The following is a 214,818-nucleotide window of genomic DNA, read 5'->3' as shown; positions in this document are numbered from 1 at the left end:
GCTATAATGATATATGAAAACGAGCATGCAGCAGAAGCCCTCAAGTCCCTGCCTGTCTCCATCTATTCTGGGGATGGATGGAGAACAGCCATCACCATTCACTCTTCCGTTGCCGTGATAAAACATCATGTATAGAAGCATGTCACTGTGGAGAAGGGGGGAGCTTTGAGGCTTTATAGTCTCACTACTTCCTGATCTCTCTGTTTCCTGTGTGTGATGAAAACGTGGTTAGCCAGTGTCTTTGTTACTTTCCTACTTCTGTGACAAATCACTGTGACCAAGGAAACTTATAAAAGAAAGCAACTTACTGATCTTACCGTTTCAGAGGGTGAGAGTCCACGATGGCCGAGCAAAGGCATGAGGACAGAAAAGCTAAGAGCTCGTATTCACAAGCAGGAGGCAGAGAGAGTTAACTGGGAGTGGCATGAGTCTCGAAGTCTCAAAGTCCACCCCCAACAAGGACACACCACCTCATCCTTCCCAAACAGTTCCACCAACTAGGGGCCAAGCCTTCAAACATGTGTGCTTACAGGGACCACCTCAGCCAGCCTTCTGCTCTTTGCACCCTGTCTAGACTTGATTGCATGTTGCCATGCCTTCCTGCTATTGTGGACTCTCACTCTCAAGTTGTTAGTTAAAACAAACCTTCTCGCCGGGCGGTGGTGGCGCACGCCTGTAATCCCAGCACTCGGGAGGCAGAGGCAGGTGGATCTCTGTGAGTTCAAGGCCAGCTTGGTCTACAGAGCTAGTCCAAGACAGGGTCCAGAGCTACAGAGAAACCCTATTTCAGAAAAACAAAAAACAAAAACAAAAAACAAAAAACAAAACAAAACCACCCCCCACCACCCCCACCCCCACCCCCGCTAAGGTGCTTTTTGTCATTGTAGTGGTCTGAATGAGAAATGTCTCCCACAGGCTCAGACATTTGAACACTTGGTCCCTGGTTGGTGATACTGTTGGGGGAGGTCTAGGTGATGTGGCCTTGCTGAAAAAACGTCTGTCACTAGGAGCTGTATTTCAGAGCTAAAGTCCTCCTATCACTTCCAGTTTGCTCCCCCTGCTTGGTTGTTTACAGTACAAGATGTGAACGCTCAGCTTTTTATTCCTACTGTCATGCTTACTGTTTGTTGTCATAGCTCTGGACACAGTGGCCCCTTATCCTCTGGAACTGTAAGCCAAGATGAACCCTTTCTTCTAAAAGATTTTTTTTGGTCATGGTGCTTTATCACATCAAAGCAACAGAAAAAAAAAAAACCTAATAGAGATGCCCACAGTGCATTGCACATAGACATCCATGAGAATTAAATAAGCCATCGCAAAGCTTGCTGCACTCAGTGCAGAGTCTGATACATAGCACATGATCAGTGTATATTACTGCCATGTAATAAGTGACACGTAATCTTAAAAGGCTATACCCATGATAGTTATCAATGTACTGCCCCCCCCATTTCCATAATCACCCATCTTTGCCTGCTCTGTAGAAGTGGATGTGGACTCTTTAGGGTTTTCCTTTGCTCAACTGGCAGTAACCTTTGTCAACAGAGGGAAGTGGGGGGACGTTACGAGAGAAGCTTTCCCCTCCTGGCTCTGACATGCCCTCTTCTGTGCTCTGGATCGCATATGTGGCTTCTGCAGAGCTCAGCTCCTACCACAGCACCCAGTAGACAATAGCTGTTCCCTACACTTGCCCGCATGAGGTTTTATAACCACGTGCCTCCACTTTTTCCAGCACCTGAAAAAGAATTTCCTAATGGGTTTCAGAGAGCAGGTTTCTAGAAAGTTCCATTCATTGCTATGCTACTATGCTGACTCTTCTGCCATTCTACAAGCCAGAGTTATACCTTCACTACGAACTCTGAGCACCGAGGTGTGGGAGCCCCTTCTGGTGCATTCTGTCAGCCTGGACAGCTAGGGACTAATGTACATGTCTGCTGTCCTTACATTCTTCAGTGGTCCTTCATTCCTTTGACCTCATGCTATAGTCATGATTTTTCATATTAAACATCACTCTAGAGACAGCAAGGTGGGTAAGCACTTGTTACCAAGCCTGACAACCTGAATTCCATCTCCGGAACCCATACAGTGGGACGAGAGGATCAACTCCTGTAAGTTGTCCTCTGACCTCTGTTTGCATCACAACACACACACACACACACACACACACACACACACACACACACACATGCGTGCGCGCTAAATATAAACATTCCCTATTTAAATTACCATTTTGTCTCTTTTCTTTAATTGGGTACAGACTGATACAGGTGTCTTGAGACCAAAGCATCTGAGAAGCATGGCATTAGAACACTAGTTCCATATAACAGCGGTTATCTGTGACAAGAAAGTTTAGGGTACTTTGAGTTTTAATGAAATAGGATTCTGTAGCACAGGCATATAAGATAAAAAGATGCTAGAACTGTTCAAGAGAGGACTGTTATATATAGTATTTCCCAGTCTTATGTGGCTGTGGTGTGGTAGTGGTGTGTGTGTGTGTGGACATGTGCTTGGACATGCAGGTGTATTTTAGTGAAACACTTCCTGGTACTGGTATTCCTAAAGCTCACACTGTAAATAGTGCTGAGTTAGTAGTTGGATCCATTAATTTTGGATACATTTGTTCCTTTGTTTTCTAAAAGTAGCCAATCTTCCTTCAAATCCATTTCTTTTTGGTTTTTTGTTTTGTTTTGTTTTTTTGAGACAGGGTCTATAGCTTTGGAGTCTGTCCTAGACTAGCTCCGTAGACCAGGCTGGCCTCGAACTCACAGATATCCACCTGCCTCTGCCAATCTTCCTTCAAATCCATTTCTTTGTCTCTTCATATGGTACCTTATATCCACTCTGACTGGCCCACCAACCAAGTTCTCCATCCTTGCTTCTGTTATAAGCCATGAACAGTTACTCTTTTTCCTCTTTCCTCTTCTTTCTTCCCTAGCCCTGTGCTCGCATTTCCAGATGCTCAGCACAAGCAATTAGTCTTCAGCTACTTGCAGTGAAGTGGGTCTAACATTTTTGCAGGTTGAGTCCTAGGCAAAGGCAATCATTGTAGCCAGTGTTTTGATATACTGGAGAGAATAATGATGTAATCATGGGAAACAGCTTGTGCCATTAGGCTTCATATGCAGATTGATGTTTCTGCCCGGCCCCAGCCCCATCCCAGCCCCGACCCCTGCCTTGGAGTAATATACTCTTATAAGTTAGTCTTTGCAGAATACCAACTCAGAATAAGACATTTTTTCAAGTGTTAGATAGTAAATCTAGGAGGGAAAGAGCTGCCAATTCCCACAGTAAGATCACCTTACCAAATGCCACCACTTCCAAGTGGTTACATCTTCAAAATTATAGGGGGGCAGGGAGTTGCTGATGTTGAAAATTTGATTTACAGGCCATTCAAGAGCAAGGAAAACTGTCTAAAGTTCTGCTCTTTAGGTGAGGTAGAAAATAAGCCTTATTCACTTTTCTCCTCCAACACCAACCTTATACTTCCTTTTTAATTCAATTTATTTGTGGGCCTGCTGTATGCATAGTGCTTGCAGTAGATGCCATGGCTGTGACAGATGTGAACTGGTTGGAATGACCTCCCAGAGACCGGGGTGGAAGGCAGGGGGTAGAAATGAGATATCGACATTGACATAATGCCATTCTGTTCGTATTTTAAGGTGATGGAAGAGAGGGAGAGAGAGCCGAGAAGAGGGCACAGGAGAGAGGAAATGGAAGATATGACGAGGGAATTGAGTGAGTGAGAAACTTATTTTCCCCAGGAGTCAGGCTAGCCACCCATCAGCATTGCTTTTCCCAGGTAGTTACAGATCCTGAATCTGAACACTGTTGTGCTCAATCTCCTGGGACATGCCCAACTTAGATGATGCTACAACAGGAAGAGGTTGTCATGCCTTCACCCCCATTAACCTGCCAGCCATTCTCCATGCCATGAGTTGGTAACTGCCATTCAAGGACCAGACTGCCAGCCACACCAAAGGATGCTGAAGAAAATTGTTGTGATGGATGCTCTTTCTGTTGGACCCATTTGCTGGGCAGAGAATTCCATTTCCTTGTGGCGGGAATGTATAGCAGAGGCTCATGTAAGATGTACCTGGGGAGATTCCTTTAGGCACTGACATCAAGACTCCCTCTCTTCATGTGTCCATAACATGTGGATTTTCAAAAACTAATAAGGGGGTCTATCTCTGCTCCTATAACTAGGAATCATTGTCTTACAGGATCCCAGGTGGTGGATATTATCTTATAACCTCAGATAAATGCACCATTCCCAGAAAGAGCAGTAAGCAGGTGCTACACCCGGTAATTTAGAGACATCAAGTTGCTTTCCCATGCCTAAATTTTATTCAGCAATACCACCAAGATGAAAGAGCATTTCAGGGAATACCCTTATGCCCCCCAGCAGTATCATCATTAATAATTTACTGTGCTGCTACATCATATCCTTAGCCATCTGCTCCATCTATCAATCATAATGTTTTATACATTTAAAATAAATTCCAGACATCACTGTATTTCCCCTTAAGTATTTCAATGTATGGGTCATTAATTAAGGCTCAATATATCATTTTTATTCTAATTGCAGTCAACTTTGTATTTAAAAAATTCACAATTTATATGTTTATTGTATGTGTGTGTTCATGGTACGTGTGGAGGTCAGAGGACAGACTTGGATGTCATTCCTCTGGTGCCATCCACTTGTTTTTTGCCTTTGAGACAGGGTCTCTCACTGGGACATAGAATTCACATATGTCTGTCTTTGCCTCCCCAGAGCACACCACAATTCCTAGCTTTTTTCTTTTTAAAAGCGCTTCTGAGGATGTGACTCTCATATCTTTGTAATTGTAAGGCAAGTGCTTTACAGGCTGTGCTCTCTCTGGCCCCAAAGACACACACACTTTAATTGTGCACTGTGTAATTCAATACATAAAACCATGTGATCCAAACTGTTATCGAGATATAAAACATTGCCACAACCCTGGAAGTTCCCTTGCGCCCTGTCCCAATCAATCCCTTCTCCTACTGTCCCAGTCTCCTACTTCCCAGGGCCAAGCACTGATTTCCCCAACATGGCATGTGGGCTGTTTCAGAGCAGCATGTTAATAGAATCCCATAGTGAAGGATAGCATGCTATCTTTTATTTAAAGCTTCTTTCACTCAGCAGAATGTGGGGTTTATGCTTCTTCTTGCATGTAGTTGGGTTGGGGGGTTGTTTTATCATTAGCTTATATTCCGTTGTGCAGATAGATACAAGAGCTTGTTTTCCCATTTCTCTATTGCAACACTTGTATTTTTGAACCAATTATTGGTATCAGACTGTATTCATGAAAGGTATTTCTACATTCTGCTGAGATGTATCTTCTACAAAGCAAACACCACACACACACACACACACACACACACACACACACACACACACTCACAAGTTATCTTCCTTTTGGACTTAGAGTGTTACAATACTAATGGAGAATGCTGTATGGAACATAAACTCCAGAGACAGTTGAAAGAGTGGTGGAGCCAGAACACTTTGAGTTCAAAATGTGTGTTTATAATTGTTAGTGTGTGTGCATGTGCACTCATGCTTGCCACAGTGTACTTGTGGAGAGGAGAGGACAACTCACATGGGCTGTTTCTTTCCTTCCACTATGTGGGTTCAGGGAATTTACCTCAGGTTGTCAGTGTTGGCAGCAAGTGTGTTTACCTACTGAGCCATCTCACCAACCCCAGAATACTTTCAATACTTAAAATTTCAGTTAGCTTTTTTTTCCTGAGACAGGGTTTCTCTGTGTAGCTTTGGAGCCTGTTCTGGAACTTTCTCCATAGACCAGGCTGGCCTGGAACTCACAGAGATCCGCCTGCTTCTGCCTCCCAAGTACTGGGATTAAAGGCGTGCACCACCACTGCCTGGTTGAGTTTGCTTGCTTTTAAAGGATACTTACTTAAGTTGCATATCCTATTTCAATGATTCCATCATTGGTCTAGCTGCATTTTATTACAGTTGGTTTTTAAAATTATTTCTTCTCCAATTAACTGGAAGCTCCTTCATAGCAGACTCTCTCTTGCTGGTACCCTCTGCATAGAACCTGGCACAAGGTAAGTATTTGTAAATATTTCAAGAATGAACAAATGGGGCTGGCAAAAATGGTTCAGCAAGTAACGGTGCTTGCCACCAAGTCTGAGGACTCATAACTGGGACCCACATAGTGGAAGAATACTGACTCTTACAAACTGTCTTATGCCCTCCACATAAGCACCACAGTAAGTGTCCCTCCCTCAATAAAATAAATATAAGTTTTTAAGAGTGAACAAATACATTAAAAACCTACATGAATGATTTCCTTATTCACGCTCCAGTCTCTGTTCTCTGCATGATTTGGGCAGCATTCTGTGCCTGTGGAATAGTTCCAAATCTTTTCTTGATTGTATGTCCTTTGATTTCTAGTCACACTCTCAGAACTGCTGCCTGGGGTAGGAGTGTGGATTTGATTCCTTCCATAGAGAGAGGTAGGGCTGAGGACTGAAAAGCAGAGTTGATAGCACATTAATTAAAGTTTACACTTGGAATGCCCGAATGCCCGAATCCCAGAAGGTACCGAGATCTTGGAGTCCCACCTCCTGATTCTTCAAAAAGACCAAAGGATGGAGAATGCCTCTGGACCCTCCGGGGTTCCAGGAACCAGTTTGTCACCTGACAGTAGGTGGCTCTCCACAAGAGCAAGCAGAAGGAAATACGATGGAGGGAAGCAAGGAAGCGTAGCTTCAAGCAGCAAAATGGTTTCGCTAAAACTGACATCAGAACCCAGTCCTCTTCCCCAGTCCAGCTCTGGTGCCAGCAGCTTTTTTGCATTTTTAGCATCGCTGATGATATAAAGAATAGCATCTATTTCCCTCTTCCTGACGGCAACTTAATTATGGAAGCAGGCTCGTCTCGCCCCGCTGCAGCTGTTGCTTCCAGGTACCTGAAACGCTGGTGCCCCAGCTGCCTTGATTGAGAGGCCCAGTTTGCAAGAAAACAAGACAAAATACTTTGCTTCCTTGATTCTAGTGGGAATTTAATTTAATTAGCATCTGATTTACACAATGCACTTCTGACAGCTGTGTTTGTAGAGTCTCCGTGGAAGCGAGAAATTACCATCCATTGAAATCATCATCTAGGCTTATTTATCATCCTGCTGCATCTTCCCAGCCTTGAGCGCTGGGGACTTCTGTGTATTTCTGGCACGCTGCATAAAGGTTACGGTTAAATAATACTCAAGTGAGTGCACTGGGCTTTGTGTTTAGTGCAGGCTTGTTCCGCAGCCTTAATAGGTTGGGGCTGGAAGCAAGGCTTTGGAGGCTTGATCAAAGGACAGGTGCCTTTTAATGTCGGGTTTTAAGGAAGATGAAAGATCTCAAACGAAAAATGCTTAACACCTGGGCCGGAGTAGCGGGCCACTCTGAGGAGGGTGGCTCAGAATGGATGTGGGAGACTGAGGGTGTGGGACCTCTTCGGGACCTGGAGCTTGACTGAGGCAACTAAGAGATTGAAGGGAGTTGGGTGTCTGCCATGTTTAAGTTAGTTACTGCCTGGCACATAAAAAAATACTTGTTGAATAAATAAATGAATGAATGAATGAATGAGGTCCTGAAACTGAGCCCTTGCTTCATAGGTCTTTTGCTAAAAGGCTTTACAAGTGTTACTAGGGATCTTGTAGGTCAGAATCCTCTGTCAGGCGCTGAGAGACATTCTAGAGAATATAATCATCCCTAGAGTACGATGGCCAGCTCCCGGACTCCGTGGGAAGGCAGGATCCGAGCTGCGCTGGTCCTTGGCTGGCACACACCGATGACGCAAGTTCCTGCCCAGCCGTCGGCTGTGTGTATGTTCGCTTCTCAGACCCTGTTCAGTCCTCTCCTTTCTGCTCCCTGTAAGGTACCTCAATCAGAACGGAGCTAAGTTCCTTCTCCTTCCTCCATACGTTTTAAAGCATAAGTGTCTCCTTTCTGGCGTGTTTTACACGGCATGTCCTAGGAGGCATCTCCAAGCTTGATCTTAGGATGACCCTGAGTGGGAGAGAATTAAAGTGTCACAACAATGGAGCCCTGGGTTCCGAACTTGGAGCTACTAGAAAAGTGTGATGCTACAGCGTAGGATTAGAACAGCAAACACCTTAAAAGATACAGTCCGGGCCCAGCGTATTGTTGGACTCATCGACTCTCAAAAGCCCTTGAACCCCTTTCCTAGCCAGTCTCGTAGGCAGATTGACCCTGCCTCCCATCTCCTGGGCAGCTAATTTTCAATCAAGCTCTTTCTTTTGTCTCAGCATTGGCTTCTTCGCACATCAGTGTATTCATATCATTGCTCTGGGGTAAACTGAGGGACTGGAGGGCTTCAGAATGGTTCAGTCCAGTCTGGCCATTCACTGTCCTCTGTATTGAGCAAACCCATCATCTAAAGAATGATTACCGTGGCTTCGTAAGTCATTACCACACCAGGAAGAGCATGTGAGATAAGAGATGTACAAGGGAAGGCCAGAGAACGGAGGACATGCGTCTACACTAGGGACAAGGGAAGGCTTCAAAGACGTGACATGAGAGTAGAGTCTAGAATGATAACAATGATAAAAATGTTGCCGATGAGTGCCTCAATGGGGAGAGATAATAGGTGGAAATCCCAAGGGGAAAAAGTATGCAGAGATGGAAAGTCATGATATAATACCATTTCCACAGAGCAAGAAACCTGGCTCATTGAGATAGGAGAGAGAGATAAGTTAGGCATTATCCAGAAATGAGCGTGAAGAACTTATATGCTGTCATCATGTGGGATCCTTGAAGGTGATGGGGAAGGGACGTGAGCTGATTAGATTTATGGCTGAGAAGGAGAGCCTTGCACAGTACAAGTAAAAGCAGCGATCAAAAATAGGTTCAGGGACTGCGGGAGGGCTCAGGGCTAAAGCACTGGCTGTGAGGATCTGAGTTTGGATCTCCAGAACCCGTGGAAACCCAGGCACAGAACTGTGCGTGTGGAACTCCAGTGTTCCTACAGAGAGAAGGGTGGTAGAGACGGGAAGATCCAGTGTGCTCAGGGCTAGCGAGCCTGGTGGGTGGGGCAGGAAACAAGAGCCCTGTTTCAATGAAGTGGGAGATGAGGACCAGTATCCAAAGATGTCCTCTGATGTCCCTATGCGGTGGGACGTGAGTATGTCACCCACATACACACACACAAAGATGTGTGTGTGTGTGTGTGTGTCCATCAAAACGAGATTTTAGCTATTAAAAAGGATAAATCGTCATGATTTTGCAATGGATAGATTGACAGCTGAGAGTCAAGATTGCCCCAAGTGTCCTGAAGTTTTCAGCTTGCATGGCAGAATGATGATCCCATTAGTAAGAGAGAAACATCCACCAGAGAAGCTGGTAAAAACAAAAACAAAAACAAAAACAAAATGTTCCCCAGTTCAGTGTGTCACTTGTATACCTGGAAAATGCCCATTTCCCGGCAATCCTCCAGTTTCATACAATGGGAATATTAAAATTAAAAGGTGGTTTATAAAGTATGTCTTAGGGCTTCTCGAAGCAGACTCCTTAGGTTGCTACTTCTCGGCATATTCCATGCACGGCTCATCTCATCATAGATCCTTCTGGAAAGAATTATATAGTTTATCTGCATCTTGCAGCTTGCCAGTACACATTAATGTGTTAAGGATAAGAATTTTTCATTCTGTTTAGTCAAACTCCTCCAAAAGATTAAGTTTTGAAGATTCTCTTTCTAAATAAAATGTATTAATACCCAGAAGACACAGAATGTAAAATAATGAACACTAGATAAAATAACTAATAAAAGAGGAATTAAATGACTTTTCCAAAATCATACGCATTCTTAGTGGCAGAGTGAGGACTAGACTGAACATTAGTGACTCCTTAGCCAGTGCCTGTCTATCTCTTGGTTTCTGGTGTCCACAGAGGTGGCCTATGGGTCTTCAGCCAGAGAGCTGACTCCATTTGTTCTGGCTTTCCCTGTTTCTGCTCTTCCATAGTACACAAGAAATTCCTTCAAAAGCCGGGTGGTAGAGGCACACGCCTTAAATCCCAGCACTCAGAAGGCAGAGGGGGTGGATCTCTATAAGTCTGAGGTCAGCCTGGTCTACAAAGTGAGTTCCAGGACAGCCAGGGCTGTTACACAGAGAAACTCTGTCTCAAAAAACAAACAAACAAAATGTTCCTTCAGGTCGCCATATTTGGTGAAGAACTTAATCTCTCCTTCTCCCAGCCCTTCCTACCTGTCTACCAAAAGGTCAAAACTAGTTTAGTTCGCTAACAATATGGGGACAAATTGGCAGAAAACCTTTCCTTCTCACCCTGACCTAGGCTCCTAAATCCACCCACTTTGTGAACAGAGCTCCCTTCCTTTCAAAGTCTATCGGTAGATAGCTCTCTGTAAAAATTCTGACTCTGTACTGCCTTCCTTCTTCTTGTTGAATCTGGTCCCAGCAGTCAACGACTCACCTTGATGGGTTTCTCTGACCCCAGGTTTTAAGATCATATCCTTAGCCTAGAGGAAGTGGCTCTCCACAGACTCCACTTTCCTCCATCACCTATCCTGTCTAAGAACCATATATAATTGTGAATAAACATGGAAAGCTGTTCTGTCTGGTTTTATTGTTTTGTTTTTTCTGTTACTGTGATAGAATATCCTGACAAAAAGCAGCATAGGGAATAATGGGGCTTATTTCAGTGTGTAAGGTTGGATTACAATCTATCATTGTAGGGAAGTCAAGGCAGGAACCTCAAATAACTAGGCCCATCACAGCCACAGTCAAAAAGTCAAGAACAGAAAGAAATGAACACACACACAAACACACACACACACACACACACACACACACACACACACACACACACACACACGGACACATCGGGGGGGGGGGACACCTTCCTGGCTTTGTTTGATTTCTTCATTGTTACAGTTCAGGACCTCCTGCCTAAGGAGTGATACCACTGACAAAGAGCTGGGGCTTCCCATATTGATTCACTTAGTTAAAACAATCTCCTGCAGGCCAACCTGAGAAGGCCATCTCTCACTAAAACTCTTTTTTTTTTCTGGTGATTCCAGGTTGTGTCAGTTTGAAAATTATAGTTAGTATCATAAGAGATATTGATTTGAACATATTCTGCTTCTCATAAAAGTCAAATTGTGGCTGGAAAGTAGAGATGTGGAAAGAGGCATCAAGATGGACACATGAAAGAGACAAGTTGACAAAAGACTAGAGCCTGGTCTGCACCAGGGCTGCATGGAACAAACAGGAAGAGCCCACAGCATACAGATTCAAAAGGACGCAGGGGCTGTGGAAAGACTGAAAGCATCATGAGGTTGTTGATTCAGGACTTTCGAACATCTGTCTTTTCCGAGTATCATCAGCCTACTCTCATTCTTCGGGTATCCTTCCCTTTCTATTACCAACCACATGTCCCTGGTGCAGTTCTTGCCCTGAGGTCGCAAGAACCTGGAGATTTCAGCCTGTGCCCCCTGGAGTCTGACATATTCAATAACCCCTAAAAGAATTGACACAGAAAAGCACATAAGAAAAAATTTTAACAGACATTCTTGCTGGGCAGTGTTCGGCTTTATGTATTGTCATGGAGACCACCAGGGACAAGGTAATACTCACAATCACTGATGTTGCCCTTGGGAGCCATCTTGCTTTGTCCCCCCAAGATAACCTAAGGCCATCATATTTACCTTAAGGTACATTTTCTGCCCCCAATCCACTCAGTTCTAAACAGAATTTTGTCTGTGCCGCTTTGCCCTGACTTACATAGCTGGTCAGCCTGAGGGCCACCATGAAGAAAATACAAAATGAATGTCCCAGAGAAACAAGCCCACTTCTGTCGAAGTCTTTCATGGGGAACACTTAATATTTCTCTTCCCAGAAAAAAAAAAATATATTGCCTACCCAAAGTAAATGAGATCATTAGAACCAGGCCATTCCCTTAGAATAGTGCATCTACACAGCGTTGCAGCTAACATCACTATGCTCCAGGAGGCCTGTTCTTATTAGACCTTTTCAGGACAAGCCATATGAGCTAAGAAACTGGAATTAAGATCTAAGTCTCTTAAATATTCACCAGGCATTTCCTTTATGCTCCAAAACATGCTGCCTCCCACATTCCAAGCATTACTTGTAGTCTGTGGTGAGGACCCCTGGGCCATCTTTTTATCTACTCATTGTCCTGATTGGACAGGGAATATGAAATTTTTACTGAGTACTACACACTTTCAGTTGACCTGTGAGTAGAGTGAACACAGAACTAGGTGTTTCTTAATAAATTATTAGTCTCTGACATTATTTGGTGAACCTGGGGGAGGCAAGATAAAGGGTTCTGTGTAATATTGGAAGAGTGTGAGCATGTTTAAATCTAAGTTGTATGAAACAAAGCACAGAGCTGTTCTGCATATTGCATCATGGGAGTATGGGCCAGCTGGCTGGTGTAGTAGCTCACTAAATATGGTAGAGGAAACTTCCTAATGCCTGCCAAATGCCAGCTATATCCATCAGAGTTCTCCAGGGAAATAGACTCAAAGGGATTTATGTGGAGGTACTGACTCATGTACTCATGGGCCTGGCAAGTCCAAAGTCTAGACAGCATGTTAGTGGGCTGGAAATGCAGGTAAAGTTTCATCCTATAGTTTTGTTTGGTTTTTTACAGATGTACATAATGTATTTTGATCATCCTCCATCCCAGTACCCTTTCTTATCCCTCTCCTATACCTCCCTCTGCGCCCCTTCTTCCAACAAATCCCCCTCCTATGACCCACTGAGTTTAATTAGGGTCCACTACTGAAGAAAAGCAGCTCCCCCTCACCGTAACAGCCATTAGTTTCTAAAAGCTCTTTGGAAAGAGGTAGACTCTCATCTGTCCCTCCCCCATCCATGCTGGAATGTTAACAGGCTCAGTCTTGTGCAGATCTTGTGCTAGTAACCAGAGTTCCTGTTCACTTGTGAGTGGAACACCCATGTCCTGTCTTCATAGTACTCCTCCTCATTCTCCAGCTTTACCTTCTTCTACCCCATCTTCCATGATGTTCTCTGAGTCTCAAAAAATAGGGGATGCTGTGGATGGCTGTCCTATTTAGGGCTGAGCACTCAACAGTAACTTATTCTCAGCACTTTGACTAGTTATCAGTCTCTTCATTAACTGATGCCCACTGCAAAATGAAGCTCTTCTGACCAAAGCTGAGGCTAGTATTCATCTATAAATATAAATATTTAGAGGACAGTTTGACAACATGTCCATTTATATGCTATAGTTTTGAGAGAGACCTTTTCCCTTCCCAGAAACCTTAGTTTCGATCCTCAAAGGCCTCCAATGACTGGCTGAAGTCCACCCAGATTGTTGAACATAACTGCTTTTACTTAGAGCCAACTGAGTGTAGATATTAACCATTATCTATAGGATATCTCTACACCATAGATCAGTACCCCAAAGATCTGGATCCTGGAGCTTTGTCAAGATGATACATGGAACTAGGGCATAGTGGCACAGCACTTGGGAAGCAGAGGCAGGAAGATCTTGAGTTGAAGGCCAGCCTAGACTACATAGTGTGGTCAATGTCTCATGAACCAACCATCATAGCAGTCAATGAGAAAAGTAGATATTTTAGTCAGTTGCCCCAAATTTGCATTGGTAGCTCCATGTAAAATTTCAGGAAACAATTTGCTTACAATTTGAAGATGAAAGTTTAACCAATATTGATATATTCTTAGGAGCCATCTTGTCTGTGGGAAGATGCCATCTTACCCAGACAGTAAAACAAAGTTTCCCTCACTATAACCAAAGACTATCATGAATATTTAATATGAAGACATATTTTCTACAGAAATTCGCCCAATTCTGAATAAAATTTTGTCTGTTGTATACTGTGTTTGCTAGCGCATGACAAAGTTCTATAAGGTAGTTGGGGATAAAAAATGGTTAAAAGTTTGCCAGACTTTACTCTGCTGCTAGTATAAGAAGTAATTATATCTTACAGTTGGAAGTGGCGCAATTTGGCAGGGGATAGGAAATTTTATGGGGATAATTGAAGGACATTGTCACCAAGCAGCCTGAAAAGATGAAAAGGCTTGTCTTGTCTTGGAGGGATTGCTTATTCAGGGAAAGGCACTTGAATGATTTATGTTGGTGATAAAGGATGGATGCCTGTGTCTGTTACTCTGAAGGTTAAGGTTTGGAGGGCTCAATCATTAGCAAATTAACCTTGATTTGCCCATGTTACACACAATAGAATATGTTGATAAATAATCTAAAATGACAACAATCAGAAAGTCATTTAAATTTAGATTAATTCAGAAGATTTCTTGACATGATTTGCTTGGCTGAGGATCTGTTTGGATTGACAAGAATTTGGGGTTGGACCAGCCTGAGGCACAGAAATCCTATCTCATCTCAACACACACACACACACACACACACACACACACACACACACACACACACACATACACACACACACACACACACCATTCAATGATGTAAACAAGACAGGATAGACTGAGGTAGTGTGATAAACACTCAAGAGGTAACCAAGTATAAATAGGGGGAGGGGCCCGTGAGACGGCTCAGGAGGTAAGAATGCTTACTGTACAAGCCTGGTGACCTGAGTTCAATCCCCTGAACCCTTGTAAAGGTAGAAAGAAAGAACCAACACCCCAAAGTTGTCCTTTGACCTCCACATGTGCACCAAGAAAATCACATCTGTGAACATGCCCTACCACCAACAATAATAAAATGTTGGAATTTACAAAAGAGTGGGCTAGACTGGAGACAAGTGTGTTGTGTCTTGGTTGTTGGTGAGAAGTACTGGTTCTGGTTAGAGAGTATGGTAACAACGGAACCACCTCCTACTTTGCCATCTTGGCGATATGATTGCATTTCGGGGAAATGGTTGCAAATGTCTAAGAGTTTTACCACTTTGGAGGTGTACTTGCCAGGAGACTAAACCCTCTGAGATGATCATGACTAGTCCTACAGAGAGCTGGTTTTCTGTTTGCTTGTTTGTTTTGGTTTGGTTTGGTTTGGTTTTGGTACACTGAAGACAGCTCTAGGCAAATGGCAGGTGGCAAAGGAAACAGGAGACTTTATTTGCAGGAGGCAGAGGAGACGGTTATGTTGCTAGGCCCCCCATCTCTCAGTAAGGTAGGCGGCATATCTGATACAGCTCAGTGAGCTCAGTCTGGTCTTGAGGTAGTTGAGATGAAATACCTGCCTTCTAGGAACTAGGTTCTTAGTTAAGCTTAAGTATCCTTAGGAGTCCCTAGGACTGTGTAGGAATACAACACTATATTGAAACTATTGCTGTGTGAGGGCAAAATTTATGATAAAATGTAGCGGCTTAAAACAACAAATATTTCTAATCTCATGTTCTGTAAGTCAGGAATTCAGGAAAGGTTTGAGGTCTTGGCTTAGGAGTTCCCATGATGCTGCTGGCTGGATCGACAGTCATCTGTAGGCTAGGAGGCTATCTTCCAAATATAGTCATGTGATTGGGAGCAGCCTTAGTTCCCACTGGATGTTTACTTCAAACTTTTGTTCCATACCACATGGATGTCTTCATAGCCTTGTTCCATTCAGGCTGCTACACAAATGCCATAAGCCGGGTGGTTTATAAAGACCAGAAATTCACTTCTCACAGTCTGGGAGCCAGAAATCTCTAAGTGTCAGCATGGTCAGAGTTTGGAACAACCGTCTTCAGAGTTGTAAAAGCTGTCTTCTCACATGGTAGACATATGACTGGATCCCCCTGGCCTCCTACACAGGCATAAACATATCCTTCAAGAGGGATCTGATGTGATAACCTAACACCTCCCAGGGCCCCACCTCTAACACGGTCACATTGAGATTGAGATTTTGACATATGAATTTGGGAGTCTGGGGAGAATCCACTGCAATGCCTGAGTCTCCTCACAACATGGCAACTGGATTTGGGGTGGGGTGGGGAGGAAGAGGGAGAGAGAGAGTACATGCACTGGGAATGGAGTAGGCATTTTATTTTATTTTATTTTATTTTTATTATTATGTGTTTTAATTCTATACATCAGCCATGGGTTCCCCTTGTCCTCCCCCCTCCTGCCCCTACCCCCCACCTTCCTCCCAGCCCCTCCCCTCCGTTCCCATGTCCTCCAGGACCAAGACACCCCTGGGGACCCATCTAAACCTGGTGGATTCAGTACAGGCAGGTCCCGTCCCCTCCCTTCAGGCCGAGCATGCGTCCCTGTGTAAGCCCAAGGTTCCAAACAGCCAGCTCATGCACCAAGGACAGGTCCTGGTTCCACAGCCTGGATGCCTCCCAAACAGATCAAGCTATTCAATTGTCTCACTTATCCAGAGGGCCCGATCCAGCTGGGGGCTCCACAGCCGTTGGCTCACAATTCATGTGCTTCCATTCGATTGGCTATTTGTCCCTGTGCTTTTTGCAATCTTGGATTCAACAATTCACACTCTTGTAATCCCTGCTCTTTCTCGACAGTTGGATACCTGAAGCTCCACCTGGGGCCTGGCCGAGGATCTCTGCATCCACTTCCATCAGTTATTGGATGAGAGTTCCAAGACGACTGCTAGGGAGTTTAGTCATCTGATCATCAGACTAGGTCAGGTCAGGCCCTTCCTCGACCATTGCCAGCAGACTACAGAGGATGTATCATTGTGGATTTCTGGGGACCTCTTGAGCACTCTGCCTATTCCTGTTCTCATGTGGTCTTCATTTATCATGGTCTATTATTCCTCGTTCTCCCTTTCCGTTCTTGATCTAGCTGGGCTCTCCTGCTCCCCTAAGCTTTCTTTCCCTCAAATCTTGCCCTTCATTGGAGTAGGCATTTTAAACCTCAAAACTTGCCCCCATTGACACACCTCCTCCAATAAGGCCACACCTCCTCATCCTTCCCTAACAGTTCCACCAGTGAGGACCAAGCATTCAAACATATGACCCTATAGGGGCTTTTCTCATTCAAACCACCACAGCCTAGTTCCCTAGAATCATTGACAAGTATTTATTTGGTAAGTGGGTAGTTTTATTAGAAAGGTTTAAAGAAAATCACTAGAGCTTATTCTGAAAGAAAAGAGCAAGTAAATCAAGTATAGATTTTTGCTTTGATCTGACACCTGAGTCTTTTGTAGTTGATGCTTAGCTGTGAGATGTGGGCCCTTCTGCTGTGTCATAGAACCCTCGGATTTGCTTTACCTTGAAAATGAGGTAACAGAGCATGTCAGATAAAGAATTAAGACAAACCATGCAGACCCATGAAATGAGGCTTCTCATTTGATGTCTTTTAATTAGTTTCTCCAGTGAAGTGGAACCAATAGGATGGATGGATGAGAGGTAGGTAAACATTATGGGGATGAGAGGTAGGTAGACATTGTGGGGATGAGAGGTAGGTAGACATTATGGGGATGAGAGGTAGGTAGACATTATGGGGATGAGAGGTAGGTAGACATTATGGGGATGAGAGGTAGGTAGACATTATGGAGATGAGAGGTAGGTAGACATTATGGGGATGAGAGGTAGGTAGACATTATGGGGAATTAGGTTGCTATTATTAGAAAAGGCTCCCTGGATCGCAAAAGCCAAGAAACCCCCCCCCCAGAGAATTCAGGAAAGTTGGTGGTAGAACAGTCCATTGGAATTCAAAAGCCTGAGAATGGGGTAGGGAGGGGCAAGCCATCCCCTACATCCTGGTCCAAGGGCTGAGAATGGGGTAGGATGATGTAAGCAGTGACCTAAGCCCAGGCCAAGAGCACAAGGAGAGAAGAAGAAACACGGGGTTTAACTTGCACAGGACAACAGCAGAAAGGAGAAAATCCTCCGTCCTGGACTTTCTATTCCATTCAGGCCTTGGATGGAATTATGTGATGCCCTGGACCCCACACTGTATTCGAGTGTTAGTCTCACTGAAACAGCCTCACAGACACTCTTTAATCTGGGCCCAGTCAACTTGGCACATCACAAATGTTTAAAAGTATAATTGACACACAGTGACTTTAGTGCCTAATTATGGCTAAGTGGTTTTCCTCGATTTTCACATAAAACATCCACAGTGTTACCTGCTGAGATCATTTTTAGTCCCCTTTTCCTGAGAATCACCTTCATCGAGAAAAAGGCCCTACGACCATGTTACTACACTTGTGTCTCTACCGGTGGGCCACAGGCACTGAATTAGGGATTGACATAGGACAAAGGCAGACTACTCAGAGCCTGTTTCCTGTCTGTCTGGAGTTGTGATTGAGGTCCAGAACACCAGTCACTGAGTAGAGGAGTTAGGAATGTTATTGAATGTTCTGCCTGCAGTGCAGATGAGAAAGGGAAGCCACAGATTTTGGTAGTTTCTTATCAGATTGTTCTAGACACTGTTGAGATTTATCTGACCTTGGAGTCTGTGAGGTACCTTATTACCCTTCCAAAAATAACCCTATTTTGTTATATATAAGCTAGTTAAAATTGAATTTGCTTCCCACAGCAAATCCGTTTGAGACACAAGAACGTTGAAGTGAAGTGACTTTCACGGGGGTGATGGGTCATAGAGTCAGCAAAGCTGAAATAAACCAGGATCGTGTTAACTCATTGACCTTTCACCCATCTTCTGTGCCACCAAAAAGAGAGTGCTTCCCTTTGGAGTCTCTTCAGGGTCACACCCCATATCCAGGGAATTATATCCCTGTGATGATGTACTGTAGTAGAAGCATAAGCAAAGGAGACAGAATTCCTTCTCTGTGGAGTCATCCATTGCCAGGGCTTAATCCTCCAGCATGCTTCTGTTTCACCAGCCCTGAAAGCATCACAGCACGGAGGAATCCAAAGATCAGGGAAGCACCAGGACAGCACGTGGAGACCAACTCTCTGGGTAAGTACCCACACTGATAATGGAGTCCCCAGGAAAAGGAAGTAAATGCTCGCTTCAGTCACTAAGACTTTGGACTGGTCTGTTTGTGAGTTATCTTACCCTGGTATATTCAACCAACTAGACAGTCCACTCCCACCCTGCCCTTGATTTCATATCAATTCAACTCAACTCCCCACTTCTCTAAGAGCTCTTACTTTAATCACATCATGTCTGTGTGTCTCATGATTCTGTGGGTGACCCACATCCTGTTGTGTGGTTCGTTTATGCCATTTAAGAGCTGAAAGTCATTTTATGTGGCTACATCTGGCTGGGAGCTTGGTTGGAATGAGGATCAGCAAAATGGTCGATGTTTCATTTTATTCCTACATATTCTTGGAGACCTCTTTTCACATGGCTTCTCATGACTCCTAAGTCTAGCCCAAGCTTCTTAACAACACGGAGCTTTCCATGAGGACAGCCCTAATGTACAACTGCTTTGTGAGCTTCTGCTTACATCACATTTGCTACTATCTCATTGGCCAAAGCCAGTCACAAGGTTAAATGTAGAATATCTAAGGGCATGAGTCCCAGAAGACATAGATGTTGGGGTGGCTATGAACAATGTGACTAGCCATAGTAGCTATTAATTGTGAACAACACATATTTATAGTTTCAAAGTGTTTTCACATGTATTATCTCATTATGCTTAACAATAACCCATAAGGACATAAATGCCATGGGTATTTTTCAAAGAAGGAGACTGTAGATCATACATCTAGACAACTAAAATCACATAGCTAGCTAATTGAAGAAGTAAAATTAAACTCAGGACCACCGGAATTTCCATGTTTGTTTGTTTTAAGATTATTTTTTTTATTTATTTATCTATCTATTTATTTATTTATTTAGAGGCAGGGCTTCTCTGTATAGCCTTGGCTGTCCTAGAACTCACCATGTAGACCAGGCTGGCCTTAACTCACAGAGATCCTCCTGCCTCTGCCTCCTGAGTGCTGGGACTAAAGGCATGCACCACCACCACTTGACCCATGTTTGATCTTTTAGGATTTGAGGTTTAGTTTCTTGTTCTGCTAAGAACTGAACTCAAGGCCTGTTCTAGGCAAGTCTCTACTGCTTAACATTCCCTCTCTTTCCAACCTTTAAGAATTAATTGATGACAATGTTTTTTAATCTGTTTAAAATATTGTGGCTAGTTTTAATTGTTGGCTTGGTACAATCTAGAGACACCTGGGAAGGGAGTCTCTATGAGGAATTCTAGATTAGGTTGTCATTAGACAGTGGGCATGTCTGTGAAAGATGGTCTTAACTGACCTAATTAAGGTGGGGAGACCCACCCTCAAGGTGGGTGCCGTCATTTCCAAGGGCTGGTTCCTGGACTGATGGAAAGGAGACAGCTAACTGAGCATTGGCATGCGTGCATCCATTGCCCTCGTCCCACTGTGGACTTCACAAGACCAGTTCTCTCAAGTACCTGCTGCTGTGACCTGTAACCTCATGGACTGTAACCTGGAACTGTGAGTTAAAATAAACACTGTCACCCCTAAGCTGCTTTTGTCGAAGGACTTTGTCACAGCAACACGGAGGAAGCTAGGACACATACTATTTCTAGCACTTAATTATTGATTTTCTAATGGAACTCTCAAAGATATTGATAAAGATCTTTTAAAAGGTCTTCTAATGATGAAGCTGCCAGTTGTAAAATAAGCCCCAGCTAATTCAGATGGCTGTGTGGAAGGAAATACGTATGTGAGAAGGGGAATTTATAGGTTAAATTTAAATTTCTGTTTTGTTTTGTTTTACTGGACCCTAGCACCATCATAAAAAACTGTCAGCCCATACCTCCAGGCCCAAAGTTCTATAAAAGCCTTAATGTTGTGCAAAGTCAGTGCTGAAAGAACTTGTATTACTGGGATGATGTCAAGGTAGGTGTTTCTAATTAAAAAATCATATTGTGAAAATGTCTAAAATTGCTTTCCTTGTTACATGTAACTCTTGAATTCCTGAGAATGCATTCATGAGCTTAGAACCAGATCAAGCTCAGAAGTACTTCCTATTGTGCGGCTACCAGGGTAACCAACAGCCAAGGCATAGGAATGCAGGGGTAGCTTCTGTTGTCCATCATGAGCTGGTATCTGCCTCCAGCCCTTCTCTGGAAGCGATGGCCCCATACTCTTGGCCACCAGCTCCCAGGTGACACTTTTCATCAGGAACCTCAACGTCCTGGGCCTTTGATGCCTTCCCATCACTTTCCTTATCACCTGCCTGGTTGGAGAGAAAGAAGGAAAAGTTTCAGGGACAGCCATGCATCTCTGAACTCCCTCTAGCAGAGACTCCCATGTAAGAAGTTTTGCCTTTTAGGCAATATCAAGCTTCATGCCCAAATTTTTTAGTCTTCAACCTCTGAAATCCTGATTTCATGGGACTGAGGCGAATACTGAGGAGTGTTGTGTGGCAAGAGGCATCGGAAATGTGAGCCAGTCCGGCCATGGGAGCTCAGTGCAATTGCACGGCTTGATTACCAGGTAGGAAAACATTCTTCCATACTCTCGCCATTTGGATATTCCCTCTTGGCCCACATATTTGAACACTGGGTCTGCAGCTGGTAATGCTGTTTCCGGAGATTGTGGACATTTTGGGATGAAAGGGCTAGCTAGAGGAAGCTGGTTGCTGGAGGATCAGCCAGCTTCCTGTTCCTTCTCTATTTCCTGATCCACCTAAATGTAAAGAAACAGCCTCATACTGCCACTGCTAAGGAGCCACTGGCCACCAAGCCCTCCCCGCTACTGTGAGTCTGTCAACCTGTGAATTAACCTTCTTTAAGTTGTTTCTGCTAGTGTTCAATCAGAGCAAGCAGAAATCTAACTAGTAAAATACCCCTCCCATCTCAGAGCCCCTGGTGCCCCCAGCAGGACTTTACCTACCTTATTTTGTGTTCTGTGATACTCATTTAGCACATACTGGTATTTGGGTTCAGTGAGACCAAAGAAGACAGCAAATCTTTCACCAAGAAGTTCACAAACTGGAAGAAAGAACAAGTACTTGGAAAAACTGAGCCCATGACTGAAGCTTAGGGTCAGCCAAGTTGCAAAGAGCTTAAATTTGTTTGCAAATGGCCTGCCATACGACACTGGGCCTCTGGAATAGCCAGGACCACAGGCATGGACCGCTGTGCTCAGGAAATTTGTATCATCTTAAACCAAAGCCCCATAAGAAAACCACTATAGACTTTTCCACCATGCTCTTATCTGTAGACTTTTGTATCTTTTACCAGACCAAGGGCTACGACAGGAAACCTAAAGCCAGGGCCATTCCTTCCTTCCGAATCATATGACCTTTCTAATGGGGACCATAACAATGGCCCCCAAACTTGCCTCAGCTAATCAGACTTTCGCGACTCTCTTGGGGTATTTTCTTCGTTAGTTTTCCTGAGTCTCCCTGTCCCTAGAACTTATTCCTATCCTGACAACTGTGAGCACAAATTACAATTCTGGGCACATTTACTAGTCTATATTATTCATTGAAAATCGAATCCTATGAAAACATCATCATTTGTCTTTGTGTCTCAGAGTCCAGCTAGGTGCAGGGCATGCAGTAGGCAATCAGTAATGCTTTTTTAATGGATGAGTAAAGATGAGTTTGCAAGAGCCACATTTTATATTTTCTCAGAATTCTAAAGTAAGAAGTAATTTTTCTTGCTATCACATTCACAAGCAGGCGCATTAGAAGGAAATGAGTCATTATACATTTGCCAATTGTGTTCTAACGAAAATAAATAAAAATAAAACAAAGTAAGATTCTATGTGCTATAATAAGCATATAGAACATTCCCTATGTCCCCAGGAGGGGCCAGCAAAGCTCATGTCCATATTAGAGTAACTGATGGGGGAGCTTAGAACTGTGCATTCTATATTCTTAACAAAACCTGGAAGTTAGTCCCGATGCAGAATAAACTCAGGAAGGATTGACTATGGGCTTCAGTTGTCTGCATCTTTGACCTATGGAAGCACGTGGTGGGCTGGTTTGGCACAGCTCGGGAAGTGAGAACTAGACTGATGGCAGGGACCTTTAAAGAAGAAAATTTGGGTCAAGGTAAGAAAAAGACGTGGTAGCAATCTCTGTTCTCATGTGGTTCAGTGTGTGACACAGATCAGTAAACAGGCCTAGAACTGTTATTTATGTCCACAGTTGCCAGGATAGGAACAGCTCAGGGACTGAGGACAGGGTGACTCAGGAAACTCACACACAGGGCAGACCCGAAGAGAGTGTGAAGTCTGATTGGCTTGAGTGCCATGGCAACAAGCAGTTAAGTCGGTCTTCAAGTTACTCATGATAATGGAGTGAAATGGTCAGAGGGGGTGGCCCTTCAAAGGATGCATGTTGTCCACCATGGTGGAGGGCAGTGATGCTGGAGTGGGCGAGCCAATCCCATCCTAATCACAGTCCACTGGTAGGAAGAAAAGCGGAAAGCAGATAGAAGGATCTCCAGGTCTTTGGGATAGTTAACACGTGGACTTAGAAGTGAACAAATTATCATTTCTGAATCCTGGGGAGTGGATGGAACAGTGGGAAGTCTCATGTGTCTTGGAGAATCAATTAATACATAGTTAGGACAGACAGACAGACAGACAGACAGACAGACAAGAAGGAAGGAAGGAGGGGAGGAAGGAAGACCCAAACCAAGCCTTAGCAGTACTTACTAGAAATTGAATTGCTTGCGACTTGACCTGCCCAAAACCAGATGTATGATCCCCATGAAGGCTTAGACTGAAAAGTAGAGAGAAATCAATTTAGGATAATTAATAGCAAGTGGGCAAAGGCATCTGCTGCCAAGCCTGCTAGCCTGAGTTCAGCCCCCAGGCCCCACGTCATGGAACAACTGACCTCTACACATGTTGTCTATTGGCCTCCACATGCATACCATAACGTGCATGCTCTCAACCCCAACAAAGAAATAACTGATGAGAAATTTTAAAAACAATTGACATCAGGGGTAGTGATTGGTGATTCTTATGTAGGTTTCAAAAATGTATTATAAATGTTTAATTTTCTCTCTTATCAATGAGAAAACTAACTAACTAATGGCTGTCTATTGCTCATATGTGATGTAGAAAGCAACCAAGGAGCTCAATGTAAAGCCATATTTTCTATATCATTTCTCTGGATCAATCTCTCATTTATTCCCCTCCTCCCACTGATACTACTATGGTGAGCTTACAGAGTCACATGCTGAGTTCTGTTCCTCTTTTTCTTCATCTTCCTCTGTGCTGTATTCCTCCATGATGTCTCCATCAGCAAAGTGGATAATCCTTTTGGGAGAACTTCTTTTACAAGATCCACTCATTTTGACGCTAACTTCAGGAGATGGTCTTCCTCCACAAGGGATTCCCCCGGTTTCATGAACACAGAAATGCCCCAGGACAAGTTGCCCAGGACAGTGTTTATATAGAACTGGGAAGCTTCTAGTTGTTTTCAGTCAAGGTAAAGACAGAGTTCAGAGGTAATCATATCAGCAATCTTGATTCTTCACATCTGAGAGGACTATGCAGTCTGAATCAGAATTAAAGAGATTCATTTAGTAAAAATGTGGTTATTGGATGTTTGGACAAAAAGTTTCAGCAGGGTTGCCTGATCTTTTCATCACTGTAAACCCCATAACTGCTGGTAGGAGTGAACCACTGACCATCCAAGTTTCTCAATCATTCCAGTTTGCATTGAGAGGTGATACAGGGAACGTTTACAAGCACAGACTCTGTGCAGACAGGAGAAAATATTTGCAAAGCCTGTTTCAGCAAAGAAGCATGTTCAGAATATGTAAAGAATTACTTTAATTCAATAGGTCAGAGATAATTCTCACATGACCAAAAGCTTTTAGCAGACTAGCTTTTAGCAAATAAATACACGAAAAGACGGTTGGGCCATTAATCATTAGAGACCTGCCTATGGAAGCCTAATAAGAAGTCAAAATATGCCCACTAAGTGACTAAGATTTAATGTGACTAACAATACAAGGAACACTCATATTGCTAGTGAGAAATTGCTATTGTTTAGATCTGGAATATTCCCCCCAAAGCCCAGGTGTTTGAGGTGTGGTCCTCAGCCTGTGATGCTACTAAAAAATGGTAGGACATTTAGGAGGTAGGGTCTGATGGAAGTAACTGGGGTCATGATGGAAAATAATCCAAGATTGGATTGTGCAAACATAATTCTGAGTACTTGTGAAAAAACTCCAAGAAAACAAGACAAAAGACTTGTGATCTCCAGTTTCTTTAAAACACAGAATTAGGGCTGGAAAGATGGCTCAGAGGTTAAGAGCACTGACTGTTCTTCCAAAGGTCCTGAGTTCAATTCCCAGCAACCACATGTGTAGCACGAATCTTAACAGGTCTTATTAATAAAATCAAACCTGAGGCCAGTTATTGGGGTGAATGCTGGAAGATCAGAGAGACAGAACAAGCCACAGCTTCCTTGCCTCGCCAGTTCCTCAGCTGATCCTGTTTCCTCAGACTGGATGCCTCTCAGCGGAACTGCTGCTCAAAAGCCATACTGTCTTCTCTCACTTAACATAATGCTCTTAAGAGGCATTCACTGTGTTACAAGTGTTAGTGGTCTGTCACTTTGAATTGTTGAGTAGCATCTCATCTACTAGATAAACCACCTTGTGCTTTGTTCATCTCACTAGATGATGTTTTTGTGTCTATGATGCACTATGACAAAGTCAAGGAATGGAAAACCAGTGTAACCCTCAGAACTCTGCCGAATACAAAGACAAACTGACCTCGGAATTATACTTCAACCAAACAGAGCTGTAGATGTAACATTTCAGTACAAATAAAATATCACCATACAGGGCATCCTGAGTCATTGCTCAAATCAACCTCTGATGAGGATGTACTTGCAGAAACTTAGAAACCACGTGAAGAAACAAACCGTCATGAGGAAAGTACAGCAGATGGGAAAGCACTGGAGTCTGTGTGAGTCAGTGTTCTGTGGCTGCAGCAAACTATTGGGGATAATTGACTTAAAAAGAGAGAAGGTTAAGTTTGATTCAGCGTTGCAAACCAAGAAGCTGCTTGCTTTGTGGTGTTCAGGAAGCAGAAAGAGAGGGAGTGTGAAAGGTCAGTGCATGCCCCCAGTGGCCTAGCTTCCTCCCATTGGGCCCCACTTCTTAAAGGCTCTACCACCGACCTCTCAATTGCACCCTGGGCTGGGCACAGCATTCTCAGCAAATGGGTTTTGGGGTGGCATTCAAGATCTGTAACAGACCTGATCTAAGAATTAAGAATAATAAAAATAAGTGGTGTAATGGATATTCTTGGCTGTCAACTTGACTACATCTGGAACTAAAACTCCAAAACAGAGAGCACACCTGTGAGGGTTTTTTGCTTAATTTGAAGTACAAAGATCCACTTCTAGTCTGGATCTCTGAGGTAGGAAGACACACCTTTAATCCCGATCTAATCCGGACCACCTCTTCTTCTGGAAGCTTATATAAGGACAAGGGGAAAGGGAAGCTCTTGCTCTTGGCCTGCTTGCCCTTGCCTTGATAGCAAGTCCATTCCTTCACTGGTGTTCGAGCCTGCTTCTCTGGGATTCCAGCATATATAGAAGACCAGCTGAGACACCCAACCTCAAGGAGTGAACAACTACTGGGTTCTCAGACCTTCCATTCACAGCCAGCCATGTTGAATTAGCTAGACCACAACCTGCAAATCATTCTAAAACAAAAACAAACAAACAACAAAAACCTTCTTCCTCTCCACACATTGACATTCATTCTCTACGTTCTGTTACTCTAGAGAACCCTGACTGATACAGGTGGAAACTGAGTCTGTGTCTGCTGTGTTCAGAAAGACAGAAAATATAATATCACCCACAGAACAGGTCAACTTGAAAAGGGACCAGATGGAAATTCTAGAAATGAAGTATACAATCAACACAGGAAAGCTTGGTTATAAATTTAAAGTAGTGAGGAAAACCAAGGGCGTTCTCACAGTATGAAATAAATATATAGATATTTAACACAAAACTGAAGTTGTGAGACACCAAACATAGGTCAGAACAAGGGTCTAATGAGATTTTGGGAGCACTGAGTAAGAAGAGCAGGGAGCGGGAGGTAATGGCTTTTCTTTCTTTCCTTTTAAAGATTTATTTATTTATCATGTATACAGTGTTCTGCCTGCATGGATGCCTGCATACCAGCAGAGGGCACCAGATCTCATTACAGATGGTTGTGAGCCACCATGTGGGTGCCGGGAATTGAACTCAGAACCTCTGGAAGAACAGACAGTGCTCTTAACCTCTGAGCCATCTCTCCCACCCAATAATGGCTTACCAATTGTCCAGGATGGAAGAAAGACATAGGCCTTCAAATCTGAAAGCAGAGAATACTGAGGGGGACAAATAGGCATGAAATCAAATATAGATAATGAAAATTACAGAAAAATATTTACTTATTAGCAGTCCTGGGAAAGAACCTCACATATACTACCTAAGTACTAAGTGCTGAAATATATCTACAACCCAACAGAAAATAACTAATTTGACAATGAAAAAGAGATGATTATTCTCATGTGAGCAATTTAAAGAAAACTAGAAAAAAAGGAATTAGAGTGCATAATTTTATAACTAACAGAAGGAAAGGAAACAATCACCCTACGAGAAGGTAAGAAGACCAAACATGGCAATTCATGCCTTTAATCCCCGCACTCGGGAGGCAGAGGCAGGTTATCTCTGTGAGTTCGAGGCCAGCCTGATCTACAAAACAAAACAAATGAAGACAAGGAAGAGGAGAGCAAATGGGAAGCTGGTGAACAAAAATATGAAGGAAAGTATTAGGGATACATCAGTGGTAGCAATAAATGTCAATCGTTGTTAGCATCCTTTTTAAAAGGCCGAAAACTCAAATTTCAAAAATATTTCATGAGCAGCACAATGTGATTGGACACATGTGTGCAAACATATGCACTCAGGTATGAAGCTACCTGCTATTTGATTATTTTTGGTGACACAAGTAACCAAGTCTTATTGGTGCAATGCTTGGTTTATGGCAATGGTAATAACAGAGTGCTAGAAGGCCTGGGAGACAGATGGGTTAAACTCATCTTCTGAGGCACAGTGACAGGCACCTTTGGAGATCACTGAGGAGACCTGAAGGGCCCACCTGTTGTCCCTGACTTAGTGCCAGTGTATTCCACAAGAGCCTCGGGTAAGTGACAGGAAGTAAAGGTACCATTTGGTACCAGTGAAAACTAAATAAATAAGTCACCATGTAAATTTGTTAAGACCAATAATATATGAAGCACAATAGGTTTGAACAAGCAAATATACATGCCATGAGAAACAAAATACATTCTATGACAATCCAAGGAAAAAAAAATTTCAGAACCAACTTACATGATCTGTTTTTCCTTCCTTGCTGAAATTAGTTACCTTTGGTGTTCTCAGCATCACAACATCTGGTGGTAGAAGCTGTCCCACAGACGGCAACTAATCACACCCAACTGAGGCCAAGCAGAGTCCCTGTGTGTGCTGACGTGGAAATGTTCTTGTGTTTGTCTTACAAGGAGGGACATGTTTGAGTTGTGGGAAGGTTTGCTATATTTACACAGTCAGCATTGACCAAACCTGGTGCTCCCAAACTTGACTTTACATTATAATCACCTGGGTCTTGATAAAAGTTCCAAAGAAATGCCCTGCAGACCACTTAAATCACAGTCCCTGGGGCACAGAGGCACCTGAATTCTGTGGAGCTGCCCAGGTGATCCAACTTGAAATCAAATTTGAAGATCAGCATGTCATACACAGAAGCAGGAAAAGAAATAACTTACAAATTCACATATGTGTGGAAACCAGTGAGGTGGTGACCTACAGAAAGCTTAAAACTTTGGTCCAGTTCTAGAATGTTCTGTGCATTCTTTTCTAGGAAGGTTCCTTTCCATTTACTTCTGAGCCTTGCCCACTTCAGACTCATTGAAAACTAAAAAGCTTGAATATGAAAGATTTAAATAAGGCTTAACAGTCTGGTTGTGGTCAACTCACTCTACTTAAGACCACCCAAATACACCTCTTTCCAAACAAAGCGAACCACACATACATACACTCTGCTCTGTATAGACTGTTCTCCTCTGCATATTCCAGGCTGATGATAGCTGTGGACTCTGAAGAAAATACTGTTTCTGTTGTGTGTAACAACAGTGCTCTGCATTCACTAGACAGGCGCATCTTTAACTCAGAGGACTCCCAGCCAGACAGTGGGCAGAGGGAAACTGAACTCGCAGCTGGTTTAGAGTAGGTTTTTCTGCCACCTAGTGGACATTTGAAAACACGCCGCACAGATTTCATCTTGTTAATCACAGTGCCTGTCATAGAGCTCAATACTGAGCAATTTGGAATGTTTGGTTTTATTTTTGAACATCTTGGTAGCATTTCTCTCTTAACACCAATTCCTAGGTCAAAAGCTCCATGTATCAAGCTTTTTAACCTGTTCAATTCTTCAGAAAACCTTTACTTATCTCTTAAAAATCTGACTCTAAAAGGGCTGGAGTAATGGCTCGGCGGTCAAGAATACTGACTGCTCTTTCAGAGGACCTGGGTTCAATTCCTAACACCCATGTGGCAGCTCACAACTATGTGTGACTCCAGTTCCAGGGGGCCTGAGACCTTCATGCAGATATACCAAAAAAACCAAACCAAAACAAAACAAAAAACCTGACTAGGTGATCAAGGAAGTTCCCAGGTACACACTGTGATCAGCAGACCGAGTCCTGTGTGCAGTCTTTCAGTATTAGACTGCCTCTTTGGGGTTGGGGATTTAGCTCAGTGGTAGAGCGCTTGCCTAACAAGTGCAAGGCCCTGGGTTCGGTCCTCAGCTCTGAGAAAAAGACTGCCTCTTGATGATCTGCTTTGACTCCATGGCTTACATATTGTCTACACACAGATGACTGTGGAGTTTATATGTTCTGCATCAGACTTTTGCTCTGGATATATCTCACAGATCTACTGCCTTCCACCTTTTCTTGGATGTCTAACAGACTTCTCAATCCTGATTAGACTGAATCACTAAATGCACACACCCTGTCTGTCTGTCTGTCTCTCTCTCTCTCTCTCTCTCTCTCTCTCTCTCTCTCTCTCACACACACACACACACACACACAACCAGTCTCTGTCTCTGTCTCTCTTTTTCTCTCTCTCACACACACACACACACACACACACACACACACACACACACACACACACATCTATCTTGGTAGTCTTGCTATCTCAATGTATGGCAATTCTATCCTTCTAGTTTCTCAGGCTAAAAGCATTAGCCATTCTTGATTCTTCTTCAATCAAATCTCATATTAAATATATCAAGAAATTATCTTGTGTATTTCCAAAACCTTAAGACTTTCTGCTATCAAGCATCCTACCCTGGTCTAAGCCTGTAGTATTGTAAAGGTCTCTTTAGGTTCCCTATACAGTCTAGACTTTAAAAAAAATCAGCCAAAATTACTCAACAGCTGGATCCTGTCCCTCCTGTTCAAACCTCTCCAGTGGGTCACCCAAGGCCCAGTGGCTTCTGAGGTTGTGGTCTGACCTCTTGTGCTATTGTGGAACTTTTTTGGGGGGGGGTGACCAGGGTGTTGCTGTCTTGAAACCACACCAGTTGTGATCACCTGCATGTGACTCTCACGTGGTGTATTGAAGACCTCTTACAGAAGGGGGTGAAGAAGGTCATCAGGCCTCACACCTGAGACTCCATCTCGCACCCCTGAACTCCCTGCCCCCAGCTGCATGTAACCCTGGCACGGCTTGGACATCCTGGGAGGGGCTGGGCTACAGAGGCGGTGAAGGGTTGACCGATAGGAGGCCTCTAGCGATGCAGCAGCCCCCTTGAGGTGTCACTCACGCTAAGCTGAGGCTTTCCAGTGACGTCACCTCCACTCCTGTAAGCAGCATCAGTGCTGACTGGGTCACAGGCTGGACCTGGATGAAACTGTCTTTGGGCCTACCTTTACCTCCTCTATCTATGATGATAGACATGGAATTCTTAGGAAGTCCCACAAGGACCAGTCTCCCTCAGAACCTGACCCTGGCCTTGATAAGATACTCTTCCTACAGCCACCGTCTGCTGGTTGTTCTAACTCATTTCTTTTGGACTTTCTACCTTTTTGCTTCAGGTCTTTAACTCAAAACACCTTCTCCAAGGTTCCTGCCCCTATCCTTCAAGGCAACTTTCCATTCTCTTCATCCAACCTCTCATGCAACATGTTACTTTGTTTATTTTCTTACCAACATCATGCTCATTTTGCTCACACACTTTATCCTCAACAGAACAAGTGTATCGGTTACTTTGCTATTGTGATCAAATACCACAACCAAGGTAACTGAGAGTTAATTGGGCTTACGGTTCAGGGGCTGGAGTCTTTGATGGTGGAGCACAGGCATGGTAGATGACGAGAGCAGCAGCCGAGAGCTCACCTCTTTATCCACAATCAAGAGGCAGAGAGTACTGGGATAGCAGGACTCCCCCACAACCTCAAAGCTGACCCAATGACACACCTCCCCAACAAGGCCACGCCTCCTAACCCTTCCCAAACAGTTCCACCAACGGGGGCCAGGTGTTCAAACATTCCCATTCAGACCACCACATTCCACTCCCTAGACCCCATGGGCGTGTGGCCATACCATAATGCAAATGCATTTAGCTCAACTTCAAAAATCCCTATCGTCTTTCAGTTTCAACACCGTTTAAAAAGTTCAAAATCTCTTCTGAGACTCAAGTCTCTTAAGTGTAACCCCCTATAAGATCTTATAACAAATTACATATTCCCAACATATAATGGTACAGACTATACATTACCACTCCAAAAGGGAGGACACACTGAACCAAAGCAAGACCAAAACCCAGCAGGGCAAACTCCAAATCTCAGAGCTTATGTGGTGTGACATCACAGGGCTTAGATGGCCCCGCCTCTCCAGCTTCATAGCCTAACATCCTTCTTTCCTTGGGCTTGTTTGCCTCATTGGCAGCTCTCCCTTGTAGATATCCCATCGCTCTGGCACCTCTAACACCTTAGGGTCTTCAGTGAGATCCAGACTTCACTTTCACAGTGTCACATAAGTCACATAATGGCCTCTCACCCTCTTAGGGCTATCATGCTGCGACTGCCCACCCACATACTGTCTGGCTTTGTCAGCTCTCCTTAACCCTGGAGGAAGGTCTACAAACCTTACTCATAAATCCTCCATGACTCTACAGCCAGAACCACATTGCACAATAGTGTCCAGTTCAGCAGCCCACTTGGGAGGGTGCCTGCCACCTTCAATCACAGTTTCGTTTGTTGCTTTTTAGGAGAAAATTCCTTAGGCCTTTTCCCTTCACAAGTTGGAGACTTAGCTGGCTAGGGTCTTGCTCTTCCCTTTATTTCACTGCAGGTCAGCCCCCACCCCTAAATCGCTTTCTCTTTCTAAACAAACCTTGGCTGTGGTGCTTTTTCTCTTCAAACTGTACACTCTATTTCTTTCTGCTCCCTTGTTCTTTTCCACTGTAAATCTGCATTAAGAGTAAATTCTAGAAACCATGCAACAGTCAGTATTAGGCTATCTTGAAGAATCTCCCCCCCCCCCCCGCAAAAGTCTGTAACTTTTCAATTTGTTCTTAGGCAAGTTCTTAGGACAAGGGCAGAAAGCAGCCACATGTGCTGCCAAACCATCACAAATGGTGTCTAGCCCAACGGCTACTACTCTTCTCCTCTGAAACCTCTAGACCTCTGCAGTCCAACTGCCCTCAGCACTGCTGTCTTCCAAGTCCCTACTAGGATGGTTCTAGTTCAAGTACCAAAGTCTGCCACATTCTTCTGAAACAATCACATGGCCAGGCCTGTCAGCAATAGCCCACTCCTGGTACCAACTTCTGTCTTAGTTATTTTTCTATTGCTGTGACAAAACACCACAGCCAAGGCAACTTACAGAAAACACATTAGTTACGCTTATAGTCCCAGAGGGTTAGCATCTAGGATGGCTTAGAAGACATGGTAGCAGAAGGCTGGGGAAGCAGCTGAGTGCTCACATCTTGATCCAGTTTGAAACCTCAAACTTGCATCCAATGACAACCCCTAACTCTCCCCCCACCACAAGATTACACCTTCTAATCTTCCCCCACGTATACCAACTGGGGACCAAGTATTAGATGAACCTATGGGGGCCATTTCCACTCAAACTACATCGGGCAATGTTTTTCCCAGTTTGTTTGCTTTCATTGTCTGCTCTGTGATGTCCCTGTCCTGACCGACGGCTGGAACTCAGCATCCACTCTGTAAATGAATCATGCAATTAGTTAAATTTAATGAGTACAGGAAGGACTATGTGACACTGCAAAATACTAACTTCCAATGGTCTTTTCTACTTTTAAATATTTTATAGTATTTTAATATGTCACCATCTATAATCATTTCAATTGATTTCTGTACCCAGAAAACACATGCTTGCTTTCAACTTGAAAAAGGAAAGTACTTTACCTAAAATTTGTTACTATTTTGTTTTCACTTATCATGAAGTTCACAGATAGATTGGGCTACAACAGAGCAAAGAACCAGTTTTGGGATAATAGTTTTTGGTAATTTACACAGGAACTAAACAGCCCTCCTCTAGACTCCACTCTTCCCTCTCCACGATGCTGTCTAGCAGTCTAACCTATGGCAAGAGCAGGACTTACCCAAGCAGCCTCATTCCTGCTGAACACAGGACACGGTGCTGAGTGTGCACAGCAGCCGTCAGTAAGAATGTGCAACAGCAGCAGACCCAGTGTGAGCCGGCTATAGCCACTTCTTGGTAATCCCAGTCACCTTTATCCTCAGTGTTAACTGAGCGCCTGTGAACAGCTCCATGCCTGTCTCTGGGGCATTTCCCAATGTTTTCTCCATCATGACAGATGGTGAATTAAGTACTGTTTGAAATTCTGGAAGTGAGTAGCCTGGAAGCTCCTTAGGAAGTGCTCATGACCAGCTAGCCACAACACAGAAAATATTATTCTGTACTTATAATATGAGCTAGATGAGCCAATTAAAACTGTACTTTTCACATTAAGAGGTGGTTAAGTACCAATACAACCACAAACATAAACTAAATATGTCAAGGGAATTAACTCAGCAAGCACAGAACTGACACAAATGTCATTTAAGATTACTACTGTAAGAAAGAATTTGTACTATACTAAGTATGCTACTAGCTAGGTATACAAAACACACACACCCACAAAACAATCCAGTGAAAATGTAAGTAAAATTGCTTTTATTTTTATAAATAAAAAGAGAAATCATTATATAAACACTGAGCAGAAGTAGCATGTGAGCTGTCCTCGCCTGCTATGAAATACATGCAACACTAATGTTCGGTCCACCCCCTACAGCCTTCATGCCGAGCTTCATATTTGGTATCTCCTCAAATTCCCAATACCATTTAGGATCTTATATAATGGGGCATGTTAAGCAGCGGGTGGTACCTCTTCAGTCAACAGAAGACTTCTCATCTGACCATGTGAACACCATCAATTAAGGATTTCAAGACCTGTACCTACTGCACTTTATAGACGCACTGGACACATTATGTGCTTCCATTTCATTAATGGCAGTTTAGCCCGTCCACAAAAATCTCACTCCCTAGGTTAATGAGTACTAGTACTTAAAGTAAGTCCCACAGGCAGAGGGTAAGCAGGCCGCAGCCAGGAGTACTCAGAGCTCTGTCAGTAACTGGCATTTGGACAAGCGACTCTGTAGGAAGGTGAGACTTGGTAGTTTTTTCTACAGGCAGCGAAATAAAACTTAATGCCCATTCAGTAGTTTCTCCAAGTGTTCTGAAAGCTGCAGCTTCAAATATTAAACAGACATTGTAAGCTGTAACTAGCATTGCTATATATAAAAAAAGCTCATTGATTCTATGTAGCTTTTCAAAGGAGTGTAACTATGATATATGATTTATCGAATACAATCTTGATTGAAGGTATAATCTGTTCATTCTTCATCATGAGATGTATATTCCTTTCAACACTTTCTGTAGATTGATGTGTTTCTCACAGGGTTGCTATGTGGATGCAGTGGTTTGTCTACATGCCTGCACACTGGCTGGCACACAGAAAGCTCTCGAGTACACTGTTGTTCCTATCAAGTGAGCCAACCTGCCACCTATGAAAGGAGTTAACACCACAGGACAGTAACCAAGAAGGACACACTCGAGATAATGTGACCTGTTCAAGTCACCCTCTAGTTCCCAGTCTGTGGATATAACCAAACTGTTTAAGTAGTACAACCCACTTGGAAGATCATACTTTATGTCTATATTCTAACTTTAGCTGCTATGGCCTCTGGCCTACACCCAAACAATTCTGATAGGCCATAGACTGAAGAAAACCATGGTAAAAACACAATGGACACCAAAATCAGGTAACAAAGGGCATTTTCTTAAATGCTTTCAACAAAGGAGTCATCAGTGTGATCCAGGACAATCTATCTCGATTAGTTTACGAAGGCGCTCTCTACAGCATGCAATCTTTTACTTCTTTAAAACCCTTTGTCCACTCTTTTCATCTCTCTACAAAGAAACGCCAAATGCTAGTACAAAGCTTTGTCCCTTAAGTAAAAAAAAAATCACTAGAAAAGGTACTTGTAAAAAATCCACCGTCTGGACTCTGAGGGGGACTCTGGGAGCGTGGGACTATGCAGGGGAGGGAAGCGTATGCCAGGCAGCAGCCCCGTCACCGCTGATTTTCAAGTAAGTTCCACATTCTAAACACTGATTTTCCAGTAAATTATTGACTGGTAAGTGTAAGGAAAGAGTTTGGTCTAAAGGTTTCTGATTTTTAACTGCGATTTTCTTTTCCCACCAGAAAACTGTGTTAGACTCAGTGATAAGAGATGAACCCATTTCTTTTAGGAAAACAAACATTTTTTTGTGAAGGTAGAAAAACATTAACATGAAACTTACTATCTAGAGTTCAGACAAAGTCCAACCCCCACATATGCTCATTAAAGACATAAAAAACAACCCTTCCAAATGCTGTCCTGATTAAAAAAGCAGAGCCCAGAAACAAAAGCATGAAACACCTCTATGTTAAAAATCAAGAATAAATAAACAAAAGGCCAAGTCCCTCTGAGGTTAATAATTACCCTATGGGCTTCAGAGAAATCAGAAAATGTCCCCTATGAACTGGCAGCAAGATTTCTAAGCAAGTGTTACATTCTTAAGAGACAGAACACCCAGTGTCCTTTTGAGGTTTGATATCTGGTTCTTTTACAGGTTTCACTTCTTCTTCCGGTTTGGGTTTGACCTAGGGAGAAAGAAACAAAGTAAATATTCAAATGGCGATTGAGAAAACCCACAGATTTCCTCCACTTCAGACCTTCAAAGATGCTGTATTTTAAAAGACAGCACTGAGGCTACCCTCGCTATTCCAGAAGCTGCATTTTCAAATGCTGCCCCTGGGCAACAGCCCAGGGGATGCAAACCCAGACTGCTGGCCCCAAGTCCAGCAGGTTCTCCTCCTCCACAATTCCGAGGAAGGAAAAACTTGGCAAGGGAACCATAGTGTTGAGATCATTTATGACAATATAAGCTATCTGTGAGGTGCTGTCTTAGAGGCTCAATGGGAAGAAAAGGGTTGTTTTGAGGAGTACTTGTATGGGGAGGGAACTATAAAAAGATGCAACTTCAAGGGGGGTTCTGGTTTTAAAACAATCCCCACTACTTCGGTCACAGATCCCTAGTCTTTTGGTAATTAAACATAAAACTTTCCATGTGAGCTACCATTTGATTTAGAGCACCAAGGGGTGCTTAGGCATAAATGAATGCAAAAGCATGCTATTGCACTCCTGGATGACTAATGGAATGCTGAAGTTAAATTGAATCTTCAAGTACCCAGTGTCAGAAGGGGGCATTACTATAGCAACATCAACACGGATGGCCTTTCCCCCTGACAAGTTGTGAAAATGAGATAATGTGCTGAAAACAATGTCAGTAGATTACACAGGAATCTAGAAGTCACTGAAGGTGTAGGGCTACTTCTGAGGGCAATCTACAACCGAGTGGAAGAAGCACCTCAGTCAGTAAGCTAACTGAGCATTTAGACAAATACACAGACCTGCTGGAGTAGACAGACACCGCAAAACTAGCTCTACACTCTTAAACGTCTGTGACTAGAAGGAAAAGCCCGTTCTCATACACTGTCATCCTTGGGTCTCTTGGTGAGATCAAATGCAGCCAACGCTTCCGGCGTCCAGTGAGCACTCATAGCAGGAAATTCAAAAGGCACGGGCTCCACCAGCCCATAGTTTGCTTTGAGCTCCAGTTGTGGGGCTTCTGTTGGGATTTTTTGAAAGTAACTGTAAAAAGCAATTTAAATAGTGGTTTATTCATTTATTCAGCAACTACTTGAGTAACTACAATGGGTTTGACAGTTCTCTGCCCTGGGGGCACAGTCCAGAGGACCAGATGAGAAAGTCAGCAAGCCCCGTCAGTTACAGAACAGAGCAACAGAAGCTTTGAAGGCCAGAAAGAATGCAAAGTAGGGCAGTGGCCGGGATTTGGGGGCTCAGTCCATTTGCAAGGGAAGGGATAAAAACAGATGAGTGAAAAGCTCAGTGAGCAAATGCAGAGTATCACAGGAAGTACATAAAAAGGTAGGCGGGGCAAGAGTGATTCGCCCAGCTTACCAAGGCACCGAACTACAGTTTGTACACTAAGTTACTAACAGTCTTGGTCTTACTGCCCAAAGGGAGCAGAAAGAACTATGAGAAAATTAAAATTTCTTACTTTATAGTTAGCTCAAACCAGAGTGAGACAAATATGCAAAGAAGCTAAGCTGATCTCTCTCTCTCTCTCTCTCTCTCTCTCTCTCTCTCTCTCTCTCTCACACACACACACACACACACACACACACACACACACACACCCAGACCCCACATTGAAGTAGCATATGGAAACTAAGTTAAGAGAAAATGAAGTCTCTACAGGAGTATCCTAATGAAATACTTAAGTTAACAATTCACATTTAGATTTTAAGCCTGTTTTTTATGACATCACCATATATAGACTAAAAAGCCTTACAAACAACTTTATCACCAATTTAAAAAGAAAATACTAAATTTAAATGCAATTTAAGACAGCTCCTTTGAGACTGGAGATAAAGCCGTTACGAAAATGGCACTATTTTAACACTACAATCCCTGTGGTATTAGTATCAAGGAGTGAGTGACTCACATAAACCCATTTTCTCGCTGACATTTGTCCAGGGTGTTCTTCACAAGGCTTCCAAGCTTCCGAAAGAACAGGTGCCCTGAGGGCTTGGCTGTGGGTCCTGGTCCCTTGGTTTCCCCGTACTCTTTGCACAGGGCTTCAGCCTCCGCGTACACTGCAGAAAGGACAACGGTCTCAGAACATCTGTGCCCTGCTTGTGCGTGCTCAAAGGCTTTAAGTCAGAGACAGCCACCTCCGCTCTGTCACCTGCCACATACGCAGCACAGGGACAGTGCTGGCAGGCGGCAGCATCTTCTACAAGTTTGAGGAGAAGAATTTTTTTTCCCTGTTCTCCAACCATCTTGCCTATTTCCTTTTATGAACTCAGCCAGAATCTACTCATTCCCTTTAGGATGAAAGGGTTTTTTGTTTTGTTTTGTTTTGTTTTGTTTTGTTTTGTTTTGTTTTTTCCCCAAAGGGAGTTAAAATCCTGAAAGCAAAACTTACATTTTTCTGCTTCTTGGAGAGCCCTGATTGCTTCTCCACATTTATCACTAGCCAACAGAGTCTGGCCATGGTAACAATATGCCTGGTAAAAGAAACACACTTTCATATATTCTGTCCTCGAAGTTACATGTCAGATAAACACTGTCAGTCACTGTTTGGACTATAGTGCAATCCTTTACTTGAGGTGGCTTCCCTCCATCTCGCCTAAATAAAAGGTACAATTAGATCCAGCCCTGAGGCAAAGTGGACTAGTCACTATGTTCCAAGAGCAAAACCTGCTGGCTGAGAATTGTTTTAAAATGAGGACAGAGGTAAATAAAGGAGTCAGTTCTTTGTTATGCATAAGGGAGAGGCTAGCGTCTTGAGATGAAAGAGTAGAGAGTCTGCTGCTTGTCCCATTCCATGTGTCCCCTTCCCTATCCATGTCCCCTCCTCCTGCCAACCAAGGTCTTCTTAAGTTCAGGCTGGGTTCGGGATCCTCCAGCCTCAGCTTCAAACGCTAGGCTTACAGGTATGTTTCACCACACCCAGGAAGGACCACAGGTTTTAAGAAAAATGCATCAGCCTGAAAGTCTGCTCATTAAAATCTGTTGAAACAGACACTTGGTGCTGAGCAGCAGTATGTTGGAAAACATTATGGCATGTAAGGGATAGACAATTACTTAACTCTGAAAAAGGTTTTGACTGCCTCTCACATGATAACAATCTTAAGTTTGGTGGTTTAACCAACTGGTAAAGAACTTCTAAAATGATGCACACTGGTGGTTTTTCACCTAGGTCATATACACTGTGTGGTATGCCTTAATATTAAAATAAAACAACAAATCACTGTGTGTATAGAGATGTGAGTGAGGCAGGTGGTCAGAGGCCAGCCTTAGGTTTCAGTCCCGGCCTTCCGCTCTGAGGCAGGGTGTCCTGTTATTTAATGTGAGGCATGCAAGGCTAGCTGCTGGTATTTCTTTCTATCTCACTGTAGGGGTGGTGGCATTACAGATGTGCACTACTGCATCCAGCTTAACATGGCTTCTTGGGATCTGAACTTAGTTCTTTACACTTGCTCACAACCTACATCTTCCCAAGCCACTAAGATTAGAATATGAGGATAGCCTTCTCAATGGACAGGATAAAACAACTGAGAGAATTCTCATTATGTGTCCAGCCTGAAAATATGATTTGGGACCATGCAGCAACTCTAGTCTCCGATTCTCTACCATCTCCTTCCACTTCCACTGCCAGTGAACACTTCCCGAGAGCTGCCTGTCCCTGGCTGGCTGCTAATGACTAGTGGTGAGATGAGAGACCTGGTAATCAAGGGGCCGAGATGACTTCACCGTCTGTAGGGCTACTGGTACTCACGTAGGCCGTGTAGAAGCACATCTTCAAGTGCAGGTACTTCCTCCATTTAGCAGAGTATGCAGGCTCCAAACTGGATAAAGTATGATCTAAAGTTACATTTTAAAAAGCAAAATATCATTTCACCCACTTTCACTGGAACATTTCTTAGTTCCTGTGTTCTGGTGCTAAAAACATAATGCCATCCAGTCTAACCTCTAGCTTTCATACATTAAGAAAAAAAACCCTAAATACTTAACATGGTTTATTTCCTCATAATTACATATTTGAACAACATAATAAGTACCTCTTCAATTTGATGGTTAATGTGGCTTTAAGTTAATGACAAAAAAAAAGATAGAACTAAGGATTTCGAAGCAAGTATTTCTATCATGGCTTCAAAACTTTGTGTAATATAGCCATGCAGACAGTACTCTATTGCCTGCCACAAACAACTCATATTATCCATTTAGTTGAACCGTGCATTAAAAATACACATGCACCCAGCACTCGGGAGGCAGAGCCAGGCGGATCTTTGTGAGTTCAAGGCCAGCATGGTCTACAGAGCGAGATCCAGGAAAGGCGCAAAGTGACACAGAGAAACCCTGTCTTGAAAAAACTGAAAAAAAAGAAAAAATACACATTCACTCACTCACATATCCACACATCCTCACATAATCCAAACACTTCTTAAATCGACTTTTGTTTTATTTTCAACCTTATTATCACTGTCAACCCTTTCTTCATTTCCTCCAAAGCCTGTAACAATTTCTTCTTAACCACTGAGCCTGCCTATCCCTTCACATAGTAAGCCCATGTATGAGGTAGGAATTTTCTTTCAAAATTATAATCCAGTCAAATTCACTTTGTTTGTTGTTGTTGTTTTTTTGTTTTTTTTTTAAAGTGGTGTTTTGGTTTTTTTTTAGGTTTAACTGCTTTTTTAAAAATATATTTTATTTATGTATTATGTATACAGAAGAGGGCACCAGATCTCATTACAGATGGTTGTGAGCCACCATGTGGGTGCTGGGAATTGAACTCAGGACCTCTGGAAGAGCAGTCGGTGTTCTTAACCGCTGAGCCATCTCTCCAGCCCATCACTTTGTTTTGAAATGAGACTGAAAAGCCACTTTCCTCTCGCAAGCGTGCTCTAGCACGCCCACACTGTTCAGTTTCTTACATCACTGATGTATCTTCCATCACGATCTGACTCCAAGTTCATCTCCTTCCCTAGACTATGAGTTTACTCTTATCTACTCAGCAACTGAAATAATAGAATCCTCCAAACAGAAAACTAAAGCATGTTTCCTAGGTCACAGGCACCAAGTTGTGGGTCCCACTTTCCACATGCTAGCAGTCAAGTTATTGGCGGCCATGTAACATTTTCCTGTCAGTTTCTTAGCTAAATAAGGATAGCAATTATAAAATGGTTATAAAGATCTGGGCATTGCCGGGCAGTGGTGGTGGTGCATGCCTTTAATCCCAGCACTCGGGAGGCAGAGGCAGGTGGATCTCTGTGAGTTCGAGGCCAGTCTGGACTACCAAGTGAGTTCCAGGAAAGGCGCAAAGCTACACAGAGAAACCCTGTCTCAAAAAACCAAAAAAAAAAAAAAAAAAATCTGGGCATGACTTTAGTCTCAGCACTTGGAAGGCAGAGGCAAGTGGATCTCTTGAGTTTGTGGCCAGTGTGGTCTACATAGTGAGTTCTAGGACAGCTAGGGCTACACAGAAGGACTCAGTGTTGAAAACAAACTAACTAACTGAATACATAAATAAGATTGTTATAATGACTAGAAAGAGCAAAGGCTGCATATAACCGGATACAAGGGGTGGGAAGCACAACACTATCTTTCCCATTAGAAGCTGTGCAATACATTAGCTGTGAGACACTGGGGCTGACTCCAGTGCTCTGCTACTAGCCATATCCCCAGCTTCTCATACATTAATTTATAACATATTAACATGTATATATGCATATCTGTGTCTGAGAGGAGCATGTACATGTGTGTGCACGTGCATGCATGTGCATGTATGTGTGGAGGGGTGGCTGTGTGTGTGTGGAGGCTATTCACCCTATCTGTTGAGACACGGTCACTTCACACTTCACTTTTACCTGGAACTTACTGATTGAGCAAGGCTGGCTGGTTAGCAAGCCACAGGGACCCCCTCAACTCCTACTCCTTGGCTCTAAGATCCCAAGCACATGTCATCACGCTTGGATTTTTTACATCCTATGGATCAAACTTTAGGTCCTAATGCTCGTATGGCACACTTTACCCACAGAGCTGTCTCCCTGCATTTGAGACAAATTGCCCAGACGACAGGCCTTGAGCCTCTGGAGCACCTGTGTGACCATGCCTGGCCTCTCATTTTAAACAAGGCCAAAAACCCAAAGATTTTATTCTGGTACTGCAATGGAAACTGTGAGAATCTTGCTTTCTTCCCTTTTCAATCAAATGAACACAAAACACTAAGGACGGAGGTAACACACCAGTGAGCCTACCTGCCCTCTGGTAGAAGCTGGCCGTTTCATAGGCAAGTGCAGCGATCAGTCCCGGAGCATGCTTCAGTTCAATTGCTCGGGCAATAGTTACTGCAACCGGAACACAGTAAACACAATCTCTAAGTTCACATCCGTTTTATGGGAAGTTCAGTCGTAACAGCAAAAGATAGCCTGATGGTCTTCTTTCAAATTTTCAGGGGGGTTTTTTAGTGTAAAAATTTATAGAAAATATAAACACAAAAAGAAAACACTGATTTTGTGTTTCTGATCCAGTAACTTTAAATCGCTATTAGTCAATCACAGAGAATTACTATAAAATAGCAATAACATAAAGAAGAAAAAGACTTTGAAAGCACTCAATTTTGAAATATAGATAAAAAGCTTATAGGAGTTACTTTACTATTTTCTGCAACTGACAGATGAAGGCTTCAAGGTAAGTTAATGAGCACAAGAAGAAAAATGATAAGCACACCACAGGAGGAAGATCAGTAAAGAGTTCATGTTTGCGGCAGGAGCGATAGCTCAGAGTTAAGGGAGCATAGTGCATTTTCAGAAGAACCAAGTTCAGTTCCCAACATGCATTTTGGGAGGGGCATAACCACCTATAACTCCAGCTTCAGGGGATTTGGCACCCTCTTCTGACCTCCAAGGACACCCGCACACATAATCCTACCAAATACACTCACACACACACACACCCCTAAAAATTAATCTTGAAAAGAAAACCCAAAGATTAACATTAATGCTGTCAAAAGGCATGAAATCAAAATCCTCTTTAAAGGAACATTAGCTGGAAGGAGCTCTCTGGACAGCAAAGGAAATGTGAAAGGTAAAATGACCCTCATAATCAATTCTTAAAACCTGAAACTTAATACAGCTAATTTTGGTATTTTCTATAAGAATCAAAAGCCAGCATGAACATTCTTAAAAACAAAGCACCTTTGAGCATTTAGCTACCTTCTTGAGCCTCAGCCTGGCACTGGATGACGTAGGCATCTATGAGCCGAGCCTCTAAGTCCTGTCCCTTTTCTGCTTGGGTAAGCAGTTTGGGTGTATGACTTTCCTACAAAGAACAGAAAACAAACATGTCAAATCTCATGTTAACACTACTGTCAGAGCTGAAGACATGACTTATGGGACATTCAACTTAGAGACTCACTGGGAACCTAAGGGAACAGACCAAGCAGTGGCTATAAGCTCACAGGTGAGGTGAGGTATAATGGGTAGCTGTTCCCGCTATGACCTGGAAGAACTACCCCCATTGAGGCTTCTGGTAACCGTCATGCCTCCCTATGGCCTGCCCCTGAGGCAGGGCCAAGACAGGATCCCTTAAGACCCAAGATCCAGATGTGCGGGCTCTCTTGGTTCCTGGTGATCCTGGATGCTGGATGGTAGACCGAGCAGAGCTCTCCAGAGAACACCACTGGACTGCACTTCACCTCTCCTGGACCCTGTAACCTATCTCTTTACTTGTTGTAAGTAAAACCCCCAAATAAACCTCCCTTTTAGCTATGTGGAGTTGCCTTAATATTTCCACCAATAGTGAGGTCTTATGTATTCAAGGTGAACTTTTATAAAAAATCCAACAGCAAAATTTAGTTTATGGGTAGATTTGCCAATGCAATATAGTGCAAAGCACACTTTCACCTTAGAAAGTACTCACTGCAATATTAACCAAAGTTCTCTTTTGTGCTGTGATTGCTCATTCACAGTAAGAACTAACGGTGAAAAGAAGAACTACAAATCCTGCATCTAATTCAGGACGCACAACACCTTAAGCTGCTCCGAGAGGCCTTAGTGAGCGGCGGTTCCAGTCAGAAGGGAGCAGAGGGACAGTCTCAGAGGAAGACACGATGTTTCCTCAGAGTTCCCATCCTATCTTCAGGCTATCTGACATTATTAGACTGCAGTGATTGGCTGGCCAGCAAGACCCAGAAGGCAGCCTCAAAGTCAGTGCTGAGGAACTGGGACTGCTCCTGGCCACAGTGAGAGCAATGTACAACAGCACAGACATGAATTTACCTGTTTTGTTTTCACTCAGGGTAAGAGACAGAAAAGCAAACAGAATATTATAACTTAAAATTTCTAGTTATGACTCACCAACTTTAAGGTAAAAATGGAGCTATTAACATAGCAGCTGGCTGTAGCTCACCAATAAGGTGGTTAATGTACAACATGCAGTTAGCTTGGACCTGAGCACTCCTCCTGGGCGCTCAGCCACCGAGGCTGCATCTCTGCCGAGTCTGTACAGTTTCCTTGTCAACCATTACCTAGACTATACGGTAGGATGAGCACTCACAGCCAACTACACAGTGCTGCTAGACAAGAGATGATTGACAGAGCACAGGAATGTGGAGCCCACATCACTTGGGAATCTAGACTCTGGTATGGAGATGTGGAAGGGCAGGAGGGACTATACTACCTCTTTGACACATGGAGTTACTAATCCCACCATACAGTCCAAGAATTAATGTGCCACCCCAGACCCACCTACCCCACCCTGACCCACTCCCCCATTATACCTTTAAATGTTTAAAAATTCCAGCTGCAATTTTCAGGCTTCGATGGACGTCTTTTGCTTCATCTTCTGTTATGCTTTAAGACAGTGGTTATGTTAGTTAGAGGCTGAGTCTTATTTCTGGTACTAATAGCTAATGCAGAACACCAAGGCTGGGGAAGTGGCTTAGTCAGTGGCTAAGAGCACCTGCTGCTCTTGCCGAAGACTCAGTTCAGCTCGCAGCACCCGTGTCAGGCGGCTCACAACTGCCTGTGACTCCAGCTCCGGGGTGACAATGCCTCCGGCCTCCAAGTACATGTGCACACCCCCACACACACTTTAAAAACATCAGAGACTAAATTAGCTACTGTGTCGCTTATTATTAGTTGTCTTCCTTAAAAAGAAAACAATCTAATTTGACACCAAAAACAATTAAAAATGCACATGAAATACATTTCAAGACTCCGCAGGCAAAGAGACCTTGCCTAGAAATAAATAAATGCTAAACAGTCTTATTTCTTTCCGGACTGTTCTGCCATAAACAAATACAAAATATTATGAACTTAACACACACTACTCTATTCATCTGAATCAGTTTTCATCAGCAAACATGACTCATGTTTAAATGGCTGCATGTTATTATGTATGGATGAATCCTAAGTGATGTGCCACTTTCCTAATGCTGTATCCATGTTAGTCACTACAAAAGTTGTCTCATTTAATTTCACAATTCTTAAAAAATGTTATTTTCTCTGTGTGCATAGGCGCATAAATGGAGGTCACAGGACAAGTCTGTGGGTTCGGTTCTCTCCTTCCATCGTTTCATGGGTTCTAGGGTCCAACTCAGGCTTACGTCATTGGGTGGCAAGCACCTTTACCCACTGAGCTACCTTACTGGCTTCATGCAATTCTGCAGTCTTCTAAACATCTTTTTATATGCTTTCAAGTTTTTTGTACCTCTTTTCTATGAAGTGCCTATTCATATCCTTTATTTTCAACTATCTTGATGGCATTTGTTGATTTTTAGATTATACATTAAAAAATGGACAACTTATAATGAGTTGCAGTTTTGTCGACCAATTCTGTCACTGTTTTGAATCTTTGTTTACAGTACTTCAAAGGTAGTCAAATTGGCACATTTTTAATGACTTCTTAGTTTGGGGCCTCACTTAAATCCAGCATTGTACAAGATTATGAAAACCTTCTCCTTTCAGAACTGGAGTACAGAGGTGGTGAGATGGCTTGATGCACAAGCTGGCAACCTGGAATCAGTCTCTGGAAGGTTTAATCAGCCATTAAAGGTGGAAGGAAAGAACCTGTTCCACAAAGCTGACCTCTGACCTCCTCATGCACCCTGGCCTGTGTGCCCCTCCCAACCCAAGAGCAACAATAAACATTTACAAAACAAAGAGTAAGCTGCACAACTGCAGAACGTAAGTATGAACAATGACTCTTATACTTACTTCAAGTGGAACATTTTAGAAATAGCCTAGACTTAAATTCAATGTTTAAAAAAGAACACACACACACACACACACACACACACACACACACACAAAACAACAACAAAAAACCCTCTGCTTTCTAACTTACTTTTCTTTTCCAGCCAATCTTGAAGCATATTTGGTATACCACAATGCTACGTTAAATCCCATGGAAATCAATTCAAAAACAGCATCCTGCTGGGCACTGGAATTAAAAATTAAGTCATTAAGTTCTGTAAGTTATGAAGACATTGCTGTACAAAGCTTGCTTGGCTTAGCAGGTAGCGCCTCCTGGGACCCACATGGTTGAAGAGCACTGGCTCCTGCATGTTGTTCTCTAATCTGCACACATGCAGCACACACACGTACACATGACCACACACTTAAATAATAAATACATAAATGCAGTCATTTTAAAAAATTATGAAGATACAGCTGGGCCTTTAGTCCCAGCACTTGGGAGGCAGAGGCAGGTAGACCACTGTGAGTTTGAGGCCAGCCTGGTCTACAGAGCGAGTTCCAGGACAGCCAGGGCTACACAGTGACAGCCTGTCTCGAACAACAAAACAAACAAACAAAAATATAGAACTAACACACATAGATACAGGTAATTAACAATCTAAATACAGTGATCCAGAATTCTTAGTTTGCTTTCTATTTGCTGAGACAGAAATCACACACATACACGCACGCACGCACAAATGCATACACACACACACATAACTTGGGGAAAGAAAGGGTTTAGTTTAGCTTTCAGCTTACAGTCCAACATGACATCAGAACAGACACTCAGGGCAGGAACCTGGAGGCAGAAATGAAGCAGAGGCCATAATGGAACACAGCTTACTGGTTTGTCCCCCAGAGCTTTCTCAGTTTCTTTTTTATACAATCCAAGATGACCTGCCCAGGGGTGGCAATGCCCAGAGTGGGCTGGCCCCTCCTCACCTGAATCATTCATCAAGAAAATACCTCACAGGCCTGTCTGACATACTTTCAGCTGAGTTCCCCCTTCCCAGATGGCCTTAGTTTACATTAAGTTGACAAAAATAAATAAATAAATAAATAAATAAATAAATAAATAAATAAATAAATAACCAGCACAAGTATGAACTATGTATTCCACAATAATCATGAAAAACTAGTACCCAAAGCTACATGGAATAATTTTAAAACTATATATTTCTGAGACTCCTCCTTAGAAAGTCAAAAAGCTTAGGATGGAACCCAAAAATGTGTATTTAAAACACAAACAAAAACTTCAAATATACTCTATTTAGTGTGTGTGTCTCCATGCCATGGAGCATGTGTGGACATCAGAGAACAATTTGCAGGAACTGGTTCTTTCCTACCATGTGGGTCTTGGGAAACAAACCCAGGTCAGCAGGCTTGCAGTCAAGCACCTTACTCAATATACCAGCTCGCCAGCCCCAGTTCGGCTAATTCATATGATGTCATATAAATAACTATCTTTCCTGCGTGTGTGGGTTTGTGTGTGTGTGTGTGTGTGTGTTTCAGAGGATCAAATCCAAGGCCTTACACATGCTAGACAAGTTTTCTACTGCCAAGCTACAATCTTATTTTAGAACACTCTATTTCAACAGCACAGTCTAAATAGTAATATGACCATGTACTATTAAAAATTTATTTGAGGGGGCTACAGAGATGGCTCAGCAGTTAGGAGTACTGGCTGCTCTTCCAGGGGTCCTCAGTTCAATTCCTAGCAACCATATGGTGGCTCAGAACCATCTATAGTGGGATTTTATGCCCTCTTCTGGCATAAAGTTATACATTCAGATAGAGCACTGATATACATAAAGTAAATAAATAAATCATAAAAAAAAGGAACACGAGGTAAACAAAGTCATAGTCATTAGTTACTCAAAAGTAACTGCCCACACTCCAAGAGTACTACTGCCCACACTCCAAGAGTACTACTGCCCACACTCCAAGAGTATTACTGCCCACACTCCAAGAGTACTACTGCCCACACTCCAAGAGTACTACTGCCCACACTCCAAGAGTACTTCCTGAACAAATGGAAAACCAGAGAACTACCACTGCAGTAAGAGGGAACAGACCAATGCCTTCCAGAAACAGGAGATAGCTGGGCAGTGGTGGCACACGCCTTTAATCCCAGCACTCGGGAGATAGAGGCAGGCAGATCTCTGTGAGTTCGAGGCCAGCCTAGCCTACAGAGTGAGTTCTAGGAGAGGCTGGCTCTAAAGCTACAAAGAGAAACCCTGTCTCAAAACAAAAGCAAAAACAAAAACAAAAAACCTTATTTTTCACTTGGATGTGGTTGCTCACCCCTGTAAGCCAGCACTCCAGGGCCTATGACAGGAGGGAGGACTGCCATGAGCCAGCCTGAGCTTCATGATAAATCTGAGGGCAGCCTGAACTGCAGTGAGAATGTCTTGGCACAAATACACATGAAGCAATCAAACACAGTTTCACAGGTACGGAATACTGGGTAGTGCTTAAGGTTATATCACTTTTTTTTTTTTTTTTTTTTTTTTTTGTATTTTGTTTCTTTTTTGAGACAAGGCCTTATTCTATCGCCCAGGTTGGTTTCAAGATCATGATCCTCCTGCCTCAGCTTCCTTCATGCTTGGTTTATCAGCATGTGCCACCATGCTTAGCTTAATCATATAATTCCTCACTATTTATCTCATGAAATGCTGAAAAAACAAAACAAACAAACAAAAAAACAAAAAAACCCAACCAACCAATAACAACCACCCCCCAGGAACATGGAACCAATATTGGGAATGATATGGGGAAAGTGCTGAATTTATGTAATTCAAGCTGTTTTATGGCCTGTCAAACTTTCCATTATAATAATGATAAAGGTTTGATCCTTAAAAAACAGACTTCATGGGACTGGAGAGACAGCTCAGTGGTTAAGAGCACTGGCTGCTCTTTCAGAGGACTCTGGTTCAATTCCCAGCACCCACATGGCAGCTCACAATGTCTGTAACTCCTGTTCCAGGGAATCTGACACCCTTACACAGACATAAATGCAGGCAAAACACTAACATACATAAACTAGAAATAAATAAATTAAAAAATAGTCTTAACAACAAATCCCTAATTCTGGATGAAAAATAGTGATTACACAAAGAAAAACAGAAAAAGTCTTGGAAAACTTTGGTAGTTAAGACTACTAAAATCCACATAACATGTCCAAGGAAGGAAGGAAGGAACATACAGTGAATGTCTTAATTCTATAGAGGCCTGGCATTACGTCATTCATCACGCCTACATTTTCTTGTTTTGTTCTTCACAATACCCTATATCATTACATCAAAATCTAGATAAAGCAGATGTTCACTTCATAGAAAACCTGTATTGTGTTTCAGCATGTATGAACCCAACATCCATTCTTTCTATTTTAACACCACTCTGGGACTTTTAACATCCCTTCTGCTGTGGATGATCTTTCTGTATGCAGTGAATATGTTGCTATCATTTCTATTAATCTGGGTTAATTTAAAAGTAAGAGCTGGTCAGTAATAAGCCTGAGCCTTTTATAATTAATATAAGCCTCTGAGTGGTTATTTTATAAGCTGCTGCGGGACTGAGAGGATGCAGAAAAGTACCCGCCAAAGCCTTCATATTTTTACTTTTTAGTTATTTATCTATTTACTTATTTGTGTTTGTGGATACACATGTATTGCAAGGCACATGTGGTAGTCAAAACGCAAATTATGGGAGTTGGCTCTCTCCTTTTACTTTATATAGGTTCTGGGAATTGAACTCAGATTGTCAGGCTTGGCAGCAAGCACTGTTATACAATGAGCCATTTTGCTGGCTCCCTTTGTATTTTTTATTAAATGAAGCTCTATGGCCATTTTAACAATCCGGTTAAGAGCACCATGAACTATCACTAGTAGCTGAGTAGTGAGAAAGGTGTACAGGGACACTGCAAGAGCAGAAACAACTAGGAAGGAGGAGAGAGGAATACAGCCCACTCTGAACTGTAAGCTGGGCATTATTAAACAGTCCAGGTTAATATTTATGTTTTCACAAAAACAGACTTTGTCTGGTAGAAGCACATTATTTTAAACTTAATAGCATACACTTTAGTTGAAGTCAATGTTTTAATTAATTTCCTAACAAATGAAATTGCTTATCTGTTTTTCTTCTTCAAATACACTGGCCAGTTAAAAGCAGACTTGGACTTATTTAGGGCCTCGTTAGCACCACTCACCTTGGAACATGTCCTTGCAATGTATCAGTCCACTTGAAACTCTGAACGTATCGTAATTTGCTTTCTTGGGTAGAGTCACCTGGTGAATTTATGAAACCTATAAAAAGATGCAACATATTTTAATTTTAGAACAAATATTATTTGTTCTAGTTAAGCATGGTGGCACACGCCTTTAACCCCAGCACGGGGGAACACAGGCAGGTAGATCGTTGTGAGTTCAAGGCCAGCCTGGTCTACAAAGCTAGTTCCAAGACAGCCTGGGCTATACAGAGAAATGCTGTCTCAAACCCCCCTCCCCCACCAAAAAGGTTTGTTTTTTGTTTTTTTTTTATTCATACAATTACTTTTTCAGGTGTCTGAATGAAACTTCTGATATTTTTCTCCTTTCCACATTATACACAGTCTCCTAATATTAGAATATGTAAAATATATATATATATATATATATATATATATATATATATATGTCTCCAAATTTTAGACTATTAGAAAGACTATGTACCACCATTTACAAGATCACATTTTGAAACCCAATCATTCCAAATATAGCTTGGAAGATAAAACTATCTGTATCTGAGAAGTTCAATGTACACTACTACATAGCTGGTTTTTAAAAACACTTACCTTTACAAAAGTAACTAACCTTGTAAAAGTGAGAAATATAAGTCTGCTGCATTCTTCATCATTTCCGGATTACAGCTCAAATCAGTGAACAATTCAAGGAGCCGAGTCCTGGATGATCTCAAATCACTTGCATCAACAGACAGTAAAGCTAAGTAAGTTGTGTGTCAAAGACTATGTAAAAACAGCTCAGAGGCAACAACGTAAAAGCTTTAAAAGAACACACAGACCCCCTGCTGGCTTCTTTACCATGTACCAATTTCAAAGAATAAATTTAATTAGGGCCAATGTTAGAAATAAATGGAGTTTCTAGTAACAATCACTTCAAAAGTTATACAAAAATAAACTCAGTCTAATTAAAGGGGCAATGCATGTGCCCAATTGTTGTTAAAATCTTTCATAGTCTTTTAATAAAAAACCCAGAGCCAGATATCAGGGTAAAAGCTGAAAGATCGGAGAAGCAGAACAGTCTGCCACTAGTTCTTACCTCTACAAAATCCTCAGGCTCAAGAGAGTGATTTCCTGTTTCCTCACACCTTATATACCTTTCTCTGCCCGGCCATATCACTTCCTGGGATTAAAGGTGTGTGATTTCCCAAGCAAAGGCCTGAGATCTCAAGTGCTGGGATTAAAGGCATGTGCCACCACTGCCTGATCTCCATCTATAATCTAGTAGCTGGCTCTGTCCTCTGATCCTCAGGTAAGTTTTTTAGGGTATACAATATAGCAGCACATCCAATCATACAATAAAAATATATAGCAAGTTTTAAAAACAAGACTATCAACCAGGCATGGCAACACAAAGCTGTAAGTGCAGTGCTCAGGAGGTGGAAGAGGGATCCTTAGCTACAGAGCCAAGGCTACCTGAGAGCCTGTCTCCAGTAACACAAACAGCAACTGAGTGTATTTAAAATTCATTCTTCGCCGGCCGGTGGTGAAGCACGCCTGTAATCCCAGCACTCGGAGGCAGAGGCAGGTGGATCTCTGTGAGTTCGAGGCCAGCCTGGGCTACAGAGCTAGTCCAGGACAGGCTCCAAAGCTACAGAGAGACCCTGTCTTGAAAAACCAAAATAAATAAATAAATAAATAAATAATTTATTCTTCATTCCTTTTTTTGTAATTTGTTTTTTTGTTTTGTTTTGTTTTGGTTTGCTTTGTTTTTTTTGTGTGTAACTTTGGCTATCCTGGAACTAGCTGTGTGGACCAGCTACCATTGTATTCAAAGAGATCTGCCTGCCTGCATCCCGAATGCCGGGATTAAAGGCGTGAGCTACCACCCAGCTCATTCTTCATTCTTTAGCCAATAGTTTTGGGAAAAACAGCAATTTAGTGTACTTGGATATGATTTTAATAACCTTTGAATTTCTAAATTTGGCACTACACACAAAGCATCTAACATTGTGTGTGTGTGTGTGTGTGTGTGTGTGTGTGTATCTCCAGAAAAATCTAAAATTGCATGACCATTTGGTTAAAATACCTGAGCTGTCCCCTACATGCCATTCTTCTTTGTAACACAGTGTCTTACACCCACCTCTCCTTCTTGCAACACCACGGTCTCAGTGAGCACTACAGTTTTGAGATGTTCCTCCCCATTCAACATTTCTTCTCTATGTTCCTAGTTTTCTCTGACATATAAAAATGCCAATCTTGGCCTTTTGGTTTTCTTTTGAGACCTCTTCAGTGACTTCCTCTCCTAGATCTATAGCATCTCTAATCTGCATCCACATCTAATCCAGGAGGCTGTGAGAGTTCCAGAAATCACATTCAATGGACATTAACTTAAGACATTTAAAATAGGTTTAAATTGCTGAAGACTAAATTTAAATTGTAAACACACAGAATGCATAGTATAAAATATATTCTCTGAATGTTTTCAAAATTGTAAATGTCTTCTCATTCTAAGTACATGTTAGTGTGTATATGTTTATAGATGTGCAAATATCCATACCTGGGCATGTATGGAAGCCAGAGGTTGGCTATCTGTGTCTCTCACTGAACCCAGAATTTTCTATTTTGGCTGAACTTGCTGGCCAGAGAGCTCTAGGATCTGCCTGTCCCCACAAACATCTTGTGCCCCAGGGTTAGGGTTCAGAGGTGTGCTATCTTGTCCATCTGAATTCAGGTCTCATGCCTGTGCCTAAATTACATATTTCTAAGGCATGCTTTTCTCAATTTGTATAATTTTAAGATGAATTTAACTTTGGGCATGTTGAGCTTGGGGTGATTGCGCATGCCCACACACACACTGGAAACAAAAAAAGCAGGGGGGTCTAACATAGTGGGCAGAGTTTGTCAACTCCTGATGTCAGTTAAACAATTTATGTGAACCTCAGCTCAAGTCCTTTCTCCTTTATCACTACTTTGAAGGCATTTAAATCAGAGCAAACTCTCTCTGTTTGGAACAAATAATTTTCTGTTTGGCTCATTAACAATACTCACATCCTACCTTATGGCTCTGTTGAAATATATTGTTTAACTGTTACTGATTTAGCCCTTCTGGGACTCATTTACCGATCTAAAATTAAGGATGTAGCCTTGATGACTACCAAAGCTTAAATATCCCATGATTTAATCTTCATCTGTTAATGATAAAACAGAAATTTATCATGAGTTTAATGTTAGGAATGTGTCACACATTTCTGTATTGACCACGGAGCTTATAAAGCATCTTGAATCACTGCCTAACCAACACTGCTTAAGTTGCACTAACACTTACTTGCAAATCTTTGAGGCAAGGGGACCAGTGATCATGCCATAGTAGTTAAAAGACACAGGAGCTGTGGCTTTTAATGGATTCCTATGAAACCAATGGGTCATTTTTTCGAGATGTGCTCTACAGGCAGAAGAGGCATAGAAATTAGAAAATTAAGTATGAAAAAAACATGTAAAAACTGGCTATTTTTACAAGATATATACACTTATGCATAAGCTATTATACACAAAACATATATATAAATATAATACACCACAAATGAATTTTATCTTAAATTGATACTTCAATTATGCCTACATAAGAAAATTGAGAATTTTGTTCATAATAATTTCAGTGATAAGATACAGAAGAGCAGTGTTTACTTTAAAATGCACTAAACAAAAATCCCCTGGAGATAAGTGATCTTGCTACAATGTGTTCTCACCTAGGGGTCTGGGGGAGAACCTGAGAAGCTGGCTGTGCAGGGCTCCAGACTACACTTCTGAGAAACAAAGCTGAGACTTTGGTTGGATAGCTGCAAACGAGAAGGTACAGGACCAGATGAGTCTCATTTCCTTAACACAGTCAAATGAATCCACTCCACACCTTAACACTAAGTCTATTTGAAATAAATAAGTAGTTTCATATTCATTTTATTTTCCACATATTGCTGGCACTGAAGGACCTTGGATACCTTGTGTCCTGTAATAAATTGGGTATAAAACTACTAAGAACATTTTTATATAAAATATAAGCTGTGAATACAAAAACATTTGAAAAGCTACCTCAATGAAATGTCAACTTTAAAAAATTGTAGCAAAAAGGAAAAAGGCAACACTGTATTGTTTTTGGGTGTTTTTGTTTGTTTGTTTGTTTGTTTTGCCTGAAAGTTTCAGGGTAGATAATGCATTTAGTAACACAAGAAGGCTCCAAGGCAGAGTCTCAAACATCTCATTAGATTCCAGAAGTAATACAGAAGCAATTCTGATAAGGCATTGCACAGGTTTTCAATCAACCTTTATTAGGGGGAAAAGTGTGTGGAGGGGTACAGTGTTCTGAAATATCAACATTATGCACCACTCAGGTTAGACTTACTCATGGCCAAACCGTTTTGGGGAAGCACCAGATATTTAACGAACAGAAAATGCATCATATACTCAGTGAAAGCCTGGGCAGATCCACTTATGACTCAAAACATTTAACAAGCCCTTTCGGAACATATCACCAAAACAGCGTCTATACAAATCATCTTCAACACCTGAGCAAACGCAGCAGTAGATGAGCCTACCCTACTCTAGATAAATTTGTGAAAATAAAATTTCCGCGACTGTTTCTTTTATTGACTGTACTCTCCTCCATCCTTCGGGTCCACACTCTTCCGGTCTCAAGAACTCGGAGGGTGGGGTCGAAGGACGACACACCCATCCTCAGGAGCACACACAGCTAAAAGTACAACCCCAAATATATACAGAACATCACCTGCCAGACCTCCATGAACGAGCTCGCTGACACACCCCCTCCCAACTCGGGGGCTCCCCGGAGCCCACCTGCCCTGCGCCCACTTCCTGTTTACCGCCCGGCCTCTTCCTCCGGGTGTTCTACAGTCAGCCGGCCGCGACCCCACACAACCTTCTCCGGGATTACGATCATGCCTTAGGGTAGCACACCGATCCTGTCAACCTCGGAAGGCCAAGCAGATGACTGCCAAGCCACCGTTCCGGGTCTAGCCAGCTCTCTAACAGCCAAAGGAGATGCCGGGCGAGGGCCGAACCAGCAGTTAATGCCATCGATTCTTCCACTGACTACCCTCCAAGGGTCAGTGGAGCTCCTGGAAGGGGGTGACTCTCCTACCGGAGTGCAAGGACTCGGGGGGAGGGAGATCACGGGCTCACACACCTCTTGACATGCTTACCGGGGACTTCAGAGTCCGTACGCCACTCTTCCTGCAGGAAGAAAGGGAAGGCGGGACGGAGTCCGCCAGCGAGACAAGGAAGGCGCCGGTGGCACCGAGACAACTGGGCTAGAGCGGCCGGAAGCGGGGCCAGCCGCTAGCGGACGTCACGTGACTGGAGACCATGACAGCGGCAGAGGCTGCCGTGCGTGTCTCAGAGGGGCGGGTTCCGCCGCGCTGTGGCAGCCCCTCGGCTCGCTCCGTCTGCCTACCCTTTCTAAACTTCGTTTGCTCTTACCTCTCCAGATCCTGTCTGGGTCCTAGAGAGGAAGGGATGTGTCGCGGGGAGTCAGGGCCGGATGCCGCCGTAGCGGTGGCCCGGGCGGATTGGGGCGGCCTCAACCTAACAGGGGCGTGGCTTAGGGGGCGTGGCCTCGGCGGGGCGGCCGCCTTTGGAGCTGCAAAGTTTGGCTGTGGCGGCAAATGGGTTTGGGCGGCTCCTCGGCGGGTGGCGGTGGTGGCCTTAGCGGTTCCTCCTGGCCCTGTTAATGTCAGGGCCAAGCCCGGGGAGGATGGCGCCCTAGAGCCCGGCCTTGCTGGGGTAGGGGCGGGAGGGGGCCGGGGCGGGGACCGGCCATGTCGGAGGTGACCCGGAGTCTGCTGCAGCGCTGGGGCGCCAGTCTTAGGAGAGGCGCCGACTTCGACTCTTGGGGCCAGCTGGTGGAGGCGATAGACGAGTATCAGATGTGAGTGACTAACCGCGGGAGCGGGCCAGGCAGGTCTCCATCCCTTGTTTCTGCCCGGGTCTCGCATCACTGTGTCCCGCAGCGCAGGCTTCTTGGGGTGGGGCCCCCGCAGACACCAGGGCTGAGATCCCATGGGCCCTGATCAGGCTGCTTGGGGACCACCCGTCCGCCCTCCGGGCAAGCTCTCGCACCTCCCCTCTTCTGCACAGGGCCGGGTCCATTCAACAGGTAGCCGGGGCCCTAACTGGCTCTCTCCTTAGTTCGCCTTCAAGCTTCTCCCTGGGCCTTGGGCTCTGCAGGCAGTCTCCTTTCCTTCCCGCCGCCTCTCCCAGGTTGCCACCCCTCCAGGGGAAAAAAAAAAAAATCTTGTCTTTGAAAATCCCCAGGGAATACTTGTGTGCTCTCCGCCCACGTTCCGGGGATGAGTGGCCTTGTTCTGCGTGTGTGTGTCTTCCACTCTCCACGTGTAGGAGAGGAGGGATGTGCTAGCGCGGGAGTGGAGGTTGCCCCGGGGATGATAAGGGAATGGCTCTCCTGCCAAGAGAAGAGTCCCTACTCGCTACCCGCGCTCCTTCTCCACCCCTCTGTCTGGTGAGCAGTGTTTTCACAATTCCAACTCGATTTCGTTTTCGATTTCTGGGACTGTTATTTGCTAGGCTGTGAGTCCCACCCACACCCTCTCGCTTGGCTGCTTTGGGTGGAGTCCGCGCAGGATGTGAATAGAAGGAGCAAAATGTGAATTAATAGACCAGGCGCAGGAGCCGCCACTCCCTCCTTGGACCCCTCCCCCTTTTCCTGTGTACAATGTATGGCCTCGGGGTACAAGTGAGGACTGGTTTCCTTCATCCACCCAAGTCTCATTATCTCTTTCTGGTGCCTCCCACTTAAGCTTTAAATACGTAAAAACAAAAAAACTGTATAAACATCTTGCTTAGTTTCTTGGACTTACTACTAAAAGAAACTGCCCATTAAATGCTATTGTTTGCAAACAGTTACCATTAAGTCTTGGTTTTAAAATTATTTGCGGTTTCTCGAATGGTGAAACCACCCCCATCTCTCTTTCTGGAAAGAATACAGGAGTGGTACTTGGAAAATCGAAACTTGTATCTTCTCCCTACAGTAGCTACTTGTTTTTGGCTAGTCCATGAGATAATTTGGATATATAGGGGTTCTCTGCCCATCTTAATGGACAGAATGGTCTATAGATTAAAAAACCCAGTGCTCTGGGTATTTTGCTAGATTGGACAACTACTAACATGTATTTTGGACTCCCATGTGATTTCATTTGTTTTTGTAATTGCCCACTAGGGATAGAATCCTTTTTCTTTTTACGAAATTAGAAAACTGGAGTCACAACACGATACCTTTGAAATCTGGAATTTTTTTCTAACTTCAATCCCTTTCTGCTGATATTTGAATTAATAATAAAGTGCTTTGTTTGATAAAACACAAGTAGAATAATTCTATAAATAAACTGGACAAATTTCAAGATTCCTTGCACTGTTGCAGAATGTGTTCTTCTCTACCTTGATGAAGTAGCCAGTGAGGGTCTGTGTATATCACACCCTCTAGTAATGAAAGTGGCACACCCTGAAACGCCTAGCTGCTTCTCTCTTGTGATGCAGTAGACCTAGCAGCTGTTGGTACTGGGCAGGAACCCTCCCAATGGAAAGTGAAGACTACCATGTCTAATCGAAATTACAAAGGAAACTTGAAAATGCAGGCTGCTGGGTGGCAATGAGAGTAACAGGCACATGCAGATCCTTTGTTGAGTCTCCACACTGACCACTGTACTGGAGAGCTGCAGAGTACTCCTCCAGTTATTATAAAACTGCACTGTCAGATGTCAGTAGAAATGTAGTGATTGGGCTAAACTTTGTAACGTTCAGGCTACACATAAATGAGGCCAATAATTTACATCTTTCTAATCTACCAGCAATAGATACAAGTTGCCTTTTCTCATTTTTTTTGGAACATATTCTTGGGGAGGAAAGACTGAAGCCAAGGAGGCCAGTTGGGGACCGTGATAATGATGTGAACAATTACTTAGTCACTGGCCGGATATCAAGAATGAAGGGAGAGGTCTAAGATAATTGGGCTTTTTAATTGGGCAGCCATACTGTCTTCATAGCCATACACTATTATGGAGGCCAGTTTATGGGGGAAATGTGGGTGGCATAGTATATGTATGTGTACTTTCCCTTTAAGAATACTGTATTTTTACGCTTATGTGTATGAGTGTTTTACCTGATGTATTTTTGCACACCACATGTGTGCCTAGTGCCTATATGTGGAAGACAAAGAAAACTAGCAGGATTCAGTTCTCACCTGCCGTCTACCATGTCCCAGGGTCTGACTGAGATCTTCAGACTCAGCAGCTTCACCTACTAAGCCAGCTCAGCTGCCTGTTCACAGTATTTTTTTCTTATATCTGTAGAGTATCAGCCAGGAACTGGTGGAGAGAAAACCTGGTTCTTTGCTACAGGCGGTTGAGATGCACTAATTTCTGTCTACAGCGATAAGGTTCCTGTTAGTCGCTTATGTGCTTAGAGTATGTAAGACACTTCCTGAGAGCAGTCCTGTCTTACTTGTGGGCACCTTGTAGGATAAGATGGGTCTCTAGAGAACTTGGGAAGATTTATTTGCCTTTCTGTGAGTTATGTGCACTTGTGTACAGTGGACATTCTCTATCACTCCACTTTCCTTCTGAGGTCTCCCCTGAATATTCTCTGCCAGGCTGGAAACTATCCAGCCCCAGTGATCCCCTGTCTCTGCTTCCTTGGTGCTGGGTTTACAAGTGTGCTAGGGATGCTGGTCATGTGAGTTGTCAGGATTGTGCAGCAAGTGCTCTTGACTGTGGAACCATCTCTCCAGCCCCTAGAGAAGAGTGTTGGACTATTTTCTCACCATTACTCGTCACCAGCTCTTTCAGTTGTCCATCTGATTATCCAGAGCATGTAGCTTTTTTAGTGTGCAGAATCAGGCCTCACCTTTAGGAGTCTATTCACATGAAATTTGGGATTATATATTTAAAAGATTAAAGTGTTTTGCTTAGACTTTTAAAACATATTTTTAAAAAAGAGTTTTTGTTGTTTGTGTGTTTTAAATCCCAGCACTTGGGAGACAGAGGCAGGCAAGTTAGAGATTAGCATTTTCTACACAGCCAGTCCAGGCCAGCCAGGGAAGGCTACATAATGAGACCCAACTCAAAACACAACAACAACAACAGCTATTGAGATATACCGTATACACCATAAAACTGACATGCTTTACATGTACCAGCTTCTGCAACTCTCACCACACTGAATTTAGGACATCTCATCCCCCAAAGGTCCTGTGTGCTCATTTGCATTCCCACCATATTCTTGACCCCTGACAACTACTTATCTATGTTTTGTCTTCATAATGTTGTCTTTTGTGGACATTTCATGTAATAATCACCTACTCCAGTTTTGCGACAGCTTATTTTGCATAATCTTTAAGATTCATTTATCACATAACATTTTTTAGTGAACAAAAATGTTATGCTGTTTAGGTGTACCACATTTTGTGTGCCCACTCAACTACTTAGTGGACATTCAAGTTTTAATTATTATCAGCAATGCTGCCCTAAACATTTGCATTCAATTCTTTTTCAAGAATTAAATTTTATTTTTAATTGGGGGGGGTGGAGTTGTGTACACACATGTGTGCAGGTGTCTAAAGTTGGGAGATCAGAAGTTTGGGTCTCTTGGAGTTAGAGTTAAAGACAGTTGTGAGATGCCTGACGTGGGTGTTGGAAACTGAGCTCAGATCCTCTGCAAGAGCAGTGTACACTCTGGACCACTGAGGCATGTCTCCAGCCCAGGTAATTGCTTCTGTGAACATGCATTTTCATTCCTTTCCAGTAAATCAATACCAATAAGAGGACTTGCTGGATCTTACGTTACATGTGTGACTTTTAAAGGAGATCTGTGGAGTGACTGTCCAGAATAGGGATATTATTTCATATTTCTGCTAGCAATGGGAAGGGTTTGTACCCATGTAGCTAGCAGTTGTTACTGTCTGTCTAATTACATTCCTTCTAGAGGGGCGTGTATCATACCTCACTGTGGTTTTAATTTACATTTCACTAATGACTAATTGTGTTGAGTGTCTTTTCATGTTTATTTTCCCCCTATAAGTCTTTGCGTATCTTCCAAATCTTTTGCCTCTTTTTAAAAATTGAATTATCTTGCATGTATAAAGTTGTGAGTTGCTATGTCTTGGGAATTGAACCTGGCTCCTCTGTAAGAACAACATGTGTTCTTAACTGCCAAGCTGTTTTTTCAGCCCCAGTGAAAAATATGTCATTGAATGGGCATACCACATTTTCTTTATTCACTCATTAGTCAATGAACATTTTAGTTGTTCCCACTTTTCAGTTGTTATGAATAATGCATGTATTTGTATAAATATTTCATACAAACTTATTTTGAGGTGGTTTTTTTTTTTTTGATGTATACCTAGTATAAAATTGCTGGGTCTTATAGTAAGTCTGTAGTTAAGTACTTGACAAACTACCTAACTTTTTCATATGATTGGTACCATTTTCTATTTTTTTTTTATCAGATGTATGATGGTCCTGCTCTTTGTTCGTCATCTTCAACACCTGTTATTTTCTCCCTTGTTTTATTTTTTAAATCATAGCCATCTCTGGCTGTGAAGGAGTAGCTTGTCATTGGTATGCCTGTTCTTATGACTAATGATACAGATCTTTCTGTGTTCTTACTGGCCACTTTTACATCTCTCAAGAATCCCCCTCCCCTTCCCCCACTGAGTGTGTGTGTGTGTGTGTGTGTGTGTGTGTGTGTGTGTGTCTGTCTGTCTGTCTGTGTTTTAAGTGTTGGCCCTTTTTGTTTTGCTCTTTGACACATAGATTTGATCCTTACTGTTGAGCTTGGGGTAGAAACTCTCAGACGGCCTGCTATTTGCATGTACGTATATACCTTGTGTGCGGACGTCAGAGGACAACTTGGGGAAGTTGATTTTCTCTTTCTACCATGTGGGCCCTGGGATCAAATTTGTGGTCATCAGGCTTGGAGGCAGACAATGAGTCTTCTCACCAGCCCATAGCTGCCATTTTTAAAATATGGTAATTGGGTAATCATTGATTTCTGTTTATGAGTGGTGGGATTTTTTTCCCCAAAAACAAGTACCTTCAAACGCAGATTTTGATAAGAGTATTTGCACTTTGTCATGGATTTACTTATGATTTGGACTAATCAGCAAATTAATAGTAGATTGATAAAGCATCTCTAGGCAGTACAGGTGTTGGAGCTAAGTTGAATCTGGATAACTGCCTTCTGGCTAGTTACAGAAGAGTCCGTTCATGCCAACAAGGGCTGGTTTCGACACCCTTGGAGACCCTCCCCAGCCCTGGCATTCTGCTTTTGCTGTCGTCTTAGGTCAGATTCTGTTCAGTGAAATGATGTGAAAAGTATTGTAGCATATTTAGAGTTTGCTTCTAAGTGTGAGGGAGACTGACATTACAACTAAGCAGTGTGCTTCGCTGTTTTTAAAAGATGGACCTGTGTCATCTTGCTGCTGTTGGGATAGCTCACTCACTTTCAGTTCTAAACAATGTTTTCTTCTTACAGATTAGCAAGACACCTACAGAAGGAGGCCCAAGCTCAGCACAACAATTCTGAGTTCACAGAAGAGCAGAAGGTACCGTAAACAATCTCTGGTGCAGCCGATTCCATATGACAAAGAAAGGGTTCTGTCTTTTTGGTCCATTAAGCAAAATACACACACACACACACACACACACACACACACTCACTCACTCACTCACTCACTCACGTGCGCACTTATAAACACATTACCCCCTCTCTCTGTTATGCTTAAATTTGAAAAAAAAAAAAGTAAGGATGTTTTGCCTGACAATAAGTGGTCGTTTGGAGGTGACCTGCCATGTATTTACTCAGCCATTCTCTCTTTGAGTAAGGTGGAGAAACTCAAACTGTACTACAGTCACCTGGGGAAACAAGGCTGGGTGATCACATCCCACCTCACACTTAATGCTTTCTCTCAAACTAAGCCAGGAAGTACCTCAAAACCCCAAAAATAACTAAAACCAAGGAACAACAAAAAGTGTAAGACCGAAAGAAAATAGTGCAAATTAAGAACCTGGCCTGTTGGCCAGGCAGTGATGGTGTGCATCATAAATCCCAGCACCCGGGAGGCAGAGGCAGGCGGAGCTCTGAGTTGGAGGCCAGCCTGATCTACAGAGAGAGATCCAGGGCAACACAGAGAAGCCCTGTCCCATGTGGGGGGAGGGTGGGGCTGGTCTGCAAATCTATCAGACAATGTTGGAAAAAGTTTCCATGGTGTTCCTTCTCCTTGAATTAGATTGTGTGTGTGTGTGTGTGTGTGTGTGTGTGTGTGTGTGTGAGAGAGAGAGAGAGGGGTGGGGGTGGGGAGAGATTGATTGATTGATTCCCCATTAGAGATATTTGGGGCACGCGGGGGGGGGGGGAACACTCATTCCTAAAGGTGGGGAAAAGGGAGAAAATAAGTCCTAGATTTTCCTGACTCAGGTAGCTATAGTACTAAGTTAATTTTTAATCTTGTGACTAGTAAAGAAAAGGTTAGTGCCTACCCCACCCCAAATCTCTTAAGGCAGGGCTGTATAGAAACTCTGGTGACTTCACTCATTCATACTCATTTTTTGCACAAGGGGAGTAAGTGATTTGGGGGGAATAATTTGTTAAGCCTAAGCAAATTTACTTTAGTCCATGGGCTTCCATTTATTAACTCTTAGTTATAGGTGTTTGGGTCAGAAAACACCACCACGATTAGCAGCATTCTTGCCCAAGTTAGTATATGCACATCTAAACATATTTAAGAATCACTTTAGCTGATTTGTTGTTTTGTTTTGTTTGTATTTTACAATTTCATGCTGCTACAACTTTAAAGATTATTTTTCTTTTCTTCCTTAATAATTGCTAATATCCACAGAAGACTAGATTTTAGCCCTGGAAAATTCCACTGAGGAGACGAGTGGCCTGCTTGAGGAAGAGGACAGAAGCTGTATTCTCCCTTTTCTCTAGGATTTGAGAAGTCTGCCTTGAGTAACCAGTTGGCATTCCAGGATTTGAAACAGCTTAGGATGTCTAAATTCTGATCAACAAAATTTTAGTATCTAGGTGCATGAACTAATAGTTAATAAAATTAAAATCATGAAAGAAAAATGAAAACCTAGGGCATTAAAATATCTCAGTGACCTCATATTTTGCTCAATGATTTCTTAATTTTTGAGTTACTTAATTTTTGTCTCTCAACATCTGTTGCTAAAGAAGAGGTCCTGTGACCTCAAATATAAAGTGATTTGATTTGCTGAAAATGTTCTAAGATCATAAAGAAGAAAATAATAAATGGGCCTCTCATGATTGTGTTAAAGGAAAGCAGTTGTAACTTTTTTGCAGTTTTCTTTAACCTGAGGTTTTTCTCAAACCCTCTGAATATTTGATAATGCTTCTCATCATTTAGTTTGTAGCTCTTCCTGCAGCCAGGCACCAGCCTCCTCCTTTCCTACGGAGCTGTTTACAGACACCCCATATCTTGTGCTCTGAAAGACCAGGAGGTAGATTGCCATGGAGTAGCCACAGAGCTCAGCTCTTGTTCCAGGCCCAGATGTCCTTATAAGATGAGGGATTAGAGTCCTCCAAGACCCTAAAAGATACCCTTTCCCCAAATCTCTTATTACCTAGGAGGTCTCACTTTGTTTCCTGGCCACTGGATTCCTGAGACAATTGTTACTTAGAATACTTGCCACCGAGCCAAGCAGAACTTGGACCTTGCCTGTGTCTTGCCCCATATTTTCATGTGCTACATTATAAATGTAAGCCAAGCTGTACATTTCTAGACGTTTAATTTTCTTTAAAGATTCAGGTGAAAAACATACAGTTGTTCATAACAGACTTTATTGAATTGTAACCTAGGGAAGTAGTTATCAGAGGCTTTGAGTTATTCATAATAATGATCTTCCACATGTGCCCTGTGGAGCATTGGTTCTGAAAAATTAATAAATATTTTGAACAGAAATTGTGTAACTTCTCAAGGCTTCAGCGTGCTTGTGTAATGTTGAATATTTTAAAGAGGTTGAGTGTATAGCCTTTAAAATTTTCTTGGGTTTGGAAATCTCCTGTCGGTCTTGTGTTCATAAGAACATACTGTGAGGAATTACTGTTGGATCTGCAGAGTCAATTAAATGCTGTGCATGGACTATAAGCCACAGGAAAACACTCAATTGTATTTTCTTCAAGAAAAATGGTGGATTTTTACCTTATTCAGGGCAAAATTAATTTGTTTTCTATTTTAGATTCCTCTGGCCACTTTGCCATGTCTGCTGCTGCTGCTGTTGTCTTTGCTCAGCTCATGTATGTTTGGGGTTTTTGAGACAAGGTCTCACTATGTAGCCCTGGCTATCTTGGAACTTACTATGGAGACTAGGATGGCCTTGAACTCACAGAATTCCTCCTGCCTCTGCCTGCTGAGTGCTGGAAATAAATGTGTATGCCACCATTCCTGGAAAGCTTATTCTTATTTCATAGTTGTTTTTTTTGTTGTTGTTGTTTGTTTTTTGTTTTTTGTTTTCCCCTAGCTTTCATTTAGGTTCTCAGTAATTTTGTTACTATGATGACTGAGTCTAATAGCCAATGGAAAGCTGTCAAATGCTTCATTCCATTGAATTCCCTATTGGTGCAGTAGGTTTTCTCATGTAAGGTTCTACATAGAATAGAAATCCTGTCTCATGATGCTTAGAAAGCTTTTCCCTGATTTGAGTCAAATTTAGCGGTAAAGAGAATTAATTTAGTACTATATGCATGTATATATTTTTAGGGTCCCCTTTCTATCTCTGCCCTTCTTGCTACCCCTGTCTCTTTTCTCTCTCTCTCTCTCTCTCTCTCTCTCTCTCTCTCTCTCTCTCTCTAGCTAGACAGAAGATGGCTAATTATTTAAATATTAAAAAATTAAGTCTGGATTAGGTGAGACTATATTCTTTATATTTTTACTGACTTTCCTTGTATAAATTGAATACATTATAGCACAATTAATTTATTTCTTTAACTTTTTTATCTTTTCCCCTAATTGATCCTTTGAGCTATCAATTTCCTGAGACAATGACAAAGTAAAATAGCATTTACCTGGATTTTCTATACTGTATTAAGTCTGCGTGAGTATTAATAGTTTAAATCTACAATTAGATTTAGCTTACCTTCAGTGCTTAGTCTTTTGGGGGGATGGAGATGGGAGGGGGAGTTGAGACAGGGTCTCTCTGTGGAGTAGCTCTGGCTGTCCTAGACCAGGCTGGCCTCGAACTAAGAGATCTGCCTGCCTCTGCCTCCTGAGTGCTGGAATTAAAGGTGTTCAGGAGCTGGTTCTCTCCACCCTCACCTCTCAGGTGGCAAGCTTGCATAGCAAACACACAGTTACCTCTGTTGTTCCCGGAGCCATCTGGCTCCCCGGTCCTTGGTCTTAGTGTACTTGGACTGGCATGTCCAGACTTGACTTCCTTAACCATTTTTCTGCAATATTTCAGTAGCAGCACATCTTTGTGACATCAAGGGCATCTACATATTTTTAAATTATTGCCACAGCTAAAATGATAGTGTCCCACTTTTTTTAATACTGAGGTTAGATGTCATTCCCTAAAGTAGTTATAAATAATGCCTATTGATATTTTGCTATATTGCAGTGTATTTCTGTATAAAAGGCTCTTGGTTCTATAAGAAGAAAAGTTTCTATTTAAGAGTTTATTAGTGAACTCCTTGTTGCTAAACTACATTTTAATCTTAGGTGTTAAGTGTATGAAATTAAATAGATTTTGTAATAAAGAAGAAAAAGTAGACGCTGTCATTTTAAATATTTAGTATATTGCTGTATCTCAGTGTGAATAGAATTATTTTTAAAAATTTAGAAGATATTTTATTTTGTGTTTGGGTGTTTTGTCTGTGTGTATGTCTATGCACCACTTGCATGTGTGGTGCCCACAGAAGCCAGAAGAGGGTGTTGGATCTCTGCAATTGGAATTCCCGATGGTTATGAGCTGCCAGGTCATTGATGTGCCTTGAGTCTTGGTCCTCTACAAGAGCAGCCAGTACTATTTAACTGCTCAGCCATCTCTCCAGCCCTTAGAATTAAATATATATATATATATATATATATATATATATATATTTAAGCAGCTGTATCTCAATATAGAAGTTTATTTTTTCAAACCCTTCACTTTGCTCTCGGGTGGCAGGTGAACGGTGTGTCACCCTCCTAAACTCTTTAGTTTTAGAAATCCTCCTTGGGTTTGGTTCCTTAGCATGTCTCACTGTTTTTTGGTAAGGTTTGTATAGCACCCTCTGCTGGAGTTTGTAGACTCTTATGCCCATGCTTTATACTCTGTGATTCTGTGTCTTACATCACATAGAACATAATCTTAGTGAAAGCAGGAACTATGCCTAGTCATTATTGGCCATTGTATTTCTTTTTATATAAAACATAGCTGACGATAAAACTCCCCACTATTTGTTTTAGATACTGATTTTGTTTAGTATTACATATGTATTTCAATAAGTTGGGTTTGCTTCAGTCAGAATTTGATTATGATAGTGTTCTAATAAGTTGAGAAATTTTGAATCTTTTGTAAAGAAATAAGAAAGCTTAGAAGGAACTGTGGCATGGAGCATTTTTCATTGGCACCTTTTTTTAGGAATACTTGAGTTTATTCTTATTTAATTAATTTATATATTTATTTTTGTGACAGGTCTCTCTATGTAGCCCTGTCTGTCCTGGAACTCTATGGAGACCAGGCTGGCCTTGAACTCACAGAGATCCACCTACCTCTGATTACCTGAGTGCTGGGATTAAAGACATGTGCAGCTATGCCCAGCTATTTAAATTTAACTGACACACACAAAAGGAAATTAAAATTGTACATATTAATGGGCAATGCTATTCATTATTTATTTATTTATGGTTGAGACAGGTTCTCACTATGTAGCCCTGGCTGCCCTGAAACTTGGTGTGTACACCAGGCTGATCATGAACTCACAGAGATCACCTCTGCCTCTGCCTCCCAAGTGCTGGGATTAAAAGAGGTCATGGATGGGCCAGCATGCCCTGTAATAAGATTATTTTTTGATACATGTATCTATCGTGTGACATTTAAATCAAATAACTTTCATGCTCAAACATTTATTATCTGTGTAGTGAAAACATTCAAATTCCTTTTTTTTTAAAGTCAGGAGCTTGTGTAGCCTAGAATAGCTTAGAATTTGCTGAGTAGCTAAGGAGGACCTTGAATTTTTGATCATGCCACCACCTGAGTGTGGGATCATGTCCCTGTGCCTGGTTTTAGCCCGTCATGCTTTAGATTGAGCCCAAGACTTTGTGCATGTCAGACCAGCACTCTACCAACCAAACCATATCCCCAGCCTTTGGAGTTCTATCTTTGGAGTGTTTAAGTTTCCTCTACAGCGTTGTCATACATTGTCCCCCACTGTGTGACAGAAAGCGAACCTCTTGCTCCTGTCTTACTGTGACTTAGCTCTCCTCGGTCAGCTTCTCCCTGTCCTCCCTTCCCTCTGGCTCTTCCCAGCCTCTAGTTGCCAGGCTTTTCTCCGCTCAGAAAACTCAGCTTGTTAATGCTCCAGAAGAACGAGTGTGTGATCCCTGCCTTTCTCTTCCTGACTTTAACTTTGCTTAGCTTGATCCCTGGTTCCAGTGATGGCATTGCTTGTCCCACTGTGTGGACGAGCACATTTTCTTCATGTGTCAGTCAGTGGGGACTTGTCTTTCTGATTTGTGGCAACCGAATAGGACTGCAGAAAGCAGGAGAGTGTGAATAGCTCTTGAACATCCTGACTTCATGTCCTTTGGCTGTCTACCAAGCAGCGGGACTGCTTGGCTATATGGTAGTTCTACTTTTAAGTTTTTAAATGATTTTTTGTATTTTATTTGTATGTGTATGGGTGTATATGTATGTATGTGCATGTGTGTGGATATATGAGCATATATCAGATGACAACTGTGGGTTCAGGGGATTGAACTCAGGTCATCAGGCTTGGTAACAAGCACTTGCTGAGCCCTCTTGCCAGCCCTGTTTTTAATTTTTTGGGAAATTCCATATTGGTTTCCATTATTCACTTACTAATTACCCTTTAAGTCACGTTAAAACTGTCACCAAAGAGACCTTGCTTTATTTAGAATTGGTTGTGGGGTGTTAGTGTAAGAGAGTACACACTCACTTCTCATCTCAGGCCTTTGCATCCTGCTTTTTTTTCTCTTGAGTCTGCCAGATGCTACAGGGAAATAAGATTTAACTTGTTTTTAAAAATTAGAAACTTCTTATTGATAAAAATTTACCTGATTTTGTTTTTTTTATCTCTCTGCAGAAAACCATAGGCAAAATCGCCACATGTTTAGAATTGCGAAGCGCAGCATTGCAGGTAAGTAGAGGTGTTCTTCACTTTCTAACATGATTGTTCTGCTGAAATAGTGGACAGGCGTGCCTAAGGCTGTATCCTCACAGGAGAGTTTTACAGCTAGGAGGATTCATCAGTAACATGCATACTTATGTGATTTAGTTTCCGTTTTTAAACTATAGAAATCAAAGCCATAACTTTATTTATTTAATTTTTTTTTTTTTTTGTATTACATTTAGCCTAAATGTTCCGGGAATGCAAAACAAACAAAACCCAGTTTGGAACTTTTCATTTTCTACCGTGAAGGCAAGAAATAGATTTTGAATCATTTTGAATGTTTAGTTTTTTACCACTTAAGAGATGTAGGGTACGGTGAAATCTTTGTAGTAAAAAGATGTAATGTGCATATTTTAAATTTAGTCCACACAGTCCCAAGAGGAATTTAAACTGGAAGACCTGAAGAAGCTAGAACCAAGTAAGTTTTACCTTCTGGTGTTCTTGGGCTCTCTTTTAGGGAGATAATTCATGGTAGCTGTTAATGCTATTTAGCATAGATGGTGGTTTTCTCCTACTATCTAATTATGTAGCATCTTTAGTCCTTCTTAAATCCCTGCAATATTTGAAGTAATTATAATTTGATGTAAATATCTATTAGCCTTTGTTTTGGTGACTTTAATGAGACTAGTTCTTCAACAAACATTTACAGCAGAGGCTAAGGAAGATAGAAATTATAGTCAGTGGTGTCATTCAGTTTATATAGCATGAAAACTGTAGCCCCCTGTGAGCCATGCTATGAAATACTTCCTTGTTGTGTCTATTTTTTTCTCTTCCTCTAAAAGTTTTTGAAGTAAATAATTTCTTCAAACATTTGGTGACTAAGATGCTTTCTTTCCGTTTTGCTGGTTCAGATGAATGTTCTCTTTCTTGAAATGTCTGTAGTATGGGCAGAGGTGAATATGACTAAGTAAACCTTAGCCAATACCAGCAAGGCAGGATTGCATGGCTTAACATGCTTTTGTAAACAGGGAAGAATAGCTTTCAGATCCATCTGTTAAGGCAAATTCTCAGTCTGGAATCATAAAATCATGGCATTGTAGAATAGAAGGAATCATGGCTGTGTGGTCACATTCTCTCACTTTGTAGTAGAAGAAGGAGATGAAGTGCTCAGCCCTGTTTCACTGCAGCCCTTAGTAGCTGGCAGGGCTTGAATCAGGTGAGCAGAGTTCATGTTAGTGTAATACTTTGGGTGTCTCCACACCTTGGGTGAAAGGTGAAAGAAAGAACTGAAGAGATTGCCCGTGTCAGCTTCACACACTGCTAATTCCCAGCAAGTCTGAGAGAAGCAGATATAAGTGATCAAGGAAGTGGAAATGTCTCGTAATGGAAGGACCAGGGTAAAAAGAGGTTTGCAGGGTCTATGCTAAACAGGATCAGGTTTCTTTTGTTTAGTTTGGGTTGGTAGAGAGAAGCAACAAGACCCAGGAACACAGATCTGCTGCGATTCTGGTGGCTTTTCCACAACTGTTAGATGGCCATATTTCATCTCTTCAGAGCAAGGTCTTTCTCATATGGCAAGAATTATAATAAACTGCCATTTTAATAGTTTTGGCACTTTATGTGATGCAGACTACGAGAACTATAATTTTGTATTTATAAGTAGTTCTTACCTGTTCTCAGTGAATATAGGAATGTCGATCAAATAATGTAAACATTTTTAATTTTTTCTGACCACATTTTCTAATTCATAGAACTTTTACGGTTTCTTTAAAAAGCATTAACAAATACTTTATGTAAGTTTTATTGGTAGCTTCATTTAATGTTATTTAGATTCCATAAAATTCACTAATTTAAAATGTATAATTATTACTTTTTATTGCCTTGACAGTGCACCATTGACACAGTCAATTTTAGGATATTTTCATCACCCTAAAAAGACACCCTGTGTCCACTAGTATCCCTCACTTTCCCCCATCCAGTTCTGACCCTCTCCAATGACCAGCTCTAGGCAACCACTAATCTAATTTGTCTATAAATTTGTCTAGTCTGAACATTTTACACAAATGGAACCATATATAGTCTTCCATGACTGGCTATCTATAAGGTATTTTGTAGAAAAGCACATTGATGACTTTAATGAAAAGATTCTGACACTGAGGCTGGTGTGCTCAGTGGTGGAGCACATACCCAGAATATGTGAGGCATCCCCAGAACCACAGGAAACAAACAAAGGAATGCAGCCAGCAAGGTCCTAGCTGTAGTCACGATGCCTGGTGGTGTCTGGGGCTAAGAAAAATCCTTAGTTCCTTTCTTTCTTTTCTTTTCTTTTTTTTTTTAATGATAAAAGAAGAAGTAGGATTTTGGCTTCTTACAATTACCATTTTCAGTTAGGATTTTTGGTTTTTGTTTGCTTCAAACAGAATTGAAGAATCCTACAGAAGGCTGGGGCTGGGCCTTACAGGAACAGGCCCTGGTTTAGTTCTCCAGCGCTGCAGGAGGGGCAAAGGGAAGAAGGGGCAGAGTAGGAAAGGAGTCTTATGCTAGGTGGATAGCCATGAAGATTGTGAACTGGTTACCAGTAGGCATTTATTATCTCTCTCTAATAGCCTCTGTAATTCCTCCCAGTGCCTCAAAGAGACTTTATTGGTTGCCTTTTTTTTTTTTTGAGTATCAGCTATATGCCTTGGCATTCAGAGATTTTCTCAACTGTCTTTTGCTAATGATGACTCTCCCACTTGTCTATGACCTTATGTTTGCAAATACCAGGAATGGGTTTGGGATATATCACTCCTAAATGTCGTAGTTTTCTAGTTCAAACTTGTGAGAAACTATTGACTCATGCCTTAGTGGGATACTACACTAAGATCTTTAGTGGTTGTCTGTTCCACTTGCTTGCTTTTTTTTTTTTTTAAGGCTTTTGTTTGTATTCTAAAGATTTAGAGTGGGAATAGAAATATAGTAATTTTAGATTTATTTTATTTTGCTTCATTTTTGTAAGAAGACCAGGCCTTGCTGTGTAGCCCAGGCTTGTCTGAAACTCAGTTCTCCTGAAGCAGCCTCCTAAGTACAGGAATTACAGTAACTTCACCTTCATTTTATTATATTTTGAATTTAGATAATTCTTTTCATTTGAACTTTTTCTTCTTAAAGTTGTTTACTTCTCTGTCTATATCTATCATCTATCTGTCATCCATTCATCCATCCATCCATCCACCCATCCACCCACCCATCCACCCATCCATCCATCCACCCATCCACCCACCCACCCACCCACCCATCCACCCATCCACCCACCCACCCATCCATCCATCCATCCATCCATCCATCCATCCATCCATCCATCCACCCACCCACCCACCCAACCACCCACCCAACCACCCAACCACCCACCCACCCAACCATCCATCCATCCATCCAGCCAGCCAGCCATCCACCCAACCATCCATCCATCCATCCATCCATCCATCCATCCATCCACCCATCCATCCACCCATCCATCCATCCACCCACCCACCCATCCATCCATCCATCCATCCATCCATCCACCCACCCACCCAACCACCCAACCACCCACCCACCCAACCACCCACCCATCCATCCATCCATCCATCCATCCATCCATCCACCCACCCACCCACCCACCCACCCATCCATCCATCCATCCATCCATCCATCCATCCATCCATCTATCTATCTGAGTACTCCGCACCTGGGTAGACATCAGAGGATAACCTGCAGGACAGCTTGTAGGAATTGGTTCTTACAGGTCCCAGGGATTGAACTTGGGACTTCCGGCCTAGCAGCAAGCACCTTTACCCATTGAGCTATCTGCTGGCCTCTTCTCAATCCTTTTACGTGATTTTAACTTTCTATTGCTTTTGGGAGGCGCATAGCTATGTATACTGTATCTCGGTAGGACATACTCTGTAATTTTTTTAGTTTATAAAAGTTGGACAATTAGGAATTATTTCTATCAGAAATACTTTCTGCAATTTAGTGTTTAAGTACATCTTAGATGAAATAGTCTTAGTCAAGCTCACCCTTGATGATGCCTCTTCTGTGGAAAGTGAATGGCGTAGCTTTCAGTATGCTGGACTCAGGTGATTCACTTTGCTAATGTATTCCTCCTTCAAAGTTTGTAAATCTCTTGAAAGTCCTGTATGAAGTTCATGTTAAACTTGTGATTTTAGTAATTCTAGTAATTTTTATGTTACTTCTCAGAACATACTGCTTACTCCAACCTATCTCCCCTCACCATCAATAAAGTTCCTTTCCGTTAATCCATCCTTTGGAACACCACAGAAACCCACCTTTCCTGACAGCTTCCTGTGCTCTCCTTTGGACCCACTACCTCCTCTCCATTTCACGGTGTTTTTATAGCCTGTCAGAATCTGCCCTGTATTAGTCTCATTTCTGTTTATTCTGTTCTTCAGAGCAGTTATAAGCAACCTTTGACTTTCCTGTGCATAGTCTATACAATGCTTTGCTTATAGTATAAACTCAGCAAATTGTGCTGTATTCAATAGATTTAAATGTCTTGAGAGGAAGCCTTCTTCCATAGTTTAAAAAATAACCTTCAGAATGAAAGTTGTTTTTTTTTCCATTTTTGCCTACCATGAAAGTGGTATGTTGCTACAAGAACACATGTTGATATTTCCATTTGTGTCATTTTTTTAGAGCATGAACTGCAAGGAGATGGAAGATCCATTCTCTATGAGTAAGAGAGGTGGACTGATTCTCAGTAGGAGAGGACAATGAGGGAGTCAGGGTGGTATAAGTACATCAAACTGAATGGTCCTCAGCTGCTGGAGTGAGATTGTGAAACAGTTTTTAAAAAGTGAGGCCCAGAAATAACAAGTAAAGACACTTGCCACCAAGCCTGACTACCTGAGTTCAATCCCACATGGTGGAAGGAAAGAGCCTACTCCCAAAAGCTGTCCATTGACCTCCACATTGCATGCACACAAAATACATAAAATGTAACAAGAGAAAAAAAACAGTAAGGCCTGGCTGATGAAAGCAGGCCAGTGGAGGCATTCCTGGGGTTGATGTGTACATAGGAGTGCATGTGCCTTCAGAAGTCACAACAGGGCCTCATCCCCTGGAACTGAAGTTAGAGATGGTTGTGAGCCACCCTCAGTGGGTGCTTGGAACTGAACTGTGGTTCTCTCAAAGAATAATGCATGCTCTAAACACTGAGGCATCTCTCTCCACTCTCAAGGATTTCCTTTTGAAAGCACTGATACCTGAAAAAGAAGTTTACAAGAAGCAAAATATTTGCAGCTGTGGTGTCTTAGTTTTTATTGCTGTGAAGAGACACCATGAACACAGCAACTCTTAGAAATGAAAACATTTAATTGTGGTGGCTTGCTTACAGCTTCAGAGGTTCAGCCCTTTATCATCATGGCAGGGAGCATGGTGGCATGCAGGCAGACATGGTGCTGGAGGAACAGCTGAGAGTCCTACATCTTGTAGGCAACAGGAAGTCCACTGAGACATTGGTATCCTGAGCATAGGAAATCTCAAAGCCCGTCCCCACTCCAAGAAAGCCATACTTCCTAATAATGCCACTGTGTAGGAGATTATGGGGACTGATTACATACAAACTACCACATTCCACTCCGTGGCCCCCATCAGCTTGTAACAATATCATAATGCAAAATACATTTAGTCCAACTTCACACATTCCCATACTCTATCACAGTTGACAATGTTTTAAAGTCCAAAGTCTCTTCTGAGATTTATGCAGTCTTGTAACTGTAATCCCCTGTAAAGTCAAAATCAAAAAACAGATCACATACTTCCAACAAATAATGGCGCAGGATAATGTTACCATTCCAAAATGTAGGGAAAGGAGCATAGTAAAGAAACACTGGACCAAAGCAAGACCAAAAACCAGCTGGGAAAACTACAAACTCTGCATCTCCATGTCTGATGTCGAAAAACTCTTCAGATCTCCCAGTCCTTTCAGATTTGTTGGCTGCAACTCACTTCTTTCTGTTGGGCTGGTTCCATCCCTGTTAGCGGCTCTCCTCAGCAGGTATTTCAGAACTGGCATCTCTAACATCTTGAGGTCTCCAAGGCAATCCAGGTTTCTCCTTCACAGCTTCACTCAATGGCCTCTAACTAAGTTGGAAACTTAGCTGGGTAAGACCTTGCCCTGAGGTCACCACTTCCTCTCTTCCATTTCTTAATCTATTTATCTCCTTGAACACAACACTTCATTCCTTTTCTCCTCAAATTTTACATTTTCTTGATCCTTTTCATTATAAATCTTCATTATAGTTACTACCAATAACCACATAACAGAATCTACATTAGGCTGTTTTGAGATTCCCGCTACCAAGGAAATTAATGCAAAACTCTTCACTTTAGCCTCAGACAGACTCTTCTGACAAAGCCAAATGGCAGCCACTTTCTTCACCAAATATCACAAGAATGATGTCTAGGCAACATACTAAAATTCTTCTCTGAAACCTCTTGACTGAACCCCCAACATTTCAAATAACTCTTAGCACCTCAGTCTTCCATGGGCCATTAAGCAGTGCTTAAAGCATTCTACTGCTTTCCTAACCCAAAGTATCAAAGTCTAAATTCCTCCAAACAAAATCATGGTCAGTCCTATCACAGCAATACCTCAGTCCCTTGTAGTGCCTGTGCTACTACCCATTCACCATGTCCCAGCGAGGGGCTGAGGATTAAAACAGACAAGACAGCAAGACAGCGGGTCATTCTTCTCAGTAGGATGCTGTTTATTGAAGGAGGAAAGAGGCCTTAAATACAGGCTTACAGAACAGTGGGAGAACCCTGGAGGGCAGAAGGTCCCTGCAGATGTTTTACATTCTTGCATCCTAGCTGTTTACACCAATATGCAGTATACACAAACAAGGAACTTCTGGTAAGCTGTTTAGGAGGGAGGAAACTGGCAGGGAATCAGCATAGGGAGGACATCTGATCAAGGTCAGTAAGCAAGGCAACAGCTACCCAAGGAATGGGGGTCCGGGCCCAACAGTCCCTGGTACCAACTTCTGTCTTAGGTTTTTTTATTGCTATAAAGTGTCACTGTGACCACAGCAACTCTTAAATGAAGACATTTAATTGGGGTGGCTTGCTTATAATTCAGAGTACAATACTTTGGTCTTGCTTTTCAACTTTCTATCATCTGAAGAAGTCAAACCCAAACTGGATGTGGTGGGACATTCCTGTTCAAGAGGCTGAGGTGGGAAGATTGCCATCAGTTACATAGTGAATTCTAGGCCAGGTTGGGATATAGAGTGAAACTCTGTCTCAAAAAAAGGCAAGCCCTCACAAAAGCTCCACTTCCTTCTCTGAGCCTTTCTTGCTCCTGCTTCTTCAATACTGAAAAGTTCCAACTCTGGAGTGACTGTCGGTGATGCCTCTATCCTGAGTCACAGCTCCCGTGTCTTCTGACAACTTCGTTTTGAACACTGACCCTGTGGACTCCAGCTTCTCCACTGTCTCTCTGTCCATTTACACAGCTTTCTGGGTGTCCGTCCTAACAGTAGCCGCCACATTTGCACATTAGCTTGTCCACTTGTTGGCATCCGTGATCTGCTTTTCTTGCGTCTGGTCCACAGTCCCAGTGGGAGTTTTGGATAAGTGTACACCTCAAACCTCCCACAGCCAGTACAGGTGTTTGAAGACTTCCCTTGAGAATAAGCTCTACTATGTGTAGATCTGCAGAATGTTAATATATGTAATAGGATTTTATCAGAAGAGGGGCATCAGATGCTTTCAGCTGCAAACCCTTCCAGTTGGATGCTGTTGAGGGACATCTTCTCAAAAGACAGTAAAGTAGGATGTGTTGCTCTTTTACTTCCTCTGTGATGCCATTGTTTAGCTTCTCACATTTGTGTATTATCTGGTCTATTGGTTGACATGTTTGGTGTCTGTTTTTCTTGAGTTTGGTTGAAGAACCATTTAGTTCTTGATCATGATAGTATATCCTAAGAGTCTAAACCATTGTGGTCACTAAGTACACAGTTACTGAGAAAAAGGAAGATGGTGGCAGGATGAAGGTAAGAGCTAAAGAGAGAGAGTACAAACCAAAGAGAACTGTGGCTGGTACACATGTAAGAATTGGATATAAAATTGACAGTCGTTGAAACATGACATGCAATTGCAACCTGTGCCCTCTGGATACCCTCTTTGGAGGCTATTTGCTATGTACCAATATAACTTACGGGACTTCGAAGTCAAAGGCTGAGTGTATTGAGCACTAAGTTACAGGAGCCTTTTGTGTTGTCCATTTCATGCCGTGGATTCACTTTCGTGTAATTTGCAGCTTGTTACCAGGACCCATAAGGCTGGAAGTGAAACACTAAATTACATACTTAGAGTATTCCGGCAGACACAGCAGCATTACAGAGTATCTCTCTCTAAGCTTACATGCCCAAAGGGAGCTGTGGGGGTAACTACAGCCAGGACACAGGTACCATGTTGTCTGGAGACTTCTCTTGAGGATGCACTGTACTGTGTCCAGATCTAGTAGTATAGAGACATAAGCAGTACATTTCATCATAAAAGGAGTATGATATGTGTAACTGCTAACACAAAGCATGTCAGGAGGAAACTCAAGACAGAATAAGATATGCTCCTGGATCTCTCTAATTGTCACCTTTAATGTCAGCCCTTCAGTACAGGGAGGACCCTGTGTCTTACCCAGGACCTTGTACACAGTAGGAAAAGTTTTGGGGGCCTAATTTTCTCAGACCTTCTACAAGCAAGTACAGTGGCTCTGGAATGATAATCTGGAAATTTAAAAATATATGTAAATGTACATGGTAAAATTTACTAAAAATTAGCTCTTTGAGCTATAATTTAGTTTTTATAGAATAATTCATGTTTCTTTGTCTTTTATTGCAGTCCTGAAGAATATTCTTACATACAATAAAGAATTCCCATTTGATGTTCAGCCTATCCCATTAAGGTAATAAGTATTCATATTCATCTTCTCTTACTGTCTTCTTTATATTGTTTTACAGATACATCTGTTGTCTGTTGTTTTATCCACTTTGGTATCTTTGATATGGGTGATATCAACATTGATAACAATATTTCAACCTCTTATAATATTCAGCATCCTGTAGAACAGCTGTGAGGCTTTGTTGGTGTATTAAACATTCTAGCTCATTGTTTAGTTTTCTCTCTCTCTCTCTCTCTCTCTCTTACATGTAGACGGATTTTAGCACCTGGTGAAGAAGAGAATTTGGAATTTGAAGAAGATGAAGAAGGTGGTGCTGGGGCAGGACCTCCTGATTCTTTCTCTGCTAGAGTTCCTGGTGGGCATCCTTACATAGCACATGCACTGCTTTGTCCAGCAGGACCTTTGGAACTTATGTTGGTGTTTGCTAGTGGAGAGGAAAACCTCTCCCGAGCCCTTGCCAGCTGTAAGCAAGTTCCATGGCTGGGCCACTGTCAGTGGCTATCTAAACACAGTGTGAAAGGATCCTCTGTGTTAGTGGTCCTCAGAACACATGCTCAGTGATTCACTGAGACTCACAACTATAAAGTACTGCAAGAGAACACAGGAGCAAAATTAGCCAAAGGAAGAGGCATATGGACCAAATCAGAGGACAGTGGGTGCAGATTCCAAAGCCCTTTCCGCGTGCTTCCAGCCACATGGGCAGTATTTAATTCCTGCTGTAACAAACTGTGGCAGCATGGTGAAAGGTGAAATGTCTACTTAGAGATTCATTGGTAACTGATCACAGAGTCATTTTCTACCTACTATAAACCAAAATTATAGGTTTCAGAAGGAAAGAGTATTCAGCACAAGCCATACTGTTCACACAAACAGTTCAGATGTTGTAAGATGAACAGAGCAGATGGAAATCTTCATCAGATCCAAGATCCCAAATGCCAACCACAGGCCAAGCTCTGTCCTGGGCCTGTAGTATCAGCCTGTCTCTGTGTTACATAATCAGACTTTAACCAAATTGTGGTTGGGAGAAGTAGGCCCAGGTGGGCAGACACCTTACCATTACCATCATCTAAGTGGAATGAAGGGTATAGAGTGAGCCTTTTCTATTTGTGGAAGAGCTTGGATAAGGCTCTTCCCTCCCTGTAAATGTAAATAACTTTAGGGAAATTATACATAGTAGCCGTTACTGCTGACAGCCCTTCTTGGGCACAAGACATCATTTCTGATCTGTTTTGCTTCTGAAAGCACATGCTTATTTTTATTTCTATTTTTCTTAATTTTATTAGATTTATTCATTTTTCAAAATTTCATGTGTGAGTCTTTTGCCTACATGTATGTATGTGTTCTACATGCATACTACCACTGTTAAGTATAATTTTCTTTTCTTTTGGTTTTTCTAGACAGGGTTTCTCTGTGTAGCTTTGGAGGCTGTCCTAGATCTTGTTCTGTAGACCAGGATGGCCTTGAACTCACAGAGATCCGCCTAGCTCTGCCTCCCGAGTGCTGGGATTAAAGGCGTGTGCCACCACTGCCCGGCAGGTACAGTTTTCTATAGGCTTTTTTCAAAGCACAGACTGAAGAAAGGCATTAAGAAATTTAACTATGTTAGCATGAAGTTTCTCCTAGAAGACCCCATTACAGAGCAGAGTCATCTGAACAGCCTGAGCTGTGGTCTGTGTGTTAGACGGCAGCAGTGCCGGCTGTCTCTGGGAGAACAATTAGAGGTGTGTGGAAGCATCAGATCAGCTGTCCATGAACAGAAGATAGTGCACTAATTTCATTATTTATCTAATAAATTTTATATAATTGCATGAGCCTTTTTGCAGAAGAACACAACTAAATGAAGTACTCCCATTTCTTTCCTAAGATTTCTAAGGTGTTTCTTACCTTTCTGAAGTCTGTCTGAGGCCAGTGAGATGTACTCATTCCATAGGTGTTGCCTGTGTCTAACCAGTCCACGACCATGCAGGCAGGCTTAGGGATTTTTGTGTATGCTCAGAATTACTCCTATCCCATTAAGTTTTGTCAATGAAACACTGCAGTGAAGGCCATCTCCCACTCTTCATTTTCTGTGTTGTCTTCATATTTAAACTAGGGAGTAAGGATAGGAGCCGGGTGTGGTGTTTTGTGCCTATCATCTAGCACATGGGGACTGAACTTGGAGGGTTGCCTTGAGTGTGAGGTCAGCCTGGGCTATACGATGAGACCCTGTCCCCCCAAATAAACACCAAACCCACAAAAAAAGTTAACACATTTTAAAACTATTTTTTTGTAATAGCATTATTATAATATTCAGATAAAATTTACCTACTATTTGGTGATTCTTGATTTATAGAGACTCTATCTAGGATTTATAAGTTTTTGATTTATAAAGTGGTGGCATTTTTGTGACCACATTCCAGTTTACAACATTTTCATTGCCTTCTACCCCCAGTTTCCTCAACACCTGTTCACTGTCAATCAGATGCTCATTTTGGAAGGTGCTGAATCCTGTTCTCCATATTCTTCATTGTTGAAAGTAGGATAGTACATTGCTGAATGGAAAGGAAAGATACCAGCTGAAAAACCCTACATAAGTGTTGTGTTCTGTGTGTGGCTTAACTTACTGCACACACTGGATTAAGACTGACCATTGAGGGTTGGGATGCTGCTCTCTTTTGGGTGGGCTTTTAGTTTTGTGTTATTTTGGTTTTTTTGGAGGGGGCGGTCTGTGTGTAGTATATGTGTGCCTGTTGCATGCACCTAGGTTTTGGGTGCATGTGTCCATGCACACAGATTTGGAGGCCAGGCAGACTGTGGAGTGTGTCCAGTTGCAGCAGCCTCTACTTTATGACTGGAGACAGGCTCTGAACCGGAACCTCAGCATCTGGGATTGGGCCTCCTCTGCCCTTCTCCCCCTGTGCAGTCATGCACAGCTGTTTACACGGGTGCTGGGTGTTCAAATTCAGCTTGCAGAGAAAGCACGCTTACCCACTGAGCCAGGTGTCCAGCCTGGCCTTTAGTTTTAAAAATTTAATTGGTGAATGGAAATGTTTCAAACACTCAAATCGCTCTTAGAGTTTGATGTTGCCATTCCCTCTAGTACTGACTTCTAAGAATACATCATGCAAACTAGGATGAGGAATAGAGTAGGAAATTAGGCTTTAATAATCTAATAATTGAATCTATGAATACTAAGCTATAAATTAGTAGTAACTGAAGGATTTTCTGGTCTACTCTCAAACTTCTTAAGCTTCAGAATAACAAAATACTTAAAAATTTTTCAGTCCTTTTCTACAAGTTCATATTGAGATATAAGGTATATACATATAAAGTGTGGACATGCTGTAGTACTGATTTCATGGTAGCTTAGAATTGGGCTTCCTTGAGTAACATGAATTTTTAACATTCTTGCCTTAATCTGCTTTTATGGTGTCTGGGGAGTATGGGGTGCAGATTTATCTTGGATATAATTAAATATATAGTCACAGAGAATAACACCAAGCTAGGTGTGGTGACACTTGCCTATAATCTCCATACTCAGGAACCTAAGGACATCCTAAAAAACCAAAAAAGGAATACCACAGTGTTTGAGAGTGCTAGAAAGCACAATGTGCACTGCCTGCCTGCTTGCTAAGTTTCAGGAAGCCTGAGTTTCTTCACGCTGGAACTGTTGCTGGCCTGAGTTTTCTTGTGGATTCTCTGTTCCAGGCACTTTATTGCCCCGGTTGCCGTCCGAACCAGGGATGACGTTACTCACTATCAGAATTGAGAGAATCGGACTGAAAGATGCAGGGCAGTGCATCGATCCCTACATTACAGTCAGCGTGAAGGGTGAGGAGCTCTGGGGTGGTCTCTCTTCTGCAGATGTCATACTGCTTTCCACTTGGAGCAGTTGTTCTTAGAGCGGTGGCTCCCATGTCTGTAGCAGCTCATTGTAATTCCTTCTGTAATGATAGGAAGTCCCTGGAATTGGTCTTTACTCCTTCAGAGAACGCTTCTGATATATTTAATAAACATTTTTAATGTATAGCTTAGACTCACTTTTGCTTTTGAGCTTGTCTTTGTTTCTTTTTAAATTTCATACTCCAGACCCATCTAGGGAGCTGTCTAGTCATGCACAGTCCCCTTAGCAGCAGAGACAGTGTCCAGGATACAGAATTATCCTCCTCTTCCACAGGGATGTAGTTTGAATAGCCCTCTGATTCCTACAGCAGGTTTCTATAAGGTGGGTGCTGCAGTGGAGGATGGAAGTAAAGACCAGGAAGAGGTCTGTCCATATATCCAGACTCTGAGAGCCATTGCAGGACAGGAAAGAAAGTTGTCAGAGTTAGAAAGTGTAATCATTCCTGTCCCCCCCCCAACAGAGTGTCCACATGGTTGAATTATTTTGTTTTTGCTGAACCTAGTATACAGGACTTTCTTTTCAAAGCACTTAGTCTTTAAAAGTAATTTTAGGTGTCAGGCATGACGAAGCATGCCTGTGATCCTCAGTTTCTAGGCAGCTGAGGCAAGAGAATCACTTGAGCCCAACTTTGGGGAATACACAAGACACTGTTTAAAAGAAATTAATAAGAACATTTATTATTGAATCAGTAAGGATAAAGTCATTATTATCTAGAAACAACTCCAGTTAGTACAATTAACATTGAGCTGCAGTGTGAAGCTAACCAAAGAGCCAGATGTGGGCTGAAAGAAAGTGGGGGCAGCTTGCATCATTTGTGGAAACAAACTCACACCCATAGGTTCCTTAGTGACAATTAACCTAACAAGGAGTTTAGCCACAGAGAATGGCAGCACTAGGGAGGATGATACTTTAAAGCAGTGATTCTCAGCCTTCATAACGCTGCCACCCTGTAATACAGCTCCTCATGGTGTGCTGACCCCAGCCATAGCATTATTTCACTGCTACTTCCTAACTGTAATCGTGCTATCATTATGAATCATAATGTAAATATCTGATAGGCAGGATATCTGATATGTGACCCCTTATTTGTTAAATAAGCCTAGTGAAGAATTTGATTAAGTGGGGTTCCTGGATCCAGGAAATTAATGCATGCCATCTGGTTGTGGTAAATCAGTTATGTCTTAGGAAACAGAACCAAAACGTAGGTTCTACTTAGAGACTTAACTGATGAAAGGGATTTCTTTGGCAGCTCCCATGCCCATCTGACTTGAGTACAGAAGAGGAGTTCTGACTGAATTCTAGATTTAAAGTTTTTTCATCCATCCCCTTGATCAATGTTGCAAAATAGGGGCTGAGGGTCCCATTGTAGCAAGCTATACTCAGTCCAGATTCTCTCTACACATAATAGAGAGGCCTGTGTTCTCAGGAAACAGGAAGTTCTTTCCCCTCTTAAAGATCAAATTTGACCTCTTGCAAACTTACTTTTCTCCCTCTCTGTGGTCTCCCACCTCTCACTTCAACTGCCTCCACACACCCATGGACAGCAGCAGTTCCAAAGGCCCTGTTCACACAGGGAGGCATCCCTGTGAATCCTGAAACCCCTCCCCCATCCCACTTCTGCAGGAAATGTGGCCTTGGTAGTCTTAAATGTGATTGCCTCTAAGTGGAAACTTGTTTCTCTCTAGATTTGAATGGCATAGATTTAACTCCTGTACAAGATACTCCTGTGGCTTCAAGGAAAGAAGATACATATGTTCATTTTAATGTGGACATTGAGCTCCAGAAACATGTTGAAAAATTAACCAAAGGTTTGTGACCATAATCTTTGTTTTCCTATGGACAGCACTCACTTGGGAGGGTGTGCACAGTGGTCCCACCGTAGTTGACATCTGGCAGAAGTCAGTGTCACCTGGTTAGTTGATTTGAAGAAATCCAAATAGTAATGTTTTTTACATGTTAAAATTAGGTGGTGTGTTATTTGGTTGTATAATGACACCAGAATATAATGTTCTTTAATAGTAAAATTTTAGGCCTGGGAGATGGCTCAGTGGGAGGACCTGAGTGAGCTAGGCTCACTGCACCATGTAAACGCCAGGCATAGCAGCTTGCCAGGGCTGGGAGCTAAAGACAGATGAGGTTTGCTACTCAGCCAGACTAGCTCCAGGTTCAGTTAAAAAAAAAAAACCCTATCTCAAAAAGTGATGTGGGAAACGGATTAAGGAAGATACTGACATTAACCTCTTGCTTGCTGCATGCACACACGCACACACACGCACGCGCGCACAGCAGCTTTTCTCTTTTTGGTGAGTGGGGAAGCTGGAACTCCGGTGCTCTAATCCCTTCCTTCCACTTGGATCCACTGAGTTGAAAAGTACCAGAATTTGCAGTTTGTAGGAGGGAAGGTAGGAAGAGAGAGAGCCGCCTTAAATTTAGCACAGTGCTGTTGCAGTGCCAGCCTAGCCCAGGTCTTCGCAGTAATTCTTGCAGTTGCCATTTGCCCACCTCTGTTGGTGTTCTCTACAGAGAAGCCCTCAGAGTCCCTTCTCTCTCGTGAGGCCCAGCTGCAGTTTGAGATGCCAAGCTTTGTAGGAAGTGCGTGTGGAGTGAGTGCCTTTAGAAATAGTCCTGCAGCCTCTAGTGTTGCTGCCGTTCTTCTCAAATCCGGGATTGTGGCAGAGGCAGCCCCAGAACCCTGACAGATGAGCCATGGTGTGGCCTCAGCAGTGTGTTTCTTCAAGTCCTCCAGGTAATTCTGGTAGACTCCAGAACTTGAAACTCCCTGGGTTAGAAGTGTTTGTATCAGAAGGTGCTGGGTACGTAAGGAGGAGATTGCAACACCAGGCGTGCCTTCTCCCCATTGCCTTGCGGCCTGTTTGTGAGGTGAAGGAAGACAGTGGTGGTCCTTGGGCTAACAACCTTCCTTACTGTGCTTTGCTCTTTCCTGATGGCTGATGAGTTGTTGAACTATTCAGGACTCCACTGTTCCTTTTCTCCACTTTTGAACTTAATACTCGTCACGGTAGTTCTAAGTGATGCTAATGCTAATGCACTTTCACCTTCATAAGCTTTCAGTTAGTCATCTTAGGCTATCCTTATTTTACATTTGTAACAAATGTGTGGAGGACAGAACTCCTCATACCAACACTGCGGTAAACATCGTTTTCTGATAATGCAGATAAGTAAGAAAGAACAGTGGTGATGTTTGGACTTAGGTTTCCAAGCATAGTTTGTTAATGTTTCTGGCCTCAAGAGAGTCATGATGAGATAGTGAGACTGAGAAATGGGATCTGATATTAGATGTAGGAGTGAAGAGACACGACACCTGGTGAATCTGGTAGGGTCCTATGCCCAGGAAAATTGGTCTCCAGTAGCCTACGTTTTGGGATGCTTTTATGTGAGAAAGTAAAGGCTAAGTGTGCCTCTTCCTTTCTTCCTTCCTTCCTTCCTCCCTTTCTTTCTTTCTTTTTCTTTCTTCTCTCTTTCTCTCTCTCTCTCTCTCTCTCTCTCTCTCTCTCTCTCTCTCTCTCTCATATGCTTGATTTGTGAGATGCTCTGTTTGTACCCAAGTGCCAGGGCTGTTCATGTATTTCAGAACATTGTTAAACTCCATCTTTTCACTAAAGTAGACGTCTGTTATAGTCTTGACAGGATCCAGTACCACCCCGGTTAAAGCAGAATTAAGTAGCAGCTGATTGAGTGAGGCATCAACTTCCATTGGTTTCCACGCCTTTTTAGAAATCAGTTTTGGGCTATACTGGTACCTAATCTTGTTTTTCCCTTCAGGATACAGAGCTTATCCGTCTGTCTTTGGAGATTTATAACTATGTAACTTCCTCATAAATGATTATCGTTGCCTTTATACCCATTCTTCCATAGCACATGTTGATGTAGATGTCAGCAGTGACAGGGGTAAAGTACATAGCTTTGGACTCTAAAGCAGATATTAGGTGACATGTAATAGCATGTGGCTTGTGTTGTGTAGATTTGGGGGTTTGTACGTGACTTGTATTGTGTGGATTTGGGGGTATGTTCCAGGAGGAAGCAAAGCTGGTCCAGCTTGAATATTTTAAAAAGGAACCTTCACTGCCAGTCTGCCTAGTACATGTGACTTATCTCTGTGGACTGTGTTCCTCTTCTGAAATTTTCCCAGTGTGTGGTTGTGTTAGTCAGGGTTTCTATTGCTGGGATGAAACACCATGACCAAAAAGCAAGTTGGGGAGGAAAGGGTTTATTTGGCTTACACTTCCACATCACTGTTCATAATCAAAAAAAGACAAGGCAGCAACCTGGAGGCAAGAGCTGATGCAGAGGCCATGGAAGGGTGTTGTTTACTGGCTCACTCACCATGGATGGCTTGCTCAGTCTGCTTTCTTATAAGAACCCAGGACCACCAGCCCAGAGATGATACCAACTACAGTGGGCTGAGCCCTCCCCATCAATCACTAATTAAGAAAATGCCTTAAAAAAAAAAAAGAAATGCCTTACAGTCCTGCCTACAACCCAATCTTTTGGAGGCATATTCTCCAGATAAGACGAGATCGAGCGTGTTCAGGGTGGTATGGCTGTAGACTGGAGGCATATTCTTAATTGAGATTCTCTCCTCTCAGATGACTTTAGCATATGTCAAGTTGACATAAAACTATCCAGCACAATGGTGTATATGACTTTGTGTGTGTGGGTTCACATGTGTGCAAGTGCACCAACATGTATGTACACATGTATGTTGAGGCCCAAGGCTGACAATAGGAGTATTCTTCAATTACTCTTTCTTACTCATTGAGACATCTTTCTCAGTTGAACTCAGAGCTCACTGATAAAGCTAGTCTAGCTAACCAACTTGCTTCAGGAATTTTGGCTCCTCCCTCCAAGCTCTGGAATTGCAGGCAGGCCACCACAGCACAGTCATTTACATGGGTTCTGGGGAATCTGGATTCCAGTCCTCACACTTGCCTAACAAGTGCTTTACCCACTGAGCCATCTTGGCCCTATTCCATGCTCTTAGTGATGGATACTCTTGAGCCAGTCTTGCTCAGGACATTGTAGGATTAGCTGAAGAGAGAAATGGTAGACTTTGGAGTTGGTACTCAAGCAACCAGCAGTCATACCTCATCAGACTGTCAGGCTGCTTTGTGGATTATGCAAACCATTGCTTGTTCCTGTGCTTCTGGTGAGTCAAGAAAGCTCATTAGCATAGAAGCTGCTGCCTGTGGTTCATGTGTCTTTCAATTTCCTAGGTGCGGCCATCTTCTTTGAATTCAAACATTATAAGCCTAAAAAGAGGTTTACCAGCACCAAGTGTTTTGCCTTCATGGAGATGGATGAAATTAAACCTGGGCCAATTGTAATAGAATTGTAAGTTTGGGGCATGGCAAATGGAACGAGGGGGTCAATCAGAGTATTTTAAACAATAATCTTTCTGTTGTGGTTCCAGATACAAGAAACCCACTGACTTTAAAAGAAAAAAATTACAATTATTGACCAAGAAACCACTTTATCTTCATCTACATCAGACTTTGCACAAGGAATGAATGATCCTGATACAAATAACCGGAACTTGTGTGAATTTTACCACTCAGAAACTGTCACAGCTCTGTGTAGCATATCACTCTTCAACAGGCAGGAAATGAGCCCTACCCATGCCATTTGGCCAGCAAGTCCATTACAGAGCCGGACCCCAGAACTCAAGCGCTCAGCACATCACTGACCTATCATCACTCCTTTGGGTACAGGTTTAGTGTAGATCTTGGAACATTTTTACTTTTATTCATTGTGCAATTAATTGTCTATTTCTCATTGCCACTGCTCCTGCCCTGCTTCCCGGACAGCACTGTTGTGGTAGGTGTGCTGAATTTCAGACAGTGCAGCAATAAGAATGTGCTAGAGTTTCCATTTCTGCTCACTTTGCTCCAATGTGCTCTTCTGGCTGGAATGTCACTCTCTGGGTTGAGGCGGGCAGAATCGCTCTGTGAGGGACTGGACTCGTTACAGTGCCTAGGAAAGTATCCGGGAGCGTATAGGTACTCATTAGACGTGGCCTAGCTGATGCCATAGATCTCCTGCATGGAAAGTGTGCCCTGACCAGATGAGAAACCCACATGGAATGTTCCTCGGATGACCAGATTGTTTCCCTGAAGTGAGCACGTAGTCAGGTGGATTATCTGCTCTTCTCTGTCATATTCTTCCTGGTAGAGTCTAGGGTTAACGTTGGAACCGTCTCGGAATAACTCCAGGTTTTTAAATGTGTTTACAATATCCCTGAAATGACATCATTAAGAAGAGTTGAGTCAGATGTTAAGATACTGCAGATAACTGCTGCTTTCCTGACAACCATTGTGAGACCTTAAGACCGCATACCTCTCCTTAGTATGCAAAATCTGGAAAGATAGTTTATTGTTTTTAATATAGGTAGATAGAATCGCCATTTATTTCCTATTTAGATATACAGTCCTTCATTCCTTTTGAAAATATGCAGGTCATTAGTTTATTTTAAATTGACTACTTACTTTTGATGTAACGAGGCATAAATAAGACTTTCATAGCACATGATGAATAGTTGTTACACAGAACATTAAGATTTGTGAGGGGCTTTCTGTGGGTTGCACATAGAACCCACATATTTTAATATTCACTTTTTAATGAACAGTGCATGAGGGACTGCACTGTCAGTCCTGGGCCTGTTTTTAAACAGTATAACCTCATCACACCATTCAATGTATTTGCTCTTTCAAGTAATCTCAATGAAGATGTTTTAAGCTTCCCCTTCAAGAGATCTAGTCTTGACTTTCAGCACCCACTAGGTCACTGTTTACTAGATGGATGTTAATAAAAAATGGTATTCAGCCTAAAAAATCCGCAACCAAATTAATCTTGATTGGATTAATTCCAAATGCTGAAATAATTCCATCTACAGTAGCTCTAGGAGATGAAGAATATGCCTTAAATTAACTCATTGTCTGACTCTTAAGCTTTGGGTTGTGGATCCCAAGACTGTAAGCTCCTCAAGGAGCAAGAGCCACATCTCTGGTTCATGTAAAGGTTCTAAGGTGCTTAGCAGTACTCTGAACCTGGGGAGTACTCAGTACCCTGGGCAGTACTCTGGACCTGGGGGGTATTCAGTACCTGGGGAGTACTCTGTACCCTGGGCAGTGCTCTGTACCCAGTGGGTACCCAGTACTTGGGGAATACTCAGTACCCTGGGGAGTACCCAATACCTTCTGTCTGATGTTGCTGACTAGGCCTAAAAAATAATCCCTTAAAACCTACCATTATTAAAATGTAGCAAAGACTATACATTGTCCTTTCTCATTTCTCACAGACCATAAAGTGGCAGTTTTCTGTGCTGCAGCACCAATCCTTCACAAAGTGTGCTTATGTGAACTACAGATGCCTGCCATCAGTGTCCAAGAGCTTTAGTGGACCATCATGTGATAAGCTGAGCTTTAATTCAGATCTGAATGACAAGACTGTCGTAAAGCAGTTAACAGAGAGCATCCCACATTTCACAAGTGAAGTTTCTGTTGCAGTTGCTGAATAATAAATAGCCTTTGCTCTGGCAGAAATGCTTTCAGGCTAAGGTACTGCTCCTAGTGTGAGTTTTGGCTGCTCAGTCCAGAAACAGTTAGTTGGCTAGAGGCAACTTCAGAAACAGGAACTTCTAAAATGTCTAGGTGGTTCAACTGAGGTGTGTGGTCCTCTGCCATCTGTAGACTGACAGCTTGTTATGGGCTTTTGGAGCACAGGATGTTGAGTAGGACTGGGCTGAGGAAACAGTGGTAGACCAGCTCAGAACTGTCCAGCTATGCAGTTTCTCTGTCTTCCTCATGATTTTTATGTTATACAGCAGGATAACCAAAGGGCTTTAGAGGGGGAACACTCTAGTTTTAAGTTTAAAAAAAAAAAAAAAAAAAAAAAACGGTGGGGGTTACTTAGCTTTACTATCTGTCTTCTTAGCTGGTATAATCTTTATGTGCATCTTATCTTAGGTAGCTGAGATAGTGGAGGCAGGAGGATATCAAGTTTGAGAAAGCCTGAACTACATAGGTGAGTCCCTATCTTTAAAAAAATATTAGAAATTATATTAACTTCACTATTTTGTGTCTTGAGGAAGTTGACAGATAAATTCAAGAAGTTGTGTTTGCAATTCAGTCTTATTTTTATATGGTTAAAAAAAAATGACATAGGCTAGGGACTTAAGAGATGGTTCAGGGGTTAAGAGCACTGGCTGTTTTTGCAGAGAACCAAGGTTCAGTCCCAGCACCCACATGGTGGCTCACAATTGCCTGCAACTTCGGTTATAGGGGATCTGGTACCCTCTTCTGGACCCATGAACACCAGACATACATGTGGTACACATACATACATGCAGGTAGAACACATGCATAGAATAAAAATTAATTTTTTAATGATATCCATTTTCCTGTGGCTTTTTCTTACAATATAAAATCTTCTGTAATCCCAGATTGGGGCCAGGCATATTGAACTCTTCCTGGAGGCCTTCCAGCCTCCCTTGGAACGTCCTGCATTCAGAGAGCCTGTCTTTGTATAGTATGTCTTCAACTGTTGATGATTTTATTTCACATTGAAGCTTTTGCTCATTTTTCAGAATCCCCATGGATTTAACATTCCAACAATGACATGATATGTCCTAGGTGTCAATATCATGACTTTAGTATCACAGTAAGCAGTTGTCACCTTTTATAACTTTACATATTCTGGCTGTTACAGAATGTGCTGCTAAGGTTACTACTGTAAACAGTCTAAACCCGTTGTTTTAAAGGCAGTGTAAAATGGGTGCAAGACTGCATACAATGCAATACAGATTTCTAGACTTAACCTGATTTATAAATAAAAGCACCAATATTTGGTTAATTTCTGAATAGTATGTTAAAGAATTGAACTGGGCAAGGTAACTCAAGCCTGAAATTCCAGCCTCTCAGGGGCTGTGACAGGAGGATCACTGAGCGTCTGAGGCCAGGCTGGGCTACAAAATGAGACCCTGTCTCAAAACCACCATATAATCGAGTTCAGCCCATAGGTAAGTCCTAGTTTGCATCATCCTTCCTTATGGCACCTTCCTGATTCTTTCTTGTCATATTCCTTGAAAATCAGCTGCAAGGTAGTATGAGATATAATAGGATGAATATACATTTTTAAAAAGAAATGACCTTACAGTCCGGCACATGGTTTTTATCTTGTTATCTACCCTTAGTGCAAGAATGGTTTTAAAAGCAACAAATTATCAGATCAAATAATTTTATATATACATTTTCCCCATGTTTCAAAGGGTGTGTGTGTGTGTGTAGGTCAGAGGCCAGCTTGTGGGATTTGGTTTTCTTTGCTGTGTGGATAAAGGGAGCTGTCAGGTTTGACATTCTTTTTCCCCCCTCAGTTTTTGAGACAGGCTCTTTGTAACCCTGGCTGTCCTGTAACTCAGAGATCCACCTGCCTCTGCCTCCCAGATGCTGGGATTAAAGGTGTGTGCCATCACATCCAGCCCCAGGTAATTCTTGTTACTAATGCAAACTTATACTCAGAAGACCGTTCCCAAACAGGCAGTGAGCATCAAGGAGGTGCAGAGGCTAGGATGGGTGGGGCTGCTGACTTATTTGAGTAAGAGGAAGAATCCCCTAGTGCCCACTGGTGACTTCAGAGGGAGCCCTCGGCAGCGCCACGTAGAGTGTGCACACTCACCACTGCAGTCCCAGAAGCCCAGCTGTCAGGTTTCCCAAGTGATACACATGTCAGAACAACCCAAAGAATCAGCAGACACTTGGAAAATATTAATAAACAAAGTTTATGAACTATTACTACAAAGAACTTTAGCAACAGGAGATTTTATGATCCTTGAGTAAATGTTTTTTAGCGTAACAGTCTTTGAGAGACAGAGGGGGAGCTGTAAACACCTTGCTCTGTATCAGCTGGCACACACTAAACCAAGGCCATGGAAATACGTGTTCTTAAAGCATTTCCACAGGAAATGTTCATATGTTATGATATTCTAAATCATTTAGCAATTACATATGCTACATGAACTAAACACAGGTATTCTTTATTGCACATTTCAAAGTTGGAAGGACACTCTAGCTTAAGAGGTGATGTTTACCTAGAAGGGAAAATAGTATTTTTTGTTTGGCTCAAAAATGCACACTGCCAAGGCAGCTTAGTACTAAAAACAAACTTTGTAAAACAAACTTTCAGGTTTTGAAGCCAATGAAATCCTTTGCTGTAATGAATAATGCATTGTCCGCTTTCTCTCTGACTCATGACAGAGGTCAAAGTTAGGGGCTGGGTTTTGAAGCCTGTGAATGGTCCTGGACACTGCTTGGAGAGGCAGGTGGGGCTTCCTCTCTTGGGCCGGAAGGCAGTGAGTCTCTTGCAGCAGGTGGTGGCAGCGGGTAGTCCTGAGGACCATGAATTGGAGGTGGTAATCTGGTACCAGGAATAAAGTACTCTCTTGGACCAAGTGAACCTGGAGGTCTAAATGGTATGTGTCCTGGTAAAAATTCCCGAGGGTCAACAGGCAGGTCCCGTTTTCCAGGCAGAACACCTGGTGCATATTCTCTTATGCCTAATGGTGGATGCATGCCTGGAACTAGAAAACACGAGTCATGTAAATACAAAGCAACATATTTAAATGAGCAATCATTCCAAGCATAGTAACATATTTATTAATTTCTCGGCCCTAGAAAGTCAAGTATGGCACCATTACTTTAAAATAAGGCAAATGAGAATTAGCAAATTTAAATTAGTCTGTGGCCACTAAGCAAAGGACAGGTTTCAACACGGCTCTGCTTAATTTCAAGTTTTCTTTTCACTCTACGATTCTGCATTTCAGAATAGCGCTGTTCAGAATAACAGCCATGCCAAGAGGATAATGAAAATCACAGATCCCACTGCAACAAAGTTGGTAAAGGAAATGTTACTGCCTACCACTGTGTCAACCAAAGATCCATGCAGCCAAAATACATTAAGGAGCTGGACTCAAATTGACCTACATTGACTAGGTTGCTATTGTGTTCTCTGTAACACCTATCATCTCTCTAGTCCCAGTGAGAAGGGACTGTTTAGCTTTCCTGTCTCTATTCTGTGACCAGTACTTATGCTTCTGTTTGTATCTGTGACCTATAGGGTGTTACGGCATGTGTCACCCATCTTTTCCATGCATAATGTGTAGCGACTGGTGTTCAAATGCACCTGCAGAGGGAACTTTACTAGTTTTCCTAAATGACCCCTTCCCTTGTCTAGCCATGTCCAACTCAGTTTAGGGAGATTAAATAATACCTATATGTGCTCAGAAGCTTGAGGATAGTTTACAATGTACTTTCAGCGTTATCATCAACTGGAAAGCTCTATGGTAGTAACTACGTTAGCAAAGAACAAGGAAGATGAATGTGTTTTACAAGTCAGTACTGTTCAGATCATCATACCAAACGGTGGAGGAGGAGGAAGTGGCCGAGGCCCAAAAGGCCCACATAGCTGAGGAGGTGGTCCATATCGAATGGGTGGTGGCATGGGGCCTCCCAAAGGGGCACCCAAGAGAGGCACCCCTGGAAATGGAGGGGGCCCTTTGGGAGCCGTGTTAACCTGTAGAAAAGAAGCAGTTAGAGTTTGGAAACGCGTCCACATGATAAAGTGCTGAGGCTAGTAAGCTGGGACCTGTCCAAAGAACCGCCAGCTTACCACCACCTCACCAAGGCACATTGCCAGAGACAACTCAGGTCCGAAGGATGCCACGAGCATTAGAAGAAGTGGTTGTGACATAGGTCATGCCATACATACTGCAATCTGTATCAAAAGAAGTACTCTGTATCTCTCATCACTGTGATTCCACGTGTGTGGTGATATATTGTGTACCCTAATTAAGCTTGCCTGAAGATCAGAGAAGCAGAGTAAGCCACAGCCAACCTCACCTCACCAACTCCTCAGCTGATCCTGTTTCCATGAATCTTCAGACTGAAGCCTCTGAGTCCTCACTCAAAAGACCTCAGCCAATGAGAGCCTTTAGTTCCTGTCTCCTCACACCTTACATACCTTTCTCCTCCCTGCCATATCACTTCCTGGGATTAAAGGCATGTGTGCCTCCCAAGCAAAGGCATGGGATCTCAAGTGCTGGGATTAAAGGTGTGTGCCACCACTGCCTGGCTGTTTCTCTCTTAAGACTGAGTCAATCTCATGTAGTCCAGGGTGGCTTTGAACTCACAGAGATCCAGGGGGATCTCTGCCTCCTGAGTGCTAAGATTAAAGGTGTGTGCCACCACTGCCTGGCCTCTGTTTAATCTAGTGGCGTATTCTGTCCTCTGATCCTAAAGAACTAAAGGCTGTTTTTGGCTGAGGCCTTTTGGGTGAGGACTCAGAGGCTTCAGTCTGAGGATTTGTAGAAACAGGATCAGCTAAGGAGTTGGAGAGGTGAGGTTGACTGTGGCTTGCTCTGCTTCTCTGACCCTCAGGCAAGCTTTATTAGGGTACACAATATATCACCACACACATGTATATATTAAGAATACAGAGATTTAAAAAGGCGGGGGCTGGAGAGATGGCTCAGAGGTTAAGAGCACTGACTGCTCTTCCAGAGGTCCTGAGTTCAATTCCCAGCACCCACATGGTGGCTCACAACCATCTGTAATGAGATCTGGCACCCTCCTCTGTGTACATAATAAATCTTTAATTAAAAAAAAAAAAATACAGAGAACAAATGCAAATACGTTTTCTACACAAGCAGTAATAGCAACCATATAGGGAAGCATCAGTAGGTAGGCCTTTGCCATATTATCCAAATTCTTAAATCATTCAGTCTATAAGTGACTATCCTGCTTTAAACATGAACAAGCAGAGGCAAGAGGAGTTGAGCTGATTTGCTGGAGGTCATACTGCATGTAAAAGGGCAAGATGGAACTCAAATACCAGACTCCACTCCAAGGCTGTGCCCCTCCTAACCCTCCAGAATTTAAGTCTCTGAAGTCTGGAAAGGCCTCTAAGTCTCCCCCAGACCTGCTTGGATAAAGACTTCTCAAGACATGCACATCCCTAGAACAATGCACTTCACAGTATTTCCCAGCAGTTTTATTTCATGGTTAGGAAGATGGCACTCTAGTAGTGATCTTCCCTGGCTGGTAACACTACACACTACAGGACAGGGGTTTCCATGTTGTGTTAATGTAGAGCAGAAGGCTGAGCAACTGCAATAGCCATACATGTCACAAGAGTACACACTTCTGTGAACACTGAACAAGTCCAGCCACTACTCAGCACCAGATCAACAGATGTTAACACACGTTTCTGTTTGTAAGCAGTCTGATTTCATATCATTCAAAACAGTCTGCCAGGTACACAGGTGCAGGGGTTTTTCAATAGCACAGTTCCAAGTAGATAATGACAACGAATAATGTGATTTATAGTGAGTTTATTTCACTCAGAGTTTTCAGCACAAAGCACACAACGTAAGTTGTACTGATGATTTTTCACTGTGTAGTAATAGTTATAGCAAATGCTCTAAACTAGTTAGTAATTTAACGCAAATAGGACAAATGACAACAACCAACCACTCTGGCTCAGTGACACTCCAAGGTCAAGGAGAGTATCATGCTTTCATAAACTTTCTGAGGACAAACCAAGCAAAACTAAAGCCTACTCCAGCGCTCAGTCTCTAAATACTTACTGCTACTGGATGCTCAGCTAAAGGGGCCATGCTGGAACCTAAGGGGTCGTCAGGCTCTTGGGGAACAGTTGGCTTTTAAAGAAACAAATAGACATATAAACAAAAGAAGAGGTGGAGACCAGTAGGAAATACTCATCTGCCTGCAGAGCGTACCTTGCCCTCATCTGTGGCCTTCGCTGGAGAGGAGCTCCTGGAGCTGCTGTTCACCACAGGAGCTGGACCTGGGTCTGCAAGAGGCCAGAGAACAACTCAGACTCATCTGCCATATGTTCTGAGGAGAATCAAAGTCCCATGTGCATGAGGCTTAGAAAGTACTTAGGCCCCTTACCAGAAGCAGTGTGTTTCCCAGAAGCCTCTGATGACCATCGAGGGCTAGGTAAATGCCTGTCCAATGACCCTTGAGAAAGAAACAACAGAGCCCTTGACGTGTAGTTTTCAGGGGGAATAAACTTATTGTGGATAGGGCTCAACTCTTAACTAGAAAGCAGCATCACAAATAGATCTGCTAGGTGAGGTAACATATGCCTGCAAGCCCAAAGAGAGATCTCAATATATGAGTCACAATTTATGCAGAGACTTCAAATATTAAAACAAGAACTGCCTCAGTTTTTGTAAATATTTTAAAATTATTTTTCTTTTTATTTTATGTGTATGAGTATTTGGCCTGCATGTATGTGTCTGCACTACATGTGTGTAGTACCCCTGGAGGCCAGGAGAGGGTGTCATCCCCTGGGACTGGAGTTAAAGGTAGTTGAGAGCTGCCATGTTGGTGCTATGAAGTGAACTTGGGTCTGCTAACCACTGAGCCACTGATCCAGCCCCAGGAATTGCCTTAATTTTAAAGACAACCAGCAGACTTTCTAGTAAGAATATTGGTCTAGTGCTTCAAGATAGAGATGTATTAGCCTTGTATTGGTGGCATTTTTCCACTCTTGACTTCCAATCTTCATAAGCGTCACAGACAGAATTGGAGTAAGGTGGCATTTCATAGTCACAGTGAAATGTTCAAGTATATAGTATTCTTAAAAAGCAATGCAGGGGCCTCTAGGAGAATATAAATCTTTCTATCCTATGGCAGAGCTTATAGTGACCCACTTTTCTATGAAGACAGATGTGAATTGTAACATAGGAAGAACCCACTTCATGTACTGCAGTGCAGAGTACACCAGTGCTCACCACATTCACTTCTAGGCATGTCTCTTCGACTGAGTGTGGCGGAAAGAGGTCTCCCAGGTGGCTCTGCTGGTAGGGGAGGGGAGCATTCTCCACCACTCACAGGGGATGGGCCAAAAGAACCATTCTGGCTCAGTAGACCTGAAGACAGCAATGCCTTGTTACCACTCTATGACAGCCCTGCTCCCTCCAGTAAGCTTGGAGTCTTTCTAGGACATCACAGCTATTACAGCAGTAAAATGTAATTTACACACATTCCACACCAAAATCCTGCTGCCTTGTACAAAGCACTTCCTACCTCTCCGGGGAGGGTTTTGTGTATTCGGTCTTCCTGGTATTGGTTTTACGATCACAGGTTCATCTTGCCTCATTGCCATCTTTTGGGTTATTTCCAGTAATCTTGAATATTGAAAAAGAATGAAATGGACTTAAAATGAAATAGCAGTCTATGGTGATATTGTGTTCCCCAAAATATTGTGGACCCTAATAAATTTATCTGGGGTCAGAGAATGGAACAGCCACTAGACAGACATAGAGGCCAGAAAATGGTGGCACTCACACCTTTAATGCTAGCATTCCAGAGACAGAAATCCCTCTGGATCTCTGAGTTCAAAGCCACATTAGGAACAGCCAGGCTTGGTGACACACGCCTTTAATCCCAGGGAGTGATGGCAGAAAGCAGAAAGATATATAAGGCGTGAAGATCAGAAACTAGCAGCATTTGGCTGGTTAAGCTTTTAGGCTTTGGAGCAGCAGTTCAGCTGAGAGCCATTGGGATGAGGACCCAGAGGCTTCCAGCCTGAGGAAACAGGATCAGCTGAGGAACTGGCAAGGTGAGATAGCTGTGGCTTGTTCTGCCTCTCTGATCTTCCAGCAATCACCCCAATACCTGGCCCAGGTTTGTTTTTATGAATAAGAACTGTTAAGATTCATGCTACAGCAGTCAATTCCTTATTAGGTACCACCTAACGTTAAAACACTGAAAAACCAGCTATCAAAACCCCATACTTGTGCCTTAAGTTAGCAGCTTCTCTCTTCTCCTCTTCCATGGCTCTTTCTGCAGCACGGGCTTTGAGCTGATGGAGAAGAAAGGCATTGTGATTCAGATGTGGTAGGCCATACACAAAAATAAAAAAGGAAAAACCCTTACCCAGTTTTCATGAGCTTTCTTCTCGTGCGCAGCGATCTGAAAAGACAACAAACACATCAACTACATGTTGTTCAGGCTCTTTTTAATACCCATTTTAACATATTCGCTTTCAAAAACAATCTGCAACCAATATAGTTTTTACCTGGCTTTTAAATGACTGTTCTGTTTTCTGTAACTCTTCTTCCATTTCCTCAATTCTCCGCCTAAGAATTACAGTTGGCATTATCAGTGAAAACACAACTAGATAAAACTGGAACAATCCCTGACTCTGAGAGCTACAGCTGTAAAGATTTTACCAGACATACAAAAACATGTTTTATGTAAATTTACTCAAAGTACAGTATACTCAAAACAAACACATTAATTTTGCTGTCATTTCATGGCTAGTGATTCCTTAATGGTTTTCAATATAGTCTCAAGAAAATCCTGCTATGAATATCTGCTTCTATACAATTACACTTTTTTTTTCCTTCTATCAAAAACAAACAAACAAACAAACAAAAAACACCAGGCTAATGACCACTGATTTATCAAAGGGTATAATCACTGCAGTGATTTTTGAAGTCACATAGCAAACTGCATTCTTTAAATGACTCTCAAACAGCAGTTCTCAATCTGTGGGTTGAGACCCCTTTGATAAACCTCTATCTTCAAAACCACATTACAATTATGAAGTAGCAAGGGAATAATGTTATGGTTGGGGGGTTACAACATGAAGAGTTGCATTAAAGGGTCACAGCATTAGGAAGGTTGGGAATCACTGGTCTAATATATAAAACTTCTCCCCACGCTACTGCCCACAGCCATCTGCAGGAAACAAGGGCCTTTACAGTCCTCAGTGTGCAAGCTAAGTAAATTTACGTTAGCCTTTTTCATTTCTTAACTTTCCCCTGTGTGAATGAATGGTCTTATAGCCCCTCCCCACTTAGTTTCTGTGCTGTTTTCTGCTACGTAACAGTTGTAGAAAGAAAGCACAGCCCCTGTGAGGCCCCAGCCCCTGTGCAGAGCCTGAACTTACTTGTAAGTTTTGACTTCCTCAGCAGCCAACACCACGTTTCCATCTGCAGCTGAGAGACGCTGCTCTCTGTCTTGCCGCTCATACTCTTCTTGACTCAGTTTCCTGGAAAAACCACTGCTAAGTGAACATCTTTCCTGACAGCAGTCAGCTCTCTATTCCACTGTCATTTCCTATCCTCTGCATTTGTTTGTTTGTTTGTTTGAGACAGGGTTTCTCTGTGTAGCCCTGGCTGTCCTGAACTCACTCTGTAGAACAGGCTGGCCCTGAACCCAGAGATCCACCTGCCTCTGCCTCTCTGGGATTAAATGTGTGTGCAGTTTCCTATTCTTCTCTTAATGCCCCAACACATGAAGACATGCAAAGAAATTAGAAGCTTCCCTGACGTCCAGGAAACCAAACTGTGGCCTCTTGGCAAGCCAGGTGCAGTGTTCTAAGTGCGCTCCGTGATTTCCCATGAGGAGTCAATATAATAGCTGTGAAAGACTGTGCTCAGTGGGTAATCTGCAGCACTGCGGGTTGAAAGTGCCTTCCTGTCTATGAAAAACAGCAGTCCAGCTCAACTAAAGAAGGGCCAGATACTTCTTTCTGCTTTGGGTAGGGTACTAATCTCTTTCTTATGTTGTCCTACAACTGCTGTATGAAAAGCCAGGTGTGGAGGTGCACACCTGTAACCCCAGCAGGGCGAGGCAGAGGCAGGCAGATCCCTGAAGCTCACTGGCCAGCCAGCCTAGTAGAATAGATGCTCTTCTGGTCAATAAGAAATATGTCTCAAAAGTAAAGGTAGGCATGGAAGGAGGAAAAGACAGGCAACTATGACCTCTGACCTCCACACCCTGCTGTGGACACATGTGCATACCCAAATCAAGTATAGTATACACATACCCCAAGCCAACACCTAGACACACACACACACACACACACACACACACACACGCACGCACGCACGCACGCACACACACACACATGCACACGCTAGTAGACAGTGGCCCTACTTCTGCAGAGCCATCTCCTTCTGCTGGTAGAGCTCGTTCAGGATCTCCACTTTGTGCTTCAGAGTTCTGCACTCATCTTGCAGCCCGGCTTTAGCAGTCTGCAGAGAGCTGCAGTCATCTTCCAGTTTCTTGATTTGGCCTGTAGGGGAAACACAGGACTTCTCTGTATGTGTGCAGAGGCTTGAGAGACAGGGCTGAGGGGGCAGGGCTGAGAAGTGACAAGCATGAACACTGCAACCTATTTTTCTTTCAAATCAAATTTTAAATTGTTCCAATATATAGCAATTTTTGTCTCCAGCAGAACCTACCTTCCAGGTTACATTTAGTGGACATCGATGTTCTCAGCTTAAGTTGTAAAAGTTTTAGATCCTCTTCAACTATTGAGACTGCAGTTTGTGTCTAAAAATTACAGAAGAAAAATCTAGTCTTAAAAGTAAGCTATAGGAAGGACTCCCAGATGCTTCTGGAACTACAAACAGGACGATACCCGAGAGATGTCCATCATCTGCTCAACTCTATTTTTCATTTTCTCACTTCGGTCACCTACAAGAGAAAAGACTTCAGTTGCTTTGTCTTCCTTGCTTTTTAAAGACATTCCCATGACTTCCCTCAAACAATGATCATTTTCAAACAGTGGAGTAAAAACAAAAAACAACCAAGAAAACTGATTAACTGATTTAGAACTGAAATTCAGATGCACAAAGTTAATTACCAGTCTGTGCAATAAAAAATGTCATCCTTGCTCCAAGACAGAGTGCTTTCTTCTCTCAGCTCACCTCCACTGAATAAAAGTCTACTTAAAGACATCCAGACCAGGTGTGACTTAAAGCCCCCGCAGTGGTAAGGAGCAGTTAATATTCAACTTGGGAGACACGGGAGACGGTTCTTCATCAGTTAACATGCTGCCCTCTAGCATCCTACCATGCAACTCTAGCTTCTTACCTGGCAGCTTAAGCTGTGATTCCAACCACCTCAGGCCTCTGAAAACAAACTGCAGGTCTTCTTAAGACCAGAGCTACAGAGACCATACTCCTCATATAAGGATGAGGCAGGATTTTTTGTTGGGTTTTGGTTTTTTGTTTGTTTGTTTGTTAGTTTTTCAAGACAGAGTTTCTCTGTGTAGTTTTGGTGCCTGTCCTGGATCTCTCTTTGTAGACCAGGCTGGACTTGAACTCTCAGAGATCCGCCTGGCTCTGCCTCCCGAGTGCTGGGATTAAAGGTGTCGTGGCTTTGTTGTTGTTGTTGTTTGGCAGTTTTTTAATACTTAGAGGCAGGAAATGACTGAAGCAGCCCTACTGTATGTGCCAGTGTCCTTTGCATGCCTACACTACACTACACCCGAGTAAGCCAGTTGGCCCAACACAGACACACACATCTACAAGTCCAGCAGGGCAGCCCACAGCCACAAAGCTTACCCTGAAAAGCAGCCTGGGTGAACAGAAACTGAAGTGGAGAAGGCAGAGTAGGCCCAGCCTCCCAGACAGATCTTACCTCCCACTTCTCCATTGGCCAGCTCATCTGACTCATTTCCTCTTGTATTCTGATCCTCAGATTCAAGTTCACACTCTACCCGATTCAACTGTGTGATGCAATTGGTCAAAGCCTAGAAAAGAAGCAAATGGTGTAAAAGCCTCTTGATTTTAAATCAGAAGAATTCACGGGATTAAGTGTGTACTCATGAGGATAAACTTACATCAATATTGTCATCTTTGTGAGTCAGAGCTACTTCTAAGTCTTTGTGGGACCTCTCAAATGACTTGATTTGTTCAGTAAGCTCAGCATGTGATTTACTCCACTCCTCAATCTGCTGCTGCAACTGAAACATCAAAACGTATAAATTCCTATGGTGCAGGGCTGTGTATAGGAGACATCTAATCTATGGGGGAGAAGGGGTGGGAAGCCACACCTCTCCTTGGCATGTCACTAGGAGCTAAAATATCAGTAAAGAAAAGGGGTGAACAGCTCCAGTCCTCAGAGCTGCAGGGAGAACATCAGTCTGATCAAGGAGAGTGACCTGATTATTTCTGCCTTCAGAGCACTATTGCTAATTCAACTTAATTTACTTCCAGGATGAATGGGTGGGCACATCTCAGACTCCTAAATCCAGACTCTGATCATATAACCGCCTCTCGGTCATAAAGAAATAACTATTCAAAGAATGGTTATGAAATACTTATGTGATATAAAAATCCTAACTATTTTTGAGGCTATTCAAGTCAACAACTGACTGGCATTTGACAAAATAAAGAATAAACGCCCTGAATGCTGCAATAAGTGGTACAGAAAACTCCTGACACAAAGACATTAGCTCAGTCGGGACACCCGGCTCCTACATGCCAGCACCCAGCCTGAGGACTTCCTTTCCTTCAAAGAGCTCTGAGAAAAGCTACTGAGAGGACACGCCATCACCTACCTACCAGCTGGACTTGCCTACCTGCTCCTTCTTCTTCTTAAGCCTGGCATTTTCTTCTTGAACCCGATGACATTCAGATTTTACATTCTCTTCACTAAGCTTGGCTTCATTCAGGGCAATCTGAACCTAATGTACAACACTCCTAGTTAGTAAATAAATTCCAAAGGAAAAGTTATAGTTTCTCAACCAAGTACCTTGCAAGTTCCACCTTTTACATGTTTTAGGACACATCAAACTTGCTCGATCACACTAAGACAACGCTACTATTCTGGGTATACATACAGGGTATACAGACAGTCTCACCTCTGAAAGTTCTGATGCATTCATCGAAATGACATCCTTCAACTTCTCGATAGACTTCTTGTTTTCCAGTATCTGACCCATGAAAGCAGAACACAGTCTCAGGTCTCGGCAGTCTCTAGTGTACACACTGCTGCTGTGATTAACTGTGACCAAAAGCTACTGGGGAGGAGAGGGTTTGTTTTTGCTTACAGCTCATAGTCCATCATCTAAGGAAGTCAGGGCAGGAGCCTGGAGGCAGGAACTGATGCAGAGGCCACAGAAGAACACTGCCTACTGGTCAGCTTTGCATGGCTTACTCAGCCCATTTTCTTATAGTTCCTAAGACCACCAGCCCAGAGGCAGCACTGCCCACAGGGAGCTGGGCCCTTCCACGTCAATCATCAATTAATGAAATGCACTACAGGGTTTCCCACAGGTTAATCTGATGAGGGCATTTCCTTAACTGAACTTCTCTCTGTATTAACTTGACATAAAACTAGCTAACACACACACTAAAGAAGAAACACTAATAACCATATCCTACGACAGCCTATGTTTTTCGTAAAGTAAGAGATCCAATTTTGGCCTAAGTGGGGCTCGGAAATCAATGTAATAATAATCCAACCTTCTTAGTTATGAGATAATGCAGCAGATGACCACATAAAAAGATGAAAGAAAATAAAAAAAACTCTTTCAAATTAATGTTATTGTTGTCTTCCATCTCAAGCTCCTCCTATTGGTAGAGAAAAACTAAAATTAAAAAAAAAAAAAAAATTCTCTGCCTAACCAAGCCTGCTAATGTACACTAATTTAGGAGACTGAGGCTAAAGGATCATGAGCTCAAGACCTGTCTTGGTTACAGATGGAGTTCAAGGCCAGCATGGTCAACTTAGTGGAGATGGTCTCAAAGTTAAAAATAAAAAATGGATAGTGCTATAGCTCAATGTTAGAATACCCACTTACCCTGTGTGAGACACTAGGGTCAGAATCCTGGGGGGGGGGGGGTTGTCCGCTGTAGGGGGAATAACCTATACTGAAAACAGTAGGATTTGGAGGAAAATAGATAAATCTCATACAGAAGAATTCCAAATATTTCTTATGAAGACACCAGCTCCTCAAGGGGGCGGAATATGTAATTCTTCCCTCTAACTGTGAGCCCTGCATAATGATTTCCAAAAAATACAGTAACCAAAGAGCTGAAAAGAATAATTTAACATCAAAGAAATATGGCTATTACTTCCTTAGCTGGGTGATTAGCTCAGCTGGGGTAGGATATAATGGGAACTATTTTCTCTGCAACTGTTATATAAAACCAAAATACGTTTATTAAAATGAGAATTTTTAAAAAACAAAACAAGATCTAAGAACCAGTCAATAAGGCTAGAATTCTTAGGTGGTTTATCTGTTCTGGAGGACAGAGCTAAACTATCTGGCAATTATCCAATGCTGAGAACACAAATACTCTTCCTATGCCCATAAGAATAAGTCATTGGGTTACAAATTAAAATTCTCCAAGGTAAGTCACAATTGGTTCAACTTCCCTGAATCCTATTTTCAATTTAGTTAACAGCATGAGGAGAGCTGCCCTCACCACAGAACCATTCAAAAGCCCAATTACATCACCAGTTAGCAGCTAAACTTACCAAGCCCTGATTCTTGACGTTCTGTTCTCTTTCAGATTCTAACATAAGATGAAGACTTTTGGCTTTGTCACCCAGAATTTCATTGGTTTCTTCAAGTGCCCTGATTTTATCCTTAACAAATAAAGATGCTAATGTTAGTAAGAATGACTCATTCCACTTATTTTCACTTTTAGAATGCAATTCTCCCCCAAAGAGGTCTTTACCTTGTATTTAATAGCGTCATCAGAGAGAATCACATTTTGTTTCTTGGTTTCTTGAACATATTTCTTTGATTCCTTGATCTATGTAAAACAAAGCATTTAAGGTTAGTAGTTACAATTTAGGATTAACTACAAATTATAATGCTACCAAAGTCATGTCCAAGCGCACAACCTCCTACAGACAGCAGCTGCTTATGTCTTGGATGGCTCATAGGAAATGATAAAGTAAAATATAAATCTTAAAAAAATCATAAATGGAATGTTAAGACAAATATTCAAGCTGGAACAAGAGAAGGAAGTTAAAAGAATAATTATACCTTTTGTTCATAATTGGACAGTTTTTGCATAAGTTCTGCATTTTCTTTCTTGATAGTCTCCAATTTTTCAGAAATTTGCTTCTCAGTAACTAAAAAGAAGGGAAATATGTAAGTTTGTGAGCCCAAGATGAAGCTGGAATCTCCAGTGCATTAGCAGCAAAGGCATGCTATCAGCCATTAAAAGAAAAACATGCTCTGCATGACTATTCTGTCCTTAAAGGCGCTGTTAGTGACTGGAATAAGGGTGTAAGAATATTAAAGTTTTAAAAAATACAGTATGAAGACGTTAAATTTATTTTAGAGAGATAGAATTTAAAGAAATGCTATAACTTGATCCCATCTCAGAAAATAGAATTGCTTCAAATGTCATTTGCAAAGAGAAACTGAGAAATACAATATCAGTTCATCTACCATCCTGCATGTCATCTACCCAATCATGATTTAGAGTGTTCACATGTAACAACAAATCTGCATGGCACCCACCAGCATTCAAAGATGACCTGCCGTGTTAACTGACCCTGTCCTCCCCACTCCCTCAGGCTGCTGCTCTCTCTTGCCTGTCTCAGTTGGCATCGTAACAGTTCTATCGGCCAAGCTGGTGGCCTAGAAACAGTAAACTTCCAGGAGTTAATACAGCAATCAGACATGAGAAGTCATGGCATCTCTGTCTAGCGTACAGAAAATCCACATCAAACACCAATGCAAAGGGTTGATATAATGGAAAATGAACCTAAAGATTTACCTTGATATACTCTACTCTTTACCTAGAAGAAAAGAAACAAAATTAAATTTGTTGTCAAAACCTAATTAGCATATTGTTCCTAATATAGCCATAAACAAATGAGAATTTAGTAACAACTTGGATCAGAAAATAAATCCACAGTATTAAAAATAAGGAAAAGCTGGGCTGGCTCAATGGCTCAGCAGGCAAAGGTGCTTGTCACCAACCCTGACATTCTAAGTTCCATCCCAGGACCCACATGGTGCAAAGAGAGAACCTGAAAGTTGTGCTCTGATCTGCATACATGCACCATAGCTCAAATGCATACAAATGGATACATAAATGTAATCTTAAGAAATGTTAAAAAGACAAAGCAAAAAGACATTTCAAATGAAATTGGTACTAATACTTCATAAATAGCCTCAATAAATAAAAACGCTAAGATGTGTATTTGGTTTTGCAGCTAAAAGTATGTTTGTGCATCTATTAAAAGAGCACCAGGGATTGGGGATTTAGCTCAGTGGTAGAGCACTTGCCTAGCAAGCACAAGGCCCTGGGGTTGGTCCTCAGCTCCGGCAAAAAAAAAAAAAAAAAAGCACCAATCTTAAGATATGAGCACTGATGCTTAATAACACATGTGGCTACTAGCTCAGCAATAAACATATCAATCATTTATTTACTTGATAATATCTGACAACTCGCAATAGCTAGAGTAAACTCTAGAAATGAGTATTCAAAAAGACAAAGAAACAAAATTAAAGAGAAACTCTTTGTCTTTAGATATGTACTCACCAGAAAACCTCCTAGCAATCCTATTCAATGATGTCTGCCTGCTGAATTATGAAATAATCTGATAGGATTGGGGCAGTGGATAAAGCACTCGCCATGCAAGTATGAGGACCCCAGTTCAGATCCCCAGAGCCTGTGGTAATGGTAGTGCATATCTGTAACCCCTGTGCTCCTACAGTGAGATGGGAAGCAGAAGGAGGAGTCTCCCAGAATCCTGCAAGGCAGCAACTCGCCAGATGTGGTGCTGAACTATTAAAAAAGAAATACGGTCTCAAAAAAAAGGAAGAAGGTTAGGACTATACCAGGGGTTGGCCTTTGAGCTCTGCAAATGCACACTCACACACAAACACATGAACACAAACATCATGGACACACACAAAAATTTAAAACAAACTAGCGATCTGATAGAGTACCATATGACTTCCAAGACTACTAACAAAGAAAGGTACACTGGTACTAGGCCTAGAAAGGATGTATTTCCAGAGGAAATGTACGAGAGAGCTGACAGCTAAAACCATCTAGAGCAATAAAGCCGAGGCAGTAGCCAGTGCAGAAAGATTTACTATGTCTATTTTTTCCTTTTGAGATATGGTCTCACTCTGTAGCCCTGGCTCGTCTGGAACTCGCTATGTAGACCTGGAACCATGTGCTCACCCGGCTCTTCCTCCTGAGTACTGGGGTTATAGTTAGAGGTGTATGCCAGAACTCCTGGCCCAAGTTTCTTTTTTTTTTTTAAATTATATTTATCTGTGTGTTTACGTATGGGTGTTCACATGCCAGGGCATACATATGTACACATGGAGGTCAGAGGTCAACTTGTGGGAGAAGGTTCTTTCCTTCAACCATGTTGGGTCCTGGTTTAAAATTCAGGTTGTTATTCTTGGCTGCAGGCACCTTTATCCACTGAGCTACCATGATGGCCCACTAAATTTCTTTGTGACTCAAAATCTATTTCTCCTTTCCAATGATACTATTAAAATTCTTATATTTATTTATTTTATATGTATGAGTGCTTTGCTTGCATAGATGTATGTGTACCCCGTGCATGCCTAGTGGCTGTGGAAGCCAGAAGTGGGCATTGGATCCCCTGGGACGGGAGTTAAAGATGATTATGAGCCACCATATGAGTGCTGGGAATCAAGCTTGGGTCCTCTGCAAGAGCAGCAAGTATTAAATCATTGAGCCGTCATGTCCCCAGCCCTGCAAATGCTACTATTTTTAAAATGGTGATGAGATACTCAGACCCTTCCACAAATCAACCATGAAATTTCAATCTTATCCATATAAAAAAAATGCATAAATATCTTATTATAAGAAAATGCATTTGGAGACTGAAGAGATGGTTCAGAACAGTAGCTGCTCTTCCAGAGGACCTGGGTTCAATTCCCAGCACCAACATGGCAGATCAAAACAGTAACTCCAGTTCTAGGAGTTAAAAGAAAACAAAACAAACGAAAAACTTCCAACACAGGAAAATTAATAACCATCTCTCTAATGTTATAGCCTTGTCAATCAAAGAATAAGCTTCACTTATCCCATTTCACCCAAACAAGAGCAGGTATGTAGGAAGAAAGCAAAACCCAGGAATCTCAGGGAAAGCCTGGAATTGAGATACAATTCCAAAGGTGAATTGTAATCTGAAACACAAAATCTGCTTAAGGAAAAAAAAAAAAAAAAAAAAAAAGTAATGAAAATGTAATAATGTGTCTCTGGACACCTATAATCTGTAATTCCAAATAAAAAGGATATTTTTGGAGCACCACAGCATGTGATCAAACCAGAAACTTGGGAAATATATATAAAGAAAAAGACTAAGGCTTGAAAGATGGCTCCAGGATTAAGAGCACCGGCTTCTCTTACAGAGGACAGGAGTTTGGCTGCCAGTGCTAATGATGGGTGGCCACAACCACCTAGAACTCCAGCTCCAGTGGATTTGACAGGCTCTTCTGGACTCCTCAGTCATCCACATTCCCATGCATACATGCATACACATACAACACACAATGAAAACAGACTGAAATGACCTCATCTGCTGGCCATGTGTCACTGTGCTATACTACATTATACTATGCTACTTGCAGTGTGTATGCATGTATTATATGTGCAGTTTAACTTCACTTTCAAGTCAGTCTGTGCTTCGTTCTACTTCCCACTAGATCATGAGCATTTGCTACATCTCACTATCTTTGTAATCATCAAATATTCCATTATATGAATATGTATTAGGTTGCTGCAAGTTCCTACTCTAATAAATACTCTTCCAGGGCTGACAAGATAGCTTAGCAGGTAGAGGTGCCTGATGACGTAAGTCTGATGATGAGGTCAATCCCTGGAATCTAGGTAAAGGGAGAAGATGAGAACCAGCTTATGTCATGTGTACATGCACATGCAGAACACGCGCACACACGCGCACACACACACACACACACACACACACCTAATAACTAATAAAAAATAGACTGTCTCATTGAACATTCTTATATAAGATCTTTAATGTATGAATAGTTCTTTATTTCAGATAGATTACTACACAAGATATCATACTATTTAAGAGCATAGTTTATATCCATCCAACTTCATTTTTTAATCTTCTGATACATATTATGAAATATATTATTTTTAAATATATTTTTAAGGATGGCTTTAAGAATTCCAAGTTCCACTTATAGTGTACATTTATCTACCTAATGGTATAGGAGTTTTTTAAATCAAAATAGTTTTCCCATCAAGTTTATAAATATGTTATCTTGTTGTCTTAAGCCTTTATCAATATAAAGATTACACTAAATTACTTGACAAGTTTATACAAAATACCCCATGTTTTGTTGGGTTTTTTGTTTTTTGAGACAGGGTTCTTTGTGTTGTTTTGATGCCTGTTCTGGATCTCGTTCTGTAGACCAGGCTGGCCTCGAACTTACAGAGATCTGTCTGGCTCTGCCTCCCAAGTGCTGGGATTAAAGGCGTGTCACCACTGCCCAGCCCCCATGTACTTTTGAGTCATGTGATAAGATAATTTAATTTACTTACAACAAGCATAGTTCTCCAGGAGAAAATTGCAAATGAAACAATTCCCAATACTGCAGTAGCAATCACGGGCTGCCATGGTAGTCCATAAAAGTCAGGGCCAGGCTGAACATTATCAGGCAACGTGGCAATTAACTGAAACAAACACATTAGAAATAATGGAAAACCTTGAAAAAGTTTTACAATAAAACATTCAAAAAGAATCTTCCTAGAAATTCTAACCAGTTTCCATCAGATAAGTACTCCCGACCATGTTCAACACCTCCCACTTTGAGAATACAGGATAGATATTGTCAGACTCACATTTGTTTGACTTGTAGTGTTTCCAAGCAGAGTGTCTAAATACCTTTAAGTAGGGCATATATTTTCAGTTTCTAATAGTCTCTGCCATATTGTGCTGTCCATATATAGTTAGAAATTCCCTGGACCATTCTTTTAAATAAGTTGTTTTATTACTTTGAAAAGTACACAACAGGAAAGCTTTAAATATAATTAATCAATTTTTGTGGGTGCAAATAAACCCAGTGTGATAATATAATGTTATTCCCCTAATATTTTAAGTATTGGCTCTATTTTTACATAAACAAAGACAAGTGTTGAGTAAGTTCAGACAGCTCTTGATAACCGGTTTGGGGATCATGCTCTCAAACATCGTCTGCACGACTCAGTGCCTTAGTTCTAGATGTTTCCTTAAAGGTAGTATTATTACACACCTGCCCACTCACTCCACACTTTCACTGCTTGCTAATTATAATACTGGCCCCACCCCCGACAGTGCCGCAAGGAAAGGACTCCACCACATAACAGTGCCTGTCACCTCAACAGTGTTCGGTGAAAACCCAGCAAGTGACCCAAGCGTCCCACACCGCAGCCCCGCTTGCCGCAGCCCCGCTCGCCTCTCCGGGGCTGTCGCTCTGGGCACCCAGTCTGCCCAGCACTGGTCCACCCGCCTGCCACAGCCGCGGCCCCTCCCTGGGGACTGTCACCTCCAGTAGCTTGGCTATGAGGGCAGCGTAGAGCACCGACAGGGGGCCCAGCAGCTCGGGGTCCCCCGGGGTGGCGGTGACAGCAGGCACAGTGGCAGGCACTGAGTCCATCGCGTAGGGGCAGCTGCGAGGAGGCGACGCTTCCTGCGGACTGCACCGAGCCGGCTTTCACCGCTTCCGCCTCGGGAAGGACCCGCTCAGGGGGGGCGGACACTGGGAATGAACTTCGCCTTCCCGGATCGCGGCCCCTTCCGCACTAGGCCTCCAGTAAACACGTCATCAAACGCTGCCCAGGAGCCCACGTCAACGCACCCCGGAAGCCTGCAGGCGGGGGCGGGGCTAGCGCGGTACAAACCAACCACCGAGCACGGCTGGGGGAGAGGACGCGCTGAACGGAAGGGGACGGGGAAAGATGAACGTAAAGGTTAGCAGAACCGTCAGTGAGGGAGAAGAGAGCAAAGACTGGGCGGGAGAGTCCAAGTGAGTGAGGCTGGGGGTGGGGGAGAACAGAGACACAGCGCAGGAGAACCGAGAAGTAGGGGAGGGGAGAAGAGTCCATTGAGGGAGGAGGGGTACGAGAGCGCAAAGTGAGCAGAGATCCAGTGAAGGAGAATCCAGATGAAGAAAACTCAACCTGCCACAGGGGACGGTCACCAGGGCCAAGGAGCTATCAAGATGGGGTTATAGGTGGAGTCTAGGAAAAGAGAAAGCCAGGATTCTCAGGCCCTGACAGAACTGGACCAGTCATGAAGTGCTAAGAAACCAAAGGGACTGGTTCTGGAAGCCCAAGACAAGCAAAATCAAGCATCTCGGGATCCCTTCTGAAGGGTCATGGGTCAGACTGACTTCTGGGTAAGGCCTTCCTTCCTGCCCATTCCAGTCAGTCGTCCTCTTAGGGTTCCCCTCCCGACTCCCACTTGCCTACCAACAGCCTTATGGAATCCCGTCACTACCAATTCTGCATCAATATCCCCATTTAGAGGTCTCTTCTATTAAGGTTATGCACTTTGTGGAAATGGGCAAGGGTAATAAATAGCTCAGAAATCATGTTCTTAAAGTTGAAGGCAATGGGGATATTTAATTGGGGGAGGGGTTGTACAATCCTAAATGTGAGCTTCTGAGTTGCAGAAGAACCAAAAACAGAAAAGACCTTGAAAGAATAACAGTAAAAACCTATAGTGAGAGGAGGCAGCTCCGTTCTAGCCCAGGAATACAGACCATAGGACAGAAAATAAAATCCAGAAATCTCCCCACACACGAGGTTGAAGGCAGGAAGATGGCTCTGGGTTTGAGACCAGGGTGGGCTACATAATAGGTTTACCTGGTTACAAAGTTAAGACCCTAAAAATAAGGAGCTGGAAGGATGTGTCAACTGCTAAGAACTTGAACTGCATTTGCAGAGGACTGGGGTTAGGTTTCCAGCACACAGGTGGGCACCTCACAGCTGTCTGTAACTCTAGCTCCAGGAGATCCAACTCCCTCTTCTGGCCTCCACACGCAACGGCAATGATATACACATTGTTCCACACAAACACAGGTGCGAACACATAAAAATGGGAGCTGCGGAGATGGCATGGTGGCTGCCCTTCCAGAGGACCTGGAATCCAATCCCCAGACTCCAGATGGTAGTTCACAACTGTCTGTAACTTCAGTCCCTGGGGATCTGATGCCCTTTTCTGGTCTCCATGGACACCAGACCTGCACACAATGCATAGGCATGCATGTGATGCACAAACATACATGCAGAAAAAAAATGCCTATATACATAAAATAAAAAGTAAGGGGGCTGGAGGGATGGCTCAGAGGTTAAGAGTACTGACTGCTCTTCCAGAGGTCCCGAGTTCAATTCCCAGTGGCCACATGGTAGCTCACAAGTGCCTGTAACTCCAAGATCTGATACCTTCACACAGATAGACATGCAGGCAGAGCATCAATGCACATAAAGTAGAAATAATTAAAGTGAAATAAAAAGATAGGAGTGGTGGCTCACACTAGCAGCTCTCGCACTTGGGAGGCCAAGGCAGGGAAATAGCTAGAGCTTCAAGGGTAGCCTGGCCTACAGAAGTCACTTCCAGGGCAGTTCAGACCACAAAGACCCTGTCTCAAAATACCAACAGCAATAGTAATTGTATATGGTGCTAGGATATGGTTTCCAAATACATTAAATAACATGGGAAAATAAGAATACTGACCACTGGGGAAAAGATTAGGAATTAACCATGTTTAAGGCTCTGACATCATAACTCTTAGAGGGGGAAACAAAGTCTACAAAGTAACTTGTCTGAGACATGTGCTTTCTCAGAAAGAGTCGAAAAGACTGGACGGCTGGATCTCGAGCAGTTTTTATTTCTACATGGCAGAACCCTATAGATCTCCTTGCAAATTTGAAAATGCTACAGTGTTGCCATCTAATGCTGATCACCTAGGTAGTCTCTCTGCTTCTGTTTGAAATTTTCTTGACAAAATATTAAAAGGCTAGACATGGCAGCTCCCACCTTTAATTCTAGCACTGTAGAGGCAAAGACAGGCAGATCTCTGTGAGTTTGAGGCCAGCCTGGTCCAAATACTGAATTCTAGGACAGCCAGAGCTGTATAGAGGGACCCTGCCTCAAACAAAACAACCCTAACAATTTAAAACATGATACAGCTTCACATAGTCAAAGGATTGCTGTGTGGAAAAGGAATTGCATCTTACATCTATATTTCAGAGAAGGAAATTTTGAGTCAGTATAAAAAATGATTGGCCACAGAAGAATGTGTGGCCCTGAAAGGCGGTAGCTCACACTTAGAATCACTGATGATGCAGGAAAGTAGATCCAACTAGAGATATACTAAGTGAACTAAGCCAGTCTCAGAAGATAGATGTGCTTCCTATCATTGACAGTCCCTAGATGTTAACGAGATACATAAAAGCATGCATGCATATATGACATGTAAATAGAAGTGAGACTGTCCAGGAGAATAAAGGGGACTAAGCAGAGGGATGGGAAAGGGTGAGCAGAGGGGTCATGGAGAGATGTTGAGCACACAATATATATCTGAATTAAACTTCAAAAATAAACAATTGCTAACCTACAGGCCTCATAATGACCTGTCAGGAAATTACTGTAATTAGTGAGACACTGGGGCAGTCATCTTCCAAAGTCCCCTGTAGGATTCCAAGTGTCAGCCAACAACTAACCCATGAAGCTGACCTGTGGTGCTGCATTTCCCCTAAGCAAAGCAGAACTCATCACCTTCCAGGTAACTGTGCTCCATGTTGGAAACTTCAGGCCTCATTCATAGGTTCTCAGTTTTCACATATCCTACCCCCACAAGCTTTTCAAAAATCAGGACTGTGCTTGGCCCAAAGTAGAATCCCTTTTATTACATTTGTTTATTTGTGGGTAGGTATGCATGTGCATGCGCATGTCACAGCACATGTGGAGGCTGGAGGACCATTCACAGGCACTGGTTCTCTCCTTCCACAACATGGGATGTGGGATTGAACTCGGGACATCAGACTTGGCAGCAGGTGCCTTTACCTGCTGAGCTGTCTTGCTAACCCCCCTAATAGAACCTTTGGTTTCTAGCAAATGCCTTGTGCATATTGAGCCATTAAAACACTTTGTGGAGCACGCCTGCTGAGCCAGCATCTTGTAACACCGCGTCCCTTCTTGCCTTTTAAGACTGTCTTCCTCAGTCACCCTACAAGTGGAGGCCATATCCTGTACCATATCTGTGTCTCTAACTCAGACAAAGAAGAGAGTCCTGTATATGCCTAGAAGTATGAGAAAGACAGACTTCCTCCAACATCCAACTACTGACTCCTTGTGCTGCTCCAAGGCTACTCCTGAGCCTGGGTCAGTCACCAGAAGCATCCTAACTGTAACAGTTCAGAGCCATTACACCTTTGCCAGGCAGCATAGAGAAAACTGAAGATGGATTTGCTCTGCTCCTTCTTTCTCATCCAGGCAGCCTCTCCCCTGGGTTTGCTTGGTAGACGACATGTTTACACTGCCCTCTGACTATAAAAAAGAACCAGGACTAGGAAGGAAATCCCACAAAATGCCAGACACCTCCCCAGGCACTTCACACTGGCACCTCCCCAGGCACTTCACACTGACACCTCCCCAGGCACTTCACACTGGCACCTCCCCAGGCACTTCACACTGGCACCTCCCCAGGCACTTCACACTGGCACATCACTTGGTCATTGCAGCAGGAGCAGTTGTTTTTTTTGTTTTTTGTTTTTGTTTTTTTGAGCTGAGGATCGAACCCAGGGCCTTGCACTTGCTAGGCAAGTGCTCTACCACTGAGCTAAATCCCCAACCTGATGGAGCAGTTTTTATTTGCACCTTTCAGATAAGGAAGCTGAGGTTCCAAGTTTAGCCATTTGCTATTCGCCATCTTAGAGAAAAACGGAGTGGAGGAACAGTGGTTGGTAGAGATGGAGGGGAGGCAGGAGGACAGGAAGGAATTCAATGAGGAGCAGAAGAGCACAGCGGAGCTAGCTCTGAGTTCTCTCTCTCTCTCTCTCTCTCTCTCTCTCTCTCTCTCTCTCTCTCTCTCTCTCTTTTAGCTAAATCCCCAACCTGCTCTGAGTTTTCTGTATCAAAGTTTATGAGTTTTTTCAAATGATTAAGAGTGGACTGGAGAGATGGCTCAGCAGGCGAAGATGCTGGCTGCCAACTCCATTGCCCTGGATTTGGTTCCCAGAACCCACAAGGTAGAAGGAGGGAGCTGACTCCTGCAAATTGTCCTCTGACGGCCTCACACATAGGTATGCACAAAATTAAATATACACATACATAAATGTAAAAACACTTTTAAAAAAAAACCACAAGAACACATGAAATGATCATTGTCCTGAATATAACCCTGATTTGATCATTACCAGAACCCACACCATAAAGATGTACAGTTCTTATGCTTCAGTTAAACTAGGTTTAGTAATTTGCACAAACTTTTAAATTGGGATTTGAAATCAGACATCCCTGACTCAGAACCTGTTTACAGAAAACATCAACAGCAAAACACTATTACACAGCCTCAAAATTACAGGCCCTACAGGAGACCACTGTGACCAAGGTGACACTGTGCAGTCCTGGCATCAATCACTTTCGCCTCCAGCCTCATCCAATTTACTTAGAAAAATGTCCAATATCCATACACACCGCAAGGGGGAGCTACATCCCCCACGCTTGGCTAAGCTAATAGAGATGGCTAAATGTCTTTCTTGGAGCTCAGTTCTCTTCAGAAAGATTACCCTGAATAAACATTTTACCACCATAGCTCTTTCTAGGAAACAGATCTGACCAACTACGTCCCTGTTTCAGACCTTCAAAGGGAACCAACACTGACAGCTTGACAGAACTCAGGGCACACAGACTGCCTTTCGTGATGTGGCCTCGTCTCCCTCCACAGACCCACAACTTCCCTAGTTTCCCAACATCCCCTCTTCATGCTTCCCTCTCTCTGAACATGTCTGCTCTGTCCCTGTTGCTCCTATCACCCTTTCCATCCATTCTATTCAGTAGCAAATTATACTTCGTATTCCCTTGATTCTGCCTAAAACATCTCGGCTAACTCCTAACCCTTCTTTCTTCTCAACCAACCCTGACAAAAACCATGTCTTCTGTGTCAAGTGAACATCTCCAGTTCCCTGGGGTACTGAAAGGTCCCCAGGAGGCGAACCACGCTTTCTAGGTGTATACCTGCCCAGCCTTGCCAGGCAGTAAACTCTCCTGTGCTAAACTAAGAGCCCCTAATTAAAGCCATCCACCTGTGGCTCTTGGAAGTCACTTTCAGAGGTTCAGGGGCAGAGTTAATAAAGACATTTGCAATTCTTCACTCAAGTGAAGTCAGATTCAACTTAAAACCTGCTATAAATCAAGCCAAGCTGGTGGGCCATGTCTATAACATCAACACTTTGGCAGTGTTAGCTGGAGGATCAGGAGTTCAAGGTCAGCCTTGGCTGCATAGTGTGTTTGAGGCCAGTCTGGCCAACATAAGACCTGGTGTCTGTCCTCACTCATACCTCCTCCTGCCTGTAATACATCCCTAATTAATCATCGTTCTAGATGAGGAGACTGTATCAGACTTACCATCTTACTTAAATAAAGAATGAAGGAATACAGGGAACCAAGTGGGTTTTCCAGAGGTGAGATACTGGCTGGCTCCTCCGCCCTTGTCTCCAGGTGCTTTTCTGCATCACCAGCCCCAGCAGGAGAGACTTTGGTTACAAGGAAATCTAAAAGGAGGCAAAAGATACTATATTTCATACTTTAGAACAAGAATTGTTTCTCCGTATTTAAATGTTCGCTTAGTATCCTCTAAATATTATTATAGTCATTAAGCATAGAATATTTGAGTCTCCTAAGGAAAATTACACAGAGAGAAGCAAAAGACTCCAGGACCTTAATCAGATCCATCAGACCCTTTGTTTATAAAAATAAAATCAGGGGTGGAGAGATGGCTCAGAGGTTAAGAGCACCGACTGCTCTTCCAGAGGTCCTGAATTCAATTCCCAGCACCCACATGGTGGCTCACAACCATCTGTAATGAGATCTGGCGCCCTCTTCTGTATACATAATAAATAAATAAATCTTTAATAAAAATAAAAATAAAATCATTGCTACTGTTCAGGGTACCCCATCATGTCTCCTGTCCATTCAGGGGAATTGAAAACCAACAAACCCCCAAATGTATGGTTTCTCCATATAGACAGAATTGCCAGGCAGGGTGGTGCATGTTTTTAATCCCACACTCAGGAAGCAGAGGCAGGAGGATCTCTATGAGTTCAAGGCCAGCCTGGTCTAAAGAGTGAGACCTTGTCTCAAAACAAACAAACAAACAAACAAACAAAAAATCCCCACAAAACCAAACCAACTAACCAACCAACAAAACCCAAAACAAACCAAAAAGACCAGCACCATCAAACAAAACCATACAGACACAAATCACATTCAGCCAGTCCTAATAACCCGAGTTTGATCCCTACAAGCACATGGCAGAAGGAGAGATCTGACTCCTGAAAGTTGTCTTCTCCATGTGTGCCCCATGGCACACCCACATACTAAATTAAAACATTAGGAAAAGGAAAAAGGCTTGCAGATAGAATACACTAAGGCTTAGCATAGCTGGCATGTCTTGGGTACTTAATATTTAGTTTATGGACAGGGACAACCCAGTGAATACGGCAGATGCCGGGGATGATGCCGAAGAACCCCCTGCAGAGTAGGAGCTGGCATCTGTAGAAGCTTTGTGAAAGAAGGAGAGCCCAGTTACACCCGAGAGGATCCCACACAGGAGGGGACGGGAGGTATTTCGACTTGAGTTACATGAGCCTGGCATGGCTTGTCAACAGCAGTTAGGGAAAGGCTGGACTGGACCCTCTAGGGGGTCTCTCCCAACCATAAAACTCAGTTCAGTATTGAGCTAGCGCTGACAATGGGTGACATTTCCCCAGCTGGGTGAGCATCCTAGCCCCTGAGGCGCATGCTGTGGCACTGGGAGGTACTGGGGAGGTAGCTGGCACTCTATGGGAGGAGCTACAACAAAGATTCTGTTCTGCAAGCACTTCTCCCACTCCTGAAGGCTTCGAGCAAAAGTCCGGTGAATCTCAGTGGTGCGACTCACTTTCAGTCAACAGGACCTTTCAGAATTAAAAAGAACTTGGAAAATTACACATGCCCATGACGTCCTCTGGAACATGGGAGTCCCTGACACATCTAGGCTTCTCCACTACGATGTTCCTACTTTTTGTGTATTAGCTGGAGAGCAGGGCTGCTACTCTAGTGACACCAGACCCTTCTCACTTCTACAGACTAATGCCACAGCTGCGCTTCACACTCAGAACACACAGAATACTGCTGGAGCTGGCAGCCAGTGGCAACACACTAGCCTAACAAGCAGGAGGCCCTGAGTATGATCCCTGGGTCTGTGAAAAACAAGCCCTCCCCCACAGAAAAGAAACCCAGGAATGACATGCCCATAGCACCATGTTGGATGGCAGAGTAACACAATGGGAGCTTCAGGTGAAATGACAGTGAGCTGTACAACTACTAGAACGCCACGGAAACCCTTACTGAGGATGTTAGAAAACAATCCAGCTTTTCTCTCCCACCAATATTTGCTGTGTGCTGTAAATCAAGTATTTACAATTACTGACGTCTGGTCTGGACTATAATTCCCGAATTGTTTCCTAAAAGCACACTATCAAAAGACATCTGGGATCCCTCGCAGCATCTTTAAATAGCTGCGTTTGCTCTATCGAGACAACAAATCAAAAAAGCAACTGAATTATTACTGTAGCCGTTCGGAGGAGTAGGGTGAAGAGGGAGAACCAGGACCCGGTTCAGACTCTTAGCAGGTGCCCGGCAGCCTTTCCTGGGGGCCTATTTCACACAGACTGCCGTCCCTGGGCCAGCACGCTCTGCTTTAACAGCATGTGGCTTTGAAGAGCTCAGGGTCACGCAGAGATGATTTATAGCCAAACACAGGTTTGCAAGTTAGTGACAGCCCCTGGCTGCTTTCCTGTTTCCAACCTCCACGCACCTGAATTCTTTTCAGTTACTTGTAGGAGATTTTCAAATCTTATACACATGAACTCTTTTCTGTTACTTGTGGGAGGTTTTTAAATCTTATACACACCTGGATTGTTCCATCTTTCCTGCCTTTGAGAATAAATAGTCTTAGCAGGCTTCTTTACAATACATGTCTACTCTGTAGAGAAAAAATTATGAACTTTACCTGGATCTATGTCTTTCTCAGTATTTGACTTCACCTCTGAGGCACTCATGTGCCCAGTCACAGGTTGATCCAAGAGACCAGGCTCCTCTGGAAGCTGCACACCGGTCACAGGTTGATCCAAGAGTCCAGGCTCCTCCAGAAGGTGCACATTAAGATCTCCTGTGTTTTCTTGTGGTAAGTTGTCCTGCTGGAGTGGCCACACCTCTGGAGAAGAACACATGGAGAGAGCTTGATCACAGATCCATTTTGTTTCGTCCAGCTGACCAGCACTCCCTCATCCCACAGCCCAGCGTCCTGGATCGTGTGTGCGCGCAAGTGAAGAAGGGAGAAGCACGAGTTTTACACTCTTCCTGTAGATCAACAAAGACTGAAGTGTGAAGTACACTGAAGTACAGGTGTGCAAAGAAGCCTTCATTCCACAGCGTTTCATAAACACATTCATGGAAAAGATTCCAATGAGCCGGGCGGTGTGGCGCACGCCTTTAATCCCAGCACTCAGGAGGCAGAGGCAGGAGGATCTCTGTGAGTTCAAGGCCAGCCTGGTCTACAAAACAAGTTCCAGGACAGCCAGGACTCTGTTACACAGAGAAACCCTGTCTCGGAAAACAAAAGACTCCAATGACTTACCATGGCAAGGCAGCATGTGCCCACACAGACATGCAGAAGAGAATTCCAGTCCAGCACAGAACCCAGGAGCCACATACAGAACATAACCTCCTTCATACACAGGCAGCTGGGCTCACAGAGCTCATATAGAGAAGGGCATTCTGCACATGGGCAGCTTGCCAAAGTGTCTTTCAAATACTATCAAACAACTGCCAAGCAACAGGGAATGAGCCCATTGCCTTCCCTATGAGCCTGATGCATCTTTGCAGCCTCATATTTTACACCAAAAACTTAATTTGAGTTTTTCATTGTGTGTGTGTGTGTGTGTGTGTGTGTGTGTGTGTGTGTGTGTGTGTGTGTATTTTATTTTTTTTAGAAAAAGATTTACTTTACGTGCATGGGTATTTTGTCTGCATGTACGTGCACTGTCCACAGAGGCCAGAAGAGGGCATCAGATCCCCTGGAACTGGAAGTATAATGGTTATGAGCTGCCATGTGGGTGCTGAAAATGGAACTCAGATCCTCTGCCACAGAAACCAATTCTCTTAACTGCTGAGCCATCTCTCCAACCTGAATTTTCCGTTCTTAACCAAAAGATTTGACTTAAAAAAAATGCTCACTTCTCCCAGTTCTCAGGAAAATTAGTACCTCTAGGAAGACAGCTATTCCTGTGACTCTGTGTCCATCACCATTCACTTGCAGTACAGCTACTTCTATTTGCAAAGCATGGATACAAAGAATATAATGTGTAACTAGGAATCAGGAGCTTATGACAGGTATCCTGGGGTCAGTTCAACAGATGCGTACTTCCATTTCTCCAGTACTGTTAGAAAGCTCCTTGTCCTGGTTCCGGCCTTGATTAACCTAAGAACGCCAGGGCCCAGTGAAGCACAACTGGAGTAAACCACTGTCCCTAAGAAGCAGGAAACAGCAGGACCCACACACACAAAAAAAAGATGAAAATTAGGAGGAGTGAAAGGTTTCACATACAGCATCTATTTAATGAGCTGTTTTGGCCAATCCTTGTACAAAAAGCAGTTATTGTTAGGTAACTATCCAAGATACATGCATAGCGAGGTCTCTCTGGAAAGGATTCCAGTCACTCGGGAAATAAGGCCAGCAAGTGGCAAATGGGATTTCATCAAATTAAAAGGTGTCTGCTCAGCAAAGGAAGTGATCAAAGTAAAGAAGTACGACAGAACGGGAAGAAACTTTTGTTCCCTACAATTCAACCTAGAATATACAAAGAACTCAGAAGACTAGATAATAACCAGATGTTCAGCCACACTAGCCACCAAAGAAATGAACATTGAAACTATTGAGATTCTACATCACCCCGGCCAGAACAGTGGTCAGTAAGAAGCAAATGCTGGTGAGAATATGATAAACATGAACCTTTATTTATTGCTGGCAGGTATGAAAACTACTCCAGCTACTATGGAAATCAAAAGACTAATAAGTCTACCATATGCACCAGCTCCACCACTCCTGAGTATTTGCCCAATGGACTCCAAGACAACATAACTTGGAGATATATTGCACATCAATGTTTACTGTAACCTTAGTCGCAACTACTGTGTTATGGAGACAACCTAGGTGTCCAACAGTAGAGGGACAGATGAAGAAAATGTGGGGCATATTCACGGTAGGATCTTTTCTGCCATAAAGAAGAATGAGTTTATATCATTTTCAGGAAAATGGATGCAAGAAGAAATCATCATATTAAGTGAATTAAGTCTGTCTCCAAAGGATAGACATCACATTTCCTCTCATTTCTGGATCTCAGAATTTATATAGGTACATAAAATCATATATATATTTATACATATGAGACATGAAAATTGAAACTTATCTGTCTAGAGGAACAAAGAAGGCTAATTGGATAGGGAGGGGTGAAAAAGGGAGGGTAACATGGTGTAGAGAAGGGACATGCTTGAAGTTCTTTGCATATTTGGTTTTTTGTTTTGTTTTGTTTTTTTGTTTTGTTTTTTTTGAGCTGAGGATCGAACCCAGGGCCTTGTGCTTGCTACGCAAGTACTCTACCACTGAGCTAAATCCCCAGCCATATTTGGAATGTTATGAAAGCAGTACAATGCTGAATATCTGTGAGTATAAATAAATAACTATATGAAGAAATTATGTTCAATAAAGCCTCTTTTATAACCTTATATGAAAGCTGTACTTTGTTAAGAGTTTTACCTTGTGAATTATTTTCTTGGTTACATATTTCTCTTAACATTTTGTATAAAGTTTCCTTTTGAAATGAAAACCAATTTCAGCTGTGCTATGGAAGGAAAGAGAAAATGGTATTGGGGGTAGAGTGCAGTCTGCCTTCATGTGCAGCCTGAAAGGAAGCTGGAAGGGAGGCCCTGTAGGTGTAGACCCTCTCCTTTAGACACATGGGAAGGGAGTGTGACTAGAATTTTACAAACAGCAAATGAAACACTTGAGTATACCCCACCCAACACATACATCCCCTCCCCACCACCCTGCTCCTGCTTCCCCAGCCTAACTCCACAAGGTAATAAGCAGGTACTTTACCTTCTATTGGCCGGGCCTCGTCTTTCTCCTGAGGTGGAGGTGTGGCCAGTGGGGCAGTCTCCACTCCAGAGTATTGGTACCTGACAAAATAGATCAGGTCTTGTACATCATCCAACACCGCAGCTTCTAACAAGCTGTTCTCTTGTGTCCCGAGATCTCTATTTTTGGTCACTCCAGTATCAAGCATATTCTGTGCCACACTTAGAATTCGTGACTCAGAGGCACGGAAGACTTTATCCAGGACTTTTTCTACGTTGTAGGGCAGGCTGTCCCGATGTGCTGACTTCAGCCTTATTGACATATCTTGCAGCATGCCCTCCAGCTCGTGGACATCAAAGTACTTCAGGAAGCGATACAGGGACTTCTGGTCCTTGAAGAAACTGTTTATGATGGGCAAGTCTTCCCTCACGCTCTTAAGCACTATGTCGGGAATTTCGGGGATAGCTTGTTGGGATGAGCCATCTCCAAGGTCTTCAGCATCAGGCACCTGGCTTTCTGAGCCTCCAAACTCCTCAGGATCCTCAGGATCCCCTTCTGACAACTCTTCTCCCCTGGGAATCTCCACAGGTCCCAAGGTGTTAACTAGTTCCTCGGGGTTGTCTTTTTGTAGGGTATCAGGATCTTTACTCTGAATGGCATCCCCGAAGCCTGCAGTGTGAGCTGCCATCTTCTCATGAAGGCCATCGACTTCAGATGGCCCCTGAGCTCTCACATCTGCCAGATGGCTGTTTTCTTTGTCCACCCCCACAGTGCCTGACTCCTTGTCGGTGCCATCTGCCTCTTCTGATGTAGTTTTACTCTTTTTTCCAGTCTCCAAAATCATATTAGTTGCTTGTTTGTTTTCTTCAGTGTCAAGATTAAGGGTCCCCAAAATTACTTTTTCAAAAACCCGAGAATTCATAGCTGACCTCCTGTCCTGAACCCCGGGGTGGTTCCCTGTAGACTGCCGTGCGCTCACAGCATTTTCATCCTCCAGTAGCTCCTCAGGGGGATAATCTCCCTCCTCTGCTTCTGGCCCTTGGATTTGGACACTGGGTACTTTGAGGCTATCAGCCTCCTGTGTCCCTTGTGTGGCCTGGGGGTGGGGTGGTTCCACATCTGCAGGGTCTTCCCTGCCCTCTACAACAGCTACATCTCCCTCTTGCTGCTGCCAAGAAAGATTTCTTCCCAGAGTAGGAACTTTCTCCCTCAGTTCTCTTGAAAGAGCAGTTTCTTCTGAAGAGGAGAATCTAGGTTGGTTCTGAAATCCCTCCTGTTGGTCCACTTTTGGCCCACTGACAGAAGCACCTGTGACTTCCGTACTGTCCTGGGATGCATCAGGCTGATGATCTCCCAAGAGTGGTGTGGCACCCAAGGATTCATGTTTGCTGCTATTTTCTGTCCCTGGACTCACCACAGCTCTAGGTGCCGATTCACTCTCTAAGCCCTCTCTGGTCTTCTCTTCATGGGGTGTTTCCTTTGAGATATGGATAACTGGTTCTTTTAGGCCATTTTCTTTTTTTTCAAAGACTGCTTTTAATGTCAATTCTTTGCCCTTTTCAGCAGCTGGTAGAGGGTTAAGCTTGCTACTCTGAGGATGATAAGCACTCACTGTTTCTGACTCTACAACCTCTGATTTGGACTCATGGTGTGCTAGGCCTCTCCTGGAGTCCTGTATTGGCTTTTCTTCTCCCATAATAACAAGATCTTGGTCTGTTTCAGAGTCCTTTTCACCATCGGTTTTGGAGTCTTCTACAAAAAGATCATCTTCTTCATCCTCAGGATCCACATAGCCAGCTGTTGACTGTGGTTTCCTCTGATGGCTAGCTGAAACCAGCACATCCTCCTTCTTGTCTTCCTCTGGGTTAGAACTCTCTAAATCTACCTCGCCTGTTTTTCCTTCACCTCCTGTGACAATAGAGAACAAAGTGTCCCCCCAAGTTGTCAATAAATCTTTATTGTCACTTTGGATGCCAGGAGGCAGAGTGGGCTCAACTTTATCCTCTTCACTCAAGTTCGGATCCTTATCTGTTGAATATTTCTCCATCCCAAGTTTCCCTGGGGCTTTTTCATCTTCTTCCTCTGTAAAGGATGGTAACAGCAGCTCATCAAAGTTGTCCACATTCTCCTTTTTTTCATTCTCCATTGGGTAATACTCAGCATCCAGTTCTTCATCGAAATCATCTTCTAATGAAGTGACCATCCTGGTTGCCTCATCGTCAGACACCAGTGCATCGGCAGTGGAGCCAAACTTGGTTTTCAAGTCCAGAGTCATCTCTGTTCTCAGGACTTTGTAAGCATCTACCTTCTCCTGCTCCACTGAGATGGGAGAACCATTGCTGGTTCTGTTCTCACTTCCTGGCACCTTCAGTTTATCGTGCAGCATTTCTTCAAAATTGTCCAGTGAAGACTGCACTCCCTGAGCACTGTCTGCTGCACCATTGGCCTGAGGGTGGCTCTCTGGAGCTGAGGACTGTTCCTGCAGTTCCTCAGTGCTCTCTGAGAACGTACCTTCTCGTTCCCCCAAGTCAGCTCTGACTGACTCGGGCTCAGGTATAGGGTCAAGTTCAGTCTCCTGAGCTCCTTCAAGAAATTTCACTCCCTGCTGAGAAACTTCTTTAGCTTTCTCAGACTCATCAGATGCAGAGTCATACAGTTCCAAAGACCCTAAAAGTTCTTCTACATTATAACTATCAAAAGCATCTCTTCCTCCTTCAACACAGACAAAATCTGTCTCCTGTATGGAAAAAACAAAAACATTAGTGTCTCAACAGTCAAGAGTCCAAGAGTACTCTCTTATGCTAGTGACAGAGATAAGTTTGCCTAGTTCTAGGATGGCTTTGAACCAGTGATGGTCAGTACAGGGATATCAGATTGGAAACCACTTTCAACCTCTGTTCCTCGGAAAAGAATGACTCGTGGCTGCTGAGTTTGCTTGGCCCCATTCCTGGTTTCTGTTTGGAAAATAATCTGTTCTCTCAGGCTGTCAGTTTTATGGGGACAGTTGGAGGCTCCCCGTTGGCCAGCTCTGGTTGGGTAAATCTGTCTTATTCTACATTATAATTATTTCTGCATTTTTCAAAAACTGTGTCATATTCTCTAAAAAGCTTAGTGAGTAAACAAATGGAGACATGTTATTCTCCCTCTGTGTGACTTCTGCATTTCTCTGTTTGTTCTGAACACTTGGTGATGAGTTATATTGTCAGCTTGACAGCATTTATAGTTGCCAGGAGACAAGCCTCTGGGCATGGCTGCTAGGGTTTCTAGACCAGGTTAGCTGTCAAAGGAAAGCCCACCTTACATATGGGCAGCACCATTTCCTGGGCTGAGGTCCTGGATGATAAAAGGAGAAAGCAACCTTAACATCAGGATTCATCTCTCCTAGCTTCTGAACCATAGCTACAGTATGAGCTGCTGCCTCCTGCTCCTGCAGACAAGACTCCCCTGCTGTCATGAACTCTACCCTCAAACTGTGAGCCATAAGTGCTTCTTTCTTTAAGTTGGATTTGCTAAGTATTTCCCCACAATGAGAAAAGTAACTACTATAACAACAGAGGGAGAAATTGGGGAGTCCTGTATTGAGTCTCTATTTCTAATATCTCTGCCTGATGACCTGAACGCTCAACTCATAACCATCTGTCTAGGGAGCTACAGGACCATGCAGCTTCTCTACCCCAGGTCCTCTATGCTATACGTCTTTGCTCATCCAGCTAGAAACAGGCAGAATTACCTGGATGTTATGTTCTAAGTCTACATGGATTTTTGGAACGTATTTTCCTTGGACTTAGAAATACTTATCAACTTAAAAAGTATCTTACTGACAGGTGCATAGAGAATGAATTTAAAGCAGCCCTTCTTAACTTGTGGGTCATGACCCATTTGGGGGGTCAAAGGACTCTCTCACAAGGGTCACCCTAAGACCACCAGAAACATTTATATTATGATTCATAACAGTAAAAAAATTACAGTTATGAAGTAGCAATGAAAATAATTTTATGGTTGAGGGCCACAACATGAGGAACTGTATTAAAGGGTCAAGGGTCATAGTGTTCGGAAGGTTGAGAACCACTACCTTAAAGGGATGGAGAACAGTGCCAGAGGGGATCTCCACTTTCATTATTCCTGGAACAACAACTTGAAGCCAGGTTCAGTGCAGATACCTTTCTGTAAGTTAGGGTTCTCGGCAGTGATTAATATCTGCTTTTAAGACTATTTAAAAATCTGCATTCTTCCTTTTTCCCACAAGAAAGCAATTTGGTGCCAAAGAGTCACACACTGAGTAGGAAGTGAACCAAACCAAACTTTCCCAATATTCTGGAGAGACTGTCCAGTACAGAAGGGGTTAATGACTTACTTTTCTCATCACCTGAGCCATTTTCTTTTTTTTAATTTTTATTATTAAGAAATATTCCATTGACTTTACATACCAACCACAGATGCCCCTCTCCTCCCTCCTCCCAGCCCCCACCCCCGAGCCATTTTCTGAATGTCAAGAGAAGGGTGTCATGGGAAGTATAGTGAGAAGACAGACTCCAAACCAGGTGAGTCTTAGGGCTGACATCCTGCAGAGCCTTTGTCGCCAGAGAAGCCCAGCAGGGTGCGATCCCTGAGTGTCGAGGGCTGTACAGAGCAGTGGAAGCTCTGCAACTCTCCCCACTTCCTCACCCATCCATGAACTCCCCCAGGTCAGCAGCTCTGTGCCAGAGATGTCCAGAGTGCCTCAATGACAGTGTGTGGCACCTAGGTTCCAAAGCCTCAGAAGTGGGAATGATGGAGAGTGAGTGGGAGTGAGTGGGAATGAGGATTCTAGAAGACAAAATCATCTTAGCCACAAGCCCACTGTAAGTCTGTACCGTGAATGAATGCTCTGTAGAGGGAGGGTAGAACCTCACAGACTTGAGACTGGACCTCACATAAAGCCCCAAGCACAGCTTTTCCAAACCTGGGACGTAAGGACTAAGTCACCAGAGTCGGGAAAAGCCTTTGTGTGAATAGGCCTGCACACAATTTGGAGTTTGATTAATTGAACCTGCTTTCTATATATTTAAAATGTTTAGTACCCAATGAGTAATTTTCAAATTGGGACACCTCTTTTTGCTTGTAAAATAAAATAATTTACCTCTGATAACTAAGTAAAAAGATTTTTTTTCTTCTTTTTTGATTTTTGGAGACAAGACCTTGGAAACTGATCCTGCTGGCCTTGAACTCCTGATCCTGCTGTCTCCATCTCCCAAATACTAGGATTATAAGTGAGTATCATCACACTTGGCTAATGTATTAAAATCTTAACTTCCACTTGAAAAAAAAAAAAGCAGAGAAAAGTCCTGTAGAGCAGTCTATACAACCTCCTATAAGAACATCAACTTTAATATATTAAACAGTTATCAGAGTACATAATCTCCTGCAAATGCTTTTCAAATGTTCTTATTCAGTTAGTCTGATTCCAAATTAAAATCTGATACACAAATGTTGGGTTGTTTTTCTGCTGTCCAAAACATTCACTGACTTTCAAATGAGTTAATTACACTGTGTAAGAGCTGTAAGGGAAAGCAATGTCTTGCCTAACACCATCTTACACTAGCACCACCAACACCACCAAAAGTTGTGATTACAACTGAACTTATAAGCCAGTTTGTAGCCGAGAACAACTTACAGCTGCTGGAACTTGTAGCTCTTCTTCTGTATATTTTTGAAGGACCTTGATCAAATCTTTTGGAAAATATCCAAAGACTTGTCCAACCTATGTGAAAAAATGGACAAATACCCATCAAGTTCTGTATCAGAAATCAAAGGAGAGTTTTAGCAGTGACAAAAAAATACATAGACAATATAGAGCAAGAAAAATAGATGTTTGCTGCTAATAATTACACTGTCATGATTGTGCCAATGAAGATTAATATATTAAACCAACAGTTCTCCAAGCCACAGACATGTTCTTTTATATATCAGCACATAGTGTTACAGTTAGAAGTAATTAGAGATCTGTATAAGAGAAGCTTCCTGAAAACGGTATGGCTAAGACTTGGCAAACCAAAGCTGACTGGAAACACAGTTCCAAGTGATCTCTGGCAAGAATTTACATGAGTACTTGATAGCATTGTTCATGAACCACTTCTTACAAGTCTCCTTTAAATCAGTTCACAGCAGCCATGAAAATCAGCAGAAGCAAACAAGGCTTCTGAAATGTACGCTGCTACAATGAACAATATCTGTTGATACCATATGTTCTGATAGCGTTTTCCAAAAACAGTACTTAGAAGTATTTGGGGGGATTAAATAAAATTATGATGTATTGCATACTTACCTACCTCTCAGGCTCCAGTTCCATGTAAAATAAATCTACAGAAAATAACCGGTCTTTCCCAGTGTGCATAATTAAGAATATAAAGTAAGCAGACAGTGTATAAAAGCTCCATTTGAGAAACTGTCCCTCACTAGCCACAGTCTGAAAGGAGGCAAGGCCCTGTTCCCAAACAATAAAGTAGACTGATAGACGGACTGATAGGTGGGTCAGGGACACAAGAAGAAAGGCCACCTTATCACTAATTCTAAAATATCCCCAGTCACCAGTGTTCTTGGTTTATCTGGAAACCATCTGGAGGCCGTGTTGGTAATAAAATAAAGCCTGAAGATTAGATAAGACCTGGGGCATTAATGCTACAAGACTGGCAGATAAACCCTGAAGCTATGAAACCAAAAAGACAGTAGGGTGAGAACTGAGATATTCCAACAAGTCATTCTGAAAACTAGGGAGACTTGTTAATTCCACAAATGATGAGGTTCATGAAATGAGAGACGATGCAGATACATGTTGCTGTTCTCCGGGACAAAGCTGTGGAGGTTGGGATAGAAAAGTGACGGAATCCAGAGCTAGGTGGAAAAGGAAGGAGGAGTTCCTCCTTGATCTGTCACCTGAGACCACAGCTTACATAAAGCTCCGCCATCAGGAGCCGTCCTGTCTTTCCTCTGGTCTCACGGAATCACTGGCCCTCACAGAAGCCATTCTCACGTCTAATTTTGCTTCTGTGTATCCTCCCTGCCAAAGCACTGCTGATTTGAGTTGGGGGTGGGGAGGACCGAGTACGCCTCAAGAGGGCCAATTCTGCCTAAGCTACTACGAGAGCAAATGTAATTAAGTGCTGTAGCGCCCTGTAAGGCCATCCTCCAAAAGAAGGCAGATGAGACATGTGGCTTTGGACTTGAGAGGGAGCTGAGACACCAGCTGGCTGACAGGCAAAGCAGTCAAGTGGCTGCTGTCACAGGAGCAGAGCAAACAGAGCCCCACCCAAACACACTCCAGCCAGCCAGGATCACTTCAGGCCAGGTGCTAAAGCAGGGTCCCTGAAGGAGGCAAGGTGAACGCTGGGCTGTGGAATGCTTACCTCTCATGAAGCAAGTTTTGGTTTAATCTGAAACACTGCACAAATGGGGCATCAGTAATCCCAGAACCGGGGAGGTAGAGGCCGGAGGGTCAGAAGCTTAAGGCTAGTCTGGATACATGAGACCTTGCCATTAAGAAAATAAAAAAGCAGAGGAAGAGCTGTGACTCAGAAAGAACAAAACCTCAAGAGGTGAAAAAGCTAATGGGTGAAGGAAAACATAAAGCCAGCTTATTCCTCCAAAAGCCCAAAGGTGGGAAGGTAGAAGGATTGTAACTAGTGTATGAACAGATGGAGCACAGGTACGTGGGGGCAGCTCCAGAGACACGGAAAACAGAACAGACTCTTCCTCATATCCGTGATGCCGCTGGAATGCTTAAAAAAAATTCCCCAGAGGAAGCTGAAATTTTTTTTTCTCCCAGGGGATTACTAGAACCTTACTCTGTGTTGGTTATTTGGTGTTTTATCGAGTGAACACTTCGTATGGTTGGGAGTGGGAATGTTTCTAAGGTGGAACAATCCCACAAGTCATCACAGACCCTTTAGTCAACAAAGCCCTCTTCAAAAGGAAAGGACCACACTCATGCTTCTCAGCCAGGCCACTGCTGGAGAGTCTCCTGCTTAACCTACACCAGAGCATGATGGATACAGTCATTGTCTGCCATGTCTGATACCAAGAGGCCCAAAGAGTACCGGGAACAGAATCCCAGGGGAAACTTCCAGGCACAAAGAACAGCAAGAAAAAGATACCTCAGAAGTTAAAAACCAAACAAACAAGGATGCACATAGTGAGCACAATATTTCCCCTTTTGTGTGTGCCTGCCTACATGTATCTATGTGTATATTCATGTATGTGCAGGCCTGTATGTGTACTGTGGGTGGGGGTGCAGTTGAGTGTATATGTGTATGTGTGTGAAGGCCAGAGGACAACCTCTCTGTCATTTCTCAAATGCTGTCTACCTTGTGGATTTTTTGTTTGTTTGGTTTTAGTTTTGGTTTTGGTTTGTGTTTTGAGATAGGGTTTCACTATGTAGACCAGGCTGGCCTTCAAATCACAGAGGTCTGCCTGCCTCTACCTCACTCACACCTCACCTTGTGTTTCTGTCTCTCCCAGTAGGTGCGGTGGTTGGTCTATGTGTCTTAGTGATCTGCCCACCCAGCACCTCCTGGACTGTGCATTACAAGCACACCCACAAAGCCTGGCTTTTTAAAGTAGGTTCTGGGGATCAAACTAGGGTCCTGGCTGAGCTAGCTCCCTAGCCCTGTGTCAGCTTTTTGACAGATTTTTTTACAGAGAAAAGTCACACAAACGTTAACCCTGCACACCTTAAGTGCTATCCATAAGATTAAGTCTAATGACCACAAATACTTCTTATATTTTGAGACAATGAACTTTTAAGATTTTCAGGTCTTTACCATTTTGACTTGAATTATACATGCAGCTTCCTGTATAGCTGTGGGGCAATAGCCAGAACCAATTCAGTTCTGTTTCAGGGACCTTTGTCTCTCTCACCCCTACTGTGTGCCAGGTCTGAGGCCTGCTAGGACCACAGGGCTGCCTTCTGTTTATAGTCCAGGAAAGACACTATCCATAGCATTTAATCTACAGTGCTACAAAATTCAACAAAAACAAGGAAATACAGTTTCTCATGGTTTTACTTACACTTCCAGCCCAAACTTCAGGGGAGCCCCCTGCAAGTTTGTAGTAGACATACACCTGGTCACCTTTTTTAAAATTCACAAAACGACAATCAGGGCCTGTGAAGTCTGCAACAGCTGCACCACGGTACATTAGCACTGTATTCAGAAACAGAAAAGAACGAGACAATATTAGGTTTTTGGTTTTGGGGTTTTTTGTTTGGTTTGGTTTGGTTTTTCGATACAGGGTTTCTCTGTGTAGCTTTGCACCTTTCCTGGAACTCACTTGGTAGTCCAGGCTGGCCTTGAACTCACAGAGATCCGCCTGGCTCTGCCTCCCCGAGTGCTGGGATTAAAGGCATCCGCCACCACTGCCCGGCCTGGTTTTTGGTTTTTTTTAAGACAGGGTTGCATGTATTCCAAGCCGGCATTAAACTTTTTTGGTAGCCAAGGATAGCCCGGAACTCCTCATCCTCCTGCCTTTACCTCTCAGGTGCTGGGATTGTAGGCATATGCAGGAGCTCAGAGCTAGGGTTTTTGTATGTGTGAGGCAAGCATTACCAGCTCTTAGAGATTTGGGGAGAAATATAAGAATCCCATCACAAACAATAATCAAGCTTCCCTGTACTCTTCTGGAATTGGCTTCAATCCACATGCTCCAAGTGTCAAAAATCCCTAGAGCCTCATTGCTGTAAGTCACATCACCCCTATAATCAGATGAGGGCAAGTTTTTACTTCTCTTTGTAGCTGTCTGAGAAACCAAAACCAACATGTCGGCCACCACAGATGGCTGCTCTCCAGTCAACTCTTTGTTTCCCTCTCTAATCTTCTAGCACCCCCCCACACCCGACCCCTTTGCTGTGCCATAATCATAGAAGACTTCATTTTGTGGGTGTGTAAATGCAGGTGCAGGTGCTGACTGGTTTAAACATAGCTACCTGTAGGGATAACAGGGAGCCAGAAAGCACTCCTAGGAACCCCCAAGGGGTCAATTAACTTGAACCAACCACTAACAGGCACGACCTGTAAAGGCACAACTGCTCCTGGGCAGTGGTAAACACTGCCAATTTCATTATGGCTAAGTTGTCTCTGCACAGTATCTGGATGAATTAACAGGAAGGCATATTAGCACACACTATTAGGAATCCAATCAATCACAAGGCAATGTTTTCTAAGGAAATAATATTGATGTGTCAGCATTAAGAAAGTTTCTAGCCAGGTCTAGACCTATAATTCCAGTAATCAGGGGCTGAGGTAAAACGATCATAAGCTCAAGGCTTGACTGGAGTAGAGAGGGAGTTCAATGCCAAGCCTGGGTAACCTAGCATAAAGAGTACTGGATGTAGCTCAATAGTAGAATACTTATATGGTATAGACAGGGCCCTGGGTTCAGTCCCCCAGTATTACACGTGCACACACACACACACACACACACACACACACACACACACACTTAGCAAACCTAAAAAAGCTTTCAAAACATTTTTTTTTAAGAAATAAAATCCAAGATGGATACCTCATTTGTCAGGGTCCAAACAAAACTATGAGACTAGGTCAGAAGTTACTTTCTCACTTAAAATACAGAACTATGGCCTGGCGGTGGTGGCGCACGCCTGTAATCCCAGCACTCGGGAGGCAGAGGCAGGAGGATCTCTGTGAGTTTGAGGCCAGCCTGATCTACAGAGCTAGTCCAGGACAGGCTCCAAAGCTACAGAGAAACCCTGTCTCGAAAAACCAAAACCAAAAACAAAACAAAAACAAAAACAAAAAAACAGAACTATGGCGAGACATGGTAGTAGATGCCTTTAATCCCAGCACTGGAGAGGAAGAGGCAGGCAAGATCTCTATGAATTCCAGACCAACCAGGGATACATAGTGAGACCCTGCCTGTCTCCAATGAATGAATGAATGAATGAATGAATGAAAATACAGAACTTCAAACTGGTAGAAGCAGTATTTTACCAAATGAAATTAGCTGTGCATTAAAGGGCAGAGACATGGGAGTGATGGAAATTGCACTTTGTCTAAAAGCCAGTTAGCAATCATACACAAACACATTTTAAAACACATATCCTGCTGGGCGTTGGTGGCGCACACCTATAATCCCAGCACTTGGGAGGCAGAGGCAGGTAGATCTCTGTGAGTTCAAGGCCAGCCTGGGATACAGAGCTAGTCCAGGACAGGCTCCAAAGCTACAGAGAAACCCTGTCTCGAAGAAAAAAAAAACAAAAAACAAAAAAACAAACAAATACACACACACACACATATCCAAGGGGCAAGCATACGGATTTGGAGGGTGTCACTTGGCTTTTAGAGCTAAAACAGGATTATTTTCAGATATGTCAGCATCATAATGCAGATGGGACTAACACGAGAGGCCAGACTAACGGAAATTGAGGCTAGGAATTCTACTCAGATTGGAAACGGCACTGTTTGGTTCCCTCCTTAGACTCTTGGGGATGTATAGTAATATATCAAAAACAGCTTATACCTTTATGTATTGCTTATTATTTATGAATGATATGCACATTGTGTGGCACCTTTCAGAGCACCCTCCACCACTAAGCACTCCCTACCAGGCAACACAGACCTGGGCTCTGCTTCTATCATTGCCTATTGCGATTGATTACATTTGTTTGGACACTGGCCAATTCTCAAGTTATATTACAGCCCAAAACTCTTCCAAGCAGGGGTCTCAGTTCTGAAGCAGCCCCAGGGATACCGTCCTCTCGAGTTTTGAGGAACTTGGGTGAGATTGTGTTTGAAAGCGAAGAACAGAAAACACTGAGTAATATTCAAAATCGCAATAGCTGGTTTGTTAATAGAAAATTCACAGTGGTGGCTCCACCTTTATTTTATTTATGACGTTTATTTACATTGGCCCTGGGTTATCTCTAGGACCTAGAATCTAGGTGAAAAAAATTACAGGTACCCTTTTCTTTCTCTTTAATGGTATTGGTGCAAACCATTCAAATTATGGGATTTTTTTCACAAAACCAGTTGAATATAAATGGGTAACATGTAGTCTTCTTAGTCTTCTAGGAGGAATAATTTTCTATATGGACTGCTTGTGATTTATGAAGGACATCAACAATAAGGCACAGTTGTTGGAGACCAACCTGGAAGCCTTGTGAATTATTCTGGGCAGCAATGGGTCCCAGCAACATAGGGGACTAAGGAAAAGAAAAGCTGGACCTTTGGAGTATTTATTATCACCATTACAGCAATAGCCATCTTCTAATCCTAACCTTCTCCATGGCACCTCCAACCTAGGACCAGAGCGTGACTGCGCGCAGAGGAGAAGGCTGCGGCTCTCAGGTGGTGGTGACAGGTGCAGCTCCTCGGCCTCCTTAAGAGCAAAAGATTTTGACCTTCCTGCAGCCCTACTTGGCAGCTGGCAAGAAGCTTCTATGCAAAAGAGAGACAGAACTGAGGCAGAGAACCCGAGAGACCTCGGAATATACTGCGTTCCTGGCCTCGGGCTCATCCCAAACCTAAACTCCGGTTCCAAAGGTGATGCGAGCTGGTCCCAATGCAGCCGAGAGGTCGAAGGGGCAGCACCGGGGTGCCTTCTGAAGGAACCCCACCGTCAATCAGCCACTGAGATTGCGCCCCAGATCCCTAAGCGCGTGGGTCTCGGGCTAGCGCGGACCCAGTTCCCCACGGCCGGCGTTAGGGACGCTCTTGGCTGCAGCACCGGGTGCCCAGGATGCGGGGGCGGGCCACCCCATCACTCCGGGAGCCCAGGCGGAGATCCCCGACCAGGAAACAGGGAGTTGACCCCAGGAAACCGGGCTGGGTCTGCTGCGCCCCCCAGCCAGGTCAGAGCAGCCGAGAGCAAACCCCGGCAACAAGTGGCAGGCGCGGCCCCCACGGCGGGACCACCAGGGGGATCGCCGAGCAGAGCGTACCGGCGTGGGCTCCGCGGGCCTGAGACACCCCCCCCCAACCCCCGAGGCCAGGCGCGAACCGTGGGACTCCGACCTGCGCGGCCATCGCCTCCCCCCGGGAACCCGCCTCCCGCCCCGCCACCCCACACTCACTGCTGCACTCTTTGTCCCCGCACACTTTGAAGTCCGAGAAGCGCCGGCCGAGGCTCGGGTCCGGCTGGCCCGGGACCCACCAGAGCGGCCCGAGCAGGAGCAGCCAGAGCAGCAGCCCCGGCGCCGCAGCCATGTTGTGGCCACCGCGAGCGCGGGTGACGCGGAGGCCGCCGGCGGGCGGTGCCGGGGGCGGGGCGGGAGCAGGCGGTGCCGGGGGAGGCGCCCGGGCGGCGGGCCGCTGCGAGCGACACGTCAGCAGGGGCTCGGCGCGGGATGCGAAGTGACTCGGAGGAGGCCATGGCGTCCCTCCCGAACTGCTGCCTTGACAACCGCCGCTGGCACCTTCCCCTCACCCAATCGCCGGCTTCGGTTCCGGCGCCTTCACAAACGACCCTCCTTGTCACGCGGTTCGTCACTCCGCATCCTCCCTCCGCCGGCTTCGGATTTCTGGTCCACGCTGATCAGCCATCCCTCTCCATCACTTCCTCCAACCACGGTTCTTAGTTCTGAACGGCCGAGGCCCACGCAGGACTGGCCACAGTGAGCAACTAATCCAGGCACCACCCCCACCCCGTGCACACTTCAGACCCCACGGGATTGTTTGGGGCCCCCATCACACGGCTCTCTTCTATTGTAATGGAATAGTGGGTGAGATGGTGAATTAGAAAGCCGCATCCTCTAAGGAGAGGGTTAGTGGACAGTGATCTTCTGCCCAAGACCTTGAGATCCCCGTCTCTGTCCATAAAGGAAGAAGTCCTTTAGTCTAACACGTGTTCTACTTCCATTTCTCACCATCCGCTTTGCCAACACGGTAGGCCAGACCAACTTCACGGCTCACCTGAATGCCCTCGTGTTACCAATAGCTACTGTCCAGACAGTAGCGAGAGTAACGACTGTGAGGATAAAGTCGGGGGTGTCTCTCCCCTCCTCGAACCTTCCCACAATTCCGTATTTCCAAGTAACATACAATGGCTTCACCAGATGACGCGGCCTCTCTTGTCCTTTGGATGGCATCCTTCCCTACCTGTTAGGTCCACGCAAACACAGCAAGCCCACTGCTTCCTTGGTGCGTTCATGCTTGCAGTTTCCCCCTACCTGCGATAATTCCTCACATAGTCCCCCGGGGTAAGTTCCCCTTACTCCATCCTGCCTCTGTAACAGCAGCACAGCATACACGGGCCTTCCCCACACACACACACCCTTCCCCCCCCCCCCCCCCCACCCCTAGAGAAACCTTCCCAGGATGGTTAAGCACATCACCCTGCTTTATTTTCTTTAGTGCGTTTACCACTCACCTTATGTTTATTTCTCTATTTGACCATCCCCCACCCAACCTCAAAGAGCTCCACAAGAGCAAAGTGAACTTACGTGGTGCTGGAGATTGGGCATGCTCAGCATGAGCTACCAGTGAGCTGCATCCAAGTCCTAATTTGTTTTGTTCACTCCTATTAGGTGCCTAGGGAAACATCTGTGTATGATGTGCTGAACAATGAAGTACTGGATGAACCACAGCTCCCCTTGTATGGTGCTATTGAGTTAAACCAAGTCCCATATACAGGGTACTTAGTGTCCCCCCCCCCCCCCAAGCAGCATCCTCAACACCAGGAACAGGTCCGCAGATATGTTTATTGTTGTATGGGGACATGTCTGTCAAAGTGACTGACTGCACACTCACTGCACTTTTTCCCTGTTGTTCTGTGTGCTAACAGGGTATGGAGATGGATCAGAGTTATTTAAAGTCGTCTTATTTTCACAGAAGAAAATTAAATCACATTTCGTTGGTAGGAAAAGAGTAACAAAACAATGTGACATTTTGATTTAAATATGCTTTTACAGGCCACACAGTGGTGGCACACACGTTCAATCCCAGCACTCGGGAGGCAGAGCCAGGCAGACCTCTGTGAGTTCAGGGCCAGCCTGGTCTACAGCGTGAGCTCCAGGACAGGCAACAAAACTACACAGAGAAACCCTGTCTTGAAAAGCATATATATGCTTTCACAATTCTCCTATTACTGAAGAATAGGCCATTTGGCTTGTGAAGGCTTTCATTTTTTAAATTAATTTATCTTTTGGGGGATGCATTGTAGCGGTCAGAAGACAACGATAAGACATAGTTCTTTCTGTCCTAGCCTTGTACCAGAGGGCCCCAGGAATCAAACTAACATCTTCTGGCTTGGCAGCATGTGCCTGTATTCATTGGCTCACGGGGTTCTGAAGGTTTAACTTACTTGCATTCCTTTAAAAATGTATATATTTCTCTAAAGAGACATTAGCCAGTCTAGTGGGTGAAGAGAAGAAACCTCTCAGGCGACAACCAGGGTGGTAGTGATAGTTCGCCCACTAGTGGATGTGTAATTAGTGGGTGAGTGAGCACCACTGTTGCTCACGGCATTTGATTGTGTGGCTCTGATGGCTGACGTAAACTCTAACCTAGTGTATCATTGTTAACCCCGCAGAGGGGATTTTCACGGTGTAACAGTTAAAGTGCACGTGTGTTGTTTGTGGTGGAAGGGACATGGACATATAAGATATAGAGGGCTCTTGAGCTTGGGGACTCTGGTGTGTGAAAGAGAAGGCAAGACAACCAGGTCTGAGATAAGCAGAAGACAGCATATTACTACACATCGTTGCCAACTCGCCTTGCCGCCCATCTAGAAGCATCCAGGAAGCCTACGGCTGAAATTGCCAGGGGGAGTTGTCTTTTATGGACAATGAAACTACTCGATATAGTGATATTTTATTTGTATTGAAATGTGATTTTATTTGTATGTTAATAAAGTTGCCTTGGGGTCAGAGCAAGCAATAGCAGAAGCTGGGTGGTAGTGGTGCACGCCTTTAATTCCAACTCTTGGGAGGCAGAGCTAGGCAGATCTCTGTGTGTTCAAGGATACAGCCAGCATGGCAACACACGCCTTTAATCTCAATACCAACCATAGAAGACCTGGAGGTCTGTGCAGACAGGCAATGATGAGGAGGTCATGTGGCTGGGTTTACAACCAATGAGAAAGCAGAACAGAAAGTCTATAAAAAGAAAACACACACAGAAGTAGGTCTCTTGTGGAGAGGAAAGACAGCAGAAGCAGTGAAGGGTAAGGTTTTCAGCTATTGCTCTGACCTCGTGGTTTTTAACTCTGCAATTGGCTGTGTTTCTTATTCAACAAGACGGTTACATCTACAACTCACTGAGGACTACAGCTTCTATCCAAAGAAAACTTGTTTAAAGACAATGGCTGGGATGAATTATACTGAATGGGATCAACAGTGGACTAGACATCATAGAATAACATCCTAGTGAACTCTCCACTACAAAACAGAAAAGACTGGAAGAAATGAACCACCAGCACCCACAACTTGGCTGGTCCAGTGTACATATAATTAAGGTTCCTAAAATAATGAGAAGTCAGGAAGCATGTGTGAGGGAATCACAAGGGAAATGATCCAAACCCGATGATCACTTACAGACTCAGGAAGCTCAATACACCCAGGCTCATGAATAATGAGAAAACAATTACTGTAGAGCAAAATGCTTGAAACCAGTGACAAGAGAGAAAACGGCAAGGTACTTAGAGCAGCCACCGTGTGGACAGAGGAGTGAGGATAAAATGGCAGAACTGGGGGGTAGTGGCACATGCCTTCAGTCCCAGCACTTGAGGGGAGGGCAGAGGTGGGCAGAGCTCTGAGTCCCGGGACAGCCAGGATACACAAAGAAACCCTGTCTCCGGGCAGTGGTGGCGCACGCCTTTAATCCCAGCACTCAGGAGGCAGAGGCAAGTGGATCTCTGTGAGTTCAAGGCCAGCCTGGTCTACAGAGTGAGTTCCAGGACATGCTCCAAAGCTGTACAGAGAAACCCTGTCTCAAAAAACCAAAAAAAAAAAAAACCTGTCTCAAAAAACCAATTATAATAACAATAATAATAAAATAAAAATAAATATAAAATGACAGAGCTGGGTGTGATGAGTTAACAGGAAGGCATATTATCACACCCTACTAGAAATCCACTCAATCACAAGGCAGTGTTTTCTAAAGCAAATAACGTTGATGTGTCAGCATTAAGAGGTTTCTAGCCAGGCCTGGTGGTGTAGACCTGCAATTCCAGTATTCAGGAGGCTGAGGCAGGATGATTATGAGTTCAAGGCCAGTCTGGGCTGCACAGTGAGACTCTGACTTGTAAGATAAAAACAAATCTGAGGGCTACAGATGTTGCTCAGTGGTAGAGCACTTGTCTTGAATATACAGGCCCTGGGTTTGTTCCATAGTACCACAAGCCAAATACAACAACAATAAACAAAAAATAAAATAATCATAAAATGATCATTATCATTATTAGTAGTAATATAATAAGAGACAGAAGACTTACTACAGGGTAGCAGAGCAATGTAGACACCAAAAGAAAACAAAGTGGCTCCTTAGAATTGTCTTTCAGATATGAGGTGAAATCTTTTAATTCATAAGAATTGAAAAGAAGTTCCACAATTAGCTACAAGTCGTGCACAGACCCTAAAGGATAATGAAAGAAGGTGTAGGGCAATTCTTACATCAGACATGGCTTACTAGATATGGCACTGGACCACAAGCAGCCAAAGACAACTGTGTTACTGTCGCTAAGGTGCCTCCTCTCCAGCTGGAAAAAGCCTGTTTCAAAGGATACCATAAACGGAAGTGAAAAGACATCCAGAGGACGGGAAATAGCAGCCATGCTGGCCATTGCCTTTAATCCTAGCACTCAGGCAGGGTAGGCAAGAACATGAGTTTAAAGGCCAGCCTTGGCTGCGTATAAAGTTCAAAGCCGGCCTAGGCTACATGAGAACTTTGACTTTTTTTCAGATGAAAATAAGTGCAAATCATGCAGTTGGTAAGGGGCTCATATCTAGAATACATAAGCAATTCTTACAGTTCAATATAAAAGACAACTTAGAGTGTGTGAAGGCCGCTGAACAGATGAAAGGATTCTCTGTATCATGAACATTTAGAAAATGTGAAACAGGAGCCAATGGGTCCCTGCTTCGAGCTTACTAGGGTGGCTATAACAAAAAAGACATTAACAATTGTTAGTAAGGCTGTGGGACAATGGGACCCCACACAGTAACAGAGACAGGCCACAGACCTGAATGTAGGAATAAATCAATAAAACTCCTGGAAGATGGCATAGGACAAAATGTGCTGCCAAGAGAACCAACTCTCGGCAGGTCAGAGAAACTGGAGAGAAGGTATGGCATTGGCAGAACTGCAGACACACGCAGGAGACTCTTCTGAGGGCCAAAGCTTAGTTCTTCCTTTATTTTCCGTTCTGATATTTGTTCTGTTCTTTCTCTGTTCTGTTCTTTTAGCCTATTGTTTTCCTCCTCCTCTTCCTCTTTCTCTTCAACCTCCTCTCTCTCCTCCTCCCCATCCTCCTCTTCCTTCTTCCCAGTTATTCTCCGGCTACATATTTCCTGGTGTTTCCCTTCTATTATATCTCTTATCCCTTTAACACCCCCTAAGACAAAAATTTCTAAGCAAGGAAAGATTACCTCACAACCACAAGTCACAGATTTTTCCAAAAACAAATGAAAATCTTTACCCAGGAAGAAATCCCACTATGATCACAAGTTACATGTTTTCTTTAGAAGCACACAAGTAGTTAAACAGTCTCTTGTATTTATTTTCCCACCATAACATCATCACCCCAAAGCAATGATTCTTTTAAAATTGATTAACAGAGTTTTAAGCAAGCTGAGTGTGTTTCAGCCGGTTCCTTTGGTACTGGCAGACAGCTGTTGAGTGTAATAGATGCCTATCCTGTTTCTGCTAGAGAGAAACTTTAAACAAGTGGTCAGCTAACTATCTATTTTTCTTTACACACAATAGGATAATTTAATTTCTTTTCACAGCTTTGTTTGTTCAAGGTGCATACAGGGGCCTGTGATTAATTCTGTAAGTTACATGGCCAAGGAACACAGACCTAACCTTGGGGCATAATGGCTCTCTGATCATCAGCCTGTTTTCCCACAGGCAGAATGCATGGGTCTATAATACGTGAAACTTCCTGTTCTTATTTTTCATCTTCTGAAATCTCACATATAACAAAGAGGAAGGTGACGTCTAGCCTGTTTTAGCTGTTTTTTTTTTTTCCTTTCTTCTTTTATTGGAGCAATTGGCAGAATAACCTAAACCATTTCCCTAATCATCTTACTAACTCTCTTAACTCAGAAAGTCCAATTAGGCAGCGGTGGCACATGTCTTTAATTTCAACACTCTGGAGGCAGAGCCAGGTGGATCTCTGTGAGTTTGAGGCCAGCCTGGGCTACAGCGTGAGTTCCAGGAAGGACTTCAAAGCTACCCAGAGAAACCCTGTCTCAGAAAAAAAAAAAAAAAAAAAAAAAATCCAATTAAATCACATTGCTCTTATAAAAATCATCTTCACTGTAATTTGCAAGTAAATTGCCCAGTGAGGAGTGGGATTGTCTCAGGAAACAATCACACTATACTAGATACAGTGGGACCCTTTCCTATATATAGTAATCGCACCATACCAAATACAGCAGGGACACAGCAGCAGCAAGCAGGAGGAAGCACAGCAGAAGCAAAGGGCATTCTGGAAACAATCCTGCTGGGTCTGGGCCTCTCCAGGAAGCACCCAGTATAGCTTTGCTATCCACGATCTTGTATTTAATCAAAATGGAAACTTACTCTGACTTGTATATTCAGTAGATGAAAACGCAGAGGGCAAATCAAACAGGATAAAGTGTTTGTAAAACACGTCTATGGGGGAATTAGATCTAAAACAGATGAATCCTCTCACAACTGATTAACAACAAACCAACCCAGCTTGAGAGAGTGAGCAAAACTGACACATGGGCAGCACGGAAAACACTCAGCATTGTAAATGACTGGCGAGACACAATTCACACCATTGCACGTACACTGGCACGTCCAGGGAAAAGGTCCGATGGTGACGTGTTGACAAAGATGGGGGCTGCTGGAAGTCTCAGCACGGCTGGCTGGTTGTGGATGGTGTGGGCAACAGTAGGAGCTGCTGGAAAACAGCCTGGCGATTTCCTGAGTACAAAACACATCTGTCTTACACACCCAATCTTTCTTTACCCCAGAGAAAGGAAAACAAAAGGCTTGCAAACAGTCGTGGTGGCGTTGTTTGAGACAGTAAAAACAAGCAAAACAAAAACACAAGCAAACATATGTCCATCACTAAACAAATCGATGATACATTTTGGAAAGTGACTGAGAAAAGTGATGGGCTACTAAGACTAGCAGCAGAGGAAATGTGGAGTGTAACAAGCTAGACAAAAACACCTACTGTGAAATTCTACTTACGTAAAGTGCTACACGTTTCAGCCCAGCTGAATAGTTGCCTAGTGGCACAGCGGGAAGGAGACAAATCCCCCACAGGCTCGTGTATTTGAACACTTGGTCACCAGCTGTGGCGCTGTTTCAGGAGGTCCTGGAACCTTTAGGTGGTGCAGCCTGCCTGGTGGAAGCATGTCAGTGGGGGTGGGGGTTGAAAGGTCATAGCCTCCCCACCACTACTAGCTTGCTACCTGTGTCCTGGGAGTCATTGTGATGTGACCAGCCAGCTTCCTGCTCCAGTTACTTTGCCTTTCTCCTACTATAGACTTGTTCTCTGGAACTGTAAGCTAAGGTAAACTCATTCTTGAATAAATTGCTTTTTGTCATGGTGTGTTTTATCACTACCACAAAAAAAGTAACTAATAAACTAGATAAGGAAGGGCTGGGCACTATGAGCTGGGGAGTGAACAGGTATGTCTGCCCCTTTCCTTCACTGTGTGCTGATTTCATCTGTGTCTGTGTCTAAACATATATAAGTAGACAATTTAAATGCTTAAATACAATTGATTCCTAAATAATGTTGGAAAATATTTATATAGGAGAAATGTATAATATTAAATAGAAATTATCAGATCCATTTTTTATTTCTGTAACTTGGACCAACTCTATGGAAATCTGTTACAAAGACACAATTCAAATAAAAACTAGTTAGTCTAGGGTGGTGTCTCATAACCATGATTCCCACATTCTGGAGTCAGAGGCAGAAGGATTGCTGTGAGTTTGAGGCCAGCCTGGTCTACATATCAAACTCCTGGCCAGCCAGGGTTGCATAGCAAAACCTTGTCATAAAACAAAACAAAACAAAACAAAAGCTACCATATTTAGAAGTCGTAGTTATATTCTACTGAAAAAAATACAAACTACAATGTAAAAATGCAGTTGAAAAGGAAAGTGTCTCCTCACTGAGTCTTACAAATACTAAGCATTTCAAACTAAGCAGTTTGGACTTGGAGGAAACCTACACTCCTAATGTGGAAAATGTCCACACTGGGGTCCTTCTGCCCCTGCATTCACCAACTAGTGAGAATAAACTACTTTGTTGCCCAGTGAAAAAGATTCACACTTCTTCCTAGCAGGAGAATATATACTCATTACTGTGTCAGAGAGAACAGCCTCTTTTATACCCACTCTCTCTGGATGCCTCTCTGGACTCACCATCAAGGTCTTCAGTTAGTACAATTTGGGGAGGCAGAGCAAGGAGGCTGTGGTGTGAGAACTGACTGAAACAGACATTTCCTGAAGGGGACTTTGGGTTGTTTTTGTTAGGCATTCTCCCATCCTTCTCTGCCTGGTGCCATTTGAGACTGGAAAGAACCCATCTGCTGGTTTAAAGGCACCATCCTGACCAGACAAGGCTTTGACTTCTGTATCTTTATTTTCATTCCTTTCCTACCCACAGTGTCCTCCTCCACCCCTTAGGGAGCAGAGGTTCTTTGTATTTCAAATCCTTGGCTTTTTGTTTAGTTTTTTTTCTTTTGTTTTGTTTTTAAACTTTCAGTAAAGCACTCACATCTTTTGATAATTTACACACACACACACACACACACACACACACACACAGGCCACTTCTGACTTTCTGTTGTTTGTATTCTCTTTACATTTCTTTTGAGATTTGTTTACTTTTATTCTATGCCTAGGGCTATCTTGCCAGCAATATGTCTGTGCCCCACATGTGTGTGGTGTCCACAGAAGCCGGAAGAGGGAGTCGGATCCCTAGAACTGCAGTTACATAGGGTTGTGAGGGCATGTGGGTGCTGGGAATTGAACCCTGTGTCCTCTGGAAGAGCAGTCAGTGCTCTTAATCACTGAGCCATTTCTCCAGCTCCCTTTTCTTTTCTTCCTTCCTTCTGTTCTTCCTTCCTTCTGTCCTTCCTTCCTTCCTTCCTTCCTTCCTTCCTTCCTTCCTTCCTCTTTTTCTTGTTTTGAAACAGGGTTTTGTATGCCCCAGGCTGGCCTTGAGCTGGCCATTAAACTGAGGTAGAAAACAATTCTAGTTTTAAGCACTTATTCTTAATCTGCAGCAAAGAAACACAGCACAGTGAACAAAACTCCATTAAACAAACTATCTCTCGAAAATTAAAAAAAAAAAAAGTCATTCCAGGCGCCATGAGGCTGAAGAACTTCCTGAGGCTAAAGCCACAGTCCAACGACACAGTAGAGCCAACAGGGTGCAGGCTGAGAGAGGGCCGGCAGTGGAGAAATGAAGGATGTGGGGACCAGGTTTGAGACGACTGTCTGCTGGACTGTGGTGCTGAGGGAGCAGCCTGTGGAAACACGCATGAGGCCCGTGTGTGGTGAGACCCCCACCAGTACACATCTCAGGCCTCTTGCACATTCGATTTGTTGAAAAACATTATCTGAGGTCTGATGAATACACCTCCTGACATGGAAGCCCTTTCACAGTTACCTTAGGAATATCCAAAGGCAGAATCTTGCAGAATTTATTTTAGTCTATCTGAATGCCTTTCTGTTAACAGATCAGAAATTATTTTCTTAGACGATAGGACTGCCCTATATACTATTGACTAATCTAACAGCCAAAAGTATCACACAGGGATGGGGAAATAGCTTAGCATTTAAGAGCACACGTTGAGTGACTCACAACTGCCTGAACTTTAGCTGCAGGGTATCCAACATTCTCTTTTGACCTCCACAGGCACCTGCACACATGTGCACAAGCCCACACAGACATGCAAGCAGATACATAAAATTATTTTCTAAAAAGTCAAAAGTACCACACTTTTGTTGTTGTTGTTGTTGTTTATCAAGACAGGGTTTCTCTCTGTAGCTTTGGAGCCTGTCTTGGAACTCACTATGTAGTCCAGGCTGGCCTAGAACTCACAGAGATCCGCCTGCCTCTGCCTCCCAAGCGCTGGGATTAAAGGCAGAAAGCAGTGTGTTTAAAGGAGAGTAAGGCGATGTCATCTGATTGCAGCGAAGGTGTGCATACGGTGACAGAAATCAAACTTGGTGGTGAGGAGGGGACAGATGATGAATGATGTTGAATGCCTTTGAAAACCAATGCAAGAATTTAGACTTAGCAGAAACAGAGACATCTATGGGTCCCTTTAAATGAAGGGACTCAATGACAGTAGTGAATATAAGAGATCTTCCTGCTCTGAGGAACACAGGGATTGGGGGTTTGTGTTGGGCATGGCCAATTGGGCTAACTCCCTCTGCTCAGCTAAGAAAGACTTGTCACCATGGGCTTCCTACTGGGATGAGTCAAATTCAAGGCCACATTTCCTGCCAGCATGTACTGTTTGCTCTGCCCTGACAAATATTATACTACTTTCTACCATACAAAGAAAGAAGCTCAAACATCTGCCACTGCCACTAATACACGGTGTATATGTGGGTTCCTGTGTCCGGTTGGGCTGAATTTACCTTGGCACCACTTTCCTCGAAGTCAAATATTTGGTGTTTTGCAACAAACGAAGAACAGATTTCAGGGTGTGGCCTGTGCAGCTCAGTCTCCACAGAGCAGACTTCCTGGCTTTGTCCACTTCATTTTCAGAAGCGAACTGCTTCCCTGGCAGAGTAACGAACAGCAGCAGAGGCAGGGAATGTCGCCAGTCGAAGGCCTGGACTAGGAGTCAGTTAATCGTGACAAGCGATTACGTTTTCTGTCTCAGATTCTTTACAAAATTGGGGCCAACGTTAAAAGCTTACAGTGATTTTTAAGAAGCAAATAAAAGGACTACCTATTTGTGTTGATTCAATAACTCGTCGGTGAAATCCCGGACAACTACAGGCGGCAGAGTTGATGGATGCTGCAGCAAGTCTTGGCAAACAGCGGCTTTATGAAGGTAACATGTTTGGACAGTGCTACCCTGGGAAATGTTCTCATCCAGAGACTGCAAGACCAGGAATGTCCTCCCAAGCCTGCTGGGAACAAAGCAAATCTCTGGAGGCGTTGGCATTTCAACTGGTGCATGCACACAGAATTATAAAGAGGACATAAATACCCTTATATGAAGACTGAACCGTAAGCAACTGTACAAGGCAAGAGAAAGCACTCTCGTGAGGAGCGTGAAAGCCCATTTCTATCTAAACCCCTGTGGAGTGTGAACGGTACAGAACACACCAAGGGACAATGAAAAACAGCAAGAGAGACTCTGTATGTGAACAGCTACTTCCCTTGTTTCCGATTCCCCAGAAGAGAATGCCCAATAAACGTACAATGCCCAATTACAAATAGAACTTCAAATTTTAGAGCTCATATACAACGAAGTTAAAAAGTTAACTTAAGTTTTTCCCACAAAACTTCATTTTTAGCTCAGTAATTAGATGTGCTTAGTGTCTATATAAAAACTGATTTGCCATTTTATTTCCATCATGATTTTTAACTACAATCCAAGATTAAAAAGTAGAATATTTATTTTTCTATTTTCACAAACTCTGAACTACAGAAGAGCCCATTCCTGTAACTAAACTTATTGATTAAAAGAAGGTGTAACCAATACAGGAAAATATGGCAATTTCTTAAAGAAAGATAAAAGTAAAATGTATGTTTACATTGTTTTCTAGAGATTTCAGCTTTGGTCAATGGAAGATGTCCCTAGTGTACCAGACACCACTGGATCACCTCACATGGTCCACATAGGTTTCACGTTTTATGTCTTTTAAAAAAATGACTTCATTATTGTTGTATGTACACATACACATGTGCATATGTACACACACACACACACACACACACACACACACACACATATATATGCATATATGCAAAGGTCAGAGGCGACTTTTGGGAGTTGGTTCTCTCCTTCCACTGTGGGTTCCAGGGATCAAACTCAGTTTATTAGGTTTTTGTGGTGTGTGTTTTTACCTGCTGAGCTATCTCATGGGTCTTCATTTTCATGAGGAACAGATACTGTAGAATTTGGTAAATCATTTAATGAGATTTCCGTCCTATCATGAAGAAATTTCTTCCTTCCTTCCTTTCCCATCCTTTTTTTTTTTTTTTTTTGCTATAAGACCAGCTTGCTCATCTTAACCTTGAAGCAATCTTCTGTCCCTTGCTGGCTTGGTTCTAGCACTACAGACTTAGGAAGTCCTTTATAAAGGCCATGTGCATTGGTCTTGGGGGTACACACTTGCAATCCCAGCACTTAGGAGATCAAGGGAGAGGCCAGCTTGGTCTACAGAGCAAGATTCCTGTCTTGAAAACAAAAACCAGCCAGGTGGTGGTGGCACACGCCTTTAATCCTAGCACTCAGGAGGCAGAGGCAGGTGGATCTTTGTGAGTTCGAGGCCAGCCTGGTCTACCAAGTGAGCTCCAGGAAAGGCACAAAGCTACTCAGAGAAACCCTGTCTCGAAAAACAAACAAAACAAAACAAAACAAAACAAAAAAACAAAAAACAAACAAACAAAACACAAAGTGAGCTTGAAGAACATCTCACTCAGTAGTGCATTGTGTCTGCCTTGCAACAGCGTCCAGGTTTGAGATTCCCCTGAATCCAACTTCCAAGGTAATATTGCTTGAATAAGCATAGAGGTTTTTGTTTCTTTTCTCAAATTCCTCAGAATGTGGTGTGGCTTAATTTTTTTTTCTGCCTAAATGAACTGACAGGTCAGGGAGCAGGTCAGGTCCAGAGCTAGGAAAACCAGAATGAGGTCCAGACACGACATCCTGGACTCAGGAAAATAATCCAATAAGCATAGCATAAGGAGAGGTACTGTGTACCTGCTGTGTGAGACTTTCCCTGGGGATCCACGACACAGATGTTTACCTCAGACAAAGACACAACCTCAGGTAGGAACCCAATGACAGACTGCTATGGGACAGTCTTTCTGTATGCTATGAATTTATGTTGCTGCCATTGGTTAATAAATAAAGCTGCTTTGGCCTATGGTAAGGAAGGAAAAGAGCTAGGTGGGAAATTCAAGCAGAGAGACGGGAAGAAGATGGGCAGAGTCAGGACAGATGCTATCCAGCCGCCCAAGGAACAAGATGCCAGCAGACCAGTAATGCCACAGCAACATGGCAAAATAGATAATAGAAATTGGTTAATTCAAGATGTAATAGCTAGCTAGCCTTAGTCATAAACCAAACCGTTTGTAATTAATATTAAGCCTCTGAGTGTTTATTTGGGACCGAGCTACTGTGGGACACAGGAAAGATTTTGGCTACAACAGACAAAAGCAACAATCATACCAAAGTCCATCTTGGTGAACCGATGGGTCTACTGGAGTTGTTTACAGAAGCATGGTGATTGACAGGCAGATATGCCACTGAAAAGTCCTCCCCAACATGGGTGAGCTCATGAAGCTGCAGCCCTGGAGCTCTCTATACACCTTGCAGGCATCTCACTAGGTTGGAAAGTCTCCTCTGGGCCTCTTCATCCTCCTTTATTATTTTCTGGGTCTCTAAAGCCTCCCTCAAGGAAGAAATGTTTCACCCTGGAGGGAGTCTCCTGACAGAAGTGACCAGCATATCGGCAGGGCAGGGCAGGGCATTAAGGGTCCTTCTTTTCTAGGAGACAGGTTGTCCCCTCCATTCATGATTGTGCCATGATGATACTGGATGGAAATGAGCCTGGGTATGGTGGCACACACTTGTAATCTCAGCAATGAGGCAGAGGCAGAGGCAGAGGCAGGCAGATCTCTGTGAATTCCATGCTAGCAGTTGTAGGCCAGCTAAGGCTACATAGTGAGATCCTATCTTTAAAAAAAATGAAGTAAATATGGACTATCTTTTCAAAGATTATGCACTGTGAACCACCAATAGGTTAGTGTGGTTTTTCTACAACTTGTCTTCCCGTCGGTCAGGGTATAAGAACAAAGTACATCTTACCAGGAGGTGGTGGCACATGCCTTATAGCCCAGCACTTGGGAGGCAGAGACAATCAGATCTCTGTGAATTCAAGGCCTGCTTGGTCTACAGAGTGGGTTCCAGGACAGCCAGAGCTCTGTTACACAGAGAAACCATCTTGAAAAAACAAAAACCAAAACCAGATTAGCCATATTTAAATATGGCTATAGCACTAGAATATGATTAAAAATTAATCCTAGGGACTGAAGAGATGGCTCAAAGTACATAGTGCTCTTGCAGAGGACCCAGATGTGGTTTCTAGCACCCATGTCAGGTAGCCTACAACCACCAATGACTTCAAGGGATATGACAACCTCTTCTGGCCTCTTTGGGAACTTCATTCATGTGTACATACCCACACACAGACACACATAATTATTTAAAAAAAAATCTTTTTAAAAAAATTAACACTAGCACCATTGTAGAGACCCACCGAGGTTTCCTAGCGAGAACTTGCTCAGGGTCAGAGAATCTGAGCTTGCTTTACCCAGCAGGGCTGCATAAGGGGATGATTTGACTGTGGGCATGGTAACCAGGTGTTTGGAAGGGTCTGCACTTGGCTGTGCGGTGTCCTTTGATCTAGAAAAGGGGGAGGCCTTTTGCCCCACCCCTTCACATTGTTATAAAAAGTCCTTTTGAAGAGGCAGAAGGAACCATTGGGTTTTGATCCAGGTCCTTCTGAAGCTACCCTGTGTTTCTATCTTTCTCCTCTTCACTATCTTTTTATCTAATATTTTCTGATTCCTCTCTCCTCCTCACAGGAACCCTGGAAAAGGTGGGGGCTGGCCTCCCACAGATGGGGCCAGAGCTAGGGACTTGGGTGCAGAGGAAGAAAGGGAGGGAGGGAGCACCGTGGAAGCAGTTGGGCATGTCCAGTTATGAATTATGAAAAGGTTAGGCAGTGGTATTTTATTCTTTGGGAGCAAAAACTGTATATAGATAAAGCAGAGAGGCTAAAAGTTAAGCTGAAGCAAGTAATAAAAGTTGGGCTGCAGCAAGTATCTTTCTCTGTGTAGGTTTTTCTCTTTTCTCTTTCTCAATTTCTATTAAAATTAGGCAAAAATATAGGGTTAGGTGTATAGATATTGCGTAGACTCAATAGGAAGGAATTTAGGGTAAGAGTAGAAATTCCTTAGTGCCAGACCTGGGGCACAGAAAACACTGTCCAGAAGCTGGGTGGTGGTGGTGCATGCCTTTAATCCCAGAACTCAGGAAGCCCCAACAAAGTAGATCTTTGGAGTAATTTTGCAGTCTGTTTCTAAGCAAATAAATATATTCAGGACCTCTATAGAGCAACACCAGGTAGTGCTGGATTAGATCTCAATTCGTCCATCTTATTGTTTTGACCCCTGAAATGGGGACACAGGCCTTCCCTACTGGTGTTTATGGCCCTTTGCCAGAAGACATTGTAGGGTTATTGTTGGAAAGAAGTAGTACTACCATGCAGGGGATCTTTGTTGCTCCCAGAGTAATTGATGCTGATTACCTTGGAGAAATTAAGGTGATGACTCACTCACCTAAGGGAATTTCTGTAATAAAGACAGGCCAGAGACTTGCACAGTTAATTTTACTTCCTCAGATGCAAACAAGAAATCCAGTTAAAAGGGATAAGAGAGAAGAAGCTGGATTTGGTTTGTCAGATGCCTATTGGCTATGAGCCATAGGTCCACAGCATTGAGAACTCACTTTGATTATAAACAGAAAAAGTTTCTCAGGTTTTCTAGATACTGGTGTGAATCTGTCAGTTATTACTGCCAGTCAATGGCTTTCCATGTGGCCAAAGATGGAAACTATCACACAGCTGCAAGGGATTGATCAAACTCAGTTTCCTGAGCAGAGTAGCAGTGAACTCTCCTGGAAAGATGTAGAAGATCATGAAGGAACTTTTCAGCTATACATTGTCCCTCACTTGCCTGTAAATTTGTGGGGTTGAGTTGTTATGGGTCGAATGGGAGTTTATTTATATAACCCCAATACAGTTGTCACCTAAACAGGTTCCTGAGCAGGAGTTAGTAAAAAATAGTGAGGGTCAAATGTCATCTTTGTTCCCTAAAGAAAGGGCTAATAGGGATGGATTGGAGTATTTTTAGGAAGGGTCATTGAGCAGCCTGTACTCCAGGCAGATCTTATAACTTGGAAATCTGACCATCCTGTGTAAATAGACCAATAGCCCCTAACAGAAGAAAAAAATACAAGCTGTCCAGCAGTTAGTACAAGAACAGTTAGATGGCAGCCATATCAAACCCTCTAATCCTCCCTGGAATTCTTCTATTTTCCAGATTTAAAAAAAAAAAAAAAACAGTCAGGGAAAGGGAGATTATTGCAGGATTTAAGGGAAATAATGAGACCATACAGCCAATGGAAACTTTGCAGCCTGGATTGCCGACCCCTACAGCCATACCAAAAGACACTTATAAAATTATTTTGGATTTAAAGAATCGTTTTATACCATCCCTTTGGCTCCCCATGATTATCAAAGATTTGCATTTTGCATTCCATCAGTTAATTTTAAAGAGCCCATGAAAAGATTTCATTGGAAGGTTTTGCCCCAGGGAAGGTTCAATAGCCAAACATTGTGTCAGAAATTTGTGTCTCAAGCTATCCAAAACGTTAGAGATAAATTTCAGCAAGTTTATATTTTTCATTATGTGGATAGCTTGACAACTTTGGACAGCTTCAGCACTATCTTACCCATGCAGGGTTAATTATTGCTCCAGAGAAAGTGCAAAGACAGCTGCCACCTTTTCAATATATGGGATATATATTATACCCTAAGGAATTAAAGCCTCAAAAATTGGAAATAAGAAAGGATGGGTTAAAAACTTTGAATGAGCCAGGGGGTGGTGGTGCAAGCCTTTAATCCCAGCACTTGGGAGGCAGAGCCAGGCAAATCTCTGTGAGTTCAAGGATAGCCTGGTCTACAGAGTGAGATCCAGGACAGGCACCAAAACCACACAGAGAAACCCTGTCTCAAAAACAAAAACAAAAACAAAAACAAAATAAAAACAAAAAATCTTTGAATGATTTTCAAAAATTATTAGGGGGTATTCAATGGTTGCGACCTTATGTAAAATTATCTACTGGTGATTTGGAATCTTTAAGTGATCTTTTAAATGGAGATAGTGATCCTAATTCACCCAGACAGTTAACTGAAAAAGGTAGGCAGGTTCGTTTGAAGTTGAAAATGCTATTCAATATCAGCAAGTACGTTATATTAATTATGATCTACCTTGGCACACATATATCTTGCCCACTAGACATATTCCTACAGCAGTATTATGGAAAAATTTTTATGGTTATATCTTCCTGTTTCACCAGCTAAGACATTAAATCCATATGAAGCTGTAGCTTGTTTCGTGCAGAAAAGCAGGATTGAATCTAGACATTATTTTGGTAAAGAACTAAGTGTCATCAATGTTGCTTTTATGAAACTGGAAATATATTGGCTTTTTCAAAATAATGATTCTTGGGCACTTGCCTTTTCTCAGTTTTTAGGTCAAATTGATAATCAGTTTCCAACTGATCAATTGTTACACAGCACTCAAATGCATTCGTTTATACTTTCTAAGATTGTGAAGATCCTGTAAGAGATGCTAAGATAGTTTTTACTGATGGATCTTCCAGTGGAAGGGCTGCTTATGTTATCAATGGAAAAAGCTATGTGGTACAAACAATCCCAGCTTCAATACAGGTAGTGGAATTACAGGCAGCAAACATGGTTTTTCAGTTTCTTGTAGATAGTTCACTTAATTTATATACAAATAGTCGATATTTATAGAGCTCTTTGAGTTATAGAAACTGTTCCATGCATTGGGACTAGTAATAGTCAAGTCAGAATGCTGTTTCAACAAATTTAAGATGCTATTCACCAAAGAAAGCTACCATGCTTTGTGGGTCCCATTAGAGCTCATTCTAATCTTCCTGGTCCTTTAGCTGATGGTAATGCAACAGCTGACAAATTAATATGGATGATAGCCCTATCCCAAGTAGAATTAGTCCAACAGTCACAAGTTTTTCATCATTACAATAGGAAAAGTCTAAGAAAGCAATTCAATCTTACCAGGGAAGTTGCTCGACAGTTAAATAATGTGGGTTGTGTCCTAAATATTTTCCTGTTCCTCACTTGGGAGTAAACCCTTGAGGTCTTCTTCCTAATCATTTATGGCAAGTGAATGTCACTAAAATTGTGAAATTTGGCAAATTAAAATACGTACATGTAACTATCAACACTTATTTAGGATTTTTTTTTCTTTTTCTTTTTCAAAACAGGGTTTCTCTGTGTTGTTTAGGTGCCTGTCCTGGATCTTGCTCTGTAGACTAGGCTGGCCTTGACCTCACAGAGATCCACCTGGCTCTGCCTCCCAAGTACTGAGATTAAAGGTGTGCACCACCACTTCCCAGCTTATTTAGGATTTTTAATGATTAGTGCACAATCTGGAGAAGCTACAAAGCATCTAATTATTGCTCATTGCCTGAAATGTTTCTCCTATATGGGGATACCAAAAATAATTAAAACTGATATTGGTTCTGGATATAGTAGTAAAGTATTTCTGCAATTTTGTTCCCAATGGCAAATTGAATATAAAACAGGTATTCTTTATAATCCTCAAGGAGAAGGCAGAGTGGAGAAAGCCCATGGCAGTCTCAAGATGCAGCTTCAAAAAGTTAAGAGGGGGGAATTGTACCCTCAGTCACCACATAATGCACGGAATAATGCTATTTTCATTCTGAATTTTTTGAATGTGGATGTGGTGAACAATCTGCTGCAGATAGATTTTGGTATGATGGCACCCAAGTGACTTTTGCTCAGATGAAATGGAAAGATCCTTGCTCCAGATTATGAAAGGTTCCCAACTCTTTTTTAATATGGGGTCGAGGACATGTTTGTGTTTTTTCACAAGATGAAAATGAAGCTCAATGGCTGCCTGAGCACTTGGTGCAGTGTGTGGAACAGAGGAATGTCAGCCTGGATGACACTGTAGCTGCTGATGCTTCCCTAGAGAAGTTGGAGTGAGAGCAGCTGAACCAGTGTTCCTGACACTGATGTTCCATCCTGAAGTCTGGGGAAAGGAGGAGACTAAAGGAGCCCCCAGACTGCTGAGAAGGAGTTTGGGACAAAGGTTTTGTCACTATTTGTCATTCAAGGACTGAGATTGTAAAAACTATAATAAAGTGGAGCCTGGAACCACACCCCTTCTGGTTGCTAGAGGCAAACCAATGCATGACTCCTTTAAGAGAGGGTTCCTGATTCCTACTAGCTGAGCAGAAAGCTTTTCTAAGAGTTACAGTAATTCCGCCTACTAGTAATTAACCCTAGGGCACCTCTCCTAGGGAAAGCTAACTGAAAGTGCCTCTGTTGCTGAGAGTGAAGCTTCAGAGACACTTATTTGAACTAAATTGAGTTGTTGCATTCAGGGGAGCTGCAGCAAATTTGGGATTCCTCATCTTTGGAACTGTTTGCCTAAATGTCTTTAGGACTTGGACTGCTAAAAGGGACTTCAGGACAGCTGATGAATCAGGACCTGATCTTGGGCTGTCAGTGAAACTTTAAGACTGTTATTAGAACTGACTTTTTTGAGCTTTTGCAAACCTTAGAAATGAAACGGTTTTGAATTCACCTACAATTTCTTTGCTAATGTTTGTAAAGTATAAGTAGTCCTACAGAGTGTTTGCTTTTGTATGTAAGTTTGTAAGAATTGTAAATATGTATAGTAATATTCATGCTAAAATTGTGTTAAGATATTGATGAACCATGGTTAGGTGAAGTTAAAAGAGTCTTTAAGTTTGATGCAGTTGCATCAGGGGTTTATTGATTTTAAAAAAGGGGGTTGGTGCAGCTGTTATAGACATCTTAGACCCATTCAAAAAGGACATTCCATCTTGGTCATTCTCTACTTATTTACTTCGGGGTGTGGCAGCCACAGGTATTACTGTGGTTGTTCTAGCTGTTTGCAAGCTCTTAGTAGGGACCTGAGTCAGAGTTGAGTTAAGCTATGTACTTCACCCTGCCAGAGGCTGGTAGTCAGAAATGGGTAAATCCTTCTTGTTAGCTACCACCCTAAGTAGGCTTGATGAAAAATGTATCTTCATGATGGGTAAGACTAATTAGTGAAGAAAACTAAGGCAGGCACAGTCTTTCTGAGGGCCCCTTTAATATATTAGAAAGGGGGAACTGTAGAGACCCATAGAGGTTTCCTAGTGAGAACTTACTCAGGGTCCAAGAATCTGAGCTTGCTTTACCCAGCAGGGCTACACAAAAGGATCATTTGACTATGGACTTGATTACCAGGTGTTTGGAAGGGTCTACACTTGGCTGTGCAGTGAGCTTTGATCTAGCATGGGGGAGGTCTTTTGCCCTGTCCCTTGGCATTGTTATAAAAAGCTCTTTTGAAGAAGCAGAAGGAACTGTTGGGTTTTGATCCAGGTCCTCCTGAAGCCATCCTGTGTTTCTGTTTTTCTTCTCTTTGAGCCTCAGCTTGGCCTTTGGAAGGCCTTTGGTTTTTTCCCAGATATTAGTTTGTCATAATCAGCTGAAATCCTAATTTATATATTTTTTTCGGGCTTGCAGCAGTTGAGAGCCTTGATGATTAACTCTCTCTGGAAACTCTGTCTGGGCATTTTAGTGCAGTCAGATTGAGAAATTATAACCTCCCTCTAATCTATAAAAGTTCACAATAGACTTAAACCTTATCAGATTGCAAAGAATTAGAAAAATGGAATTTTAAAAGAAAAAACCCACGAATAATAAGCCATCTCTGTCATGAACCACATACTAGAATTGGATGAAATAAGATTTAAATTATTCCATAAAATGGATGTAGTGGCACATACCCTTAATTCCAGCACTTGGAAGGCAGATCTATCTTAGTTTGAGGCCAGCCTGGTTTGCATGGTGAGTTATAGGACAGCCAGAGCTGAGACTTTGTCTCAAAAAAATTACTCCAAAGACTTAGTGGAAAGCATAGTGATAATGAACAAATAGGGCATATCAACATATAAGTGAAAACATTCTTTTGAAAAAAAAAAGAAATTCAAATAATAAGAAACAGTATTTTAAGTGAAAAAATAATGAAACAGGCTTATCAGAAGGCTTTACATTGCCAAAAAAAAAAAAAAGGTCAATTTGAAGATAGATCAATAGGAATTATCAGGTCTAATGATTAGAAAAAAAACTGAGCAGAAATCCTATTCTCATCTCTTAATACTAAATAGTATTATTATTAATATACTTAGAAGTTCTCCAATTGTTTGAAAGCAAGGACATCATTGAACAGAAATTTATTTGAGGCAAATAATTCCAAATTAACAAAGAAGAAACTGATGGGTCTAGAAGACTCAGTGTATACATAAATCTAATGAAAAAAATTCACACAGAGCTCTGTAGTTAGAGTTTTCCAGAATGTTGGGTCTGGAGCCATGTGTACCATCAACTATCAGAAGCAGTTCTATCAAAGCAGCGCATAGCCCAGAAACCTTTTTTTTTTTTTTTTTTTTTTTTTTTTTTTTAAACTAGCAAAGGCTAAATCCACCATGCAGCAGAGTAAAGTGCAGTTTGTAGATTCCTCATTCCTGACACACTGCAGGTCAGACGCACACGCCAGGAATCCGCCATAGTAGCTCAAACCGGCAGGCTGCAGCTAACTTGAGAAAGACAATTAGGAAGCTGTTTTTAGCTCCGTTTTAGAATCTTTTTTTTTTTTTTGATTCAGGTTTTAGGTGGAAACTCTTGCCTACACGTTGGGCACCATTTGTAGTTAGAGTTTGCCTGCCTGGTCCACAGTCAGGACAAATCTCTCTTACCCGCCAGTCCCATGGTCGCTCAGACCCAACCAAGTAAGCACAAAGAGACTTATATTACTTAGAAACTGTATGGCGGTGGCAGGCTGCTTGTTATCTACTTCTTCTCTCTTAAATTAACCCATTTCTGTTAGTCTATACTTTGCCACATGGCTTGTGGCTTACCAGTGTCTTTACCTGTTGCTTTTCATGGCGGCGGCTGGCGGTGTCTCTCTCCAGCCTTCCACTTCCCAGAATTCTCTTCTCTCTTGTCCCGCCTATACTTCCTGCCTGGCCACTGGCCAATCAGAACTTTATTTACACAGAGTGATATCCACAGCAGAACTCAGTATACTGCTATCTATAAATAATCAAATGGGGAGAAAATTGAAAGCAACCAGAGACAAATGACACATCACTGATCAGTAAAAATGGTTGAAGCTTAATCTAATCAGAAAAGAGACTAAAAGTCAACAGGAAGGTTTAGAGAGCTTAAAGAAAAAAAATCTGCCAGTCCAGTATAAATAGTCTCCAAAACTAAAATAAAAATGAAAACAATAACAGCAAGACTTCTCTACCAGCAATGCTAAAGGGAACTCTAGAATTAAAGTTGACTCACCACATGGAAACAGATCAACACTTATTCTGCCCTTTGTAAAAAATGGTCTTCTATTCTATGAGTTACTGGCTGGGGTCACTCACACGGCTTTTTTCAGGCGTGAGTTGGGTTAAAATGGCTTCATTCCATCGTCTGGTAGTTGTGCGGTGGTGGCTAAACTGATTGGAATAGACCTGTATTTCATTCAAATTATCCAGTCATGTATCTTAGACTTGTTGACTGGAATCCTCTTTCACGAGAAGTGAGAAGTGTAAGGCATCTTAAAGCCCCGGGCTAGAATTGACATAGTACCACTTTCCTCATATCTCTTTAGCCCAAACCACCAAAAGTTGGTGCCTGAAGATAACCACCATTTTATTGTTCATTTTGAACTGGGAGTTTGTGTAGGGTTTAGCTTGATTCTGCTACACCTGCTGTTGAACTGGAACCACTCATGTGATTGCTTTCAGCCAATAACTGCCCTAAAATCTGAGATGACCACCTTTTTTTTTTTTTTTTTAATCTTCTTCATGTGTCTAGAACCAAGGCACTGAATGATGGTTGTGCTTTCTTTATGATGCTACTATGCTAGCTCTTTACGCATCCAACATCTCTCTCCAGAAGACTAGCCTGGGCTTCTTTCTTTCCATGGTGGCTCAGGGTACCAAACAAGGAGGGAAAAATTGAAGTTGTGCCTCTTAAGAGTAGTCTTTTCCCAAGTCTCAGCTTACTGTAGGATCCATGTATTTCAGGAAAGCTATAATTGGGTAAAACTTTTCTCTACACTACCATGCAAGCAAGATTTGTCTTTATGCTTTTATTTTTGCCACATTCTCTTTTAACCAACACTATTATTATGTAGTCTAGTTTACTGCTAATGATGTTTTTCAATTGTTTTTGATTATGTGAAGATTGTTTTTACATAGAAAATGTTCATGGGAATAATATTTTCCAAGACACCTCCAAGGCTTTTAGAAAACATAGCTCATCACCATTATTAAGTTGTTCTCTTGGTAAAAAGCAACTGTGAGAATATTTTCCTCTGCCTTGTAACATACATTCTACGTTGCAGTCTAGAAAGCTTTTGTGCATGCTCCTTCCCAACACATTTTCATCCAGAATTGTGCTGTGGGAAAGGAAAGTGGTATGTAAGAAATATAAAGATAATGGATTTTCTCACCTTTATCTCCTAATATCAAGGATGTTTGAAAACTTTGAGATCAGAACCATCCCCCGCCCCACCCCAAATTGGTTTGTTTGATTTTTGAGACAGTGTTTCTCTGTGTAGCTCTGGATATCCTGGAACTCACTCTGCAGACCAGATCGGCCTTTCATTCAGAGATCCACCTGCCTCTGCCTTCTGAGTGCAGGGATTAAAGGCATGCCTGACCACTGCCCAACATTTCCTCCTATTTTTATGAACAGGAACAAACAAACAAACAAACATCAGTTCATTTTGATGAACTAAGCTTCTAGATGACAAGCTAATCACTGTCTTAGTGTGTGTGACCACCCCTCCTTGGCCACATCATCATTTAGTTTAGCTTTGCCTGTAGTTATAAAGTACAGTTTTAATGGCCAGGCATCGTGGTACACACCTTTAATCCCAGCACTTGGGAGACAGAGGCAGGCAGAACTCTATGAATTCTATTGGATCTCTATGAGTTCTAGGTCAACCTTATCTACATAGTGATTTCCAGAACAGCTAGGGCTTTGTAGAAACTCAGTTTTAGGCCAGGCGGTGATGGTGCACACCTTTAATCCCAGTACTCAGGAGGCAGAGCCAGGCGGATCTCTGTGAGTTAGAGGCCAGCCTGGGCTACCAAGTGAGTCCCAGGAAAGGCGCAAAGCTACACAGAGAAACCCTGTCTCGAAAAACCAAAAAAAAAAAAAAAAAAAAAACTCGGTCTTAGAAAAACCCAAAATAAAGCAAAACAAAACAGCAACAACGAAAAGAACAAGCTTAAGGGCAAAGACTAATGATATAAAAACAGTATAAAGAAACTTTCTACAGTGCTTATGGCTACTGCTTATTGGTTATGAAGAAAACATAGAATAAAATATCTGTAGCATTAAAAAAAACCCTATGTACAAATTCTTAATTTCCATGATACAGATTCTATTCTCAAGCAGTCAATTCAGAATTTTGGAGCAGTCCATGCTTTCATTTATGCAGCCTTAACTATTAACTATAAAGTCATTTCTTCCAATGACTTTAAGGCTGCCTCCCTTTAGCTTTTACTCATTAAGGCTTGTTCACAATCCGTGATAATCTGCCCATTAACACATCAGTCCTTCAGGCCCAGCGGTGGTGGCACACCGAGCCAGGCAGATCTCTGTTAGTTCGAGGCCAGCCTGGTCGACAGAGCGAGATCTAAGACAGGCATCAAAACTACACAGAGAAACCCTGTCTCAAACCAACCAACCAACCAACCCAAAACCGATCAGATCAGTCCTTCAAGTAGTATTTTTCCTTACATCTCTGGCCATTCTTTAGGGTCCTCTTCCCTAACTCCTCCCCACTTTTCACACGGTTTAACAATTTCACTATCCACCTCCATAATTAATATATAGCTGTCAATGTCCCTCTTGAAAGTGAACTCCAGGCCGATCCCTAGAACAATCCATGTTGATAAGGAAAAAAGGATTCTTGCTCAAACTGTGAAGGCAGCAAGTCACTTAAATTGGATGCTAAAAATTGTAATAAAACTAATTTCCAAGGCAGCAATCAGAGTCGGCTATGTTACACCCCCAACTCCACACTTGACTTTGCGATGGAAACCTTCCACTTTCCGGCAGGCACAGACCAAGATGTAAATTTGGGCCAAAGCAATGGGAAAGCGGAAGCTGACATCCACTTCCGGGTTACGTTCCGAAGCCTCCACGCAGCTGGAGAGGCTCTGCAGCTTTCCCATAGGCAACGCACGAGGTAGGGGCGGGGCTCCTCATGCACGCTCCCGGAATGCCTGCCGGGCTGGTTCTGCGCAAGCTCACAGGAAGCGCTGGCTCACTCGCGCTTCCGGAGAGGGTTTTCTCTAGCTGTCCGCGGCGTGGAGACCCGCCTACTGTGCTACCCGGCTATAGACACCCGCGGGGTCGGTTCGCCCTTCGCTCCCAGTGCAGTTGGAAGAGGTATATGAGCATCCTGCTTCTTCCTTCTGCTATTTCTCTTGACTTTCTGTGATCTTGGGTTCTGGGAACGTGAGTTACGGGCACTGTGAAGTTTTGGTTACCGTGGCAACCGCCACCACGCGGGTCTGAGTCCTTGAGAACTGGAGAAGGGTTTGCGTTAGGTCTCCTTACCGTCCGTGGTGGGTCGATTCCACAAATCAGGCGTTATTTCAAGCTTTTGCGCCGAACGGTTGAGTTTGATTTTTAAAAGGCTTAATTTGGATTGAAGGCGGAGGAGCAAAATGTGAGGCAGCTCTTGGGAGGTGGCCCAGCAGGTGATAGCGATTACCGGCAAGCCAGGAGAGTTACATCCTTGGTGGAAGGGCCGCTGTAAGTTGTCCGCTGACCTCCACACGGGCGCGGTGGCTCACCCCGCACAATAAACAAAATGTAGTATTAAGAAAAGAAATCGTTTGTCAGCAGGCACAAAGCCCCAGGTTCCGTCTTCAGCACCGCAGAAAACAAACAAATAAAAACAACTCCAGTGCATTAATCCTGGACAAGTCTGAAGGTGTCCAGAACTAGGGTGGCGCTGTAGGATTACAGAAAGGTGGGAAGTTTGGTGGAATTCTAAATCATAGTACTGAAAGCTTCAGTACTCGGTAGATAACACAGAACAGGGGTCTTGAGCATTTTAACAGGTAAATGCAAGCTCAGTGGCATATGGCTGCTTTGGTTGAGTCATTTATTTGCCACGGTCCCCTGCCCAACCTCCTAGCCATTTTTATCATACCAGCTAGTCTGTGTGATTTGTATTTCCTAGACTCCCATCTTCGCTTCTTTTGGTCACGTTGCATACTTGGTCTGAGTCCTACAGATTTCATTCCTAATGTGGAAGAAAATAAGGTTGCTGCTGTGATTAAATTAGCTAATTTATAGGCTAAGTATGTAGTTAAGTCCTGGTAAATACTAGCTACTGCTATTATTGTACTTGTTATATTGTGTTGGCATGTATTATTCAATTTGTTTCCGTAGCTTTAGGTTTTTATTTTGTATTCAGGACGTCTCATTTATGTATGTACTTGATACATAGCTTTACAGTAGTCTTTATTTTTTATGGATTTTAAAAACAATTTTTATTTTACATGTATGACTGCTTGCTTGCTTGTATGTGCACTATACATATTCCTGTTGAGAAAGTCATTGGATGCCCTGGAGCTAGGGTTCCAGAAGATCATGAACTGATTTTTTTTATACACAGGTCCTCTAGAAAAGCAGCAAGTGCTCTGCTGAGGCATCTCTGTAGTCCCCAGTCATCGTCGTCGTCATCTTTATTTTATTTATTTATTTATTTATTTATTTATTTATTTACTTACTTACTTACTTACTTACTTATTAAGTGGAACTTTAGTTTGGGCTGTTGAGGACTTGAACAGGTTCAACTGTTACTTTAAAAGAACTATCAGATACAGTGGGTTCTGCTGCTCAGGTGATATTCATTAGAACAAAAGATGGCTACCTTTCTGTTCACTTCAGTTGCCTGTGGATTATCATGTACTAAGGCTGACCGATACTCTCAGTTTTGACTAGATATGAGCCATTTCGGGGAAGACTTGATGAAGCTTGCTGTGGCAGAGGATGGCAAGAGAGAAACTTCTGTGTTCTCTAGTCCAGGAATGCACTTCCCGTGGCTTCAAGATCGTGTCGAAACTGTAGGTAAGTGGACAGCGTTGAAGCCTTTCACTGTAGTGCTGGGAAGGGTCAAGACTGAACACAGGTACGGAATGAATAACCAAGCTAGTTAGTTCTCCCCCCACATCCCCCAATTTATTTAGTTCTTGTTGTTGGGCCAGGGTCGTGCTGTTTACCCCTGGCTGACCCAGAACTCACTGTAGCTCAGGCTGGTTTTGAACACATCATTGTTCCTTTGCCTCGGCCTCCAAGTGCTGGGATTACAGGTGTGAACCATGGTGTCTGATTGTCTTGTTAAGATTAGATGGGATGCTTCTCCTCCTTTCTTACAGCTGTAGACAAAAAGGAGGTTATAACAAATCAGTTCTTTTTTTTTCTTTTAGGTTTTTTTTTTGCATTTAAACTAATAGTCTATATTATGATAGATATAGATTTATTTTTAAATTTTTGGTCCTCTTTACTGAGCACTTGTATCTTTGGCACTGGCAAAATATTAAGGACTTACAGATGAAGAAAATGTGGTCTCTCATTGAGGAGCACATACATAGGAAATGTTAAGGAAATTTCTGTTGAATTTAATGGAAATAATGCCTTATAGAATTGATGTAATAGGTTTAAAAAGCATTTTACTTCATTTGTAATCTAATGTAGATGCAGACAAGGTTTTTAATGGGTTAACCTCTATAAAACTATAGAAGGAAGCAGCACTCCGTATGCTGCCATGTGTCAGACTTTAATACACTTACACCAGCACTTTTCTTACTGCTCTTGATTTTTTTTTTTTTGGCTGCTGGATTTAGTGCCATTTAAAAAGAAAAATTCATTTGATCTTATGTTTCCCCTAAGTTAGTCCTCAGTAAATGTGTGCACTGGCATTTTTCATGTGAGGGCACTGAATTGCAAAGAAATTAAACTCTTAAGTAATGATATAAGGAAGCAAATCAGGTCTGTCTGGTCTCAAATAGTATACTTTTAACCATAAAGAGGTAGGCAGAGATTGGCCTGAGAGCAGTCTCCCATCAGGTGAATTATTTGCACAGATTATTTGGCAGTTTTGTGGGCTGGTTGCCTGGAGTTGTTGGGTTATAAGCAGCTTGTGTAGTTCTTTCTAAGTACAGGGCCTGCTTCAGAGGCCCGGCTGAGGCATAGCAGTCTCCATTTCTTCCTTTTCTTCCTGTGGTCTCCCTTTCTAATCAGCTTTCAGATAATTCCAGTACTGCTAGTTTCAGGCCCACGTGAGTGTCCAGGCTGAGGGTCCTGGGTGTTTGGGTGTGCATTAAATGTCTGCGAAGAACCTGGTCTATGCTGTAGTCTTCTTCCCCCTCCGGCCTTCCTCAAGACAGTCTTGCTGATAGCCTTGGCTAGCCTGGACCTTGCTGCACAGACCAGGTTGGCCTCAAACTCGCAGCAATCCTCCTGCCTTTGTCTTCTGATGTGCATCACCGTGCCCGCTGAGGGTTGTAGTCTTTATCATGTTTTTAACTTACATGACCCTATGACTATGTTCTGTGTGCTGCCTTGCAGTACTTAACTGTCTTGACAGTTTTAAGGTGTCATATAAATTGTTTTGTAAGTTTAATAGTTGCAAGTGAAAAACTTTCACCCTGTGATAGATTTTTTAAATGGAATTATTTTACTTTTAAAACTTACAGAAATTTTTAAATGGTAACAGATAGTAAAAAAGCAGTGGTAGCGCATGTCTTTAATCCCAGCACTGGGGAGGCAGAGCCAAGTGGATCTCTGTGAGTTCGAGGCCAGCCTGGGCTACAGAGTGAATGAGTTCCAGGAAAGGTGCAAAGCTACACAGACAGATCCTGTCTCTAAAAAAAAAAAAAAAAAAAAAAGCTTTTAATAGATGGGTTTTAGAATACTGCTTTTTGGAGACAGTATATATCACTACATAAATATGTATATACTCTTAATGTCGCATATATTGTAAGTATTAGGAGTCTTATTTTTGCATTGAGACATTGTAACTATTGGTTGTATACAGTTGATCAAAATAACATAAAAGCTTTGTTGAGAGATTGTTGGGACCTAACTGTTAGAGTAAATTTTAATTTGTATTTTATCTCAACAAAATAGACAAGGGTATCACTTTTTCCTCAATTGCATTATAAATCCATGGGTAATTGTTCTGTATTTATCCCCTGGCGTGATCACTTGAGCTTTGAGGCAGAGTCTTGCTGTATGTAGCCCAGGCAAACTCCAGACTCAGTTTTCTAGGCACAGTGGAATTACAGGTGTGCACCACAGTTTGACTGTTCTCTATTTTTTTTCCCTATGGAAGAAAGATTTAACATCAATTCTATTGTTTGTTTCAGTTTCTGTAAGTTTGGAGGTCAGTGAGTCACATTAGGAAGTGAATGGTGGTGTGAGTTTAAGCAGTTTATCTGTAGTTACATGATGAGTTCTTAAATTTACGTGTCAAAGCAGGGTATGGTGGCACAGGCCTTTAATCCTACCTTTGGCAGGATGTTTGTCCGCACTGTGAACAGAGACTGGAAAAATCTGTTTCTAGTTGTCGTGTGGCTCAGCCCTAGCACACACCTTTAATCCAAGAGCTTTCTGCTTGAATATTGTAAACAGGATTATATATAAAGTTAACCAGAGGTCAAGAGGCGGAGCAAGCAACCAGTTGACAGGAAGTAAACACAGAATTATTAAAAAACAAAAACATAGAGAGTAAGGGAGAGTCAGGAGGACGGAGAGATGCAGGAGGTAGAAGGGAGGGACATTGAGTTTGAGACAGTGTAGGGAAAACGGGGTTCTGGAACATCAGCGGAGAAGGAAGGGCAGCTGGGTGATTTCTCTGCCTCTCTGAGCTAGCAGGCTTTCACCTCAGCATCTGGCTCCCGAGTCTTTATTGGTAAAATTGAACAATTAAGATTTTGTTAAAACAACACCTCCTTTTTGGGAGGCAGAGGCTATCAGATCTCCAAGTTCCAGGAAAAAAAAGTTAGCAGTATCTCTGTGGTTTTGACAAGACAGATTTTGGAAATCTTCTGACTTGCAAGGGGCAGTGTTAAGAGCCATTTACTTGTAAGCCTTATCTTTTGCCTGCAAGTATTCTGTACATTTTGACTGTAGGCCTTTTGAACACGGGCATAGTTCTCTAGAATATCAGTTTTAGGAAGTCATGTATGGCGACACAGGCGACATTGATCTTGTGCTCTTTCTCATTATTTGGGACATGCTGGGGATTCCATCCAGAGCCTTGCATGTGGCTTCTAGTGCCACTGAGCTGAAGCTTCTGTCTTGGCTGTTTACATTTAAAAATTTTTTACTGTGTTAAATTTATTTTGGTTTTTATGTATACGAGTGTGTGTGTGTGTGTGTGTGTGTGTGTGTGTGTGTGTACTATGTATGTGGTACCCACAGAGGCCAAAAGAGAGTGTTGGATTCCCTGGAGTTACTGACATATATGTGTGTTGCCATGTGGCTGTGGGAACCAAACCTGGCCCTCTGCAAGACCAGCAAGTGCTGTCTTTGCCATTGAGCCCTCGCTCCATCCCTAAGATCTTACTTCTTAGTATGTGTCTATGTATGCGTCTTCCGGTGTGTGCCTGTGAGTGCAGTGCCCATGGAGGCCAGAAGAGGGTGTCAGATTCCCTGACCTGAGTACTAGGAACTGAATTCTCAGGGCCTCTTTAAGAGCAGCACATGATCTTAACTTCTGAGCTCTCTCTCCAGGACCTGCCCAGATTGTTTGAGAAGTATCTTCTCATGGTTCCTGCGGGTCTCTGCACTTGCTTAAGTAAGGGAGTCTGGCTGGAAGACTAGGGCCCAAAACCAGGGATGGTTGTGCACACCTGTAACTCCAGTGTTTGTGAGACCAGGCACAAAGAGTCCCAGGTTGTACTGGCTACAAAGTGAGCTTGAGGTCAGCCATGTGAGTCCCGGGAAGCCAGGAACAAAATAGAAACAAAACAAAAAACCCCCCAAAATACAAAAAGAAAAGAAAAGAAAAAGACTGCTGGCCAAACAGGATCGGTTAAAAGGGAGCTATAATCTAACTTGTCTCTTCTATAATATAATAGTGTAACTAAGCCTATGGACTGTTACCATGGAGATTGTCAGTACTTCATAGACCTAGCTGATGCTAATGTTTACAACTGTGTGGATCTTGATTCATTTACTATTACTGAATTACTAGAAACTTGATCCTTAAACAAAAAAGGTTCACTTGGAGTTTTCTGAACGTTAGTGGGTAATAAAGACCATATTTCCCTAGGATAGCATTGGTGACTTTTACCCATTTTAAATACTAGGGCCTGTTCCTTTGGATGATTCTATCCAAGTTATTTAGTAAAGGTACAATCAGTTTTAAAGATATAGGGAGTCTGGTAGGACAAGGATATCTACTATTTAAGATTAGCATTGATTGATTGATTGATTGAGGCAGAATTTCCTTATATAGTACAGTCTTTGGACTCAGAGTCCTGCCTCAGGCTCTTTAGTGCTCAGATTACAGTACCCTTGTGTTCAGCTTGGTTTTCTGATTCTCCTTTGAGTTCCTATGTAAGCTAATTTCAAGAGTATGAAAAGACCAAAACACAGTGGCTCCTTGCATAAGATCCACCCAGGATTACTTGTCAACATTCCATCATGGGTCGGGGGACCACTAAAACTAATATTATATAGCAGAGTTTAAGTTAGTGGGCTTGATACTGGGGTAGGCTGGCTCATAGCACTTGCTGCCCTTGTTAAACTTGAGTTTATTGAGGTTTCTGAGGAGCTGACTTGGAGTCAGTGGAGTAATCGTCTTCACTCCACTGTTGCAGTGACTGGAGGGAAGAGGAAGAGGGATTTCACTCAGACGACAAGCGCGTGTTTACGCCTTATCCACGAAGCCCTGCTGAAGCACCAGTGGCAGCAAGCCGCGGAGTATATGCACAGTTACTTACAGACCCTGGAGGATTCCGACCCGTACAAGAGACAGGCTGCCCCTGAGGTAGACACCGGGAGTCTGCTGGACGCAGCTGGTTGCTGGGAGTTTTGCTTTTAGCTCTGCCCACAGTGGCCTTTTGTTTCCCCTGCCTCTGCTTCCTGAGTCCTCGGGATGGGCGTGCCACCATCATGCCTGGTTTACTCCTTCCTTTCATTGTCAGGGTTCTGTTGTATGGAATACCATTTTATACATCCATTCATCGGTGGATTCTCGCAACGTTTCATGTATATGTTTTTGCATGGTGCTTGCTTTAATTTCTCTTTGGTATATACTGAGGAGTAGAATTATAGGTTATATGATAACACTACCTTTTTTTTTTTTTAAAGATTTATTTATTTATTATGTATACAGAAGAGGGCACCAGATCTTATTACATGTGGTTGCTGGGAATTGAACTCAGGACCTCTGGAAGAGCAGTCAGTGCTCTTAACCTCTGAGTCATCTCTCAAGCTCAATAACACTACCTTTAATCTAAGGTTTTATTAAACTTCTTACCAAAGTGGCTTTCCCACTTTATATTTCTACCTGCAATATTTAATGTTCTAATTTTTCCACATGCTCATTGTCAGTTTTATCTATCTGTCTGTCTGTCTGTCTAGCAGTCTTGATCTGGATACCGTGCTGGCCTCAGACTCAGGTTTCCAGCAGGCCTCTGTCTGAACCTCCTGAGGCTGCGAGCATGAGCAACCATGCCTGTCTTTTTCTGAAACTCGGAGTTGTGAAGCAGAATTTGTTGTGTTAAGATACGCAGTTCCCTATTGACGAATGACGCAGACGGGGCTTCTCAGAACTGTGGTTGATTATGAGGACACTAATGGCTTTCCACTTCCCTGGAGCACCAGCCACCGTCCTCTGATTCCTGTGGACGTCCTCAGGATGTGCTCACCCTCTTCCTGGTCTGCTTGTCTGACCCCATTTCTGTACCTTGGGTTTTCTCTAGCCTCACTGCTCTTGCTTTCATGGAGCAGGTCAGGCGAACTCTTCCCTTTCATTTCCTTTTCTTGGAAGGGTCTTTTTTCAGCCATTGCCACCCCCCTGAAGGCCTCTTTTGGTGACTCCACTCTCATACCATCCCTGCCCTTTGCCCAGCACTCCTGATGTCCTGTTGTATAAAGAGCCAGGTGTGGAGGTGCAGGCCTGATCGCCCAGCAGGGGAGGCAGAGGCAGAGACAACTTTTTAAAAGACTCCTAATTTTATTAATCTACTTTAGGTTGAAAGAAAAATAGGCATTTGCTCCCTGAGAAAAGCAGAGCTCAAGTTTTGTCACCAAAATGTGGCCTCAGAGCATATATTTCATTAACATTTGTCTCTTCTGATAAATACTCTTGGATTGACAGCCTAAGTCATAGCACATACACTCGGTGTGGATGAAAGTTCAGGGAGTGTGGACATGTCTGCTGCCTGCGCTTGGAGGGTTGAAAATGAGATTTCGGGGAGCCTGGACATGTCTGCTGTCTGCGCTTGGAGGGTTGAAAATGAGTTAGCCCTGTAGGAACCTGTTTTCTGATTTACCATTTCATACTGATTTTTAAGTTTATACTTAATATGCATCTTAATGGTGCCTTCTAAAGAGCACTGATTTAATAATGGCACTATCCTACTTAGGGTAGTAGTTTGAATGAGAATACCTCCGTAGGCTCTGGTTCCACTGCTGGCACTGTTTGGGGCATTAGGAGATGCAGCCTTGCTGGAAGAAGTCTGTCACTGGAGGTGGGCTTTCAGAGAGTAGCGATCACACTACTTCCTTCATGCTTGCCCTTCAAGATGGGAGCTTGCTGCCACCATGCCTTTGTGTTCCATGGCAGACCAACCCTCTGGAACTGTGAGCCTAGACACACTCTTCTTCTAAGTGCTGTGGTCATGGTGTTTTTGTCATAGCAACAGAAACATCACCACCACACAAGAAGTTTGAGATGTAATGATTATCACCTACTTAAGAATGCAGGTTTGCTAGGGAAGTGTAGTAAAGTCTGGCAGTGGTGGTCTCCATGGAGAGGAAGTATAAGTTGCTTTTAAATGTTATAATCAGGAAAAAAACAAGCACAATTTTGTTGGAAGAAACTGGATATGGTAAGAATTTATTGTTTGATACTAATTTCTGCTTTGATAGATCATTTGGAAGCTTGGAAGTGAAATTCTATTTTATCACCCCAGAAGTAATGTGGAGACTTTTAATAGCTTTGCTGACCGGATGAAAAATATTGGTGTCTTGAATTATTTAAAGGTGAGAATGTAGATTTTATATTTTTAATGTGTGTTTATTTTAATTGCCTGTGTCAATGCTGAGATAGAAAATCATGGAAAATAGTTAAGTCCCGTGGGTAAAGGCAATGGGAGAACACTATTGTGCACACTGCTCGTTTCTGGCTTCCAGCCACCTTCCGTGTGATCTGATTGGAACCCTGTTGGTCTGTCTCTGGCTGTCAATCCCAGGCCTTCAGAGATTAGGCTGGTCCTCACTGTGGACACAGCCAATCCTCACATGGTTGCTGAACGTACTTGGACCAAGCTGGCATTTTTGGAAAAAAACAAACTGTGAAACAGAGTAGGAACTTGAACTTATTCAAATGCTGTAACGTTCCTGCTGCTTAGAACCTTCTCTCCCAATTCCTATCTTTTAATAATAGTTTCTTTTTTTTTTCCAAAAGGGACCGAGGCCGTCCCACAGTATTGCAGCCTCTTCTCTATTATCTACTCCTAACTAAAGGAGCACCATTCTTTAGTCATTTTATAAATAATTTGTTGTTAATTTTTTTTTTCAAGACTATAAAGTTGTGTAAGAACTTGGCTACAAGCTGCGTAAATATGTGAGAAACCATACAGCATGCATAGCATAAAATGTGCATTTCTGGCTCTTGGTTTTATTTTTACTTGTTCAATTTTCTAAGAGTGTGTGTGTGTGTGTGTGTGTAAGTCTAAGTCTGGAGGTCTGATGTTGACACTGGGATTCTTTCTTGATCATCCTCCACCTTACCTATTGAGGTTGGGTTTCTTGCTGACCCAGAGCTAACAGGTTCTGGCTGGCTAATCTGGCTAACCAGTTTGCTCTGGGATCCTGTATCCATCTCTTGTGCACTGGGGTGATAGGCAGGCCCCTGTGGGTTCTGGGGATCCAAACTCTGGTCCTCATGCCTTCTCCGCATAGCTTATCCACTGAATCATCTTCTAGTGCTCTTCTCCCCACTGGGATTCCAGCTGAGGCCACCATGCCCAGCTCTATGGCCGTTTTTGCCTTTGTTTCAGGGATCCTCTTTCCCTTTAAACTAAATCCATTCTGCAGCACTCCTTGGCGGGATGTTTTCTCTGAGCATATTTGACGTGTGTGAAGTTGTTAGTTAGGCTGTTGGCCACCGCAGGTCAAGCAGGTAAGGTTATGTCATTGATGTTGAGCAGCCTCTTCTGAAGGGCCATTGACAGCAGGTGAAGTAAGGAGTAAGCAACTAGTTCAGGCTACAATGTGGCTTCTATGCCCAGTTCTCTCTCCGTGTTACACTGTACTCTGTTACTCTCAATTACATAGTGTTAGTTGTTTCACACTGTCTTTCTTTGCTTGATTAAAAAAAGTAAATGACACAGTATAGACTACACCACTGTCTGAGCTTTCACCTCTCTCTCTCTCTCTCTCTTTCTTTCTTTCTTCGAGACAGGGTGTCTCTGTGTAGCCCTGGCTGTCCTGGAACTCACAGAGATCCACCTGCCTCTGGCTCCCAAGTGCTGGGACTAAAGGCGTGCGCCACCATGCCCTGTGAGCTTTCACTTTTATTGAAGGTTCTCTTGCATAGTTTTCAGGACTAGGCCAGCATATGTTATACCTTTCCTGGGTTTTCTGACTAATAGTTCTGACTTCAGCAACAGTGGGTTCTTCTTTTTGGTGCAGATCTCCTTACAGCATGCACTGTATCTTTTCCATCACGGAATGCTTGAGGATGCAAACAGAAATCTGAGCGATGCAGAGACATGGAGATACGGGGAAAAGTCGTCCTCTCAGCAAGTGTTGATCCACCTTGTTCAGGCCTACAAAGGGCTTCTACAGTACCACACTTGGTCCAGAAAGAAGGCGGAGCTGGCGGAGCTTGGTGAGTGGCCATAGTCAGCTTTCTTTTGGTGAAGGGACAGCAGGGCAGCATGGCCCACACAGACCACTGAGCTCATCCAGATGGGATGGAAGACACATTGCTCTTGGGAGGTTTGAGTTTGAGGTTAGGGTGGGTTATATTACATGATCCTGTCTCAAAAGTTCAAGCAAGCACTGGGCTTGTGTGGGCAGAAATGCTGTGGGGTGTTTGTTGACACTTCAGGTTAAAGGTCTTCTGCAAGCGCCTCTCATTGCTCTCCCCAGTCTGCAGAATAATCCCTCAACTGCATGCAAAGACAGTACAGTGTTACCTATCCGAAGGAGTGGTAAATGCCCGTCCAAACAGTCATGGAATGACTTGCTCATTTTAGTACCACGTGTAAGAAGAAAAGTAACAACAACTTTAAACCAGTAAATGGTTTGCATTTGTTTGTTTCAATTTTTTTTTTTTTTTTTTTTTTTAACTGAGACAGGGTTTCTCTGTGTAGTTTTGGTGCCTGTCCTGGATCTCACTCTGTAGACCAGGCTGGCCTTGAACTCACAGAGATCCTCCTGGCTCTGCCTCCCGAGTGCTGGGATTAAAGGCATGTGCCACCACCGCCTGGCTTTGGTCTCATTTCTAAGCACAGACCGAAACTAACTCCACCTGGCTACTGGGAAAAGAATCAGTGTGCCTTTTTACTTTGAAGTATCATTTTGTGCTTCTGTTAGCTGTTATTTTTGAAAGACTAACTCTGCTTCAAACCTTTTATGAAATTCAACATATACCGTATAGAATGAACACATGTACAATTCCCACCCTGTAACCACCACACAAATTAGGGAACTGGTCATTGCTCTCACCTTAACCTGGTAGTTGTGCCCATGTGTCTTCTTTTTTTTGAGCTGAGGATCGAACCCAGGGCCTTGTGCTTGCTAGGCAAGCGCTCTACCACTGAGCTGAATCCCCAACCCCCATGTGTCTTCTTAGGTTCCTCTGTGCCTAACTAATAATCACTTCTGAGCTGGCTAGTTTATGTCAACTTGACACAAGATAGTCACTAGAGAGAAGGGAGCTTCAAGTGGAAAAAATACCACCTCTATAAGGTTGGGCTGAGGGCAAGCATGTAGGGCATTTCCTTAATTAGTGATTGATGGGGGAGGGCCTAGCCCATTGTTGTGGGGCCACCTCGGGGCAGATGGTACTGGGTTCTATAAGAAGGCCGACTGAGCAAGTCAAAGTCATGTAGAGCAGGCCAGAAGGCAGGACTCCTCTCCTCCAAGGCCTCTGCATGGCTGAAATGGGTACAAGTAATTAGTCATCGCCTTTGATACCAACACATCCTAGCAAGAAAGGCACACCAGCCAGCAGTAGCCAGGCTGCCATTGCTTTTGTTCATGACTTCAATGCATCCTTCACTCAACTATGTCTTTCTAAACTTTCAGTTGTTCCCCAAGATTTTCTACCTCAAAGTTATTAACAAAAACATCTTAATGTAACCTTACTAACACTTCTTCATGTCTAAATTCTTTCTAAGGGTGGGGGTTGAGTCATTAATCTGCTTCAGCAGCAGTGCTTGGAAAAAGTCAATCACTGTTATTGTAAGTACCAGTACCACTACCCAGTGAGGGGCTAAAGACCCCCTGAGAGTTTTCATGCAACTCATAGGTTAGGAGGTATTTGGGACCATGAGGTGGTGTGACCAAAGGTCAATAAGCAGAGCTGTGCTCGATAACAGCATGAGGTCAGTCAACTATTTTTCTTTTAGACTTCTCACAGATCAGGGGCTTCCAGCCATAACTGTTCACATAGACAGTAGTTTTTGTAATTGCCAGAAAAACAGGTTACTAGTTACTTTTCGTATTTTAGAGTTGTGTTCAATTATCTTAATTAATCACCCAATTCTTTGTTTTTTAGTTACATGAAGTCATTATTTAAAGCTTTATTAAAGCTATGATGTACATTGAAACCATGAACACATTTCCCAACATAAAGATTAAAAGAGCTTTGGCTAGCCTAACACCTGGGATTAGATCATTTTCCTTAATCTTTAACCTAAACCACAGTCTAGTTCTCAAGGAAAACTCCTAAGTCCTAGCTGCGTGACACTAACTTGTTTCTGTTTTCTATCTTCTGCAGCCCCTGCTTTTCAGGGACGGGGGCGACACTATATCTTACCTTTACCTATATTAACTTTCCCACTAACCTAACCTCTATCATAATCTCTTACTATATATGTTAGAAATCCTTAATCATCAAAATTCTATTTAAACTAACACTATTATTGTATAAAATCATTACTTCAATTAAACAGTTAAGCTTAAAAGGAAATTACCTTCATAATAATCCACAGGTGAAAATGCCCAGTAGAATGGGATATTTCCATGAGATAATCACACTACATTAGAGGCAGTGGGGATCTCCCCACATGCATTCACATCATACCAGATACCAGAGAACATTTAAACAAACATTTAAAAGGCATCACAGTAGCAAGAGACATTCTGTAACTGAAGCCCTGGGGGCTTGCCTATCTGGGATTCACCCATTAGTGCCTTGCATTCTGGTGAACCAAACTCCTGAAGCTCAATTGCCACATGCTGCTCCTCTGACATGGGCACCGCAGAATTGGTTGTAGACTTCAGATCTACAAGGATGTCTACTATAAGAGTCTATTTCTGTTTTAGTCCTTATATTTAGATATTTAATCCATTTTGAGTTACTTTTTTGTACATAAGATGGGTAACAATTTACCTTGTTGTTTTGCATGTGGTTGTCCAGTTGTTTGATTGTACTTTTTGAAAACTCTTCCTTCAGTCAGGAGATGATGATGGTGCACACCTTTAATCTCAGGACATGGGAGGCAGAGGCAGGAGGGTCTCTGAGTTCGAGGCCAGCATGGTCTACAGAGCGAGTTCCAGGATAGCCAGAACTGTTTCGCAGAGAAACCCTGTCTTGTGGGGTGGGGGCGTAGAGGGGAGTGTTCCTTTTTTAAATTTGTCTTGCGAGCTGTATTGAAAATCAGTTGCTCATAATCATGGTTTATTTGGGGCCCTGAGTTCTCTGGTGAGTGGTCTATGTATTAATCCTTATGTCTGTAGCATACAGTTTTGATTACTATACATTGTAATCAGTTTGAAAATGATAGTATGTGTCTTCCAACCTTGCTCTTTTTAAAGATTGTTTAGACTTTGTTCAGCCCCTTGTATTGTCATGAACTGTGAAATCATTCATATCAGCTTGTCAGCTTATGCAGGGATTATAGGATTTTGGATGAACCTTAGTAGTTTTCTACTTTGTAAACATGAGGTGACTTTACATTCAAATTTATTAAACAATACTACTTTTCAGAGTATAATTTTTCATATCTTTATAAATTTATTCCTAAGTATTACCTTTGTTGAGTGTATATGTGTGCATATAAGTGTGTACTTGTGTTCAGGTGTGCATGAACATTGGGAATATGGGAATGTGGAGACCAGAGATCAGTCAACCTTGATTGTCATCCTCAGGAGCTGCTGTCCACTATGTTTTTTGAGACAGGGTCTATGTAGCCCTGACTCTCTGGAACTCACCATGTGGACCAGGCTGGTTTTGGAACTCAGAGAGACCCTCCTGCCTCTGCCTCCCAGGTGCTGGGATTTAAGGTGTACACCACTGTGCGCCATCATGTAATCTATTTGTGTGTATTAGTTTTATACCCTGTGATCTTAATGAATTGTTAATGCTTATAAAGTTTTTAAAAATTAAAGTCTATGTGTATTGTCTGCATGTATGTCTGCACCCATACATTCCTGGTGCTAGCAGAGGCCAGAGGAGAGCATCAGATCCCCTGGGCCTAGGTTTATAGATGGTTGTGAGCAACATGTGGGTGCTAGGAATCAAACCCTGGTCCTGAAAGAGCAATTAATGTGTGTAACCACCGAGCTGTCTCCACCCACCAGCTCTTACGAGTTTTTAATGGTTTAAGGCTTTCTGTGTGCCAGGACCGTGCCGTCTGAGTAGAGGTGACTTTTCTTCCTTTCGGTCTGGAGTCATTGTGTTTCCTCGATTCGTTGTCCTGAGTCATGACAGAGCATGCCTGTCTTCTTCTCAGATTTCATTGAGCTTGTTAGCTATTTTTTAATTAAATAAATAAAAATCAGATGGAGTGAGTCCTTCTACTCCTAGACTGGTGCCTATTTTGTTTTTGTTTTTGTTTTTTAAATAACATAAAGCGATATTGAGCTTTGCCGCATCTTTGCTGTCTCTGTTGATGACGGTGCCTTGGATTGGTTTCCAGGGGGATCTTCTCGCTTACATTAGTTGATAGTCAGCTGCTTAGCTAACCTTGGGTGTGGTGTACAATTGCTTTTTCAAGGTGGCTAGACTCAGGGTTGCCAATACCCTGTTGGGGAGTTGGGCATTCCGTAAGAGGTCCTACTTAGTTCTCTTTACACTTGTTAGAGTTTTCCAGTGTCTGTCCACCTGGCCTTGAGCTTTGCTTATGGCTTCTCTAAACGAATGCATGACTCTCTTATGTTTGAGCAGATGAGGATGATTATGCTTATACCACAAAAACCCAAAACATGCTCAGCCAGAGCTGCAAGACGTCTGCAAATATTGGTGCACTGCTTAAAACTCCTGGGGTTTGGGATCCTTTTGTGAAGAGTTATGTGGAGGTAAGTCACTTTTCAGAGGCCAGGGTAGCGATGCGTTTGTGGTCCCAGCACTGAGAAGGCTGAGACAGGATTGCCGCAAGCTTGAGCCCTAGGCTAGCCTGGGCTACCTTTGTAGTAGAACTCTCTCAGGAACAAAAGTACAAGGTTGTGTTAGATTTTTGTCATATGATCAGAAGGAAGCTAACAGAGGAAATGCTTAAAGTTTTCCCTTTTTTGGTCTAAATAATTTCTGCTTACTAATATGCTATGTAAGTTAGTGAACAATTGTTTGTTTTACCCATGGCTAACTTTTTAATGGTTTGAATGTGAAATGTCCTATAAAGACTAATAATGCTTCAATGCTGGTGGTCACTAACTTTGTGAGATTGTGGAACCTTTATGTGGTAGGGCCTGGCTGGAGGAAGTGGGACTCACCGAGGGGCCTGCTTCCATCCTCTCCTGGTCAGTATCGTGTCATGAGTAGTTGCCACATGCTTTCACAGACTAAGCCTTCACCATGTCTTCTCTTTCTTGATGGATTCTGACCCTCTGAACTAACCCAACAGTTTCTCTGTATGGCCCTGGCTGTCTAGAACTCACTCTGTAGACCAGGCTGACGTCAAACTCAGAGATCTGCCCTCCTTTGAGTGCTGGGATTAAAGGCATGTGCCACCACCACCTGGCTCAATCCTTCCTTCTTTTAGTAGTTTCTGTGAAGTTTTGGTGGCATTGATGAGAAAAATAAATATACCTGTCATGGCCATGTGCATAGTGACATATTTGTGACTGGCAAGTCTGCGTTTTTATTGTTGAATATAATGTAAAATCAGGATCATTGCTAAAGATTTGGTGTCATGTTGAAGGGAAGTGGGAAAAATCTGAACCAAATCACAGCATAAGGGGTGAGGAAAACAATGGCTTTTAGAAAGTTTATAAAGCTACCCCAGTATCTCAGAGTCTTTGCAGAAGAACTGAGAGCTTGGGCGCTGCTTGGTGAAAAATTGAGTGTTAAAGTGACCATTGCACTATCAGAAGATAATCTAGTTCATTTGTGAATTGCTTCAAAAGTAGGAGATGTAATTATCGTGTACTCCTCAGTGCTGAAGTATGAGGGCACTGAGGTAGTTGAGTCACACTCTTGGTCATTAGTATTTTCTACTTTGGGGACTTGGATATCTTGTTCTTACATTGGGGGGGGTCTACATTTTCCAGTAACAAATTCAAAGAAAAAATGAGACCACATGTAGACCTTTGATCCTGTTCTGTAGAAGGTGTAGGAACGTTAGAAAAGCAGAATTAGTGTTGCTGTTGTCTGCTCTACAGTATTGTCACTTTTGCTGTTCTTAGCAGTAAGCTTGCAGCTTCTTTTTGTGGAGTTCTTTTACAGAATTAACCTAAGACATGCTTTGTTTCATGCAGATGCTAGAATTCTATGGTGATCAAGATGGAGCCCGAGAGATACTCACCAATTATGCGTATGATGAAAAGTTCCCCTCAAATCCCAATGCCCACATCTACTTATATGAATTTCTCAAGAGAGAGAAGGCACCAAGAGCAAAACTGATCAGTGTTCTTAAGGTATAGAAACTTCCCCAGTGTTTGAGTAGAAAGGCATTCCTTATATCATGGCACCTATAGAAGATGGCATCAGGCTGGGGATGGGGCTCAGGGTGGAGCATTGAATATGATGTGCAAGGCCCTGGGTTTGATGCCCTTATATCATGGCACCTATAGAAGATGGCATCAGGCTGGGGATGTGGCTCAGGGTGGAGCATTGAATATGGTGTGCAAGGCCCTGGGTTTGATGCCCTTATATCATGGCACCTATAGAAGATGGCATCAGGCTGGGGATGTGGCTCAGGGTGGAGCGTTGAATATGGTGTGCAAGGCCCTGGGTTTGATGCCCTTATATCATGGCACCTATAGAAGATGGCATCAGGCTGGGGATGTGGCTCAGGGTGGAGCGTTGAATATGGTGTGCAAGGCCCTGGGTTTGATGCCCGCACCTTAAGGCAACAACTAGTAAACAGCAGTGTACGAGTGGTGCACTGTGGTCAGCAGAGAACGCTGCTCCCTCTGTGGGCTTTGGGAGGGAATTCCAGCTCCAGCTCCTGAGGAGAAAGTCTCTCACTCTGCTTGGAAAACGCTACAGTGATATTTTTGAAAAATCAACTGTACTGAGATTTAGTTGACACACTTTACAGGCGATCGCTTTCATACTTGGTTGCACTTTAATGAGTATATGCATCCACAGAACCGCCATGATAACAAAGCCCAAGAGTACTTCTGCAGGACGCAGGAGTCCTCATCTAACCCCCTAAATAACCAGCCCACCCACCTGCCCCTGTGCCAGGCAGCCATTGGTCGATTTATTTTAAACCTCTTTGGAAATTTTTTATAAGTGCCACCTTGTAGTTTTTGCTTTTTTTTTTTTTTTTTTTTGGTCTGGCTTCTCTTGCCTAGCTTATTTTTAGTTTCTCCATGCTGTGGTGTGACTAATGTGTGCATGTGTACATATGTGTGCATGTGTGTAGAGGTCAGAGCTGGTGGTGTGTCCTGTTGCTCTTCACTTTTTTTTTCACAATTGATGTTAACCAACAGGCATAGAAACAAGCCCCCTTTGAGCAGGTCCTCACAGAACCCAGCACTCCTCATTGGCTGAACTGGTTGGTCAGTGAGCTCCAGGGAGCCGCCCTTTGCTAAGTTTATAGGCATGCACTGCCTTGACACGTGAGTTCTAGGGATCTGAACTCAGAGCCTTATGATTGCAGATTAGGTACTTTATTGAGGAAGGGCTTTAGTCATGACTCAAATTTCTTGATGGACGAGGAGACATATGCATGCATGCACACATGTGGCTCGCACACACGCTTGGTGGTGCTGGGGAGTGAACTCAGGGTTCTCTTTCCCTGAGCTACAGTACCAGGCCTTATTTTCATTCACTGTTAAGAATCATGCTGCTGAGATACATGTAAGTCGTTGTTCATTTTCTTGGGTAGCTAGCCACCTAAAAATGGGATCACTAAGTAAGGAGAGTCTGTACTTACCATCTAAGAGACTATGCTATTGACACTACTACTGTCTGTGGACAAAAGTTCAGTCTCTGTAGCTCCCCTGCCTCTGTCCTGAAGACTGGATCATGGCCACTGTAGTGCTGTATTGGGGTCTCATGTGACTTTGATTCGCTGTTCCCTGACTGATGCTGAGCATCTTTTGGGAACTGCTGACTATTTCCTTGTATTTATTTGTCAACAGTTTGTTTAGCTATTTTGTGTGTTTCTTGGGGGTGTTTTTATTACCAACTGGGGAGATTTTATGTAATTTAGATATAATTCCTTTGTTAGATATGGATTTGTTAGATGTGTAGGCCTTTTTTGTCTGTGGCTCTTTGCTTGCCTGTGGTTTTTTTTTTTTTTTTTTTAAGACTTCTTGGTGCTGGGGATTGAACTGAGTTCCTTCAGTATTCTAAGCATCCACTGTACCACTGTGAGTGTGGTATGTCTTAGTTTGGGATACTATCACCACGGCAACTCTTATAAAGAAAACATCTAATTGGGGTGGCTTGCATACCATTTCAGAGGTTCAGTCCCTTATCATCATGATGGGGAGCATGGCGGCATGCAGGCAGATGTGGTGCTGGGGTAACAGCTGAGAGTCCTACATCTTGAAGGCAATAGGAAGTCAACTGAAAGTCACACTGAGGGAAGCTTGAGGAAAAGAGACCCCAAATCCCGCCCCCACAGTGACACACATCCTCCATCAAGGCCACGCCTTCTAATAGTGCCACTCCCTTTGGGGCCATTTCCTTTCAAATCACCACAGTATGTTTCTCTCCATGCCTCTCTGTATTATATATGCACAATACTATATGTTCTGTTTCTTAGCAGTGCCTTTCAAAGAGCAGAAATCTCAGTGATGCCCAAATTTCAGTTTCCTTTTATGGCTTAGTGCCTTTTATCTGAGAAATTTTTGGCCTTCCAAACTAATGATTCACTTTTATGTTTCATTTTTCTAGATATTCTAGCTGAATGGTTTTATGCTAAAGGTCTGTGATGGGTTATTTTTGTGTACTGTGAGGTGTGAGATTCAGGGTTAGTTTTTCTCTACTTGGCTGGCCTAGCACTACTGTTTGAAAGGCTTGTCTTCCCCATTGGGAGCGTTAGGGTCGCTTGGCCCTGATGGTATATATTTCTCTCATTGTACCAATAGCATGGTCACTGTACCTGAAGAAGTCTTGGAATCTCATGAAAATTACATTAATTTGTCCATTTTAAATTTTTCTGCATTTTCTGGGTCTTTTGACTTTTTATAAACATTTAAAAATCAGTATGTTGCTATAGAAACAAAAGTCTTGGAGGGATTTTGAATATGTAGATCAATTTTGAAAGAACTGGCAATACACACACACACACACACATACACACACACATATTTTTAGAACAGTAAGCACCTTTATTACATGAACTATGAATGATGACTTACTTACCTTTCTGGGCCTTGATCTTCCTCAGACAGAACTCCAGCTCCTTGCCTTATAGCACGTAGCCATCTGCTCTGCCACACTGGCCTGGTCTTGAGGCAATACAGGCAAGAAGCTTGCCATGCTGTAACTGCTCCTCCTGAAGACTGCTGATTTTGGCATTCTTTTTCCTTTCATTGTATTTCTTTTGGAGTTTCTGTGATCTTTTTTTGTTGTTGTTGTTTAGTATTTCTTTCTCCTCAGGAGTCAGCTTGGCCCCCTTCTTGTGGCCCAGGGGCGGCGTTTAGTGAGACTCAAACCACTGTCATATGGTGTGCTGTCGATAAGCACAGTGCAGTTCTTCACCAGGGTCTTGGTGCAGACCAGCTCGTTATTGGATGCATTGTAGACAACATCAATGATCCTTGTTTTCCGGGTACAACACTCAGATCCCCAGGAAAAGTCAGTTCCCTGCATCCAATCTTAGGGCACAGTACTTCTTACTGCCTCCTTGAACTCAGACTGTGTGTATACAGTGAGGGCCAATCTTAGTGCTGGCAGCAGGCTGTCCCAGCTCATCTTCCGCCTCCTTGTGGTAGGGCTTTCTCTTACCCCTGGTCTTGCTGCGATGGTGCCAGTTGTCTTAAGAGATGCCCGTCACTCGGTGCTGGGTGGAAAGAGGAAGTGCAAAGCTTCACGGTCTGGCTTCTGAAATGCAGCCCTGCCTTCTTTTCCTTTTATTCTTTTTGTTGAATTACGTGTGTGTGTGTGGGGCTATGCACATGGGTGCAGATGCCCGAGGTGACGGGAAGAGGGCATTGGAGCCTCTGGGCTTGGAGTTACAGGCACTCATGAGTCACCTGACATGGCGGCTGGGAACCGAACTCTGGTCATCTGAAAGAGCAGCAAGCTCTTGTACTGAGCCATTTTTCCAGCCCCAAGAATTGACATCTTAATGAGATTGAGGTTTCCAAATGGAGCATGGCATGTCTCTAGGTCTTCATTTTTTTTCTGAAATATTTTACTTTCTGGTGTATTATTTTGATAAATTTATTACAAAATAGTTCATGTTTGGGGTTATTATATAGTATTTGTACATTTTTATCGTGATAAATATGTGTATCAAAACTTTTCACCTTAAATATATAGTTAACATTAAAACTTAATGATTTCTTGCTGTCATCACCACAGTTTTTGATGTTTTTATTATCTTGAAGTTGCTGTACACGTTAGACAGTAAGTTGCTGTTACTGCCTCTCCAAAACCCTGGACATCTGTCTTCTCCGGTCTTAATGAATCTGCCTGTTCCAGATACCTCCTCTGGGGCAGAATCACACAGCATTTGTCTTTCGTGTGGTCCTAATTCCGTGGTCCCTCGGGCTGCAGTGCGTCAGAGCTGCCGGGCTTTGCGAGGCTGACTGTTTGTGCCTACAGAAGGCCTCTGGCTTGCCCAGTCACCTGCTGACAGGTGCCAGATTGTGTCCTATGTGACGGTGGTCAGTAACGCTGTGGCAGAGATTGTTGTGGGAGTGTTTGAGTGCTTGCTTTCAGTCATTTAGGTGTGCACCTTGGGGTGACATTGCTGGATGAAATGCTGATTGTGGAACATTTGGAGGAATCGTCAAACTGCTTCCCAGAGCAGCTGTGTCCTCTTTGTGTCCTGCTAGGAACATAGGGAGTCCAGGCCTTCCACATCCTTGCCAACTCTTTGTCCCACCCCTTTCTTTCAGATCATAGGGTATTCTAGTGGGTGTGAAATGAGGTCTCATTGTAGTTTAGGTCCATGTTTCCCTAATGACTAGCTGTGGTAGAGCATCTTTTCATGTGCTTCTTGGCCATTTATTACCACCTGTGAGTACTGTCTATTCAAGTCTTTTGCCTTTTGAAGAACAATTAGGTAGGGGTGTGTGTGTTGAGTATAGGCATTCCCTGCCTCCCATCCTGAACCTAGGCTCCCCAGCCTGTTAAGCACATCTTAACTCCTGAGCTCCAGCTCTTCTTCTTCAGCCCCCCAAATGCTGGGACGCAGAGGGACAGGCTTGAACACTTACATTTAAGATGAAATAATTAGAGAGAAATTCTGTTTTTCATTTTGAGAAACCAAGTGTTGGGAGCTAGGAATATGGTCAATAGTCTAAGGTCTGTCGTAGCAAAATGAGGATCGGCGTCATAGGTGCAGGGAAAATGGCAAGTGAGGGGTGAAGGTGCAGAAAGGTCTGTCGGGGCTTGGTGGTCAGAGCTGTGCTTGGAGTCCAGGAAGAAACAGGTGAATAGCACACGCACACAAGCAGATGCAGGCGGGCAGCACTTGAAGAGCCAGTGGCCGAGAGCTTCTTAAACTCATCTGGAGAGGCTGTCAGTTTGATCTGGTGGTAGTTACGTGAGTGTGCTTAACTTCACCGGAACGCGGCGACCGTCACCCTGTACTTGCTTGCCATAACAACAGTACATGTGTTTCAGTGAAATCTTCTAAGTGAATTGAGACATTCATAGATAAATCATGAAAAACGTGACTAGCAACCAAATTCTAATAACTTCTGTCGTTGATGTGTCGGTATTTATTCCGACTTTGCTTCATTGACCTTTCATAAAACCACTAAGAGAAACGGACAAAATGTGCTTTTTGTTTTGTTGGAAATAAAGTCAAAGTATCCCGGAAACAGAAAGAGTGAATTCGCTTTTTTTCCTTCTCATACATTACATCCCAAACACAGTTCCCCTCCCTTCTCCCCTCCCAGCCCTCCCTACCCACATCACCCTTCTTCCCGATGGACTCCTCTCTCTTCAGAAAAGGGCAGGCATGAATTCACTTTTCAGATTGAATTATTTTGTCTCTGTCCGAGTGTGTGATGTGTGTCCCCGTGCACTTGTGGAGGTCAGATGACAACTTGTAGGAGTCCATCTCTCTCTACCTTCCACCCCCAGGGTTCAAACTCACACCGCCGGGCATGGCAGCAGCAAGCACCTTTATCCCTGGAGTCGTCTTGTTGACTCAAACTCCTTTTTAATGTGTTTGGAAATGTGAGATAATGTTACTTCAAACCCTGTTTTTCCAGTCATAAAACAGTTCTTTGTATTCCTAAAAAATAAAATCTTTAAATTTCTCCTTATTTTACAAAAGAACTGTTTAAAATATTCACATGCTTTTCAGTGTGTTTTGTTTGAGTATAGTCTCTAAAATTACTCTCTGTCTTATGTAAATCTTCTGTGATATTTTCTGAGCAGCATGGTATTTTCTTTAAAGTTTTTTTTAAGACTTATTTATTATATATACAATGTTCTGCCTGCATGTGTGCCAGCAGTCCAAAAGAGGGCACAGATCTCATTACAGATGGTTGTGAGCCACCATGTGGTTGCTGGGAATTGAACTCAGAACCTTTGGAAGAGCAGCCAGTGCTCTTAACCTCTGAGCCATCTCTCCAGCTCCACGCATGGTATTTTCTATGTGAGTTCTTTGATTTTGTTCTCGAGACTTGGTGTCATGTAGTTAGAGACTGGCCTCACAGCTTGTTCTGCAGCCTGGGCTGGGCTTGAGGTCCTCATCTCCTGCCTCTGCCTCCAGAGTGCTGGTGTTACAAGTAGGCTACCATACCTGGCTTTGTAATGTCTTCTTTTATTCTTTCTAAAAGCAACATCTTTGAAGTTTTTAAGTTGGCAAGCAGTATAGATTTGTGTAAGATACAAATAAAAGCCTGTTTACCCATTCTATTTCTTCCAGTAAACCTTACCATTTTGTTAGCAGGAATTTTGAGTGAGAGGTTAAGGGGGGCGGATATAGATGAGAGAGAGAGAGAGAGAGAGAGAGAGAGAGAGAGAGAGAGAGAGAGAGAGAGAGATTCGAGAGTTCGCACACTCCAGAGATCATTAACCTCAGGTGTCCTTTTTCAAGAGCTATCTACCTTGTTTGTTTCCTTAAATTTTTTTTTTTCTTTTTTTTGCTGAGAGAGTACCTTGTTGTGTATCCCTGGCTGGCCTGGAACTCTCTTGTGTAGACCAGCTGGCCTTAAACTAACAGAGATTCACTACCCTCTACCTCCCAAGTGCTGGAATTAAAGGCATGCACCACCATACCTGGCCTATCTTGTTTCATAAAGAAGGTTTTCTCCTTGGAACTCACCAAGTAGTCTAAGCTGGCTGGTCAGCGAGCCAGGGACCCACCTGACTCTGCTTCTCCAGTGCTCAGACTCCAGATGTGCCCGAGTTGTAGGGATGAGTGTGTGGTCCTCGTGCTTACTAAGCATCAATCCACTGACCAAGTAGTGGCCCCAGACCAGTTGTGTATGGTGTGGGTATACTTCAGCATCCCTACACGTGTACGTGTGGAGGCTAGGAGTCTGTTAGGAGTCTTCCTGTGCTGTTCTCCACCTTATTAATTTTTTTCCTTTATTTTTATTTTATGTGTGGAGGTGCGTTGCATGTCTGTATATCACATGCATGCAGTGCCTCTGGAGGTCAGAAGAGTGTTGGATCCTCCTGCGGACTGGAGTTCAGATGGTTGTGAGCTGCCATGTGCCCTCCACCTTCTTTGATACAGGGTCTCTCACTGAACCTAAAGCTCACCACCAGGCCAGGTTGCCAGGGCAGTGAACTCCCAAGAGCCTCCTGTTCCTTCCCAGTGCTGGGATTGCAGGTGCATGCTACTACACCCGGCTTTTTATGTGGTGCTGAGGGTCTGAGCTCCGGTCCCCATGCTCGAACAGTGAGCACTTTCCCATTGAACCATCTCCTGGACTTTTGTTTTCTAAAGTAACTTTTCAGAGAATACCTTATGTTCAGATTGAAACCAGATAAAAGCAAAGTACTTTTTAAGTCTTTAATTCATTCGCTGAGAGCATATTAGCCAGTAAAATTTTACATGAAAATAAGCTAGAATTTGAGACATGTCTGTATAGTGTATAAATTACAATACTATTTTCTCTTCCAGATTTTACATGAGATTGTGCCATCTCATCCACTAATGTTAGAATTCCATATGTTGCTTAGAAAATCAGGTAAAACTGTGTTTTATACTCATTTGTGCATGTAGACTAGAGGGAGGACCAGCCATCCACGATCCAGGGGCCATGTCTACTCCTCTCCTGTTTTCACACCCACACACTCACTTGCACCCACCCCTCCTGGAATGCTGTTGCTGCTGCAACGAGATTCTGCATCCACAGCTCACAAAGCTTGAAATGCATGCAGTCTGCTCCTAGTGCTGACTTCAGAAGCCGGAGGACAGAATGCCCTTCACTTCTGTGATTTGCCTCTTGTTAACCCCTCGAGGGCCACAGTGCAGTGTAGTAAAGAATGTATGTCCTAGAAGGAAGTCAGCTTGTTTAGGTCAGTTGCTCAAAGTCTGTAGGTCTCACATATATACCAAAAATGCCAAATAGGGTAGGTGGTCTTTAAATGGAGGGGTATAACTCCAGAAGAGGCTCACCATCTTAGCCATTAACCTTCAGCTCATCCCAGGACTGAGTTGTTTTAAAGAGTTAACCGACCAGAAGGCTTGCTTCTTTCACGTGGTGCGTCGTCTTGGCTCTGTGCACCTCCCCAGCCTCCTGTAAGCTTGGGCTTCTGTGACCATTGCAGAGACTGAAGAACACCGGAAGCTGGGCTTGGCTGTGCTGTTTGAAGTCCTGGATTTTGCTGGATGCACTAAGAACATAACTGCCTGGAAATACTTGGCAAAGTATCTGAAGCAGACACTAATGGAGTAAGTGAGAAATAGCATTTATCACTGGTATATCATAAGTATTAGTCGCCACATTTTAGCTGTTGCTTTTAAAGTTTTTAACTTCATATTTTTGCATTTCCTGTATAAGATCTTTAGCTCCTTTTTTTCTGAGTATCAGAAGCTAGAAAATAAAAAACATAAACCTAATACACACAAATTTTATGCATATATTTCATGTTAGCAAATTTAACACTACATCTTAAAGTGATGCTGCACCTGCCATGCATTTTCTCTGCACCACATTCTGGGTGTGAGAAAAGGCGCGGCCCTGCTCACGTGTACTCTGTATGTGAGAAGAGAGGCCTCCCAGAGTAAGCTTTACTTGAATGCTATCTCAGTTTGGGTGGTGAGGAAATCCCGTATTTGAGGATACGTGCTTCGGGAGTAGAACTGAATTTACCCTGTGTTTACCACTCTAGCTGTGGCATGAACCAGGGATATGGGGCCTAAAAATGAGGCAGACTAAAGTCTCATGCAGTAGTCAACTTTATTCAGAGCATTAGACAGTTTATACTCTGAGGGTTAAGAAGAGTCACCTGGGGGCTGGAGAGAGGGCTCAGAGGTTAAGAGCACTGGCTGTTCTTCCAGAGGTCCTGAGTTCAATTTCCAGCAACCACATGGTGGCTCACAACCATCCGTAGTGAGATATGGCGCCCCCTTCTGGCACACAGGCATACATGCAGACAAATTTAAATAAATCTTTAAAAAAGAAGAGTCACCTGAGTAAAGTATTCAGTCACAGGGACAAGATACATGGGAAACATTTTTCCATAGAGGCATATGAGTAGCAAGAGCTGAAATAAACTCATTCTTGTCTGCTGTACCCGGAGGGGCATGCAGACACAGTCCAAGAACAGTTCTGTGTTTTTGAAGACACTGACGTCACAAGTCTGGTTTTCTTGGAATTTCCTCACAAGCACTGAGAATTCCCCTCACACCACTTTATTCTTGGACCATGTTTCAACAGTCCTGAAGATAGAAGAATGCAGGAACTAGGTGGCTTTTACAGAGGGATCTTAAGACTTTTTCCCTCCTTAAAAAGTTCTGGTAGCAGAGAAGTCAGGGGTGAAGGAGCAGCAGGTTTGTGTCTGGTGAAGCCCTGTTTTCCTTGTTCCCGGGGCCCACTTGGTCTTTCCTCACATGGTGGCGGAACCCAGGCAGCTGCTGTCTCCAGTTGGTGACTGAGCACCTCATGGCCCCGGCCGGTGCCGCCCCTCACTGTAGTAGTCCCTCAGCATGAGGAGTCTGAAGAGCGCACTCACACTGTGGCAGTGTGACGTGTTGGCACAGCCACTGTCAGTCACTTTCCAGATCGAAAGTACGGTTTCCACCTTGCTAGGCCATAAGGCTCCTGAAGGCCAAGAAATGTGCTGGGCACATGTTGGATCTCTGGTTCTGCCACAAGGGCTGCCAAGGTGTTCAGTACACATTCCTCAGTTTACACGTTACACTGTTGGTGACGCTGAGTTTGCTTGGCTCAGCATCAGGCTCACGTATTAGTATGCTTTTGTAATAATGGCATCTGAACTGGCATAGTGATTTTGGTAGCATTTGATTGTGTCTAAGGTTGTACAGTACCTTTTAAGTGATTATAATAGCTAACAGTTACTGTGTAGCAGACACTGCGCAAAGAGCTTTATGGGGGATCTCCTGTACTGTTGGGCTAGTTTGCTCCTAACAAAAATCCTAGAAAATAGCCATTTCCACCATGGAAGAAATTGAGGCTCAGAAAGGTTAGCAGCTTGCTCAGGAGCATGTGACTGGAGGATCTGAGGGTTCCAGGATTTGAACTCAGTGTCCATGCTGCTGAGCACTCTGCTGAGACGGTAAAGAGTGAACATGGGCTTCCTGGCCATGCTCAGAAGTTAGTCCGGGAACTTCCCTGCTGTCGTCTTAGAGACTGCTCAGCTCATGTTCAGCTTCTCAGGACAGCTTTCCATCCACTGACGTGTCCTTGTCACCGGTTTCCTTCCAGAAGCCATCCGGCGTGGGTCAAAGAAGAGTGGAAGTCTAGGAGAAGCTGGTGGCCGGCCTTTCACTTCAGCTTCTTTTGGGCAAAGAGCGACTGGAGGGCAGACGCTGGCTTGGCTTGTGAGAAAGCCTTTGTAGCGGGAATCCTCTTAGGAAAAGGTCTGTGGTTTCTTCTCTGTTTATTTGGATGTAGCAGGAGCTCTAAAGAGGGCCCAGTTGTTCATCTTGTCCGGTGTGATGCCTAGGGCTTTTAGATGCTTGAGAAATGACTGGGATGAGAGTGTGAGCCCTGAGCAGGACTGTGATAAGAGCTTGTGAGGGATCCTGTGCCCTGACTTGAGTTCGGTGCCTCAGATACACTGTGCAGACTCTGTTGGGCCCTGCAGTGTAGATTTACTGAGCTTGTGGGCATCTCAGAGAGCACAGGATGCTCTTCATTGACCTCAGTGTTCTTCATCAGCTTCGTGTTATATTCACTCTCCTGTCTTGTAAAGAACGAAATGCCACCTATTAATAGCGAGTCTTCTAAAAAGAGGAAACTGGTCTCTTATTATGGGATATTTTGGCCAGTAATATGCTCACCTGCTTTGCACCACTGGCATGGGTGGTGGAGCACACTGAAATAAGAAAGGAGTGCTTCAGTGATCGCTGGGGAGCCCTCTGCTCAGCTGTTCCCAGAGTTTGCCTTTGTTTGTGTTTGTATGACGTGCAGTGAGATCCTGAGGCTCACACCCATGTGCATCCCTTGTGGAATGAGAATTGTTATGTTTCTTAGAATTACTATGAGTAGGAAAGGGTTGGTTTTATGAGAAAAGGGGGATTAATGAGAACAGAGCTGAAAAATGCCATTTCTAATCACGCTGCTGATGGGACAGAAATGGGTTTGTCTAGTTACTTGTCACTTAGGTCAAGCCGTGACCTCTGGTGGCCTTCTGTGTGAAATGCACATTGTAAGCATGGCTCTTTTCCTTATTTGCTAACAGGATTGTAAATACCAAGTGAACATCTCCTGGAGGGCTCTATGAGTTCTCAAGTATTCTAGAAGTATGAGGTGTGGCTCTCCTTGAGAATGGGCCCCTTTCTTCTGTTGGGGTCGGTTCTGGCACTGAGCTAAGTTTGCTTCTTGCTCTGGCCATCATTACATCCCCATATTCCATCTTGGTCACCTTCTGCTTTGTCTTAGAATGGCTGTGACAGCTGTCCTTCCTCCCGTGCTGTGTGAAAAGCAAGGCAAGCCCTTTTCTCTTTGGAGGGACCTTTCCTCACAGTTAGCAACCCAATACCCTACTACTTAAGCTCTCACCAAGTTTATGCAGTTGTTGGTGTTAGGATAGGGTAAAATTCTTTCCAATTTCCTACATAGGTAAAAGCAGACATCTCACCGTATTTAACTTCTTCTGTAAAGCAGTATGGCATGTTTCTGAATACAAATTAGTGCCTTATTTCCAGATACTTAGGAGGCTGGGGTAGGAGGATCATTTGAACCTAGGAATTATATGCAAGCCTGGACAACACAGCTAGATCCTGTCTCAAAAGAAACACCACAAATTACCTTAGTAGAACTACAGGCCCTATATAGCCCCCATCACTAGCATGCTGTCTTCTAGGATGGTAGGTGGGTATTGTAGTTATGGTGTATAACCTAGCATTTTCTTAGGAAAGAGAGATGACTGTCAGCTGAGGATATAATAAAATTAATTTTTCATATGATTTGGAATTGTTTTGTTTAATATAAGTAATTACAGGTAGGCCTGGTGGTACAGGCCAGTAATCCCAGTTACTTGGGAGGTTGAGATAGGAGAATTGCAAGGTTAAAGCCTGCCTGGGTTACACAGTAACTTCAAGGCCAGCCTGGATAGGTAACTCAGTGAGACCCTTTCTTAATTTTATTTATTTATTTATTTTTGAGACCCTGTCTTAAAATAAAAAGTTAAAAAAGAGGCCTGTAGCAGGGGCTGAGGAGATGGCTCAGTGGTTACCAATGCTTGCTGTTCTCACAAAGGATCCAAATTTAGTTCTCAGCACCCATATTGGGTGGTGGATGACTGCCTGAACTCCAGCACTCTCTTCTGGCTTCTGCAGGCACCCAAAAATATGTGGTGTGTGCATACGCACGCAAGCATACATAAACCAAAATCCTTAAAATCAAAGTAAAAGATGCTGGAGTTAGGAAGCTCAGTGATAGAACATTTGCCTAACATGTGCAAGACCTTAGGTTCAGTCCCTAGAACTGCCTGCATTCATGGATGGACGGGTGGACAAACATCTCATCATATCCAGCTTACATTTTTCTTTTCAAAATTGACTTCTCTGAAACCCTTGACAAGTGTCATCTTTGCATTGTGAGACTGAAGGGCGTGTAGACTCTCAGGAGCACTAGGCACCTTGGTCAGAGTGTGATATCCGTCCATCCACTGCTTGCTAGAAGACCAGAAGGAACCGTGTTTGATCGTTTCTAATCTATAATGTGTTTATTCTAATCTTCCACATTCCCGCTTTCTACAGAAAACTGTCTTACTGAGAGACGCCACTGTAGCTGATTTAGAAGCTGGCATTGAGAGGGGAGCTGGGCTAGGGTAAATTAGCTTTTGGAAGGCTCCTTGATAAGTGGGTTTATGTAATATGGGACAGTGGAAAAGGAGCTGAAGTGTTTATGGGTGAGCTAAGCCTTGCAGGCAGTACTCGCTTTCGTTGGTGAAGCTTTTAGTAAGGATGCCTTTTACATGTGCATTTTAAAGGATGATTCTTCGTTTGTTTTATCCAGAAAGCTGAGAAAGAAGTGTTTTTGTTTCTTAAACAGGAAAAGTGTTTGTTTAGTGGAAGAACAGGGTTCTCAAGTAGTTACTTTTTACATTGTGACACAAATGAATCATTAGTGTTATAGGACTGAAGCAAAATTTAAAAGTATAGTATAGTATGTAGTATATATAGTATGAAGAAATATACTTAATTGATAAATGTTAAAACTTTTATTTTTATTTTTTAGGTTGTAGATATTTTCGGTATATTTTAAAACAAGATCATGGAACCTTGAAGAAGAAAATAAAGCGGATGAAGAAGTCTGTGAAAAAATATAGTATTGTAAACCCAGATGTCTGCACCTAGATTGTAAGTTGTTTTATGGCTCAATGGTTATTGAATGTGTTGGTTTGATATTTTAAGAGGGTTGTTTAAATTATTTTGTGCATGTTCCATGGTCCTCTGGAAGAGCTGAGCCATATCTCTAGCCACCCCCCTTTTTTATATTTTTTCATATTTCATTTTACTCACAGTAAGGGAAATGGTCTCACTGCCTTTGCTGTTTGTAAATGTTTATACCTATATTTTTCTTTTTTGTAACATTACATGTACTTTTTTTTGTCTTTTTCCGAATCTTTTTATTTATTTGTTATTTTATTTTTTTGGGTTTTCAAGACAGGGTTTCTCTGTATAGCTTTGCACCTTTCCTGGAACTCGCTTTGAAGACCAGGCTGGCTTCGAACTCACAGAGATCTGCCTGCCTCTGCCCCCTGAGTGCTGGGATTAAAGGCATGTGTCACCACTCTCCGGCTTCTTTTTTTTCCCCCCATTTTTCTTTATTAAGAAATTTTCTACTTGCTCTACATACCACCCACAGCTCCCCTCTCCTCCCTCCTCCCACCGCCCACATGCACATTTTTAAAGGATGATTCTTACACTTGATTTTAGCCAGAAAGCTGAGAAAGGAATGTTTTTGTTTTTTAAACAGAAACAGTGTTTGTTTAGTGGGAGAACATAGCTGTGGAGTAGTTCCTCTCTGCCGCTGGCCTGCCTTTGACTGATGTGTGCTTCATGAGTGCGTGTGCTGTGAGGTCCTAACTGATCCATGTCCCATTGGCCACCATGAAGAGAAGTATTAGAGATGAGACCTGTTGAGGAGGTGGAGAGGGGCCCAGGAAAGGGCTTCTTTCTCTGTCAGTTTTGAGCAGAGCGAGTGGAGCAAGTGAGGGACCTTTGACTCTGGAGGACATTTGGGTCAGAGTGATAGAGGCTGTGGTTTAACCTACAGGGGCCCGGTGATCTAGGATATGCTTTGGAACTCAGATGTTCCCTCTCCTTTTCTCTTGGGAATGAGAACATAGCAGTAGAATCTCTACCAGTGAAATAAGGTCCCACAGGTACAAGGTAAGCCCAGTGGGACAGCTTGACCCGAGGCCAATGACGTGTTCCAGGAACATTAATTAGCTGGGCTCTGTAGCGTATTGTGCTGATAAATGCTTCTTCAGAATGATCTTGGCTCTTGTGCAGTTATTGTTGAAGTGGCTGGTCTTCGGATTCCAGGAAGGCTTACTGGTGTTCAGGTGACAAACCACACGGTTCCCCATTGGCCTCCAGCCCTCCCAGTCCTAAGTCATGTGCAGTAACACTGGGCAGGTTAGACTTTGTCAGTGGTTATTATCTCAGTAGTATTTTGTACGCGGGGGAGGGGCATCTTAACAAATAACTTCATAATGGACAAATGCAACAAGTGGGTGTGTCATAGCATCACTTGTAAACCAAGTCGGAGTTTGCACATTAAAAGGACCAGCTTTCCTGAGAGCGGGTGGTTGGATTGCATGGTAGCAAGTGCCCAGACATACCCCAGAGTACAGGCCAAGATTAGCAGGACACCACTCCTGAAATCTTAAGTTAGGCTTTATGCATCCCCGAGTTTTCTGGGACTGGGAAAGGGAGGTGAGTGGCTGTGGTGCTTGGTTTCTACGCAAAACTTTACTCTCTTGTTCTGTTTTTGGTTTTTAAACAAGGTCTGCCTGTGTAGACATGGCTGGCCTTAAACTCACAATCCTCTGCCTCAGCTGTCACATGTGTATGCTCCAGTGTCTAGTTTTTCCTTCCTAGAGTTTCCTAGCACGTGTTCAGTTAGAGCACTGCGATTTAACGCCCATAGGAATTATTTTAGGTCTGCCAACCCTGAGGTCAGCACTGTGACTGATGCCAAGTTTTGTTAGGGGCCTGGAAACTCCCATTTCTGCAGACCAGCACACTTTTGTGTTATCCCTTCTGACCAGGAAGGGGAGGTTGGTCCTCAGAGATGAAGAACCTCTCCAGGGTCAGGCCTCAACCACGCAGACCCCACCTCTCTTCCCAGCCCCATGGGAAGCACTAAGCTGGGTAGCTAGGATCAGAAGAGAGAGGATTCACAGCCCTGAGGCCATTGGCTCAAGCAAACTAGGTCTGTTCTCTCTCCCAGGCTTTTGGAGACTCCCCTCTCTGTGTCCTAGGAGCCCCCATACTGCGTCTTACCAACTTACCACATTTAATTACTTTTGTATTCTTGCCTTTCTCATTAGTATGTTAGTGAGGCATAAACATCTTTATGTTCCCACCACCTAACAGTGTCTGGTTTGGTAAATAAGTGAGTTGAAGTAAATACAAATGTATGAAAGTGACTGAGGGTGGCCTTAGCAAGCCTGTACCAAGAGTAGGGTCTTGTGAAACTGTTGGGTTAGTGTCTTACTTCGTGTCCCATTGCTGTGAAGAGACAGCATGACCAAACAGCTTACAGAAGAACATATTTAATTAGGTGATTCAGAGAGTTAGTTCATAATCATCATGACAGGGACTATGGTGGCAGACAGGCAGGCATGGCATTGGAGCAGTAGCCTAGAGTGTACATCTGGTCCATAAACATGTGCCAGAGAGCCAGAAACCAAGAGAAACTGAGCCTGATGTGGGGCTTTGAAATCTCAAAGCCCACTCCCAGTGATATAACTCCTCCAGGAAGGTCACACTTCCTAATCCTTCCTAAACAGTCCATCAGCTGGGAAAAAAACATTCAAATAAAACAGCCTGTGGGGGCTGTTCTCATTCATACCACCACAGTTAGAATCCTGGGTTTTATTGTTTTGTTTTAGAGAGAAGGTTTCACTGGGTAGCTCTGGCTGGACTTGAACTTAGATCTGTCTGCCTCTGCTTCCCAAGTGCTGGGATTCAAGGAGTGTCCACCGCACCCAGCACTGGGTTTTTCATTTGGTAGTGTGTGGCTTGGCAAAGTTGCTAAGCATTCTCTTTTAAAATTGGCTTGCTTTCATTTAGTTTGTTGTCTAGGATAGTAGTTAATAGTGGGTCAAGTTAGCTGCTAAGTATCCATCATGATTGCATGAGGACCCTTTAAAGAACAGGAGCTAACAGAACTTTAAGTCTCTTTTGCTTTTTCCTAGAAACTTCTGAATGTATATCTTTGAGGTATACAGCTTGGTATCTTGGTACATGTACACACTGTAAAGTGATTACTATAATCAAGGTAATCTATTACCTCTGCGTAGTTACTGTATCTATCAGGATTCTCTAGAGGAGAAGAAGCCATGAATACGTAACACAAAGGGGATTTGCTGGTTAGATTGGCCAATGCAAACAGCACAACAGTGGTTGTCTGCACACTGAAGGAACTGGGAACCCTGTGCTAGCTGCTCAGTCCATGAGGCCAAATGCCTCAGCAGTCCTATTCCATTACTGAGGGCCTGGAGAAATTCTGGAGAGAGGTTGGTCTTCAGTGCCCTTTGGAAGCCAAAGAATCTGGGTTCCAACGTCAGTGGAGGGTCATTGCAGCACCATTGGTGGCAATAGGGTACATGCTAGCAATCGACTTCCCAGCAAGGGTGAAGGGGGCAGCAGAAGGCAGCAGTTTTCCCTCTCTGACCCCTGTACTCAGTCCACTGCTGGAGGCTGGAGCCCACTCTGGAAAGATTCTCCCCATGAGTGAGTCTTTCTAGGATGTACCATTAAGAACTGTCCAGATCCAATTAAGTTGACAACCAAGACATCATCATCATCATCATCTCCACAGTTAGTGGTGTGTATGTAAATGTGGTCAGAGGACTTAGCATTTCATGTCTTGACAGACTGCGGCTCAGTACATCATTGAATTGTGATCCCTGCTTTGGATTTCTAGCAGTTGTCCCTCTCACATAATTGCAAGAGCAGTATGCATTCATACTGAGCCATCATCTCTCTAGCCCCCAGAGTTACCTGTTTCAAATCACTGAAGAATATACACAAATCTTGTTTTTTCTTATTGACTTATCCATTAAAGGACATTTGGATTGTTTTTCCTTTTAACCGTTGTGAATACTGCTGCAGTGAACATAGGGATCATATATTTGTAGTCCTAACTCCCAGTTCCTGTTGATAGATGCCAACTCTACTTTGGAGTTTTGAAGAGCCTCCGTGTTGTTCAGTAATGAGCATGTTAGGCTGTAGCTGTAGTTTGGTGGGAGAGCATTGCCTATCATACATGAGGCCTGGGCTCAAGTACCACCACCACCACCACCACCACCATAACAACAACGACGATAATGTAATAAAAAAACAGTTCACATTGCCATCAGTAGTACACAGAGTTCCCTTTTCCATATCCAATGCTTGCTTTTCCCTCTTTGATAATCGCCCAACAGGTGTGAGACAGCGCCTCCTTGTCTTAATTTTCTTTTCTCTGATTACAACTGTGAGCATCATTCTGTGCACCTGGGGGTCATTTCAGTGTCTTCCCTTAAAAAGCATCTACTTAGGATTCTACTCGTTTTCATAATCAGGTTCCTTGCATTTTTATTACTCATTTGTCTTATATATCCTGACTGTTCCATATCAGATGATTGTATATGGATCTTCCCTCCAAAAACAACCCCAAAGTACCTTGGAGTCAGAAAGACCTGGTGGTCTTAAATCCCAGCACATCTAAACACTCCTCTAATGGTGCAGTCCCTGTGTTCTGGAACAGTGCGTAATGGGAGAATGGTAGCCATTGAGTGGGTGCTGTGGGGCCTGGTGTATGGATTTTCTTAGTAAGGGGTAATAGTATTGGTTATAACAGTTTAAAAAGAGATGATAGGCTGCTAAGTGAGAGTCCCCACAGAAGATGTGGAAAGTATAGATAGGAAGTTGGCCTTGAACTCTGGGAATAATGATTCATTCACAGCTCCCATCATGACTCTACCCTGAATTCACAGGTAACCTCCCCATCACTGTGGCCATGTTCAGTTAGTGTGCCTTCAAGAACAATTAAAAGTGATTGCTGAGTTTGGTAAATCATGCCGAGCTGTAATCAGAATACTGGATTTTATTGCCATTTGCCCTCTGGTGGGATTCTTATGTATCTCACTGAACCTCTGTGACTCTGCAGGCTTGTCTACGTGCTGGTAATGGGATGTATGCCTAACCACCTCCGAGAATTATTTTGAAGACTGGGAGATGAGGTGTGAAAAGATGCTTTATAGACTGATGCATGGTATGCACGCAGGAGCTGCTTTCCATCATCAGGTTCATCTGTTCATCTGCAGACTGCAAGAGGGGAGCGTGGCCTACAGCTGGACTGCAGGGAACAGGAGATGACCTCATTTGGAGATGTCTGCACATAAATAAACTAAGGTCATGATAGTGGGCCTGCATCCAAATGGCTTGTGCTCTCATATAAACAGACATGCACATGGGACAACGGCATCTACGCGTGAGGCAGCAGCTGGGGTGGCACAGCTCTGCTAAGCCCTAGCTACAGAAGATGGATGGAGAACCACCGCAGGCTGCTGTCTCAGCCCTCGGAAGGAACCAGCCCTGCCAGCACCTGCCATGACTTCAGGGCCGTCCGAGCTCAGAGGCACTAAGTCTTCTCTTGAGAACCTTTCAGTGTGTGTGCTTTGTCCAGCAGTCCAGGCAACCTAACACAGTAACTTACAAATGTGTTTTTCAAAGATGGGTGTTGAGCAGCCACAGCAGCACCGTGGCTAGGCTTCTCCTGGCCCTTGCCTCCACTAGCCCTGAGTTTAATGCAGCTTCAGTATCGGTTTCTGCACCCTGTTAAAGCAGGAAGAAGAGCCTCAACCAGTCATGTTCAGGATGACCTCATCCCCTCCTGGCTGCCTGTAAATGGAGTCTCACAGCCATTTTGTTGTCTGGCTGACAGACCCCTGCATGCTGGAATAAACAATGTTCTTGCTGATTGCATATGTGAGCGGTGGTCTTTGCTTTGTGGGGTGTTCTGTGGACCCTAACACCAACGTGATTTCAGCCCTGAGTTGGTTCTATCAGATAGGTCCAGACAGTTCTCCAGCTCCGTCTGCTTCTAATGGTTCAGCGGTGACGTGATCCCCAAGTTTACCTAACTCTGTTCTTTTCTGCCAGTGCTCTGTACCAACCCCCTTCAGTCTACGATGTTCAGATGTCTGGTGTCACCGTTCCTTCCTGCGAGTCCTCCATGGTGCTGCCTCCCTATTGGACATTGTTGTATGCTCTCCCCCATCTTAGTCAGGGTTCCTGTTGCTGTGAAGAGACACCATGACCACAGCAACTCTTACAAAGGGAAGCATTTAATTGTGACTAGTTTTTCAGTTCAGAGGTTTAGTCCATTATCATCATGGCAGGACATGGCAGCATGCAGGCAGACATGGTGCTGGAGAGGTAGCTGCTACGTGTTGATATGCAGGCAACAGGAAGTAGACTGAACTCTTGGAATAGCTTGAGTACAGGAGACCTCAAAGCCCACCCCCACAGTGACACTCTTCCTCCAACGAGGCCACACCCCCTTCAGGGCCACACCTCCTAACAGTGCCACTCCCTTTGGGCGCAGTTTCTTTGAAACCACCACACTCTCTCCTCCATCCTCCTATGTAGTCCAGGTTAGCCCCAAACTGCTGAGCCTCCTGCCTCAGCTTCCCAGGTATCTGCCACCACACTCAACTTCTCAGAGCGCATTGGAAACATCTGGCTTATTTATCAGTGTTCCTTTTCCTACATAGCACCTTACATACAGTAATAATTACTTAGTTGACACTGAGGATCTGTTGAAAAATGACATCGCATTGTGTGATTGTATCTGAAATGTGACATTAATCAGGAGTTTGTGTCAGGGTGCCCAGTGGACTGCTGATCTTGCCTTACTAATCTATGCAAGGGCACCTGCCTCAAACAGGAAAATCTCCATGAGGTAGGTGTGTGTGTGTGTGTGTGTGTGTGTGTGTGTGTGTGTGGCCAAAGGAAAAGGACCAAGACATAAATGCTAATAAAAGACCAAGAAATTGTCTCCAGGTTGGGAGATGCACACCCCCTCACCCAGGCCCAGGTGCTTTGGAGGTGACTGTGAGTTCACTGGTCGATGTTGGGCCAAGGGTTACTGCTCCCATGCAAGGCTTCCGTAGCAATGACAGGCACTGACCTTTGAGTAAACAGCCCTGTGGAAAGTGCACAGTCACAGAAGCCTGTGCCTTCAGAAGCAGAGGCCGTGCATTTGGCTCAGGGATGGTGTGTTTGCCTAGTGTGTATGAGAGCCTGGGTTCCAGCCTCAGCCCTGCCAGTGAGCCGACCAGTGAAAGCAAGGTGTAGTGTTGACAGTCACCCTGACCACCCACTTCTGACTTACCCTTGGTTTTATGGGTTTTGTTTGTATCTTAAATATTGTGGGACTTTTAAAATCCAGAGTCTTAGCTACCCCTAGGCTCATGGTCTTAATGTCCTCCTGGTAATGGCTCTCCTGTGGTCAGTGGGAAAGCTACTTGGGCTGTCCTCTTTAGAAGCACAGCAGGGCTGGGGGGGGGGGGGGAGTCATGGAAAGATTTCTGACAGTTCCAGTGGAATCACAGAAATGTTCGAAGGAGGCTCAGGTCAGGTACTAAATATCTGCGTGGACTCATGCCCTCTGGGTTTGGGGCTGTGCGAGTTTGGGGTTCCATATTCAGCCATTAACTAAAAGCCAGGTGGGTATAGTGGCACATGCCTTTAATCCCAGCACTCGGGAGGCATCACTGTAAATTTGAGGCCAGTGTGGTCTACATAGGGAGTTCCAGGCCAGCTGGGGCCATGTAGTAAGACCCCTGTCTTAAAAAGCCTATTGGGTAACAGAGACATATGAAGCAAAACAGTCTTAAATACTAATGAAATGTACACGGAAAAGAGTGCTTCTAAAGCAGCTGTAGGGCTGGTGTGGTGGCTTAGCAGGTGAATGTGCCTGCTGCCAAGCCCAACAACCTGAGTTCGATCCCTGGGTCCCACATAATAGAAGGAGAGCATGTACTCCTGAAAGTTGTCCTCTGACTTCCACATGTACCATGGCTTGCCCTCCCACCCTCCACACACACGATGGATTATATAAAATCAGAGCAGCCATAGATGTGGCTAAAATAAAGGAAGTCGGGTGTTCTGGGCTTCCTGGTCTTTGTGGTTCTCTGGGACACGGTGATCTACTCATGAAAAGTTTGTATGTTGAAACCCATCACTGTGTTAGTGTTAAGAGCCAGGCTTTGGGCTGAAGAGTAAGCCAGCTTTTCCGTTACCGTGAAAGTGTCCAGGATAATCAGAGGGAAGGCTTGTTTGAACCCATAGTTTGGGAGTTTCAGCCCATGGTCCCGCATCCATCGTACTTGGGTCTGGGATGCGGCCTCTCACAACCGTGGGGAATGTGGTAGAGTGGAGCTGCTCACCTCATGCAGCTGGAAAACAGCAAAGGACAAGGTGGGGTCTCATACTGCCAAGGACACCCCCTCTGCACCTGATTTCTTTCTGTGAGGCTCTGTCTCTGGACGTTCCAGCACATTCCAATGGTTCCACAAGCTGGTGGGGGGGGGGGGGGGGCAAGTTTTCAGTGTATGCATTTTAGAGAATATTTGATGCCTAAACTATAGCAGCTAAGGGGTACAGGTCAGTTGTAGGGTGTGCTCAGCATATGTGAGACCCTGTGTTTAATTTCCATGTACCCCCTTGACCTGCTAGGAGGCGATTGGGGTGCCTGGAAGGGGGCTTCAGAGGGTGGGTTTGTCCTGTCTCTTACTATGAGGATATAAAGATTCCTCACTGGACACCAGACTTGCTGGCTCCTTGATTTTGAGTTTTCCAGTCTCTTAAACAGAAAAATGTATACTATTTATAAGCTAATCAGTCTATGGTATTTTTATGTACTTTTGAGATAGGGTGTCATATAGCCCAGGCTGGCCTCAAACTTGATTTGTAGCCAAGAGTGACCTTGTACCCTCGATCTTCCTGTCTCTACCTCCCAAGTATTAACCTGACAGTTGTACACAGCAAGGTCTGGTTTGTGAGGTGCTGGGAATCAAACCCAGGACCTTATGCATGCTAGGCAAACACTCTACCAACAAGCCACCTTCCAGTCTGTGCCATTTGTTGCAGCAGAGTAAAGTGACTGAGACTCCCTCCCTTGACTGCTTGTGTCTTTCTTGTTGGGGATGCAAGATGGATGACATTTCCTTCCAAGCTGTCTAAGCACACACCAGACATCCTTCCCTGACGTGTTCCCAGACCCACACCAGTTGTCCTCTGTGCCCTTCCACACTGCATGAACCTGGACACTTGCCTTGCACAGAGTCTGCCGTTGGGACTCTGTGATGTGTGATGTGCTGCTCAGCCTGCAGAGAAACCGTAAACAAGGTGGGAGTTTCCTGGCCCGCTCCCAGCATGGTGGGAATTCTGTGCAGCTTGAGGAATCACGGCCCCTAGGTCACTGGCACCATCACACCTTCTGGCTAAGCACCCATGAGCCCCAACCACTTGGCACTAGTATTGAGGCTTGCTCCAGCTTTTCTTTCAGACAGAACTGCCAGGTAAGGACACCTTTCACTCATATCACTTAGGTGTGTTGAGCCACCAGTCCAGAGAAAGGACTCCACCTCAGTGAACTTCGGGCAGGATGTGAGGGAGAGAAAAGGAAGAGAAATTGGGAGCGGGGGAGGGAACTTGGACAGACTGGCCAAGCCCAGGAAGGCGGCAGCAGAGAATCCCCAAGGCCCAAATGCTGGGAAAACATACTAGCCCACAGGCTGTTCCTGGTCATCCGGCTGCATGGCTGTCTCCTGGCATTTTCTACCTGGGCCTCTCATTCTTGGGCTGGGTGGGCCTTCTGCAGGGACACCCCCAGTGCTTGGATTATGGACCACCCTTCCGTCCTCCTCTCCACCTGGAGTTTTGCTCTGACTATGACTCCTTCGGCTGCTGTGATCAGCACAAGGACCACCGCATCGCTGCCCGGTACTGGGACATCATGAACTACTTTGACCTGAAGGGCCACGAATTGTGTGGAGGTTACATTAAAGACATACTTTGCCAGGTGGGTCTGAGTGTAATCCTGTGAGGAGGAGGAGAGAGAGCAAGTTTGGAAAAGTGCTTTCTGGCTTTAGGGTGCTGGGCTGAATGGCAGGTCCTGCTAGGACGTTCTTGCCAGGTGCCTCCCTGGAGAGCTGGAGGAGAGAGTGTTCACTGGTTCTCCGTACTCTTCCCTCTGGGGTTTTTCCCCAGACAGCAGAAGACTGGGAAGTATTCATGGAGTTCTCTGCCTATAGGGACCAGAGAGCTGGGCACAGCATTCCCGTGGCATTTATGGATCGTACAAGGGAGGGCGTGGTGGCACCTGCCAGGGTGGGTGCTTTGCAAAGGGGGCTTCTGCTGTGACAGTGGTGGGGCCAGGGCTTGGGCTACTGTCTGCAGAGCTCCTGAGCTGGATGGAGAGAGCCTCAAGTTGCTGGGAGGTGATGATGACTCAGAGTTTCTCTTCTCCAGGCTCACCAGCAGCCAAAATCCACACTTGGGAGGCATCACCGTAGGTGAGCTGAGATTGAAAACACGAAGGTGGGGTGGGGGTGGGGGTGGGGGAGGGTGTCAGGGAGAGCAGCTGCTGTTAACAAGGCAGCGCTCTAGTGATGGCACAGAAGTCCAGGCTGACCTTTGACCTGACGCCTTCCAGGGTATGTTAGGGCTGTTATATGGCTGGTCCAGCCTTCTTTTCAACCATGGCCACTGTTCCCAAGAATGCTGGCCTCCCCAGCTCTATGCATGGGCACAGACATCCCAGGCAGGAATCATAGTGCAGCTATGCCATTGGACAGCCGCCTGGTGGCATTGCCCTGGGGCTGTGTTCTCATGCCAGGGCACCATCCCTTAGCTGTTTCCTGGAGACTTGTCTCTGAGATGAGCATGTGGGGTGTGTGTGTGTGTGTGTGTGTGTGTGTGTGTGTGTGTGTGTGTGTACAGGTCTTGTAAGATTGGAACTCCCTGGTTCAGGTAGGTGGCTGGGCAGTGAGCTCCAGATAGCCTCTGTCTGTCTCTGCTCCAGAGCTGGGGTTACAGAGCCAGGTGCCAGGCTGGCATCCAAATGCAGGCCCTCGTGCAAGCAAGCCCTTCAGTAACCGAGCTGTCTCCTCAGCCCCAGACTTTGGGTTTTACAAATAGCAGGGAGACTTTATTTCTGTCCTCTGTTGAAGACCCCCCTCCCTTCTGTGTCCTCTCCAGCTGCTCCCTTGTTTCACTGAACTTGAAGAAGAATATAACCTTACTTGTGTCTATTCGTTAAAGTAGACAAGGCCATTTCCCCCTACCCCCACCTGAAAGTGATTCTTCAGGAATCAGGTTGGCTTCAGATATCAGGACCTCTTGATTACATCACACCAGAGTTTTGTACCAGCATCATGTCTGGCCCGTTTCTGCAATGGTTTTCTGAACTCCAGGAAGTATGAGCTCCGTGAGAAGTTGACTGTGCACTTTGCTTGCCTGCTTGTGGGCCTTGCACACGGGAGAGGTGCAATGGTGCACACACACAGCAGAGGCTCTTCTGGGCCTGAGTTTCTCCCCCTTGGAGAAACACTGCTTTGGTTCCTGATACGAGTCAAAACAACTTGGGCTCTAAATGGCTGCCTTAGCGTGCCAGGGTGATGGTTACATTTCTGCTGCCAGCTTCTGTTCCAGGGTATGTTACCATCTCTTCCCTTCTCCCTTTGCTTCGCTGTCCAAGAGGGGGCGGATGGGGTGGGCTGACCCTAGAGAGTGGGCCATTCTGCTCTGTGTGGCTCCTCTGACAAGCCGCCTGGATGAACAGACAGTCCTGGGGGGGAGATACTGTGTATCTCTGGGTTTCTTTGTTCCCCTCTCCCAGTGGCGAGGGCTTGCTCTCTAGTGTGCCATCAAGGGGGAGTAAGTGAGGACAGTGGAACTCTGTACACACGAGAAGTGCTGCTGTCCCTTGTAAAGGGACCAGTGAGTCCAGTCACACAGGCTGCTCAGCTTCCAGAGCTGCCAGTGATCTGGGAGTGTGGCCGACGGAGTCCCCTCTACCCTACTGCCCCACGTCTGTCCTTAGCTACTTTTCTGTTGCTGTGACCAAGGCGGCATATAGAAGAAAGCGTTGGATTTGGCTTCTGAATCCATGATGGCAGAGCAAAGGGCACACTAAGGGCTTGTGTCAGGGGCCCATTGGAGAGCCCTCTCCAAGGTCACCTCCAGGGTAATGCAAGAAAATCACGAAGGTGGCGAGGGCTAGACCTTTTCTATCTGAGGGTATTTCTAAATAAGCAAACACACTTGCTTTCTGATGTTAACTTTCTCTTTTACTTCATCTGAAGAATGGTCTCTGACTTTGTCTCCACACAGCCACATATCTCCACACTGCTGCACACAGCTACGTATCTGTACATACATACATCTTTTCACATGGCTGCACGTCTTTCTTTTACATACATTTCTCTTCTGCATCTCTCTTCTGTACAGCTTCATCTTCCTTGTCTCCACAGTCACAGCTGAGCATCTCATTTACACAGCACTTTTGTTTGTTTGTTTTGTTTTGTTTAGATTAGCCTGTCTTTTTGTTTTGTTTTCTTTTTCGAGGGTTTCTCTGTGTAGCTTTGTGCCTTTCCTGGAACTCACTCTGTAGACCAGGCTGGCCCCGAACTCACAGAGATCTGCCTGCCTCTGCCTCCTGAGTGCTGGGATTAAAGGCGTGCGCCACCACTGCCGCTCGGCTCAGCACACAGCACTTTCCACAGTTCCTGGGCACAGCTCCTCCTCTGCGTAGCAGCAGCTCTTCCACACAGCCCTCTCTCTCTTACACACACACACACACACACTCACCTCACACACACTCACCTCTCACACACACACACACTCACTCACACACACTTGCACACACGCGCGCACACACACACACACTCACACACTCACTCACACACACACTCACACACACATCCTATATTATTCACTCACTCTTTACTCCCTTTCACCCATTCACCCCCTCATACTTCTCTCATGCTTTTTCTTCTTCATCTCTCACTTGATCTTGGCCGCAACCATGGGGCAGAGGAAGAGCACTGGAAACCCCAAAGTCCACCCCGAGTGATGCACCTCCTTAAAGGACACAGTCCTTCCCAAGCAGTCCCACCAACTGGGGACCAAATAGTCACATATATGGGCCAATAGGGGCCAGTGTCATTCAAACCACTCAGCTGTCATTTTTACTTTCCAAGTCTCCATTGCCTCTGTCTGTTATCACTACAGAATTCTGTTGTCTCCTGAAATTGCTATAGCCTAGGTCCTAGACTCCAGGAGGTCAACCAGCAGGTACTCCCTTGGACATTTAATCCTTACACACTTATGTATAGGGCAGTCTCATTACTGAAATTCCCAGCATAGTGCCTTGCCCATGCCAAACACAAATATTTAGTACATGAAGAAATGACTGGACATCTTAATCTCTCGGGAAGATTTTTGGTTATATAAGTTTGAATTGTTAAATATTTAAACACAAAGGAACACAGACTGGAATCCTAGCACTAGGTGTCTGGGTTTAATAGACACGGAACTTGTGTCATGGTGCTTCATCTTGAGAAAAGGAACAGTTGAAAAATGTCTCTAAAAACTATTCTTCTGGGGCTGGAGAGATGGCTCAGAGGTTAAGAGCACTGGCTGCTCTTTTGGAAGACTAGGGTTTGGTTCCCTGCATCCCACACCCATCTGTATCTCTAGTTCCAGGGGATCTGATGCCCTCTTTTGGCCCCTGCAGATGCCTGCACACACAGTGCACATAAACTCGTACAGGCATCCACATATATACATAAATGAAGACAAATCTTTAAAAGATATCCATCCGTCACGTAATATAACCTTAAGTGTCAAGAACTAGGCTATTGAGAGCTGTGGTGAGCTGTACAAGATCTAACAGCATATTGTGGAGTGGGGAGGGGCTCATAGGGCTCATAGGCCCTAGTTAGTGGATGGTCAGAGAGTGAGAAACATTTTCCTCAGTGGTATAACCACAAACAAGATGCCTTGTTCTAGTAACCAAACTGTCACCCATTCCCCTGTAAACACACACACAGACACACACAGACACACACACAGACACACACACAGTAGATGGAATGCTCTTTGGGAAGAAGATCAGTGAGGATGGGAAGGGGACAGGAGAGGTGATGTGGTGAATTATGATCAAAATATGACATAAAAATGTCATGAAACCCATTATTGTGTACAACTTAACATTTGCTAATAAACATTTTTAAAAAAGAACTAAGATACTGAAATGCTAGACGCAGTGTAGTGAATGTGTGAGGTTTCTCTCCGGGTGCATTAACTCTACCAGAAATTGGGGTCCCAGAGAAACGATTAACAGCAATTTGTATGCAAACCTCCAGAATGCCGATACCCTACCAGACCATTTCTCCTTCTTTTGCTTGTTCGAAGTGTGATGGCGCCTCCTGTTCTTTCTCCAGGAGTGCTCTCCTTACGCAGCCCACCTCTACGATGCCGAGAACCCTCAGACTCCCCTCCGGAACCTCCCGGGCCTCTGCTCTGACTACTGCTCTGCCTTCCATCACAACTGTCGCGCTGCCATCTCCCTGCTAACCAGTGACCGCAGCCTCCGGGAGACCCATGAAAAAGATGGCGCTCGCTTCTGCCACCTCCTCAACCTTCCCGACGAGGACTACTGCTTCCCCAATGTCCTGAGGAACAGTCAGCTGAACCGCAACCTGGGAGTGGTGGCTGAGGACCAGCAGGGCTGCCTGCAGCTCTGCCTGGCCGAGGTGGCCAATGGGCTGAGGAACCCGGTGGCCATGGTACATGCTGGCGACCACACCCATCGCTTCTTTGTTGCTGAGCAGGTAGGCGTGGTGTGGGTCTACCTCCCTGATGGGAGTCGCCTGGAACAGCCCTTCCTGGATCTCAAGAGCATGGTGCTGACCACACCGTGGATTGGGGATGAGAGAGGATTCTTGGGACTGGCTTTTCATCCCAGATTCCGCCGCAACCGCAAGTTCTACATTTATTATTCATGTCTGGGCAAGAGGAAGGTGGAGAAGATCCGGATAAGTGAGATGAAGGTTTCTCTGTCTGACCCTAACAAAGCGGACCCCAAATCAGAGAGGTGAAATAATCTCATGAGAACCTGGAACTGTGCTCCCGAATGATGCCCGTCCATTCTTGGGGCGATAGAGGAGGAATAGGCCTGGGCTTTTTGAGTGCTAGCCTAAAATCTTAAGAAAACAGGCTGGACAGTTGGCTCAGGGGCTAAGAGCAGTTGTTGCTCTTGCGGAGGACCTGAGTTCAATCCCCAACACCCACACAACCATCTGTAATTCCAGTTCTGAGGGATACGACTGCCCTCTCCTGGCATCTGCTGGAACTGCATACAGGAGAAAAAAACCCCATACTTGCAGGAAAAAAGTAGTACACATGAAAACATGTTGAGCAAAGAGTCACTACTGATGATGAGGACAACCTGGGTAACTCTAGAGTAAAGCATCCTTATGAGGTATAGCCCTTGCTTAAATATCCCAGTTAGAGTCAGGCTTAACTTGTGTTTACAAAGAAGCCAGGCCTGGCAGCCAGAAGGAGTTCTAAAGTGATGATAGATCATATATCAAACACAACAGTAGCCTCTAATTGATTGTGTGGCCACGAGAAATCAAACCCTTTACCTTTCGTGTGGGCTTTCTCACTCCCAGGGGAGCTATGACACAGGGCCATAAAGCTATTGATGCATGGTTAGATGGTGCTGTGGTTTTCCTTTGCTGCTGTGACAGGTCCCATGACTAACAACTTAGGGGAGGGAAGGATTTATTTGACTTACACTGCCAGGCCACAGGCCCCCTCTGAGGAAAGGCAGAGCAGGACCTCAAGCAGGGACTCCAAAGTAGGCCTGCTTGCTACTCCATACAGCATTACCTCCAACTGAGGAAATCATTACACTGTCAATAAAGACAGCAGGAACCATGGAGGATGCTGCTTGGTAGCTGGCGTATACTCAGCAAGCTGCTTCTTCTTCTTGTTTTTTTTTTTTTTGTGGTTTTTCGAGATAGGGTTTCTTTGTGTAGCTTTGCGCCTTTCCTGGAACTCACTTGGTAGCCCAGGCTAGCCTTGAACTCACAGAGATCCGCCTGCCTCTGCCTCCTGAGTGCTGGGATTAAAGGCCTGCACCACCACCGCCCAGCAGCAAGCTTCTTTATACAGCCCAGGACCACCTGCCTGAGGATGGTGTGTCCACAGTGGGCTGTGCTCTCCCACGCGCATTAACAATCTAGAGAGTCCCCTGTAGACACGCCCACAAGGCAATCCAAGGAGGCAGTCCCTCCACTGAGACTCTCCACTCAGATGACTCTAACCATACCATGTTGCTCACCAGGACAGATGAGACACCAGTTCTAGCGGGCTCCGCCCTCACCTTTGTCTCTCCATCACCGTCCTTCTCCCATTCCCTCCCCTTCCTGCCCCGGCTCTTTTCCCATCGTAGACAGAATGACCTGCTCCATCTGCCTCTCTAAGCAAGGGATGGGGAGTTCTGCTGGGGTAGAAAGTGAACTCCCGAGAGGGGTGGCTGTTTCCTGGCTGTGTCTCAGCTTTCGAGGTCATGGTGTGAAACAGGAAAGGTACAGAAGCCTGGGGAGGCAGCTCAGTGGCAGACTGCTTGCCTGGCCTGTGCAAAGGCACTGGGTTCAATGTCTAGTACTGAAAAAAAAAATTTTAAAGATTCACATAGGAATTACACCAGGAAACATGGGGCCCCTCAGGGACCCAGTCCACCTACATTGTGGTCCTTGGAGACTGAAGCCAGGCTTGGCTAACTTTGCAGACCTTGGTGGCTTGGGCCAGCCAACTTCTGGGTGTCTCGAGAGCATGTAGCTTCAGCCTTGCCAAAGCCTAATGTATCGTTTCTTTTTCTCTTCCAGGGTCATCTTGGAGATAGATGAGCCAGCCTCAAACCACAATGGGGGACAGCTTCTCTTTGGCCTGGATGGCTGTCTGTACATATTCACTGGGGATGGGGGGCAGGCTGGAGATCCCTTTGGCAAGTTTGGAAATGCTCAGAACAAGTAAGCTGGATGGAGGCTGTGCCCCTGTTTCTTTCGAGTGTACCTCTGGTTCAATGTTCTTTCTGCCAGAGTCAAATTTAGAAGATCTAATCCCTTTCTCTAGGAGGAGCCGGTGGGAGGAGCTGATGGGAGGAGTCCGTGACAGGACCCTTCGGCTTTCTGTAAATACTATAAATGCTTAATGTAGCCAGGTGTGGTGGCGCACACAGCACTTGGTAGGCAGAGGCAGGTGGATCTCTGTGAGTCTGAGGCCAGCCTGGTTTACACAATGAGTTCTAGGACAACCAGAGCTACAGAGCAAGACCCTGTCTCAGTAGATAGATAAATACATAAATGATTAATATAACAACCACAGTGCTGTGTAGAAAAGAATTTAAAAATTAAATGTATGTTATCAGGATGCTCTATGACAACAACCATCTAATCCAGCTTAAGAGTAGTATTGAGCAGTGTGTCCCAGTCTCTGTACTAGGTCCCGAGACACATGAGAAGCCAGTTAATAAGAGCTGATATATACCGAGTGCCCAGTATGTTGACAGTGACTGCTTCAGTCAGACTGTATATTATATTTGAGAACATGACTTGCTTCAAGGGCAAGAAAAATGTCATCTGTTTTCATTGTTATGACATCAGTGCCAGGCCTCCTGTAAATATGTGTGAAAAACTCCCATGAAGGGATTTTGGTTTGCATTTTACAGCCACGGAAAAAGAAGAAGCACAGTAGGTAAATGACGGACCCTGGGACTGGGACACTGGTGTCAGAGCCCATCGGTGCCATTCTGCCCTTTGCGCTCAGGAAGCACTTCCTCCCACTGTTTGTAGGAGTGAAATATTAACGTTAATCACACTAAGCTAGTGTCTGCTGAATGCAGTCATTCAGGGATTTCACCAAGAACCATGTGCACAATAGCTCATTAAAAAGTATTACATCAGCAATGCCACACAGTGTTACTTACCTACGCGATAGGAGAGTATGGGCCAGCAGTCAAACTCATTGGAAGAGCCTCTCAGTAAATAAACAAACAAATAAACAAACAAACAAATAAATAAATAAATAAAGTCTATTCTCTTTCTATCTGTGGAAAATGAAAACCATTATTTATTTTCAAATTTATAATATTAGACCAAATTGGAAAGCACCTATCATTAAGATAGAAAACAAAAGCTGCCGTTTACTTAGGGTCACATGGTGCAGGATGGTGTCATGTTCTCTAGTAGATATCCTTGAGCCAGAGGTGAGGAACTCTTAAACATCTTGTATAGATTTAAAAGAACCAAGTAGGTCACTTTCCCCTGGATTTCCAGCTCTCCTGCCACCAGCTCTCAGCCTGTCCTGCACCCACCCCACCCCCAACACCTCTTCTCTCCTCAGGTCCTTTGCAGTTCTTACTGGTGTCCTTGCTCACCCATGCCCCTTTCTCCGATTTTCGACTTTCAGAAGTTCCCTGCTGGGGAAAGTGTTGAGGATTGACGTGAACGGGGCAGGCACGGATGGCCGCCGGTACCGAGTGCCCTTGGACAATCCCTTTGTTTCTGAGCCGGGTGCCCACCCTGCCGTCTACGCCTACGGGGTCAGAAACATGTGGCGCTGTGCCGTGGACCGAGGGGACCCCGTTACCCGCCAGGGCCGAGGGCGGATGTTCTGTGGGGATGTGGGTCAGAACAAGTTTGAAGAAGTTGACCTCATTATTAAAGGCGGGAACTATGGCTGGAGGGCGAAGGAAGGATTTGAATGTTATGATAAGAAACTTTGTCGTAATGCTTCCTTGGGTAAGTAAGAGGGCAGCTGGGCTTTTGAATGAGTTGACTAGGTTGGCAGTACCTGGAAGGTTGTCTCCAGTGGTACCTCTGCTGTCCCTGACACACTGTGTCCATGCTTTTTGAAAGTCCATCTCTGCTGGATGTGGTAGTACTTGCCTAGAATCCCAGTGCTAGAGGCAGAGGCTGGAGGATTGTGACTTCAGGGCCAACTTGGGCTATATAGGGAGTTCAAGGCCAGCTGGACACCCTGCATGGTGTGGGGAGTAGCTCCCTAATGTTGGCGGATCTGGTATTTTCCTATATCGTTCTCTCTCTATGGGGCTGCCATACAAACACAGAGTTTTGTTTTTTTTTGTTGTTGTTGTTTTTGTTTTTCTGGAGCTGAGGATCGAACCCAGGGCCTTGTGCTTGCTAGGCAAGCACTCTACCACTGAGCTAAATCCCCAACCCCAAACACAGAGTTTTGAATGACTACTGTGTGGCTTGTTTTTGTTTCTGCTTCTTGAGACAGGGTCTGAATAAGCCTGAACCGACCCTGACCCTGAGTCCCTGATCCTCCAGCCTCAGCTTCCTGAGTACCAGGGATGCCCAGCCTTTTCGTTCTCACGGAACTCCTCTCTGTAGGAACTTCCATTGCTCGAACCACTGGGACACCGGCTCTGTTTTATGGAATGTTGACCAACTCTGGACTAGAAAATAAAGCCAGTTGATATTGATTTGGGGCCAGTGGGAAGGCTCAGCAGGTAAAGGTGCTTGATGCCAAACTTGGTGACCTGAGTTGATCCTGGGACCCACGTGATAAAAGATTTGAACCAGCCCCTGAAAGCTGTCCTCACGACAAGTGCTCACACCCATAAGTGCAAAACATTTTTTAAAAAGATGCATTCATATGGTGTGTGCCAGGCATAATGCGCGTACATTTTTTTGGGTGAGCTGGGGTACAGGAACTAACTGTACTTTAAAGAAGTGCCTTGATGGCTTTTCGGCATACCATTTTAAGGACCACTGGTAGAGCTCACTTGGTGGCTGTATGAACTAGGAACAGTCTCCCAGTTGGGACATCCCCAAAAATGGTATTCCATACACACAAGGAAGAGAGCAGCCCCTCAAAATCAACAATCAAGGGGTATTTAGGCGCTCCACCCCTTCCAAGTTGAAGACTGACTAGCACCTCTCCCTCTCCCTCTCTTCCTCCTTTTGAGGTAGGGTCTCACCTAACCCAGGCTGGCTTTGTGCTTATTGAGCCTTCCACCTCCACCCATGTCTTAAGACTTCCCATATGCTAACACCCAAGGACCTGGCCTGAGGGTCTAAGCGGGGAACCAGGTGTCAGGGAAGCTAGAACGCTGTGTTGAGAAAAAAACAAACTAAAAACAACCTAAAAACACTTGGTTCAGTTGTCTGTCTTACTAATGGCCAAAAGCTAACTCAGTCAGTTTCATTAAGAAGCCTGCTTTTGATTCCTTAGAACTCTCCACTCAGGCATGATATCTACTCTTTTTTTCTTGGTCCTGACAGATGACATTCTGCCCATCTATGCTTATGGCCATGAGGTGGGAAAGTCAGTCACTGGAGGGTATGTCTACCGTGGGTGTGAATCCCCCAATCTCAATGGCCTCTACATCTTCGGGGACTTCATGAGTGGGTAAGGAAGTATTTAGTTGTTTGTTTGTGACAAGGTATTGCTATTCCTGGCTGACCTGCAGCTCACTATGTAGAACAGAATGGCCTCAAACCCATGGTGATCCTCCTGCCTCTTAGAAGTGTACTTCACCATGCTCAGTTAAGACCCTGTGCTATAGTATTTAAGGATCCCTGATTCTTGGTGGGGAAATCATCTCTGGAGTGGAAATACGGATTCCTACACCATAAGGTTTTATTTTTCATCTAGTCGACTTATGGCTTTGCAGGAAGATAGGAAAACCAAGAAATGGAGGAAGCGAGACATCTGCCTCGGCAACGCAACTTGTGCCTTCCCTGGGTTGATCAGCACCTACAGCAAGTTCATCATCTCCTTTGCGGAAGACGAAGCTGGTAACCTGTTTGCGTCCTGCTGGGCTGTTCTTCCGTAACCACGGGCACCAGCTGCACGTTGGTTGTCATTTGAACAGTGACTACCATCACTTCTTCACAGCGATCCTTGAGCTGAGTTAGATGACAAGCTGGGTAATTAGTAACCTCAGTGGCAGGTGACACAGTGACATTTTCAGTGTCACCAGGGAGGAAACGGGTTGACTGTTGATTGTCCCACACGCCACCCTGTTGTGGTAAAGAGCACACCTCCTTGTGAGGGACACCTCTGGGTCTGTGCTCTCATCTCTGACTTTGGAGAGGTTCGTGTAGTGCCCTTCTGCTGACTTTATTCTAAAACAAGGATGAGAATGTGGGCAAGGCCCAGAGGGTCAGATTACATGTGCAACCTGTTCTTCTCCTCTTGGATGGTCTAGGGGGAGATTTGTGTTCACTGATTGGCTTAGGGTCTTCCTGATTCTGCCAGAGTTTGTAAGGAAAGAGATCTGGATGTAAAAGGTGTATGGGGGTGGGTAGGCAGCAAGGTATACAGTCAGTTAACAGAGGTGGGAAGGTGCATCCTAAGGACATCATTATGATTGAAGCTAAGATATGTACTCATGTCTGTGGAACATGTATGCTCCTAAAAACATATAGCCAGAGAACTCATTTTTAATTTAAGCATTCCATTAGTTAATGTTTCATTTTGAAAGGTTAAAATTGAACATTTTAAAGAAATTCCACTTTGTTTACCTAAGTATGCACAGGATATTTTATCTAACCAAGCTTAAATGGCAAAAACATAGTAAGATGACATCTTAGGCTGGGGATGTAGCTCAGTTGCTAGCGTGCCTGAGGTCCTGGGTGCATTCCTGTAATACCAATATTTAGAAATAGAGGCAGGAGAATCAGAAATTCACGATGGCTAAATTCTTTGGCTACCGGGCAAGTCTGAGACTAATCTGGATATATGAAATCTTGTCTCACAACACAACACAACACACCACACACACACACACACACACACACACACACACACACATGTATGCACATGCATACACAGAAAGATAGACAGACACAGAAACACAGAGAGACACAGAGACAGAGACACAGAGACAGAGAGAGTACAAAAAAAGCAAAGACCAGTATCTGTGAATTATAGATACCTGAGATTCTCTATAGGTGTGAGGCCAGGGCTGTGAGAGTCCCCGAGATTAGCCTCTTTCCACGTGGGGCTTCAGGGTGGGCCACACAGAAACCTAGCTTGAGTAAGTAGTAAAGACATCCAGTTAGCTCCTTTTCCTTTCCTCCCATCTATCTGTAGATGGATACTTTGAGAAGAACATTCTGTATCAGAAGAGGGTATTTTTGGGAAATTCAGGATTTTTAAATAGAAGAAGTCTATATGAGTTACAAATTGGGAATCCAAATCCATAAAGAAGTAGAGAAACCACAGGCTGTCAGGAGTCTGCTCAGTGGAAAGAAGATGATGGATCTGTGCAAGCCATCCACCCTGGTGGGGCTTTTCTGCTAGAACCTCCCAAAAGGTAGATAGAGCTGCAACCCCAGAGGCTGGCCTGCCTGGAGGTGCTGAAACGCCTCTGAAACAGCACAGAACCCTGGCTTTGGAGGTTTGGTTTGTACAGCCTGCAGGCATCTGTCAGAAGGAGAAAACAGGCTGCTTTTGAAAGCAGTCAGACTCCTGGCAAACAAGGCTAGTGTCCCCGGCTGAATTCTGGGAAGTGGGTCTTGGCCAAGGCTTTGTCCCAGATCAGCCCTGAGGCCAGAGAAGCTGCCCCCAGGCAAGCTCCTTTCTCTTGTGCCTTACTTAGCCAAGCAAGCTCCACCCCATGGTCACTGTGTATTCTTCCCCACTGAGACTCTTTCAGATGGGAAGGTCACTGTCTCCTGCTCAGTTACAGCTTTCTGTTTCCTCAGTGGAACTAGACTCCTGCCTCCACTTCTGCCTCAGTTTACTCACGAGCTCTTCAGCCTGGCTTCCAGTGTAATGGAAGTGAGGCTGAGTGGCTAGCTGGCTCCTGGCTATCCAGGGGCCACTTTGCAAGCTGACCTAGGTAAGGGCTGGCCTAAGCAAGCACGCTAGCAGTGAGTCCCACTGCGTTAGAGCTATCTCTCTGCCTACAATAGAGGGGCTGGCAAGACACATCAGCTGATAACCTGAGTTCGAACCCAGGACCTGAGGAGAGAACTACAGATTCCTGCAAATTGTCCTCCTACCTCCACACACGTGCCGTGGTATACATGCCCCTCACATTCACAAAATTAACAAATAAATTGTAAAATAGATATTAAAAGGTTAGCTGGACACCACAGATAAAATTTGCCCTTTGTATTTACCGCCTAAAGATAGAACTGGAAATCTAGAGCATACTCATAACATATACATTACACAGGCTGTAGTCATGTAACGGGAACTCAAAGTAAGACAGCCCCACCCCCGACTTTGGAGTTTCTGTATGGTTGGAGGGTTCTTGAAAGAGAGTGGCCTGCATTCACACAAACTATTGGAAGACAGCTCCTTTATCTGATGATGTCTGAAGATGTTTGGCGTTTCTAGTCAGTAGAAATTGTAGGATGTGTTCCCATTCCTTGGACCCCTTCTCAGAACAGTTATAAACTATCTTATCAGTATGTGAAGCCATAGTGTCTTCAATACCTGCCACCCTGGGTAGCAGACTCGGCAAAGCCTTAGAGCCT

General features: G+C 43.5%; 6 protein-coding genes and 1 pseudogene across 13 annotated transcripts in view; 3 read left to right on the top strand and 4 right to left on the bottom strand.

The window, feature by feature from the left end:
• Positions 1-20,984: 20,984 nt before the first annotated feature.
• Positions 20,985-24,207, bottom strand: Fam177b (family with sequence similarity 177 member B). Its single transcript, XM_036202580.1, has 4 exons — positions 24,082-24,207; positions 23,564-23,630; positions 21,788-21,885; positions 20,985-21,128 (listed from the first exon to the last, which is right to left on the bottom strand). The coding sequence occupies exons 1-4, from the start codon at positions 24,205-24,207 to the stop codon at positions 20,985-20,987; spliced, it is 435 nt and encodes a 144-aa protein (XP_036058473.1).
• A 9,912-nt stretch (positions 24,208-34,119) lies between these two features.
• On the bottom strand, positions 34,120-56,228 carry Brox (BRO1 domain and CAAX motif containing). Of its 3 annotated transcripts, none has more exons than XM_036202029.1 (14): positions 56,114-56,228; positions 54,370-54,459; positions 53,949-54,065; positions 51,255-51,361; positions 50,612-50,708; positions 46,511-46,606; positions 44,943-45,015; positions 43,378-43,483; positions 42,421-42,510; positions 39,942-40,027; positions 38,586-38,667; positions 38,103-38,253; positions 37,066-37,225; positions 34,120-36,174 (listed from the first exon to the last, which is right to left on the bottom strand). In XM_036202029.1, the coding sequence occupies exons 3-14, from the start codon at positions 54,047-54,049 to the stop codon at positions 36,088-36,090; spliced, it is 1,236 nt and encodes a 411-aa protein (XP_036057922.1). In that variant the 5' UTR covers positions 54,050-54,065; positions 54,370-54,459; positions 56,114-56,228; the 3' UTR covers positions 34,120-36,087. The 3 variants fall into 3 exon arrangements, with proteins under 3 accessions (XP_036057922.1, XP_036057921.1, XP_036057920.1); XM_036202028.1 differs by lacking the exon at positions 56,114-56,228 and adding an exon at positions 55,821-56,074; XM_036202027.1 differs by lacking the exon at positions 56,114-56,228 and adding an exon at positions 55,837-56,074.
• On the top strand, positions 56,048-89,118 carry Aida (axin interactor, dorsalization associated). Of its 2 annotated transcripts, XM_036202030.1 has the most exons (10): positions 56,048-56,561; positions 62,180-62,249; positions 68,972-69,025; positions 69,422-69,476; positions 77,885-77,948; positions 78,197-78,300; positions 81,633-81,755; positions 83,514-83,636; positions 87,063-87,180; positions 87,260-89,118. In XM_036202030.1, exons 1-10 carry the CDS (start codon positions 56,452-56,454, stop codon positions 87,354-87,356), a joined length of 918 nt encoding a protein of 305 aa, XP_036057923.1. In that variant the 5' UTR covers positions 56,048-56,451; the 3' UTR covers positions 87,357-89,118. The 2 variants fall into 2 exon arrangements, with proteins under 2 accessions (XP_036057923.1, XP_036057924.1); XM_036202031.1 differs by lacking the exons at positions 56,048-56,561; positions 62,180-62,249 and adding an exon at positions 69,241-69,307 and having other exon boundaries at positions 68,970-69,025.
• Positions 89,119-91,600: 2,482 nt separating this feature from the next.
• Positions 91,601-135,291, bottom strand: Mia3 (MIA SH3 domain ER export factor 3). 5 transcript variants are annotated; one of them, XM_036203068.1, is made up of 29 exons: positions 135,110-135,291; positions 131,092-131,225; positions 127,703-127,789; positions 122,071-124,786; positions 118,924-119,127; positions 116,277-116,422; positions 109,208-109,339; positions 105,413-105,434; positions 104,671-104,759; positions 104,357-104,434; positions 104,154-104,264; positions 102,532-102,603; positions 102,250-102,354; positions 101,509-101,631; positions 101,307-101,418; positions 100,303-100,358; positions 100,124-100,214; positions 99,816-99,954; positions 98,824-98,925; positions 97,948-98,008; positions 97,806-97,841; positions 97,664-97,731; positions 96,954-97,054; positions 96,659-96,796; positions 95,811-95,879; positions 95,636-95,709; positions 95,483-95,554; positions 93,255-93,411; positions 91,601-92,419 (listed from the first exon to the last, which is right to left on the bottom strand). In XM_036203068.1, exons 1-29 carry the CDS (start codon positions 135,240-135,242, stop codon positions 92,106-92,108), a joined length of 5,742 nt encoding a protein of 1,913 aa, XP_036058961.1. In that variant the 5' UTR covers positions 135,243-135,291; the 3' UTR covers positions 91,601-92,105. The 5 variants fall into 5 exon arrangements, with proteins under 5 accessions (XP_036058961.1, XP_036058957.1, XP_036058958.1 ...); XM_036203064.1 differs by lacking the exon at positions 95,483-95,554; XM_036203065.1 differs by lacking the exons at positions 95,483-95,554; positions 135,110-135,291 and adding an exon at positions 134,315-134,468.
• Positions 135,292-160,619: 25,328 nt separating this feature from the next.
• Taf1a (TATA-box binding protein associated factor, RNA polymerase I subunit A) lies at positions 160,620-197,187 on the top strand. Its single transcript, XM_036202823.1, has 12 exons — positions 160,620-160,778; positions 162,338-162,473; positions 167,234-167,403; positions 169,512-169,625; positions 171,279-171,477; positions 175,987-176,117; positions 177,516-177,674; positions 185,480-185,546; positions 186,130-186,253; positions 188,250-188,404; positions 191,232-191,353; positions 196,383-197,187. Exons 2-11 carry the CDS (start codon positions 162,350-162,352, stop codon positions 191,348-191,350), a joined length of 1,362 nt encoding a protein of 453 aa, XP_036058716.1. The 5' UTR covers positions 160,620-160,778; positions 162,338-162,349; the 3' UTR covers positions 191,351-191,353; positions 196,383-197,187.
• LOC118593226 lies at positions 180,575-183,006 on the bottom strand (annotated as a pseudogene).
• Positions 197,188-200,953: 3,766 nt separating the features above from the next.
• The window catches only part of Hhipl2 (HHIP like 2), a 22,361-nt gene continuing 8,496 nt past the window's right edge, over positions 200,954-214,818 (top strand). Inside the window, exons 1-6 of the mRNA XM_036202579.1 lie at positions 200,954-201,305; positions 205,732-206,384; positions 208,186-208,329; positions 209,768-210,099; positions 211,609-211,735; positions 211,982-212,124. Of these exons, the coding sequence (XP_036058472.1) occupies positions 200,991-201,305; positions 205,732-206,384; positions 208,186-208,329; positions 209,768-210,099; positions 211,609-211,735; positions 211,982-212,124 (1,714 nt within the window). The 5' untranslated portion in view covers positions 200,954-200,990. The remainder of the gene's footprint in view (positions 201,306-205,731; positions 206,385-208,185; positions 208,330-209,767; positions 210,100-211,608; positions 211,736-211,981; positions 212,125-214,818) is intronic.

Source organism: Onychomys torridus, chromosome 11 (genome assembly GCF_903995425.1).
Source record: "Onychomys torridus chromosome 11, mOncTor1.1, whole genome shotgun sequence".
NCBI classification, from domain to species: domain Eukaryota; kingdom Metazoa; phylum Chordata; class Mammalia; order Rodentia; family Cricetidae; genus Onychomys; species Onychomys torridus.
Note: the sequence above shows the minus strand (reverse complement) of the source record. Positions and strands in the feature narration are given on the sequence as shown.

Excerpts from the sequence above, each read along its gene's own strand:
- Fam177b (XM_036202580.1), bottom strand. The coding sequence starts at position 24,207 with ATGAGTGGATCTTGTAAAAGAAGTTCTCCCAAAAGGATTATCCACTTT. Across the intron at positions 23,631-24,081 it reads AGAACTCAGCATGTGACTCT|TCTAAGCCTTCATGGGGATC; the intron begins GTAAGCTCACCA and ends TCTACTTTTCAG. Across the intron at positions 21,129-21,787 it reads ATCACAGAACACAAAATAAG|GCAGGTGATAAGGAAAGTGA; the intron begins GTAGGTAAAGTC and ends CTCTCCAACCAG.
- Brox (XM_036202029.1), bottom strand. The coding sequence starts at position 54,049 with ATGACCCATTGGTTTCATAGGAATCCATTAAAAGCCACAGCTCCTGTG. Across the intron at positions 51,362-53,948 it reads CTTGCCTCAAAGATTTGCAA|TGATTTGAGATCATCCAGGA; the intron begins GTAAGTGTTAGT and ends TGTTGATGCAAG. Across the intron at positions 46,607-50,611 it reads TTGCAAGGACATGTTCCAAG|TGCCCAGCAGGATGCTGTTT; the intron begins GTGAGTGGTGCT and ends TTTTAATTCCAG.
- Aida (XM_036202030.1), top strand. The coding sequence starts at position 56,452 with ATGTCGGAGGTGACCCGGAGTCTGCTGCAGCGCTGGGGCGCCAGTCTT. Across the intron at positions 69,026-69,421 it reads TGCGAAGCGCAGCATTGCAG|TCCACACAGTCCCAAGAGGA; the intron begins GTAAGTAGAGGT and ends TTTTAAATTTAG. Across the intron at positions 87,181-87,259 it reads GGGCCAATTGTAATAGAATT|ATACAAGAAACCCACTGACT; the intron begins GTAAGTTTGGGG and ends TTGTGGTTCCAG.
- Mia3 (XM_036203068.1), bottom strand. The coding sequence starts at position 135,242 with ATGGCTGCGGCGCCGGGGCTGCTGCTCTGGCTGCTCCTGCTCGGGCCG. Across the intron at positions 102,604-104,153 it reads ACGTCAAGAATCAGGGCTTG|ATACTGGAAAACAAGAAGTC; the intron begins GTAAGTTTAGCT and ends TTCATGGGTCAG. Across the intron at positions 100,359-101,306 it reads GGCCAATGGAGAAGTGGGAG|GTGACCGAAGTGAGAAAATG; the intron begins GTAAGATCTGTC and ends TTTCTCTTGTAG.
- Taf1a (XM_036202823.1), top strand. The coding sequence starts at position 162,350 with ATGAGCCATTTCGGGGAAGACTTGATGAAGCTTGCTGTGGCAGAGGAT. Across the intron at positions 167,404-169,511 it reads AGAGACAGGCTGCCCCTGAG|ATCATTTGGAAGCTTGGAAG; the intron begins GTAGACACCGGG and ends CTGCTTTGATAG. Across the intron at positions 171,478-175,986 it reads GGCGGAGCTGGCGGAGCTTG|ATGAGGATGATTATGCTTAT; the intron begins GTGAGTGGCCAT and ends ATGTTTGAGCAG.